This window comes from Salmo salar, chromosome ssa06 (genome assembly GCF_905237065.1).
Source record: "Salmo salar chromosome ssa06, Ssal_v3.1, whole genome shotgun sequence".
Lineage (NCBI taxonomy): Eukaryota > Metazoa > Chordata > Actinopteri > Salmoniformes > Salmonidae > Salmo > Salmo salar.
Window position 1 is genome coordinate 70,849,271 of NC_059447.1, and position 288,358 is coordinate 71,137,628.

Genomic DNA, 288,358 nt, shown 5'->3' on the forward strand with positions numbered 1-288,358 from the left:
CTGTGTCTTTCAGAGGGGTTGGGTTAGAAGCAGAAGTCAAATTTGTTTGGACCTGTGTGCAATTGACTAATAAAGTAATCTTAGTGTTCGTTGTAGAGCTGCTGAGCAATGTTAAATGGGTGTTTGTTGTTGGTCTTCCTATTCTAAGAGCTATTCAAAGACATACCAACCACTGATGGTTATTTACATTTAGAGCAAAAACACTTGTTAACCCTGGTATTGTACTAATAAGGAAACAGTGCCCAGGTTGCTAAATATACAATTATCTCTAAATTATCTCATTTGAAAATTATAATATTCATACACACCTTTGGGTACAACCCACTGGGCACACACTTGTTGAACCAATGTGGAATAGAAGTTGAATTGTATGCGCCCAGTGGGAAGGTAGACTACATCAGACTGCAATAACTGTATCAGACATGGACTGGCTAGCTGTCTGGCTGTCTGTCTGGCTGTCTGTCTGGCTAGCTGTCTGGCTAGCTGTATCTGGCTAGCTGTCTGGCTAGCTGTCTGGCTATCTGGCTGGCTGGCTGTCTGGCTGTCAGTTGTTCTGGTATGGAGTAATATACACTGCTCAAAAAAATAAAGGGAACACTTAAACAACACAATGTAACTCCAAGTCAATCACACTTCTGTGAAATCAAACTCTCCACTTAGGAAGCAACACTGATTGACAATACATTTCACATGCTGTTGTGCAAATGGAATAGACAACAGGTGGAAATTATAGGCAATTAGCAAGACACCCCCAATAAAGGAGTGGTTCTGCAGGTGGGGACCACAGACCACTTCTCAGTTCCTATGCTTCCTGGCTGATGTTTTGGTCACTTTTGAATGCTGGCGGTGCTTTCACTCTAGTGGTAGCATGAGACGGAGTCTACAACCCACACAAGTGGCTCAGGTAGTGCAGCTCATCCAGGATGGCACATCAATGTGAGCTGTGGCAGAAGGTTTGCTGTGTCTGTCAGCGTAGTGTCCAGAGCATGGAGACGCTACCAGGAGACAGGCCAGTACATCAGGAGACGTGGAGGAGGCCGTAGGAGGGCAACAACCCAGCAGCAGGACCGCTACCTCCGCCTTTGTGCAAGGAGGAGCAGGAGGAGCACTGCCAGAGCCCTGCAAAATGACCTCCAGCAGGCCACAAATGTGCATGTGTCTGCTCAAACGGTCAGAAACAGACTCCATTAGGGTGGTATGAGGGCCAGACGTCCACAGGTGTGGGTTGTGCTTACAGCCCAAAACCGTGCAGGACGTTTGGCATTTGCCAGAGAACACCAAGATTGGCTAATTCGCCACTGGCGCCCTGTGCTCTTCACAGATGAAAGCAGGTTCACACTGAGCACATGTGACAGACGTGACAGAGTCTGGAGACGCCGTGGAGAACATTCTGCTGCCTGCAACATCCTCCAGCATGACCGGTTTGGCGGTGGGTCAGTCATGGGGTGGCATTTCTTTGGGGGGCCGCACAGCCCTCCATGTGCTCGCCAGAGGTAGCCTGACTGCCATTAGGTACCGAGATGAGATCCTCAGATCCCTTGTGAGACCATATGCTGGTGCGGTTGGCCCTGGGTTCCTCCTAATGCAAGACAATGCTAGACCTCATGTGGCTGGAGTGTGTCAGCAGTTCCTGCAAGAGGAAGGAATTGATGCTATGGACTGGCCCGCCCGTTCCCCAGACCTGAATCCAATTGAGCACATCTGGGACATCATGTCTCGCTCCATCCACCAACGCCACGTTGCACCACAGACTGTCCAGGAGTTGGCGGATGCTTTAGTCCAGGTCTGGGAGGAAATCCCTCAGGAGACCATCCGCCACCTCATCAGGAGCATGCCCAGGCGTTGTAGGGAGGTCATACAGGCACGTGGAGGCCACACACACTACTGAGCCTCATTTTGACTTGTTTTAAGGACATTACATCAAAGATGGATCAGCCTGTAGTGTGGTTTTCCACTTTAATTTTGAGTGTGACTCCAAATCCAGACCTCCATGGGTTGATAAATTGGATTTCCATTGATTATTTTTGTGTGATTTTGTTGTCAGCACATTCAACTATGTAAAGAAAAAAGTATTTAATAAGATTATTTCATTCATTCAGATCTAGGATGTGTTATTTTAGTGTTCCCTTTATTTTTTTGAGCAGTATATATGCTGACCAACGACTGCACATGTTGTTAAATCTACTCTTTTAATCTCTCTTATGCACGTTACACTGTTTTAAAGAGTCGATTGACCATCCCGCAAGTCAATCTAATGAACATAATTACAAAAATTCCCATTGAAATCCATCTGATTAAGCTAGAGATATGTTTGTTTGTATAGGCTGCATCTCAAGGCCTATGTTGGCCTACCACGTCTGTGGTGGAAGGTGGCAGAGCTAGCCTAGAGCTCTTTTTGTCAGACCAGTAGACATCCCGGAAATCGGTCTTCTCATGAAAACCTCTGTAACATCTGAACGGTTAATGCTACACACTAATATGACCACTCTATGGAAAGATGAGACTGTCACGAACACGATGGTGTTCTTTGTTTTGCTCCCCACATGGGACTCTGAAGTTCTGAAGGTCAGTAGCGGTACGTGGGTAAAATCACTTGGGATACCAAGGCAGAAAATATTGTCATATTACAACCTATGTGTTGTGATAATTGCATTGTTTGCTCAATAACAGAGGTTCCCAGATTGATTTGGCCCATGACCCCATTTTGACATCTGAAAATTCTTGCGACCGCAACCATGTGAAAAAAATGATGTAATTAACAGCCAATGTTTAATTTCTTATTTGGTGTTATGGCAGTCAATTGAAAACCTTTCTAACAGCATTTCTGACTGACTTCTCAACTCACCATCACATGCTTTTAATGTGGGGCTATGACAATCACTGAAGGTGCTTTCAATACAAGTGGGAACTCTGAAAAATACAAGGTCAAATCATGACGAGTGATCTTCAGGTCGGAAAGTTGGCGCTCTAGTAAGAGGCCCGAGTTCCCGAGTTGGAATTCCGAGTTGGATGACCGTTCAAAACAAGTGACCAGTTGTCTCGAACGCACTGAAGTTGAACGTCTGAGATTTCCAAGTTCCCAGTTGTTTTAAAGGCAGCATTAATGCTCAGAGGGAAACGGCAGGGTATTCCCTTTGAGTCAGGAACCAAAAATCCTCCGCAGTGACCCTTGAATTCACTTGGTCACATGACAGCTCGATCAGCTTTTCGATTTCACTTACCGCCATGTCAGCTGAGCCAGGATCAGTCAAACAAATCAAATCAAACAGATTTTGGTTTGGGAAGTAGTAGTGCTCTTCCAAGCGTTGGAGGTGAGTAGTCATCACTCGTGTGGGACACTTACTGATGCTGTTATCTGTTAGAAACATGCACAGCCGAGGGAAGGGGGCGTGGTTCGCTTTTGAAAGACTCTCTCCAATAAGACTTTTTTCATCTGGATGTACTGATTTGGTCACTCATCTGTAGAATGTTTTTGTATTTGCCCTGCATGTTTGTGTTCAGTTCGTTCAGTTTCCCAAGTACATTAATTACATAGGTGTCACGTCCTGACCATATACTTAGGTTTTTTTGTATTATATTTGGTCAGGACGTGGCAGTTATGTTTGGTTATGGTATAGTGGGGTTGTGAGTGTTGGGGTAGGTTCTAGGTTAGGTATTTCTATGTGGAGTTTGGTGAGTGTATGTCTGTTGGGTTAATTGGGGTTGGGACTCTCAGTTGAAGGCAGGTGTTGTCTATCTGCCTTTGATTGAGAGTCCCATATAGTGGGGTGTGTTTGTGTTTGATTTTTGTGGGTAATTGTAATTTTGCACTGTGTTTCGTTTCACCTGTGAAACTGTCACCTTTCTCCTCTGAGTGTTTATTTTGTTTTGTCGTTTCCATCTAAAATAAATATGATGTGGAACAGTCAACCTGCTGCGTATTGGTCATCGAGTGATTTCGACATATCTTCCGATGAGGGAGAATACGAGGAACGTGACAGAATTACCCACCAACAACGGACCAAGCAGCAGAGGAAGGAGCAGCACAAGGAGAGGCACCAGGAGAAAAGCTATCTGGAGTCATGGACTTGGGAGGAAATCCTGGACGGGAAAGGACCATGGACTCAAGCTGGCGATTATCGCCGCCCACAGTGGGAGATCGAGGCGGCGAGAGCTGAGAGGCGCTGGTATGAGGAGAGGGAGCGCAACGGACACGGGAGGCAGCCCCACAATTTTTTGGGGGGGCACACGGGGAGATTGGCGGAGTCAGGTGGTAGACCTAAGCCAACTCCCCGTGCTTACCGGGAAGCAGCGTGGTACTGGTAAGACACCGTGTTATGCTGTGGAGCGCACGGTGTCCCCAGTGCGCGTTCAAAGCCCGGTGCGCTACATACCAGCCCCCCGCAAGTGCCATGCGAGTGCAGGCATCGAGCCAGGGCGGATGGTGCCAGCTCAGCGCGTCTGGTCTCCAGTGCGCCTCCTCGGTCCAGGTTATCCTGCGCCGGGCGTTGCGCACTGTGTCTCCAGAGCGCTGGGAGGGTCCAGTTCGCCCAATGCCTGCTCTCCGCCCGTGCCGGGCCAAAGTGGGCATTCAGCCTGGAGTGTGGGTAAAGAGTGTCCGTACCAGAACTCCAGTGCTCCCCCACAGCCCGGTTTATCCTGTGCCTCCTCCTCGGACCAGGCCTCCAGTGGGTCTCCCCATCCTGGTTCATCCTGTGCCACCTCCCAGGACCAGGCCTTCAGTGGGTCTCCCCATCCTGGTTCATCCTGTGCCACCTCCCAGGACCAGGCCTCCAGTGGGTCTCCCCATCCTGGTCCGTCCTGTGCCACCTCCCAGGACCAGGCCTTCAGTGGGTCTCCCCAGCCTGGTGAGTCCTGTGCCACCTCCTCGGACCAGGCCTCCAGTGGGTCTCCCCATCCTGGTTCATCCTGTGCCACCTCCCAGGACCAGGCCTCCAGTGGGTCTCCCCATCCTGGTCCGTCCTGTGCCACCTCCTCGGACCAGGCCTCCAGTGGGTCTCCCCATCCTGGTTCATCCTGTGCCACCTCCCAGGACCAGGCCTTCAGTGGGTCTCCCCAGCCTGGTGAGTCCTGTGCCTGTGCCCAGGGCCAGGCATCCATCATGTCTCCCCAGCCTGGTGAATCCTGGGTCAGGGCCGTCGGAGGATCCGACACCGGGTGCGGCCCAGAGGATCCGACACCGGGGTGCGGACCAGAGTATCCGACAACCTCTTGCGACCCGGGACTGAGGGGAGCTGCCTGTGACCCAGAACCGGGTGAGTCTGGTCACAATTCTAAAATAAAGTTGATTAACTATGACTGTGATGATTCTGCCTACAACCCAGAACCGAAGGAGTCTGCTTACAGCCTGGGACCGACGGAGTCGGCCCACGAACCAGAACCAAAGAAGTCTGCCTACTGTCCTAAGCCCAACAGGTCTGTCTACGGTCTGTTGGACAGTAGGCCAGAACCGGAGCCACCTCCAATATAGGTGGGTTGGGGAGGGGGGTGTAGCACTGTGCCGTCGTTGACGGCAGCCACCCTCCCTTCCCTCCCTTTAGTTAGGAGGTTAATTGTGTGTTTTTTTTGTTTTGTTTTTTTCTGTTGGTTTTGTGCATTCAGTGTATGCACCTTTAGGGGGGGTAATGTCACGTCCTGACCATATACTTAGGTTTTTTTGTATTATATTTGGTCAGGACGTGGCAGTTATGTTTGGTTATGGTATAGTGGGGTTGTGAGTGTTGGGGTAGGTTCTAGGTTAGGTATTTCTATGTGGAGTTTGGTGAGTGTATGTCTGTTGGGTTAATTGGGGTTGGGACTCTCAGTTGAAGGCAGGTGTTGTCTATCTGCCTTTGATTGAGAGTCCCATATAGTGGGGTGTGTTTGTGTTTGATTTTTGTGGGTAATTGTAATTTTGCACTGTGTTTCGTTTCACCTGTGAAACTGTCACCTTTCTCCTCTGAGTGTTTATTTTGTTTTGTCGTTTCCATCTAAAATAAATATGATGTGGAACAGTCAACCTGCTGCGTATTGGTCATCGAGTGATTTCGACATATCTTCCGATGAGGGAGAATACGAGGAACGTGACAATAGGTAAGGAGACACATTTTCTGTTCATTACACAGAAAGTCAATCAAGTCTTTTTTTAATATATTGTTTTTTACATCCATTGTGAATGTCAACAGCTTCTATCTCAATGCGAAAAATCTTTCCAACACTCCCCCTCGATAACCACCAACCCTTGGTGTGAAAGAGAACAGTTATTTTGCCTCCAGTTGCTCTCAGTGTATCATACAATAGAGAGGGAGACACATTCATAACCAGAGTGCAGAGGCATGCCCGCCGTCTCTCACTCCCACCCTCTCTCACCCCTGTCTAATCATGGCCCATCTTGTCTCTCCTCTCGTCCAGATTACTGAAATCAATCAGGGGGCTTGTTCAAGAGATCTCCTCTCTGGACTCATATCACCATCACCACCACCACCACACAGATGGGTCTCACTCTTTCTATACTACCTTACTGTGTAACTCTATATGAACCATCCCACAGATACATGTTGCAGTTCAAGTCAATAAATACATTTTCAAGTGTGGTAATTCATAACCGTGTAATACTTTTTGACACTTTTATAGTCGCATATTTGTTATGAGAGATGTCATCCTACGAACATCAACAGAACTTCTGATAAACTCGAGTTGTGACATCTTGAGTGTATCTCCCATCAATCTCTCTCCCCGCACAATACATTAAGTAATTGAAAGCTTCATAGAAGTAGTCAACAGGCTTCAGCTGTAAACTCCAGATAAAGATCTGTGCTCAGCTCACCCACTCCACACCTACGGTGTCTATCTAATTGGAAAGAGGAGGCGACAGAGGCAGCATGCTTTTAATATAGCCTAAAACGTTGTCTCTTATCGAACGCTGCTCTGTTCTGTTTCTATACATCCCTCTCTTAGAGAGACATATAGTTGTGATTAAAGACTCCATTGTGCTCCTGAATACAGCAGCATGGGGAATACAATCACTTACAGTGCTGTCTGGGTCTGAAGCATGGGGCTGCTTAGGCGTCTGGTCTGGTTACATTCGGCTGTATATTAAATAAAGAGAGACGGAGTAGAGGCCTGTTCATGATGGTTATATAAGGCCTTGGATCTCCAGAGCTCTTGTTTAAGTGCCCAGGGCTCTGGGCTGTAAAGGGCTGAGGAGCTTCTTCCTCTAATGTGTTCGTGACGTTGTCACAAACTCTCTCTGTCTCTCTCTCTCGGGGTGGGGGCGTTAGATTGGAGGAGCTGGAAGAAGGGCCATTGGTGAGCAGAGAGAGGATGAGAAAGAGAAGTGGCTGTCAGAGCAGGGCACTGAACCAGCCAAACCATTCCTCAGCGCTGGAAAGGAGATGGCTATTAGAGTGAATAAGTGCCAGGTCACTGCTGAACTGTGACAGGCGTGCGGGAGGGCTGAAGTGTTTACTGGCCTTTATAGTCAGGACCACTCACTGGACGCTCCGGGGTCCTCACAGGGATGACTGTTCAAATTATAAGAGACATATTTACTACGTGTTTACACTGGGCAAAGTTCTCACCTGGATTTTTCGGTTGGGAATATATCAAATATGTCATTCTAAATTGATATATTAAGGCTAAGAGAAGGATTGAGACCTCAAATGGAGGTAAGACTAAAGAATGGTTTGGCTTTGTTTTTTCATTATTTTTCATCTCTGAAAACAAACTTTGGACTGGTGCAAAAGCTTAATGTTCCTATTGGTAGTTTGGAAGAGAGATGATTTTGGACAGGGAGTGTTCTGAGAGTACTTTGAGCTTACTTTGAGTCTTCTTAAACTTGGCTCTCAAAGGTCTTCCGCTCAGAACAATCATTAATGGCTGAAGTAAACAAATCTATTTTCTTACAGTTCTTGTCAGGGAGCTTCAGTTGGGTGCAAATTATTTTTGGGTACCAAAGATTGACAGGCAGGCTTTTATAAAGAAACACAGCGGATATATCTAGCCCTCAGAAAGGGATAGGATATTGTGCCAAAACATTGCATAAGAGACAAGGAAAGGAAAACATGTTTATTGATGTTGAAATGTTTGGGACCGATTGATATTGGTGGAATATCAAAATTCTATGTACAAGCTGGTAGTCGAATTCTAAGTGTTGTTTTCCATTAGTTTACTCCAATTAGGGGAGGGGTGGTAGGGTTAGGGGGATATATATATATGGAGGATAGGACATTATGCAGACAATTACATTGATGGAAGCCACAATCTATCTGTAATATTAAAGCTGATCTACACCCTAAAATAGTATTTGTGTTATTCCTCCACCATGAAAGAACAACGGGGCCCCCACACTCATGGTTTCATATCCGAACACTGAGCTGAGGTCTCTATTCATACTCCTTTCATTTGCTACACATCACTGTTTTAATCTTTCTCTTCCCCCCCATTAGTTAACGAGTTCAAACACAGCCTCTCTCTTGGCAAAATTGCAATAGTTTTTTTTGCGTCACAGCCCTTTCTTTTCTGAGTGTGCCAAAGCGTAAAGGCTTTATCGGCTTCTACGATCACGTGTCCTACGGCCCATTGTGTGAGGAAGATGTGCCATTTATCGTGCCCGCTGAAGCATGGCACCAAACACATTCTAATTTTCTGCCTGTGGCGATGCCAAACTAAATTAACCGCAAATACACAAAACAAGACAGTCATCAGCTGAGCCATTTTCTAAAGCAACCAGCGTTCTTGTGTTTCCTCTTTGTGGCTCTGCTCATCACTAATATGCTTTATAAATCATGGTTGTTTTCAGAATACACTCTGAGAACAGAGAAGCCAACAGCCAAACATTCAGAGTAGAAGATGGAGTGAAGTACACCAGAGATGGAGAGGAAAGAAGGAGTGAGAGAAGGACTTAAAAGGAGAGAGCCAGGATAGAGAGAGTGAGAAGAAGAAGAGAGGATGAGGGTATGTTAAGAGTGAAGGGGAAGGAGAGGTTAGAGAGGATGAGGGCATGTTAAGAGTGAAGGGGAGGTTAGAGAGGCTGAGGGAAGGAGAGGTTAGAGAGGATGAGGTGATGTGAAGAGGAAGGAGAGGTTAGAGAGGATGAGGGGATGTGAAGGGGAAGGAGAGGTTAGAGAGGATGAGGGGATGTTAAGGGGAAGGAGAGGTTAGAGAGGATGAGGGGATGTTAAGAGTGAAGGGGAGGTTAGAGAGGCTGAGAGCATGTTAAGGGGGAGGAGAGGTTAGAGAGGATGAGGGGATGTGAAGGGGAAGGAGAGGTTAGAGAGGATGAGGGGATGCTAAGGGGAAGGAGAGGTTAGAGAGGATGATGGGATGTGAAGGGGAAGGAGATGTTAGAGAGGATGAGGGGATGTGAAGGGGAAGGAGAGGTTAGAGAGGATGAGGGGATGTGAAGGGGAAGGAGAGGTTAGAGAGGATGAGGGGATGTGAAGAGGAAGGAGAGGTTAGAGAGGATGAGGGGATGTGAAGAGGAAGGAGAGGTTAGAGAGGATGAGGGCATGTTAAAACCTCTTTGGGCTAGGGGGCAGTATTCGGAAGTTTGGATGACTGATGTGCCCAAAGTAAACTGCCTGTTACTCAGGCCCAGAAGCTAGGATATGCATATAATTGGTAGCATTGGATAGACAACACTCTGATGTTTCTCAAACCATTAAGATAATGTCTGTGAGTATAACAGAACTGATATGGCAGGCAAAAACCCGAGGAGAATCAATCTGGAAAATGTTGTTTTTGAGGTCACAGGCCATTTTAATGCTTGTCTATGGGATATTCAAAGGAATTCCTCCAGATTGCAGTTCCTATGGCTTCCACTAGGTGTCAACAGTCTTTAGAAAGGGTTTCAGGCTTGCCTTTTGAAAAATGAACAAGTAGTTGTAGTTTTTCAAGGTGTCTCTCATTTGGACTCTAGTCTTGTCGCGTGCGTGGATGAGTGCACGCACTTCATTATTTATCTCCGGAATTGAACATACTACATTCCGTCTTAAATTTGACAATTTATTTACATATTAGGGTACCTGAGGATTGATTAGAAACGTTGTTTGACTTGTTTGGACGAAGTTTACCGGTAACTTTTGGGATTCCTTTGTCTGCCTGTTGAATGAGTGGAACGGTGGATTAATGAATCAAACGCTCCAACTAAACTGACTTTTTTGTGATATAAAGAAGGACTTTGTTGAACAAAACGACCATTTGTTGTGTAGCTGGGACCGTTGGGATTGCAAACAGAGGAAGATCTTCAAAGGTAAGTGATTTATTTTATCGCCATTTCTGATTTTTGTGATGCCTCTGCTGATTTAAAAAATATTTTAATGCTGGTGTATGCTGGGCGCTGTCCTCAGATAATCGCATGGTATGCTTTCGCCGTAAAGCCTTTTTGAAATCTGACAACGCGGTTGGATTAAAAAGAAGTTAAGCTTTTAAACGATGTAAGACACTTGTATTTTCATGAATGTTTAATGTTACGATTTTTGTATTTTGAATTTCACGCTCTGCAATTTCACCGGATGTTGTCGAGGTGGGACGCTAGCGGAACACCTAGCCCAAAAGCTAACAGCTTTTATTTCCCTTCAAGGTGACCCAAGGACACAAAAACACCACAGAGAAAGATTCCATTCACCCATATTAGATAGTCATGAAAAATGTTGTCTAAATGTACACAAAGTAATCCATGCAAGGCTCAAGATGTAGTGACAGTGTGTTATTGGCTAACGTGGCTGAAACAGTCAAGCCAGGACGAAAAAAAGCAGTAGAATTCAGAGAAAGGTGTAATTTCCTTCCTCGTATACAGATTTGTTGAACGTGAAACAAATCTAAATATCTCTGAGCAAATTCGCGATTAAAAAAATTACACTGAACAAAAATATAAAGTCAACATGTAAAGTGTTGATCCCATGTTTCATGAGCTAAAATAAAAGATCCCAGAAATGTTCCATATGCACAAAAAGCTTATTCCTCTTAAATTGTGTGCACAAATTTGTTTACATCCCTGTTAGTGAGCATTTCTCCTTTGTCAAGATAATCCATCCACCTGACAGGTGTGGCATATCAAGAAGCTGATTAAACAGCATGATCATTACACAGGTGCACCTTGTGCTGGGGACAATAAAAGGCCAAATTGCATGCTGACTGCAGGAATGTCCACCAGAGCTGTTGCCAGAGGATTTAATGTTAATTTCTCTACCTTAAGCCGTCTCCAACATTGTTTTAGAGAATTTAACAGTATGTCCAACCGGACTCACACCCGCAGATCATGTGTAACCACGCCAGCCCAGGACCTCCACATCCGGCTTCTTCACCTGCGGGATCGTCTGAGAACAGCCACCTGGACAGCTGATGAAACTGTGAGTTTGCGCAACCGAAGAATGTCTGCACAAACTGTCAGAAACCGTCTCAGTGAAGCTCATCTGAGTGCTCGTTGTCCTCACCAGGGTCTTGACCTGACTGAAGTTCGGCGTCATAACCGACTTCAGTGGACAAATGCTCACCTTCAATGGCCACTGGCACACTAGCAAAGTGTGCTCTTACCGGTTTCAACTGTACCGGGCAGGTGGCAGACAGTGTGTATGGCGTTACGTGAGCGAGCGGTTTACTGATGTCAACGTTGAGAACAGAGTGCCTCATGGTGGAGGTGGGGTTATGGTATGGACAGGCATAAGCTACAGCAACGCACACAATAGCATTTTATCAATGGCAATTTGAATGCACAGAGATACCCATTGAGGCCCATTGTGTGTGTGACGGTATACCCTCCCCTATGTTCATGCAGTGATGAACTGACTTTAAAAGTCAGCAGGGAATGGAACATTCTCTCCGGAGTGATTGAGCATAACTGCAGACCTCTCTTTACAGGCTGATTTGCAAGGGGGTGATGGACTCCTTACATATTTGCAGAGTGATTGGCAGGGTAAGTAACTTGTACTTTTATGAAATACTTTATGAACTTTGTGAACAGATTTACTCTCTCAACTTAGTCTGACAGAAAGCATCACACTATCCATGGTAGAAGTATACCTGACCGGGTATCAAACCTGTTGAGCTAAAGACTCTAGAAGCTTACACGTTTCAGGACTCAGGAAAGGTTGTCATATCAAGAGAACATTGCCCAGTAAGCTACTTCCACCACAGAAGCTTTAAAGACTGACTGGTGTCCAATGGGCATGGAGTAGATGGATGAGTTTGTGTTGTGACTGGGTATTGAAGACATGCTTGGTCCCCAGCAGTGGTGGAAAAAGTACCCAATTGTCATACTAAAAGTAAAGATACCTTAATAGAAAATGACTCAAGTAAAATACTATGTGAGAAAAAGTCTAAAAGTATTTGGTTGTAAATATACTTATGTATCAAAAGCAAAAGTAAAGTATAAATCATTTCAAATTCCTTATATTAAGCAAGCCAGACAGCACCATTTTCTTGTTTATTTAATTTACTCCAACACTCAGACATCATTTACAAATGAAGCATCTGTTTAGTGAGTTCGCCAGATTAGAGGCAGTAGGGATGACAAGGGAGGTTCTTTGATAACTGCATGAATTGGTACATTTTCCTGTCCTGCTAAGCATTCAAAATACAAAGAGTACTTTTGGGTGTCAGGGAAAATATATGGAGTAAAAAGTAAGTAATTTTCATTATGAATGTAGTGAAGTAAAATTAAAAGTAGTAAAAAATATGAATAGTAAAGTACAGATACTACAAAAAACTACTTAAATTGTACTTTAAAGCATTTTTACTTACTTCACACAACTGGTCCCCAGCCTCTGGATGAGCCTCATCTCCCTTCATCTGTCTGTGTGTGACGGGCCAGATGTGCTGTGGATGGATGATTATGAAGGGTAGAACAGATAGAGAGATAGCTTAGCAACAGAGGCTCCCAGAGAGATACAGTGCTTTCAGAAAGTATTCAGACCACTTGACTTTTTCCACATTTTGTTACGTTACAGCCTTATTCTAAAATTAATTAAATTGTTTTTTCACTCATCAATCTACACACAATACCCCATAATGACAAAGCGAAAACAGATTTTTACACATTTTTCTAATTTATTCAAAATAGATAACAGAAAGATCTTATTTACATTAGTATTCAGACACTTTGCTACGAGACTTGAAATTGAGCTCAGGTACATTCTGTTTCCATTTACCATCCTTGAGATGTTCCTACAACTTGATTGGAGTCCACCTGTGGTACATTCAACTGATTGGACATAATTTTGGAAAGGCATATCCCTGTCTATATAACGTCCCACAGTTGACAATGCATGTCAGAACAAAGAAATTGTCCGTAGAGCTCCAAGACAGGATCATGTCAAGGCATGGGTCCGGGAAAGGCTACCAAAACATTCCCTCAGCATTGAAGGTCCCCAAGAACACAGTGGCCTCTATTATTCTTACATTTAAGAAGTTTGGAACCACCAAGACTACTTCTAGAGCTGGCCGCCCGGCCAAAATGAGCAATCAGGAGAGAAGAGCCTTGGTCAGGGAGGTAATCAAGAATCCAATGGTCACTCAGACAGAGCTCCAGAGTTCCTCTGTGGAGATGGGAGAACCTTCCAGAAGGACAACCATTTCTACAGCACTCCTCCAATCAGGCCTTTATGGTAGAGTGGCCAGACAGAAGCCACTCCTCAGTAAAAGGCACATGACAGTTCGCTTGGAGTTTGCCAAAAGGCAGCTAAAGGACTCTCAGACCATGAGAAACAAGATTCTCTGGTCTGATGAAACCAAGATTGAACTCTTTGGCCTGAATGCCAAGCGTCACGTCTGGAGGAAACTTGGCACCATCCCTACGGTGAAGTATGGGTGTGGCAGCATCATGCTGTGGGGATGTCTTTCAGCGGGAGGAACTGGGAGACTAGTCAGGATTGAGGGAAAGATGAGCAGAGTAAAGTATAGAGAGATCCTTGATGAAAACCTGCTCCAGAGTGCTCAGGACCTCAGACTGGGGTGAAGGTTCATCTTCCAACAGGACAACGACCCTAAGCACACAGCCAAGACAACGCAGGAGTGGCTTCGGGACAAGTCTCTGAATGTCCTTGAGTGGCCCAGCCAGGGCCCGGACTTGAACCCGATCGAACATCTCTAGAAAGACCTGAAAATAGCTGTGCAGCAACGCTCCCCATCCAACCTGACAGAGCTTGAGAGGATCTGTAGAGAAGAATGGGAGAAACTCCCCAAATACAGGTGTGCCAAGCTTGTAACATCATACCCAAGAAGATTCAAGGCTGTAATCGCTGCTCAAGGTTGTAAAGGTGCTTCAACAAAGTACTGAGTCAAGGGTCTCAATACTTATGTAAATGTCATATTTAAGTTTTTTGGGGGGTGAAATTTGCAAAAGCTGTTTTTGCGCTGTCAAAATGGGGTATCGTGTGTAGATTGATGAGGGGAACGTAACGTAACAAAATGTGGAAAAAGTCAAGGGGACTGAATACATTGTGAATGCACTGTAGGTGCATAAAATAAGGCTGTGTCTAGACTTGATAGTTCATGCAGCTATTGTATTGCTGATAATGGAGTTCTGATCATGGAATTCCAAACACGTCATGCATCTACATTTACTGTAGCTCTGTAGCTAGCTAGCAAGCAATGCTAAAGGGATTGCAAACGATTTAGCAAAAGTCTAACCAAACATTTTTTTATGGCAAATTTTTATTCGCTTGCTGGCTAGCATTTATGATGCACCAAATGCATCCCTGACCCCATCCTGAAGTGGTCAGACAGATCTGAACACAATCAGACCACAAAGCGACTTTTGTGCGTCTAGACCCGTCTTTTCAGTGTTAGCTTCGTATTCTGATAGCAGAAGTCGCATGTACTGTAAGTGTCAAGTGTAGACACAACTTTAGAGACCAGAGTTTCCTTGACAGGCAACCATATCCCTACCCCACCTTTGTTCCTATTCCTAACCTTGATAAAGTTACCTATTAAGCAGTGGCAGCTGCTGATTGGCTGAATACCCGGGACGTGAGGTGGTTGGAGTTGTCAACAAAGCAGTGTAGCCGGTGCAGATTGCCTCTGCATTGTGTTTTGATCGGCGTACATACTGTATGACCAAAGGATCAAGGTTGGTGTTGATCTTTTATTCTCTGATAAAGAAACAAACAACATCCATAAATGAAATGTTGTGTTGCCCTTATGCATCAACTCCTCTCTTCCACATGGATACAGTAGACAGGACAAAAATAAGAATACCAATCGTCTTGTTTGAAAATGATACAATTAGTGGAGGCTCCTCAGATGAGGAAGGGGAGGACCTTAGCGAATTTCATAAAAATAGTGAAACATTAAAAAACAGTTATAATTTTTTAGATAAAACTATACTAAATATATTCACGTCACCAAATAATTGATTAAAACACTGGTTTGCAATAAAGGTCTATAGTAGCCTTGTCAATGGTGTGCGTACTGGGAGCGGAGTCAGGTGCAGGAGAGCAGAGAGTTGTGAACAGGCGCACACTTTATTTAGGCAGGAGAAACCAACATAAGGACGCCACTGCGTCGAAAACCTCCAGCCAATATGCCTAAGTGCAAAACGCGCAAACAGTCACAATAATATGTACAAGCGGAAGTCGGCGGAAGTCGGCGGAAGTCGTGACAAGCCTCAACAGCAGTCTGTAGGGTAGCACCATGGTGTGGGCGGAGGACAGCTAGTTTCCGTCCTCCTCTGGGTACATTGACTTCAATATAAAACCTAGGAGGCTCATGGTTCTCACCCCAGACTTACACAGTAATTATGACAACTTCTGGAGGAATCCTGAGGAGAGAGAAAGACAATAGTTGAACAGTTTCAAACAAACAAATTTATTTCAAAAATAAGGAGAAGGAAGAGAGAGAGAGAGAAAGAGAGAGAAAGAGAAAGAGAGAATGTACATGATGTGCACTTGTTAACTAACAGTAAAACATAGTCAAAATATTATAACAAACAAAAACACATGACAAAGAAAATGCCAATCCCAACGTCCCAACACTGGGACCTGCTTGATTATTGGATGCATCATCCAAAGACACATTAAATACTCCAAATTAACTTTTAATGGCATCGACTACGAAATATTCCTCAGTTTCTCCCCTGACTCATCCGACATTGCTCACCTAGCAAAACCCACAAGATGATGATTTGGAAGCAAATAAGCTATGTGTAACAATTCTCTGGGCCTATTGCACTTCCCAAACTGCAACACAAAAAATGCCTTTTCGCTTTTCTGTGTTGAGCGTCCGCCAGCTTTGTATCAGATCATGTTAATGTAGTTATCACATTACACCTGAAGACGCCCATTCAGCTGGGACCACTCTCAATATTTCTCCCATTATGTTCAGTGGTTCATTATCTGTTTAGCCCCTTGCATACCATGGAGATGGTTAGCTGCACAGCATCAGGTTTGGGATTTCTCTGTGCTGATGTCTATAGCCCCGTTTATACCTGGTGCCAACACACGTCCCGTGTCCTGATCTTGTCCACATTCTGATTGTGCCCACATTTTCAGAAATGTGTCTACACATGGCATTAACATGTGTCTCATATCCGTCCACTGTGTCTGCACCGTGACCATATTTCCTGGTCCCTCCCTGTATGTGAATTATTTGACAGCTATTCTTTCATAATCATATTTAATTATTTATCTTAAAACACATATTGATTCTCATAAGTCAATGGTGTCACCTGCCAATGATTTTAGAGGGCGGGGTAATGATGATTTAAATTGTTTTACTGTCCAGATCCATCTACACACAATGCGTGCCTGACTACCTCCAGAGGTGGTCAGGAAGATCTGATCACAATCAGATAACAATGCGTCTTTTTATCATCTAAGCCTGTGTAGAAATGAGGGCACAATCAGAATGTGGACAAAATCAAGACAAAGTTTGCAGGTTAGCACCAAGTATAAACGGGGCTTATGTGTCAGTGGTCCAGAAAACAACATTGACAGTGCTACCTCCTGTGAAGCGGTGCTGTGCTCATCTCTACTGTGCAGAGTGTTATCAGCATTGGCAGGGTCTCTGTGTTTAACACACTGACGGTGAGAAGGGTGAAGGAAAGGGGTGAGTAGGGTGAAAGAGGGGGGTAAGGAGGAGGAGGGAGGGTGAGGAAGCTCCAAGTCCACTCTCTGTCCCTGTCAGGGTTCCTTACATCTCACTGTCTCTGCGGCCTCCAAACTCCATCACTGACAGAACAGGACAGGAAGGCAGGGAGAACATTGGGACATCAGACTGACTGGGGTCACAAGGTGGGCATCTTAGTTCCCTGAGGCTCTATCTCTGTATGACACACATCCTGCTTGACAGGAAGTAGGTAGGTGTTGAGGGAAGAGAGACTACACTTTGCTTTGTGTGTGTGATAAGACTCTGGATAAGAATATGACAGAATATTGGATAGATAAATGCACTTTTCAAATCTAACCAGGATCAGAGGTCAATGCTCCTTTCATTCAGTAGGACGTGTGTATACTTTATAGTAACTATTATTAGTGTATTATGAACATTCAATAGGACGTGTGTATACTTTATAGTAGCTATTATTAGTGTATTATGAACATTCAATCACTTAACAGAAGCTCCTCCTAACCAGTGGTACTTTAAAGCTAGGACAATTGCCTTTTTTAAATCATATAAATGCTAATGTTTTAAAAGTCTCCATGCTGACTATGATATACAGTGCATTTTGGAAGTATTCAGACCCCTTGACTTTTTCCACATTTTGTTACATTACAGCCTTATTCTAAAATTGATTAACTTGTTTTTTCCCCCTAACAAAAACAGGTTTTTAGAATTTTTTGCAAATGTATAAAAACATGAAAACTGAAATATCACATATACATAAGTATTCAGAAGTATTGGACAGTCAAACCAATTGAATTTACCACAGGTGGACTCCAATCAAGTTGTAGAATCATCTCAAGGATGATCAATGGAAACAGGATGCACTTGACCTTAATTTCGAGGCTCATTACAAAGGGTCTGAATACTTATGTAAATAAGATATTTCTGTTTTTATTTTTAATACATTTGCAAAAATGTCTAAGAACTTGTTTTCACTTTGTCATTATGTTGTATTGTGTGTAGATTGATGGGGTAAATGTTTTATACTATCCACTTTAGAAGAACGCTGTAACGTAACAAAATGTGGAAAAAGTCAAGGGGTCTGAATAGTTTCCAAATGCACTGTATATCTTATTTTAGCTATCCCCTATGGAACTATAGCAGGATGATGGATGTCTCTCTCATTGAATTGTTTAGCTCCCATTGATCTCATGATTACCATATTAACTGAGCTGTCAGCTCTGGCATCTGGCGTCAGTGCAGGACCGTGTACAAAGCTTTCAGAGGGCAGGTGCTCAAAATGAAAATATTTCGAAATTCATAACACACTAACTGCCTCTGTAGTGAACATGTTATACTTTTTAACATAGGTCTATTTATTTATGCAACAACACACTCACTCATCACAAATTGTAAGCAAGCTAGTTATGGTGCTTTCTAAAGACATGATTGACATCGGGAAAAGGGGGTAGGCTGTCAGTTGATCATTGATGTTCATGAGTGATGTAAATCCGCTAGTTAGCTAGATCGTTTTTTGTTGTTGTTGTTACTGATTGTGATTTATCTGCAATGCTCTTAAATAATAACTTCATAGTCATCATCTTCTAACCTGTTAGGGCTAGGGGGCAGTATTTGCACGGCTGGATAAAAAAATGTACCCGATTTAATCTGGTTACTAATCCTACCCAGTAACTAGAATATGCATATACTTATTATATATGGATAGAAAACACCCTAAAGTTTCTAAAACTGTTTGAATGGTGTCTGTGAGTATAACAGAACTCATTTGGCAGGCAAAACCCTGAGACAGATTCTGACAGGAAGTGGATACCTGATGTGTTGTATTACCTTTAAACCTATGCCATTGAAAAACACAGGGGCTGAGGAATATTTTGGCACTTCCTATTGCTTCCACTAGATGTCACCATCCTTTACAAAGTGTTTTGAGTCTTCTGGAGGGAGATCTGACCGAACAAGAGCCATGGAACGATGATGGCCCATTAGACACCTGGCGCGCGAGTTCATGTTGGGTACCCTCGTTCCAATACGTTATAAAAGAGAATGCATTTGTCCACCTTGAATATTATTCATGTTCTGGTTAAAAAAGGGCCTAATGATTTATGCTATACAACGTTTGACATGTTTGAACGAACGTAAATATATTTTTTCCCCTCGTTCATGAAGTGAAGTCCGGCGGGCTTAGATCATGTGCTAACAAGACGGAGATTTTTGGACATGAATGATGAGCTTTTTTGAACAAAACTACATTCGTTATGGACCTGTGATACCTGGAAGTGACATCTGATGAAGAGAATCAAAGGTAATGGATTATTTACATAGTATTTTCGATTTTAGATCTCCCCAACATGGCGGCTAGTCTGTATCGCAACGCGTATTTTTCTGGGCGCAGTGCTCAGATTATTACAAAGTGTGATTTCCCAGTAAGGTTATTTTTAAATCTGGCAAGTTGATTGCGTTCAAGAGATGTAAATCTATAATTCTTTAAATGACAATATAATATTTTACCAATGTTTTCTAATTTTAATTATTTAATTTGTGGTGCTGACTTGAATGCCGGTTATTGGAGGGAAACGATTTCCTGAACATCAACGCCACAGTAAAACGCTGTTTTTGGATATAAATATGAACTTGATAGAATTAAAAATGCATGCATTGTCTAACACAATGTCCTAGGAGTGTCATCTGTTGGAGATTGTAAAAGGTTAGTGCATAATTTTAGCTGATTTTAGGGTTTTGGTGACGCCTGTCTTTGAATTGGCACAACATTACACACAACTCTTGTAAATGTACTGTCCTAACATACTCTAAATTTATGCTTTCGCCGTAAAACCTTTTTGAAATCGTAAAACGTGGTTAGATTAAGGAGATGTTTATCTTTCAAAGGGTGTAAAATAGTTGTATGTTTGAAAAATTTGAATTTTGACATTTATTTGGATTCAAATTTGCCGCTCTTGAAATGCACCTGCTGTTGATGGAGTGCACCACGGGTGGGACGCTTGCGTCCCACCTAGCCCATAGAGGCTAACTCACCATATATCGCTAGTGGCTTGTGTGGATATTTTAGTATATGATGGTTAGCTAGAGTCTACAGTGATTCAGCCAGGGAGAAAGAAAGAAGAGAGGTAAACACTTATCATGCACAGCCATGCAGCCTCTCTCCTTCCTCTCCTCTGTTTCTATACCTCAGCCAGCTCAATTACCTGGTCAAAACAAGCTAATGCTCTCCCAGAATACATGTCTGTCCAATTGTAATGTTCACACTTTCATTTCTAAACTATTGTAGGGCCTAGCTGAACATTGAACAATGATGTGGAAAACCTCTGAAACACACACACACACACACACACACACACACACACACACACACACACACACACACACACACACACACACACACACACACACTAGCATTTTAGTCATTTAGCAGAAGCTTTTATCCAGAGCGACTTACAAGAGCAATGAGTTAAGTGCCTTGCTCAAGAAAGCGAGAGTTAGCGAGAGAGAAAGCAAGAGTGAGTCCACCCACACCCTTGAGACTGTTTAATATGTCATTAAGATCCTGTGTGATGTTCCCAGCCATTGTGTTCCTTCCCAGGAAGGAGAGTGATGGATCAGCGGGACAGACAGGCCACAATATACCAAAATTAAGTGCAAAATTAAAATGCGAGAACTGATTTAGAGAAACATGACTGATGTGTTTTGATAAACCTGTCAAACGTCCGCCTCTCTCTCTCGCCGGGGCGGATGAGGCGAGGAGTTGTTTGGATTGGTAGCAGCAATAACAGTTTAATGATACCAACTTATAGCATCCAGGGTTTGGGATTTACACAGTAGTAAATCCAAAAGACTTGAAAATTCTCACAAGGCCTATAGAGAGCTAGCACCTGATTCATTAAAACATCTTTAAGGCAGCCCTATTTGATTAATATTACTTTAATTTAAAGCCAGCTTTTAGTTGGATTAAAATGCAGAAAACAATGCACGTGGTTTGCTGTAATTTTGTCAAATTGCCCTTCACTGGAGCCCAGTGTTTTGTTCTCTGAAACACAGTATGAGATAAAAGCAACAGAGTATTTCATTAAAATAATTACCTTCTCCTCCCTCAGCTAATGTTTTTCTCTCAAGCCAATGTTCCAGCCGGCACCATTTCCGCTACTCTCTGGCTACTGAGCTGCTCGCTTTCAAAATAGAAAACAATGAATAATTCACTTCAAAATTCTTATAGGAACAAAACGCTTCGCCTTTTGAAAATAAAACACCATCATCCCATGCTTGAAATTTTAATTTGTTTCAAGTAAATAACTGATAAGGATTACCTAAGAAATCAAATCCCAAAGCACTTTGAGGACGCATATAAACTTTTTTTTTTTTAATGTGTTACCTGTTTCATTCATTTAATTGATTACAAAAGCATGGACTGCATCACATCCAAAGATAGATCTTTGATAGAAGATTGCGTGCCATTGAGCATTGTGTTTCACAGTTGCCCTTACAGGTCTCAGTTCTCTCTGAACACTCCATTAAGGTCAACTGGAGGTCAAGGTAATCATTTCTGAGGTCACCCTTTATCTCTACTTCCCTGTCTGTCTCTGACTGGCTATTTAGCCTTTTCCACCACTCAGGTCACAGAGAGAGAGCAGTGACTCAGCTGTACCATAGTCAACAACATCAGCAGCAAGCTTTCATCAGTTTATGGCCCTTCTTTTACAGGAGAAATTCAATAGCTTTGATAAACACCGGGCGGCCTTACGATCCACAGGGAGCAGAAGATGTAACGTAAGACAATAATAAACAGAGGACTCTGGGTCGTATAAACTGTACAGGGAGAGGAAGAGCTAGGACACTTATTGGATGATGCCAAATACAGTTATGGCTCCCAGGTAAGAAATGGAATTCATCGATTCTTGATACATCTTTATTTTTAGAGACCAAGATCAATGAACTGCAGCACAACCTGCAAAGTGAGAGTGCTGTCTAATCTGGCTTGGTGAGGACAAATGACATGTCAGCCAGAGTGAATGAAAACGTGATTCAACATAGCATAATTTCATTTCACATGCAAACTGTATACAGCAGGGGAAGGGTGATTTATCTAAATCTAGAACACGTGTCAAACTCATTCCACTGAGTTCCAAATGTCTGCGCTCCACCCTTGTACTTGTTTGATGAATTAAGGTCAGTAATTAGCAAGGAACCCCTCACCTGGTTGTCTAGGTCTTAATTGAAAGAAAAAACCTGCAGACACTCGGCCCTCCATGGGATGAGTTTGACACCCCTGATCTAGACACTTGTTGTTTGTAAATTCACATACACATCACACTCGAAATACACATTTAAGCCAACACAAAGAATCTCTCTCCTAAAAAAACACACAAACACGCACACACATCTACCCCTACGTATGCACAACACAAACACACTAGTCACTGAAAACTGCAAGGATCAGTCAGTCGCCTCTCACGTCCATATAGGACATTTTGTGTAAGACGAAGAGAACCACAGACAGCTATTGAAGCACACACAGCTATTGACAAGACAGATTCTCCACTGGAGCCTAGCTGGGACTGACAGCAGTCAGCCACTGATTGGGGTAGACGCTTGTCAAAGAAAATGACTTGCTCTATCTATTTATCCCCCCATTCTACCACACTCTTTCATTTTCCTTTGATGAACAGTTATGTACTTCAAATGAGCTGAGCACTTAAGCAATGAAAATAATCTTGGCAGCATAAAAATTCTGAAAACCTTCAAGAAAAGGTATTTTTCAACAATGCATCCTTTGTGTTGGACTATTTGCTGTAATATTTTTCACAAATGGTCCTCTTTAGAAAACAGGTCCTGTCATTTGTTCTGCAGAAGATAAATGTATTTTGAAGTTCCTAGGCAGAAAGACAGAATATTATGTGCCTGGGCCCGGTTTCCCAAAAGCATTTTAAGGTTAAGTTAATCTTAGAACCATATGTTTCTAAAATTAACTTAGAGGCTTTTGGGAAACCGGGCCCTGAACTTGTCATCTCCAGCTGTCCACAATAAAAAAAACTACTTAGTTCAGTTTTGGACAGTAGTTACCAGAGGTGTGGACTCGAGTCACATGACTTGGACTCGAGTCAGATTCGAGTCACAAATATGATGACTTGCAACTCGACTTTGACACCAATGACTCGTGACTTGACTTGGACTTGAGCCTTATGACTCGACCTGACTTGATACCCTCCCCAAGCCCAAATATTAAAAATGATGCTATTAAAACCAGTCTGCAGCGCATCAACTCTTCATTTAACGGATTACAGTTTGAATCGGACAGCAGCCAATCAAATTGTGCCAGCTGAGAAAACTCCGTCTGTAATTTTCTTCCCGCATGTTTTGCAAGTTGCAATCCGTTTTTTGTTGATACGGCGTCGTCTTTATATCCGAAAATAATAATTTGGGGTATCATCTTTCCAAGGGCTCCATCTGAATTCATCCGCCGACGTTCCTCTGCACTGCCACGTACAACTTTTCTCAGCTGGCACAATGAAGAATTGATGCGCTGCACAGTTTTTTTAATAGCATCATTTTTAATATTTGGGCTTGGGGAGGGTATCAAGTCAGGTCGAGTCATAAGGCTCAAGTCCAAGTTAAGTCACGAGTCATTGGTGTTAAAGTCAAAGTCGAGTTGCAAGTCATCATATTTGTGACTCGAGTCCAAGTCATGTGACTCGAGACCACACTGCCAGGCGGTGAGGCAACCGGTCAGGTTACTCTCGATGGTGCAGCTGTATAACTTTTTGAGGATCTGGGGATCCATGGTAAATCTCCTGAGGGGGGAAATGTGTTGTCGTGCCCTCTTCATGGCTGTCTTGGTGTGTTTGGACCATGATAGTTTGTTGGTGATGTGGACACCAAGGAACTTGAAGCTCTCGACCCACTCCACTACAGCTCTGTTGATGTTAATGGGGGCCTCCTTTTCCAGTTGTCCACTATCAGATTATTTTTATTGCTTACATTGAGGGAGAGGTTGTTGTCCTGGCACCACACTGCCAGGTCATTGACCTCCTCCCTATAGGCTGTCTCATCGTTATCGGTGATCAGGCCTACCACTGTTGTGTCGTCAGCAAACTTAATGATGGTGTTGGAGTCGTGCTTGACCACGCAGTCGTGGATAAACAGGGAGTACAGGAGGGGACTAAGCACGCACCCCTGAGGGGCCTCAGTGTTGAAGATCATATTGGCAGATGTGTTGTTGCCTACCCTTACCACCTGGGAGTGGCCCGTCAGGAAGTCCAGGATTCAGTTGCAGAGGGAGGTGTTTAGTCCCAGGGTCCTTAGCTTAGTGATGAGCTTTGTGGGCACTATGCTGTTGAACACTGAGCTGTAGTCAATGAACAGCATTCTCACATAGGTGTTCCTTTTGTCCAGGTGGGAAAGGGCAGTATGGAGTGCAATTGGGATTGCGTCATCTGTGGATCTGTTTGGGCGGTATGCGAATTGGAGTGAGTCTAGGGTTTCCAGGATTATGGTGTTGATGTGAGTCATGACCAGCCTTTCAAAGCAATTCATGGCTACCGACACGAGTGCTACAGGGCAGTAGTCATTTGGGCAGGTTATCTTCGTTTGCGAGCCCTGCCACATCCGACGAGCATCAGAGCCGGTGTAGTAGGATTCAACCTTAGTCTTGTATTGACGCTTTGCCTGTTTGATGGTTTGTCTAAGGGTATAGCGAGATTTCTTATAAGCATCTGGATTAGTGTCCAGCTCCTTGAAAGCAGCAACTCTAGCCTTTAGCTTGTTGCGGTTGTTGCCTGTAATCCATGGCTTCTGGTTGGTATATGTACGTACAGTCACTGTGGGGACGAAGTCGTCGATGAACTTATTGCTGAAGCCAGTGACTGAGGTGTACTCCTCAATGCCATTGGATGCATCCCGGAACATATTCCAGTCTGTGCTAGCAAAACAGTCCTGTAGTGTAGCATCTGCGTCTTCTGATCACTTCCGTATTAAGCGAGTCACTGGTACTTCCTGCTTAAGTTTTTGCTTGTAAGCAGGAGGATAGAATTACGGTCAGATTTGCCATGGAGGGCAAGGGACAGCTTTGTATGCGTCTCTGTGTGTGGAGTAAAGGTGGTCTAGAGTTATTTTTCCTCTGGTTGAACATGTAACATGCTGGTAGAAATTAGGTAAACAGATTTAAGTTTGCAATACACAATCAAATGAGGTACAATATATACCCACCCCCCTCATGTCAATTAATCACGCATAGTAACCTTAACACACAAAACCCACCCCCAACAGATACCAGTCAATCACCCACACCGTTCCCTCCTTACCAATACCTACTTTTCGCCAATTTAGACTTAAAGCCTTACATGAACAATTGTTGATGGGATCTGACTCTAAATAGAACACATTGTCAAGTTAGCCTCTGCGGTAGTTAGTTACCTAGCTAGCTAAGTTTGCTAATGTAACCTAATGAAACTAACGTTAGCTTGCAAACTTACAAATCACATTCCCAGATAGCAGCTGGCTAATTACATTGCTATGCTTTGGAATGTCTAGCCAGCATATTATGAAAGCTAGCTAGCTAGATTTTGGTTTAGATAAACAAAATGTAGTTTGCTAGATAGCTAGTTAGCTAGGTAACTTTAGCTACGTTACCTCAGCTTGACTTATTTTCTGTTGCTCTGATGTTGGCTGATTGGATGCCTTCCTCTTTGAAGTGAAGGGGGAAAATAGATTGAATAGCATCACTTTTTAACAGTCGACGACATGGCAACCCTATCAGTTGAGACTTCAGTTCGGTTTCGAAATCCTCTGGATGACAATGCTGGCTACAAACACAGACATGTTGATATTTCTCACATCCATGGGGTAGTACTACATCCTGAAATCACTATGAATTCTGGTTATTGTGGTTTGCTTACAACCAGGAAATGTAGCTGGCCCTTTCCTACCGGTGAGATGCAGAAATGCTCGTATTTGCATGTAGTGAGGAAATCCAAAATTGTTATGACACATGTTAATAACATATTAATGGACATATAGTGAAATAGAGCAGTGTTGAAATTTCCCTTTAAGGTAGGAAGGAGTGAACTAACCAACAGATCAGTATAACTAGGCCTACAATAACAAAACTACGTTTTACATGTGGTTGTTTATCTACCTTATCTAGTTGAATGCACTGACTGAAGTCGCTCTTGATAAAACTGTCTGCTAAATTACCAGAATGTAAATGTAAACAGGGCTGCCGGAAAACGTGTGGCGAGGCGGCACTTGCCACAGCACTTTTCAAATCAGGTGTGGCACACACTTTTGATTTAGATTCATAAAATATATTGATGCAAAGCCGGTATGAAGCATTTTGCAACATATGATGCTACGTTTTGAGCTGCATCATATGACGCAAAATGCATCATACCAGCTTTATTTCTGTATTTTGAAGTTATACATCTTGAAAACTTGATTACTGACATGCAAAACATTTTGGGACTATAAAACAATGGACTAATGAAACAAATACCAAAATAACGTTTTTGGGTGGAGTTTTCCTTTAAGGGCAGCCAAAATATTTTTGGGGAGTGGAGGCAGATTTGCAATTACAACGAGGCCTGCTTGTAAACTAAAGCATTCGATGGCTTTCATTACTACTCCGAATTATTGAAAATTAAGAACACATCACTTTCCTTAATTAAATTTCAGTATGGTTTAATGACAGTTACCCGAGCTTGCAGGTTCTTTGGCAGGATATCAAGCAAAGGGTGTCGCCTGTAACCTGCTGTAGCCTGTGCCTATGGAAAGTGGTCAAAGGGAAGCTATGAAAGAGAACAGAATCAAACAGGGCCACATATGAGCGTGTGTCCATGAGATAAAAAGACAGACAAATCGACACGTTTTGGATGCAGTTTGAATGAGAACCGTCAACAGAAAGCAGGCAGTCTCTGTGTGAGGGTGATAATTTGCAGCAGGTCTTAAAGGGAAATGTCACAATTTTTCAACTTCATATTCATCCTTTCCAGCACAACCCCAACATCAACATATGTGAAAATGGCGCGTTTATATGTTTTGTAGTCAAATAGATACAAGGAAAATAAGGGTTTCCAATTACATCAACAAATTACAATTAGTAGGGAATACCGACTCATAATTGGTTAAAATCACATGATATCATTGGAAACACTTACCTCCCTCTATCTTTTTTTCCACAAAACATAGAAACGCAGTGAAAAACCTTTTGGTTACTAGCCCAAAGCTCTTAACCACTAGGCAACCTATCGCCCCATAGCTAGGCTTTTCATGGGTTAACTTATGTGACAAATACAGTATGACTTTATTTTCATAACCAGGCAATAATGCAGCTACAGTATATTATGTCTTTTCAGTCCATGAATAGCTTTCCAAACTAAACCTAATACCTTCTGTATGCAATATTTATTGGTGTAATAACGTGCCTCCTGCAGCCATTGTCTCCTCATCTCATAGCTCACTGACAATAATTGCATGTACAGTAGGCTACATCATCATGACGTGTCATAGCTGACGCACCAGCCTATTAATTAGACATAAAATAAACATGGATTTGCGTGTTTTCCTCAAGGAAGCAATGTCGACGTTATCTGACAATATATTTATTAATAATTCTCAGCTGTCATTTAACCTGGTCTCAGAGCATTTCGTATTATTTTGTACGTAAATCTGAGATGCTCCATTTACTATGATAGACTACATGACCAAAAGCATGTGGACACCTGCATGTTGAACATCTCATTCCAAAATCATGGGCATTAATATGGAGTTGGTCCCCCCTTTGCTGCTATTACAGCCTCCAGTCTTCTGGTAAGGCTTTCCACTAGATGTTGGAACATTGCTGCAGGGACTTGCTTCCATTCAGCCACAAGAGCATTAGTGAGGTCGGGTACTGATGTTGGGCGATTAGGCCTGGCTCGCAGTCAGCGTTCCAATTCATCCTTCTGTGCAGCCCAGCCAAGTTCTTCCACAACGATCTCGACAAAACATTTCTGTATGGACCTCGTTTGTGCATGGCGGCATTGTGGCGTGATATGCAACTTTTCAGGGAAGTTAGAAACCAATAAACACAGCCAGTTAGAAAAGCCAAGGCTAGCTTTTTCAAGCAGAAATTTGCTTCCTGTAACAGAAACTCAAAAGTTCTGGGACACTGTAAAGTCCATGGAGAATAAGAACACCTCCTCTCAGCTGCCCACTGCACCGAGGATAGGAAACTCTGTCACCTCTGATAAATCCACTATAATTGAGAATTTCAATAAGCATTTTTCTACGGCTGGCCATGCGTTCCACCTGGCTACCCCTACCGCGGTCAATAGCACTGCACACCCCACAGCTACTCGCCCAAGCCTTCCCTATTTCTCCTTCTCCCAAATCCAGTCAGCTGATGTTCTGAAAGAGCTGCAAAATCTGGACCCCTACAAATCAGCCGGGCTAGACAATCTGGACCCTTTCTTTCTAAAATTATCTGCCGAAATTGTTGCAACCCCTATTACTAGTCTGTTCAACCTCTCTTTCGTGTCATCTGAGATTCCAAAAGATTGGAAAGCAGCTGCTGTCATCCCCCTCTTCAAAGGAGGGGACACTCTTGACCCAAACTGCTACAGACCTATATCTATCCTACCCTGCCTTTCTAAGGTCTTCGAAAGTCAAGTCAACAAACAAATTACCGACCATTTCGAATCCCACCGCACCTTCTCTGCTATGTAATCTGGTTTCAGAGCTGGTCATGGGTGCACCTCAGCCACGCTCAAGGTCCTAAACGATATCGTAACCGCCATCGATAAGAAACAATACTGTGCTGCCGTATTCATTGACCTGGCCAAGGCTTTTACATTTACATTTACATTTTAGTCATTTAGCAGACGCTCTTATCCAGAGCGACTTACAGTAGTGAATGCATACATTTCATACATTTCATTGACTTTTGACTCTGTCAATCACCACATCCTCATCGGCAGACTCAATAGCCTTGGTTTCTCAAATGATTGCCTCGCCTGGTTCAGCAACTACTTCTCTGATAGAGTTCAACGTGTCAAATCGGAGGGCCTGTTGTCCGGGCCTCTGGTAGTCTATATGGGGGTGCCACAGGGTTCAATTCTTGGGCCAACTCTTTTCTCTGTATACATCAATGATGTCGCACTTGCTGCTGGTGAGTCTCTGATCCACCTCTATGCAGACGACACCATTTTGTATACTTCTGGCCCTTCTTTGGACACTGTGTTAACAACCCTCCAGACGAGCTTCAATGCCATACAACTCTCCTTCCGTAGCCTCCAACTGCTCTTAAATACAAGTAAAACTAAATGCATGCTCTTCAACTGATCGCTGCCCGCGACTGCCCGCCCGTCCAGCATCACTACTATGGATGGTTCTTACTTAGAATATGTGGACAACTACAAATACCTAGGTGTCTGGTTAGACTGTAGGCTCTCCTTCCAGACTCACATCAAACATCTCAAATCTAAAGTTAAATCTAGAATTGGCTTCCTATTTCGCAACAAAGCATCCTTCACTCATGCTGCCAAAAATACCCTTGTAAAACTGACCATCCTCCCGATCCTCGACTTCGGCGATGTCATTTACAAAATAGCCTCCAATACCCTACTCAATAAACTGGATGCAGTCTATCACAGTGCCATCCGTTTTGTCACCAAAGCCCCATATACTACCCACCACTGCGACCTGTACGCTCTCGTTGGCTGGCCCTCGCTTCATACTCGTCGCCAAACCCACTGGCTCCAAGTCATCTACAAGACCCTGCTAGGTAAAGTCCCCCCTTATCTCAGCTCACTGGTCACCATAGCAGCACCCACCTGTAGTACGCGCTCCAGCAGATATATCTCTCTGGTCACCCCCAAAGCCAATTCATCCTTTGGCCGTCTCTCCTTCCAGTTCTCTGCTGCCAATGACTGGAACGAACTACAAAAATCTCTGAAACTGGAAACACTTATCTCCCTCACTAGCTTTAAGCACCAGCTGTCAGAGCAGCTCACAGATCACTGCACCTATACATAGCCCATCTATTATTTAGCCCAAACAACTACCTCTTCTCCTACTGTATTTATTTATTTTGCTCCTTTGCACCCCATTATTTCTATTTATACTTTGCACTTTCTTCCACTAGAAATCTACCATTCTAGTGTTTTACTTGCTATATTGTATTTACTTTGCCACCATGGCCTTTTTTGCCTTTACCAATGGCGGTGAACTTTACATCATTCCAGCCAAAGCTTGGAATTGTGCATGGTGATCTTAGGTTTGTGTGCGGCTCCTCAGCCATGGAAACCCATTTCATGAAGCTCCAGACAAACAGTTATTGTGCTGATGTTGCTTCCAGAGGTAGTTTGGAACTCAATAGTGAGTGTTGAAACCGAGGACAGATGATTTTTACCCACTACACGCTTCAGCACCCGTTCTGGAAGCTTGTGTGGCCTACCACTTCGCGGCTGAGCCGTTGTTGCTCCTAGACGTTTCCACGTAAAAAAAACAGCTCTTACAGTTGACTGGCGCAGCTCTAGCAGGGCAGAAATTTGCCGAACTGAATTGTTGAAAAGGTGGCGTCCTATGACGGTCCCATGTTGAATGTCACTGAGCTCTTCACTAAGGCCATTCTACTGCCAATGTTTGTCTATGGAGATTGCATGGCTGTGTGCTCGATTTTATACACCCGTCAGCAACGGATGTGGTTGAAATAGCCGAAACCACTAATTTGAAGGGGTGTCCACATACTTTTGTATATATAGTGTATGTTTAGTTTCGTATGGTATGTATTCATGTGGATGTCCATCACCCATTTCGTATGATATGTTATGAATTACAATTTGTATTATATGTTACTAATTTGCAAAATGCGTTATACAGTGCATTTGGAAAGTATTCAGACCCCTTGACTTTTTCCACATTTTGTTACGTTACAGCCTTAGTCTAAAACAGATTAAATAGTTCATTTTCCTCATCAATCTACACACAATACCCCATAATGACGAAGCAAAAACAAATTTCGACATTTTTGCAAATTTACTGCAAATAAAAAACTTAAATATCATATTTACATAAGTATTCACACCCTTTACTCAGTACTTTGTTGAAGCCAATTTGGCAGCGATTACAGCTTTGAGTCTTCTTGGGTATGATGTTGCAAGCTTCTCACACCTTTATTTGGGGGGTCTCTACCATTTTTCTCTGCAGAACCTCTCAAGCTCTGTCAGGTTGGATGGGGAGCGTCACTGCACAGCAATTTTTTTGGTCTCCAGAGATGTTCGATCGGGTTCAAGTCCGGGCTCTGGCTGGGCCACTCAAGGACATTCAAAGAGACTTGTCCCGAAGCCACTCCTGTCTTGTCTTGGCTGTGTGCTTAGGGTCATTGTCCTGTTGGAAGGTGAACCGTCGCCCCAGTCTGAGGTCCTGAGCACTCTGGAGCAGGTTTTCATCAAGGATCTCTCTATACTTTGCTTCATATTTCCCTCGATCCTGACTAGTCTCCCCACAGCATGATGCTGCCACACCCATGCTTCACCGTAGGGATGGTGTAAGGTTTCCTCCAGATGTGACGCTTGGCATTCAGGCCAAAGAGTTCAATCTTGGTTTCATCGGACCAGAGAATCTTGATTCTCATTGTCTAAGAGTCCTTTAGGTGCCTTTTGGCAAACCCCAAGCGGGCTGTCATATGCCTTTTACTGAGGAGTGGCTTCCGTCTGGCCACTCTACCATAAAGGCCTGATTGGTGGAGTGCTGCAGAGATGGTTGTCCTTCTGGAAGGTTCTCCCATCTCCACACAGGAACTCTGAAGCTCTGTCAGATTGACCATCAGGTTCTTGGTCACCTCCCTTACCAAGGCCCTTCTCCCCCGATTACTCAGTTTGGCCGGGCGGCCAGCTCTAGGAAGACTGTTGGTGGTTGTTCTTGGGGACCTTCAATGCTGCAGAATTTGTTTGGTACTCTACCCCAGATCTTTGCCTTGACACAATCTTGTCTCGGAGCTCTACGGACAATTCCTTATATAGTGTATGTTGAATGTCCAATCAATTGAATTTACCACAGGTGGACTCCAATCAAGTTGAAACATCTCAAGGATGATCAATGGAAACAAGATGCACCTGAGCTCAATTTCAAGTCTCATAGCAAAGGGTCTGAATATTTATGTAAATAAGATATGTTTTTTATTTGTGGAAAAAGGAAATGGCTCTGAATACTTTCCGAATGTACTGTATATTATGAATTTGCAAAACAAACAATATGTTAAAAATTTGATAACCGTGAAACGCTTACTTACAAGCCCTTAACCAACAATGCAGTTCAAGAAATAGAGTTACGAAAATATTTACTAAATAAACTAAAGTAAAAAATAAAATAAAAAGTAACAATAACGGGGCTATATACCTGTACCGAGTCAGTGTGCGGGGGTACAGGTCAGTCGAGGTAATTTGTACATGTAGGTGGGGGTAAAGTGACTATGCATAGACAATAAACAGCGAGTAGCAGCAGTGTAAAAACAAACTGGGGGGGGGGTGTTAATGTAAATATTTTGGGTGGTCATTTTATTAATTGTTCAGCACTCTTATGGCTTGGGGGTGGAAGCCATAAGCCTTTTGGACCCAGACTTGGCGCTCCGGTACCGCTTGCCATGCGGTAGCAGAGAGAATAGTCTATGACTTGGGTGACTGGAGTCTGACAATTTTTCGGGCCTTCCTCTGACCGCCTTGTATATAGGTCCTGGATGGCAGGAATCTTGGCCCCAGTGCTGTACTGGGCCGTACACAATACTCTCTGTAGTGCCTTACAGTCGGATGCCGAGCAGTTGCCATACCAGGCGGTGATGCAAACAGTCAGTATGCTCTCGATGGTGCAGCTGTATAACTTTTTGAGGATCTGGGGACCCATGCCAAATCTTTTCAGTCTCCTGAGGGGGCTTTTCCTTTAGTCCACGATCAGCTCTTTTGTCTTGCTCACGTTGAGGGAGAGGTTGTTGTCCTGGCACCGCACTTCCAGGTCTTTGACTTCCTCCCTATATGCTGTCTCATTGTTGTCAGTGATCAGGCCTACCACTGTTGTGTCGTCAGCAAACTTAATGATGGTGTTGGAGTCGTGCTTGATCACGCAGTCGTGGGTGAACAGGGAGTACAGGAGGGGACTAAGCACACACCCCCGAGGGGCCCCCGTTAAGTCCCAGGGTCCTTAGCTTAGTGATGAGCTTTGTGGGCACTACCCGTCTGGTAGGCTCACGTCACTGGGCATGATGAAGCTGGTGACTGGGGTGGTAAACTCCTCAATGCCATTGGATGAATCCCGGAACATATTCCGGTCTGTGCTAGCAAAACTGTCCTGTAGCGTAGTATCCGCGACCACTTCCGTATTGAGTGAGTCACTGGTACTTTCTGCTTTAGTTTTTGCTGGTAAACAGGAATAAGGAGAATAGAATTATGGTCAGATTTGCCAAATGGAGGGCGAGGGAGAACTTTGTATGCGTCTGTGTGTGGAGTAAAGGTGGTCTTGATTTTTTTCCCTCTGGTTGCACATGTGGCATGATGGTATAAATTAGGTAAAACAGATTTAAGTTTGCCTGCATTAAATCAATCAATCAAATGTATTTATAAAGCCCTTTTTTCATCAGCCGATGTCACAAAGTGCTGTACAGAAACCAAGCCTAAAACCCCAAACAGCAAGCAATGCAGATGTAGAAGCACAAAGTCCTCAGCCACTAGGAGCGCCGCCATTTCTGGATGAGCATTTCCTTGTTTGCTTATGGCCTTTTTCATCTGTAAAAAAAAATATATATTTATCCTTTCCGTGCGGCCCGGCAGCTAATGTGCCCGGTGGTTGGGGACCGCTGCTGTAGACCACACTATCTACCGAGAGAGTTTTCATCTATATTTTTCGTAGCTGTCTATTTAACACCACAAACCGATGCTGGCACTAAAACCGCACTCAACGAGCTGTATAAGGCCATATATATATATATATATATATATATATATATATATATATATATATATATATATATATATATATACATACACACACACAATTATAGGCTATTTGTGCAGTAATTACATTGAACTTGGTGCAGTCTGTTGGTCCTTTTCTCACCACTCTAATATCTCACGCCCACAACAGTTTACAGATTTTGAACTTGAGTAATGTGCATGCCGCGAGTTCATCACAGTCTGCGTGAGCTGTGTTACCCGACAACTTTGTACTAGCTAGCTATGTTAGGTGACATGAATAAAAACAAACAAACGTCACTGGAGAGCTTCTTCGGGAAGGGGTAAGGGAGATAAAAGGCCCAACAACGATGTCGATAATGCAGAGACAGCAGAGCCCAAAACTGCAACAAAAAAAAGAAAGCCTCATTCAAATATGATGAGTCCTACCTAAAATATGGCTTTATTGCAACAGGTGACTTGCATGCTCCAAGCCCCCTGTGCGGAGTATGTGGAGATAGGCAATCTAATGAGGCAATGAAGCCCTCAAAACTGTTTCGGCACATCGAATCCAAGCACCCTGCACTTAAAGACAAACCTGATGAATTCTTTGAGCGAAGAAAACGTGAACAAGAAGAACAGAAGCAAGTCTTGAAAGCCACCGCATCAACAAACGTGGCTGCACTGAGAGTGTCATACTTAGTGGCTAGCCGTATTGCTAAGGCCAAGAAGCCTTTCACTATTAGCGAGGAGTTGATTCTACCTGCTGCTAAGGACATTTGCCGTGAACTCTTAGGAGAGGCTGCAGCTAAAAAGATAGCACAGGTTCCTCTTTCGGCTACCACCGTCACTAGGCGAATTGATGAAATAGCGGAGGACGTTGAGACATAATTGTTAGAGGCTTAACGAGTCACTGTGGTATGCAATCCAGGTTGACGAATCTACCGACGTCGACAGCAAGGCAATACTGCTTGTTTATGTGCGATATATATTTCAGGATGATGTGCATGAGGATATGTTGTGTGTGCTTCCCTGCCGACTAACACAACGGCCGCAGAACTATTCAAGTCTTTGGATGATTACATGTCAGGAAAATTGGATTGGTCATTCTGTGTTGGCGTATGCACAGATGGGGCTGCTGCCATGACTGGATGGCTGTCTGGTTTCACTACCTGGGTTAAATAGGTTGCGCCTGAATGTGAGTCTACGCGCTGTCATTCACAGAGAAATGCTGGCTAGCCGAAAAATGTCACCTGAATTTAACTTCGTATTGAATGATGTTATTAAAGTTATCAATCACATCAAAGCACACGCCCTTAATAACTTGCGTCTGTTTGGGCAGCTGTATGAGGAAATGAACGCAGAGCACAAACGCCTTCTCTTATACACAGAAGTCAGATGGCTATCCAGGGGTAGATCGCTTGCCAGAGAGTTTGAGTTACGAGAGCCGCTGCAGAGATTTCTTTCAGAAAAAAAGTCACCACTGACTGTGTCGTGAACCCCCGACGGCCGGTCCGGGAAAATATATGAGACTGGTCCATGGTGAAAAAAAAGTTGGTGACCACTAGTCTACAGCTTATTATGAGGTACTCTACCTCAGGTGAACAATACCTTGAGACTTTCTTAGGCTGTTAGACAAATAGACACACCCCCATCCCTCGTTTTACTGGACGTAGCTGTTCTGTCCTGCTGATGCACGGAAAGCCCAGCCAACTGTCTATTATCGGTTGGTAGGATAGTCTCGAATGGAGCTCATCCAGTTTATTCTCCAGTGATTGCCTGTTGGCCAATAGAACAGATGGTAGAGGCGGGTTACTCACTCGTCGACAAATTCTCACAAGGCACACCGATCTCTGCCCCCTGTACCTCCATCTTTTCTTCACGTGAATGACAGGGATTTGGTCTCAGAGAAATAGTACATCCTTCGCGTCAGACTCATTAAAGAAAAAATCTTTGTCCAGTTTGAGGTGAGTATTCGCTGTTCTGATATCCAGAAGCTATTTTCGGTCATAAGAGACGGTAGCATCAACATTATGTACAAAATAAGTTACAAACAATGCGAAAAAACACAAAACATTTCCTTCTAAAAAGGGGTTAAAGTGAAGGGTTAGGTGAAGGGTTAGCTAAAAGAGGTAAGGTTAGGGTTAGCAAGCATGCTAAGTAGTTGCAAAGTTGCTAATTAGCTAAAATTGTCTGTGATGAGATTCTAACTTGCAACCTTTGGGTTGCTAGATGTTCGCGTTATACGGTCAACCACCCACCCTACTTTTGTTTTTGCCTTAAGTAACCATCTGTCTTATGTAACCATATGAAACATAACATATCACACTAAATGGAGTGTCTCGGATTTACGTACAGAATAATACAAAATGAGACCAGGTTGGTCACCGCAACCCCGCTCTCCAAGCACACACCATAGGACATACATGTGGGATCACTGAAGCAATAAGCCTGCTTTATAATCGATTCAGGAGTCCAGAAGTTAATGTGATAAATATAAAACATGGATGGCTTTTTGAGCGACAGGCAAGGAAGAGCCATTGCAGGTACGAAAGCTCTACATCTCGTGATGATGAATGACTGTCCCACAGAAGACAGACGCAAGCTAGAAGAGCCCAGTGAAAGATGAATGAGACATTTGTGAAAAGCTCATACTACCCAGCTGAAATGACCCAAATGCAGGTCAACAAAACATACCTTTCTCCTTACAGTCAGACTGAGGTTCAAATTAGAAAGTAACATCCACGTTTCATAGTATGGCAGCACCTTATACCATTGCTGTGTGACATATAGCCTATTATGTTCATTTGGTGGGTTAAGAGATCATTGATTTGTCACAGAAAACCTTTGAGATCCATCTTGTATTTAGTCTGCCTGTCAATCTCACAAGGACTGGGGACTAGAGGATGAAAGAATGAGATAAAAAGTTAAACGATGGGCTGCTGAGCCATTGAAGTTAGTTGCTGGCTGTACCTTCCTTTCACACACAGGCAATGTGGTTCCCCTCAGGCCAATGACTTTTCTGATTTGCTGGTCGGTCTACAGCTTGAAAGAAATGAATACTTCACCAGCAGGTAATGACTGTATAGCCTAGGCCTATCCGCTGGCCAAGTAGTTATGATTCTACGGAGATATAATTTGTGAAATTTAAATTGTCATGGGATGAGAAGTCCTTAATTTAAATAGACCTACTGTGAAGGCATATATATTTGTATAAATTTGCCTGCCTCACACGAAACTACAAACCGTGCTACAGACTTTTGTTTTTCTGAGACCATCGGTCGATGACAAAGTTGTTTTGTTTCACATGAGATTTAGGCTATAAAATAAGATACATGACAATATTATCGTCGACTTTGAACACAGTCCGTGTTCTGTCTGTGAAATGCAACCCTGTTAGACCAGTGGTTCTCAGTCCTGGTCCTGGGGACCCAAAGGGGTGCACGTTTTTGCCATAGCAGTACACACCTGATTCAAATCATCAACTCATCATCAGGCTTGGATTATTTGAATCAGGTGTGTAGTGCAGGGTAAAAACAAAAATGTGCATCCCTTTGCGTTCCTAGGACCAGGATTGCGAACCTCTGCTGTAGACACATTTCAGAAAAAGTTTGGTTCTATTTTGACCAATGACCAAAATTGAAATATAAACATGATCATTCTATAAATGTTAATGGTTGTGATATAAATGCATAATATTCCCTTGGGCTATCGTTGAGAATAAAGGTCAATTTCAACCCTCCATCTTACCCTCCCGCCTTGGCAATACCACCAAGCCCCCGTAAACACTGCTGGAGGGTTTGATTGGCCCATAAACTGTGTATTCAACCCAGTGGGTGTTTTCCGTCTTGAATTTGATTTAACAACATTTTACTGGAGCGCGAACAGGAAAGGATCCATCTTCACTGCGGCTCCACCACTAAATCATTTGGAAGGCGAATTAGAAGAATGGATATGTGTTATGGATTAAATCACATAAATGAATGCAGAAATAATAAATACATGCTGATAGCTGCCAGGGACAACTGCCTAGAACAGGCAACAGAAACGAGATAAACACAAACTCTTAACTTAAGCTATTTATGGATTAAATTTCACGAAAGCGTTACTATGATTTGCTCCACGCTGTCTCTCGTCCTCACAAACACACACAGCTTTTAAAATTCTAAATGTTTCTCTTGGCTCTCGTTCTCACTCACACACACTTCTGACCACTACAGTGCGATGCATTATGGCCCTATAACAACTGGTCTAAGGTTTTACTATATAGCTTGGTATGGGTAAGGTATGGTCTAGGTAGGGACACCTGGGCTGCATTCAGTACGTTTTTAAGTTCTGGAATGTTCAATTGAACGAAAGTGATGCTGTATTGAACAACCAGTTGAAAAACGGGGAGGGGTTGGGTTGTGGAACACTGACAGCATGGCCACTGCCCATTTAATACACCACTCATTGCTTCAAGCCACATCTTGCCAGACCCACCAAACGGGAAAAAACATACCTCAAAATCTGTTCAAGAACATCCCAAAAACATTTGGGGAAAACGTGTTGTTCAATACAAACCGTTCCGCAACGTAGCAAATGTCAAAACAAACTCAACGCACCTCTGTTGCTTGTGCATTCTGTGCACCAAATAACCACTCAGTAAAATAACATTCTGTACCACAGAGCAATATGGGTAAACAACAACATTCAGCCCCTGGCGGCATCATGGGAGAAAGTTGGCTGCTTCAAACCTATCCAGCACTCTCAGCTCCTTTGAAGTTGGCCACAGAGAGGCAAGTCTTGACATGAACTCAGTTCTTATTATGCATGCATTAGAAGTGGTCTGGAGGAAATGTTGTTTTGTTACTTACACATAAGTAGGACCTGAATAATATTGCGTTGTTGGGATACGTAAACAAAAAGACGTTTGGAGGAGTCTTATTCTTCCTCTGGCAGCAGCCTCTTCTTTCAGATGGAGAGAGGGAGAGAGAGAGCGAGTGCAGGCCGGCTTTTTATTTATTTTTATTTTGCAGGATATTACATTTTTCTATTTGCAGCGGCATTAAGGCTTCTACATAACAAAAGCAACCATCATTTGTATTTGCAGGGAGCCACCATTGACTATGAAAAGACACAATTTCTCTCAGAAGGTAGCGGAGGTGACACAGCAGTAATCCCTTCTTACTGAGGAGTATAATGTGGAGAGAAGATAGGCTGAGAGCAAAATAGGAGCAGTTTATAGTTCTTTTCTTTCCTAAACTCACCCTCATGACAGTGAAATTCTCACCTTGCCACCGACTTTGTGCCTGACCCAGTTTATATTTACTGTTGTCTGGATCTGCAACTCAGGCTGGATCCTGCAGGAGCTACAAGTCTCAGTCAGTCATAAGTATTCCATTAGCAGCTCTGCCGTCACCACAACAGCTTCAAGGTGCCTTTTTTGAAATGTCAGCTCTGTTCATTGATTAATTAAAACAAGGGTGGAACAAAAGGTCCTTCTAAAACCCCAGCAGACAACAACAGAAATCTACAGACAATGTTCTGGACTCAACTGCCTTTTCACGACGCAATTAGAAATAATACCTTCAATAAATAAATGAAAAACAACCCCAAAGCTGAAAAACAAACACATCACAATGAGAAGTATTAATAGCTTTCTGAACCTGTTGGCAGCAGCTAGTAGAATTCCCTCTGGGTACCTCATCATTGACCAGTTTATGACAGCCACTCAACTAAACTGGTCATTTGCATTGGATCAAATCAGTGCAGAGGTTGATATTCACTTAAGTTATTTAGCCTTCTGGCATCTTCCGCACAAGTCAACTAAACATATTTTCTCCACTGTCTCTATGGCACACTGGCAGACAGCCATGCACAGCTAGGCAGCAACACTCCACACCACAGGGGGCTCTACTCTCATGTTTGCGGATAGCAAACAGAGGTGCGCAGGCGTCCAAATTTCTGCATGAAGTCCTCCTGGGCATTTACCAGTGCCTCCTCGTCGATGTACACCGCCGCCCTCCTGGCTGTCACAAAGTACTGCACCTTCCTCTTGCTCCAGCCCAGGACGTACATGAGAAGACCGCACACGGCTGCGGTGGAGCGCCCAACGCCAGCGTTACAGTGAACGTAGACCGTGTGACCGTTCTCCAGGAGACCGTGCAGCAGGAAGACAGCCTGGGGAAGCACTCTAGTCCGGCCTGCAGGGGGCGACATACAAAGATATGTCAGAGGAGGGCTTTCTGACTATTCTTTACTACTCCTGGACATTTCCCAGATCCATAAATGAGGGCTTCATGACTGTCTACTTCACTCCTGGAGAGACACAGTTGCAGTCCTGAACACACCCCAGACCCCCCTCTCCTACCTCACCTTCAGTGCTCATGTCTGGTGTTGGGATCCACACGTACGCCAGGCCACAGTCCCTGTACAGGTGCATCATGGTCTCTGGGGTCATTTCTTGCCCGGGGTCGCGGCGACAGCCGGACGAGTTGTTGACCATATCCCCCTCAGTCTGAAAGTTCATCACCGCGGTAACACCCAGCTCTTCCTTCAGCTTGAGGGTCACATGCTCCACCTGGCGAGGGCAGCTACCCAGAAACACCCGGGGCAGGACTCTGGAAAACGAGCAGAGGGAACAGTGGGGTGGGGGAGACAAAGAGGGGGTGACAGAGTGGGCTTGATGCTCAGCCATACCCGTTGAAGGACCCTGGTAGCAGATAGGGGGCACAGGATTTGAGGGAGTGGGGTTGATGAGGTTGAGGGAGTGGGGTTGATTGAGTTGATGTGGTTGAGGGAGTGGGGTTGATGTGGTTGAGGGAGTGGGGTTGATGAGGTTGAGGGAGTGGGGTTGATGTGGTTGAGGGAGTGGGGTTGATGAGGTTGAGGGAGTGGGGTTGATTGAGTTGATGTGGTTGAGGGAGTGGGGTTGATGAGGTTAAGGGAGTGGGGTTGATAGGGTTGAAGTGGTTGAGGGAGTGGGGTTGATGGGGTTGATGTGGTTGAGGGAGTGGGGTTGATGAGGTTGAGGGAGTGGGGTTGATGTGGTTGAGGGAGTGGGGTTGATGAGGTTGAGGGAGTGGGGTTGATAGGGTTGAAGTGGTTGAGGGAGTGGGGTTGATGGAGTTGAGGGAGTGGGGTTGACGGGGTTGAAGTGGTTGAGGGAGTGGGGTTGATGGAGTTGAGGGAGTGGGGTTGATGTGGTTGAGGGAGTGGGGTTGATGGGGTTGAGGGAGTGGGGTTGACGGGGTTGAAGTGGTTGAGGGAGTGGGGTTGATGGAGTTGAGGGAGTGGGGTTGATGTGGTTGAGGGAGTGGGGTTGACGGGGTTGAGGGAGTGGGGTTGATGGGGTTGAGGGAGTGGGGTTGATGGGGTTGAGGGAGTGGGGTTGATGTGGTTGAGGGAGTGGGGTTGATGGAGTTGGGTTGATGTGGTTGAGGGAGTGGGGTTGATGGGGTTGAGGGAGTGGGGTTGATGTGGTTGAGGGAGTGGGGTTGATGAGGTTGAGGGAGTGGGGTTGATGTGGTTGAGGGAGTGGGGTTGATGGAGTTGAGGGAGTGGGGTTGATGAGGTTGAGGGAGTGGGGTTGATGGAGTGGGGTTGATGGAGTTGGGTTGATGTGGTTGAGGGAGTGGGGTTGATGGAGTTGAGGGAGTTGGGGGAGTTGGGTTGATGGGGTTGATGTGGTTGAGGGAGTGGGGTTGATGAGGTTGAGGAAGTGGGGTTGATGGGGTTGAGGAAGTGGGGTTGACGGAGTTGAGGGAGTGGGGTTGATGAGGTTGAGGGAGTGGGGTTGATGTGATTGAGGGAGTGCGGTTGATGGAGTGGGGTTGATGGAGTTGAGGGAGTGGGGTTGATGAGGTTGAGGGAGTGGGGTTGATGGAGTGGGGTTGATGGGTTGAAGGAGTGGGGTTGATGGAGTTGGGTTGATGTGGTTGAGGGAGTGGGGTTGATGGAGTTGGGGGAGTTGGGTTGATGGGGTTGATGTGGTTGAGGGAGTGGGGTTGATGAGGTTTAGGGAGTGGGGTTAGGGAGTGGGGTTGATGTGATTGAGGGAGTACGGTTGATGAGGTTGAGGGAGTGGGGTTGATAGGGTTGAAGTGGTTGAGGGAGTGGGGTTGATGGAGTTGAGGGAGTGGGGTAGACGGGGTTGAAGTGGTTGAGGGAGTGGGGTTGATGGAGTTGAGGGAGTGGGGTTGATGTGGTTGATGGAGTGGGGTTGATGGGGTTGAGGGAGTGGGGTTGAGGGGGTGAGGTTGATGGAGTGGGGTTGAGGGAGTGGGGTTGATGGAGTTGAGGGAGTGGGGTTGATGGAGTTGGGTTGATGGGGTTGAGGGAGTGGGGTTGATGGGGTTGAGGGAGTAGGGTTGATGGGGTTGAGGGAGTTGGGTTGAGGGAGTGTAGTATGGGGAGGTAAGAGAAGCGCAGAGGGTTGAGGGGTTGGAATGTGGAAGGTAATATGCCCAGGGGGTGAGAGAGAGCTAAAAGGCACTAGTCTGATTCCTGGGGAGAGCGGTGGTATTTTTTAGAAACTCTCCCAGACAGACCACAGGCAAGTGATCTAAAGCTGTTTTCTCTCATCAAATTTCTTTCTCCACCCAAAAGATAAAAAAATTCCCCACTTCTCGGAAAAGCGATCTCTGTCCTTCATCTCATCGCTCTCTCCCTCTCCTGTCATTTTCCCCAGCTGTTTTTGTCCCCTGACCTCCTCCCTTCATTTTCTGCCCTGTCATTCTCAGCCAGACTCCATTTAGAGCTCATTAGCATGCGTAAAATCAACAGTCAGTGGGAGGTGACACATAAAAGCATGGACAGCTTCACAGAGTGATGTCCTCGAGTGACACCAAAGATGGTGGATAAATGAAGATGGTTAACGGCCTGTGTGAACTATTGAAAAAAAAAAGTAAGTTCTGGTCTACTTAACTGGGTGTGCCTCCCATAGACACCAATGCAATAGCAGCTGGTCTGGTCTAGTTAGTTCATTGACTTTTATTGAACCAGAAAAAAACAGAGATGGACACAGACTTCTGGGTTTTAATGGAAAACCAGGGCGGTGGCACTCAAAGACAGATGCTGCTGATTTGCTTAAGAGCTCAATGGAGATTATTCAGGAACTTTTGCCTCCACATTAGATTTAGAGCTGGTTGTTTTTCTAAGAAAGACTCTCTCTACATCTGGAAACTCTATTCAGTTCTGCTAAAATCCAGTGGAATTGAGTGATTCACAACTCTCATAGAAATGGGCATACTGATTCAACACAAGGATACAGTGTAAACTTCTCTCGAAAATCCCAAGTGTGTAGTTTTGTATTTAGTAGCATCTACAGTAGGTTTTCGTGTTCTCCTCACTGTGTGTCAGCTTTAAAACATGGTTTAAAGGCTTAACTGGCCCATTTGGTACAGATGGAGGTGTGGGCTGGTGTGAGATCATCTTCTTTCCCACTGGGTAAACTTGGCCAGTCCTGGCATGGCAGTAAACAGAATATTACAGTAAACAGAAACAAACAGATCTAAACTATTGAAATAGCCCAACTGTACAAACATGTTGGGAGTCACCTCTGATCGACAATGCTCCTGGAAAGGCCATGAACCTCTCTTTCAGATAAACAATAATACATGTATTAGAGAATGAGGTGTATATGATACCAGTGGCTTCACTGATACCAGCCTGGAATTCTCATTTAAAAAGCTAATTTACCTCCTGCAGCACAGAGGTCCTTGACAAAAGCTTGTAAGGTCATGGGCCACAAATTACAAATTAAAACCAGCTGGACCAAGCCAGTGGCCACCCTCGCTCTCATTTTCATGCAAGGTGTGTGTCCAGAGCTTCAGGGGGACCAGGCTAATTTCTGCTGTGTCCTGCAGCTCACCTCAGCGCAGGGTGTGTGACCTGAGCAAAGAGGGCAAATGTGTGTGTGTGTGTGGGTGTGTGTGTTTGCTACTGTAATGGGTCTTTGTCATTTATTTCACCCCACTTTTTCCTATTGCCCTTATTCAGAGGGGTTGGGTTAAATGTGGAAGACACATTTCAGTCGAATACATTCGGTTGGACAACTGACTAGGTATCCCCCTTTCCCTTTCACCCATAATATCAAAGTCAAAGAATCACACATCCAGCACAAAAATGTACCGCTCAATTCTATTTCCAATCGCAACATTGAATAACTACATTGAATACAACCTCTCAATCTGCTGTTAGTAAATGACTTAATTTAGTCCAACGTGCCACTGAATTGTTATGACACAGCCAAATGAAATGACTCGCCATCTCTCTCACAGTTTGTGAAGAGAAGGAGGGAACAAAAATAAGAAAATAACTGATGGTGACAGTCTGGCTGTCACATTGGAAAGGATTATTATCAGTGACCTCCCCTAGGCTTTGCCCTCCTCTTTACAAAAATCTATTTAAGGTCTTTAACACTTTTAATCTTTTGTTACTCTAATGGATTTGGCGAGCTATCGTTAACGAAATGAGCTATCTATGAGGTGCCCAGAGGACATAGCTAAATATTGACCCCCCCCCCATCTCTCCAACAAGTGAAAAGAGAAGGTCATGGGGTTGATGCGATACAACCACTAATGGTTTAACTTCTGAAGAGCCCTTGAATGCGTTGTCCCACTGAATTAATTGCTGAGTGCCTTACAAAACCCAGTTCCCATAGTAATTAAAATGGTGTGTGAGAGAGCAAAGCTTAAAAAGGAAGGAGGAGAGTAATCATGGCTGGCTGTCGCTGCTTGGAGATTGAACAGGGTGAAGCATCACACTCATGACATGAGGATGTGGTGGGAGGAGCCATTCACCTCAGGATCAAATACAGGTAACTGACAAAATAAAGGAAACACCAACATAGTGTGTTAATTTAAAAACAAATATTTTAACCTTAATTTAACTAGGCAAGTCAGTTAAAAACAAATTCTTATTTATAATGACAGCCTACCAAAAGGCAAAATACCTGCTTCGGGGACGGGGGCTGGGATTAAAAAAATAAAATAATAACATATAAATATAGGACAAAATGCACATCACGACAAGAGAGACAACACAACACTACATAAAGAGAGGCCTAAGACAACAACATAGCAAGGCAGCAACACATGACAACACAGCATGGTAGCAACACAACATGACAACAACACAGTAGCAAAACAACATGGTAGCAGCACAAAACATGGTACAAACATTATTGGGCAGAGACAAGAGCACAAAGGGCAAGAAGGTAGAGACAACAAGGCATCACACAAAGCAGCCACAACTGTCAGTAAGAGTGTCCATGATTGAGTCTTTGAATGAAGAGATTGAGATAAAACTGTCCAGTTTGAGTGTTTGTTGCAGCTCGTTCCAGTCGCTAGCTGCAGCGAACTGAAAAGACGACCGACCCAGGAATGTGTGTGCTTTGGGGACCTTTAACAGAATGTGACTGGCAGAACGGGTGTTGTATGTGGAGGATGAGGACTGCAGTAGATATCTCAGATAGGGGGGAGTGAGGCCTAAGAGGGTTTTATAAATAAGCATCAACCAGTGAATCTTGCGACAGGTATACAGAGATGACCATCTATACAGAGATGAGGAGTATAGAGTGCCGTGATATGTCCTATAAGGAGCATTGGTGGAAAATCTGATGGCAGAGTGGTAAAGAACATCTAGCCGCTCGAGAGCACCCTTACCTGCTGATCTCCATAATCTAGCATGGGTAGGATGGTCATCTGAATCAGGGTTAGTTTGGCAGCTGGGGTGAAAGAGGAGCGATTACGATAGAGGAAACCAAGTCTAGATTTAACTTTAGCATGCAGCTTTGATATGTGCTGAGAGAAGGACAGTGTACTGTCTAGCCATACTCCCAAGTACTTGTATGAGGTGACTAACTCAACCTCTAAACCCTCAGAGATAGTAATCACACTTGTGGGGAGAGGGGCATTCTTCTTACCAAACCACATGACCTTTGTTTTGGAGGTGTTCAGAACAAGGTTAAGGGTAGAGAAAGCTTGTTGGACACTAAGAAAGATTTGTTGTAGATCATTTAACGCACAATCCAGGGAGGGGCCAGCTGTATCATCTGCATATAAATGGATGAGAGAGCTTCCTACTGCCTGAGCTATGTTGTTGATGTAAATTGAGAAGAGAGTGGGGCCTAGGATTGAGCCTTGGGGTACTTAATAGGGTGTTGGGGCACCATAAGCTGCCAGAATAGCTTCAGTGCGCCTTGGCATAGATTCTACAAGTGTCTGGAACTCTATTGAAGGGATGCAACACCATTCTTCAACAACAAATTCCAAAATTTGGTGTTTTGTTGATGGTGGTGGAAATCGCTGTCTCAGGCACCGCTCCAGAATCTCCCATAAGTGTTCCATAGGGCTGAGATCTGGTGACTGAGACACACACACACACACCCTTTAAACCCCCTATGATCCTTTGAGACTCCTTTCAAAGTCACTGAGATCTCTTCTTCTAGCCATGGTAGCCGAAATAATGGGCAACTGGGCATTTTTATACATGATCTTAAGCATGATGGGATGTTAATTGCTTAATTTACTCAGGAACCACACCTGTGTGGAAGCACCTGCTTTCAATATAGTTTGTATCCCTCATTTACAAAGTGTTTCCTTTATTTGGCAGTTACTGCACTGAAGTTACGGGGAGCACATTTTTGGAAACATTAAGTTAATAGTCATAAATTATTCTAAGACAAAATAATACCAAGACAAAATAAAATCTACATCTTATTGAAAGAAGCCCTTTTGCTTTGAAAGGGGCAACTTAATTGGCAGAATGTGGAAGAGAGCTCCATTAAAAAAGCTGTCCCACTTACCAGGGAAACACACCCCCTCAGGGGAACTCATTAACTTTTACAGCATTATCAAATTATGTACACACCAGTTTTCACATCACAAAAGGCAGGCAAACAATAACTTACAACAAGCGTCTCATTTCATTACTGGGGGAAGGGGTGCTGTAGTTAAACTCACTAGGATACAAGTCTGTCTCTAGTGTTTGCTTGGAGGCACAGCTATCCACTGATGCCTCAAAGAAAAGAAGGAGGAAGCTGATTATTTGAATAACGCAAATAGCCAACTCTCTCTCGCACGTGGGATGGCTACAGACAACCTCAAACACTCATGAGCGTTGCAAAGGAGTGATGCCACCTGTGGGAAGACAATGGGGTCAGGTATTATGTTACCTGTTGAAATGCATGGCCTGCTGGCCGGCCACGCCAAGGTAGAAGTCAGTCGTGTGCTTCATCTCGTCCGTATGACCCGTCTCCTCGATCCAGTGGCCAATAGGGTGGCAGTACACCCCGTCCACCAGGTTGCTCTGGTCGTACACACAACATCTGTCGTGGTGGGAACCATTGCCTGGGAACAAAGCAAATAAAGCATGTTTGTATTAAAGGCAAAGATTATCTATTATATTGACAAGATAGCCAAGTGACCGCTCTAACAATGGAAATACATGTCCTAAATGGTTGAAGGCAGGTCGAGATCAGGTGGGACCATTCTAGCCAATGAGAGGTCAGATACCTGTGTGAACAGGCAGAACTAAGTTGTTTTTCTCAAAGTTGCCAGAATACCACGTGCATCCACTTATATTAGTACAGTTGTAACAGCCTAAACATTACGAAACTTCTATTCGATCAAATAAACCTCATGTAATTCGACACTCTCATAGAATAGACCTCTATACAAAAACATGCTTGTATCACGAAGACAGATTTTTTGGGGCGGTGTAAATTCTCTTGCTTCTCCTCTTCTTCTCACTTTAAGGTGATGTGTACTGTAATAGCCCTTCAAGTAGGCTTACAACACCAAATAAAGAAACAGTTATTCATGAAGTTATTAGTCCTATTCACTGTTAATCCAATCATTTGCAAATAGGCCTAGAGGACTTCGAGCTAGGCTTCATGGAAACCATTCACATGTGTATCTTTATCAAGAACATATAGCAGATGCCGGGGGCTGATCTACTGGTAGTGCTGCCGCCGGGACCCTATATGCAACGGTTAGATCCCCCACTCACTTTCTGAACTCTGTCCCCCTCATCCATCTCATATTCTAATCTATCTTTCAACAAAACTTCAAAATACCCCCCCAAAACATATTTATTTAAAGAAGATACAGCAGATGTGTGAGATTGCAGGGAATGATGGACGAGATATTGCAATTCGGTGGGCCATTGTAAGGCCTTCCTTCCATCCTGGTATTCATTAAGGTGGTAATGGGACAAGCATGCTATAATCACCCTGCACCGCCCTTTCTGTCAGAAAGAGCCAAACCCCTGAGCTTGTGCAATTCAAAGACGTGCCTTTGCCGCCATCAAGTGGTTGAATGGCTTATTACAGATGAATGAGAGGCAGAATAATTAATACTGAACTTGTAGTCTTCTAGGCAATACGTTGGTAAAAAAAAATTACATTGGATATTTGGTTGTCTCTAAAATAGCTATTTAACCAAGCATGCCATGACTATGAAGATGGTATATTCTGAATCGGGTGGTTGGAGAATCCACACCTAAAAAACATGATCTATTATACAGTGTATATATAAAGAGTACCAGTCAAATGTTTGGACACACCTACTCATTCAAGGGTTTTTCTTTATTTTTACTATTTTCTACATTGTAGACTAATAGTGAAGACATCAACATTGTGAAATAACACATATGGAATAATGTAGTAACCAAAAAAAGTGTTAAACAAATTCTTCAAAGTAGGCACCCTTTGCCTTGACAGCTTTGCACACTCTTGGCATTCTCTCAACCAGCTTCACCTGGAATGCTTTTCCAACAATCTTGAAGGAGTTCCCACATATGCTGAGCACTTGTTGGCGGCATTTCCTTCACTCATCCCACACTTTTGTCATTCTCTCAACCAGCTTCATGAGGTAGTCACCTGGAATGCATTTCAATTAACAGGTGTGCCTTGTTAAAAGTTAATTTGTGGAATTTCTTTCTTTCTTAATGCGTTTGAGCCAATCAGTTGTGTTGTGACAAGGTAGGGGTGGTATACAGAAGGTAGCCCTATTTGGTAAAAAAACACACTGCAAGAACAGCTCAAATAAGTTAAGTCCATCATTACTTTAAGACATGAAGATCAGTCAATCCGGAAAATTAAGAACTTTGAAAGTTTCTTCAAGTGCAGTCGCAAATACCATCAAGCGCTATGATGAAACTGGCTCTCATGAGGACCGCCACAGGAAAGGAAGACCCAGAGTTACCTCTGCTGCACAAGGATAGGTTCATTAGAGTTAACTGCACCTCAGATTGCAGCCCAAATAAATGCTTCACAGAGTTCAAGTAACAGACACATCTCAACATCAACTGTTCAGAGGAGACTGTGTGAATCAGGCCATCAGGGTCAAATTGTTGCAAGGAAACCACTACTAGAGGACACCAATAACAAGAGATTTGCTTGGGCCAAGAAACATGAGCAATGGACATTAGATCGGTGGAAATCTGTCCATTCGTCTGACGAGTCCAAATTTGAGATTTTGGTTCCACCCGCCGTGTCTTTGTGAGACGCAGAGTAGGTGAACGGATTGAAGCATGGAGGACATGGTGTGATGGTGCTTTGCTGGTGACAGTGTCTGTGATTTATTTAGAATTCAAGGAACACTTAAACAGCATGGCTACCACAGCATTCTGCAGTGATACGCCATCCCATCTGGTTTGCTCTTAGAGGGACTATCATTTGTTTTTCAAAAGGACAATGACCCAACACACACAACACATGGTACTGTAAATTGAATGGTACTGATTTTTGATTTCAATCTTCAATAGCTCTTCACAAAGCATGCCATGACTATGAAAATTATTATGAATCAGGGAAGGATGGAGATTTTTTTCCTGTTGTAATAAACAAACAACAAAAATATATCGAAATTTAAACAACAATAGAAGCCTTGGATTTTTCTCCAACCTTCCCTGATTCAGAATATATAATTGTCATAGTCCTGGCACACTTTAAGTATCAGCTATTGAAGATTGAAATCCAAAATCGTATTATTATTATTAATTATTATTATTATTGTTATTACTATTATATATTTTTCCGTGTGGATTGTTCTGCATCCACTCCTGTTTCAGAATATGCCATCTTCATAGTCCTTGCAGGCTTGGTTTAGAGGTCTGTGCTGCCATGAGGTTGAAGGAATTGTCCGTAGAGCTCCGAGACAGGATCCTGTCGAGGCACAGATCTGGGAAAGGGCACCAAAAAATGTCTCCTGCATTATAGGTCCCCAAGAACACAGTGGTCTCCGTCATTTTTAAATGAAAGAAGTTTGGAACTACCAAGACTCTTCCTAGAGCTGACCGCCCGGCCAAACTGAGCAATCGGGAGAGAAGGGCCTTGGTCAGGGAGGTGACCAAGTACCCAATGGTCAGTCTGAAAGAGCTCCAGAGTTCCTCTGTGGAGATGGGAAAACCTTCAAGGAGGAAAACCATCTCTGCAGCACTCCATCAATCAGGCCTTTATGGTAGAGTGGCCAGATGGAAGCCGCTTCTCAGTAAAATGACTATGACAGCCCGCTTGGAGTTTGCCAAAAGGCACCTAAAGCACTCTCAGACAATGAGAAACAAGATTCTCTGGTCTGATGAAACCAAGATTGAACTCTTTGGCATGAATGCCAAGCGTCATATCTGGAGGAAACCTGGCACCATCCCTATGGTGAAGCATTATGCTTTGGGGATGTTCTTCAGCGGCAGGGACTGGGAGACTAGTCAGGATTGAGGGAAAGATGAACGGAGCAAAGTACAGAGAGATCCTCGATTAAAACTTGCTCCAGAGCGCTCAGAACCTCAGACTGGGGAGAAAGTTCACCTTCCAACAGGACAACAACCCTAACCACACAGCCAAGACAAAGCATGAGTGGCTTTGGGACAAGTCTCTGAATGTGCTTGACTGGCCCAGCCAGAGCCCGGACTTGAACCCGTTGAAATATCTCTGGAAAAACCTGAAAATAGCTGTGCAGCGACGCTCCCCATCCAACCTGGCAGAGCTTTAGAGGATCTGCAGTGACAAATGGGAGAAACTCCCCTATATCCGGTCGTGCCAAGCTTGTAGTGTCATACCCAAGAAGACACGAGGCTGTAATTGCTGAACTGCTGCCAAAGGTGCTTCAACAAAGTACTGAGTAAAGAGTCTGAATATTTATGTAAATCTGATTTACGTTTTTTATGTTTGATACATTTGCAAAAATGTCAAAAAAACTATTTTTGCTTTGTCATTATAGGGTATTGTGTATAGATAGTTTTTTTCCCTCGTCAATTTAATCAATTTTAGAATAAGGCTGTAACATAACAAATTGTGGAGCATGTCAAGGGGTCTGAATACTCTTGGAATGCTCTGTATATTAGGCTGTTTGCATTACTGGGCTATATCAGCCAATATGCTAGATGTAGTTTAAAGAGAGCAGAGTTGGAGAGACTTGCACTCTCTTGAGCTATTTTTATAGCCTACCTTTTAGAAGTGGGACAAATTTCAGACAGAGAAATATGGGTGATCAATATTTATTTTGGGGCAATGTAGTAAACTATAGCCTAGTCATATTTAGGAAGTACATTTTCTTGGAAAGACAACTGCCCCTTGCATCTGCACCCATGTATAGGCTATAGCCTACTCTATTTAATTGAGACCAGATGCGCACCTGATCTCGCAGGTATGGCTACTGAACAAGAAGCAGCAAGAATGATGACAGCGTCACTTGCTATGTTTTGCATATAGGATATAGCCTACCTTTTAGGAGGACAATTTGCAGGCAGAGACAAATAGGTAATCGATAGTTATTGAAAATTAAAAAACATTGTACCATTTCCTTTTCAATTATACATTTTTTGATTGCACTTCAACTCACGTTGGTTGAGCGCCCACCACTTCTTTCTATTATCAATATGTATTTACATATTTAAATATTGTAGTTAATTTCATATTTAAGCTAATTGCCACGTGATTGCCCGCCCATGTAGGTAGCCTACTCTATTTCAATGAGACCACACATAGGCACACTTGAACTCGCACCCCCAATTAGGAACCGAGGTAAAGACAGTTTCAAGTTGGATTTTCAAAGGATATTCGCTCTTTCAAACCTTAATAGCTTTCAAACCACTTGAGCCACAGACTCCAAATAAGTGTCATGTTGAAAAAATTGCACACAACATTGCACAGGTCTTATTTTCACTATTTGGACATTCATTCGCTTTCCAAAGCTAATAAACATGTGGAAATGTGAGCAGCATTTTGTATTCCTAGATGAAAGTACAAACTTTTTTTACATTCAAATTTCAATAGCTCCTTGATCATGTGACCTAATGACTTCAAAACAAGGTTCAGAATGTCCACTGACTACCCTTCTATATTGCACACCCGTTAGTTTGTCAATTTTCATCTGACAAGATTTTACATGAATTTTTCAAAATGTAACATTTCAATAGCTCCTTGGTCATGTGACCTAGTGACTTCAAACAAGGTTCAAATGTCCACTGACTATACCTTCATATCGCACACTCTGATGTTTGTCTACTTTCATCTCATGCTATTAGACTTAAATCTGTAAGCTTTGCAGGCCTTCATTTTACATGGGTGTTAAAAAATTTTATATTAAGTTAACAAACCAGCCTCGCAATAACTATCTTTCACATGGACACTGAAAAGATCTGCAAATGGCTGTATGTGGGATGGATCAAGGACAGGAGAGGTGTTCAAACAGAGGTGCTTAAAGGAAGGCGCACAGGTAGGCCTCATGAAAAACAATGTTTCATATGCTCTTTTTTTATCACAGTAATAGGCAGGGATTTGTCAGTCAGAGTGAGCTTTATAACGTGAAAGAATCCTTTTCATAGCATCACTTTCATATACTGTACATTAAGACAAATCCTTCTACGTTGAGTATTAGAACTCAGTTTCCATAACCTGATAATGACTTGATATTTGAGTGCATTCACAACAAGCCACCTGCAGACAACTTACAAAATGCAATAGTGTATTTGAGGGTTAGTTTTTCGAATAGAAAATAGTTATTTGATGCATGGCCTATTTCTAACTGGAAAAATACATTCCTACGTCTTTTGTGAGTAAAATCCTTTTTCCAAAATTGATTTAGGTACATTTTTGTGAAGAGGTATGAGGGTTTTGATATGGGTCATTTAATAGTAAAATCATTTAAGGGATCAATACCTTTCTATATTGCTTCCCCAGTATCTGCATGAACCATCAGGCCAAGTGTTTTTGGTTGAGAAAGAGAGAAGAGGAATCTTAACACGCTGCATTCAAATTCAGGTCTCAGTTATTCCATTGCACTGGATCTAATACATATTAGCATTTTACATACATACATAAGTGTAATAATTTTTTAGGACATACTGTGAAAAACTCTTGGCTGCTGGCTCTGTCACTTTCAGACATGTGCAGAGCAGACTGAAAAGGGAAGGGTAGCTCTTGACTTGAACCACAGGGGTTCTCTGTAAAGAGAGAGTAATCCAAAAGGCACAGACACACCCCTTGACTTTCAATTGGCACCCTTGACCTGTATGTATTCTCTCCTGATTGGCTCTGTGGTGCAGTCTGGCAGTCTGACTAAAGTGCCAGAGGTATGAGGAGAGACATTCTCCTTTGTATTTATGGGAACAAATATTTCCTAACGCTTTGGATCCTATTCTTGGACAGTTAGAAGACACAATGCATCAATGAAAAAAATATATAATTACTAATTACTGTCCATGAGTAAACTCAACCTAGTGGGTCTATGGGTGTTTGGGCCAATAAAGTGCCAACTCAATTCTACCACTGACTAGTCTCTCATGCCCCTATGAACGGGGACACAGGGCAATAATTTTTAATCTAAACCAGCCCTTTTTTACTGGAGTACACTAACCCCTAATTTGGGCTCTTTTCTTGACACATAGTAGCAGTTTACCAGATAAGAAGTCAAGAAGATCAAAAAGTAGATTGTTGTAAGGGTGTATTACATCCTGTGCTGGCCACATTGTCATATCCATTCTGGATTCTGAGTGGTAAAATCACAGCTGAAAAATGCCTCTATGTTTGTGTTTACATTCTCCCCAAGACAGAACAGCCAAAGGGGGTGGAGTGCAATCTACTGCAGAGACAGCCTGCAGAGTTCTGTCATGCTTTACAGGTCTGTGCCCAAACAGCTTCTAACTTTTAAAAATCCACCTTTCCTGAAATAAGTCTCTCACTGTTTCCGCTTGTTACAGCCCCCCCTCAGCCCCCACCTGCCCCCTGGACACCATATGTGAATTAATTGCCACCCATTTATCTTCAGTTTGTACTGTTATGTGGCCTAAACTGGGATATGCTTAACACCCCGGCTGTCCTACAATCTAAGCTAGATGCCCTCAATCTCACCCAAATGATCATGGAACCGACCAGGTAGAACCCCAAATCCGTAAACTCGGGCACCCTAATAGATATCATCCTGACCAACCTGTCCTCTAAATACACCTCTGCTGTCTTCAACCTGGATCTCAGCGATCACTGCCTGTGTCCGTAATGGGTCCGCGGTCAAACGACCACCCCTCATCACAGTCAAACGCTCCCTAAAACACTTCAGTGAGCAGGCCTTTCTAATCGACCTGGCCCGGGTATCCTGGAAAGATATCGACCTCATCCCGTCAGTAGAGGATGCCTGGTTATTCTTTAAAAGTGCTTTCCTCACCATCTTAAATAAGCATGCCCCATTAAAAAAAAATTAGACCGGGAACAGATATAGCCCTTGACCAGCACGAAAACATCCTGTGGCGTACTGCATTAGCATCGAATAGCCCCCGTGATATATAACTTTTCAGGGAAGTTAGGAACCAATATATACAGGCAGTTTGAAAAAGCTAGCCTCTGCTTTCCTAACAGAAATTTGCATCCTGCAACACAAACTCCAAAAAGTTCTGGGACACTGTAAAGTCCATGGAGAATAAGAGCACCTCCTCCCAGCTGCCCACTGCACTGAGACTAGGAAACACTGTCACCACCGATAAATCTAGGATTATCGAGAATTTCAATAAGCATTTTTCTATGGCTGGCCTTGCTTTCCACCTGGCTACCCTACCCCGGTCAACAGCTCTGCACCCCCCACAGCAACTTGCCAAGCCTCCCCCATTTCTCCTTCACCCAAATTCAGATAGCTGATGTTCTGAAAGAGCTGCAAAATCTGGACCCCTACAAATCAGCTGGTCTAGACAATCTGGACTCTCTGTTTCTAAAATGATCCACCGCAATTGTTGCAACCCCTATTACTAGCCTGTTCAACCTCTCTTTCGTATCGTCTGAGATCCCCAAAGGTTGGAAAGCTGCCGCGGTCATCCCCCTCTTCAAAGGGGGAGACACTCTAGACCCAAACTGTTACAGACCTATATCTATCCTACCCTGCCTTTCTAAGGTCTTCGAAAGCCAAGTTAACAAACAGATTACCGACCATTTCGAATCCCACCGTACCTTCTCCACTATGCAATCTGGTTTCAGAGCTGGTCATGGGTGCACCTCAGCCACACTCAAGGTCCTAAACGATATTATAATCGCCATCGACAAAAGACTTTACTGTGCAGCCGTATTTATGGACCTGGCCAAGGCTTTCGACTCTGTCAATCACCGCATTCTTATTGGCAGACTCAACAACCTTGGTTTCTCAAATGACTGCCTCGCCTGGTTCACCAACTACTTCTCAGACACAGTTCAGTGTGTCAAATCGGAGGGCCTGTTGTCCGGACCTCTTACAGTCTCTATGGGGGTGCCACAGGGTTCAATTCTCGGGCCGACTCTTTTCTCTGTATACATCAATGATGTCGCTCTTGCGGCTGGTGATTCTCTGATCCACCTCTACGCAGACGACACCATTCTGTATACTTCTGGCCCTTCTTCGGACACTATGTTAACTAACCTCCAGACGAGCTTCAATGCAATAGAACTCTCCTTTCGTGGCCTCCAACTGCTCTTAAATGCAAGTAAAACGAAATGCATGCTCTTCAACTGATCGCTGCAGGCACCTGCCCGCCTGCCTAGCATCACTACTCTGGACGGTTCTGACTTGTGGACAACTACAAATACCTAGGTGTCTGGTTAGACTGTAAACTCTCCTTCTAGACTCATATTAAGCATCTCCAATCCAAAATTAAATCGAGAATTGGCTTTGTTTTTCGCAACAAAGCATCCTTCACTCATACTGCCAAACATACCCTCGTAAAACTGACTATCCTACTGATCCTTGACTTCGGCAATGTCATTTACAAAATAGCCTCCAACACTCTACTCAGCAAATTGGATGCAGTCTATCACAGTGCCATCCGTTTTGTCACCAAAGCCCCATATACTACCCACCACTGCGACCTGTATGCTCTCGTTGGCTGGCCCTCGCTTCATATTCGTCGCCAAACCCACTGGCTCCAGGTCATCTATAAGTCCTTGCTAGGTAAAGCCCAGCCTTATCTCAGCTCCATGGTCACCATAGCAGCACCCACCCGTAGCACGCTCTCCAGCAGGTATATTTCACTGGTCACCCCCAAAGCCAATTCCTCTTTTGGCCACCTTTCCTTCCAGTTCTCTGCTGCCAATGACTGGAACAAATTGCAAAAATCACTTTAGCTGGAGACTAATATCTCCCTCACTATCTTTAAGCATCAGCTATCAGAACAGCTTAGAGATCATTGCACCTGTACATAGCCCATCTGTAAATAGCCCATCCAACCTCCTCATCCCCATATATTGTTATTTTATTTTTTTGCTCTTATGCACCCCAGTATCTCTACTTGCACATTCATCTTCTGCACATCTATCACTCCAGTGTTTATTTGCAAAATTGTAATTATTTTGCCACTACGGCCTATTTATTGCCTCACCTCCATAATCTTACTTAATTTGCACACACTGTATATAGAATTTTCTATTGTGTTATTGACTGTACGTTTGTTTATTCCATGTGTAACTCTGTTGTTGTTTGTGTCCCACCTCTGATTTATCTTGGCCAGGTCACAGCTGATAAATGAGAACTTGTTCTCAACTTGCTTACCTGGTTAAATAAAGATGAAATAAAAAAAATAAAAAAAATACTGTATGTGGGAATGTCTTAGGTCCGTCCTACATGTAGTGTTGGTACATGGAATATTCCTCAACTGAATATATCATGAATTGCTATTGCAAATAGAAGTATTATGTTCAACAACTGACATTTTCAGATATTATTTTGACAAACTCTTTGTGGCGTACAATTCATTCTCTGTTGTCATAGATTTGGTGGGCATTGTCATCTTTGTGATATGACTTTCTTTAAGCACGTACTGAGGAAACTGTCACTTAATATTTTTTTCTTAAAGTCTACAAACGCTCTACATTTATTCACTCTGTGATAGGGTTGGATCCTATATGCTACTTTTATTATTGTCCTGTAAATGGTTCAGTGCCTATAATTTAGGCTGTGTGTAGAATGGGGCATAAAGGAAATTACCTCTACTATTAAATGACTACTAGATTATAGTGATAAGGAAAACAGCATACAAATTTGGCCTGTGTATTCATTTGCCTATAACTAATCATAATTACATTATGTTTACATAAAAAAAAGAATACTTCAAAATGAGAAGATCCTGCCATGAAAAAGACAATTGGGTGGACATAAAGTGGAAAGGAGGGGAAATAACTCACACTATGCAGCAGGACACCTTCAGCTGCAGGGTCTTTGTAATGCAGGTTTGATAGTTATATTTTCAATAATGAATGGTTAGCTGTTATGTGACAATTAGGTCAAAAACTCTATTTAATATTTTGGTGTAGATGGCCAAGTTGCACAGAACGTCCAACATCCCCTCCCAAATTGATATGAAACCTTCAAAAACACATGGAGCAACTGCGAAAAGAAATGGCTGAGGAACCACTAAAAATGTCTGGTATGTAATGACATTTAATTCAAAGTAAATGTAAATTCTTTATTTTTATGTAGTTGTGTGGGACAGCCATATGTTCAGTTCAGGCCTATGATTTCAGAGTTCAACAAAGCCAACAACTGCTTCATGTGTGCCACTGATAAAGAACCTGAATGTGGCCCAAAGACTGACTGGGTTAGTAACTTTATTTAACATGTTTATAATCTTTTGACAACAGTGACAGCATGTAAGACAATTTATGATATAACACAATGGATGGCTAATTCGTCATACTACATTGATATTTTATATTATTTATAACGTGTTACGCTTTGTTTTGTTTTAGATTGAATGTTTTGCATGCCAACGGTGGTTCCATGTGCTGTGCCTAGGAATGAAGACAAAAGAGTTCAGAGTGAAGAACACAAACTGGAAGTGCAGTCTTTGTTGTTGAAAATGTATGCTATACCCCATCCACACTGAAGAGGCTCTGAAATGTACATCAACCAGGGATAAAGAGAAAGTTAACACTGTGAAATATTTCATACTTATTTTAAGTTAAGTGTCTGGTGACATGTTGGAAAAGACTAAAGGTCTACAATTTCTGTTTAATTTGCCTATATTACATTTTTATTCATTAATTTACTGGCCACCATTACTGTGGTTACATGTTCAGTATATGTATTGACCAGCAAACCCACTGCAGCCTACCTCACTACCTCACTCGCCATCCCTGCTTTGGATAATTAATAGCATGACTCTCGTACTTTGCCCTTTTCCTTTATGGTTGATATTAACGACGAAAGGAGATATTATCTGTTTCTCTCCTATTGTGTACCACTGTTAAATACAGTGGAAAAATAAAAAACAGGGAAAATAAGTACTTAGAACTACAAATTATTATAGATAAATATTAAAGGGTAAACACAACACTGGACTGAACCCCCTAATTGTCAAACTAATATTAATGTACAACAATATAGAAGATACATGACTAGAGGTTATGCAATATGGGTGTATATACACTGCACGCTTCTTAGGTGTGTAATTGACATGACCAAGGAGCTACTGAAATTTAGCATTTTGAAAAATTTTAAAATCTTGTGAGATTAAAATTGACAAACTAAAGGGTGTGCCATGTGTAGGCCCACCGAGTGGACATTCTGAACCTTGTTTGAAGTCACTAGGTCACATGACCAAGGAGCTATTGAAATATTGCATTTTGAAAAATTCATGTAAAATCTTGTGAGATGAAAATTGACAAACTAAAGGGTGTGCCATGTGTAGGCCCACCGAGTGGACATTCTGAACCTTGTTTGAAGTCACTAGGTCATATGACCAATGAGCTATTGAAATTCAAAAATGTAAATAAATAATTTAAAACATATGTAAATCGACAAAAAAAGTGTGTGCAATGTGTGTCTATGCCATCGGGTTAGCTACAACCAGTTTTTAAAACGTTTTAGGAGTAATGGTTAAAGAGCTATTGGAATTTGAAAAATTTGATTTGTCACTATGTTGACGGTCCCTAACTGCTGTTGGTGGACTTAAGGAAAACTACAGGCCAACCTGAAACTGTCTTTACCTCGGTCCATTAGGAGAGGGAAGAGGCTACTGAAGTTGAAGCACCGAATTCTGATTGTGTGTGAATTATACGAAAAATATGTACTTTTAATACAATGGGTAGGTTTAGGCTAACGCATACAAAGCAGAAAGTCAGTTTCCAAATAATCTGAGGGACAACTAAAATATTTTCATCCCTACATGTCTCGCTGCCGACTGAGCTACAATGATCTCCGCAGATATGCCACCCTCTAGCTTGGTTCAATAGCTATTGACGAGAGAGAACCGAATATTCAGCAAATTTCCAGTATAAAACAAAATGTACCTCGGTCTCGGTAAATGGCATGGAAACAGATGGAAATAGTTCAGCATTGAGCATGGCCTACAGTAGCCTAAGTAATTCGATTATCAAAAACAGTTGTGTTGGCTATAAACCCAGACACTGACTAAATTTTAACTATTCATTTTATAATACCTTCCCAGATGAAATTGCCCCCCACTCGTTTGATGAACTTCAACCACAGGCTCTCTTGGCACGGTTCTGCCAGATGCACGTCGGCGATCCAGAGGCAAGGTTCGCGCATGGACAAAACCACCTGCGTCCGTTTCATTAGAACCGCATTGTTTGGGTCCCAGTGACCCATCTCCGGACGGGACCCTAACACAAACACCTCGACGTCCGGGCATTCCGGAGTGAGAATGACGCCGAACCTGTATAACATCCCCCTAAATAAACTAAAAGGTCACTACGAGATACAATATTGTCGCGGTTTAGTAGCCTACTGGTAAATTACTAGGCTAAATCGCGGCGCTTTCATAGCTCACTCCCTTTGCGATAAAGGCTGCACAGCAATGCCATTGCGTACAATAGTTTCCAACGTGTATGCTATCTTTACTTGACATTACCACTGCGTTGAATTTTGGGCAGACTATCATATTCATTTGCCCTAAAAATAAACCTAGGTTGGAGAAAAAAAACAGCTGGGACTATCTACAGTGGCTGGGTGAGGACAATTTTCCTTGGTGCGCTGTGTCATGTAAAGGTGCATGCAGAACCAATAAGTCGATATAATCGATAACTATTATCAGAAATCACGCGATATGAATCAGACACACTAGTTGGTCAGAAGGTTGAAATCAACGTTTCATATCGTACTTTCCGAGTAAACAAAAAGCATCAACCACTGCTGTTTTACTCCCCCGTATACGTTGGTGGCGGTAATGAACATTTTATTGTGCTGCAACTAAAACTAGAAGAAGATATTTTACATGATTTACAATGCTAATGTAATGATTTAGTAGGGGAGAATATTTATTGAGTCCAATTCGATCTGAATATATAATCCATTTAAAAGGATTTGCAATTTTGCATTAGCAGTCTTCGGCTTAACCATGGCACGGTGTCATTTACTGTTTTCGGTGCTAAGCTGCGTCTAATTTATTTTGCTGCGTCTCTTGTCTGTCTCATGAATCTCCATACTTTTACCGATGTGAGCACTAGTTCACTTTCTTGCATGGATTTAAACTCTCCAGCCAATGCTTACACCATTCATATAACCAGGAACCAATATCCAAAGTGGGTACTTAGAAAGACTCATTTCATATGATATGCCTACATTTAAAATGCATATGGGGGATACCATGGGCAGAGCAAGATGTGATTGGGCCTACAATAACCCCAAAAGGTTGAGAACCGCTGGACTAGGCAAGTATTAGATGGTACATTATAGCAATTCCAACTATAATCATCCATTAGCCAAGATGCCCAATATATTCCTGACCCATGCTTGTTGAAGCCAAAAGATGTCATCACCTGTCTGGAGCCATTTCAGACTACTTAATGTCCATGCGAAGCACAACTTCCTACCCATAACTGTCTTTTAGATTCCCTATAAGAAAATAATAGAGTTTAAGCAAAGTAACTCCACTAGTCATGCATTATGATACAGTTGATAATTATGTGTCATATGTATCAGATCATTTAAATGTAATTAATATTATATCTTAATTTAGAATGAATCAAACTTAGTTGTTATTGTCTTGTTTTTCTTTATAGATGCCATCTTTTAGAAGAAAAAGAGCCACGCTGGTTTACAGAGACCTGACTAGAGGCGTGATAGCGAGTACACCCCTGCTATCAACTTGGATCGGTGAGAAAGTTGCTCTGTTCAGTTCTGTTCAACTTAATTTAACCAGGATAGTCCACTCAGTAACAATTGTCACTACTCTCTAGTCTAAGGAGTACTGGGAGAACAGAGCTGGTTCCTTCTGCAGCAGAAGTTGTGCCCAGCTACAGTGATGCACCTCCTCCATCAGAAAAATAAATAAAAAGGCAGCGTTGTTGAGGGAGCTACTGTACATGCCTGCAGTGGAGCTGGAATGTCCTCCACCCAACTCCATCTGCATTGTGTGTAGAGTTTTGGAGGAGGCTGAGCTACTGTATGGCCCTGTGGGGATTGTGGCTCAGATAAATATTTCTGTGCCACTGTGCTGAGAACACACAGCACTCCTAACATTGTCCATTAGTTGGAGTTATGAATGGTAATGCATGTCAACAAACCTGTCAACTTCTTGCTTCCCAGTCAAAAATGATGATCATGTACATACAGTTCAGTTTCTATAAAAGTTACAGTTCCCTGCACCGGTTAGGGAAATGTGACAAAATCTGTTGTGCCAAGCACATAGTTGATTTTGGAGTTTTCTAACAACTTCTGCAATGAAATATCCCCCTGATAGTGTAGTTTCAAATCTGTAGCTACTGTAGTCTGTTCTACAACAACTTTGTGTCCGTCTGTCTTAGTCAGGGCTTTTAATCCCATTTGTCCTGGTGGGCCTACGATGGGAGTGGGGGAGACAAGATGACCATGACTGTCACAGCCAGTACAACCGTCTTCTGACTGTTGTTGACGTTAGAAGCATCAAAAATATTCTATATGTGTAGGGAAGTATTTAAACACTTGCTTAGGTCCAACCTCTGATCTTTCCAAGCATTTTTTATATGCTAAAACAGGATAAAAATGTTAAGAAAAATAAGAAAGCATATCAAATCATACTACTGTATGTAAACGTTGCCTTATATCAAAATTGTAAACTAAGACATCTGGCTCCTTTACCGTCTTGCAAACTGTATCAAAGCATCAAGTGTAGCAGCACCATGCTCAGAGACAGTTTCTCCCTCCAAGCCATAAGACTGTTGATGAAAACTGAACTGAATCTTTGCTGCTTTGGCACCTACTGCACTGTACTTAATATCCAGTAGTTATCTACTTCATGAAACTGGTTGAGAGAATGCCAAGAGTGTGCAAAGCTGTCATCAAGGCAAAAGGTGGCTACTTTGAAGAATCTCAAATATAAAATATATTTAGATTTGTTTAACACTTTTTTGGTTACTACATGATTCCATATGTGTTATTTCATAGTTTTGATGTCTTCACTATTATTCTACAATGTAGAAAATAGAAAAAAATACAGAAAAACCCTTCAATGATTAGGTTTGTTCAAACTTTTGACTGGTACTGTATCTTAACTCAGTGTTATATATGGATCAGTATTCATATCACAAACTTCATATGAGAAGTGGACCATAATTGGGGTGGCAGCGTAGCCTAGTGGTTAGAGTGTTGGACTAGTAACCGAAAGGTTGCAAGTTCAAATTCCTGAGCTGACAAGGTACACATCTGTCGTTCTGCCCCTGAACAAGACTGTTCCTAGGCATTGAAAATAAGAATTTGTTCTTAACTGACTTGCCTTGTTAAATAAATAATCAGCTAAGAAATCACAAAGGCATAATACAAGATTACACACGAGGCAAGCCCTGTGGCAGATGATACTGACTTCACATTATTCACATCCAGTCATAGATGCAATAAGGAATGTTTCAGTATAAGCTTTGTGCCATTAACACACTAACAACCTACTCCACTGATTATTGTTAGGACTTACTAGTGAGGTAGTTACATGATATGTTGGCTGATGCGGTACACTATTGTTCTGTTATTGACATGGTGATTTTGCTTCTGTTTGTAAATAATCTTGTAACAATGGGCTGTAAAATCAGAACATTGAACAAACAGAAATTTGACAGGGTGCTCATATACAGTATATAGATTATAAGAACATAACAATATTACAAGAGCATATGTATTCAAGTATGTTGTGCTGGAGTAGGGTGATGTTCAGCTTGTGAGTTGCACCAAAGAGCTAGAGAAGGAGCTGGAAAATCAAATCAAATTTTATTGGTCACATACACATGGTTAGCAGATGTTAATGCGAGTGTAGCAAAATGCTTGTGCTTCTAGTTCCGACCATGCAGTAATATCTAAGTGAGTACAATGCAGATGGCGATATTTTGCCACCCTGCTCCCCAGCTCTACCGTCACGTTTTTGGCAATGGATGGTGACTTTAACGGAATGTAGATATGAAGCCACAATTTTACTCCTCAAAGACATGAGAGATCCATCGCACCACCTTCACGACCTCCCTCCACTCAGAGAGCACTGACAGTTCACAGCTTCTCAGTTCCACCTGCTATAGGACAAAGCCATTCCAACTATTTCCTACATTCTGGTATCAGACTATACTGGTAGAGATGCATTTAACTTCTACATGATTCTATGATATATTCAAATCAAATTGTATTGTTTGCATACACATATTTAGCAGATGTTGTTGCAGGTGTAGTGACATTTTTGTGTTCCTAGCTCCAACAGTGCAGTAGTATCTAACCATTCACAACAATACACACAAATATCTAATTAAAATAATGGAATTAAGAAATATTAGGAGGAGCAATGTCGGAGTGGCATTGACTAAAATACAGTATATACATATGAAATGAGTAAAACAGTATTAAAGTGACTAGTGTTCCATGTCTATGTACATACGGTAGCAGCCTCTAAGGTGCAGGGTTGAGTGGTGTGGTAGACGTCTACCGACAGTGACTATGTTCAGGGCAGGGTACTGGGTGGAGTCCGGCTACTAACAGTGACTAAGTTCAGGGCAGGGTACTCGGTGGAGGCCGGCTACTAACAGTGACTAAGTTCAGGGCAGGGTACTGGGTGGAGGCCGGCTAGTGATGGCTATTTAACAGTCTGATGGCCTTGAGATTGAAGCTGAATTTCAGTCTCTCGGTCCCAGCTTTGATGCACCTGTACTGACATTGCCTTCTGGATGATAGCGGGGTGAACAGGCCGTGGCTCGGGTGGTTGATGTCTTTGATGATCTTTTTGGCCTTCATGTGACATCGAGTGCTGTCGGTGTCCTGGAGGGCAGGCTGTGTGCCCCCGGTGATGCGCTGGGCAGTTGCGGGCGGTGCAGTTGCCGTACCAGGCACTGATAAAGCCCGACAGGATGCTCTCAATGGTGCATCTGAAAAAGTTTGTGAGAGTCTTAGGGGCCAAGCCAAATTTTTTCACCCTCCTGAGGTTGAAGAGGCATTGTTGAGCATTCTTCACCACGTGGGTGGACCATTTCAGATGTTCACTGATGGAACTTGAAGCTTTTCACCTTCTCCACTGCAGTCCCGTCTGTGGATGGGAGCGTGCTCCCTCTGCTGTCTCCTGAAGTCCACGATTAGCTCTTTTGTTTACGTTGAGGGAAAGGTTATTTTCCTGGCACAGCTGTATAATGTCTGTTTTTTTCATGTTGCTGTTCTATATTGTTTTGTCTCTTGCAATTCATAATGTGCCTTAAAATATTCTACTTGTCTACTAATAAATTCAAACTTTGTGTGAGTTTTTGCCTATCATGCTGTACAAAAAGTAATTACCACCAACTCTGTTTGGCAATAAAGTCTTGCTGCGACCAGTGTAACAGACAAAACTAAAGACACTACACACAGACGAGATGGGAGACCACAACCAGTCCGTCACATCATTCCTTTTTATCTTTCATGCGAGCAGTGGCAGTCTGTCTAAATTCATAAAGTGCAATCTGGGTCAGTCAACGACCAATGCGGGAGACTGCTCTCTACACAAAAACAAAACTGAAAGTATAGAAGTGCAAATGAGCCGTCGTGGAGCAGTGTGTCCACAAAAGCCTGGGACTTGGTTGGAGGCAACAGGGTTGTATTCACTAAACACTAAACAGAATGAAAACGGACTGAAACTGCAAGGGACTACCTGAACTTGTCCTATATGTTTTTAGTTTTCCATTGCAAAAGGGAATTTTGCTATGGTCCACACCAATAAATATAAACTAGTACTAACATAATTCATTTTTTATTTTACCTTTATTTAACTAGGCAAGTCAGTTAAGAACAAATTCTTATTTTCAATGACAACTAGGAACAGTGGGTTAACTTGTAACCTTTTGGTTACAAGTCCAACGCTCTAACCACTAGGCTACCTACCACCCCATAAGTTACAATAGAGCTACCTAACCCGCTTCATGGAGATCTACCGCCATTTCAGTCCAACCCTAACCTAACATACCTGATTCAGATAGTTGAGGGTCACGTTCCAGGCCCTGACCAAATTACAGATAATGCATTGCATCAACCAATAGTTACATAGTATGTAATTTGCATGCCATGTCATCGACTGAGCAGTCGACATTAGATTGCTATACCGCTATATCATATGGGTGGCATTCCTGCCGGACTACATTTCACACACCTGCCAGATCTCACAAAGCTTGGATAGGTGTTTATTTTTTATTTAACCTTTATTTAACTAGACAAGTCAGTTAAGAACAAATTCTTATTTACAATGACGGCCTACCAAAAGGCAAAAGGCCTACTACGGGGACAGGTGCTGGGATTAAAAATATAGGACAAAACACACATCACATAACACATCACATATAAGCTAACTACATCATATGATATAGTGATGTAATGCCTGATAGTCAATGACGTGGCGCACAACAATTGGTTGATGCAATGCAACGTCTTCAACGTAATCAGGCAGGAACAGTGATGCCATCTTAGCAATTTTGTTGCTAGATTTAGCAAGTTTTCAGACTACCCTGGCAACTTTCTTTTCAAACAGCACCTAGCAACAAATTTAGCTACTTTAAAAAAATTATTTGGAACTTTTAGCAACTTTTGAAAAGTGACTCAAACGCTAAAATGCACGCATTTTCCCTCTAAATGACACAAAAATGATTTTCTCTGTCACACACTCAGTAACAACACACTTGCCTGACTGCAAAAGTGCATTGTGAGTGACGTCAGCAGCAGGCCAGCAGCAATTTCCGCAAATTGCAAATCATTGTTGGCTGACTGAGTAGCACGGATTCCACGAGCCAAACCCAATGAATATAGTTGGTCACGAATGTTTGATCTTGAACAGAACTTACAACATCAATCAACATGAGTCAATCAAAAGTGTACAGAAAAGAGTGGGAGTCTGTACCTGAACAAATGTCAAATCATATTTTATGCCGAGATGGCCAGTCACTTTGAGTAACGTTATTGTGTATTCTACGTAATGACGCAGTTTTACGTTATCACACAATGACATCACAATGTAATTTAGCAACTTTTAGCAACAAATCAACCTGCCTCTAGCAATTTACCCTGAAAATTAGTTGGCAACACTGGGCAGGAACACCACCGGTATGTGGTTAGTTGATATGTTCAACCAGGGGCGAAAATCTGATATCAACTTTGGAGGGGACAATTACATTACATTTTCTCAAGAGCAATTCCTGAGGGGGACACCAAAAGTAGTGCTGTAACACATAGCCTACGTTTAATATGGTAAATGTATATTGAGGAACCAAAGAAATAAGGTGTTTGCCGTACTCCTAACTACCGGTACCCAAAACTACACAACTAATCACAACAGCAATACCATTGCCTTTAACAAATCTTAGTTCAGTCACCAGTTTAAGTTGAGAGTGGGGGTATCCATGGCATTGTCCAATTATGTTCCTATTTTACAAGTCAAAAAAATTGAGAACCTTTCATAATGTTGCCAAACAAAGACTCAACAAACTTACCTGAGACTCCCTGTCTCTGCCAGTCTGGCCCTGCATATCTGTCCCCAACTCTGCTGTCTGTGTGCCATCTGTTGCCTGCTCTGCCTAATGACATCATTGTGAAACATTTCCATTAGAATTTCATTTCTTTCTTATGAACATTTTATCAACTAGTCTTTGAGATATTAGGCTACTAGGGTTCTTACTTTGCGTTTTGGTGTACTGAAAAATACTCTGATGTCTGTCTTTTTTCTGCCATTTTTCTACCTGGTTGGCTACACACACACAGTATGTAGGTTATTTACAGTAGGAGATGGGCTTCTATCATCTTATCTTCTATCATTCTATATGGGCTTCGATCTAAAAGGTAGCTAGCAAATGTGAAACGGATTGCAGTGACAAGAGTTGACAGCTGTATGAGTTCACCATTTACACAACATATGCTGCAACCTTTTGTAATTTTAATCGTTTGTTTCATATTGGCTGGCTTCTAACAATGAATTTGCAAAGCTAGTGAGCACCAATTCAGTGGTGTTTGCTATAATCTTTGCTACCCGGGTTAACCTCTCTAGGGTAGGTGGCACCAAATCGTCCCACCTACGTAACAGCCAGTGGAATCCTGTGGCACGTTATTCAAATACCTTAGAAATGCTATTACTTCAATTTCTCAAACATATGACTATTTTACACCATTTTAAAGACAAGACTCTCGTTAATCTAACCACACTGTCCGATTTCAAAAAGGCTTTACAACGAAAGCAAAACATTAGATTACGTCAGCAGAGTATCCAGCCAGAAATAATCAGACACCCATTTTTCAAGCTAGCATATAATGTCACATAAACCCAAACCACAGCTAAATGTAGCACTAACCTTTGATGATCTTCATCAGATGACAACCCTAGGACATTATGTTATACAATACATGCATGTTTTGTTCAATCAAGTTCATATTTATATCAAAAACCAGCTTTTTACATTAGCATGTGACTAGCATGTGACTAGCATTCCCACCGAACACTGCCGGTGAATTTACTAAATTACTCACGATAAACGTTCACAAAAAGCATAACAATTATTTAAAGAATTATAGATACAGAACTCCTCTATGCACTCGATATGTCCGATTTTAAAATAGCTTTTCGGTGAAAGCACATTTTGCAATATTCTCAGTAGATAGCCCGGCATCACAGGGCTAGCTATTTAGACACCAAGCAAGTTTAGCACTCACCAAAGTCAGATTTACAATAAGAAAAATGTTATTACCTTTGCTGTCTTCGTCAGAATGCACTCCCAGGACTTCTACTTCAATAACAAATGTTGGTTTGGTCCCAAATAATCCATCGTTAGATCCAAATAGCGGCGTTTTGTTCGTGCGTTCAAGACACTATCCGAAAGGGTAAATAAGGGTGACGAGCATGGCGCAATTCGTGACAAGAAAATTCTAAATATTCCATTACCGTACTTCGAAGCATGTCAACCGCTGTTTAAAATCAATTTTTATGCAATTTTTCTCATAAAAAAGCGATAATATTCCGACCGGGAATCTGCGTTTAGGTAAACAGACAAAAGAAAATAAAGCATGGGGTCGACTCGGGCACGCGCCTAAGCCCATAGTACTCTGATCGGCCACTTGCCAAAAGCGATAATGTGTTTCAGCCAGAGGCTGCCTCGATATCGTTCAGCTTTTTCCCGGGCTCTGACAGCCTATGGGAGCCGTAGGAAGTGTCACGTTATAGCAAAGATCCTCAGTCTTCAATAAAAAGAGCCAAGATGAAACACAACTTGTCAGACAGGCCACATGGAATCTTCTCAGGTTTTGGCCTGCCATATGAGTTCTGTTATACTCACAGACACCATTCAAACAGTTTTAGAAACTTTAGGGTGTTTTCTATCCAAAGCCCATAATTATATGCATATTCTAGTTACTGGGCAGGAGTAGTAACCAGATTAAATCGGGTACGTTTTTTATCCGGCCGTGTCAATACTGCCCCCTAGCCCTAACAGGTTAAATAAAGGTGAAATAAAATATATAAATAAAAGTTCCCTTGCGACAATTTAGCTTTTGCAACGAGACCATTAAATATATTTAAAACAATGGTAGAAGAGAGTGTAGTTCTGTTCAGTTTATCGCTAACCTTATCACAGGGACTTTGAAGCACTAACTTACATGCATGCTGATCTTGGAATAAATTGACGACAGCAAAGATTCCATATTTGACGACGCCACATAAATGGAATAGGTACTAGCTAGCTTAATAGTTAATATTTGCGCGCTAGCTCTGCATATTCAGCTAGTGTGTGCGCGCGATTGACTGGATTAACCTCACGTCAGTTACGTGCATTGAGTGCCTTTCAGACAGTAGATACGACCTCTACGTTACCTCGCAAGCTAAGGAACTGGCAGTGGATCAAACCATTGTGAGGCAATGGGTGGGGGGGGGGGTCGCAATCTTTTGAAACTTAAAAACGAGCTATTAAGTGTCTATAATCAGCACAATTGCTTTCATTGCGTATTATTAATATTATTTAAATTACATAGTTATGTTTCAGTGATATATTGGGGGGGACAAATCATATTTTTCCCAGGATGGGGGGGTCGTGTGTCCCCCGTCCCCCCCCGGGATTTCCGCCCCTGTGTTCAACACTAGCCTTGCGTGGCCATCCTTCCAAATCTTGTCTCGTTGAATTGTGTTGGAAGTCTGGAGAAATCCACAATAGGATTCTGGGTTTGAATGGGAGTGTAGCACACCTAACTAACTGGTTGATAAACAGAATCACGTTAGTTGCTACTGGGTTTGGAGCAAAAACCTACAGGATGGTAGTTCTCCAGGAACAGAGTTGGTCAGCCCCGCAATAGTGATTTGGGATTTGTAAAAAATAAATAAAAGTAGAGACCAATAAATCATCAAATAATCAGAACAATTTATTATAATATGTTAACCATTGTAATGTTAACCGTTATAATACACTCATAAATTAAGGAACAATCTGCAACGCGCCCGCAGCCTAGCAATGAACGCACCCATGTTGACCGGCAACGCGCTCGAGGACTAGCAATGTCAGTCAAGCTAGCCAGCTGGGCCACGAGTTGCCAGAGCTCATTCAGAGGTGACGTGTTTTTATTAATTTAGGAGCTGCAAATGCAATGCTCACTTATTATTAATTTATTACCATTTTGCTTCCAATGGCGGACAAGGTTGTCGGCCATGCTTAAAATATGATCTCGCGTTATTGTGTCAGTCAATACAGAAGTACATCGACTCCACGTTATGAAACGTTGATTTGAACCTGGCGGCGACTCACTGTCTGATTCATATCGCGTGATTTCTGATAATAGATCTAGATTATATCGAATGATTGCAATTGTATGGGGTGCAAGCTCAGCCATCCACACAAAGAGTAGCGCGTGCAATTAATTATTGATCTGGGGACATTTTCACGCTGTGAGAAAAGTTACAACATGACGTCATAATCACAACATAATCATTTGGATGGGAACTATTTCACACTGTGAATATTTTTACATGATACAACAGGCACACCTGGGTGTGTTAAGAACTGCAACACTGCTGTGTTTTTCCACTCGTAACAGTTTCTTATGTGTATCAAGAATGGTCCACCACCCAAAGGACACCCAGCCAACTTGACACAACTATGGGAAGCATTGGAGTCAATATGGGCCAGCATCCCTGTGGAACGCTTGACACCTTGCAGAGTCCATGCCCCAACGAATTGATTCTGTTCTGAGGGCAAAAGGGGGTGCAACTCAATATTAGGAAGGTGTTCCTAATGTTTTGTACACTCAGTGTATATATATATATATATATATATATATATATATATATATATATATATATATATATATATACTGATATATACTGTATATACTGTATATACTGTATATATATATATATATATATATATATATACTGTAAGCCTATTGCAAATGGAAGCTAATGTAATACAAGTAGGTTAGTGATTTTATTTATATATATATATATATATATATATATATATATATATATATATATATATATATAAATATATATAAATAAAATCACTAACCTACTTGTATTACATTAGCTTCCATTTTCAATAGGCTTACAGTCCTTAAAGGTATAGTTCACCCAAATGACAAAAATGACACTTTGGTTTCCTTACCCTGTAAGCAGTTATGACAGTAATCCATGCTTTGTTTTAGTTTCCCTGAAACTGTTTGTGGCACAGATTTCATTCAAGTCATGGGACCAATGTTAGCATTTTTTGCGCATCATGTCTAAATCATCCAAAAGTATCTCAAATGAATTGTGAAGCTCCACAAAGTCACTGTTTTGAACATGATGTGTGAAAAATGCTAATTTCGGTCCCATGACTGGAATGGGATTTGTCCCATTAGCATGTGGAAACATGTACTGCCAAGGACACTAAACTAGAGCATGGATTTCTGTCATAACTTGCCCATAGACTGCTAACAGGGTAAGGAAACCTATCCCTAAGGACTGTAGCCTGCTGTAGTGTGCTTGTCCTCTTGCTCAGTTGTGCTGCAGGGCCTCCCACTCCTCTTTCTATTCTGTTTAGAGCCAGTTTGCACTGTTCTGTGAAGGGAGTAGTACACAGCGTTGTACAAGATCTTCAGTTTCTTGGCAATTTCTGGCATGGAATAGCCTTCATTTCTCAGAACAAGAATAGACTGACGAGTTTGAGAAGAAAGGTCTTTGTTTCTGGCCATTTTGATTCTGTAATCGAACCCACAAATGCTGATGCTCCAAATACTCAACTAGTCTAAAGAAGGCCAGTTTTATTGCTTATTTAATCAGAACAACAGTTTTCAGCTGTGCTAACATAATTGCAAAAGGGTTTTCTAATGATCAATTTGGCTTTTAAAATTATAAACTTGGATTATCTAACACAACGTGCCTTTGGAACACGGGAGTGATGGTTGCTGATAATGGGCCTCTGTATGCCTATGTAGATATTCCATCAAAAATCTGCAGTTTCCAGCTACAATTGTCATTTTCAACATTAACAATGTCTACACTGTATTTCTGATCAATTTGATGTTATTTTAATGGACAATTTTTTGGCATTTCTTTCAAAAACACGGACATTTCTAAGTGACCCCAAACTTTTGAATGGTAGTGTAATTGTTTCATGATGCTTGCACAAGCCCCTGTTGAGGATTTACCCACCAGCATTAAGTGACAACAGCAGGCTAGGAAAGGAAACTGAACACCATTATTTAAAGCATTCTCTAACACAACTCACTTGCCCAGACAAGAAGAAGTTGTTTCTGCAAGACGTAAAACCCTTGGAAATACTGGAATAGGGGAAGGACACATCCCCAAAGGGATTTGGCGGTACCCATCTTTACATGCTGTATTGGTGATGAGCTCAATATGCATTGTTTTTCTGTTCTGGTCTTGGTGATATGCTGCATTCTGGATTTAAAAATAGATGGATTGTTGATTGTTTGTACATTATCAACATTTGCACACAAAATCCGCTGGTTCTAACCGAAGAACCTGTTAGACCAATGCGGGCTGCTGGTTCTAACTGAGGAACCTGTTTGACCAAGGGGATCCGCTGGTTCTAACCGAGGAACCTGTTAGACCAAGGTGAGGGGGCAGCCCTTAAAATACAGTACAGGTAACCAGTGAGACAAAGTCCATACAGAGAGAGAGGGAGAGAGAGACTCCATAATCTACATTCGTTTATAAGGTATGCTGACTTTAAAATATTGCATATTGCCAAAAGCTTGTATGTAGAACTGTACCATAGGCCAGTGGTTCTCAAACTTCTCCTGAGGACCGACAACCATCCCATGTATTTGATCTACTCCAGAGCTAACACATCTGATTCAAATTGTCAAGTTATTATCAAGCCCTTGACTAAGTGAGTTAGGTGAGCTAGTTCAGGGCTACAATAAAATTGTGAAATATCTGGGGGTTCCAAGAATGTCTTCATTTGGATATTATCTAGAAAACAATGCTTGTGGTATCCTCTATAGCAAAAATCACAAATTCCAGTATCTCAGAAAATATTGTAACCATTATATTGTTTGGCAAAAAGTGTTTATTGCATTGAACGATATAACCCCTTTGTCTGTGTTAAGTATTTTTTTGGCCTTTTCCAGTTTTCCCGTTGGCTCACCATGGTTGAATACAAAGTAAAGGTGACTACAGGGGACGCTCTGTTCTCTGGCTCATCTGACTACATTTATGTCACACTGATTGGAACAGAGGGGAAAAGTGAGCGCACTAACCTTGACAACTATGGCCTAGATTTCATGACTCAGATGGTAAGTTACCAGTGAGCAATGAGGGGAAATGCTTAAAGCTGCAATATGTAACTTTTTGGCAAACCTGACCAAATTCACATAAAAATGTAAGTTATAAATCTGTCATTCTCATTGAAAGCAAGTCTAAGAAGCGGTAGATCTGTTCCATATGCGCTATTTCTATGCTTCCCGTTCTTAAGTTTAGTTTTTGCCTCTTTTACTTTGTGTTGTACACCAGCTTAAAAAGGCTGAAATACTATATTTTTGGTTTAGACAGTACAATGATTCTCTACATTATCTATGTTTATTTTTTCACATAAACTTAAATTAGGTGAACTATTAGAATTTTAGCAACCAGGAAATGGATAGCAATTTATGCGTAGTGCACCTTTAATATAGTTAATGAATAAATATTTTATAATAAAGTATCAATTAATTGATTAATAATAATGTATCCCCTCAAAACAAAATGTTATATACACACAGTACCAGTACCAGTCAAAATGATTCTATATGTGTTATTTCATAGTTTTGTTGTCTTCAGTATTATTCTACAATGTAGAAAATAGTAAAAATAAAGAAAAACCTTTGAATGAGTAGGTGTGTCCAAAGTTTGACTGGTACTCTATATACAGTGCATTCTGAAAGTATTCAGACCCCATCACGTTTTCCACATTTTATTACATTACAGCCTTATTCTAAAATATATATATTTTTATATTCTCATCATGTCACGTCCTGGCCAGTATATAAAGTTAATTGTTTTGTAGTTTGGTCAGGGCGTGGCAGAGGGTATTTGTTTTATGTGGTTCGGGGTGGTGTGTTTGTGTAAAGGGTGTTTGATTTAGTATTTCCGGGTTTTGGTTTATGTTTAGTTAATTCTATGGTTAGTCTAGTGTGTGTGTTTCTATGTTTGGTTAATTGGGGTTGGGACTCTCAGTTGAAGGCAGGTGTTGTCTATCTGCTTTTGATTGAGAGTCCCATATATTAGGCAGTGTTTGTATGTGTTATTGGTGGGTGATTGTTCTGTGTTGAGCCTATGCTAGCCAGACTGTTTGTAGTTGTTCGTTCGTTCTTTTGTTTTGTGATTTTTGTACGTTCATTTTTTGAAGTTAATAAATTCTCAAGATGAGCATACACGTACCTGCTGCGTATTGGTCCACATTTTCCGATGACGATTTCGTTATATCATCAGAGGACGAAGACAGCCGTGACAGAATCACCCACCACCAAAGGACCAAGCAGCAGAGGAAGGAGCAGACGGAGTTCGAGTTGGACTGGCGGGAGAAGTGGACTTGGGAGGAAGTTCTGGACGGGGCCGGACCCTGGCATCAGGCTGGGGATTATCGCCGCCCGCAGTGGGAAATTGAGGCAGCCAAGGCAGAGAGGCGGTGGTACGAGGCCAGAGTGGACGCGCTGATGGAGAAGCACGAGAGGCACCCCCAAGAAAATTTTTTGGGGGGGCACACGGGTAGTTTGGCTAGGCGTAAGAAGAGCCGGAAGCCAGCTACCCGTGGTTAAATGGAGGAGCGTATGGGGTGGAGAGCGCTATGTTTCGCTGAGGAGCGCACTATCTCACCCATACGCACGCACAGTCCGGTGCGCGTTATTCCAGCCCCTCGCAGGTGCCGTGCTAGGGCGGGCATCCAGCCTGGTAGGAGGATGCCTGCGCAGCGCATCTGGTCGCCGGTACGCCTCCGAGGACCAGGCTACCCAACTCCCGCTCTACGCACGGCTACCATCAGGCCCCTGCACAGCCCAGTCTGCCCTGTACGAGCACCCCGCTCGTACAGGGCTACTAGTTCCATCCAGCCAAGGCGGGTTGTGCAGGAGGTAAGATCTAGACCGGCCGTGCGCCTCCATAGCCCTGGGTTTCCAGCTCCTGTCTCTCGTGCGGACCCGGAAGTGCGTCCACCCAGTCCGACTCGTCCTGTTCCCGCTCCCCGCACTAAACTGCAAGTGCGTAAACCCAGCCTCGCCAGTCAACAGTCATCATCAGAGCTGCCCGCCAGTCAACAGTCATCATCAGAGCTGCCCGCCAGTCAACAGTCGTCGGAGCTGCCCGTCAGTCAACAGTCGTCGGAGCTGCCCGTCAGTCAACAGTCGTCGGAGCTGCCCGTCAGTCAACAGTCGTCGGAGCTGCCCGTCAGTCAACAGTCGTCGGAGCTGCCCGTCAGTCAACAGTCGTCGGAGCTGCCCGTCAGTCAACAGTTGTCGGAGCTGCCCGTCAGTCAACAGTCGCCGGAGTGGTCAGACTGCGCTGAACTGCCGGAGTGGTCAGACTGCGCTGAACTGCCGGAGTGGCCAGACTGCGCTGAACTGCCGGAGTGGCCAGACTGCGCTGAACCGCCGGAGTGGCCAGACTGCGCTGAACCGCCGGAGTGGCCAGACTGCGCTGAACCGCCGGAGTGGCCAGACTGCCCTGAACCGCCGGAGTGGCCAGACTGCCCTGAACCGCCGGAGTGGCCAGACTGCCCTGAACCGCCGGAGTGGCCAGACTGCCCTGAACCGCCGGAGTGGCCAGACTGCCCTGAACCGCCGGAGTGGCCAGACTGCCCTGAACCGCCGGAGTGGCCAGACTGCCCTGAACCGCCGGAGTGGCCAGACTGCCCTGAACTGCCGGAGTGGCCAGACTGCCCAGACGGTCCCGAGTTGCCAGACTGTCCGACGGTCCCGAGTTGCCAGACTGTCCGACTGTCCCGAGTTGCCAGACTGCCCAGACTGTCCCGAGTTGCCAGACTGCCCAGACTGTTCCGAGTTGCCAGACTGCCCAGACTGTCCCGAGCTGCCAGACTGCCCAGACTGTCCCGAGCTGCCAGACTGCCCAGACTGTCCCGAGCTGCCAGACTGCCCAGACAGCCTGGAACGGCCTGAGCCGGAGCCACCTCCAAAAAATAGGTGGGTTGGGGAGGGGGGGTGTAGCACAGTGCCGCCCTCCCTTCCCTCCCTTTAGTAAGGGGGAATTTTTCTTTTGGGTATTGTTTGGGGTTATTTTTTTTTTGTTAAGGTGTTTCCGGGGTAGCACCTTTAAGGGGGGGTACTGTCACGTCCTGGCCAGTATATAAAGTTAATTGTTTTGTAGTTTGGTCAGGGCGTGGCAGAGGGTATTTGTTTTATGTGGTTCGGGGTGGTGTGTTTGTGTAAAGGGTGTTTGATTTAGTATTTCCGGGTTTTGGTTTATGTTTAGTTAATTCTATGGTTAGTCTAGTGTGTGTGTTTCTATGTTTGGTTGATTGGGGTTGGGACTCTCAGTTGAAGGCAGGTGTTGTCTATCTGCCTTTGATTGAGAATCCCATATATTAGGGTGTGTTTGTATGTGTTATTGGTGGGTGATTGTTCTGTGTTGAGCCTATGCTAGCCAGACTGTTTGTAGTTGTTCGTTCGTTCTTTTGTTTTGTGATTTTTGTACGTTCATTTTTTGAAGTTAATAAATTCTCAAGATGAGCATACACGTACCTGCTGCGTATTGGTCCACATTTTCCGATGACGATTTCGTTATATCATCAGAGGACGAAGACAGCCGTGACACATCAATCTACACACAATACCACATAATGATTACGTGAAAACAGTTTTTTAGACATTTTTGCAAATACCTGATTTACATAAGTATTCAGACACTTTACTTAAAACTTTGTTGAAGCACCTTTGTCAGCGATTACAGCCTCGAGTCTTATTGGGTATGATACTACAAGCTTGGCACACCTGTATTTGTGGAGTTTCTCCCCTTATTCTCTGCAAATCCTCTCAAGGTGGGGCAGCAGGTAGCCTAGTGGTTAGAGCGTTGGACTAGTAACTGAAAGGTTGCAAGATCAAAAATCTGTCGTTCTGCCCCTGAACAAGGCAGTTAACCCACTGTTCCTAGGCCGTCATTGAAAATAAGAATTTGTTCTTAACTGACTTGCCTAGTTAAATAAAGGTAAAATAAAAATAAATTTAAAAAAGCTCTGTCAGGTTGGATGGGGAGCGTCGCTGCACAACTATTTTAAGGTCTCTCCAGAGATGTTAGATCGGGTTCAAGTCCGGGCTCTGGCTGGGCAACTCAAGGACATTCAGAGACTTGTCCCGAAGCCACTCATGCGTTGTCTTGGCTGTGTACTTAGGGTCGTTGTCCTGTTGGAAGGTGAACCATCGCCCCAGTCTAAGGTCCTGAGCGCTCTGGAGTAGAGGTTGACCGATTAATTAGGGCCGATTTCAAGTTTTTATAACAATCGGTAATCTGCATTTTTGGACGCAGATTATGTCCGATTACGTTGCACTCCACGAGGAGACCACCTGTTACGGGAGTGCAGCAAGGAGCCAAGGTAAGTTGCTAGCTAGCATTAAACTTATCTTATAAAAAACAATCAATCTTAACATAATCACTAGTTAACTACACATGGTTGATGATATTACTAGATTAACTAGCTTGTCCTGCGTTGCAAATAATCAATGCGGTGCCTGTTAAGTTATCATCGAATCATAGCCTACTTCGCCAAACGAGTGATGATTTAACAAGCGCATTCGAGAAAAAAGCACTGTCGTTGCACCAATATACCTAACCATAAACATCAATGCCTTTCTTAAAATCAATACACAAGTATATTTTTTTAAACCTGCATATTTAGTTTAAAGAAATTCATGTTAGCAGGTAATATTAACTAGGGAAATTGTGTCCCTTCTCTTGGGTTCTGTGCAAGCAGAGTCAGGGTATATGCAACAGTTTGGGCCACCTGGCTTGTTGCGAACTGTGTGAAGACCATTTCTTCCTAACAAAGATCGTAATTATTTTTCCAGAATTTTACATAATTATGACATAACATTGAAGGTTGTGCAATGTAACAGCATAATTTAGACTTATGGATGCCACCCGTTTGATAAAATACGGAACGGTTTCGTAATTCACTGAAAGAAGAAACGTTTTGTTTTCGAAATGATAGTTTCCGGATTTGACCATATTAATGACCTAAGGCTCGTATTTCTGTGTGTTTATTATATTATAATTAAGTCTATGATTTGATATTTGATAGAGCAGTCTGACTGAGCGGTGGTAGGCAGCAGCAGGCTCTTAAGCATTCATTCAAAACAGCACTTTCCTGCGTTTGCCAGCAGCTCTTCGCAATGCTTGAAGCACAGCGCTGTTTATGAATTCAAGCCTAGCAAATTAAATCAAAGTTTATTTGTCATGTGCGCCGAACACCTTACAGTGAAATGCTTACTCTAACCAATAGTGTAGGCTCTAACCAATAGTGCAAAAAAGGTATTAGGTGAACAATAGGTAAGTAAAGAATTAAAAACAACAGTAGAAAGACAGTGAAAAACAGTAGCGAGGCTATATACAGTAACGAGGCTATAAAAGTAGCGAGGCTACATACAGACACTGGTTAGTCAGGCTGATTGAGGTAGTATGTACATGTAGATATGGTTAAAGTGACAATGCATATATGATGAACAGAGAGTAGCAGTAGCGTAAAGAGGGGTTGGTGGGTGGCGGGACAAAATGCAGATAGCCCGGTTAGCCAATGTGCGGGAGCACTGGTTGGTCGGGCCAATTGAGGTAGTATGTACATATGTACATGAATGTATAGTTAAGTGACTATGCATATATGATAAACAGAGAGTAGTAGCAGCGTAAAAGAGGGGTTGGGGGGCACACAATGCAAATTGTCCGGGTAGCCATTTGATTACCTATTCAGGAGTGGCTTGGGGGTAAAAACTGTTAAGAAGCCTTTTTGTCCTAGACTTGGCACTCCGGTACTGCTTGCCATGCGGTAGTAGAGAGAACAGTCTATGACTGGGGTGGCTGTGGTCTTTGACCATTTTTAGGGCCTTCCTCTGACACCGCCTGGCAGCTTAGCCCCAGTGATGTGCTGGGCTGTACGCATTACCCTCTGAAGTGCCCTGCAGTCGGAGGCCGAGCAATTGCCGTACCAGGCAGTGATGCAACCAGTCAGGATGCTCTCGATGTTGCAGCTGTAGAACCTTTTGAGGATCTCAGGACCCATGCCAAATCTTTTTATTTTCCTGAGGGGGAATGGGCTTTGTCGTGCCCTCTCCACGACTGTCTTGGTGTGTTTGGACCATTCTAGTTTGTTGGTGATGTGGACAACAAGGAACTTGAAGCTCTCAACCTGCTCCACTACAGCCCCGTCGATGAGAATGGGGGCGTGCTCGGTCCTCCTTTTCCTGTAGTCCACAATTTTCTCCTTAGTCTTGATCACGTTGAGGGATAGGTTGTTATTCTGGCACCACCCGGCCAGGTCTCTGACCTCCTCCCTATAGGCTGTCTCGTTGTTGTCGGTGATCAGGCCTACCTATCAACTCCCGAGATTAGGCTGGCAATACTATAGTGCCTATAAGAACATCCAATAGTCAAAGGTATATGAAATACAAATGGTATAGAGAGAGATAGTCCTATAATTCCTATAATAACTACAACCTTAAACTTCTTAACTGGGAATATTGAAGACTCGTGTTAAAAGGAACCACCAGCTTTCATATGTTCTCATGTTCTGAGCAAGGAACTTAAACGTTAGCTTTTTTTACATGGCACATATTCCACTTTTACTTTCTTCTCCGACACTGTATTTTTGCATTATTTAAACCAAATTGAACATGTTTCAATATTTATTTGAGACTAAATAGATTTTTATTTATGTATTATATTAAGTTAAAATAAAATTGTTCATTCAGCATTGTTGTAATTGTCATTATACTCAAATATATATATATAATATATAAATCGGCAAATTAATTGGTATCGGCTTTTTTTGGTCCTCCAATAATCAGTATTGGTATCGGTGCTGAAAAATCATAATTGGTCTACCTCTACTCTGGAGTCTCCCAGTCCCTGCCGCTGAAAAACATCCCCACAGCATGATTCTGCCACCACCATGCTTCACCGTAGGGATGCTTGCAGGTTTTCTCCAGATGTGGCGCTTGGCATTCAGGCAAAAGAGCTCAATCTTGGTTTCATCAGACCAGAGAATCTTGTTTCTCATTGTCTGAGAGTCCTTTATTGCCTTTTGGCAAACTCCAAGCGTGGCTTCCGTCTGGCCACTCTATCATAAAGGCCTGATTTGTGTAGTGCGTCAGAGAATCTGGATGGTACTCCCATCTCCACAGAGGAACTCTGGAGCTCTGTCAGAGTGACCATCGCATTGTTGGTCACCTCCCTGACCAAAGCCCTTCTCCCCCATTTGCTCAGTTTGGCCGGGCGGTCAGCTCTATGAAGAGTCTTGATGGTTCCAAACTTAATCTATTTAAGAATGATGGAGGCCACTGTGTTCTTGGGGACTTTTAATGCTGCAGACATTTTTTGGTACCCTTCCCCAGATCAGTGTCTAGACACAGTCCTGTCTCGGAGCTCTACTAGCAATTCCTTCGACCTCATGGCTTGGTTTTTTCTCTGACATGCACTGTCAACTGTGTGCTTTTCCAAATCATGTCCAATCAATTGAATTTACCACAGGTGGAGTCCAATCAAGTTGTAAAAACATCAAGGATGATCAATGGAAACAGGATGTACCTGAGCTCAATTTCGAGACTCATAGCAAAGGGTCTGAATACTTACACTACCGTTCAAAAGTTTGGGGTCACTTACAAATGTCCTTGTTTTTGAAAGAAAAGCACATTTATTTGCCCATTAAAATAACATCAAATTGATCAGAAATACTGTAAAGACATTGTTAATGTTGTAAATGATTTGTCACGTTCGTTGTACAAAGGAGACCAAGGCGTAGCGTGTGTATCGTTCCACATTTTATTTAAACTGTGAAACTATGCAAGACATACAAATAAACTACTAAACAAAATAACAAACCGTGACGAAGAGGTGCAACATACACTACCTCAAAATAATCTCCCACAAACCCAGGTGGAAAAAACAACTACTAAATATGATCCCCAATTAGACACAACGATGCCCAGCTGCCTCTAATTGGAGATCATCCCCCCAAAAAACAAGATAGAAAAACAGAAACTAGAACCACACAACATAGAAAATATACAGTGAGGGAAAAAAGTATTTGATCCCCTGCTGATTTTGTACGTTTGCCCACTGACAAAGAAATGATCATTCTATAATTTTAATGGTAGGTTTATTGAGAGTGAGAGACAGAATAACAACAAAAAAATCCAGAAAAACGCATGTCAAAAATTTTATAAAATGATTTGTATTTTAATGAGGGAAATAAGTATTTGACCCCTCTGCAAAACATGACTTGAACCCTTGTTGGCAATCACAGAGGTCAGACGTTTCTTGTAGTTGGCCACCAGGTTTGCACACATCTCAGGAGGGATTTTGTCCCACTCCTCTTTGCAGATCTTCTCCAAGTCATTAAGGTTTCGAGGCTGACGTTTGGCAACTCGAACCTTCAGCTCCCTCCACAGATTTTCTATGGGATTAAGGTCTGGAGACTGACTAGGCCACTCCAGGACCTTAATGTGCTTCTTCTTGAGCCACTCCTTTGTTGCCTTGGCCGTGTGTTTTGTGTCATTGTCATGCTGGAATACCCATCCACGACCCATTTTCAATGCCCTGGCTGAGGGAAGGAGGTACTCACCCAAGATTTGACGGTACATGGCCCCGTCCATCGTCCCTTTGATGCGGTGAAGTTGTCCTGTCCCCTTAGCAGAAAAACACCCCCAAAGCATAATGTTTCCACCTCAATGTTTGACGGTGGGGATGGTGTTCTTGGGGTCATAGGCAGCATTCCTCTTCCTCCAAACACGGCGAGTTGAGTTGATGCCAAAGAGCTCCATTTTGGTCTCATCTGACCACAACACCTTCACCCAGTTGTCCTCTGAACCATTCAGATGTTCTTTGGCAAACTTCAGACGGGCATGTATATGTGCTTTCTTGAGCAGGGGGACCTTGCGGGCGCTGCAGGATTTCAGTCCTTCACGACGTAGTGTGTTACCAATTGTTTTCTTGGTGACTATGGTCCCAGCTGCCTTGAGATCATTGACAAGATCCTCCCGTGTAGTTCTGGGCTGATTCCTCACCGTTCTCATGATCATTGCAACTCCACGAGGTGAGATCTTGCATGGAGCCCCAGGCCGAGGGAGATTGACAGTTCTTTTGTGTTTCTTCCATTTGCGAATATCGCACCAACTGTTGTCACCTTCTCACCAAGCTGCTTGGTGATGGTCTTGTAGCCCATTCCAGCCTTGTGTAGGTCTACAATCTTGTCCCTGACATCCTTGGAGAGCTCTTTGGTCTTGGTCATGGTGGAGAGTTTGGAATCTGATTGATTGATTGCTTCTGTGGACAGGTGTCTTTTATACAGGTAACGAACTGAGATTAGGAGCACTCCCTTTAAGAGTTGGAAACAGCTGATTTTTAATGGAATATCTACATAGGCGTACAGAGGCCCATTATCAGCAACCATCACTCCTGTGTTTCAATGGCACGTTGTGTTAGCTAATCAAAGTTGATCATTTTAAAAGGCTAATTGATCATTAGAAAACCCTTTTGCAATTATGTTAGCACAGCTGAAAACTGTTGTGCTGATTAAATGAGCAATAAAAGGTTAGTGTATGTAAATACGTTTTTTCTGCAAACATTTCTTAAAACCTGTTTTCACTTTGTCATTATGGGGTATTGTGTGTAGATTGATGAGCAAGATGTTGTATTTAATCCATTTTAGAATAAGGCTGTAATGCAACAAAATGTGGAAAAAGTCAAGGGGTCTGAATACTTTCCGAATGCACTGTATATATATTTACATATTTTGTGTTTTTTATCAATAGATACAGTGGATAAATGATTGAGATGAGGAGAGAATGGAACATTGAATGGAACACAGTATCAAATCAAATTTATTTATATAGCCCTTCTTACATCAGCTGATATCTCAAAGTGCTGTACAGAAACCCAGCCTAAAACCCCAAACAGCAAGCAATTCAGGTGTAGAAGCACGGTGGCTAGGAAAAACTCCCTAGAAAGGCCAAAACCTAGGAAGAAACCTAGAGAGGAACCAGGCTATGAGGGGTGGCCAGTCCTCTTCTGGCTGTGCCGGGTGGAGATTATAACAGAACATGGCCAAGATGTTCAAATGTTCATAAATGACCAGCATGGTCAAATAATAATAATCACAGTAGTTGTCGAGGGTGCAACAGGTCAGCACCTCAGGAGTAAATGTCAGTTGGCTTTTCATAGCTGATCACTGAGAGTCTCTCTACCGCTCCTGCTGTCTCTAGAGAGTTGAAAACAGCAGGTCTGGGACAGGTAGCACGTCCGGTGCAGGTCAGGGTTCCATAGCCGCAGGCAGAATAGTTGAAATTGGAGCAGCAGCACGGCCAGTTGGACTGGGGACAGCAAGGAGTCATCATGCCAGGTAGTCCTGAGGCATAGTCCTAGGGCTCAGTTCCTCCAAGAGAAAGAAAGAAAGAAAGAATTAGAGAGAGCATACTTAAATTCACACAGGACACCGGATAAGACAGGAGAAATACTCCAGATATAACAGACTGGAACATAGAATGGAACATATAATGGAAAGAATGGAACATAGAATGGAACATATAATGGAAAGAATGGAACATAGAATGGAAAGAATGGAACCTAGAATGGAATATATAATGGAAAGAATGGAACATATAATGGAACATATAATGGAAAGAATGGAACATAGAATGGAAAGAATGGAACCTAGAATGGAACATATAATGGAAAGAATGGAACCTAGAATGGAACATATAATGGAAAGAATGGAACATAGAATGGAAAGAATGGAACATAGAATGGAACATATAATGGAAAGAATGGAACCTAGAATGGAACATATAATGGAAAGAATGGAACATAGAATGGAAAGAATGGAACATAGAATGGAACATATAATGGAAAGAATGGAACCTAGAATGGAACATATAATGGAAAGAATGGAACCTAGAATGGAACATATAATGGAAAGAATGGAACATAGAATGGAAAGTTGTGCAGTCTGTGTTTCAACCCATGCCTCCAGGAGTAATGTGTTGTTTTGGGGCGGCAGTGCTACCATCAGCACCGGACACATTCTAGGGATATTTACATGTGAATAGATATTTTGAAGTGATCTTATCTTGAGGTGCTATGGCTTATCTTTGAGGACCAGCAGAACCAGTTTACACTGCTCACTGGTTTCTCTTTTAAGAACATTCGTTTGTCCAGATTGTTAAAAAAAACACTTAAAATCCTTTCTGTCAACTTACCTGTATATGTCCTTATCTGTACATTACCCCCTAAACATTCCATTTCATGTTTAGGGGATAATCATAATGAATGTGATCTTGCTCATCAGCCCAAGCATGTAGCTAGCTATTCAACACCCTGTACTTCTCCATTCTCTACAGACAGGGACCTACACTGTGACCACCCCCTCAACTCTGGGGCGCCTCCTCCTGGTCAAGCTGGAGAAAGAGCAGTACCTGTTCCTGCCGGAAAATGAGTGGTTCTGCTCCAAGGTTATCGTGACGACACCTGAGGGTGACGTAATCCTCTTCCCTTGTTACAGATGGGTGTCCAGAGGGGAAGTTGTGGAGCTGAGAGGAGGAAAAGGTGTGGCCTGAATCAGCATTTGTTCCGAGGAAACTCTAATGTTATTTATAATCCTGCTGCTACGACAAGTGTGTAATACATCTTGTCTTCCTCTCCACTTCGCAGCCAGGAAGATTTTTGAGGATGAGCTCCCTCTACTGGTGGACCATCGTAAAAAGGAGCTGGCGATTCACAAGAAACTGTTCCAGTGAGTGTTTTTACCAGTTGTTTTTGTACGACTGTCTACAGCTCAACACACAGCTGACAACAGTCAGTCAACTTGTCTGTACAACACTTTTAGATTGATTGTGTGTGTGTCTTCTTGTCTCACCGTTAGGTGGATTGTGTATGCCGAGGGAGTCCCCCACATCAATAACGCCACTGAACTCTCAGGCCTCCCTTCTGAAGTAAAATTTTCTTTCTCCAAAATGTCAGAGTTTATCTACACCAAAGCCGCAGCGTAAGTTCAAAGCAGACGGCACACCTAAAGCAGTTTAAATTCAGAAAACAGTACCAGTGTAACATACTGTATGTTCGACAGAGGAGGCTGGTGAGGGGAGGATAGCTCATAATAATGGCTGAAATGTAGTGAATGGAATGGTATCAAACATATGGAAACCAGGTGTTTGATGTGTTTGATTCATTCCATTCCAGCCATTACTATGAGCCCATTCTTTGATTTTAAGTGCCACCGCTGATGCTCATCCAGATGCACAGAACCTTTCCTATGACTGTGAGGGAATAAGCATGGCCTATAACCTGTCTCTTCCCATCTGCCCCTACCAGTATAGCTGAGCTCAAACTGAAATGCCTGGTGGACTCCACCGAGCAGTGGAAAGACCTGAAAGACCTGAAAACTGTTTTCTGGAATAATAGAACACCCATTTCAGGTAAGAGACCTGATCCATTGAATTGTATATCAAATATAAGGGTCATTTTGAGATATCAGTAAAAAGTAACTCCTACAAAAATAAGGGATTTTTTTTAAATTCCTCCCTTCTAGAGTATGTTTCTGTGCACTGGACGGAGGATGACTTTTTTGGGTCCCAGTTTCTGAATGGAACCAACCCCAATGTGATCCAGCGCTGCACAACGCTTCCCTCCAACTTCCCCGTCACAGATAAGATGGTACAGCCCTTCCTGAAGGACGGGAGTTCCCTGGCGACGGAGATGAAGGTATGAATTATGAACAGTTAGATTGTAAGTAATCTTGCAACTCTGAAGTGGGATGTGATGTTCCCTAAGGTTCAGTGCTTGGATCCCTTCTGTTCACTTTATACATGCTACCCTTTTGTAACATCATCCGTGAACATCCGTTCTTTTTTTTCTTTGTCATGTTATAGCATGAGCTACTGCTTAACTACCCACAGGGAACAGACGTCAGTTCAACTTCTACTTTTGATTTACATTTGGTTGAGTTGTCAACTAACGTGAAATCAACAAACAATTTCACCATGTCATTGGATTTAAGTTGCAAGTTGGGTGAAAAAATACAAAAATACCCTATGTTGATGACTTTTCACGTTGGTTCAGTGTCATCCTACAGAATATTTTTGTTGAAACAACATTTATTCAACCAGTTTTTGGCCAGTGGGTACTTTAAATTCCATGTTCCCACAAAGTCTTTAACATCTGTTTTCTTTCCTCCCTACAGGAAGGAAACATATTCCTTTGCGACTACAAGAGGCTTGAGGGTGTGCCAACCCGTGTGGTCAATGGTAAACCATTGTCCCTCACAGCTGCCCTCTGCCTGTTCTACAAGAACCCAGAGGACAAACTGCTGCCTATCGCCATCCAGGTACAGTACACATACCTGGAAACAGGGGCAGATGTTACAATGTTGCAAATGCTTAGTAAATATGTTCCTCAGAAGTGATGATTACTTCTGACCTCTGGGTTTCTCTGTTCTGGTCCTGTATGGCTCAGTTGGTAGCGCGTGGCGCTTGCACCGCCAGGGTTGTGGGTTCAATTCCCAGGGCCACCCATATGTGAAATGTATGCACACATGACTGTAAGTCACTTTGGATAAAAGTGTCTGCTAAATGGTATGTATTATCTCACAGCTGGAGCAGCAGCCCTCTCAGCAGAACCCTATATTTCTGCCTAGCGACTCGACGCACGACTGGCTGCTAGCCAAGATCTTTGTGAGGAACGCAGATTTCTCCGAGTTCCAGATCAGCTACCATCTACTGGGCACTCATTTACTGGCAGAGGCCTTCACTATGGCAACCTTCCGGAGCCTTCCTATCGTGCACCCTCTCCACAAGGTATGACAACCTGACACAGACTGGGGACCCACCAAACAATGAAGAGCAAGAAAATGCATTTTATAGTCCCTGAGCTGTAAATTCAGTCATGAAACAAATTGTTCACCTTCTCTTTGCTTATTTTTCTTTTGTTGTTTCTATTTCTCCTCTGTTTCTGCATAGTTGCTGATACCCCACTTCCGTTACACCCTGCAGATCAACCTTCTTGCGCGAAAAAGACTGATTAGTCCTAATGGACCCTTAGCAAATGTACGTACCTTAAATGCACTGATTCAGCCGATACAATTCCATGTTTACCACTTGGCGTGCTGTATTGACGTAAACTTTTCCTTTCTTTAGGGTGCTATGGGACTGGAGGGGTTGAAGGAACTCTTGAAAAGGGCACACTCAGAAATCACCTACAGCTCCCTCTGTCTGCCGGAGAACATTGTTGCACGAGGACTGGAGTCCATCCCCAACTTCTACTACAGGGAGGACGGCCTGAAGCTGTGGAACATCATCAACAGGTGGAGCTATGGCTACACTGATGGACGTATCAGTAATACCTTAGTAACCTTAAAGGCCAATTAAATAATTGTATTGTAAAAATAACACAAACATAGATAAGTGCTTGATTGTTGTGATGTGAAGCTTTGTCCAGGGGATGGTGGAGCACTTCTACTCCTCTGACAGTGAAGTGTCTAGAGACTCTGAGCTTCAGGACTGGATCAACGAGATCTTCATCCATGGGTTCCTTGGAAACAAGAAGTCAGGTACGTTACTTATGAAGTATCAGTCAATAAAACCAAGAAAGCTAGACTGTTGTGACGTTTTGTATTACCTATCCTTCTCATCCACTGATGTTGCCTCCACAGGAATCCCTAAGCGATTTAACAAAGTGAAGGAAGTTGTCAAATTCATTACCATGATTATCTTCACTGTGTCAGCCCAACATTCCGCCCTCAATATGGGGCAGGTAAGTTAAGGAAGAGAGTAATTAAAGTAGTCACCTACACACTATAGAATTTCTCATCAAAAATTGAATTTAGGCTATAATCACATAGTTCATGTTTTGTTTTAATATAGCTTTGTTACTTAAACTCAAAGTTACTTATTTTGCCTTCTGACCATTGGTTTTTACAAGGATGTCTCTCTTTCCTAGTTTGACTACGGTGGTTGGGTACCCAACAACCCCCTGTTGCTGCGCAAAGCTCCTCCCACCACGAAGGGGAGATCTAGCATGAACACCATTTTGGAAGTACTGCCAAACATCGGCACTACTGTCAACAACATGGCTTCCACATGGCTGCTCAGCAAGAGATACTCAGACACAGTGAGTTTGTCCCCTAATTGTTTCACCTTGTAAGTCAAGATCCGCTATGTTTTTAGAGTCATGTCTGTAATATGGTGCAGTCACTGTTGCTTTTGACAAACCCATTCATAAATACAAGTCTGATTTGTTCACTTCTTCTAATCTAAAATATACGTCAATTAAATCATGTTTGTTCTGTCTTCCTTAGATTCCCCTTGGTACATACCCAGATCAACACTTTGATGAGGCTGTCCCCATGCAGATGATTAAGCAGTTCCAAGCAGAGTTGTCCTACCTCAGTCAATCAATCATTAAGAGGAATGCCACACTTACACTACCCTATAACTACCTGAACCCTGCCGAGATGGAGAATAGTGTATCCATATGATTGAGCTTATGCCCATATCATTGCAACCGGCTTTACCTGCTGGGCAAATCGAATGTACAACTGCACTGAGCAGGGTATTCAAATTATTACTGTTTACTTAAAGATGCAGTCTGGGATCTTAAGCACAACAAATTAATAACATATTGTACTGTTGGATTCTGAGAAAATGAAATATACTTATTCATGTCATTGAGGGAGAGAGGGTAATGTATAACTTAAATATTATATCAGGTATCTTATTGAAATATTGAGTGCAGGGAAGCAATCACATGTGGCAGGCATTGATAAGGGGAGAGAGCCATGGATTAGTGATAAAGGGGGGTCGAGGTCAGGTCAGGTCACTTTAAGGGAGAAATACAAGTTTATCACTTAGTGTCCTGCCTAGCAGTAAAGATACAATGTTTGTACAGATGTGTAGGAGGAGACTCAGCCTAGGAGTGCTTCTGTGAAAATGTTTTTGTGTAATGCAGCTGTATTGATCCTCTGGGAAGAATTCAACTTGGCTAAGCTTTCATAATGTCCGTAGAGTTTTTTACTCTGATAATTAGAATGTAACAGTACAAATTATATTGGTTGCTATACCCATTAAATGTTTGGGAGCATAGAGTGTGCGACTTTCTTTCTTTTTACGAATTGGATTCGTAACATATCATACGAATTGTACAAAACATAACATATCATCCAAAATGGATGGTGTAGTAAACAATTTGATGACGGAGTACACGAAAAATGGGACCTGTTTTGTCTTGTGAGCACCTCTTTCAAACCTACTGGCTGAAATTATACAAAGGCTCTGGAGCATCACTTCAATCATCAATGATAGCCAAAATGGATAACCAAATTGAAGATCTTGAAGGCAGCTGAAGTCCTGAAGTCACTGAGTACCACAGAGTCCTGGATTAAAGTCGCAAGAAATGGCTACCAACTTTAGAAAATGGAACTTTGCAATTTTCTTTATAAGGAATGCATTAATAAAGTGGATTACAAATGCAATTTGTCCTCTTTGTATCTCATTCCATACTGAGTAGCATTGTATTGTTAATCAGAATGCAGCCCATATTTGAGATGAATGGTGATTAAGGCCCAAGGACATTGAAGATATGGAAACTTTTGAAAGATAATCCTCATGCTATAATTTTCCCTGTCCACTTGCATGGAACCATACTCCTGTTTGATTCAGACACAGGCACACCCCCTTATGATAGTCAAATGAATGTTCAGAGAGAGAGAAAAAGAGAGCAAAAGAGAAACATATTCCACCTGCACTTGTCTACATTCACGAAAGAGTGGTATATTTTCTAGTACATTTTTGCCTATCTCAGGTTTGTTTGTTTTTGCCGTTGACTCACCATGGCAATACTAGTACAACACCAGTACAAAATATATCTGAATACTGGTGACTTTCTGCACTCTTCTACTTCTGGCAGTATATATGCCACACTGATCGGAACGGACGGGACAAGTGAGCGTACAAACTTGGCCAATTCTGTCCTAGATTTCATGACTGGAAAGGTGAGTAATGAGCTTTGCGTACCTCACATTGATTGACAGTGATAGATGGTCTTTTTTTGTCTGTCTTTTTTGCATATTTTTTTTTTAACCCTGCAGTGAAACAAATCTAAAAGCGAATTGATAACTGAGTTGTTGCAGTTAAGAATTGCAAACGTGTAATAAGCCTTCACTGAAAGTATAGACGACTGATTGTGGTAGAGGCACCATGAAGTTGACAGACCTTTCTAAAATATCACTTTCAAGGCTGCTTTTAAAAGTGTGATTTCACCTAAAACAAAACTGGCAACTTCAAACAATATACAGGATTATGCATAATGTCGATAGGAAGATGTTCACAGAATTGGTCAAATCATTTTGGCAACACTGCTGGAGACTAACACAGTGTGCAAAATCATGCTGTATGTTCATTCATTAGAGGTAGACTGCAGTATGTATGTCAAATATTGATAAGGTGAGACATTTGGGTATCTTAAGCAGATGTGGGACATTTGCATCAGCCATTTTCTCTGACCGTGACTGGAAATGAAGACTGTCATGCAAGTGAGTTGGAGTGTTTTTCATATTCACTCACCATCATTGTAGTCTCTCGAGGATGATGGCATTCTATACTAGTAGTGACATGTACAAAGTGACAGGCCTCAAGGAGGATAGTCTCCTAAAACATTTTTATAGTATTTTTAAAAGGTTAGTTCACTTCCAGGTGCCACCTTGACAGCCCCAAAAGTGAACTTTTTTGCTCATGTGGATTTTTACACTGTTTGGCTCTGCTGTAAAAATGGCATGTGGGACAAAAAGGCTTTTGGGCAAAATAAAAAATATTTTGGTCAAAATGACCTGCCTGATGTAGGCTTAAACTGCCACATCTCCATTCTCTACAGACAGGGACCTACACTGTGACCACCCCCTCAACTCTGGGGCGCCTCCTCCTGGTCAAGCTGGAGAAAGAGCAGTGCCTGTTCCTGCCAGAAAAGAAGTGGTTCTGCTCCAAGGTTGTCGTGACGACACCTGAGCATGATGTCATCTACTTCCCCTGTTACAGATGGGTGTCCAGAGGGGAGGTTGTGGAGCTGAGAGGAGGAAAAGGTGTGCCCTGAATCAGCATTTCTTCTGGGAATATAATACCCTAGTCAATGTTATTTATCATATAACTTCTGCATAGCTGTATAACTTATATTACAAGAATGTAACTAAGATGTGATACATTTGCCTACTTTGACTTTCTTTGCTCATCGTCTGTCATCCTTCTATGCCTCTCCACTTCACAGCCAGTAAGGTTTTTGAGGATGAGCTCCCTCTACTGGTGGACCATCGTAAAAAGGAGCTGGAGCGTCACAAGAAACTGTTCCAGTAAGTTTTTACTTCCCAGCTCAACACACTGACATAACTGTCCATCTGTATAATGCTGTAGATTACTGTGAGTATATGTACACATGTCTGTGTAACTGTTCACATTTCTTTGTTTCAATAAGTGTGTGTTCTTGTCCCACCATCAGGTGGAATGAGTTTGCTGAGGGACTTCCCCACATTAACAGTGCCAAAAAACTCTCAGACCTTCCTGCTGAAGTTCTCTTTTCCTTTTCCAAAGAGGTAGAGACAATCTACACAAGAGAATCAGGGTAGGTTCAAAGCAGTGCATAAAACCCACCAAAACCCACCAGTGTAGCATTCTTCCATCTGAAGATGCAAACACAGAACCATCCCTAAGACTGTGAGATGGTAATGACATAACATGAAGGAAATATCCCTGTAACCTTTCACCTTTCGCCTTTAACCCCATCTACCCTCTTCCAGAATGTTTGAGCTCAAACTGAAGGGCCTTGCAGACTCCACCAAGCAGTGGGAAGACTTGGATAAGATTAAAAAAGTATTCTGGTTCAGAAAGACACCGATCTCAGGTAAAAGAGCAGACCCCTCAAGTTAAAACATCAAACATAGGGTGCATTATTAGATGTAATTGCAGTAAACAGCAACTTGCTCTTACATCATTGGGCCCTACCAGCTTAAAAATGATACCACATGTCCTTGCTCTTCAAAACCATACACTTATTAGGCTAGTGCATACTGCCATAACTCTGTCCTAGTAAGACTTGTTTGTTGAATCAATCTAGAGATTTGTTTAAACTTACATGGACGTAATACCTCCATCCTAGAATATGTCTCTGAGCACTGGAAGGAGGATGACTTTTTTGGGTCCCAGTTTCTGAATGGAACAAACCCCAATGTGATCCAGCGCTGCACAACGCTTCCCCCCAACTTCCCTGTCACAGATGAGATGGTACAGCCCTTCCTGGAGGACGGGAGTTCCCTGGCGACGGAGATGAAGGTATGAAAAACAAGTTGGTAATAGCCATGCCTTGGATCTCTAAATATGCTGTATAGATTTGTATTTTATCACAAGTGGGTGGTGCCAGTTAACAATTTTACATTTTAGTCATTTAGCAGACACTCTTATCCAGAGCGACTTACAGTAGTGAATGCATACATTTCATACATTTTTTTTTCTGTGCTGGCCCCCCGTGGGAATTGAACCCACAACCCTGGTGTTGCAAACACCATGCTCTACCAACTGAGCTACAGGGAACAATACAATGGAGTTAGAGGAAGGGTTTCTTCCCCTAAACTGGTGATAAAATTTAATTTGGTGTTGCACAGGGTTCATTGCTTGTGCCCCTGCTGTTCCCTTATACAACTCTTTGATACCTTAAATCGTAGATTTTGTCTTTCTGATAGTAGGAGCCATTGTGTGAGTGGCATGAGCTACTATAACTACTTTAAGTAAATTAAATGTAGACCACAAATGCCTTAACTTCCATCTTCTTTTGTCTTCCCTACAGAAAGGAAACATATTTATTTGTGACTACAAGAGGCTTGAGGGTGTGCCAACCCGGGTGGTAAACGGTGAACCACTGCCTCTTACTGCTGCTCTCTGCCTGTTCTACAATAACCCAGAGGACAATCTGACACCTATTGCCATCCAGGTACACACACCTGCACCAATGGCATACTTAAGTGACATAGACATTAGGGTCAAATGGTAAACTAAAACATGCAACTGTCTTCAGAACATTTTCTAGACAATTCAGCATAAAGCTAAACATTTGATCACCCTGTTGCAGGAAACCTTTTAGTGTATTTGAGGTTTAAAAGGACTTCTGAAGTTTGTAATTTCCACTTTGAAATTTCAGACTGGATTTTCCCTTACAAAAAATGTATAATAAAACCCTACAGAAATGTCCATGAATTATAATCCACTTAATAATTCCCATTTCCTGTTGCTGAAGGATTATTTTCCTCCTGTAGCAAACTCGCTCAAATTAAGATCCTACATCTGTAGTACCATCCTAACTGTTCCACAAAACTCAACCAAATGTCGTTATAAAAAAGAACAATAAAACAACCATTAAAAAATAATTTAAAAACAAGAGAAAGAAAGTCTTGTTAACAGAAAAGAAAGGAAAAAAACATGTTAAACGCTTCTACTCAAAACAAAGCTACTTTCCACAGTTATCATTACATCACAGCCCCTAATCAATATCATGTATGTACAGTATTCAAGGCTATTTAAATTATAGATCTGAGAAGGGGGAGTCAGTCCATGTTTGGATCCATATTTGAATGTTGATATGACATTAATATGTTTATTTGCCAAAATGCTACATGTTTGTGTACTGAGAATTGTACCTGAACAATGTTGTCATAAAAGTTGTATTTTTGTTAAAACTTGCCTTTATTTCTTTGGTTCTGGGTTTCTCTGACCTCACAGCTGGAGCAGCAGACCTCTGAGCAGAACCCCATATATCTGCCTAGTGACTCTGAGCACGACTGGCTGCTAGCCAAGATGTTTGTGAGGAACGCAGATTTCATTGAACACCAGAATAGCTACCATCTGCTGGGCACCCATTTACTGGCTGAGGCCTTTGCTATGGCAACCCTCCGGAGCCTTCCTATCATGCACCCTCTCCATAAGGTATGACAACCTGACACAGACTGGGGTCCCACCAAACAATCAACTATCACAAAGTGTCTTGTTTCAAGATGGAATCCTCATTAGGGGAAATAGCACCACTGTCCGCCCAGCACCTTTGTTATTGTTTTTGTTGTGTGGACGAAACGGACGTGAAGTGCGTCGAGCAGTGTGGAAAAACAAATTGCAGTACATATTCTTCTGTTCTGTGTGCAATGATATTCGAGGGAAAAACACAGTGTTCGTTGTTATAATATCCCAAACTGATGTGGCAGTTTCACCATTAATGATTACATTTTTTACTTCAATTTACTATGTTAGAATAATGGGATGTCAATATGTTAAACGTGGCCTGGGGCAGTCAAAAACATGATTATCCTGTCTTTTATATATATTCCCACACTATGAGGTTGGAATAATACCGTGGAATTGTGAAAATGGTGATAATGCCCTTTAAGTGTAAGAGGTGTTTGAAAAGACAGACTGAAATTTCAGTTTGTTTTGATGGGAAGGCGTTTCGACCTGCCTGGTGACATCATCAAGTGGTGAATTAATTAATAGACCAATAAGAAAGAGCGTTCCAAACCTTTTTAGTTTTTAATTTCCCACTTCCCACTCAGACCGCTCCCAGACTGTCCTAGCAAAATTCTTGCTTGAGAAATTGCTCTTTGCTAAGAAGCTACGTGTGTTTCTTTTTGACCATTTTAATTGAAACAATCACAATAGGGTACTTAATTGTTACCCAGAAATGATTTGATATTGAGATAAAAAATGGCTACATTGGACCTCTTAAGGATCCGCCCCTTATTTTCAAATTTCGCCTGAAATTACATACTCAAATCTAACTGCCTGTAGCTCAGGCCCTGGGGCAAGGATATGCATATTCTTGGTACCATTTTAAAGGAACCACTTTGAGGTTTGTGGAAATGTGAAAGGAATGTAGGAGAATATAACACAATAGATCTGGTAAAAGGTAATACAAAGAAAAAAACAACCGTTCTTTTATATTTTTTTGTACCATTATCTTTGAAATGCAAGAGAAAGGCCATAATGTAGTATTCCAGCCCAGGTGCAATATACATTTTGGCCACTAGATGGCAACAGTGTATGTGCAAAGTTTTAGACTGATCCAATGAACCATTGCATTTCTGTTCAAAATTTTGTATCAAGACTGCCCAAATATGCCTAATTTGTTTATTAATAACCTTTTATGTTCAAATTGTGTATACTCTCATCAATCAATAGCATGGTATTCTTTCACTGTGATAGCTACTGTAAATTGGACAATGCAGTTAGATTAACAAGAATTTAAGCTTTCTGCCAATATCAGATATGTCTATGTCCTGGGAAATGTTCTTGTTACTTACAACCTCATGCTAATCGTGTTAGCCTACGTTAGCTCAACCGTCCCGTGGAAGGGACACTGATCCCGAATAAGTTTTTAACAAAGATTTTTCGATGTATATTTGTAACTTTCTTTACTTCCCTCTTCCTAATTGTCTGTACTCGGTCCAGTTGCTGATTCCCCACTTCCGTTATACCTTGCCGGTAAACACCATTAGCCGTGAAATACTTTTTGGACCTGAAGAAGGCTTAACTAAGGTATTTAAATACAGTAAAAGTATACACAGCTTAAAAGCTAACCCAATAGACATTGCTACCCTAACGATAACAAATGCATATTTTATTGACGTGTCCCAAAAAATTACAAAAAAGCGAACATTTATCCAGGACACCACTTTAGGACTGGAGGGGTTGAAGGAACTCTTGAAAAGGGCACACTCAGAAATCACCTACAGCTCCCTCTGTCTGCCGGAGAACATTGTTGCACGAGGACTGGAGTCCATCCCCAACTTCTACTACAGGGAGGACGGCCTGAAGCTGTGGAACATCATCAACAGGTGGAGCTATGGCTACACTGATGGACGTATCAGTAATACCTTAGTAACCTTAAAGGCCAATTAAATAATTGTATTGTAAAAATAACACAAACATAGATAAGTGCTTGATTGTTGTGATGTGAAGCTTTGTCCAGGGGATGGTGGAGCACTTCTACTCCTCTGACAGTGAAGTGTCTAGAGACTCTGAGCTTCAGGACTGGATCAACGAGATCTTCATCCATGGGTTCCTTGGAAACGAAAAGTCAGGTATGATGACTCATCAAATGAAAAGATGAAATGTCACTGCTGTAGTTCTATTGTTTAAGATCCTTCTCCTCATCCACTGATGTCGCCTTCCCAGGAATCCCTCAACGATTTGACACAGTGAAGGAGGTCATCAAATTCATCACCATGGTGATCTTCACTGTGACAGCACAACATTCCTCTGTCAGCATGGGACAAGTGAGATGAGGAAGAGAGCAAAACAAGTTAACAAATTACATTGCAGGACTGATAAGTATATATATATATATATATATATATACTTTATATATATATATATATATTTTTTTTTACATATTACTACTTTCTCTTTCCTAGTTTGACTACTGCAGCTGGGTACCAAACAGCCCCATATTTCTATGCAAAGCTCCTCCCACCACTAAGGGGAGCTCTAGCATGAGCACCATTTTTGAGACACTGCCAGATGTCGGCTCAACAGTGAGGGGAATGGCTTCCATATGGCTGCTCAGCAAGAAATACTCAGACTTTGTGAGTTTTGACCCCAATGATTTGACCCTCTTAGATATGGTATTTTTAGAGTCATGTCTGTGATATGCTGCGGTCACTGTTGCTGCAGTCATTGACCCTGATTGAATACAATTGCTTCCTTCCTTTCTCTCTTCCCACCCTATTTGCTTGAGGTAATCACAGGTCTGTGTGTGGGTTAGGTGAAAACATTGTTTCCACCAGAGGAGGCTGGTGGGAAGAGCTATAGGAGGATGGGCTCATCGTAATGGCTGTAATGGAATGGAGGGAACGGAGTTATGTGGTTTGCATATGTTTGATGTGTTTGATACTGTTCCAATTATTTCATTCTAGCCTTTACAATGAGCCCGTCCTCCTATAGCTCCTCCCACCAGCCTCCCCTGCTTTCCACCCCATTGCTTTCTCCCTGTGTCCTCCCTGTGGCTCAGTTGGTAGAGCATAGTGTTTGCAATGGTGTTTGCAATGCCAGGGTTATGGGTTCGTTTCCCACGGGGGGCCAGTACGGAGAAGAAAAAAAAAATAATGTACGAATTGAAATGTAAGCATTCACTACTGTAAGTCGCTCTGGATAAGAGCGTCTGCTAAAGGACTAAAATGTAAAAAAAATATATAAATGTAAAATGCTTTCACCAATCTTACAGATCAGCTATTTCCTCAAGGAAATAAGAAAAGAAGAGTGCATTTTGAAAGTATTCAAACAGAGACATTGTTGGTTTAGTCTACTCTATACCCAACACCAATGAAGTGGTGGGAAAAGTAGAATGGTCATACTTGAGTAAAGATACCTTCATTGAAAATCACTCAAGTAAAAGTGAAAGTCACCCAGCAAAATACTACTTGAGTAAGAATTTTAAAGTATATGGTTTTAAATATACTTAAGTGTCAAAAGTAAATGTAAATATAATAGGCAAACCAGATGGCACGATTTTTGATTTATTTTTATTTAGTGATAGCCAGGGGCATACTCCAACGCTCAGACATAATGTACAAATTAAGTATTTGTGTTTAGTGAGTCCGCCAAGTCAGAGGCAGTAGTTATGACCAGGGATGTTCTACATTTACATTTTAGTCATTTAGCAGACGCTCTTATCCAGAGCGACTTACAGTAGTGAATGCATACATTTCTTTTTTTCCTTTTGTACTGGCCCCGCGTGGGAATCGAACCCACAACCCTGGCGTTGCACACACCATGGTGGCGTTGCAAACACCAAGTGTGTGAATTGGACCATTTTCCTGTTCTGTTAAGCATTCAAAATGTAACAAGTACTTTTGGGTGTCAGGGGAAATGTATGGAGTAACAAATACTTAATTTTTCTTAGGAATGTAGTGGACTAAAAGTAAAAGTTGTCAAAAATATGAATAGTAAAGTAAAGTATGGATACCCCAAAAAACTACTTTAGTAGTACTTTAAAGTATTCTTACTTAAGTACTTTACACCACTGCTCCAATGACCCGACAGGCCTAATCATCACAAATACATGACTCACTCATTTGCTTCTTCTTATATCTGGATATTTTCTTCTCCCACAAAGTAATAAATTGGAATATCGTCTGTTTTCCTCAGATCCCCCTTGGCTCATACCCTAATCAATACTTTGACGAGACTGATGGATACTTTGACGTGACCAAGCAGATGATGAAGCACTTCCAGGCAGAGTTATCCTACCTCAGTGAGTCAATCACTGAGAGGAATTCCACATTTACACCACCTTATAACTACCTGAACCCTGCCGAGATGGAGAATAGCGTATCTATGTGAGCCGGTTCATGTTACCATAATGATTGAGCATGCAAAGATGCTCGCAAGCCCTGTAGTACAGGGCGTAGTAGTGTGTCCAAGGAATATACCCTGCTGCCAATGACCAGAGCTATGCAAATCTATTACTAATTATGAGCATTTAAGTGAACATTTTATTTAACCTTTGGAAAGATGGAGAATGTAAATACTCCATCTTGTCTTCTTTGATCTCAATGACCATGTTTTATTGCACTTCCTCTCAAGTTAACATGTGGTAGTGAGCAGCTTTATGTACTTTTAATGATCAAATAAATTAAAGTTTGTCTGATTCACTGAAGGTCTATGGTGCTGATGAAAAAAATATCGAAGAGCTATACAAACACAAGGAAGATCATGAAAGGTGTTATTGAAGATTCATTTTATTAAACAGCAACAAAATCACATGCATTGTTGGGACAGCTCCATGTGACCACGCATGACTTCTCTTTCTTTGTTTTGTATGTTGTGGTCACTTTCTGGTCCAACCCACTGGTCCTTCAAGTCCAGTTTGCACATATCACATACTGATCCCGCCATATTCATTAAAATGAGGATGCTTTTGGTACATTGGTGTAAGAGTGACCAGGGACTTGCACATTTCATTAAAGTGCTATATGGAAAATAACTTGCTGAAAGGCAAGACAGTGAAAATATTTATATTTCTTTCTATGTATAGTCAGTATTTATCCAAGAAAATCATGTTACCAAAATAGGGGCACGATTTAAACACCACCAAACCATGCAAGTTAAATTGTTAAATAGTACTAATTTACATCTAGTATGGATACACTGCAGGTCAAGAAACCTACTGTAACCGTGTGTCAAGCAGATCAAGTATTATTTCATACATTAAGGCTCTTCAACCGTCATACAACACGGGACACAGGGAGAATCTCAATTGCATACTGCTGACGTCCTCTCCTCCTCAAAACCCATTGGATGAGAAAGCCAGAGGTTCCTCCTCTCTGACCTTTTCCTCCAATGGGTTTTGAGAAGGCGAGGAGAGGACACGAGTAGTAAGCAATTGAGATTCTCCCACATTCTTTTTCAATATAAAAAATACATGTAACATCAAAACCTACGGTATTAAATTACACAGTGTAGCTAACAGAGGTTAGGTCATGTGTTGCTCCTGGAGTTTCAAGACGGAGAGGAGGGATCTGTCTCTGGCTGTGCACATGGACGGCAGTGGAACGGCCTCCATCTTGCGCTCGACGGTGTTGTAGCGGCACGTCCTCAGGTGGTCGGACATGCTGGAGACTTCGGCGAACCGCCACTCACTAACGGGGCTGAAGGCAGTGCTGAATCTCCACACCTGCCCAAACAGAACAAGAGAGTATTGATAAGAGGGCAAGAGAGTTCAATCCAGTAGTATTAGCCTATACATGCAAACATTTAAATGGGGTAAGGGATTTAACATCAGTGCTATTGTACATGTGTCAGTGACGAAATAAGAAGACCCTATGGTGGCAGTGGCACGCTAAAATCCTAGACTGGGAATGTAAATCCTCAGATGTGGGTTGTAAATATGGCTGTAAACTAGAATACTGGCGGTCTAAAAATCAAACTTTTGCACATCTTACACCTGGTGGTCCAGTTTCAGCCAACAAATGTGAGTTATTTACCCTGTCTTTGATCTGCCATGAGAAGGTTCCGTTTGGGTACTGCCTCCTCTCCCACCGTAGTTCCACTATCCCCCGGGACTGCAGCAGGCTAGCACACACGTCCCTCATGGTCCGCGACACCACGGACAGCTGGCACAGGCTGAAGCCGTCCAGGAAGCGGGCCACATGTTCCAGCACCTCAAAGGGAAGCCCACTGAACTGGTCTGATTGGGACTCGCCCAACGGTTCCCCCCCAACGGGGCTTGGCTGCACCCCAAATGACCGAAGGTTCCGGTCATGGATGACCTTTGAACCCTGGGATGAGGGGCAGAACCTGCGCTGGGAGTAGTTGCAGCCGTAGTAAGCCAGGGGACAGCGGTGCTCCATCCAACCGTTGAGGCCTGCGTGGATGTCTTCGTGGACGTTCTTGAAGTGGGAGGAGTACTCATCCCTGCGGAACAGCTGGCCACAAACGAAGGAGAACATTTGCTGGAGCCGATTACATGGCATGTTCCGGATCTGTGGAACCTCCTCTAGAACCAGGTCCAGGCGGAGGGTGCGGAAGGGGCTAGGGTAGGATAGTTGGGGCGCGTGGTCGCAGGCAGCCGCAGACGCTACGTCGCCCACCCTTGTGCTGGTCACCAAGATGGCCGCTGGGAAAGTGAAGGTCTGCGTGCCGAAGTCAACGTGGAAGCCGTCTACATAGGTCGTTTCAGAGATCCTGCGGCACTTGCGAGACTCCTCCAGGCAGAAGAGGAGGGCTGCGGTGATCAGGTCGATCTCCCCCAGGCCCATGGGGTCGTCCTCCTGTTCCAGGTCTGACGTATCCACTGCCTTGTCCTCCATTTTGGGTCTAAACCTAACCCGGACCCTTCGTCCGTTGGACAGAGCAAACTGTCCCAAGCCTCTGAGCAACTGGTGGTTCTGGAACTTCCTCTCCAGCCCTCTGTCCTCTAGCACCACGTGGCTGGCCCTGTGTGCAATACCCTGGTGGATATGTAGGGGTGGTGCTAGTGGAGGGTCTGGGTGAGACTGGGGTTGTGGCTGTGACTGAGACCCACAGGACCCTTGAGGCACAGGTGACAGATTCAAGTCATCTTGCACCTTGACTAGGCATACTGTTTCACTGGAGGACCAACTGGTTCCAGGCTGTTGCTGGTCTGCTGAATCTGAACCTAAGACCTGCTCCTGTGGCCTCTTCTGGGAGCCTTTCCCACTCAAACAACCATTACATAGGCTCTGTCCATCTATCCCCTCAACACTCTTTGAGGCCCTACCTAAAAGCTCAATCTGCATGTTGCCATCAACAACAACATTCATGGCAACCTCACTGTCGGTTCTGCTGACCACTCTCAGTGGTCCGACTGATGACCCTGCCTCAGCATCTTTCATCTCAACATTCATTGAGTCTGCATCTTCCAATTGGTGGAAGCTGCTGTTAGGTTCTGCCTGAGGGTGAGAGGGGGCTCCGTTGATTGGGTCTGTGTATTTGACTGTGTTGCCGAGGTCACCCAGGGCTGTGACCAGGCTCCTCCTCAGCTGGATTGTAGCCTGGTGGAGTTGGTGCAGCTGTCCATAGCACTCCTTCAAATCCACACCCTCAGCTACAGGACCTTTGACCTCCAGTCTGTTGTGAAGCAGCAGCTCCTCATTCCTGTCACTGCTGTTCTCGCTACGCTGAGGCTCCAGCACTGCTCCTCCGTTGATGTGTTGCTCTGTGTTGTTGTCAGAGGTGTTGTTAGCGCTGCTGAGGACGTCCAACGCGGCGGCAAGGCTCCTCGCCGTCTCCACTGTGGCCTCGTACAGCTTGCTATACCGCTCCTCGTTCAAACCATTTATTCCGTTGGCAATTTTATCCTTTGCTGAGCCCAGCAGTGGTGTCAACGGTGGCGGTGACTGCGGCGTCAACGGTGGCGGTGACTGCGGCGTCAACGGTGGCGGTGACTGCGGCGTCAACGGTGGCGGTGACTGCGGCGTCAACGGTGGCGGTGACTGCGGCGTCAACGGTGGCGGTGACTGCGGCGTCAACGGTGGCGGTGACTCAGAAGTGGCAGCTATTGGGTCGGCCACCACCAGCACAGCTGAGTCCGAAGCAGTGTCCTTCTCGCTCTCTACGGCGACAACCGTTGGCTGTCTTTCGACCGTGGGCGCCATGGCGACCACCTTGAGGGACTCGATCAGCGTGTGTTGGTCCTGCAGAGCGAGCGCCATGTCCAGCTGCTCTGTCTCCTCCACCCCCCAGCTCAGGCTCTCGTATGAGGTGTAGTCCAGGCAGCTGATCGGCCACCTGTTCCACTCCATGGTGCAGCACACCACGCCCGCTGGGCACACTTCCAGGTGCGCGGGAATCCGGGTCCGCACCAGGGTGGCAGGGCAGCCAAAGCCACTGTTCAGGCAGGGCACCCTCTCCAGGGGGCAGAGGAGGCGGTGCTCGGGTCCTTTGCAGGTGTGGAAGATGGCCCCGCAGACCAAGGGGCAGGTGACCAGGTCACAGGAGATACCTGGTTCAGGCCTGGTCATGCACCGCTGACTCAGGCAGGTCACACAGTGGGTATGTTGCAGCTCCATCTTTAAGATGGGGAGTGGAGTTTCTGGAGGGGTGTAAGGAGGAGCAGGGAGGTGTGGTGGTGGGAAGGGGAGAGTCCGCAACACTGGTAGGGAAAAGGAGACAATATACACAGGAATTAATGTTAATTCGTGTGTACAAGCAGGTGCATACAATACAGTACACTAATCATTTCAATTTGGTTGAAAAAATACCAAACCCAGCCATTCATTCCTCAAGTAGCAACAGTGTAGCAAGGAATAATTTGGAAAGGAAAATGGGTTATCTACAGTAGCTTAGCTCAGTTCAATACCTAAGCTAAAGAGCGAGCTAGTTTAGCTATGTTGAGTCATTGTAACACCAATAGCCTAATAATAACTTGGCTGACCAGCTATTTAGCCTAAGTTAGCCGCTAGCTAGCCAGCTTTGTCAGCAAAGGAAAACAAGCCAGCTAGTAAGGTTCAGCTTGATAAACCAAAAGCAAACCTAATGAATGAAGAAATACTATCTGAGGGACTGATTTCACAGACTGGTCATGCTGATGGTGGGATTCAGTGTAGCTGTTAAGACAACTCCTAACATAGCAAGAAGACCGTGTCGCGGTCTGAGTGACGAAAGAGCCACAAACTTTCAGCTGTCCCATAAACAACAACTCCGCAAGAAACTTCAATTCTTGGCTAATTACCGTAGCGTTGACGTGACTCGATTGCTCAAACTCCACGACTATATTAATCCAGCTACTTGTCCGTTTATATTACAGTTACAAATGGATGTAAACTACTTTTTTCCTACACATCTCTCCTCTTGTCTTTCAATCAACCTCCCTATGCGTTGTCCGCTGTTGCTTCTCCCTCTATTCTAAACTGAGAGATGATCCTAGGGATGTGTGTTCCCATTGGACAATGGTTGTCATGTGGGTCGGGGTGTTCCTTCCTTATAGAAGTTTGCGAGTTAGGTCAAAAAATGAATACATCTTCAATCTAGGAAGTTTGGCCTGTGAAGTTTTCATAAAACTACTCTTATTACATCTCTAAGTAATCGTATACCATATCTTCATGCCACTTTTTGATATTAGGTAGTAATGCGATTCTTGATTAGCAACTTAGTCATTTTGATATCGTTAGCTGAGACGCTAGTTGATGTCGTCTTCACGCAGCAGGCACGTAATGATAAAATAGTCAACATCCGATTCAGGAGCGGGCATGGCTTTTTGCAATGTAAGTACAGAGATCAATTAATTATACAAAAACTTAAAAAAATTGCATGTCGAACTATCAATCTACCGATAAATAAATTCATTTCGAAGGATTAGGAAAAAATAAAGGCTAGATCTACACGATAGTAATGAATGCAGCTTTCTATAGTCTTGAGAACGAGTCTGTCTGCTAAACGTTAGTCGAGCGAGCTAATTCAGGAAAGCCAGCAGCCCAATTGCAGACTTTCATAGTCAAATCTCTACAGAATAGCCTATTGGATTTTAAAACATCTTATTCTATCTTTTTTGTTTACTAGCGGTATACCAGACCACGTGATAAGCAAAACCACCTCCAGAGAAGAACAGATATAGCCCTTGGTTCAGGAACCAATACACACAGTCAGTCGGGAAAGCAAAGGCTAGCCTTTTCAAACAGAAATTTGCATCCTGTAGCTCTAACTTCAAAAAGTTTTGGGACACTGTAAAGTCCATGGAGAACAAGAGAACCTCCTCCCACTGCACTGAGGCTAGGAAACACTGTCACCACCGATAAATCCACGATAATCGAAAATTTCAATAAGCATTTCTCAACGGCTGGCCGTGCTTTCCTCCTGGCTACCCCAACCCCGGGCCAACAGCTCCGCACCCTCCGCAGCTACTTTCCCAAGCCTCCCCAGCTTCTCCTTCAACCAAATCCAGATTGCAGATGTTCTGAAAGAGCTGCAAAATCTGGACCTGTACAAATCAGCTGTGCTAGACAATCTGGATCCTCTCTTTCTAAAATTATCTGCCGCCATTGTTGCAACCCCTATTACCAGTCTGTTCAACCTATCTTTTGTATCGTCCGAGATCCCTAAAGATTGGAATGCTGCCGCGGTCATCCCTCTCTTCAAAGGGGGTGACACCCTAGACCCAAACTGTTATAGACCTATATCCATCCTGCCCTGCCCTTCTAATGTCTTCGAAAGCCAAGTTAAACAGATCACTGACCATTTCGAATCCCACCGTACCTTCTCCGCTGTGCAATCCAGTTTCCAAGCTGGTCATGGGTGCACCTCAGCTACGTTCAAGGTACTAAACGATATCATAACCGTCATCGATAAAAGATTGTACTGTGCAGCCGTCTTCATCGACCTGGCCAAGGCTTTCGACTCTGTGAATCACCGCATTCTTATTGGCAGACTCAACAGCCTTGGTTTCTCAAATGACTGCCTCGCCTGGTTCACCAACTACTTCTCAGACACAGTTCAGTGTGTCAAATCGGAGGGCCTGTTGTCCGGACATCTGGCAGTCTATGGGGGTGCCACAGGGTTCAATTCTCGGGCCGACTCTGTCCTCTGTATATATCAACGATGTCGCTCTTGCTGCGGGTGATTCCCTGATCCACCTCTATGCAGACGACACCATTCTGTATAAATCTGGCCCTTCTTTGGACACTGTTAACAAACCTCCAAACGAGCTTCAATGACATACAACACTCCTTTCGTGGCCTCCAACTGCTCTTAAATGCTAGTAAAACTAAATGCATGCTTTTCAACCGTTTGCTGCACGCACCCGCCCACCCGACTAACATCACTACTCTGGACGGTTCTGACTTAGAATATGTGGACAACTACAAATACCTAGGTGTCTGGCTAGACTGTAAACTCTCCTTCCAGACTCACATTAAACATCTCCAATCCGAAACTAAATCTACAATCGGCTTTCTATTCCGCAACAAAGCCTCCTTCACTCACGCCGCCAAACATACCCTAGTAAAACTGACTATCCTACCGATCCTCGACTTTGGCGATGTCATTTACAAAATAGCCTTCAACACTCTACTCAGCAAACTGGATGCAGTCTATCACAGTGCCATCCGTTTTGTCACCAAAGCCCCATATACCACCCACCACTGCGACCTGTATGCTCTAATCGGCTGGCCCTCACTACATATTCGTTGCCAGACCCACTGGCTCCAGGTCATCTATAAGTCTTTGCTAGGTAAAGCTCCGCCTTATCTCAGCTCACTGGTCATGATAACAACACCCACCTGTAGCACACGCTCCAGCAGGTATATCTCACTGGTCATCCCCAAAGCCAACACCTCTTTGGCCGCCTTTCCTTCCAGTTCTCTGCTGCCAATGACTGGAACGAATTGCAAAAATCGCTGAACCTGGAGACATATTTCCCTCACTAACTTTAAACATCAGCTATCTGAGCAGCTAACCGATTGCTGCAGCTGTACATAGCCCATCTGTAAATAGCCCATCCAATCTACCTACCTCATCCCCATATTGTTTTTATTTAATTTTCTGCTCTTTTGCACACCAGTATTTCTACTTCCACATCATCATCTGCACATCTATCACTTCAGTGTTAATTTGCTAAATTGTAATTACTTGCTACTATGGCCTATTTATTGCCTTACCTCCTCACGTTATTTGCACACACTGTATATAGACTTTATTTTTTTTCTATTGTGTTATTGACTGTACGCTTGTTTATTCCATGTGTAACTCTGTGTTGTTGTTTGTGTCGCACTGCTTTGCTTTATCTTGGCCAGGTCACAGTTGTAAATGAGAACTTGTTCTCAACTAGCCTACCTGGTTAAATAAAGTTGAAATCAATTTTTTTTTTTTTTAAATCACTGCATTAAATCTCTGCAAGTCATTCTATTTTATTTATTTAACCTTTATTTAACTAGGCAAGTCAGTTAAGAACAAATTCTTATTTACAATGGCGGCCTACCGGGGAACAGTTCTGCACCTGCCTTGTTCAGGTGCAGAACGACAGATTTTTTACCTTGTCAGCTCGGGGATTCAATCCAGCAATATTTCTACCCTTTCTAACCACTAGGCTATCTGCCGCCTCTATAACTCCAACCTAGCTATGTATTTGAGGTATATTGTTATTTTATGACTTGGGGTTGTTGGTTATTGTTTCAATAGACTTTACGTTACATTACAGAAAGAAAGAATACTGCACCCAAAGGAAATATCTTAAATTGACCGATTGCGGGAAGTACTATAGTATAACTACTGTTAGCTCAATGGACGAAGCACTCTTTACCTCTCCTCTAGTCACCCGCTACTTCAAACTCCTTGATGTGACCCTAGAGTCATACAACTTAAAGCTAAAACACAGACAAATCTATAGCTGTAAAGTATGTTGATGGGCAGAGGTCAAGCAGACGGGGCAAATGTTCACTAATGGCCTGCTACAACGCTGCTGCAGATGCTATACCATCCAGTGTCTTCTTCAAAGGGTCAGACCAAATGTCTAGTCTCAACTTATTTCATTCAGCTTACCCTGATGAAGTGTTCCACTACTCATCTGAAACTGGGGATTTGGACAAAACGTTTTTCAAAGGGTGGTATCATTTTTAAAAATATATTTCCCATGAAGGACCGTCCACTTATGCTGTTTGTCAAAGGAGAAACAGATCTACTGGACTCTGATATTATCAATGAAGCAGGCAGTGAGGGTGTGATATTGTTCAGTATCTACCTGCCACCAGACTTTCCCCCTGTCCTGCAGTCACTAACCATGGAGTTCTTTGGGCTCGTCAAGGCTGAGTTTTTCAGGGATGCTTGTGACATCCCCCCTCCTTATAGGGACTTTGTCCATAGGCACATAGTTGCCACAGTGTTGAAGCAGATGTAGGGTGCTTTTGAAACTGAGAGGACTGTGATGGATGGGTTCAGGAGGACAGGTATCTTTCTATTTGACCACCATGTCATGGCTAGATCCGTATGGTGTGGGAGGGGAAAGATGAGGCCCGAGGTTGGTTCTGCTGGACCCTGTGATAAAGGAAAAACGACCCGAACTTGTGACAGACAAGTGTGACAAACAGGTCTTATGACAATAAGAAGGCATTAAAGGCAAGTTCTCTTTAATAATTACTTTGAGTCTCGGAATATCCCGTGATTAATTTACACAAAATGAATATAACATCATGTCACCATTGTATTGGTACATGTTGATCTTCTGATTCACAGGTGGAATCTGACGCCAAACCGGTGCTGCCTGGGTTAGTTCTGCCAGTTTCTCTGCCATCAGAGTCTGTTGTGAAGAAAGAGGAGATATTAGATGTGGTGGTTAAAAAAATAGGAGGAAATTAAGGAGGAGTTGAATGTCGTCAGACATATCTGCGATAGACCCAAATATTTATAATAATGCCAATAATCAACATTAGATGATCATTATCAAGGAAAGACTGTCATGCTCCACTTTTCATATACCCACCCAGATCACAAGAGCCAGCTATAGTTCAATTGAAGTGTGTTTGTCATTTCTATTATGTTAGCAGTTTGTAATTAGAAGTTTTACATTGAAGCCTTCATCATTTTTCTGTTCTGATGACTTCATTGCAGCATTTTCCAAGAGGTCACAGCCATGACTCCATTGAGAGATGGGATGAGACTTCGGGCCCTGACGATATATCGGAAGCGTCCCAGGAGATAACAGACGATTCTTCAACCTTATCAGACGGCCCTGATGAATTGTTGGACATCAGATTTAGAATATGTTGACAAAGAAGGAGAGGTACTTATCATTTGGCCTTATATGGAACAGAATTCCAAGACCAACATCAGAATCTATTGTAAATCAGGGGGAGACTGTAGCCTCTGTTCATACACGTGTTTATCTCTGTTTTGCTGCAGTTACCTGAAACTTCACAAGCTGTGAGAGGAAAAGCATCTTCAAAGTCACTGCTGCCAGAGAAACAGTCACCTCATGGCGAAATATTTTTAATTGCACTATTGGGCCCAATCGAAGTGTCTAACCACAGAAACACAGGTTAGAATGGTCTCATTAGAATTTTTAGCAAATCTATGCCTTTACTACAGAGATTTTAGTTGTGCTTCAAATATAGTTTTTTCATGCTGACAAGAGGTGAGTAAACAATACATACAGGGCTTGACATTATGGCTTGTCCGCTTCTCCGGGGCAATTAAAAAAAAACTGTCGGACAACCAGAATATAGATTTCAGTTGTCTGAATGGACAAGTAAAAAAAAAATCACAATATCAAACCCTCTTAATGCTTTTAATTTTGATCAGAATTGGAAAAGGCACCACACATCAGGGCAGTGCATGGTTTTTTACTTTTATTTTAATTTCAGTAATAATATGAGGATGAGGTAGTTGGGTGTGCTATTTACAGATTGGCTGTGTACAGGTACAGTGATCGGTAAGCTGCTCTGACATTCTTACTAAATTGCTTATATTCCTATTTGCTATAACCTATTTCAATAAATATTTTATATTTACACAAAGCAAGAGAAGAATGTAGATACTAAGAGTCTCACCAAAGCAGCGCAGAATATCCAGTCGGAAAATATATATATATATTTTTTCGCTCTCTAGAATGTTGGATGACATGGGCCAATGGCCCAAAACTATTTTTTATAGAGGACACTCTGGTGTTTTATTGTTATAGAAGCCCACATTTTATATTTTCTCTCCATTTGATATAAATATGACTTGGCCTATTAAGCAACTCTTTCAGTTTAAGGAATGCAAGACTTTTCCTGCTGCGCTAGTTCATGATCAAACAAGTTTTAACTTGTTTTTGAATAACCCAAAAACATGGGAGCCCTAAGGTAATAATGAAAGGGATATAAGAAACAATAGCAAGATATAGAAATCAAATGAGACATTTTTACAAACCGTATAGTTGAGCAAAGCATTATAACACAGAAAGGATGCATGCATGCGAGGCCGGGAAAGAAATCCTCCTTTTGCCACCTGTCATTGTAGTGTGTGTAGGTGGCAGGGAAGTCAGGCGCAGGAGAAACCAACTTGGTGGAACTGGAGTTGTTTAATATTTATAAAACAAACTCCACAAAACCAACGTACAGTGAGGGAAAAAAGTATTTGATCCCCTGCTGATTTTGTACATTTGCCCACTGACAAAGAAATGATCAGTCTATAATTTTAATGGTAGGTTTATTTGAACAGTGAAAAACAGAATGACAACAAAAAAATCCAGAAAAACGCATGTCAAAAATGTTATAAATTGATTTGCATTTTAATGAAGGAAATAAGTATTTGACCCCTCTGCAAAACATGACTTAGTACTTGGTGGCAAAACCCTTGTTGGCAATCAGAGGTCAGACGTTTCTTGTAGTTGGCTACCATCTCAGGAGGGATTTTTTCCCACTCCTCTTTGCAGATCTTCTCCAAGTCATTAAGGTTTCGAGGCTGACGTTTGGTAACTCGAACCTTCAGCTCCCTCCACAGATTTTCTATGGGATTAAGGTCTGGAGACTGGCTAGGCCACTCCAGGACCTTTAATGTGCTTCTTCTTGAGCCACTCCTTTGTTGCCTTGGCCGTGTGTTTTGGGTCATTGTCATGCTGGAATACCCATCCACGACCCATTTTCAATGCCCTGGCTGAGGGAAGGAGATTCTCACCCAAGATTTGACAGTACATGGCCCCGTCCATCGTCCCTTTGATGCGGTGAAGTTGTCCTGTCCTCTTAGCATAAAAACACCCCCAAAGCATAATGTTTCCACCTGCATGTTTGACGGTGGGGATAGTGTTCTTGGGGTCATAGGCAGCATTCCTCCTCCTCCAAACACGGCGAGTTGAATTGATGCCAAAGAGCACCATTTTGGTCTCATCTGACCACAACACTTTCAGCCAGTTGTCCTCTGAATCATTCAGATGTTCAATGGCCAACTTCAGACGGGCATGTATATGTGCTTTCTTGAGCAGGGGGACCTGATTCCTCACCGTTCTCATGATCATTGCAACTCCACGAGGTGAGATCTTGCATGGAGCCCCAGGCCGAGGGAGATTGACAGTTATTTTGTGTTTCTTCCATTTGCGAATAATCGCACCAAATGTTGTCACCTTCTCACCAAGCTGCTTGGCGATGGTCTTGTAGCCCATTCCAGCCTTGTGTAGGTCTACAATCTTGTCCCTGACATCCTTGGAGAGCTCTTTGGTCTTGGCCATGGTGGAGAGTTTGGAATCTGATTGATTGCGTCTGTGGACAGGTGTCTTTTATACAGGTAACAAACTGAGATTAGGAGCACTCCCTTAAGAGTGTGCTCCTAATCTCAGCTCGTTACCTGTATAAAAGACGCCTGGGAGCCAGGAATCTTTCTGATTGAGAGGGGGTCAATGCAAATCAATTTATAACATTTTTGACATGTGTTTTTCTGGATATTTTTGTTGTTATTTTGTCTCTCACTGTTCAAATAAACCTACCATTAAAATTATAGACTGATAATTTCTTTGTCAGTGGGCAAATGTACAAAATCAACAGGGGATCAAATACTTTTTTCCCTCACTGTACATAGAAATAAACATGGGTAAACATACCCGTCGCACACCAATACAAATACACGAACACAATAACCACTAACAATCTCCGACAAGGACATGAGGGGAAACAGAGGGTTAAATACACAGCATGTAATTAATGGGATTGAAACCATGTGTGTAGGAAGACAAGACAAAACCAATGGAAAATGGATCAATGATGGCTAGAAGACCGGTGACGTCGACCGCCGAACAAGGAGGGGCATCGACTTCGGTAGAAGTCGTGACACCACCGACCAAAAGCCTAATCCTACTAATTAAAATATCATAAAAGCATTAAGACAATTAAAATGATGAGTATTTTCCAAACTATTCTAATACAGTGTTTAATGTCCTAAAGTTGTAGCTTTTAAATGGGAATAATAATGAAAGTCAGAGTCTATACTATTCTCAATCAGATTTATTTTGAATGACCAATAATTTTAGGCCACAAGAAGGGAAATTGAGCAAACGATACCAAGATAGAAAAATCGAATGAGTCAAAAGAAAAGTTAACCTACTGCTGATGAAAGTTTATGAAATAAATAATGCGTAGTTGGCCTAGGGCTAGGCCAATTTTCATATTATTCTATCAATGGGCTACCTACAACGCATATAGTAGCCTAGGCAAAAATGTGAATCAATTTATAATTATCCAGTTCTGAGGACAGCACAATTGCTCTGCAGCCCACGCTGATTTACAACCCATAATACACACAACCAGCGAGGCTCGTTGACTGTGAGTCACTCGTTCCATCTGCGACCTCTTCAGCACACATACACACAGATAGCCAATGCAACCTGGTCTCAGAGCATTTCGTATTATTCTGTACATAAATCCGAAACATTTGATTTAGTGTGTTATGTTTTGTATGGTATGTATTAATTTGTGATTACAATTCGTATGATATGATACGAATTGAAATTCGTACAATATGTAACATTTGTATACATTTTGCTGAATTTGTGAAACGTAGGACATGTTACGAATTCCAATTTATTGTTGCTTTGATTAATTAACCTCTCTAGGGTCGGCGGGACGAAATCGTCCCACCTACTCAACAGCCAGTTGAATCCCGTGGCGCGTTATTCAAATACCTTAGAAATGCTATTACTTCAATTTCTCAAACATATGACTATTTTACACCATTTTAAAGACAAGACTCTCGTTAATCTAACCACACTGTCCGATTTCAAAAAGGCTTTACAACGAAAGCAAAACATTAGATTATGTCAGCAGAGTACCCAGCCAGAAATAATCAGACACCCATTTTTCAAGCTAGCATATAATGTCACATAAACCCAAACCACAGCTAAATGCAGCACTAACCTTTGATGCTCTTCATCAGATGACAACCCTAGGACATTATGTTATACAATACATGCATATTTTGTTCAATCAAGTTCGTATTTATATCAAAAAACAGCTTTTTACATTAGCATGTGACGTTCAGAACTAGCAAACTTCCGGTGAATTTACTAAATTACTCACGATAAACGTTCACAAAAAACATAACAATTATTTTAAGAATTATAGATACAGAACTCCTCTATGCACTCGCTATGTCCGATTTTAAAATAGCTTTTCGGTGAAAGCACATTTTGCAATATTCTCAGTAGATAGCCCGGCATCACAGGGCTAGCTATTTAGACACCCACCAAGTTTAGCACTCACCAAAATCAGATTTACTATAAGAAAAATGTTATTACCTTTGCTGTCTTCGTCAGAATGCACTCCCAGGACTTCTACTTCAATAACAAATGTTGGTTTGGTTCAAAATAATCCATAGTTATGTTCAAATATCCTCTGCTTTGTTCGTGCGTTCAAGACACTATCCGAATGGTAAAGAAGGGTGACGCGCACGACGCATTTCGTGACAAAAAAATTCGAAATATTCCATTACCGTACTTTGAAGCATGTCAACCGCTGTTTAAAATCAATTTTTATGCCATTTTTCTCGTAAAAAAGCGATAATATTCCGACCGGGAATCTGTGTTTAGGTTCAAAGACGAAAGAAAATAAAAACATGGGGTCGACTCGTGCACGCGCCTCAGCCCATTGTCCTCTGATAGAGCACTTGCCAAAAGCGCTAATGTTTTTCAGCCAGTGGCTGGAATTACATCATTCAGCTTTTTCCCGCCTTCTGAGAGCCTATGGGAGCCGTAGGAAGTGTCACGTTACAGCAAAGATCCTCAGTCTTCAATAAACAGAGTCAAGAAGCTCAAGGAATGGTCAGAGAGGGCACTTCCTGTACAGAATCTTCTCAGGTTTTTGCCTGCCATATGAGTTCTGTTATACTCACAGACACCATTCAAACAGTTTTAGAAACTTTAGGGTGTTTTCTATCCAAAGCCAATAATTATATGCATATTCTAGTTTCTGGGCAGTAGTAATAACCAGACTAAATCGGGTACGTTTTTTATCCGGCCGTGTAAATACTGCCCCCTACCCCCAACAGGTTAAAGGGTTAAGGTTAGGGGAAGGGTTAGCTAACATGCTAAATAGTTGCAAAGTAGTTTAAAAGTATTTGTATAGTTGCAAAGTTGCTAATTAGCTAAAACGTTAAAGTTGTCCATGATGAGATTCGAACACACGACCTCACGACAATTTCATAAATGTGTCAAGTGCAGCGTCTGGTTGCTCTTCATTACACACCACGGACCAACAAATATTCTTTACATCTACAACATAGGAATCACTACAAAACTTGTTTGACCTCTTAAACACTATATTAGGCCCAGCCTTTTCATAGACATGGCTACTATATTGTGATCACTACATCCGATGGATTTGGATGCTGCTTGCTTTAAAGTACATTTCTGCAGTGTTAGTAAAGATGTGATCAATACATGTTGATGATTTCATTCCTGTGCTGTTTGTAACTACCCTGGTAGGTTGACTAATAACCTGAACCAGGTTGCAGGCACTAGTTACAGTTTGAAGCTTTCTCTTGAGTGGTCAGCCTGATGTAAGCCAGTCAATATTTAAATCACCCAGATAATATACCTCTTTGTTGATATCAGATACCTTATCAAGCATTTCACATATGTTATCCAGATACTGACTGTTAGCACTTGGTGGTCTATAGCAGCTTCCCACCAGAATGGGCTTTAGGCGAGGCAGATGAAATTGTAGCCTTATTACTTCAACAGTATTTAACATGAGATCCTCTCTTAAGTTTTACAGAAATGTGGTTCTGAATATAAACGGCCACAGCTCCAACTTTGGCATTTCCGTATTTTCTGTAGCTCTTATAACCATGTATTGCTACCACTGTATCATCTACGTGAGTTTCAGAGATTGTCAGAATATGAATGTCACCTGTTACTAGCAAATGATTGATTTCATGAACCTTGTTTCTTCAGCTACATATGTTAACGTGGGTTATTTGTTGCACTTTTCTTGGATGCTTGATTGTTTTTATTGCTTTACTGGGAAACTTAGCAGAGGTAGACATGCTCATGTTATTTATCTTGGTGCAGGAGGAGCTGCACACAGTGGACTTCCAACTAGAGCACACCACCTCAGTGCTAACAGTATCACTCTGGTTCATAAGCACATGATTACTGCATACATAAGCTGTGGGATCAGCAGAGACATTCAAGGCAGTAAGAGGGAAATAAATTAGGTTACTTACATTGTGTCTTCCAACGCCCCTGGGATAATGTACATTTGCTGAAGCATTATGACAACTAGTCTCGAAGCCAGTTATGGAGGGCTAAAAGTCTGCTGAACCATTCAATGCCACGATTTAGGCAGCGAGACAGATATTATGAGCCGTTTGTTGGTGTCAAGTAGTGGCCCAATCAGTTCTTTAAAATCAATTTTCAGCTGTTCTGAGCTGCCCTTCATAATGTCATTGAATCCCACAGGAACTATGATAGACTCAATTTCCTGATGCTGGTTTAAAATGTTTGGGAGCTGCGTTTTGATGTCCTGCACTCATGCTCCTGGATAGCACAAAGTGTGTGCTCCAGGGACTGAGACATTGAACTGCCCAATACAATGGCTGGAGAAGGGAATGGTGAAATCCGCACATTCCCACCCATCACACAATTCGTTGAGTATTTCACGAGCCCACGAGAGGCAGGATAGCATACGTAACATGCGAGCACAACTTTTATTGTACGGAAATAAAATAAAATTAGGATGGCCGCTAGAGGCGATTACATCGTCAATGGGCAAGCACAAAAAATGATTTCAGATCCCTCCTATGTACTTCACTAATTTTCAGTCACCCTTTTGGCCGTTGGCGTTACAGACCTTTTGTTTCTTTGGGACAAGTAACTTCAGCTTTTGTCCTACTTGTCCGATGGACAAGTGGCTAAAAATGTTCATGTCAAGCTCTTGACATATCCCTGTGTCAGTCAGAATACAGTGCACATCCCATCTAACATTTTTCCCCTTGTAATCTCAAATAAGGGGACTTTGTCTTTGTCCCATCCCAGACCAGAGCCAGGCGTGCTTTGTAGGAATTAGGATTAGGCCTGTGATTTAGAAACTATGTCACAATATACGAATTTGCAATCTAATTTGATTTAATTATGTAATTTGATAATCAGGCTTGGTGGATGAGTCTGGTGACAGCTTAGACGACGAGCCATTGGTTAAGATGATCAGGAAGCCTCCAACTGACTGCCAGCTGAGCGAGAGAGAAACACTGCTGAAATACACAGACCTGGCGGATGTGCAAATCTACAATAGAGTAAGAGGACATATATCCAACGTTATTAAAATTGCCAGCTTTTACTTGGTTAAAATCACATGCTGCACACCAGATTATGTCATCCTTCTCTCCGGATGATGTCATCGGAAACACTTATCTTCTTCTATCATTTTTTACTCCAAAACAGAAATCTGCTGTTGGGGTGGTGCTGGAGATGATATATTAATGTTGGGGTGGTGCTGGAGATGATATGTTAATGTTGTAGTGGTGCTGGAGATGATATGTTAATATTGCGGTGGTGCTGGAGATGATATGTTAATGTTGGGGTGGTGCTGGAGATGATATGTTAATGTTTGGGTGGTGCTGGAGATGATATGTTCATGTTGGGGTGGTGCTGGAGATAATATGTTCATGTTGGGGTGGTGCTGGAGATGATATGTTCATGTTTGGGTGGTGCTGGAGATGATATGTTCATGTTGGGGTGGTGCTGGTGATGATATGTTCATGTTGGGGTGGTGCTGGTGATGATATGTTCATGTTGGGGTGGTGCTGGAGATGATATGTTCATGTTGGGGTGGTGCTGGAGATGATATGTTCATGTTGGGGTGGTGCTGGAGATGATATGTTCATGTTGGGGTGGTGCTGGAGATGATATGTTCATGTTGGGGTGGTGCTGGAGATGATACGTTAATGTTGGGGTGGTGCTGGAGATGATAGGTTAATGTTGGGGTGGTGCTGGAGATGATATGTTAATGTTGGGGTGGTGCTGGAGATGATGAATTTGATGTTGAAAAAGGGTGGAATTGTCCTTAAAATATGTTTGTGTAGATCATTCCATTGTGTGATCTCTCTTAGGTGTTTGAGATATGCCCCCGGTATGACCTGTCTAACAAGAAGGACATCATCAAGCAGACAGTGAAAGAGGGGATTTCTTTACAACCCAGGGTTTTAATCAAGCCATATTCATAGCTTTGACAGATAACATTATAATCAATGATCTCAGGAAAACATAGTTGATATCGTGACAAAGACTCTGGGATTCCTGTATATGCCTTTCCAGGACTTTTCATTTATATTTTTTACATACATGTTCAGACTGTTTAAATACTATACAATTTCATACAATTTATTTGTTTTACTTGCCTAAGTTTGTAAATAAAATATTTATTGTACTGCACTAATTTGGTTTATGGTGCTCCTCTCTACTGTACAGTGTTCACACATTGCATTATTTATAAGCACTACCCAAATAAGATTTTGAGAAATCCCCACAGAGTGAATTTTCATTGTGATCCACAGAATGTTATAGATGTTTACTAATCAACTGTAAATGACACACCTTTCGAGACTCAATTTGGATTTGTTGTGGATAAGTACAGCAGATGAGACGAGGCAATTAGCTTGCCCAGCAGCCCTGCCCTTAGGCCCCACTGCTTGGAGTAAGGCTCCTTTGCTCTCCCTTCATCTCCCATAACAAGATGATGCATTCTCTTCATTTCGTCAGACGCCATGTTCCCAATCTAAGAGCAGAATGACTCACTCTTCATTTGCATATGATAATACAAATGTTTAATGCTTAACTCATGTCCCCTTGACTAGGACGAAAGGCGGTTTCACCAAAAGAGTTGGCAGTACCTCTGGAGCACTTTCTGGCATGGCAAGCAGAGGTGGTATGCCTACTATAAAATGCATCGGATGTTCTCACCACCAGCTAATTCAAAAGGAACAGGGAAGGCTGTCAATGATATCAGTGCATAACTACCACGAATGAGACAGAATGTCCATATAGGGTTTTCCATTTTTGTTAGTGCTTTTCATATACATAGCCTTTGATTAAAATAGCCTCTAGCCTATAGATTCTCAATGACAAATTCCTAAAGTTCCCAACAACTTTTTAAAGTTTTGACTTCATGCAAACTTGCACTCGAACGGTTTTGTTGAAATGTTAGGTTTGCCAACAACAACTTCACAGCGGGGAGTTGCTCCATTTGATTTAATCCACTGTTACAATATATCTGGTAGGCCTACCAGTAGCGGTGCGTGGGGAAGCCAGAAATAAAGCCATATGACAACTTACGTGTTGTGATAGTTGCATTGTTTGCTCTATTACCTGTTAGTTCAAATGCCTTGCGACCGTGATATACACTGTGCGCACAATTATTAGGCAAGTGAGTATTCTGATCTTATCATTGTTTCTATTCACATTTTAGAACTCCAAACCATATAAACTTGAATGCTTATTGGATTTAATCATTTTCAGGTGATATGTATTTGTGTAATGAGGGAGGGTGTGGCGAAAGTGAATACCACCTTATATCAAGGTGTGCATAATTATTAGGCAGCCTCATTACCTCAGGTAAAATGGGCCAAAAAAGAAATTTAACTGACACTGAAAAGCCAAAAATGTCAAATGCCTTTCAGACGGATGCGACACTCTTTAAATAGCTAAACTATTGAGGCGTGACCACCGGAAATTCAAACGATTTGTTGTGAATAGTCAACTGGGGCGCAAAAACGCATGGTGAAGAAAAGGCGCAAATTAACTGCAAAAGACTTGAGAAGAATTAAACATCAAACTACCAGGAACCCATTATCCTCCAGTGCCACTGTATTCCAGAACTGCAACCTACCTGGAGTGTTCAGAAGTACAAGGTGTCAAGTGCTCAGAGACATGGCCAAGGTCAAGAAGACTGAAACAAGACCACCACTGAATAAGATTCACAAGTTGAAACGTCAAGATTGGGCAAAGAAATACCTGAAGACAGATTTTTCAAAGGTTTTATGGACAGATGAAATGAAAGTGACTCTTGATGGACCAAATGGATGGGCCCATGGCTGGATCAGTAATGGACACAGGGCACCACTTTGAGTCAGGTGCCAGCAAGGTGAAGGAGGGGTACTGGTATGGGCTGCTATCATTGAGGATGAGGTAGTTGGACCTTTTCGGGTTGAAGATGGACTGAAACTCAACTCCCAAACCTACTGCCAGTTTCTGGAAGATTCTTTCATCAAGCAGTGGTACAGGAAGAAGTCCTCAGCATTCTAGAAGGCCATGATCTTTATGCAGGACAATGCTCCATCACATGCATCCAAGTACTCCACTGCTTGGCTAGCCAGCAAGGGCCTCAAAGATGCCTGAATAATGACCTGGCCCCCTTCCTCACCTGACTTAAATCCTATTGAGAACTTGTGGGCCCTTCTCAAATGTGAGATTTACAGTGATGGAAGACAATACACCTTTTTGAACAGCATTTGGGAGGCTGTGGTTGCTGCTTCAGCGAAAATTGATCGTGAACAGATCAAGAAACTGACAGACTCCATGGATGGAAGGCTCATGGTAGTTGTTGAAAATAAGGGTGGCTATATTGGTCACTGAACATTTTTGAAATGCCAACATTTTTATATAATTGTAATTTTGTGTTACTTATCTGTTACACTTACTCTAAAAATTGAGAATCAACAAGTGAGTTGAGAGAAATTATTTTTGTAATTTAGTTGCCTAATAATTCTGCACACTAATAGTTGCCTAATAATTCTGCACACCTATACATTTCCCTGAGAAAGACAAAACTCACTTTTCCTTTGTTAAACATTCAGGTTTGAGGTTCAATAACATTTTGGATTGACTGAGAGCATTGTGTTTGTTCAACAATAAAATGAATCCCGAGGAATACAATTTGCCTAATAATTGTGCACGCAGTGTATAGGCCTAAGGCTGAGACAATAAGGAGACACACTGGCAGAATAAATTCAACCACACCTTTATTTCATCACAAAAGCGGACAGCAACCTCTGTCCAGTGAAGTCCACAAAGCATATTGCATGTAACAAACAGTTACATCACCTACAGCATGGTCAAGAAAGTTAAAGTTGCCGACATTTTCCCAACTACTAAATAACTATTGATTTAGAACCACAGTTACCGCAAGTCACAAAGAAAACAGGAGCTGCCTCCACTATTCCAGCACCATTTCAACTTCAACATTTCAACATCATCCAATGTTATTTCACTTTTAATTAACCAAGTTCTTATTTACAACTGCGACCTGGCCAAGATAAAGCAAAGCAGTTCGACACATATAACAACACAGAATTACACATGGAGTAAAACAAACATACAGTCAATAATACAGTAGAAAAATAAGTCTATATACAATGTGAGCAAATGAGGTGAGATAAGGGAGGTAAAGGCAATAAATAGGCCATGGTGGCGAAGTAAATACAATATAGCAATTAAAACACTGGAATGGTAGATTTGACAGTAGATGAGTGTGCAAAGTAGAAATACTGGGGTGCAAAGGAGCTAAATAAATAAATACAGTAGGGGAAGAGGTAGTTGTTTGGGCTATTTATAGATGGGCTATGTACAGGTGCAGTGATCTGTGAGCTGCTCTGACAGCTGGTGCTTAAAGCTAGTGAGGGAGATAAGTGTTTCCAGTTTCAGAGATTTTTGTAGTTCGTTCCAGTCATTGGCAGCAGAGAACTGGAAGGAGAGGCGGCCAAAGGAGGAATTGGCTTTAGGGGTGACAAGTGAGATATACCTGCTGGAACGTGTGCTACGGGTGGGTGCAACTATGGTGACCAGCGAGCAGAGATAAGGCGGGACTTTACCTAGCAGGGTCTTGTAGATGACCTGGAGCCAGTGGGTTTGGCGACGAGTATGAAGCGAGGGCCAGCCAACGAGAGCGTACAGGTCGCAGTGGTGGGTAGTATATGGGGCTTTGGTGACAAAACGGATGGCACTGTGATAGACTGCATCCAATTTGTTGAGTAGGGTGTTGGAGGCTATTTTGTAAATGACATCGCCAAAGTCGAGGATCGGTAGGATGTTCAGTTTTACGAGGGTATGTTTGGCAGCATGAGTAAATAGGAAGCATGCTTTGTTGCGAAATAGGAAGCCAATTCTAGATTTAACTTTGGATTGGAGATGTTTTATGTGAGTCTGGAAGGAGAGTTTACAGTCTAACCAGACACCTAGGTATTTGTAGTTGTCCACATATTCTAAGTCAGAACCGTCCACAGTAGTGATGCTGGACGAGCGGGCAGGTGCAGGCAGCGATCGGTTGAAGAGCATGCATTTAGTTTTACTTGTATATAAGAGCAGTTGGAGGCCACGGAAGGAGAGTTGTATGGCATTGAAGCTCGTCTGGAGGGTTGTTAATACAGTGTCCAAAGAAGGGCCAGATGTATACAGAATGGTGTCGTCTGCGTAGAGGTGGATCAGAGACTCACCATCAGCAAGAGCGACATCATTGATATATACAGAGAAGAGAGTCGGCCCAAGAATTGAACCCTGTGGCACCCCCATAGAGACTGCCAGAGGCCCGGACAACAGGCCTCTCAGATTTGACACACTGAACTCTGTCGGAGAAGTAGTTGGTGAACCAGTCGAGGCAATCATTTGAGAAACCAAGGCTGTTGAGTCTGTTGATGAGGATGTGGTGATTGACAGAGTCGAAAGCCTTGGCCAGGTCAACGAATACGGCTGCACAGTACTGTTTCTTATCGATGGCGGTTAAGATATCGTTTAGGACCTTGAGCATGGCTGAGGTGCACCCATGACCAGATCTGAAACCAGATTGCATAGCGGAGAAGGTACGGTGGGATTCGAAATGGTCGGAGAAATGGGGAAGGCTTGGGCGAGTTGCTGTGGGGGGTGCAGTGCTGTTGACCGCGGTAGGGGTGGCCAGGTGGAAAGCATGGCCAGCCGTAGTAAAATGCTTATTGAAATTCTCAATTATAGTGGATTTATTGGTGGTGACAGAGTTTCCTATCCTCAGTGCAGTGGGCAGCTGGGAGGAGGTGCTCTTATTCTCCATGGACTTTACAATGTCCCAGAACTTTTTTGAGTTTGTGTTGCAGGAAGCAAATTTCTGCTTGAAAAAGCTAGCCTTGGCTTTTCTAACTGCCTGTGTATATTGGTTTCTAACTTCCCTGAAAAAGTGCATTTCACAGGGGCTATTCGATGCTAATGCAGAATGCCACAGGATGTTTTTGTGTTGGTTAAGGGCAGTCAGGTCTGGAGAGAACCAAGGGCTATATCTGTTCCTGGTTCTACATTTCTTGAATGGGGCATGCTTATTTAAGATGGTGAGGAAGGCATTTAAAAAAAATAACCAGGCATCCTCTACTGACGGGATGAGGTCGATATCCTTCCAGGATACCCGGGCCAAATCATTTAGTCTAATACAGTGACAACTAAAAGATACCGAAAACTATTTAGTCCAATCGACGTAAGCTACGCTGATCAAAAATATAAACACAACGTGCAACAATTTCAAAGATTTTACTGGTTCATATAGGGAAATCGGTCAATTGAAATAAATGAATTAGGCACTAATCTACGGATTTCACATGACTGGGCAAACAGATACTTTTATAAAAAAGAAGTAAGTATCTCGTGTGATCAACATTTGTCTCATGCAGCGCGACATTTTCACATAGAGTTTTTTGGGGGGGGGCACTCTGGTCACATCACCATCAGCAAACCGCTCGCCCACTTGACACCATACACCATGTTTGCCATCTGCCTGGTACAGTTGATACTGGGATTCATCCATGAAGAGCACACTTCTCCAGCGTGCCAGTGGCCATTGAAGGTGAGCATTTGCCTACTGAAGTCGGTTACGATGTGGAACTGCAGTCAGGTCAAGACCCTGGTGAGGATGACGAGCATGCAGATGAGCTACTTTGAGACGGTTTCTGACAGTTTGTGCAGAAATTATTCAGTTGTGCAAACCTACAGCTGTCCCGGTGGCTGGTCTCAGATGATCCCGCAGGTGAAGAAGCCGGATGTGGAGGTCCTGGGCTGGCGTGGTTACCCGTGGTCTGCAGTTGTGAAGCCGGTTGGATGTACTGCCAAATTCTCTAAACAAACTGTTGGAGGTGACTTATGGTAGAGAAATGAAGATTCAATTATCTGGCAACAGCTCTGGTGGACATTCCTGCAGTCAGCATGCCAATTGTACGTTCCCTCAAAATTTGTGACATCTGTTGCATTGTGTTGTGTGACAAAACAGCACATTTTAGAGTGCTTCTTGATATGCCACTCCTGTCAGGTGGATGGATTATCTTGACAAAGGAGAAATGCTCACTAACAGGGATGTAAATAAATTTCAGTGCAAGATTTGAGAGAAATAAGCTTTTTGTGCATATGGAACATTTCTGGGATCTTTTATTTCAGCTCATGAAACATGGGACCAACACTTTACATGTTGTGTTTATATTTTTGTTCAGTGTAAATATGTGGCTGTCCATGGTTATGATTTCTCTCTGTGTGTGCGTGTGCGTGTGTGTGTGTGCGTTCGTTCGTGCAAGTAGAAAAAAACATGTTGACTCACACTACTTGTAGAGAAACTTCAATGCCATCCTCCTCTCTTTCATGTTGACGAAACGGTCTATGACTCTGTCATACAGTACAAGTTGAGCCAGCTAGTTAACATCAGCCTTCTACATTTTGCTACATATTGAACTTCCATCCTACCAGGCCAGGGGCACAATGTATGAATTTATGGTTGGACCAGAATTGCCATTATAATCATTGGCCAGTACGGAGAATGAAGTAAAACTACAAGTCCAAATCCATATCTCCATCCATGGCTAATTTAGGAAATAGCCTATTTTAGCTAGCTAGCTATCCACTGGAGGACAACAACACAACAAGGTGCCACAATTCAAGTTGTTTCTGTCAATGATGTTTGGCTCTTGATGTGATTGGAGTAAAGCCAAATCCAAACTGTCTTCCCTTGACACTATTTTGGTGTGCCAGGAGTGTTTATAGAGTTGAGCTCACTCATTTTAGCTATTATTTGATACTTTTTTATAAAGTGAGGCCAGATGCCCGTAGGCTTCCATTGCATTCAATGCCATACTTATTTTGACCAGACAGCATCAGATATGTGGCCTACACATGCAGAGACAGATGCTTTCTCAGGTGAGATACATTCAGCCTCTTGCGAATTGAAGGGAAATTATGAAACGCAGTGAGACGAAAGATACGTTTTTTTTTTGGGGGGGGGTTCGTCATTTTTGGGTGGAAGCATGGCTTTCCTTGGCATCCATGAATACACGTCACTGCAGCCTACATAGGGACACAGCGATAAGTGTGGTCGACTTCGAAACGGTGGTTAGCTCTAACAACTCCTTGTTTGTGCAGCTAGCACAGTACGTGTTCTGTCTGGCCACGATGCTTGAGCAACAGGCTGGCACTTGGGCATTTATTATTCTGGAGATGGAACTAAAGTACCCTTAAAAGGCCTATTTGGTTCAGCAGTTGGCCAGCTCCGATGTCTTGTATTGCAACGGAGCTGTTCATTGTAGCCAGTGCTGAAACATTCGTATTTTTGCATATTTTGACGTATTTTGCGTATTTTTCCAGAAGTGTTTTACAGTGTGATAAATAAAGTAATGTTGGATCTTTGATTGAAATTCAAGTAAACTTATTAAATAAATTACATTTTCTAAATCCCAATTCACTCTATATGACAAGCTACATAAACTCTTCATTATAGTTCTGATGGGCCATCAATCTCGTTGCAGTAACTTTGATGGATGGGTGTAGACCACCCGTGTCAAGACAGTTCCAGCTGTCACCAATGACGTCATGCCGAACATGAAGGGTTGTCCTCTCAAAAGGTGAAAGATTGATTGATGGGTCCTCACTTCACACGAGGACATAGATCGGCAACATATGACTCGTTTTGAGATCACACCATTTGTCACAATGTCCGGTCATGATAGTGACATCAATATTGTAGAGGGATAAAATACTACCAAGGCTTGGCAATAACATTCAGTTATGCATTCCCTAATGAAGGCACTCTTAGCTATTATCCTTGGACATAATTTGCACCTTGCAGAGACCGCATATAGCCCAAGCTATAGCAGGAGAATGTTTAGGGAGACCCTTCTAAATAATAGGACCTGTATCTAGGCTACGTCCGACTTATACCTCAAATTAACTCCACGAAAAACACTGAGGTCCCCCCAAGCACCTACTGCACGACGTCTCCCTACCCCTCAAAATGTCACTGTTAGTCTGGATCAATATCAGCTTCACGATCCTGGGGCAGCAGCAGAGGCAGTTTCATAGTGTCTAGTCTCCATAAATGTTTATTTGTGTTGTGGAGCGCCGGACGGACTTGACTCACAACTCGACCCTATAATGTACAGAGGCCGCGGTCATGCCCCAGGGTCCGGGTCGCATCTGTCTAGGGTCTGCGTGGGATGCTCGCACGGGTTGCAGACTGATGTACTGATGTAACCTAAAAATATATATATATTAAAAGTTACTTCGTAAACTTGGTCGAGACAAACCACAGACCCAGAGTACTTTTCGATAAGGACTAGCAAGCAAAGAACTATCTGTCTGTAGTCTATTTGATGTTTAGGCGTAGGCCTACGTTTTCAGTAAAAACTGGTTTAATTCGACCTCACACATTTTCATGACATTCATGGGCTAGGAATACATAGGCTGCATTTACACAGGCAACCCAGTTCAGATTTTTTACCCAATTATAGGCAAACGATCAGATCTGATAGGTCAAAAGACTAATGGCAAACATAGCAAACATAGACTGGTGGCAAACATATCAGAATTAGCCTGCCTGTGTAAATGAAGCCTTAAACACCTGCAGTGTCAGATTGTGAGACCTATGATGATTTTTTATCATGTAGGCCTACATGCTGGTTGAAGCTATAACCACAAGAGGGCGAAATTGTTTCATAAACGATTCTTTGCTCAGACACGTTACACTACAAAGTTATTAGACCTACAGTGCCTTCAGAAAGTGCACGACTTGACTTTTTCCACATTTTGTTGTTAAAGCCTGAATGTAAAATGGATTGTATAGATTTTTTTTGTCACTGGCCCTACACACAATACACACAATATTTTTTTTTACAAATTCATTAAAAATGAAAAGCTAAAATGTCTTGAGTCAATAAGTATTGAGCCCTTTTGTCATGGCAAGCCTAAATAAGTTCAGGAGTAAAAATGTGCTTAATTAGTCAAATAATAAGTTGCATGGACTCACTCTGTGTGCAATAATAGTGTTTAACATGATTTTTGAATGAGTACCTCATCTCTCTACCCCATTCATACAATTATCTGTAAGGTCCCTCAGATGAGCAGTGAATTTCAAGCACATATTCAACCACAAACACCAAGGTGGTTTACCAACGCCTCACAAAGAAGGCCACCTATTGGTAGAAGGGTACAAATAAAAAAACAGATATTGAATATCCCTTTGATCATGATGAAGTTATTAATTACACCTTGGATGGTGTAGCAATACACCCAGTCACTACAAAGATACCGGCGTCCTTCCTAACTCCGATTCATGGAGAGGAAGGAAACCGCTCAGCGATTTCACCATGAGGCCAATGGTGACTTTAAAACAGTAACAGAGTTTAATGGCTGTGATAGGAGAAAACTGAGGATGGATCGTCAACATTGTAGTTATTCCACAATACTAACCTAATAGACAAGGTGAAAAGATGCAAGCTTGTACAGAATACAAATATTCCAAAACATGCATCCTGCTTGCAACAAGGCACTAAAGTAATACTGCAAAAACAATTGGCAAAGCAATTCACTTTTTGTCCTGAATACAAAGTTTTATGTTTGGGGCAAATCCAATCCAACACATTACTGAGTAGAACGCTCCATGTTGTCAAGCCTAGTGGTAGCTGCATCATGTTATGGGAATGCTTGTAATCGTTAAGCGTTGGTCCCGTGTGGCTCAGTTGGTAGAGCATGGTGTTTGCAATGCCAGGGTTGTGGGTTCGATTCCCATGGGGGACCAGTACAGAAAATAAAATGTATGCAATTCACTAATGTAAGTTGCTCTGGATAAGAGTGTCTGCTAAATGACTAAAATGTAAAAAATGTTAAGTACTGGGTAGTTTTTCAAGATAAAAAAGAAATGGAATGAGCTAAGCAAAATCCTTGAGGAAAACCTGGCTCAGTCTGCTTTCCACCAGACACTAGGAGATGAACTCTACCTACATGTAAATTGTCCTTAAAACTTCTTAAAGCATTGTTGGTTAAGGGCTTGTAAGTAAGCATTTCACTATAAGGTCAACACCTGATGTATTCGGCGCATGTGACAAATACAATTTGATTTGATTTGAATTCACCTTTCAGCAGGACAATAACCCAAAACACAAGGCAGTGAATGTTCCTGAGTGACAAAGTTACAGATTTCACTTAAATCTATTTGAAAATCTATGGCAAGATCTGGAAATGGTTGTCTAGCAATGATCAACAACTAATTTGAAAGTGACAAAGTTACAGATTTCACTTAAATCTACTTGAAAATCTATGGAAAGACCTGGAAATGGTTGTCTAGCAATGATCAACAACTAATTTGAAAGAGCTTGAAGAATTTTGAAAAGAATAATGGACAAATGTTGCACAATAAAGGTGTGGAAAGCTCTTAGAGACATACCCAGAAAGACTCACAGCTGCAATCGCTACCAAAGATGCTTCTACAATGTATTAACTCAGGGGTGAAAATACTTATGTAAATTTATATTTCTGTATTTAGTTTTCAATAAATTTGCAAAAATGTCTAAAAACATGTTTTCACTTTGTCATTATTGGGTATTGTGTGTAGATGGGTTAGAAAAAATTTTATTTAATCCATTTTGAATTCAGGCTGTAACACAACAAAATGTGGAATAAGTCGAGGGGTATGAATACTTTCTGAAGGCACTATAAGAACATTTAAAAAAATATTCGGCAAACACCAGAGGGCAGTCCGTTGCTTTAAAAAAGGTTGGTTGGAGTCACTGTCCTTGGTGCTGAAGTTGTCCAATGCATGATGCTGTGTGCTACTTATTTGAATTTGTTGATACGTTTATTAATTCATTATTTTTACCATTGACGCAGGCTATATTTTCCCATCAAGTCTATGTGAATTTATTTCTGATTGAGGGGGGTTGCAATAGGCCTACATTGCTCTCTGGCTCAACATACAGTACCAGTCAAAAGTTTGGACCCACCTACTCATTCACGGGTTTTTCTCTATTTTTACTATTTTCTACATTGTAGAATAATAGTGAAGACATCAGAACTATAAAAAAACACATCATGTAACAAAAAACATGTTAAGATTCTTAAAAGTAGCCACCGCTTTGCCTTGATGACAGCTTTGCAAACTCTTGGCATTCTCTCAACCAACTTCATGAGTAATGCTTTTCCAACAGTCTTGAAGGAGTTCCCACATATGCTGAGCACTTGGTGGCTACTTTTCCTTCACTCTGAGGTCCAACTCATCCCAAACCATCTCAATTGGGTTGAGGTCGGGTGATTGTGGAGGTCAGGTCATCTGATGCAGCACTCCATCACTCCCCTTCTTCGTCAAATAGCCCTTACATAGCCTGGAGGTGTGTTTTGGGTTATTGTCCTGTTGAAAAACAGTGCAAACCAGATGGGATGGCGTATCGCTGCAGAATGCTGTGGAGCCATGCTGGTTAAGTGTGCCTTGAATTCTAAATAAATCACAGACAGTGTCACCAGCAAAGCACCTTCACACCATCACACCTCCTCCTCCATGCTTCATGGTGAGAACCACACATGCGGAGATCATCCATTCACCTACTCCGCGTCTCACAAAGACATGGCGGTTGGAACCAAAAATCTAAATTCTGACTCCTCAGACCAAAGGACAGATTTTCACTGGTCTAATTTCCATTGCTTGTGTTTCTTGGCCCAAGCAAGTCTCTTCTTCTTATTGGTGTCCTTTAGTAGTGGTTTCTTTGCAACAATTCGACCATGAAGGCCTGATTCACACAGTCTCCTCTGAACAGCTGATGTTGAGATGTGTCTGTTACTTGAACTCTGTGAAGCATTGATTTGGGCTGCAATCTGAGGTGCAATTAACTCTAATGAACTTATCCTCTGCAGCAGAGGTAACTCTGGGTCTTCCTTTCCTGTGGCGGTCTTCATGAGACCGAGTTTCATCATAGTGCTTGATGGTTTTTGTGACTGCCCTTGAAGAAACTTTCAAAGTTCTTAAAATTTTCGGATTGACTGACCTTTATGTCTTAAAGTAATGATGGACTGTTGTTTATCTTTGCTTATTTGAGCTTTTCTTGACATAATATGGACTTGGTCCTTTACCAAATAGGGCTATCTTCTGTATACCACCTCTGCTTTGTCACAACACAACTGATTGGCTCAAATGCATTTAGAAGGAAAGAAATTCCACATATTAACTTTTAACAAGGCACACCTGTTAATTGAAATGCATTCCAGGTGACTACCTCATGAAGCTGGTTGAGAGAATGCCAAGAGTGTGCAAAGCTGTCATCAAAGCAAAGGGTGGCTACTTTAAAGAAATCTCAAATATAAAATAGATTTTGATTTGTTTCATAATTTATTGGTTACTACATGATTCTACATGTGTCATTTCATAGTTGTGATGTCTTCACTATTATTCTGCAATGTAGAAAATAGTAAAAATAAAGAAAAACATTGGAATGGGTAGGTGTGCCCAAACTTTTGACTGGTACTGTAAGGGACTCAGGTTGTCTTGACTGTTAGTCATATTTGGATATGGTTGAGGGGGGCAGTCAGTGACTTATAATGTTATTCTAGTGCGTTTTCACACGGTTCTGTCTGGCCTATGGTCACGTTTGTCATTGTGCTCAGGTAACATCTGCTATAGCCTTCAGTATCTTAAATTCCATTCAGTGGTGAAAAAGTACCCAATTGTCATTCTTGAGTAGAAGTAAAGATAACTTAAGAGAAAGGGACTCAAGTAAAAGTGAATGTCACCCAGTAAAATACTACTTGAGTAGAAGTTTAAAGGTATTTGGTTTAAAATATACTTAAGTATTGAAGGTATAAGAATAAATAATTTCAAATTCCTTATGTTTAGCAAACCAGACGGCACCATTTTTTAAAACATTTTTACGGATACCCAGGGGCACACTCCAACACTCAGAAATAATTTACACATGAAGCATTTGTGTTTAGTGAGTCCGCCAGATCAGAGGCAGTAGAGATCAGGGATGTTATCTTGATAAGTGTGTGAATTGGACCATTTTCCTGTCCTGCTAAGCATTACAAACGTAAAGAGTACATTTGGGTGTCAGGGAAAATGTATGGAGTAAAAAGTACATTATTTTCTTTAGGAATGTAGTGGGGTAAAAGTAAAAGTAGTAAAACATATAAATAGTGAAGTATAGATACCCCCCAAAAACGACAAGTAGTACTTTACAGTATTTTTACTTAAGTACTTTACATCACTGATCCCATTGACTGTTCTGTAGGCTATCAAATAGGGTATTGACTATGTGGTATACCGCTACGACCAGAAGTGACTTTTTCATAGCAGATTAGGAAAATTAACGTAGTAAGTTAGGATAATTAGGTTAAGGTTATGAAAAGGGTACGGGTTAGCTAAAATGCTCTCCTAACCTGCTACGAAAAGTAACTTCCGGTCGTTGCTGGTCACAACCACCAAAGAGGTAGGCAGGCTACAACAGTAGGCTAACGCCGTGTGTCAACCATTCCTAATACGTGTTCTCGCTCTCTCTTTCTCTCTCTCTCAGACACACACATAATTATGCGCGGTGTCCATATTCACACTCCACGGGGTGCGTGTCAGTGAGACATGTCCTAGTATGCGCTCCGGTTGTTTACTGATTAAACGCCTTCTGCTACTGGCTCCCCGCGTGCCCACGGAACACGCCCCTCTCTAGCTTTGTGGAGTCCTTGTTAGTTCTAATTATTTTTCCAAACGCTGTTTGATATTATGTACAGTTCTTCCTCTGCTGTCGCCCAAACCCTTTTGGGCACAGAAATAAGCCAACTCTAAACCAAGCACCCCTCCAAAATGGGCAGAACTTTCGCCTTTGCAAAATACCAGTTGACTTTTACCAATTAACTAAATCGACCTCTTCTGCTTTACCAGTTAAGGTCTTCAACTTCAAATATAGGTGGGAAGCCCAGATTTTTCGATCCTTGAGGTTCTTCCTTAAAAGGTTACTACTTGGATTTAAGTCAGACTGCAACCAGCAGCCATTTCTGGCATCCATCCAGTGCCCTCCGCTTTTAAAGGTCAGATAGTGTGGATCAAAATGTACAATGTATAGCCTATAGGTGGATTAGCTAGGGTGGACCACGATGATGGTCTCTCAACCCTTAATAGAAAAATGAACATTTGACTGATTATTCCTCCATTACCTGGTCAACCATTTACAAAAAAAATGGGGGTATTCTCACACTGAATGTGTTTTTGCTGTGAGACGGGTCCCGTCGTGGCATGGGGTAATGGCAGGGTTACAATTCTGTAGACAAACACCATTTATCTTACCTGTCTAAGCGGCTCGCGCACCGTTCAACTCTCCAATGCGGCACCACTGCTTGAGGCTGATTAACCCTCGTGTGAAGAATGATACGATTGTCTATTGTCTAAGAATAAGTGACCTGTAGTGGGGTTTTAAACGTTCAGCGTTTTGCCATATTAAGGGTGCAGCTTTTATGACCCGGTTTATGAAATGTGGTGAGAAACTGTCAGAGCGAGAGAAGAAGAAGAGGAGGGGTGGGGGGCTCTCGTGCTCTCACTGGAGGAGCGTGAAAAAAACGTCCGTTTGAGCGTTACAAACTCAACTATCAAAGCCAAGGACCGCGCTGCACAGAAGACGGAGCAAGGCACGCGATATGTCTCGCGGATTCAGGTACGTCCCAAGTTTTTCTACCAAATGAATTTCTGAAAGAAGAGATGTACAGGTTAGGTCATGTGTCGGTTTTGATAGGCTCGTGACAAGGACAGCTAAAGTGTAAGGAGAATGTATCTTCTTCTCTCCGGTTCGATAATGCAATATCATTGAATGTTTGGAATCAGGCCACAGGTTTGTGAGCAATGAATTCGGGCAGATGAGGGTATAAAATATTGCATGCTGCGCGTTGGATCGTACAGAGCATGATATATGGCTTATATACCTAGAGACAGCGTGGAAATCTGATGTATGTTCAAATAGAATTTCACACCACTCAGTGCAACGATGTTCCATGTCATCAGACTGGGTATCAAGGATTTGTTCAGTAGTGTCTGATGAAGGGAATATAAATGAACATTGATTGGTTTAGGAACTCAATGAGATACTTTCTAAACCGTGGAAATACCAGCACATAGCTTCACTAGGCAGTAGCCTACATCAGCAGCACCTGTACGAAGCCGTTTCCTCAATTATCTTATGAGTTCGTTAGTACGCTGTCCATTGTGCTGAAATGGCCTTCTCGCCAACTCGGTTTCTCAATGGACGGAGGGAGCGATGCCATATGCTCTTATGGGGAAATGGGGGGAAACGATGATAAACTGTCTCGAATTTGAAGTATGCTATCATTTATGTTACCTGTCTGCGACAATCGAACGACTAAAAAAAGATTGACTTCAGTGTTATTCTCAATGAACGTGTAAAGATAATTGCCCCCTGTGGGATAAAGTATATTGAATTTAATCGAATTCTTGTTTTATGTTCTGCAGTTCATGTTTGCAAAGGGATACTGCATTAGCCTTATTTCTGTTAGGCATGTTGTGTTTGGGCTATGAACCTAGTCAATTTAATAACAATATGCTGGTGTTTATTGCGATGGCCACCATTATTTTTAAACCCATGTAATTTAAAGACTATATGATAACTGTAAGACGTTGCATATCTGGTGCTGCCTTCACAATCTTGCTTGATCTTTTATGATCTCTCTCCAGGTCTGTTTGGATATGCTCAGGGCGCTGTGTTTCCAAACTATGGTCACTGGGTTAAACGTGGATATACTGAGAGACAGTCAACGTTTCTGCTCAACTGCCCGGAGCGGATAGTATGCCCGTGCAGCTGGCACCGCTCACGCGATGTGGAATATGGCACGAGTAAATATGGGTTTCCTTGCGCTCCTGTGTCTCCCGACGCTGTTCTTCGACGTCCTCGTGCTGTCCCACAAAAGCAACATCTATGAGCGGTCGGCAGTCCCGCGAGCCGCACCCCGCTCCGTGGCCCGGATGGATGGAGATGTGATAATCGGTGCCCTCTTCTCCGTCCACCACCAGCCGTCTGCTGAAAAAGTGGCTGACCGAAAGTGTGGGGATGTTCGGGAGCAGTACGGCATCCAGCGGGTAGAGGCCATGTTCCACGCCCTGGACAGAATCAATGCCGACCCTTTCCTGCTCCCCAACATCAGCCTGGGCTGTGAGATCCGGGACTCCTGCTGGCACTCCTCCGTGGCCCTGGAGCAGAGCATTGAGTTCATCCGGGATTCCCTCATCTCCATCCGGGATGACAAGGACGGCTCCAAGTGGTGCATAGATGGCACGCCGTCCAACCAACCCCCGCCCTCCAAGAAGCCTATTGCGGGGGTGATTGGGCCAGGTTCCAGCTCCGTTGCCATCCAGGTACAGAACCTCCTACAGCTCTTCAACATTCCCCAGATTGCTTACTCAGCGACCAGTATCGACCTGAGCGACAAGACGCTGTTTAAGTACTTCCTGCGGGTCGTGCCCTCTGACACGCTCCAGGCCCGGGCCATGCTGGACATAGTCAAACGCTACAACTGGACCTACGTGTCTGCGGTGCACACGGAGGGTGAGTCACTCAACCCACTCAACACAGGGGTTCTGAAAGCTGTGTGTGGGGTAGGATAGGATTAGGCCCAGTAGGCATATTAGGACTGGCTCGGCTTTGGAGAGGGTTTTTACATGCTGTCAAGTTGATTTTGTCTCATATGTGTTTGGGTTTGAGATAAGAAATCAATGCTTTGTACACAGTTAAGTACTTGCTAGCAACTATGTGTGTCCTCCTCCCTGTCCTCCTCCCTATGGGTGTGCTCCTATGTGCAATATTGCGTTGGAGGGAAACTTGCTGTGTAATGGAATTCCCTCTCTCCAGACAGAACTATACATCTGGTGCTGTATAAGTATTCACACACCACAGGCAAAGTCGGTTCTTTTGCCATTCATCACACCCACACCCCAGCAACACATCTAATCTCTCAAGCCACAATTCAGTCAAATTGTTGTCAATGTTATCAGAATGGAAATGCATTTTGGTGTTTATTTGTATCTATTTATATTAAAAGGAAATTAGACGGGATGCTAGATGTTCTGTCTCCCAGGATGTTACATTTGATGCTAATTCTATTCCATTAGAAAATAACAGGCATGCTCTATCGTCTTCATTATTTCTAAGCATGTCTTAATGAATGAATCAGCCTATCCATATTCAACAGGGGCACTACTGGACTGTTTCCCCTCTGCTCTGTGCGGTGTAGCCTACATTCAGGCTGGGGTTACAGGTGGCAGACCCACATCATTAAATAGTCATTTAAAGTATCTCTGGGTGGAATCATAGAAATAGAATCCTGCTGGTCCATCCATACCAGTAATTCTAATTCTCTGTATGTAACTAATACATCCAAAAGTTCCCCCGTTATGTGTATTGATAGAAATCAACTCCCACCTGTGTTATTGCTATTCAGATGTAGCGGAATTACTGTGTTGAGTGTGTTTCCATGATATCTAACCCCTGTTTGGGAGGGATGTGTAGTCTAAGCACAGCTTGCAAAGGGGTTCTGGCAATGCCCCTCAATACCTGAAATACCAGCACATCAGTACAGCAGCCCACATAGCTTCTCAGCAGCACCTGTGTGAAGGTGTTATCGTCTGTGTGTGAGTGCGCTGTCCAGGGTGCTGAACTTGTTAATTTACCAGTAGAGTACTCCACAATGCAAACACACACCATGTAACTCAATCATATAAAACTCTTTCACCAGTTTACCACCATTGTAAGTGGAAGAGGGTCGAATGAGATGTGGAGATAGCTAAACTGTAGTTACTACAAGTAAATCTCTGCCATTAGCAATTAGCCAAGACTCCTCAGCGTAAACCTCAATGAAATGTACCTAATGATGAGAGTAGGTAATGATTGACAGGCGGAGTGTATGGCCACTAAGGAATTCTGGGAGTTGTTAGAGGGATATGTGATAGACAGGCCCTAAAGGGAGGGGCGAACTTTGGATCAGCTTGTAAAGGTGGAACCTAGAAACCAGTTAGTCTGGAAAACCAGACCCTAGGCAGCACAGTGACTAAGGTCTGGTTTCAATGATGAACTCTTTTGCATAGAGGAACTACGTCACTGCCTCAATGCTACACTTTATCCACTTGAATAAAATACAAAATAGTCGCTAGCAAGATGGAGATCACAGAGGTTATTTTTAATGAGTGCTTTTCACAAGTGGCTAGTATGCATCAACTATCTTAACCAAAACCACTGTAAAGGTTTTGCCTGAAAACGTCGCATTTGAATCAGGACGGTCTGGCATATCTGCATTGTGATTTGTAGAGAGATTCCTCAGAAGGTTTTTATTCCCCTTATGGGCGTAGCATTGAGGCAGTGACGTAGTTCCTCTATGCCAAAAGAGTCCATCATTGAAACCAGACCTGGTTCTGGTTTTTCGAGACTAGAAACCTGTAGGGGAGTCACAAAGTTCACAGGTCCCGGTCAGGTTGAGGGGCAGGCAGGGCCAGAAGAGAGTGGAGGTGAAGTGCCATGAGGCTCAGCTAGGGGGTGCCAGGTATCTGACTGTCACCAGACCTGGTAGGTAGCAGTCCACTGGGACCAAAGATAAGAGTGTTGGCATAATAAGGGTGTTGTATGTGAAGGAAAACAGTGGAGGATAACAGTATGTGTAGTAGCCACAGTCAGAGTACAGGGCCACTGTTTTGATCTCCTACAAGGACGATTCTGCCCAATGTGATGGCCACAACATTGGATTCATTGGATCTAACTAAACACACCTCTTCAGTTTGAACTATAGGCCTACTTGCCTATTAGACGTTTAGAATATTAAGTGTATTGGGTAAATGGTGTTTCTGCACTTTGGGAATGCTTTTGGATTGGTTAAAAGTGTGGTATCTGCGGTGAGATGAAAATTGAGTGAATGTGTTAACTGATATGAAAAATTGGACTAAAATACAACACTGAAATCCTTACATTGAAATGCTATGAATCTAAGGGGTTTATAATTGATCAACCATTATGTGAATTCACCTGTTCAGATAGAACTGCTATACTGGCAAACTAACAATTGGCGCCTAGTCTATAATATCATGCCAGAGTAATGCATTAGTGTGCTGCCAATTGAGCCCTTTCTCATTTTTCAGAATAAGACAGGTGTGTATGAGGACAATGATTGTGTAAACAAAGGCACTGCATTAACATTGCAGACACATCTTTGATTGAAGCCAGCACTTTGAATATACATAATCCTCTATGCACTCTATGCAGCATCCTCTATGCACTACTCGGACTATGTCCCAAATGGCACCCTTCCTCTACAGTGCACTTCTTTTGGCCAGAGCTTCATCAGGTCTGGTCAAAAGCAGTACACTACATAGGGAATATGATGCCATTTCAGACACAGTCTATGTATGTAAAATAAGACAGCATTGCAAAGCTTGTACAACTGATTAGGATGTCATCATGGGAAAATGTAGCGCAGTCCTCTCCATCCCATTCAGCATCCCTGATTGCAATCAGTAGCCACTAGACTATCTGCCTATATCAGAAGATGGATCAGGACAGCAGCACAGTCACAATACACTCATGGCCTGACGACTCAAAGTCATCAGACTTCCACAGTTGTTAGTATGGCTGAATCCAGTCACTATCAGCCTGGAGGGACTTAAGCATTTTCTGTTCCAAAATGGTGACTCCTCGTTGGCCATTTTGTGTCTGCAGTGGTGACTTACCCCTCTGTTTCTCTCTGAACCCTAGGAAACTATGGGGAGAGTGGCATGGAGGCCTTCAAGGAGCTGGCCACCCAGGAGGGTCTGTGCATCGCCCACTCTGACAAGATCTACAGCAACGCTGGGGAGAAGCACTTTGACCGCCTGCTTAAGAAGCTCCGTGAACGTCTGCCCAAGGCCCGCGTGGTGGTGTGTTTCTGTGAGGGAATGACCGTACGCGGCCTCCTAATGGCCATGAGACGTCTGGGTGTGGCTGGAGGAGAATTTCTCCTCATTGGCAGGTAAGGCACAAGCCTTTAAGGCATTGATTTCTGGGTAGTTTTTGGCAAAGGGTGGTTTTGTGCCACCTGCTTCCTGACACGCATGTCACCAAGGCAACCAAATCAAATCAAGTTTATTTGTCATGTGCGCCGGATACCTTACAGTGAAATGCTTACTTACAGGGTCTAACCAACAGTGCAAAAAAGGTATTAGGTGAACAATAGGTAAGTAAAGAAATTAAAACAACAGAAAAATGACAGTGAAAAATAACAGTAGCAAGGCTATATACAGTAGCAAGGCTACATACAGGCACCGGTTAGTCGGGCTGATTGAGGTAGAATGTACATGTAGATATGGTTAAAGTGACTATGCATATATGATAAACAGAGAGTAGCAGTAGCGTAAAAAGGGGGTTGGAGGTTGGCGGTACACAATGCAGATAGCCCAGTTAGCCAATGTGCGGGGGCACTGGTTGGTCGGGCCAATTAAAGTAGTATGTACATGAATGTATAGTTAAAGTGACTATGCATATGATAAACAGAGAGTAGCAGCAGCGTAAAAGAGGGGTTCGGGGGGGGGGGGGGGGGGGGCACAATGCAAATAGCCTGGGTAGCCATTTCATTACCTGTTCAGGAGTCTTATGGCTTGGGGGTAAAAACTGTTGAGAAGCCTTTTTGTCCAAGACTTGGCACTCTGGTACCGCTTGCCATGCGGTAGTAGAGAGAACAGTCTATGACTGGGGTGGCTGGGGTTTGACAATTCTTAGGGCTTTCCTCTGACACCGTCTGGTATAGAGGTCCTGGATGGCAGGCAGCTTAGCCCCAGTGATGTACTGAGCCGTACGCACTACCCTCTGTATTGCCTTGCGGTTGTAGGCCGAGCAATTGCCGTACCAGGCAGTGATGCAACCAGACAGGATGCTCTCGATGTTGCAGCTGTAGAACCTTTTGAGGATCTCAGGACCCATGCCAAATCTTTTTAGTTTCCTGAGGGGGAATAGGCTTTGTCGTGCCCCCTTCACGACTGTCTTGGTGTGTTTGGACCATTCTAGTTTGTTGGTGATGTGGACACCAAGGAACTTGAAGCTCTCAACCTGCTCCACTACAGCCCCGTCGATGAGAATGGGGGCGTACTCAGTCCTCCTTTTCCTGTAGTCCACACTCATCTCCTTAGTCTTGGTTACATTGAGGGATAGGTTGTTATTCTGGCACCACCCGGCCAGGTCTCTGACCTTCTCCCTAAAGGCTGTATCATCGTTGTCAGTGATCAGGCCTACCATTGTTGTGTCATCTGCAAACTTGGTGTTGGAGTTGTGCCTGGCCATGCAGTTGTGGGTGAACAGGGAGTACAGAATGGGCCTGAGCATACACCCCTGAGGGGCTCCAGTGTTGAGGATCAGCATGGCAGATATGTTGCTACCTACCCTCATCACCTGGGGGCGGCCCGTCAGGAAGTCCAGGATCCAGTTGCAGAGAGAGGTGTTTAGCCCCAGGATCCTTAGCTTAGTGATGAGCTTTAAGGGTACTATGGTGTTGAACGCTGAGCTGTAGTCAATGAATAGCATTCTCACGTAGATGTTCCTTTTGTCCAGATGGGAAAGGGCAGTGTGGAGTGCAATAGAGATTGCATCATCTGTGGATCTGTTTGGGCGGTATGCAAATTGGAGTGGAATTAAACCAAGTGGAACTAAAGCAGATACCACTAGTGCCAGTGAGAAATGTTTACCAGTAATTAATAATTTATGTCTGTTAAAGACACAAAACTGGAGAGGAAGCGCTGTCTCCTCATATGTTGTTTCAATGTGTAGCTTTTGGAGACCTTAAGAATTGGCAAGGACATTGTAATCACCTATATCCACTACATAAAACATTCCACAGACTATGAGGAACTACCAGTATCCCATTCTAGGTACAAACTTTAGCTATATGCATACCGGTATGCAAGAAAGATTTGTTGAAAGTGATCTTTACAAATACATCCACAAAGCCTTCAAAGGTGTTACACGGAGTGGAACCCAAGAGCAGACTCAGATGAGGAGACTGGGATGAAGTAACCAAGGTATTTATTGACACAGAGGGAGATGGAGTGCAGGTCAGTGGAAGCTCGGGTGGGTTGCTGGAAACCAGGTGCGGAGGCTGAGGCTGGAGTGAGGGGTTGAGACAGGGTAAGCAGGTCCGGAGGGGTGTCCAATGGAGTAGTAGAGTGGGGAATCCAGGACAGAGTAGGAGGATGACGAGACGTGGGACAGGAGACAGGGACCAGAGTCAGAGCGGGCAGAACTGTAGTGGAGAGGAAAACAGCATCAGGCAAGGAAAACAGGCACAACAGGATCTGAATAGTAACAAACGGCTGGAAACGGAGACTGACTGAGCAGAGATTACGATCTGGCAGCATGGAAGTGGCAGGGCTGAGTATTTGTATAAGTCTTGATTATGGAACAGGTTGTAGCTGGTGGGTATCTGCTCTGACTCCAGCACACCTGTCCCCGCCCACACAGAGCGAGAGGGAAAGAGTACTGGGGGAGTGGCGGCAGGTCAAGGAGACCCAGGATGAGCAATAGGGCGTTGCAGGAGCAGATGTGACAGTACCCACCCCTCTCGGCACCACCCAGATAAGCCCGATCAGGCTTATCTGGGTGTGAGGTATAGAAATCCCGTAAGAGGGAGGGGTCCAGAATGTGACGGCGGGGCACCCAGCAGCGCTCCTCAGGCCCGTATTCCTCCCAGTCCACCAGGTACTGCCAGCCACGACGGCGCACGTCCAGAAGCCGCCGGACGGTATAGGCAGGATGGTCATTGATGAGCCGAGGGTGTGGAGGAGCTGCTGCAGGAGGAGACAGGGGACTGGCACAGACAGGTTTAATCAGGGATACATGGAAGTTAGGTTGGATCCTGAGAGAGGGTTGGATCCTGAGAGAGGCTGGGAGTTTCAGGTGCACCGCAGATGGGTTAATGACACGGTCAATTTCAAAGGGACCAATGAATCGGGGTGAAATTCTTTGATGCTACCTTCAATGGCTGGTCCTTCGATGAGAGCCATACCTTTTGACCTGGGGTGTAGTCTGGAGCTGAGACCCAGCAACGGTTGACTTGGGATTGGGTCCTGTCTGAGACACGAAGGGCAGCCCAGGCCTTCCTCAAGGTACGGTGACAACAGCACAGATGGTCCTGGACAGAGGGAACCACAACCTCATGGGCAGGGAACAAGGGGCGTTGGTAACCCAGAGCACAATAGAAGGGTGACATACCTGACGAGGCGTTGGTGAGGGTGTTGTGGGCATATTCAACCCAGGGTAGCTGAGCGCACCAGGAGGAAGGGTTAGCAGAAGTCACGCAGCGTACAGCAGTCTCCATCTTTTGGTTGGCCCGTTCGGTCTGGCCGTTGGTCTGGGGGTGATATCCAGAAGAAAGACTGACATTGATACCAACTGCTGAACAGAAGGATCTCCATACCTGGGATGTAAACTGGGATCCTCTGTCAGAAACAATGTCAGTGGGGATGCCATGCAGACGAAACACATGGGCTACTAACAGGTCCATAGTCTCTCTGGAGGACAGGAGTTTGGAGAGGGGAAGAAGTGAGCCATTTTTTTTAAACCTGCCAATAAAGGTGAGGATGACAGAGTTACCATTAGCTGGGGGAAGGCCAGTGACGAAGTCCAGAGCTGTGTGTGACCAGGGGTGACTGGGTATGGGAAGAGAGCGTGCAGACCAGAAGTGGGTTTAGTGGAGGTTTTGTTCCTGGCGCAAACCGATCAGGCTGAGACAAACTCCCGGACATCTCTCTCCATGGTGGGCCACCAAAAGCGCTGACGCAGGAAGGTGAGGGTCCGGTTCATACCAGGGTGACGTGGGTAGAATGGCCCCACTGAAGAACATCAGAGCGAACACAATCTGGAACAAACGGAGCATTACTAGGACCGCTACCTGGGTCAGGCTGGTTCTGCTGAGCCTGGCGGTTACGGGACTCAATCTCCCAGGTGACAGCGGAAACGATGCAGGTGGATGGCACAATGGCTTCTGGCTCGGTACCCGTGTTGTCGGTGGTGAACTGGCAAGAGAGGCCATCAGGCTTGGTATTCTTCAAACCGGGGTGATAAGTGAGTGTGAACTTGATTCTACCAAAGAACAAGGCCCACCTGGCTTGATGGGAGTTCAGACATTTGGTGGTCTGGATGTAGGACAAGTTTTTATGGTCAGTCCACACGATGAAGGGGGTTACAGAGCCCTCTAGCCAGTGACGCAATTCCTCTAGAGCCAGCTCAACTGCCAGGAGTTCCCGGTTTCCGATGTCATAATTCCTCTCTGCAGGTGAGAGCTTACGGGAAAATAATGCACATGGGTGGACCTTCTGTTCAGAGGGGGAATATTGAGACTAAACAGCACCTACCCCAGTGTCAGAGGCGTCCACCTCCACGATGAATTGGAGTTCTGGGTCAGGCTGAGTAAGGACCGGAGCGGAGCGGAGGTGATGCTTGAGTTCCAGGAATGCTGCCTCTGCCTCAGGAGTCCAGTGGAACGGAGTGGAGGTGGTGGTGAGAGTTGTGAGAGGTGCTGAAAGATGGCTGTAGTTGCGGATGAAACATCGGTAAAAATTAGCAAACCCCAGGAAACGCTGTAGCTGCTTCAGGTTGGAGGGCGTACGTAACTGTCCCTGTGCAATAATATAACCCAGGAAAGACACTGTGGCAGCATGGAACTCACATTTTTCAGCTTTAACAAAAAGCTTATTTTCCAACAGCCATTGAAGAACGTGTTGCTGGTGAGCCTCAGGGTCCTTGGGAACAAAATCAGGATGTCATCTATATAGACAAAATCAAAGCATCCAATCACATCCCTCAGCACGTCCTTGACTAGGTTCTGGAAAACAGCAGGGGCGTTAATAAGACCAAAAGGCATTACCAAATACTCAAAGTTACCAAGTGGGGTGTTGAACGCAATCTTCCACTCGTCCCCCTTTTTTATGCGGACAAGGTGGTAGGCATTCCAGAGGTCGAGTTTGGTAAACACCATGGCACCTTGGAGGGGGGGGGGGAAGAAGAGCTGATGAGTGGCAAGGGGTACTTGTTCTTAACAGTGATATTATTCTGCCCACGGAAGTCTATGCACGGCCTCAGTGACCCATCCTTCTTCACAAAGAAAAACCCAGCACCCACTGGGGAGGAAGATGGCTTGATAAGTCCTGCAGCCAGAGAATCCTGGATGTACCCCTCCATAGCCTTTTGCTCGGGGCGAGAGAGGTTAAACAACCGGCTACTGGGGAGAGGAGCTCCAGGCTGGAGGTCAATGGCGCAGTCGTACAGCCGATGAGGCGGTAGCGACAGGGCGTGATGTGTGCTGAACACAGGAGCTAGATCGTGATACTCGGGAGGAACTGATGACAGGTCCAGAGGTTCTGGAATGAACTTGGGCACAGACAAGGCAGGGGGAAGGACAAAATGTAAACAATTCGAGTGACAAAATGAACTCTTCAAAATGAAGTGGTTACCTTTCCGGTGGTCCAGTCAATATGTGGGTTGTGTAGCTTTAACCATGGATGGCCAAGAACCAGGGGACAGTAAGGACAGTCGATTATGTGGAAACTGATCTTTTCCTGGTGATTTCCAGAGAGATGCAGGATGACAGGGACGGTTCCCTCACAGACACAGGGCGAGGAGCTGTCCATTGAGAGTGTTGGCATCGAGGGGTGAATTGAGTGGGACAGTGTCCAGGCCCAACTGGGCAACAACACTTCGGTCCAGGAAGCTTGGTCATGTTGCTCGAGCAGGGCGCCTTGGTCGACGAGGGTTTGCTGGAGAGTAGCAGAGTCTGCTGGGTTCATCTCGTTGGCCAGATCATACTGTTACGCGGAGTGGAACAGGGGAACCCAAGAGCAGACTCAGACGAGGAGACTGGGATAAAGTAACCAAGGTATTTATTGAAACAGGGGGAGATGGAGTGCAGGTCAGGAGAAGCTCGGGCAGGTTGCTGGAAACCAGGTGCGGAGGCTGAGGCTGGAGCAAGAGGGGTTGAGACAGGGTAAGCAGAGGAATCCAAGGGAGTAGTAGAGTGTGGAATCCAGGACAGAGTAGCAGGATGACGAGACGTGGGACTGGAGACAGGGACCAGAGTCAAAGCGGGCAGAACTGTAGCGGAGAGGAAAGCAGCGTCAGGCAAGGAAAACATGCACAACAGGATAACAGGATCTGAATAGTAACAAACGGCTAGAAACGTAGATTGACTGAGCAGAGATTACGATCTGTCAGCGTGGAAGTGGCAGGGCTGAGTATTTGTAGAAGTCTTGATTATGGAACAGGTTGCAGCTGGTGGGGATCTGCTCTGACTCCAGCACACCTGTCTCCGCCCACACAATCACACACACAGAGAGAGGTAGAGGGAGAGAGTACTGGGGGAGTGGTGGCAGGTCAAGGAGACACAGGATGAGCAGTAGAGGGCGTTGCAGGAGCAGATGTGACAAAAGGGCTTTCTGCTGCTCTTTTGAAGTCAAAACAACCCTTCCCCCTCTCTCTCCCTCCCACTTTCTCGTCCCTCCCCCACCCTCTCTCTCTTCTGATGGGCCCATCCTGGTGGCAGAGGGCACAGCCATCGTTGTCTGAGAGGCTCTCTGTGTGTCAACGCTGGGTGACTCCAGCTGTAATCTCTCCCATTAGAAGAAGAGGAAGGGGAGAAATGGAGAGATACATTCACAGTGTGACAACCATCCAGTACACCCTAAAGACTAGGGTTGCAAAGGGAGGGTATATTACTTAAACTTTAGTTTAACAGTAAAGTACCCGAATTTTGGTAACTTTCAAGTTTTTGGGGGGAATTTTACAAGATGATATCTTGTGGTCTTTTTGGTTACTTCAGATGATCACAGGTGTCTGTCCCTTTGTGTGGCCTTATTACATGTAAAATAGATAAATATAATAAAATAAGATGATTTAAAAAAAGAAATAGCCATGAATAAATTTATTAAAAGTTATTCAAGTTTAAATTACCAAAGTTACCATAGATTGCCATAGATTACATGTTAATTACCAACATTTCAGAAGATTCCGGTAACGTTGGTATATTATCGGTAGCTTTGCAACCCTAATCAAGACCTTCAAGGACAAGGACAATCCTCTGTTGTCATCAAAAGTGATGTCTCAAACCTGACCTCCACTGTCTCCTTTCATGTTGCATGACATCCTCTCTATTTATTGGGGATTTTTGGGGTGTGGAGGTTGGTTGTAGGACATTGGTTCTTCTAGCTGTCAGGCTTATGTCTGAGGAGGAGGACATTGATGAGACAGGCAGAGTGATAGGGGGGCAGTAGACTCTAAGCCAGGGTAAGTACCGTTCTTAGTGGATTTGACGAGCGCTTCTCAAAACATTGCCCAAACGCTGCTCCATCATCAGGGCCATCTTCTTGGAGAGCCCTTCTGTTGCTCCTCTTTTCTCTCACGGCTCTAGAGATGGAGGCTGTTATGTCTAAACAGCAGTGATGAAGGGAAATCAGTTGCCTTCGTCAGGTTCTCTTTGTGTTGTTTGTGTCATATCCTATTCTATGGGAATTCAGTGGTTTTTGGAGGGGAAACAGAGGCACTCTCTCTTTTCCATATTAATTATCCATCCTAATGAAGCTCCAGTGTTTCCCACTCTCTCTCCGCTCTCCTTCCCTATTCCTTCCTCTCTCTCTCTCTCTCTCTCTCTCTCTCTCTCCATATGAGAGTGGATCTTTTTTTAACTGGTGTGGAGGTCTCTATGGGAGAGAGAATGAAACCGGTGGCTGAGCTTCACATGCTTCTGGGTCAGAGAGAGCGAGGAGTGAGAGAGGAAGAGAGAGAGTGAAAGAAAGAAAGAAAGAGAGGAGTGAGAGAGAAAGAAAGAGGAGTGAGAGAGAGAGAGAGGAGTGAGAGAGAAAAAAGTGAGAGAGAGAGAGAGAGAGTGCGCGAGAGGAGAGAGAGGAGATTGAGAGAGAGAGAGGAGTAAGAGAGAGAGAGGGGAGAGAGAGAGGAGTGAGAGGAGTGAGAGAGCGAGAGGAGTGAGAACGAGAGGCGAGAGAGAAAGAGGATTGAGAGGAGTGAGAGAGAGAGGAGTGTGAGAGAGAGGGTAGACAGAGAGGAGTGAGAGGAGTGAGAGAGAGACAGGAGAGAGAGATGAGTACAAGAGAGAGGAGAGTTAGAGAAAGAGGAGTGAGAAGAGTGAGAGATAAATAAAGTGAAAGAGAGAGGAGAGAGAGAGAGGAGTGAGTGAGAGAGAGGAGAGAGAGATGGGTGAGAGCGAAGAGACGAAGGAAAGAGGAGTAAGAGAGAGAAAGAAAGTGAGAGAGAGAGAGAGAGAGAGGGTGAGAAAGAGAGAGAGTGAGAAAGAGAGAGAAAGAAAGTGTGAGAGATAGAGAAATATAGTGAGAGAGAGTAGTGAGAGAGAGAGATGGAGTGAGAGAGAGGAGTGAGAGAGAGAAGGGAGACAGAGAGGAGTGAGAGGAGTGAGAGAGAGAGGTGTGAGAGAGAGGAGTGAGATAGAGAGATGGGAGCGAGAGATGAGTAAGGGAAAGAGAGGAGACTGAGAAAGAGGAGTGAGAGGAGTGAGAGAGAGATAAATAAAGTGAAAGAGAGAGTGGGGAGAAAGAGAGGAGTGAGAGAGAGGAAAGAGAGAGATGAGTGAGAGCAAAGAGAGAAAGAAAGAGGAGTGAGAGAGAGAAAGTGAGAGAGAGAGTGAGAAAAAGAGAGAAAGTGTGTGAGAGAGAGAAATAAAGTGAGAGAGAGGAGTGTGAGAGAGGGAGAGAGGAGTGAGCACAGTGAGTGAGCACAGCCTTGCCATTGAGAAGGGTAGACACAGAAAAACCTGGCTCCCTGTAGAGGAAAGGCTGTGCAACCACTGCACAACAGCAGAACCTGAGACGAAGCTGCATTTCCTGACAAAATGTGAAAAATATAAAACAATTAGAGTGTCATTTCCCCAAATTTGAAACCCTTATTAAAGGTTTCAAAGACCTCTCTGATGAAAGTAGGCTACCCGTCCTGTTGGGGGAGGACGCAGAGAGCTGTGGGTTGGCAACACACTACATTGCTGCCTGCCATATGTTGAGGGACAGTGTCTGACAGACCAATCAACCTGCACATGTCCTCTACTTTATGCTCATTGTTATTGTTCAATGTATGGTTATTTTGACCCTTGATTATTGTTGTTACTGTTGTCCTGTTGACAATATGGATTCTTATTATTTTAGTATTGTAAATATCCAAAGTAAGCTTTGGCAATATGTACATTGTTCCGTCATGCCAATAAAGAAAATTGAATTGAATTGAATTGAGAGAGGAGTGAGAGAGAGAGGAGTGAGAGAGAGAGGAGTGAGAGAGAGAAATAAATAAAGTGAAAAAGAGAGAGCGAGAGAGAGAAAGGAGTGCGAGAGAGAGGAGAGAAAGGAGTGAGAGAGAGAGGAGTGAGAGGCGTGAAAGAGAGAAATATAGTGAAAGAGAGAGTGAGAGAGTAGAGAGAGAGAAAGAGGAGTGAGAGAGAGATAAATAAAGTGAAAGAGAGAGACAGGAGTGAGAGAGAGGGGAGAGAGAGAGAAGTGAGAGAGAGGAGTGAGAGAGACCGGAGAGAGAAATGAGTAAGAGAGAGAGGAGAGAAAGAGGAGTGAGAGGAGTGAGAGAGAGATAAATAAAGTTAAAGAGAGAGTGAGAGAGAGGAGTGAGAGAGGAGTGAGAGAGGAGAGAGATAGATAGAGAATGGAGTGAGAGAGAGGAGTGTGAGAGAGAGGGGAGAGATAGAGAGAAAGGAGGGAAAGAGAGGAGTGAGAGAGAGAGCTAGGAGTGAGAGCGAGAGAGGAGTGAGAGAGAGAGGAGGGAGAGAGAGAGGAATGAGTTAGAGAGTAGTGAGAGAGATAGAGGAGTGAGAGAGGGAGCGAGGGAGAGAGAGAGTGAGAGAGTGAGAGAGAGGAGAGACAGAGAGAGGCGTGTGAAAGAGATGGAGAATGGAGTGAGAGAGATAGGAGTGAGTGAGAGAGAGAGAGATAGATAAAGAAAGACTGATGGAGCATCACATACGCCAAACCTTGTGTGTGTGTGTGTGTGTGTGTGTGTGTGTAAAGCTTGGCTACAGTGTCATGGTCACAGGCTTGGAGGTTGGCTGACAGATATTAGCTCATCAAAACACAGCCTGCTATTCCATGCTAATTTGTGCCCTAGCCTGCCAGCCGAGTGAGAAGCTGATGTGTATGTGTGTGTGAGAGAGAGAGAGAGAGAGAGAGAGAGAGAGAGAGAGAGAGAGAGAGAGAGAGAGAGAGAGAGAGAGAGAGAGAGAGAGAGAGAGAGAGAGAGAGAGAGAGAGAGAGAGAGAGAGAGAGAGAGAGAGAGAGAGAGAGAGAGAGAGAGAGAGAGAGAGAGAGAGAGAGAGAGAGAGAGATTGAATTTAGAGCGTAGGGTTTTAGAGGGAGTGTGAAAGACGGGCAGAGATACAGAGAGAGACAGAGATGAAACAAGGTTAGGAGGGCTCATAGTTGAAATAGGGAGTGTGATAGAGGGAGAGTGACTTGAGTGAGACATAGAGAGGACAAGAAATGGAGAGAGAGAGAGACAGAGAGTGTGAGGGGGTAGAGGATCTCTCTCTATGGCTGACAGTAATACAGAAAATCACAGAGTGATAGAGAGAAAGGGCCTGAGAGAAAGAAGGAGAATCAGACAGAGAGAGATACAGACAGGCAGATGAGCAGGTTTAGAGTCTGAAAACTCTTGTTTTACATCTCTGCTGTTGAACACTCGCCTGCTCTTCAGATGAGGGCCAGGTGCACTCTCATACGGGAACACTTTATTCCTGCAGCCCTAGGCCTGCCCCACAACCCTACCTCCGCAACTCACTCTCCTCTGCTCTTCTATTCTATTCTCAGTCATATGGCTCGTCCTTTGTCTCCGTCTCTCTGTGATGTTGCAGAGGGTAGCTAGCGGGGGAAGGAATCAGACTGTTGCAGATTGATCGTCTCCATGGTTTCGCTACAGAGCGTTGTATCTTTTGCTCTGGCCATTTATGTCAATCTTTTGGGTCCTGTCGCAATCTGTGCATGACAGGTCTGTCTGTAGAGATCTCTGGGGATTAAACAAATGCCTTGGTCTGTACTTTGAATCAAAGTGTTTTTCATGACTTCAGCCAGTTTCATATCAGCATAGATAGATGAATGTATTCAGAAAGAGAATGTGATTTGTAAGCAATTGTATTATGTGTCAAGGCACAGCTAAGCAAAAGTGGAAGGTAGTTAGATTGGGTGGGGTGTTGCATGCCATGTCACTATGGTGAATGGCTCTCATTGCCTGGGAGCTCTTTGTTACATACTTAATATCCCCTTCTATCTCTCTCTTCTGACTGTCATACACTTATGCAGCACTAGGTCACAATAAATTAGCAATTCTTCATTGATGACAACCGACAGCCCAGAAAATGAGTCTTCCCCCTTTCTTTTTGGCTGAACATTAAAACGTTACTCAGGATCATCTTAGGTAACTCAAGTATTTACTTTCTTAAAAAATGTTTAGTGGAGCAGCGTTTACATGCAGCACTTTTGCTGAAAATGTTCCACCCATGGATTTCCAATTAAAAGTCAATAATCCAAGCAGGTATTTTGAATGCCTGGTTCCCTACCTTAGATTGTCTGGGTTGTCATTGTGCCTAGCAATAGCATGGACAAGTGATTCCTTCAAATAAAATAAACCAAAACAACTCTCTCTATCTTACAAAACACAATCCTCAAAAACGCTTACAGGGGTTAGTGAGTTTGAGCCGATATTGAAGCGAGGAGGACATTTGTGAGTTGCAGGCCATTGCAGCATTCAGGATGCTTGCAGGTTTCCATTGAGCTTAAACAAGAATGAATGCTCCTCCTTTGCTGAATGGATGAAAGCATATTACTTGCAGCATTATTTATTAAATTACATTTTGTTCCCTGGCCGTCAGTAGATAGAAAAATAAATGAATTTGATGCTGCCTGCTGTGTGGTTGGGTTTGTCTAAATAGATGTATGGTTCAGTATTAGTTCTATCGTTCTTATCACAGCCATGGGTCCCAGGTTCAGACCAGACCTTCGGGGTTTAGGGTTCTGATTAGTGACTTGGCGTTAGATTTATCTGATGTCTGATGGCGTGATTTCTTGGGTGGTGTTGGAGGCATGTGAGAGGAACTGTATATTCGAACCCAGGATGTGGTTGGGTGTGAATACTGAACAGGTGTCGCATCACAAGGGCGCACTAACACCTCATGTCAGGACAGGGGGACGGCCCGTAGAGGGAATCATAGATCTGGGGAGAAGGAACTATTATCACACGTTGAGCTCTGGCCCTGGAGGGAGCTACAGACACTGGTCTACTCTACACAGCCTCCCAGCACAGCGGACTGAGCTGTGGAGAGAAGCACATCTGTGACTCTAGAACCCTTGCGAGCTGTCTCCTCTCACTCATAGTATATCTCTTTCTTGTATGGAATAATGTGCCCGACCTTCTTACTGATTTTACTTCATTATCCATGGCCTAAAGTACAGTTCTGTTAACTCAGCGGGGAATCTGTCTGTTTGATCATGATTGACACACAAAGTAGCGATTAGTGGGGTGAAGAAACACTGCTAAGACACTATTTCCCTCAACAGTGTTGGCTGTTAGTCGCATCATATCTACCTTTAGTCATCACCACCAGCACCTGTTCCATCCATTACCCAACCTCCCCTATTAGAATGACTGTGTGGGGAGCAGAGTCAGTCCCGCCCACCTGCTCGCAATTAGTACCATTCATCTCCTATATCTCCCCATCTAATGCTGCCTGCCTCAATGCTGTTATTACTACATACATTTGCATAAGCTGCTTTTCCACTTGTTGTACTCACTCATTTTAGCCCCAGTCTTTTGTACATTTAGATTTTTGTCTGTTTCCTATTTTGTATGGCAACCATAAATGCCTCACTCTCTTCAATACTATTTTGCAAAATGGAGATAGGCAGGCAGAGAGACAGACAGGAAGACAGGCACATTTGCAGCCCAGGGACTTTTGTGTCTGAGAGATGGAGGTGAATCAGTATTTTCTGTCTCTCTCTTCTCTCTCTGTCTCTCCCCTCTCTCTTTTTTTCTCTCTCTCTCTCTCTCTCTGAGGCAGTGCCTTTTCCATTTCCTTAACGACTGGGCTCTGGTTTTTCTCCCAGCTTAAATAAATGAAACATTTAAGGAGCCAGAGAGAGGGAGAGAGAGAGAAGTACGACGACATATTTAGCTGTGTCCTGCTTTTCACAGGCTTTTATCTCTCCTCTTCCCTATCTCCATCTCTGAGGAATGAAAGAACAGGAAGTAATTCCTGCATATTCATTATTGTACAGCCAGAACAGAATGGAGTGAGCAGATTCATTATCTCCCTAAATTAATGGGCTACTTCCTCACTAGATTAGGACTTGGCTCTGCAATCACTGATAATGGTTCAGATTGAATAAGGACCAAGGTAGTCAGGTAATATAGGGCTACATTATGAATATTTGATAGGGAGACTTCTCACCTTCTTGGTAGATTTACTCCTGTACTGGCATCCCTCATCCCCAGTGTTGCTTGGGAAGGCCTAGGGCAGCCTAGGACAGCCTGGGCTACCAGCATGGGGTGCATTATAGTGAAGTAGGTCAGTATAGTGGGACAGAGGAGGCCTGTGATTCCTGCCTTACAGCTTATATTTATACCCTTTTCTCAGAGAAGGCTATGAAGTGAAGGGTGCTGTTTTTCCTACAATTTCCTACAATTCTACACATTTTGCCATGACTTATGCCATGTTAATATGATATCTGAGTGAGAATGACTAACAAAATCAATGTGGGCCCCCTGGAGGTTAAGGCCCCTGGGCACGTGCCCTGTGTGCCCGGTCGGTAATTCGGCCATGATTACTACAAGTTTAGACAGCTGGCTAGACTAACTAGACTAATTTACCAGTCCAACATTTTTTAAAGGTAGACTCAGCAGGCCTCCCGAGTGGCGCAGCGGTCTAAGTCACTTCATTGCAATGCTTGAGGCATCACTACATATCCGTGTTCGATCCCGGGCTGTGTCGCAGCCGGCCACGACCAGGAGACCCATGAGGTGGCGAACAATTGGCCCAGCATCGTCCGGGTTAGGGGAGGGTTTGGCTGGCCGGGATGTCCTTGTCCCATCACGCTCTAGCGACGCATCTGGCGGGCCGGGCGCATGCACGCTGACACGGTCGCCAGTTCTATGGTGTTTCCTCCGAAAACATTGGTGCGTCTGGCTTCCGGGTTATGCAAGCAGTGTGTCAAGAAGCAGCGCGGCTTGGCAGGGTCGTGTTTCACAGGATGCATGGCTCTCGACCTTCGCCTCTCCCAAGTCCGTACGATGGGACAAGACTGTAACTACCAATTGGATATCACGAAATTGGGGAGATGACGTTGCCAAACGACGTTGCCATGAGCAGCACCACAGATAATGAGTGAGATGCAAGACTTTACTCTCACACAGTCACACCCAGTATCTGCACATGTGTACAGGTTCACTTCACAGTGTGGAAGCCACGGGACCAAAACAGCAGAGAAGTTGAGCCTCACTCTATTTGAAGAAATTACCAAGGTCGGGACCTAGTTGTCCTCATATGTAGCTACGGCCCTGGATAGAGGGAGAGGGAGGGAGAGGGGAGAGGGAGAGACAGACAGACAGATAAATAAATAAATACATCTCTACTTCTCTCCTCCCTGTGCCATCCTCTCTGGGTTTAGAATCTGGGTTTAGAATCTGGGTTTAGATGTAGTTTATTAGGGCATGTTGTGGGGGCGTTGGCTAGTTGAGTGATATTAGATTCAGTTTATTAGGGCATGTTGTGGAGGCATTGGCTAGTCGAGTTATATTAGATTCAGTTTATTAGGGCATGTTGTGGAGGCATTGGCTAGTCGAGTTATATTCGATTCAGTTTATTAGGGCATGTTCTGGGGCATTGGCTAGTCGAGTGATACTAGATTCAGTTTATTAGGGAGGCGTTGGCTAGTCGAGTGATACTAGATTCAGTTTATTAGGGCATGTTCTGGGGCGTTGGCTAGTTGAGTGATATTAGATTCAGTTTATTAGGGCATGTTGTGGAGGCGTTGGCTAGTCGAGTGATACTAGATTCAGTTTATTAGGGCATGTTCTGGGGCGTTGGCTAGTCGAGTGATACTAGATTCAGTTTATTAGGGCATGTTCTGGGGCGTTGGCTAGTCGAGTGATACTAGATTCAGTTTATTAGGGCATGTTCTGGGGCGTTGGCTAGTCGAGTGATACTAGATTCAGTTTATTAGGGCATGTTGTGGAGGCGTTGGCTAGTCGAGTGATACTAGATTCAGTTTATTAGGGCATGTTGTGGAGGCGTTGGCTAGTCGAGTGATACTAGATTCAGTTTATTAGGGCATGTTGTGGAGGCGTTGGCTAGTCGAGTGATACTAGATTCAGTTTATTAGGGCATGTTCTGGGGCGTTGGCTAGTTGAGTGATATTAGATTCAGTTTATTAGGGCATGTTCTGGGGCGTTGGCTAGTCGAGTGATACTAGATTCAGTTTATTAGGGCATGTTCTGGGGCGTTGGCTAGTCGAGTGATACTCGATTCAGTTTATTAGGGCATGTTGTGGAGGCGTTGGCTAGTCGAGTGATACTAGATTCAGTTTATTAGGGCATGTTCTGGGGCGTTGGCTAGTGGAGTGATATTAGATTCAGTTTATTAGGGCATGTTCTGGGGCGTTGGCTAGTCGAGTGATACTAGATTCAGTTTATTAGGGCATGTTCTGGGGCGTTGGCTAGTCGAGTGATACTAGATTCAGTTTATTAGGGCATGTTCTGGGGCGTTGGCTAGTCGAGTGATACTAGATTCAGTTTATTAGGGCATGTTGTGGGGCGTTGGCTTGTCGGGTGATACTGCAGAGATATGTACACTACAGCATATCTCTTTCCTGTTATAACTGGGATATGTGATTTTATAGAGAAAGTACATTTTGCTCCCTGACGTTAGCATGTTGCTAACGTTACAATCACCATGGAGATTTGGTTTTGTTTGATGAGAGGCTAGGAGGCTTGGCTGATTGGCTCTGAGTCTAGACCTGTCAGTCAGTCAAACAGTAGCCTATAAGGAAAATAGCTCAATATCTGAAAGTCCACAGTTTTAATTCTAGCATATATCACATAAAATGTTACAGAGAAGGCAACGATAGGTTTTCTGGGTGATTATACTCAATAGTAGTTCCACAAAGTCTTTAACAATTGACTTATGCATCTAAATTGTATCTCTTTATGTTTCACTGAACAAGAGGTTTTACAAGATGAATTTGAATATTCCTAACGTATCACAGACTTTAATTGAAAGCAGAAAAACATTGTCAAGGATGCCTTGTTTTTTTTCTAGTATGAAGGACTGGTGAAGGACATTGAAATGATCAGAAGAGCATTCCTGGGTTGGCATCTGGATGTCATTGTGACAGAACACGCTGAGGTTGAAACAATGTCCCTGTTATGATGGCCCCCTTGCTTATTTTCTGTTTTTATAGTTTGCACACATATACAATTAAGCAATTACACACAGTTACACACACACATACACTCTAACTGTAAAATGTTCTCTCCTTATGTGGGAAATGTGTAGAGTTGCAGAAAATGTGCTTTAAAATAGCTAAATGTTGTCTCTTTGGCCAAGAACACAGACTCTTACGTTTTTGGTGGGAGCCGCGCCATTGGCCATGCCCACTGTCTGATTGTGTCAAATGGGTCAAAACAAGGGAACGCATAATGAATCTCTTACTTTTGAACTTTTTTGGAAACTCTTGTACAATCCATTCTTTCCTTCCCTCAGGAGACGGTGCATGTGATTAAGATTCTACCCCGCCAATTAATTCATGGCTTCATAAATATACAAATGCGTTAGCTATCCAACTGGAACTAGATCATCTGAAATAGTCAGGGGATTCGTTCGTTTGTTCTCTCTCCTGGCACTCGGCTGAAAGCTCTGTTGTGTTTTAGACATGAATTATCTAACTGTTGGTTCAGCAGCTCCTCCACAGCAATGTCTCACAACACTGAGGATCAGTCAATCATCTAGCCAGTGTTCACACACACACACACTGATCTCTAATTGACCACTTGATGCATGAGTTAATTTGGACTTGAATATATTTCTGTAAGAATAAAAGGAAGGGTGCTGCCTCCAGTGATTCAACTAGCCTAGCTGTGATGTGGTGGGACTAATAGTAGTAGCAGTGGTAGGTGTTGAACAGTCTTAGTCTAACTGTGGTTAGGTCTGTGTTTTCATGATGAGAAACAGTGCATTCAGTATTCAGACCCATTGACTTTTTCCACATTTTGTTACGTTACAGCCTTATTCTAAAATTGATTAAATGATTGCTTTTCGTCATCAATCTACACACAATACCCCATAATGACAAAGTGAAAACAGGTTTTTAGAAAAAACAGAAATACCTTACATAAACAAGTGTTCAGGCCCTTTTTTAATGAGACTTGAAATTGAGCTCAGGTGCATCCTATTTCCATTGATCAACCTTGAGATGTTTCTACAACTTGATTGGAGTCCAGCTGTGGTAAAGGTGGACTCCAAAAATGACTTGTAGATAAAAAAAACATGAGCTGGTGCACACCCAGAATAAGGAGGAGGAAGGCACAGTGATGCCGAAACGTTGGTAAATACCCATTAAATTGCTGGGAGATTATACATGGAGTGTGCGACTTTCTTTATTTTGATAGTTTATAGGAAAAATGACTTGTGTCATGCACAAAGTAGATGTTCTAACCGACTTGCCAAAACAATAGTTTGTTCACAAGAAATTTGCGGAGTGGTTGAAAAACGACTTTTAATGACTCCAACCTGAGTGTATGTAAACTTCCGACTTCAACTGTATTTTAGTTTTTAATCCATTTTAGAATAAGGCTGTAATGTAACAAATGTGAAGTAAGTCAAGGGGTCTGAATACTTTTTGAATACACTGTATTTAAAGGTATGTACAGCAGGGTACAGCGACAGCATGAAGACAGAGAGTGTCATTTTTGTCTTTATTACAAACTCCAATGTGAAGGTAGCAATGCATGTCTACCTTGGCAACAGCTCATGAATTATTTATGGGGGCGTTAAATAAATGCTCCACACACAGTCTATTTCCCAAACGCACACAAGTACACACACACACAGTCTATTTCCCAAACGCACACAAGTACACACACACACAGTCTATTTCCCAAACGCACACAAGTACACACACACACACAGTCTATTTCCCAAACGCACACAAGTACACACACACACACACAAGTCTATTTCCCAAACCCAATCTGTCTCTGCCATAGCCTGCTGTTGCACTACTCCATGTTTCTGTGGGGACACATGTTGGAGGTCCCTGTATAACACTGTATCAAATATAGCACTGCAAATGCAATTAGCTACCTTGGCCCTGAGCATGGACTATTGATGGCAAGGGAGGGAGGGGTTTGAGGGTGGGGTAGAAGGCACAGTGCACAGTACTGACGGTTGTTTTGATTGTGAATATCTGATGGGAGGAAGGGTGACGGTGGTTTGGGATACGCAGGGAAATGCACATAGAGCCTCAGAGGCAAAAGTAACTGTGACTAATCAATTTAATGTGTTTCTGGCCTGAACTCAATTAAGAGAGGGGAAGACAGGATTCTGTTGGCTAACCTTTCTAAAAAATAGACCAAAAACACCCAGAATTCAGAAGCGAGTCAGTGGAGGATAATTAGGTGTTAACAATATTGGTGTGGTGAACCTAAGTGAGCTCGAAAATGTGGGGAGACATTTCCCTGTCTCTATCAGTGCTAAAAACATTAACACTACGAAATATTCGAGCAGCCAACTATATCACTCCTTATGCTTAATTTCCCTTAGATATAGACCCTTAAAATGGTTGGACATGGCACCCACACACACATTCCTCTCACACAGACTCCTCACACACACACACATACACACTGAGTATGCCAAACATTAGGAACACCTTCCTAATATTGAGTTGCACCCCCTTTTGCTCTCAGAACAGCCTCAATTAGTTGTGGCATGGACTCTACAATGTGTCAAAATCGTTCCACAGGGATGCTGGCCCATGTTGACTTCAATGCTTTCCACAGTTGTGTCAAGTTGGCTGGATGTCCTTTGGGTGGTGGACCATTCTTGATACACACGGGAAACTGTTGAGCGTGAAAAACCCAGCAACGTTGCAGTTCTTGACACAAGCCGGTGCACATCGCACCTACTACCATACCCCGTTCAAAGGCACTTAAATATTTTGTCTTGCCCATTCACCCTCCGAATGGCACACACACACACAATCCATCTCTGAATTGTCTCAAGTTTTAAAAATCCTTCTTTAATCTGTCTCCTCCCCTTCATCTACACTGATTGAAGTGGATTTAACAAGTTACACCCATAAGGGATCATATATTTCACCTGGATTCACCTGGTCAGTCTATGTCATGGAAAGAGCAGGTGTTCTTAATGTTTTGTACACTCAGTGTTTGCTCTTGTCAGGGGTAATTGGCTGCTGGCTGACTCACTCTCTAATTGGAGGATAGCTGTCAACAGTACAGGTATTCAAGGATGTTGCAGCCAGCAGCACAGAGAAAATAAGAGCCAATGAGTCTAGCCACATTACAGTTGGAGAGAGAGGCAGTATAGCCACCGCCTCTCAAACACAGACAGCCACACCAAAACGAACACGCCAGAGAAGAGAAGAGCACAGCTTAAGAAGAGCTCTGTATATCTAGTCATTTATTTTCTTCGTCTCTGTCTCTAGTATTTATTCTTCATCCCTCTAAGGGTCTCCAGGCTTCAGATGCATGTCTAAATGAGCTTCATTTAATGGGGAATCTGACACAGAGGGAAAGAAAACAAACAAAGAGACAAATTGGGGGACTGTAGTAGACAGTGGCGGTCAATGCCGTTTAAGATGAGGGAGGATTATTACATTTTTAATGAGCATGGCCTTGTTTCTATTACAACATGTTGGATGACTGTCATTCATATTCCATTCACCCAGTTCAATGTAAGATAGATTTAGGCTACTACATGATACTCACATTTTCCCTGTAGCCATCATGAGGTTGCTACAACCTAGCCTATGACTGAACGTTTACAACGTAGGTCCAGAGAATTTTGAGTAATCAATGTGGCAGTGAAACATTCAATGCTGCCTTGCACACACTTTCCTGCACCTAGCTGATCTAGGTGCAATCATTAGTCCAACAGTTGCAAACAAAAGTTTCTATTGGACAAATTCAGGTGTGTTTATCCCTGTTTCGTTCCGTTAGAGAAACATTTTTCAACAAAATCGGCGCAATGAATACACCCCTGATCACACACCCACAAAGTTAACTTTCATAGCAACCACATACAAACAGCTCGTTGTATACAGTGCCTTTGGGAAGTACATAGACCCCTTGACTTTTTCCCCAAAAAATGTACGTTACATCCTTATTCTAAAATGGATAAAATAATATATATATATCCTCAGCATTCTACACACAAAGCAAAACAGGTCTTTTGAAATGTTTGCAAATGTATTAACATTAAACAGGAAATACCTTATTTACATAAGTATTCAGACCTTTGCTATGAGACTCAAAATTGAGCTCAGGTGCATCCTGTTTCCACATCCTTGAGATGTTTCTACAATTTGATTGGAGTCCACCTGTGGTAAACACAATTGATTGGACATGATTTGGAAAGGCACACACGGACTTGAACCCGATCGAACATCTCTGGAGAGACCTGAAAATAGCAATCCAGCAACGCTCCCCGTCCAATCTGACAGAGCTTGAGAGGATATGGAGAGAAGAATGTGAGAAACTCCCCAAATACAGGTGCGCCAACCTTGTAGCGTCATACCCAAGAAGACTCAAGGCTGTAATCGCTTCCAAAGGTGCTTCAGCAAAGTACTGTGTAAGGGGTCTGAATAAATGTGATATTCTTTTTATTTCTTTTTTATAAATTAGCAAAAATTGGATGGTCAACAGAAACAGGATGCACCTGAGCTCAATTTCAAGTCTCATAGCAAAGGGTCTGAATACATATGTAAATAAGGTATTTCTGTTTTTCTAAAAACCTGTTTTCACTTTGTCATTATGGGGTATTGTGTGTAGATTGATGAGGGGAAAAAAACAATGTAATCAATTTTAGAATAAGGCTGTAACGTAACAAAATGTGGAAAAAGTCAAGGGGTCTGTCTATCATTCCTTCTCACATCTATCTACACGCTCTTGTCCTCTCACCTTTTCCCTTTGCTTGTGGACTTCCATGCACAACACATCAGCTGTCTGTGACCAGGCGAAAAAACCTTTCCAAGCCAAACCTTCATATCATGACTGCTAACCCCTAAAACACAGCCTACATTGTTGTCACATCCTAGTCAACATAGCTACTAGAACTAACACGTTAGTAAATCCGCTACAATCATTCAGGACAGTGACACTGTACAGTCAGCAGCAATCAGTTTAGCAGTTACACTGCCGGGCCTCGGTGGCAATAAATTAATTAAACCAAAAGCTTACCTTGTCTTGGAAGAGTTCCAGTGCTGGATAGCCATAGGCAGCTAGCTAACATAGCATCCATCTCTGTTTGAGCTGGGTGTTTGATTAGGCTAAACTAGCTAGCTGCATTCGATGCTAGCTAGGTAAGTGAAAGTGAAAAAAAATACTATGAAATATAGCTAGCTCTCTCTTCTCTCTCTGTCTCTCTTTCTTGCTTCTCCTTGATTTTGGAATACATTCATTTGTTCAAACTGTTCAACTTTTGTCTTTCTCTTTGAGTCAACTACTCACCACATTTTATGCACTGCAGTGCTAGCTAGCTGTAGCTTATGCTTCCGGTTCTAGATGCATTCTCTGATCATTTGATTGGGTGGACAACATGTCAGTTCATGCTGCAAGAGCTCTGATAGGTTGGAGGATGTCCTCTGGAAGTTGTCATAATTACTGTGTAAGTCTATGGAAGGGGGTGAGAACCATGAGCTTCTTAGGTTTTGTATTGAAGTCAATGTACCAAGAGGAGGACGGAAGCTAGCTGTCATGCCTGCTCCCGCTCTTCCTCCTCGAGGGCGCCAGACTCCCCAACATTACGCACTCAAGCCACCTTCAGTACGCACACCTGCCGTTCCCCGTCACGCGCATCAGCGCTCATTGGACTCACATGGACTCAATTACTTGTGTAATTTCCTTCCCTATATCTGTCTGTTTCCTAGCTCTGTTCCCTGCTTCGGGATTGTTTGTCATATGTCCTTGTTTTCCCGTGTGCTGACGCTGTTCCTGTCGTGTTCTATGTCCGTTTCTGAATAAATGTTTGACTCCCCGTACCTGCTTCTCCTGTCCGGTGTCGGTCCTTACACATTGGGATTAATCAATGGCCACAGAGCTAAAGCTAAGGGGCTGGTGATCCCTACAGAGACCATAGAAACTATAGTAGACTTGAAGGTCACTGCCTATTACCTTGAAGAGCAAAGGATGGACCCTTGCAGTGGAATCTGATTGTTGGGAAGATTTGACACATGGCCTAAGCTCTGCTACACTTTTTTCCCCTTCTCTCTTATTGTGGCCTGGTCTGAAAGGATATTGTCTGTGAACTTAACAATGACAAGACAGTGAGACTGTTCTAAATTGCTCACCTCAGAATGGTAAGCAGCCAGAATGTAGCAACACCATTGCTACGGCTAGTAGTGTCACTGGATGAATGCTGGAAGTCCTCCTTATGAATTAATGTGGAAATGTAACACAGACATCATTCTTTAGTAAATTATTTTATTTGTTTTCTGTTGGGTTGAAAGCTTTTTTCTTCAGAATGAACTTGCTCTTCCCTCTCCAAAATATTGAACTGACTGTGCATCAGGGCCCTGATTGAACTATTACATTAAACATTCATTACACTGTAGTATAAATAGCCTTTCTTGATAATTGATTAGTTAACCTGTTAGGGACAGACGTTCCGCTAGCGGAATGCCTCACCAATATCCAATGGTAGAGCGTGGCGCGAAATACAAATACCTCAAAAATGCTATAACTTCAATTTCTCAAACATATTACTATTTTACACCATTTTAAAGACAAGACTCTCGTTAATCTAACCACATTGTCTGATTTCAAAAAGGCTTTACAGCGAAAGCAAAATATTAGATTATGTCAGGAGAGTACACTGCCAAAAATAATCACACAGCCATTTTCAAAGCAAGCATATATGTCACAAAAAACAAAACCACAGCTAAATGCAGCACTAACCTTTGATGATCTTCATCAGATGACACTCCTGGGACATTATGTTATACAATACATGCATGTTTTGTTCAATCAAGTTCATATTTATATCAAAAACCAGCTTTTTACATTAGCATGTGATGTTCAGAACTAGCATACCCACCGCAAACTTTCGGTGAATTTACTAAATTACTCACGATAAACGTTGACAAAAAACATAACAATTATTTTAAGAATTATAGATACAGAACTCCTTTATGCAATCGCGGTGTCAGATTTTAAAATAGCTTTTCGGCGAAAGCACATTTTGCGATATTCTGAGTACATAGCCTGGCCATCATGGCTAGCTAATTTGGCCCTCACCAAACTCAGACTTACTATAAGAAAAATTGGATTACCTTAGCTGTTCTTCGTCAGAATGCAATCCCAGGACTTATACTTCAACAACAAATGTTGTTTTGGTTCCAAATAATCCATAGTTATATTCAAATACCTCCGTTTCGTTCGTGCGTTCAGGTCAGTATCCGAAGGGTGACGCGCGAGCGCATTTCGTGACAAAAAATGGCAAAATATTCCATTACCGTACTTCGAAGCATGTCAAACGCTGTTTAAAATCAATTTTTATGCTATTTTTCTCGTAAAATAGCGATAATTTTCCAACCGGGCGACGTTGTATTCATTCAAAGAGAGAAAGAAAAACATGGAGAATTCACATGAAAGCGCATCTCCAGTGTCACTGTTCTCAGCCTGACCACTCACAAAATCTCCTGCTGTTTTTCGCCCAGAGACTGGAGAGACGTCATTCCACTTTCTGGCGCCTTCTGAGAGCCAATGGAAGCCTTAGAAAATGTCACATTACAGCAGAGATGCTGTATTTTTGATAGAGATGCCACAGAAGGAGAACAAATTGTCAGACAGGGCACTTCCTGTATGGAATCTTCTCAGGTTTTGGCCTGCCATATGAGTTCTGTTATACTCACAGACACCATTCAAACAGTTTTAGGAACTTTAGAGTGTTTTCTATCCAAATCCACTAATATATGCATATTCTAGTTTCTGGGCAGGAGCAGTAACCAGATTAAATCGGGTACGTTTTTTATCCGGCCGTGAAAATACTGCCCCCTATCCCAAACAGGTTTTAACCATGTACGATTTAAGTGTAATTGGGTGTTAAGTGCCTGATCAGCTCCATTTTCATTGTTTTACAAAAGTCTCTCTCTCTCCCTCTCTCCCTCTCTCCCTCCAGTGATGGATGGGCAGATCGTGATGAGGTGGTAGAGGGGTATGAACAGGAGGCTGAAGGTGGGATCACGATGAAGCTGCAGTCAGAGGAAGTGAAGTCATTTGATGACTACTTCCTGAAGCTGCGTTTGGACACCAACTCACGGAACCCGTGGTTCCCAGAGTTCTGGCAGTACCGCTTCCAGTGCCGTCTGGCCGGACATCCACAGGAAATGAAGAAATACAAGAAAGTCTGCTCCGGTGAGAATCACTAATGAACTACATTACCCAGAGTCATGAGGAATTAGCAGGGTTTACGTTGGGAGGAGGAAGGAAATACATCTTTAAATCAACGAAAGCAATCGGAAGAAAATTATCAAAAATCATCACAAAAAGGAGGTTATATATTGACTGCAATTTCAATACATGATGAGATAGGCCAAGATAACATGAATAGTTCATCTTAATGTTTTGAAATAGCAATTGTATGATAATGATATTGATGTCTCCCTTTTTCCCCCTTTCCAAATACTTTCTCTGCTTTCGAACAAAAGGTGATCTAGGTAAACTGAGTTGTTGCCCCACCAAAATCACTAACACATTTTTATGGATATTATTCACAACAAATCACAATTAACATACCGATTAGATGTATCACCTGAAACAATGCTCAATAAGCATGCTTTCAAACATTTTGTTAGAAAAGCTTTTCCAAGTATCGATGCTGTTGTGAGTATATTCACCTCAACATTTAGGTATTATACATGTACTACTTTCTAATACCTGACTCTCTTAAGACTTATTAAACCAATATGGGTTGATCTATGATAGTTTGCTGTATCTCATGTTATGTTCTCTTCCTAAAGATCTCCAAGGTGGTAAGTGTATATTTCAGGATTAAGAAGATGATGACTTTTCCTGCTCTTGCATCGTACTGTATAAGCACATCACTTCACTTCGGCAAGACTTGTAGAGTTTGACTGGTGTCATCTCTGAGGATCATGTTGGCCCCTTGTTCTACCTCTAGACCAGTGAAATAAATAGAAAGCTTCAAATTGGCTGCTGTGTTCGGAGAAAGCCTGGGGTAGGGTCAAATCAGTCAAACTCTACTGTACAAGCTCTTGGGTTGTTTTTTTGAAAGTACTGCAATGTGGAGGGAGCACAAGGAAGAATGAGTCACTGAAACACACTGTTCACGACCCCTTTCAGTAGAACACCAGAGTATGAGAGCGATGTGTTCTATATAGAATACCCCAATGCTGCCTATCTGCATGATCACCACAGACAAAATACGGCCATTTTGTAAATGAATAAAGAAACAATAGGAAAATATGGCGAGAAAATTGTTTGAGATTTAAGCAGTTAAACATTTCACGGAGTAGCACCTCAGGTACAGTATGATTATAAGGTGAATGAATGTATCTTTTAAAAAATGTCACTATTAGTGCTATGGTTACCCTATTCCCTGTGCTTTGTTAATGTCCACCTTTGATTTGCCAGTTGTATTGCCTGAAAATGCTTTCAGCTGGCTGACCAAAAATGCCTGTTACACAATATGGTGTCCACAGACCTAACTCTTTCTCCCTCAAGATTCCTCCAAGTTCTGTATCCTTTGGAAAAAATAAGCCTCTGGACACCTTATTGTGATTTACTGTATGGTGTGTGCCAATTCTATTGTGCTGCAAAAGAGAGAGAGGTTTTTGTTGTATGTTTTGATCCAATTATAATTCAAAACTCAGTTCTTCATGGGTTGGAGAAAGAAGTTGTATAATTCTCTTGTAGTACAATATTCTGTGTGATAAAATGTTCACATTGATACGACACTGTAAATCCAGCACAAACAAACAAAATGTTTGCCTCCTTAGAAAAACAACATCAACCAATCCCCCATTTTGACATTCTGTAAATTTCTCACCAATCCCTAGGCAACGAGAGTCTTCATGAGAACTACGTCCAGGACAGTAAGATGGGCTTCGTCATTAATGCCATCTATGCCATGGCCCACGGTCTCCATGACATGCACAGTGAGCTGTGCCCTAGCCAGCCAGGCCTGTGTGAGGCCATGGACCCCATCGATGGCAGTAAGCTGCTGGATTACCTGCTCAAGACCACCTTCAGAGGGGTATCAGGGGAGGATGTGTACTTCGACGAGAATGGGGACACTCCTGGCAGGTGAGGGAGATGGATGGAGTAGGAGGAGAGGAGGAGGAGAAGGATGTAGGGGAGGTGGAGAAGGAGGAGGAGGAAGAGGGGGATGGGGGTTGCTATGGAGAATTGTTGGCGAGCAGATTTTGTGTGAAATAACTATGAAAACATATGCATGGGCATACGTACACACACACACACACACACACACACACACACACACACACACACACACACACACACACACACACACACACACACACACACACACACACACACCTTAACCACTCAGAATGAATGCATGAACTGTTAACCTTTGAATTAATTTTATTTTAACCCTGTAACCACACGGATTTAACCCTTTAACCACGTGGAATTAATGCATCGAAAATAATACGTTGAATTTCGAAGGGAGAATATGAGATCTTGTTGCCAGCCAGCTACAGACAGTCCCTGAAAGACAGGTGAAAAACACCCCGTCATCTGTTTTTCAGCCAGAGGTCAGAGCTAGTACTTAGGCATGGCCTCATAATCAAAATAGATCTGGGTTCTAAGCCCAAAGGTGATGTTCTGTACCCCTCTGAGTGGCTTTACCTGAAATTGCTTGGCAAAACTTCCAACTATATAGTCTGTAAAGTGTTAGTGATTTTGAATAAAGGGGTCTGCTCTAAGCAAGGTATTTAGGGGTTATCATTAAATCACCTGCCACTAATTCACTCTTAATTTCTCCCTTTCTCTCTTTCTCCATTTTGTCCTTGCTCCGTGTCTCTCTCTCTCTCTCTCTCTCTCTATGTCTCTCCCCCCTCACTCCCTCTCTCTCTCACCCATTCACCCTCTCCTCTCCCCCTCTCAGGTATGACATCATGAACCTGCAAAGTGTGGGAGACGGTAGCTATGACTACCAGCAGGTGGGCTCGTGGCACGAGGGCATTCTGAACATCGATGACTGGAAGCTGTGGATGAACAACAGTGACATGGTCCGCTCTGTCTGCAGCGAGCCCTGCTCCAGGGGACAAATCAAGGTACAGACACTGAAAAACCATGCTGAGCCAGGCTGGGCCAGGCTGGATTGGGATAGTGTCACGAGAATTTTGCTATCTCAATGGTTGAACTCAACTATCACTCAAGCTTGGTCTATTTCCCAGAGGTCGTAAATCTCCGGTTAATAAAGAATTAGACAAAGTCTCAGATTCTGCAATAGATCAATATTTTATTCAGAGAGCGCTCTGTCTTCAAAATGAGAACACAATCTTTTTATAGCACACACACACACAAATGAACTCACATCAGTAGAAACTCTACCTCTCTTTAGGTGGGCTGTATTTTTCCAAAGTTCACATACATTGTTTATCCCCCTTCTGCAACATGTTTCATCATCTTCTGCATGCCTTGCGAAATAGTAACACAATGGCCTAGTCACACACATTATTGAATTATGACTCTAACACATTTCATACAAGTATATGGTTTCAGGGTGGAATACTTTAGTCATTATCTTAAACATTCAAATTATTCTATCAGATAGGTCCTGAAAAAGTCCGTCAGGAATACCCAGAACTCAGTTTAGTGCACAACTTCTTTGACTATTTTTCTGCTTTAATGCTTTTGTTTAATCTTATTTGAACTAAGTTTGCTCTGTAAATTGATCCCTAGCTTAGGAATTGATGAGCAGATTCCATTCCTGGTTGAAAAGGTATAATTTCATTGTGTATTAACAAAATGCAGTGGAGCCTATATTATCTTGAGGAAACACAAATCAAGTCAAATCAAACCCAATGTATTTATAAAGCCCTTCTTACATCAGCTGATATCTAAAAGTGCTGTACAGAAACCCAGCCTAAAACCCCAAACAGCAAGCATTGCAGGTGTAGAAACACCTTGAGTCTCTTCAACCTGGGCCAGTATTATTCAGCCTGGCCATAAGCCTACCATAGGGACCATGCACACTCTCCTGTCTGCTTTAGTTGGGCCTGCTACAGCGTTGTTTACAGCCCTGTGCAGGGCATCACCCTGTTGTACATATCACTGCTCTGGTAACATACACTCTGGGAACAGGACAAAGTAAATGCAGCTGAGCTTGTCTTTTGGAATATAATTTGTGTACCGCTAAGGAAAAACTGTTACACCATATAGGTTCTTATAAAATGGGCTCCCGAGTGGTGCAGCAGTCTAAGGCACTGCATCTCAGTGCTAGAGGCATAACTTGTGGCTCAGTTGGTAGAGCATGGTGTTTGCAATGCCAGCATGGTGTGTGCAACGCCAGGGTTGTGGGTTCGATTCCCACGGGGGGCCAGAACAAAAAAAATGCATGAAATGGTATGCAATGTATGCATTCACTACTGTAAGTCGCTCTGGATAAGAGCGTCTGCTAAATGACTAAAATGTAAATGTAACTACAGACCCTGGTTCGATTCCAGGCTGTATCACAACCCTGCTGTGATTGGGAGTCCCGTAGGGCAGCACACAATTGGCCCAGTGTCATCTGGGTTAGGGTTTGGCTGGGGTAGGCCATCATTGTAAATACGAATTTGTTCTTAACTGACTTGCCTAGTTATGGGTAAAGGTTAAAAAATATATATAAAAACAAACAAAAAAATTTGGCACTTCACTTATTCATTTTAGCTACTAGTGGCGCAAAGGGCATACACTTGCCCCATCAAAGCCATATTAGACACTAATACCCATCTTTATATCTGATTGGGGTTAGTGGTGTGGGGGTTGTGATTTGTTATGGTTTGGGTATTGTTATTGTTTTGACTGATAGCCTCTGACCTCTGTGTGATCAGGTGATCAGGAAGGGCGAGGTGAGCTGCTGCTGGATCTGCACTACCTGTAAGGACAATGAGATTGTCCGGGATGAGTTCACCTGTCAAGCCTGTGACCTGGGCTGGTGGCCCGATGACGATCTGGAAGGTAATTAACTAACTGGGAACTATGTATTTATGAGCCATGATGACTGACTACATGGATCTACCTGGCTGTAGCTCCTCCAGGTCCTACCCCCTCTAACCCTAACATCTTCTCTAACCTGTATGTCAGTCCCAGCCACTATCCCCTCTATCTATACCTCCCCCAGCCTTGGCCCGCTGTCATCTCCTCTAACACCCACCTCCCTAATCTCCCAATCCACCACCACATACTGACAATATATCCCAGGTTTCTGCTTAAACCCAGTCCCCAACTCCCTGCAGCCTGCGCTCTGCTTTGTTCTCCCTGTGAAGGCACTGCCAATTTCTGTCTATTCTTCCCCATTCCTTGCTAATATACTGATTTATATTGTGATCAAATATTTTTTAATTTAGTAAATTTGTTGTTGGGGGGGGGGGGCTACAGACAATACACAAATTCATATAATTTCATAGCTTGCACCCACCCGTGGAATGCCACTCAAAAATAAGAAGTTTTAAAAAGTACACAAATACCAATGATCATACCACAGAGCCAAAAAGCAACAATAAATTTAGTATATAAAAAACAACGTGACATTCTATTCTTGACAAAATACATTATTTACCATTCATTTCTTTTGGGTACAAAATAATCTGAAACACAACCAAAACAAACAGCACATGCATTCAACAAATTTGTAGAGTCACAAGCTTGATGTAGTAATTGTGTGCTATGAATACGGGACCAAATACTTACGTTTTTACTACTTTAGAACACACAAATTAATTTGTCCCAATACGTTTGGTCCCCTAAAATGGGGGGAACATGTACAAAAAGTGCTGTAATCTCTAAACAATTCACCTGATATGGATGAAAATACACTCAAATTAAAGCTGACATTCTGCACTTTAACCTCACAGTCATAGTATTGTAACAAAAGTGCTGGAGTGCTGAGCCAAACAACAACATACTTGTCGCTGTTCCAATACTTTTAGAGCTCACTGTATTTTTCCATATTCTATTCCAGTTACTTTTTTAATGGCTAGCTCAGAATGAGATTTCCAAAAGTTGTTTATACATTATAGAGAGCACATATAATTTATATAAAAACTAACATCATTGGATGGTTTAGTAGTTGGGTTTACTGTCCATTACTGTCCATGATATCAGGATACGGATTCCACATTTAGACCATTGGGGGGATGCTAAAGGCTGTCCTGCAGATCAGGAGTGTGGGCATGCCATTTTGATTCCCAGTTACATTGTTTTTAAATTTTCCACCAAATAGAGATTGTGTAAGCAATAATAGAACCAATCCGTAGTTTACATTGTTTAAGGGATATATCAGTGAAGACCACTGCTTCCAGGGCAATAGGAGACACCATACTTCTTGCTATACTCAGCCAGGGGGTGGAAGAATCATGTCTAAACCAATTCAGGATGGGATTAAATGCCTGGAAACAGATTGAAAATGTTGGTACTGATTTTGGCTACGTCTTTCCCTCTTTGTAAGTTTGATAATTTTATCCGGGATCACTTACTTTGACGTATACATTTTTAAACCTAACTATGGATTTTATCCCAATAGCCAGAAGGGGGAGACAAGGGAAACATTGAACTACAGAAATTCAGCCGTGGCAATATATTCATTTTGACAATCGATATTCTGCTGGTTAAACCAACTGGGATGTTATCCCATCTGCTGAGGTTGGATTGAATTGATTTGAGCATTCTGTTAAAGTTTCTAACAATGGTTTTATCTAAGGTCTAGATAAAGTAAGATATTGTCAGCGTATAATGAGATGACGTGATCTGTAGAATTTAGAGATATTGATGTAATTTATTTTGATTGTCAAATTGCCTGGGCCAGGGGCTCCATAGACAATAAAAATAGCAGAGGTGAGATGGTATCACCTTGCCTGCTACTTCAAGTTGTTCTGAACGGAACAGAGCAGGTATTGCCCGTTATTACTATGGCTGAGCGATTGGCATATATTATTTTAATCATATTATTGAAATTGGAGCCAAGTCCCATAGGTTCCAAAACCAACCAAAGATATGAACATTCTAGTCTATCTCTCCGTCATGTGCTCTGCCTTCCCCAACTCCTTTCATCTCACCTCCCGCTCTCTTAACTGCTGTCTATCAGTCTGTCTGTCTCATCTTCTCCTCCCTCTTGCCTTCTCTTCTCAGCTCTCTCTCTCTCTCTCTCCACTCTCTTCCCCCTTCCTCCTCGGTGCCTTCTCCCTGACCCAGGAGTTATTTTGTCAGCGATTCGAGCTGAGGGGAGCTCTCTTCTCTCACAGCTGCTAGGTGAAAAATCCCATTAGCTATTTTAGAGGACACGGATAGCTTTCCAACAGTTTGTCGTCTGAGATGAAATTGCTCCCTTTCCTGTGAGTTCCTAAGCATGTCTGGGGAATACTAATAGGGAATATCCTTCCCACATCCGAATGGAAAAGTGGAAAGGTGGATATTTTTATGACTCGTTGTTTTGGTTCCCATAGCTCTGTCATTCTTGGTTACTGGGGAAACCAACGTTTAGAGGAGGGAAGATGTTGTGAACTTGAGGAGGGAGGGAGTCTTTTATAAGTAATGTTGGAATTATTCAAAGGTCTTCTAAAAGCTGACAGGATTGTGTAGGGAAGAGAAATATGGGATTTGAAGATTTTTGACAGAGATGATGATGATAAGTGCATTTCATATTTGCCTCCCTTTTCCATTGGCGGTGTGTGAGCCTGATTAACTAAGCTTGGAGGCCAGAAATGTTAAAGTTCTTGTGATTTGGGTTTGAGGACTAAATTATGCTGGTTGTGGTGGCATAGATGTAGCCAGGCCTAGCCTGTTGTGGCGCTGTAATACTATTAGCTAGGAGCGCTGAGTAATACAGGGGTTTTAAGCTGAATCTGGGGACGTCACTTTCCGCCCTTGCGACTCTCAGTGTGTGTCAGATGACAAATCACCACCAATGATGCATGATGGACAGCCACACACCCAGAGACACACACACACACACACACACACACACACACACACACACACACACACACACACACACACACACACACACACACACACACACACACACACACACACACACACACACACACACACACACAATTTACGCTGCAACATAAGCATGAGAGGAAAATCTGACAGATTTGGAGCGTATGTGTGTGTTCTTGAGTAATTCTTCAGTCTACCCATGTTCCCCTCTTTTCCATTTACAGAGCTTTCTATTTATTTTACACAATTTACACGCTTCAATGATTAGATAAACAACAGCATCTCTCATTTCCTCTGTCCTCTGCAGGTTGTGTGCCCCTGCCTCTGAATTACCTGGACTGGTCAGACGTGGAGTCCATCGTGGCAGTGTGTTTGTCCTGTGTGGGCATCCTGGTCACCCTCTGGGTCATCTTAATCTTTGTGGTGTACCGCGACACGCCCGTGGTCAAGTCGTCCAGTCGTGAGCTGTGCTACATCATCCTGGTGGGCGTCTTACTGGGCTACATCTGCCCATTCACCCTGATCGCCTATCCCACTGTGGCATCCTGCTACCTGCAGCGCCTCCTAGTCGGCCTCTCGGCCGCAATGTGCTACTCTGCCCTGGTCACCAAAACCAACCGCATCGCCCGCATCCTGGCCGGCAGCAAGAAGAAGATCTGCACCAAGAAGCCCCGCTTCATGTCGGCCTGGGCCCAGGTATTCATCTCCTTCTTCCTCATCAGCCTGCAACTCATCCTGGAGATAACCCTGATCATCCTGGAGCCTCCCTTGCCCGTCAAGTACTACCCCAGCATCCGGGAGGTCTACCTCATCTGCAACACCAGCACGGTGGGCATGGTGGCCCCGCTGGGCTACAACGGCCTGCTCATCATGAGCTGTACCTACTACGCCTTCAAGACGCGCAACGTCCCGGCCAACTTCAATGAGGCCAAGTACATCGCCTTCACCATGTACACCACTTGTATCATCTGGTTGGCCTTTGTTCCCATCTACTTCGGCTCCAACTACAAGATCATCACCACGTCCTTCTCCGTGAGCCTGAGCGTCACCGTGGCGCTGGGGTGCATGTTCTCGCCCAAGATGTATATCATCATCGCCAAGCCAGAGAGGAACGTGAGGAGCGCCTTCACCACGTCCGATGTAGTCAGGATGCATGTGGGAGACGGCCAGGCGGCTCAGCAGAGCAAGAGCATTCTCAACATGTTCCGTAGGAAGAAGAACAAAAACGGAAGCACCAAGTGAGTAACCTTCAGTGATGTTCAGAACTCAGGGCCTAAAGAGGAGGGCATATAGAAGGATAGCACACTTATTTGGATCCAAAAGTTGTCTTGTGACCACAATTAACAATTTTTTGTAGACCCTACTCTTTCATTCTACAGTTTTCTGCCCAAATATGATGACATATAATGTGTGTTTGACTATACATTTTTTTGGTAGATTAGCCAATTAAAAGCAAAATGTGATTTACAGATGTAATCCTGAGGTAATATATGTTGATTTAACTCAGAACTGGGCGTATCTTCAAAGCTAGTCCGATTGCAAGATTAGCACTAAATAATGGGAGCGTATACTTTATGTATGATGATTAAAGAATAGATTGTATAGATTTAAAGTGGATTCCTAATAGACGTTCCACAAAGACACTGACAGTAAGGATTGAGACGGAAGATGAGAGAATGTTGTCTTTGAGTGTTGTCTCTCACCATTGCTCTAATATGCTCCTCTCAAACTCTTCCAACGGACAGCGGTTGACTCTGACAGGCTAATGTTTAGAAAAAGGGCTTGGCAAACTCCTATTCTTGAGGGCTGGAGTGTCTTCGGAAAATAAGGGCTCAGTGGTTAGTAGGAGGAGGGTCTACTAATCTTTCTTTATAGCTCCAGACTGGTTGGTGATTACAAGGTATGAATGACAGCCAGTAGACACTGCAGCCTTCAAGGGTAGAAGATGTGCACACCCCTGGTTTAGGCACTTTTGGTTTATCCTGAATTGCCCTCACATTTATCCCAGTGTCGAAGCATGAATGCCTCTCTGTCTTCCTCTCTGTCTCCCTCACTAATCACATAAGAGAGACAAATCTAACCTAGCCAGCTATGCACACCACTAAAACCTTGTGTCATTACTTTGTGTCAGACAGTCCAGGCACCACATTTTGCAAGTGCATGTTGCCCATCTCAGCTTGAAAGGAACTTACTGGAAATAGACATGTCTACATTTGGTGGATGGCTCAAAATACTTTGAATTCAGCCATCTAGGGTTCATAATTCTGTTCGAACAGAACATTATGAAATGATGAATCACTAAGTATTTAGTTAAGTGCGCAGAATGATTATTAAAAGCATTGGCTCTTAGAATCAATGAATGACCCACAGTATTGTTGCCTCTTAATGTCGTTAAAAAGTCTTTAAAGTATTTTAACATGCATAGAGAAATGTTGAAATGCTGCTGTTATGTTCTATTGTGCTATGTTGTTGTTGTTGTTGTTGTCTAACCCTTCGCCCGGGTTGTCTCAGTTAGTAACTGCAGTCTTTATCTCGTTCATAGTTCTAATGGCAAGTCTGTGTCATGGTCTGAACCAGGTGCAAGACACCCTCAGAGGGGGGGGAATGTGTGGCACAGACTGTCTGTGCATGTGAGGAAACAGGAAGCCGGCTCGAATCAGACGGCGGTCATCAGGCCACTAACTAACGCCACCGTCGACCCCCACAGCTGCGACCCCCACAACCACCACCATGGCCCTGGCACAAACCCCCACCTCCCCCACCCCGGCACCAAGGCTCTGTACAACCTGGCGGAGGAGGAGGACGAGGGGGGGGAAGCACGCCCTCTCTGGACTCCCCCCCACTCCCACTCTGGAATGCTCCATGGGCAGGACACGGAGGAGCCACCCTCTTATTCTCACTTAACGGACTGTACCACAGAGCATTTGCAGGGGGCGATGGTGGACACGCACAGCTCCAATGTCCCTGGATTTAATGACACAATGGGTGCCTCCGGCATTCAGGCCAGCTCCACCAACCAACCCCAAAGTTTCACCTTCTCTCAGCTTTCCCATCCCCTGCAAGGGGGGGCTTCTTTTGGAGCGGAGGACCTCATCTCCTCCCTGGAGGGGGCTGAGGGGGAGGCACTGGACCTCCTACACAGCTACACAGAGGAGGAGGAAGAGGACGATGAGAAGGAGGAGCTGGCTCAGAGTAAGCTGACTCTGGAAGACTCCTTGGCTTTGACTCCCCCCTCCCCCTTCAGGGACTCAGTGTGTTCTGCCGGGTCGGTTCCCGGCTCCCCTGTCTCTGAGTCGGTCTTCTGCAGCCCCCCGAGCTCCGCTTACTCCTCCGTCATCCTCCAGGACTTCAGACAGAGCTCCTCGACACTGTGAGAGCTACCAGGCACTGACACACACACACACAGACACACCATGTTACTAAGAGGTAACATCAACAATGTTATATTATTTATTTATTTATACATTTCTCCATTTGCTCTGTCATTCGCTTGCTTGGATTATACGATACTTTTTACATCAAGGGTGAGTCTTAGTGAGAGAAAAAAATAAATAAATGGAATAGTCCAGTAGCAATCATGTTTCTGAAGGGCTGTGAGTCCCCACAAGCCTTTCAGCAAACTTTGAGACTGGAAACAGTGCCCAAACTACCTGGCTCTTGAGCCAAATGGATTGGCAATCACAATGATGGCTGTAGCTATATGGTTTGGTTTTGCAATTGTTGTGCATTTAACATATCCTATGAAACAAATGGAGGGAAGCCCTATTGCTGTGTATAAGGTGCTTGGGACTTCTATGAATTCAGTGAGATACAGGGACAAAGCCGGCTAAAGACTACAGATCACAGAATGCACTGCCTGTTTGGTCCAATACTGTACCTGTGCAGCTCATAATATTATGTGTAGCAGACGCAGCTGTTTCAAGACTCTTTGCCTTTTTTCATAGACTTAGTCGTCAATAAGAAGCATTCACCTCAGCTTACCAGTACTTTTACTACTGACCTCATTGCAGCTCAAACATTTGCTCTCTGATAGGAAATAAACTTTCTTTATGAACCGCAGGATATGCTACAGTATATTATATAAGACTGATGTTTTCATGCAGTATTATGTGTCTCTGACATTGCATACAGGGCCCCAAGGTACTGTAACATAGTATACTTTAATTGGAGATTGGGTATTTGCGCTGTGAGATACTTTGCAACATGTTTTGTTATTGTGCCAATGAAAGTAGTTTTCCAGTTCTCTGCATTAATGTTTACTGTATAGGTCTTTGATCGCACTTTGCAGAGACTGGTGATAAGGCATCTTCAGGAGATTCTGAGATTGTGTACAGTATTCTACATTATATGGTGGGTTTGATTGTAGGCAACAGTAATGTTATGATATAAGTTTAAACATATTCTATGAAATCCTGAGACATGTTTGGTTCACAGAGAACGCTTTGAAGATGTGGTTCTCTTTTCCATACTGTGTAGGGTGTCCACCCACATTGCCCAGAGTGTTTGAAAACGTGTTTTGGTAAGGAAATGTAACTTCCTTATGTTATAAAATACATTTTACCAAGACAAATATTATTCTTCATGTTCTGAATAATTCAGTGGGGTCTGTCTCTAACATATCATTAACATTATTACCAAAAAGCCGGATTTCTTAACCTAATACATTCGATAATAAGCACAGAGCTCCGTTGACATAAAGTAGCGTTGCAAGTTTCTCCTAACAACTTTTGAGGATTTAACATTTTGTGGTCGTCGTCTTCAAAGTTGTTTCCGCAGGTCGCAAAAAGCAAAATATGCATGACGAGCTGAATTAAACGTAAAGTGCTTTCAAAATAAAAAGCTTGGTATACGCTCTGTGCTTCATTGACATTTCACAGAGATAAGCATGTTTTGGTGACAAATTTAAAAAAATTACAGGAATTTTGAAATAATATGAAAAGCGTATACTAAAATATGAAAATACTACATGACATGTCTCAAAATCGATATCCATCTTACCTCTATATTTTTTTAAGACCCTGAGGATTCGAGAAGAAAAATGACGAGTTCAACAGGAAAGTGAACCTGTCAGTTAACCATAGCCTTAATTCTAGCACATAATCTAGCCTCTCTGACACAATGTACATTTCTTGATTTTTGTACCACTTTTTTCTCTAGCCGCCATTGATTTAGTCATCCTAATTCTGGCCATCCTATAAGGGTAAATATTCCAATAACATTTGAACGGATTATGATAGAGATATGAGGTTTGGACCATTGGTTTTCTTTGAGGATTATCTACCCAATTAACATATTTTACCCATTGGTCAAAAGATGTGTTTCTGATTGGACACCCTATACTGTGTGCGTGATGATATATCTTTTTTTCTGAGGTCGCTGTGTCATTGTAATGGGAATCTACTTGTGTATGTTTTCAAAGTTTGTAATACTGTTGAGCCATCTCTCGTTTTTTTCACACGGATGGTATGTTTGTAATATCAGTAAATGTTTATATATTTAGAATGTTAAACTATTTATACATTTTAAAACTTGTCTTACAGATGCTTGTGGAAGAGCTGTGTGTTGACATTGATTTTGGGTAACTTTTCAGATAAACTTTACAAGTCAACTGTATCCACTTGAAAATATTAAGATGTAAAGCTTACCAATGGGTAGTTAGTTGCTTCTTGTGGTAAGATTATACACGCTTCAATCTCGCTTAGATCTTGTACTATAAAATTGCAGTTGGTTTACTTGATCATAAGTTTATTAGTCCTTTATCTGTAAGAATGAAAATCCAAAGTATATAAACATGAATATAAAGTATGTATAGTACTATAGTATTGTAATTGCTATTACAAAATGTTATATTTAGTCTATTAGTGTAAGTTGATTGAAGATTTTAACATTTCTTAAATGTAAAGTAACAGAAAGATTACGTTTTACACAGTCTCAGCTTGAATGAGATAGTCTTACATGTTTTTGGTAAGGTGAACAATGCTGTAAAATAAAAATATTTTATAGTAAGATGACTGTTGATTGCATGATTTCATTATGCTTTAATTTGGGTTAATCGGTGCATTTTTTCACCAGTTAAATGGCAGTCCCGATAAACTTTATAATGCATTTGGTCCAAATAGGTCCCTACCATTTCTTTGGACGTTTTGATTACAGGTCAAATGTGCTTGAATAGGAAACATCATATATTAGGAGCAATTAGTGCGTTTGAGGAATCAGCATGAGCAGAGCCGCTCAAAATAAAAATAAAGTGCAAGTGCGTCTCTCTGTCAGACTCACCCTGGTTACCACGTAAACACTGGAGTAGAGAAAAAAAAGTTGAACCGAAAATAAACATTTCCGGGTCCTATGACTTATCAGGTGGTTTTGAGCAACTAGGAGGAGGGAAGTAGAGCACTTTCTATTGTAGTTACCATATTTCTAAACAACACCGAAACAGAGAGGACAGTTTCATATTTTCCTCATCTAGTGAGAAAAAAAGGAAGTTGTTGAGTTTGAGAAAGTTGTCACTGTCACTCAGAGTTTTACACCATGGCAGGCGGCTCGGTATCGGAGTGTAAGGAATACTTGTTCAAAGTCCTAGTCATCGGGGAGTTAGGTGTGGGGAAAACCAGCATCATCAAACGATATGTCCACCAGCTATTCTCCCAGCACTACAGAGCGACTATTGGGGTAGATTTTGCACTCAAAGTGATCAACTGGGACAGCAAAACGTTGGTGCGGTTACAACTATGGGATATCGCAGGTAGGACATGGATGCACATTTTCATTAATCAATATTTTTGAGATTATGTTACAAAAAATTGAGAATGAAATGTTATGCACTGAAAAGTGATTGAGTGCAGTGACTGCGCACTTCAAAAGGGGAAGTTTTGGAAATCACAGGCGCTCGTGAAATCACGATGTTCGCACAATCGCAATACGTTTATTTGTTTCACTTTTTACCTAAGTACGTAGGAGAACATTCAGATTGAATTTAAAATTCCTGTATAGACTGGTCTGTTTTGTTCCCCCCGTGGTATGATGATCAGGTTAGCGCATATAATTGACAACGGAATGTAGGTCATGGGCTGGTCGCCTGAGTGCCCACCCAGTACGGAGAGAGGAATCCAACCTTTGCCAATTGGCAACATATTTCTACAGGTTGAGTAAGTTTCAGTTGGCCCAGTCCACATACAGAGTGAGAGAGAGACTTAAGAATAGCCTACAATCTAGTCTGTGGGGTGTTTTCCAAACTCAGTCATGCATGCCAGCACATTTTCTCTGTTCTCTTTCCAGTCTCTCTAACCCGCCATTCTTCTTTTGTCAACCTTATGACAACCCATTTTGGAAACCTCATGAAAAGTCCTCCATTCAGGATCTTAAAATTAAGTTTCTAAAATTAGATTGGGAGGCAGATTGCCACAGGCCACTTGAAACTGTTTACACTGTGTTTAAAAAGATCCTCCTCACACTTTTGAGTTGTAACTCTGCAAACATTTACAATGGGTTTTGGTTCTATGATCTCAAGGCACTTCACTGCCATATGAGGCCTTATTTCTAGTGGGGTGCATTCGGTCAGGGATTCACGGGAAGAAATCATCATCCATCATCACGATAAATCAATTAGTTTGACTTAAAGGCCAACCTCAGCCTCCTACCATGACCAATACACAGCTCACATGATCCTATATGTAATTATATTTCTTCTCACATTTCTCCCCCCCAGTCCGACACAAAGACTCTTCCGAACTGACGGTAATGCAATCTGCCAACAGGACTCTCAATGAATGGATACATTTAGTATTGGCGTCACATGTGAGTCCTTTATCAGGCCAGGCAGGAATACAGGCAGCCATATGGGCACAGCTGACTCTGTTATACACCTAGCAGCTGAGAGAGAGGCTACAAGCTAATCATTAGCCAGCGGTCAGGCCAGGAGTAAAAGCTCTGTGATTCAGTCTTAAAAAGGGGTGTGTGAGAGAGAGATAACGGGAGAGTGATCTATTGGTTTTATAGCCAATCATGAGGTTGTGGGATTGGGATCAGGACATGCACTGTAGTCTATAACTGTCATGATTAGAATTTGTGAATTATGTTGTAACGGATGTTAAATTTACTATGAATGAGGTTGAATTTGAAACTAGATATAGGACTAGGGAAAACCACTCTGAGAAGACAAGTCTGACATGTAGGGTGGCAGACTGACATGGACAGAGACAGACCGGACACACAGTCTTCACAATAAAACAGCCTTCAACAGTCTTTGTGATCTCATCACACGCTGGCAGCGCTATGAGACAGGTCGTCACGACAACCATCGTCTGTCACTAGCTCTGATAGGTGACACCATTGTCTCAAATCAGATGGCGTCACTCCTCCGTAACGCTGGTCCCTCAACTGATGTCTTCTAAGACTTTGAACTGACATTCAAATATTGAGCATCCACCATTAAAAAATTGCAAACATCGTTCCACATTTTTGATATCACTGCTCTCGTATGAAATAGGCAGAATAACTAGCTTGCTAAATTATGTGATTTAATAGTTTGCAATTGTGAGAAAATAGTCAGTGGCTTGATCAGCTGTGTAGCTAACAGTTGTAGCTAGCTAGCTTACTGACATAGATAGCTAGGTAGCTCTTCCTTCACTGACATGGATAGCTAGGTAGCTCTTCCTTCACTGACATAGATAGGTAGCTCTTCCTTCACTGACATGGATAGCTAGGGAGCTCTTCCTTCACTGACATAGATAGCTAGGTAGCTCTTCCTTCACTGACATGGATAGCTAGGGAGCTCTTCCTTCACTGACATGGATAGCTAGGTAGCTCTTCCTTCACTGACATGGATAGCTAGGTAGCTCTTCCTTCACTGACATGGATAGCTAGGTAGCTCTTCCTTCACTGACATGGATAGCTAGGTAGCTCTTCCTTCACTGACATAGATAGCTAGGTAGCTCTTCCTTCACTGACATAAAAAGCTTGCTTAGCCTGTTTAAATTACCCTGAAGCTGCAGACGTGCAGCCCATGCACAATTAAGAGGCACTGGCAGTTATCAGAAAACAGTACGTAGATCAGCATGTTTCTCCACGATCGTATCGTTGGGTCGGCTGAGCACAGCAGCTGACTCAGGAGGCTACTGTAATGCCTCGTGGCAGAAGATAATCTGCTTCATGAAAACCAATAATAATGTAAGCATTAGCACTACTAGCTACAGTAGCTTGCTAGCTAGCTTTTGTTGGAAGATTCAACAAGTAGGTAGCTAGTTGGTCAGAAGCAGCATTTCAGTTAAAGATGATTTCAGTGACTGGCACAGCTGTTAGACATGTTTATGCTAGCTTCCGTGCCCATAGTCAAACTTCAGAAATACTGCTATTTGAAGCACAATAATCCTTAGCTAGATGTAAAATGGGGTGACACTTTCTCACCCCCAAAAAACATAACTATTGACATTTTTATTGTTTTAACAGATTCATTCAAACAGTTTTGAGGCAGAAATGGGGTTCAGCAGACGATGTCACCTAGGTAATATTTTTGAATGTTATGGCAGCCCATTGTTGCCAGACTACTTTTTGTCTATCCCATTACCCTTTGCAAGATACGAGACAGTCTATTCTGCCTGCATTATCTGATCTGATGTAAGACAATAAGGTGACACAGAGAGAGTAGGACAGCGTGCAGATACCCACCGACATGGGTGTTAGCTCATACTAGGAAAGGCGGCCTGTCACAGCTTGACCGCAAAGGAGCTTTGCGGGCAAAACACACACACACACACACACACACACACATTTCCGCATTCATATTTACTGATTGTATCATTGCTAGAGACAAGCTGTGAGAGAGAACACACTCACACTCACACCCACACAGATATCACATCGGATGAGCTCTGAGGGGGATCACACACACATACACAATTATATACATTATACACACCCTCCCACACACAGACATATACAATATACACACCTATACACCAAGGCCTACTCTGGAGACATTGAGGATGACAATGAGTTAGAGAAGAGAAGGAATGAGGGAGTGAAATGGAGAGAAAGTGAGAGTTGTATTGCCAAGTGTTTAAAAACATTTTTTTAACCTTTATTTAACTAGCCAAGTCAGTTAAGAACAAATTCTTATTTACAATGACGGCCTAGGAACAGTGGGTTAACTGTGTCATTAAGAACAGTGGTTAAGCCTTTTAATTGTGCAGAAAAAAGGGGTGGGCTTGTCCTCATAGCAACGATAAGGACCAACCAACGTCAAACCAACATCGTCTTTACTCTCCCATAATGATTACAATCTGGGATGGAATGATGGTAATCAGGGCCTAGTGGAAGATGGATGTACGTTGGAAGTCAGCGTGAAGCCAGGGCCTCGCCCGCCCCTGTGGCCCAGAATAGCTTCCCCTTCTCTGGGCTTGTCTGATCTTGGGGACAGGATAATTACAACCATGAGGTGATGGTAGTGAAGTAAATAAGCCAGCACCTTGTGCCAAGGATTTAGACATCCTGAGAGAAGGGCACCTCACTGGTTCACTAGAGGGGGGAGGTGAGGAAGGAAAAGCAGAATGGGTGAAAGGGAGGGAGGGGCAATTGTCCAACAAGGGTATTACCATATTACAGTATTGGATTATGTGGCAATGTTCATAGTCTTAAAGACTGTAGAGAGTAACGCTTAGGTTTGAATGCTCCATAGTGGAATGTGAGTGTGAGTCATGTGGTTTAGTTATGGTCTTTGTTTTACAGCTTCTCTTATGCAACTCACTCTGCATGTTGCAACTTCCTATTGGCTCTAGCTGTCTCGTAATAACCACCATATGTACAGTATCTCCGCCAGAGAAATGTTTGGCTGGCATTTGAATTTAATTCTGTGGGGGTTGGTTCACAGCCCCGAGCCTCCAAACAACTAGAATGGGTCTGTAATGGAAAGCAGCCATTTTATGGGCTCCTGAACAACTCTGCTGTTTTGTGTTGTTTTGCGCTAATCACATTTTTTGTGGGGACATAATGTTTCCACCATGACCGAAAGACCTTCTGAACATCAGAACAGCAGTCACTAACCTTGATTTGGATGAAGATTTCTACTTCAACGAGTTGGAGGCGCACTTCATACTGCTCACCCCGGACCAGGCCCTAATCCCCTAGACTCAAAAAAGAAAAATGCGGTTTAATAGGATAATCTCGAACGGAGCTCGTCCAGTTTGTTCTCCAGTGATTGTACGTTCGCCAATAGAACTGAGGGTAGAGGCGGTTTATGCACTCACCGACGTCGTTTCCTCAGCGTGCCCGCCGGTTTTTCTATGCATCGGCAGGACAGAACATCAGTGTCGGGTAAGCTCAAGGGGAGAGGTGTGTGTCTCTTTGTTAACAGTTGGTGCGCCATCTCTAATATTAAGGAAGTCTCAAGGTTCTGCTCGTCTGAGTTAGAATACCTCATAATAAGCTATAGACCATATTATTTACCAAAAGTGTTTTCATCTATATTTTTCTTAGCTGTCTATTTACCACCACAAACTGATGCTGGCACTAAGACCGCACTCAATGAGCTGTATAGGGCCATAAGCCAACAAGTAAATGCTCACCCAGAAGCGGAAGTGCTGGTGATGGCCTGGTGATTTTAATGCAGGAAAACTGAAATCCGTTTTACCTCATTTCTAACAGCATGTCACCTGTGCAACTAGAGGCGAAATAACCTCTAGATAACTTTCAACCACACACAAACGCATACAAAGCTCTTCCTCGTCCTCCATTTGGCAAATCTGACCATAACTGTATCCTTCTGATTCCTGCTTACACGCAAAAACTCAAACAGGAAGTACAGTTGAAGTCGGAAGTTTACATACACCTTAGCCAAATAGATTTCAACTCAGTTTTTCACAATTCCTGACGTTTAATCCTAGTAAAAAATCCATGTCTTAGGTCAGTTAGCATCACCACTTTATTTTAAGAATGTGAAATGTCAGAATAATAGTAGAGTGATTTATTTCAGCTTTTATTTCTTTCATCACATTCCCAGTAGGTCAGAAGTTTACATGCTACCAAATACTAATTGAGTGCATTGGCTTTAAATTCTTTAACTTGGGTCAAATGTTTCGGGTAGCCTTCCACAAGCTTCCCACAATAAGTTGGGTGAATTTTGGCACATTCCTCCTGACAGAGCTGGTGTAACTGAGTCAGGTTTGTAGGCCTCCTTGCTCGCACACAGTTTTTCAGTTCTGCCCACCAATTTTCTTTAGGATTGAGGTCAGGGCTTTGTGATGGCCACTCCAATACCTTGACTTTGTTGTCCTTAAGCCATTTTGCCACAACTTTGGAAGTATGCTTGAGGTCATTGTCCATTTGGAAGACCCATTTGTGACCAAGCTTTAACTTCCTGACTGATGTCTTGAGATGTTGCTTCAATATATCCACATCATTTTCTTACCTCATGATGCCATCTATTTTGTGAAGTGCACCAGTCCCTCCTGCAGCAAAGCACCCCCACAACATGATGCTGCCACCCCCGTGCATCACGGTTGGGATGGTGTTCTTCGGCTTGCAAGCCTCCCCCTTTTTCCTCCAAACATAACGATGGTCATTATGGCCAAACAGTTCTATTTTTGTTTCATCAGACCAGAGCACATTTCTCCAGAAAGTACGATCTTTGTGCCCATGAGGAGTTGCAAACTGTAGTCTGGCTTTTTTATGGTGGTTTTGGGGCAGTGGCTTCTTCCTTGCTGAGCGGCCTTTCAGGTTATGTTGATATAGGACTCGTTTTACTGTGGATATAGATACTTTTGTACCTGTTTCCTCCAGCATCTTCAAAAGGTCCTTTGCTGTTGTTCTGGGATTGATTTGCACTTTTCGCATCAAAGTACGTTAATCTCTAGGAGACAGAACGCATCTCCTTCCTGAGCGGTATGACGGCTGCGTGGTCCCATGGTGTTTATACTTGCGTACTATTGTTTGTACAGATGAATGTGGTACCTTCAGGCGTTTTGGAAATTGCTCCCAAGGATGAACCAGACTTGTGGAGGTCTACAATTTGTTTTCTGAGCTGTTGGCTTATTTATTTGGATTTTCCCATGATGTCAAGCAAAGAGGCACTGAGCTTGAAGGTCGGCCTTGAAATACATCCACAGGTACACCTCCAATTGACTCAAATGATGTCAATTAGCCTATCAGAAGCTTCTAAAGCCATGACATCATTTTCTGGAATTTTCCAAGCTGTTTAAAGGCACAGTCAACTTATATGTAAACTTCTGACCCACTGGAATAATGATAATCTGTCTGTAAACAATTGTTGGAAAAATTACTTGTGTCATGCAGAAAGTAGATGTCCTAACCGACTTGCCAAAACTATAGTTTGTTAACAAGAAATTTGTGGAGTGGTTGAAAAACGAGTTTTAATGACTCCAACCTAAGTGTATGTAAACTTCCGACTTCAACTGTATCTACCTCAATTACCTAGTACACCTGTACATTGACTCTGTACTTGTGCCCCGTATTTTGCCAAGTTAACGTTACTCGTGTATTTATTATTATGTATTTTACTTTTCTATTTTTTCTCTATTTTCTTTCTCTCTGCATTGTTGGGAAGGGCCCGTAAGTAAGCATTTTACTGTTAATTTACACCTGTTGTTTACAAAGCATGTGACAAATAAAATTTGATATGATTTGGGGGGAACAGACTGGTGAGACTGTCTCTGTTGCCCCAGCAGCATCTGGCTTGGACAGTTTCCATGGTAACCCACTCACAGATAGCATCTCAATGGAGACCGTAGAGCAGGAATCAACTACAATCAGCCACGGGCTGTTTTTTTTATTTTTTTTATTCTTGAGTTGATGGTTGGGGGGCCGGAAGATAATTACAAATAATTTGTAGACTGCAAATTGACCGCAAGAATCCCAAACAAATATAATAGACTAAAATAATAATTTCAAACCTTGCTTACATTTGAATATGATCACGTGTCTCTCTATTATGCGTGGGAATACTTAGGAATAGATTTCCAAAATTAAAATCAATTGAAGCTGATTTCCTGGTGTTTTTAGTCTTTTATGTTCAACAATATATATTTTTAAATAAATAATTACATTGCCAAGATTCAGCCTATGGCCCGCCAGTTGGGGAACCCTGCCGTAGAGGAATCTCAGTTTCCTAGGGCGCAGGATGATGAATAGATTCTCATTCTGTGTTTCCCTCTTTCATGAATACAACTCCCACAAGGACCATGGAGAAGATGTACACACTTCCCATTATGTGTCTGTAGAAAGAAAAGTTTACTTTCCCTCTCTGACTACCACTGCATGACCTAAAGTATCTATAAATTGTGTGGACACCTCCTTGTCGAACATCTCATTCCAAAATCATGGGCAACAATATGGAGTTGGTTCACCCTTTCCTGCTATAAAAGCCTCCACTCTTCTGGGAAGGCTTTCCACTCGATGTTGGAACATTGCTGCGGGGACTTTCTTCCATTCAGCCACAGGGGCATTAGTGAGGATGGGCACTGATGTTGGGCGATTAGGCCTGGCTCGCAGTCGACGTTCCAATTCATCCCAAAGGTGTTCTACGGGGTTCATGCCAAAAGTGTTCAAGTTCTTCCATACCGATCTCAACAAACTATTTCTCAATGGACTTTGCTTTGTGCACGGGGGGCATCGTCATGCTGAAACAGGAAAGGGCCTTCCCCAAACTGTTGCCACAAAGTTGGAAGCACAGAATCATCTAGAATGTCACTGTATGCTGTAGCGTTAAGATTTCCCACCACTGGAACTGAGGGGCCTAGCCCGAACCATGAAAAACAGCCCCAGACCATTATTCCTCCTCCACCAAACTTTACAGTTGGCACAATGCATTTGGGCAGGTAGCGTTTTCCTGGCATCCGCCAAACCCACATTCGTCCATTGGACTGCCAGATGGTGAAGCGTGATTCCTCACTCCAGAGAACGCGTTTCCACTGCTCCAGAGTCCAATGGCGGCGAGCTTTACACCACTCCAACAGACGCTTGGCATTGCGCATGGTGATCTTAGGCTTGTGTGCGGCTTCTCGGCCATGGAAACCCATTTCAAGAAGCTCCCAACGAACTGTTCTTGTGTTGACAATGCTTCCAGAGGCAGTTTGGAACTTGGTAGTGAGTGTTGCAAACGAGGACAGACGATTTTTACATGATACGCACCTCAGCACTTGGCGGTCCCGTTCTGTGAGCTTGTGTGGCCTGCCACTTATTGGCTGAGCCGTCGTTGCTCCTAGACATTTCCACTTCACAATAACAGCACTCACAGTTGACTGGGGAAACTCTAGCAAGACAGAAATTTGAGAAACTGACTTGTTGTAAAGGTGCCACGTTGAAAGTCACTGAGCTCTTCAGTAAGGCCATTATACTGCCAATGTTTGTCTATGGAGAATGCATGGCTATGTGCTGTATTTTATACACCTGTCAGCAACAGGTGTGGCTGAAATAGCCGAATCCACCAAATTCAAGGGGTGTCCAAATACTTTTGTGTATATACAGTGCATTCGGAAAGTATTACAGCGTTATTCTAACATTGAGTCAATCGTTTTTTTCCTCATCAACCTACACAAAATACACCATAATGACAAAGAAAAAACTTTATTTTCTAAATGTTTGCAAATTTATAAAATAAAACTAAAACTGAAATATCACAATTCCATAAGTATTCACACTCTTTACTCAGTACTTTGTTGAAGCACCTTTGGCAGTGATTACAGCATCGAGTCTTCTCGGGTATGACGCTACAAGCTTGGGGAGTTTCTCCCATTCTTCTCTGCAGAGCCTCACAAGCTCTGTCAGGTTGGATGGGGAGTGTCGCTGGACAGCTATTTTCAGGTCTCTCCAGAGTTGTTCGATCAGGTTCACGTCCGGGCTCTGGCTTGGCCACTCAAGAACATTCAGAGACTTGTCCCGAAACCACTCCTGCATTGTCTTAGCTGTGTGCTAAGGGTCGTTGTCCTGTTGGAAGGTGAACCTTCGCCTCCAGTCTGAGGTCCTAGGCGTTCTGGAGCAGGTTTTCATCAAGGATCTCTTTGTACTTTCCCTCGATCCTGACTATTCTCCTAGTCCCTGCCGCTGAGAAACATCCCCACGGCATGATGCTGCCACCACCATGCTTCACCATAGAGATAGTGCCAGGTTCCCTCCAGACGTGACGCTTGGCATTCAGGCCAAAGAGTTCAATCTTGGTTTCATCAGACAAGATAATCTTGTGTCTCCTGGTCTGAGAGTCCTTTAGGTGCCTTTTGGCAAATTCCAAGTGGACTGTTATGTGCATTTTTACTGAGGAGAGGCTTCCATCTGGCCACTACCATAAAGGCGTGATTGGCGGAGTGCTGCAGAGATGGTTGTCCTTCTGGAAGGTTCTCAGATCTCCACAGAGGAACTTTGAAGCTCTGTCACCGTCACCATCGGGTTCTTGGTCACCTCCCTGACCAAGGCCCTTCTCCCACGATTGCTCAGTTTAGCCGGGCGGCCAGCTCTAGGAAGAGTCTCGGTGGTTCCAAACTTCTTCCGTTTTAGAATGATGGAGGTCACTGTGTTCTTTGGGACGTTCAATGCTGCAGAAATGTTTTGTTACCCTTCCCCAGATCTCTGCCTTGACACAATCCTGTCTCAGAGCTTTACGGACAATTCCTTCGACCTCATGGCTTGGTTTTTGCTCTGACATGCACTGTTAACTGTGGGACCTTATATTGTTGTGGAGGAGAGCTCACGACTCCTAACTGTGGCCCTTCAGTCCGTTCGGGTTGAGCGACACCGCGTCTCTTACTTAACCTCTTGGGGCTAGGTGGGACGCTAGCGTGCCACCCGTGGTGCACTCCATCAACAGCAGGTGCATTTCAAGAGCGGCAAATTTGAATCCAAATAAATGTCAAAATTCAAATTTTTCAAAAATACAACTATGTTACACCATTTGAAAGATAAACATCTCCTTAATCTAACCACGTTTTACGATTTCAAAAAGGTTTTACGGCGAAAGCATAAATTTAGAGTATGTTAGGACAGTACATTTACAAGAGTTGTGTGTAATGTTTTGTCAAGTCAAAGACAGGGTCACCAAAACCATAAAACCAGCTAAAATGATGCACTAACCTTTTACAATCTCCATCAGATGACACTCCTAGGACATTATGTTAGACAATGCATGCATTTTTAGTTCTATCAAGTTCATTTTTATATCCAAAAACAGCGTTTTACTATGGCATTGATGTTGAGGAAATCGTTTCCCTCCAATAACCGGCAGTCAAGTCAGCGTCACAAATTAAATAATTAAAATTAGAAAACATTGTTAAAATATTATATTGTCATTTAAAGAATTATAGATTTACATCTCTTGAACGAAATCAACTTGCCAGATTTAAAAATAACCTTACTGGGAAATCACACTTTGCAATAATCTGAGCACTGCGCCCAGAAAAATACGGCGTTGCGATACAGACTAGACGTCATGTTGGGGAGATCTAAAATCGAAAATACTATGTAAATAATCCATTACCTTTGATTCTCTTCATCAGATGTCACTTCCAGGTATCACAGGTCCATAACGAATGTAGTTTTGTTCAAAAAAGCTCATCATTTATGTCCAAAATCTCCGTCTCGTTAGCACATGATGTAAGCCAGCCGGACTTCTCGTCATGAACGAGGGGAAAAAATATATTTCCGTTCGTTCAAACATGTCAAACGTTGTATAGCATAAATCATTAGGGCCTTTTTTAACCAGAACATGAATAATATTCAAGGTGGACGAATGCATACTCTTTTATAACGTATTGGAACGAGGGTACCCAACATGAAGTAGCGCGCCAGGTGTCTAATGGGACATCACCGTTCCATGGCTCTTGTTCGGTCAGATCTCCCTCCAGAAGACTCAAAACACTTTGTAAAGGCTGGTGACATCTAGTGGAAGCAATAGGAAGTGCCAAAATATTCCTAAACCCCTGTGTTTTTCAATGGGATAGGTTTAAAGTCAATACAACACATCAGGTATCCACTTCCTGTCAGAAAATGTCTCAGGGTTTTGCCTGCCAAATGAGTTCTGTTATACTCACAGACACCATTCAAACAGTTTTGGAAACTTTAGAGTGTTTTCTATCCATATATAATAAGTATATGCATATTCTAGTTACTGGGTAGGATTAGTAACCAGATTAAATCGGGTACATTTTTTTTATCCAGACGTGCAAATGCTGCCCCCTAGACCCAACAGGTTAAGTTCTGTGGTGTGTGCCTTTCCAAATCATGTCCAATCAGTTGAATTTACCACAGGTGGACTCCAATGAAATTGTAGAAACATCAAATGTTTTTAATTTAATACATTGTAGAATAAGGCTGTAATTTAAGAAAATGTGGAAAAGGTCAAGGGACTGAATACTTTCCAAATGTATTGTCATGTAGCTGTAGCCTACACTACACAGGCATTTAAAGTGGATCTGACAGCGTTTTAGCACAATGAAACCCTCTGATCATATTCACCCCAGGAAGAAAGACACATTTTTTATTTATATATATATTTTTACATGTTCTGACAAGCGAGCGCTTAGATAATTCATAGAATGTTTGGGAATGTATAATTAGGCATTTGTAAAACTTCTAGTGGGAAAGTGGCCGTGCGTTTGGACAACTACTAGACACTGCAGTAAATAAAAACTAATAAAAACATTGATCTTGTCCAGGACCGGAGTCTTCCCAGACCGGTGTGCCATAGCCAATCAGAGCTACAGTAGTTTTTTGTGTGCAAATAAGCCATTTGCCACACAGGCCTGCCATCATTCACTTTGTACTGGACTGTGTATTTACCGGCAGTAGGAACATCGGGACTTTAGATTTTTTTTTAAAGCCACAAAATACACCTAAATGGTTTTCTGCAAATATGTAAATACACTTGATAACTTCACAGTCCTATCGATCAAACAACCATGAAAAGGTAGGCTCTCTCCCTCAACTGCCTATGCACATCAACAAGATCAACAACTAGCTAATGCTAGCTGGAACAGTTGGAGGGAACATTAGATAAACCCTCCAAACTTTTCAGCTTGTTGTCTGTCAAAATTGTACTGATAAATGATGGGAAATGGTACCCTGCTCAACCTTCTGCAGCTTGCCTGCCACTGCATGCTTGTCCAAACTCACGTTTTGACAACTGAATGGGAATATGCCTGCCTGCCTGCCCGCCCATTTGATAGTTGTCAATCAAATGTATTTGGCATCGAAGAGATCTGCTACCTCTGGATAAGTCATTCAAGTTCAGCATAGCTAGCTAGCACAACGATTGCATTTCTTGCAAGCTAACCAAATGACACCTGCATGTCTAGCTGTACAGTTGAAGTTGGAAGTTTACATACACCTTAGCAGCCAAATACATTGAAACTCAGTTTTTCACAGTTCCTGACATTTAATCCTAGTAAAAGTTCCCTGTCTTAGGTCAGTTAGGATCACCACTTTTATTTTAAGAATGTGAAATGTCAGAATAATATTAGAGAGAATGATTGATTTATTTCAGCTTTTATTTCTTTCATCACATTCCCAGTGGGTCAGAAGTTTACATATGCTCAATTAGTATTTGGTAGCATTGCCTTTAAATTGTTTAACTTGGGTCAAATGTTTCGGGTAGCCTTCCACAAGCTTCCCACAATAAGTTTGGTGAATTTTGGCCCATTCCTCCTGACAGAGCTGGTGTAACTGAGTCAGGTTTGTAGGCCTCATTGCTTGCACACACTTTTTCAGTTCTGCCCACACATTTTCTATAGGATTGAGGTCAGGGCTTTGTGATGGCCACTCCAATACCTTGACTTTGTTGTCCTTAAGCCATTTTACCACAACTTTGAAAGTATGCTTGGGGTCATTGTCCATTTGGAAGACCCATTTGCGACCAAGCTTTATCTTCCTAACTGGTGTCTTGAGATGTTGCTTCAATATATCCACATCATTTTCCTTCCTCATGATAGCATCTATTTTGTGAAGTGCACCAGTCGCTCCTGCAGGAAAGTACCCCCAAAACATGATGCTGCCACCCCCATGCTTCACGGTTGGAATGGTGTTCTTCGGCTTGCAAGCCTCCCCCTTTTCCCTCCAAACATAATGATGGCCAAACAGTTCTATTTTTGTTTCATCAGAATGCGTCTCCTTCCTGAGCGGTTTGATGGCTGGGTAGTCCCATGGTGTTTATACTTGCGTATTATTGTTTGTACAGATGAACGTGGTACCTTCAGGCGTTTGGAAATTGCTCCGAAGGATGAACCAGACTTGTGGAGGTCTACAATTATTTTTCTGAGGTCTTGGCTGATTTTCTTTTGATTTTCCCATGATGTCAAGCAAAGAGGCACTGAGTTTGAAGGTAGGCCTTGAAATACATCCACAGGTACACCTCCAATTTATGCAAATTATGTCAATTAGCCTATCAGAAGCTTCTAAAGTCATGACATAATTTTCTGGAATTTTCCTAGCTGTTTACAGGCACAGTCAACTTAGTGTATGTAAACTTCTGACCCATTGGAATAGTGATACAGTGAATTATAAGTGAAATAATCTGTCTGTAAGCAATTGTTGGAAAAATTACAAAGTAGATGTCCTAACCGACTTGGCAAAACTATAGTTTGTTAACAAAAAATTTGTGGAGTGGTTGAAAAACAAGTTTTATTGACTCTAACCTAAGTGTATGTAAACTTCCGACTGTAGCTACCAAAAAATGATCTGAGGGGAAAAAGTCGGTCACTCAACAACACATCCAATGACATGACATCATCCAAGCAGCTTGCTAGCTAATGTTAGGCTCTGTGTTTTTAGCTTGCTAAATAATTATATAAAATAATTTTAGCTTGCCTAGTTAATTATTTAACTAGGCAAGTCAGTTTAGAACAAATTCTTATTTAAAATGACAGCCTACCAGGGAACAGTGGGGTAACTGCCTTGTTCAGGGGTAGAACAACAGATTTGTACCTTGTCAGCTCAGGGATTTCATCCAGCAACCTTTGGGTTACTTGCCCAACGGTCTAACCACTAGGCTACAGCATTGCTGTATGGTGGACTCAATGTCTGTAGTTGAGTAGCCAGCCTATGCTACCGCTCAGTTGTTGCTGTAATAGGCCTACATGTTTCTCCTTTGCATGGTGTTTTGATGCAGGTTTATTTTTTGTTTGTTATTCATTTTCAAGCTTTAAAACCTCTCTGGGCTAGGTGGGACGAATTCGTCCCACCTACGCAACAGCCAGTTGAATCCCGTGGCGCGATTTTCAAATACCTTTAGAAATGCTATTACTTCAATTTCTCAAACATATGACTATTTTACAGCATTTTAAAGACAAGACTCTCGTTAATCTAACCACACTGTCCGATTTCAAAAAGGCTTTACAACGAAAGCAAAACATTAGATTATGTCAGCAGAGTACCCAGCCAGAAATAATCAGACACCCATTTTTCAAGCTAGCATATAATGTCACAAAAACCCAGAAGACAGCTAAATGCAGCACTAACCTTTGATGATCTTCATCAGCTGACACACCTAGGACATTATGTTATACAATACATGCATGTTTTGTTCAATCAAGTTCATATTTATATCAAAAACCAGCTTTTTACATTAGCATGTGACGTTCAGAACTAGCATACCCCCCGCAAACTTCCGGGGAATTTACTAACAATTTACTAAATTACTCACGATAAACGTTCACAAAAAACATAACAATTATTTTAAGAATTATAGATACAGAACTCCTTTGTGCAATCGAGGTGTCCGATTTTAAAATAGCTTTTCGGGGGAAACCACATTTTGCAATATTCTCAGTAGATAGCCCAGCCATCACGGCTAGCCATTTAGACACCCACCAAGTTTAGCCCTGACCAAAGTCAGATTTACTATTACAAAAGTTTGATTACCTTTGTTGTCTTCGTCAGAATGCACTCCCAGGACTGCTACTTCAATAACAAATGTTGGTTTGGTCCAAAATAATCCATCGTTATATCCAAATAGCGGCGTTTTGTTCGTGCGTTCCAGACACTATCCGAAATGGTAAATCAGGGTTACGAGCATGGCGCAATTCGTGACAAAAAATGTCTAAATATTCCATTACCGTACTTCGAAGCATGTCAACCGCTGTTTAAAATCCATTTTTATGCCATTTTTCTCGTAAAAAAAACGATAATATTACGACCGGGAATCTGCGTTTAGTTAAACAGACGAAAGAAAACAAAGCATTCTGTCGACGCGGGCACGAGCCTGAGTCTCACAGTACTGTAACCAGCCACTACCCAAACGCGCTACTTTTTTTCAGCCAGAGCCTGCAAAGCCACGATTCAGCATTTTGCCCCCTTCTGAGAGCCTATGGTAGCCGTAGGAAGTGTCACGGGACAGCTAAGATCCTCACTCTTCAATAAACAGAGACAAGAAGAACGACACCTTGTCAGACAGGCCACTTCCTGCATGAAATCTTCTCAGGTTTCTGCCTGCCATATGAGTTCTGTTATACTCACAGACACCATTCAAACAGTTTTAGAAACTTTAGGGTGTTTTCTATCCAAAGCCAATAATTATATGCATATTGTAGTTACTGGGCAGGAGTAGTAACCAGATTAAATCGGGTACGTTTTTTATCCAGCCGTGTCAATACTGCCCCCTAGCCCTAACAGGTTAAAAACCGAAGCCAGACTGCAACATTTTAGTAGTCTTGCTAGGACTGTGGTATGTACACTTTCCCTCTACCACGCGCTGTAAACGGGACACATGAAAGCAGCACAATTGAAGTTGAATTCACTGCATCAGGCTGTAATTTCATAAACTGTTGACTAATTTATACTGGCTTGTGTGTCCTGATGTCTATTGTCCTTTTAGTAGTAATTTAAAATGAATTCAAGAAATTATTCAGATCCCTTGACTTTTTCCTAATTTTGTTACGTTATAGCCTTATTCAAAAATTTTGTAAATTGTTTTTTTTTTATTCTACACACAATACCCCATAAAGACAAAACAAGAACTGGTTTTAATTTATAAATATAAAACTGATGTCATATTTACAACCTGTACCCTTGCACATTGACTCGGTTCAGTACCCCTTGTATATAGCCTCGTTATTTTGTGTTTTTATTTTATTTTCTACTTTTATTTTATTTAGTAAATATTTTCTTAACTCTATTTCTTGAACTGCATTGTTGGGCTTGTAGGTACGGGCTTGTAGGTAAGAATTTCACAGTAAGGTCTACACCTGTTGTATTTGGCACATGTGACAAATACAATTTGATTTTATTGCATTTTCTGTAGGCTACAGCAATGAGCTGTTGGAACCCGAATCTTGGCATGGATGTTTAGCCTACAACATGTTTAAACTGTCGGTCCGGTAGAAGATTCGGTCAGTGCTATTAGTGATGATATGATAAAGTGCACTGGCTTGCTCATGTGTTTGTGGCTCTGGGAGGAGGGTTGTGTGTGCGTGTGGCAACGCTCTGCCGTTTGGTGTGCAGCATGTTGGCAGTGCTTGCTGTGACTGTAGTGCAACGCTGGCTGTATGGTAGGGTGCCATAATGAATTGACAACCCAAATCATTGTGTGGGACGGATAGAAATGTGTCACGCCTTGTGTTTGACACGTGCGCTAGACTATTACCCGTGTTATGACTGACTTGTGATCATTGCCCTTGCTAGTTTGATTGTATTGACATTCCCAGCCTTAGTTACAGTTGTCCATTTTTGTTCTGAATATTGAGTCATTAAAACTGAAACAGTGTGTCATCCTGAATGGGTGGAGGTAGCAAACATTGTACCAGGCAAGCTGGGATTTCCAACCTGATAGGAATATTTTTTGGACTATCAAGAAATGTATTGGTGAATTATATTAATCATGCATTGAACTGCATCCATCTATTCTGCCAACAATGCCTTAGAGTACATCATGGAATTTTGAGCTAAATATAACCTATTTTTATAAAGTTGGTTTTGAAGCATAAACTGGGAATTTGACATTTTTGACTGATATTATGATTATCTGTTTGTTTCATATCTGCAAAGGTGTTAAAACGCTGTCATTTCCACTTTAAAATATATTAAATTACTGACATTGATGCTTGGAATAAACATTGCGTAAGTTCTATGAGAATGGTCTCATAGGATCTTAAGCAATGAATGCTATTTTATTTTGCTTGAGTTTTATTAATATCCATCATCTCGTAGAATTTCCCAAGCAATGCAGTTTCACTTTTAATTCCCTAATGATATTCTCTCCTCACTGTTTGTTTTTTGTAAATATTCCAGTTTTAAAGACTTGGCATTCATTCCTTCACTTCAGCAAGTGATAAACATTGTGTGTGTGTGTGTGTGTGTGTGTGTGTTTTATCAGTAAATGGCCGACCTGCCTTAACTCACTATTGTCATTACAGTCTCCAGCTTTAATGTAGCCTACACAGCGAGCCACTCATACCCTTTGCCTGTTGAATGCTAATTAAGTTAACATTACACACAGAATTTCTCTTACAGCACATGATTCTTATTTCTCCCCATAAGCTCACAGTGTTATTAGGGGGAATTTTGGGGAATATTCAGAGGTGGAAACTTTCCGTGTGAATTAAGGGGAATGTATGGGAATTAACTAGAATATATGGGAATTAAGCGGAAATGTATGCAAATTAATATTAATACCATTTTAAATGTAGATGTTTTTTGCAGTGTATATATTTACCATATCATATGGAGAAAGAAACATAAACCTTTTACCTTATCATAAGTAGAAAATTGCAAATGATTAAATCCTTCCAATAGAAATATAAAAACTATTTAGTTACAAATAGAACTTTAATTTAAAAAGTTGACTCTTTACATGGGATGATTTCACTGAACAACAAAAGAAAGGGAATATTGAAGGATCCCAATGATCCATCGCTTCTCCCAAAAACGTTTCCAACATACATCTGTAAAATTATAGTCTAGAAACAAAAGCTTTGGTTGTCTTCCTCTCAGGCTTCCGTGTCTTCTCCCTGGACCTCCTCAATGTCCACCTCTTGAACATCAGACTCTGTGAGGCCTCATCTTCAGTCACTTTCCAACCTTGTTGAGGATGGCTCGTTTTCAGGCTCAAAAAGCCTCAAGTTTGCCCGGATTTCCACCAATTTTTCAACCTTTGTATTGATCATCCTGTTGCGTGCTTTGGTGTGTGTGTTCCCAAACAATGACCAGTTGCGCTCTGAGGTGGCTGATGTTGGTGGGATTTGGAGGATGATGGAGGCAACAGGGGAAAGGGCCTCAGATCCACAAAGTCCCTTCCACCTGGTGGCTGATGAGATATGTTGGCACAACTGCCATATTGCATCTCCATCCCAAAGCCCTTGCTTGGAAGTGTACTTCGCCAGACTACCAAGAACCTTGCCCTCATCCAGGCCAAGGTGGCGAGACGCAGTAGTGATGATACCATAGGTCTTGTTGATCTCTGCACCAGACAGGATGCTCTTGCCAGCATACTTGGGGTCCAACATGTATGCTGTGGTGTGTATGGGCTTCAGGCAGAAGTCTTCATGCTTTTTGATGTATTTCAGAACTGCAGTTTCCTCTGCTTGGAGCAACAGTGAAGTGGGCAGGGCACTATGGATTTCTTCTCTTACATCTGCAAGCAGAGTCTGAACATCAGACAGGATGGCGTTGTCTCCCTCAATCCATGCAATTGCTACTGCTATAGGTTTCAGGTTGCTTACCACTCTCTCCCAAAATACATCATCCAGGAGGATCCTCTTGATGGGGCTGTCCATATCGGCAGACTGTGATATGGCCATTTTTTGGAGAGACTCCTTCCCCTCCAGGAGACTGTCAAACATGATGACATCACCACCCCAACGGGTGTTGCTGGGCAGCTTCAATGTGGTGCTCTTACTCTTCTCACTTTGCTTGGTGAGGTAGATTGCTGCTATAACTTGATACCTAACCATTTTCTTGGCTCTCTTGTAGAGTGTATCCATTGTTTTCAGTGCCATTATGTCCTTGAGGAGCAGATTCAATGTATGAGCAGCACAGCCAATGGATGGGAGGGTAGGACTCCTCCACTTTAGACCAAGCAGCCTTCATGTTCGCAGCATTGTCTGTCACCAGTGCAAATACCATCTGTGGTCCAAGGTCATTGATGACTGCCTTCAGCTCATCTACAGTGTAGAGACCGGTGTGTCTGTTGTCCCTTGTGTCTGTTCTCTTGTAGAATACTGGTTGAGGGGTGGAGATGATGTAGTTAACCTCTATGGGCTAGGTGGGACGCTTGCGTCCCACCTACTCAACAGCCAGTGGAATCCCGTGGCGCGTTATTCAAATACCTTAGAAATGCTATTACTTCAATTTCTCAAACATATGACTATTTTACAGCATTTTAAAGACAAGACTCTCCTTTATCTAACCACACTGTCCGATTTCAAAAAGGCTTTACAACGAAAGCAAAACATTAGATTATGTCAGCAGAGTACCCAGCCAGAAATAATCAGACACCCATTTTTCAAGCTAGCATATAATGTCACATAAACCCAAACCACAGCTAAATGCAGCACTAACCTTTGATGATCTTCATCAGATGACAATCTTAGGACATTATGTTATACAATACATGCATGTTTTGTTCAATCAAGTTCATATTTATATCAAAAACCAGCTTTTTACATTAGCATGTGACTAGCATTCCCACCGAACACTTCCGGTGAATTTACTAAATTACTCACGATAAACGTTCACAAAAAACATAACAATTATTTTAAGAATTATAGATACAGAACTCATTTATGCACTCGATATGTCCGATTTTAAAATAGCTTTTCGGTGAAAGCACATTTTGCAATATTCTAAGTAGATAGCCCAGCCATCACAGGCTAGCTATTTTGACACCAACCAAGTGTGGCACTCACCAAACTCCGATTTACTATTAGAAAAGTATGATTACCTTTGGTGTTCTTCGTCAGAATGCACTCCCAGGACTTCTACTTCAATAACAAATGTTGGTTTGGTCCCAAATAATCCATAGTTATATCCAAATAGCGGCGTTTTGTTCGTGCGTTCAAGACACTATCCGAAGTGTAAATAAGGGTCACGCGCCCGACGCGTTTCGTGACAAAAAATGTCTAAATATTCCATTACCGTACTTCGAAGCATGTCAACCGCTGTTTAAAATAAATTGTTATGCAATTTTTCTCGTAAAAAAGCGATAATATTCCGACTGGGAGTGGTGGTTTTCGTTCAAAGAGAGAGAAAGTAAACATGGAGTCGACTCGGGCACGCGCGCCCCGTCCCATTGTCCTCAGATCGACCACTATCAAAATGCGCTACTGTTTTTCAGCCATGGGCTGCAAAGCCACGATTCAGCTTTCTGGCGCCTTCTGAGAGCCTATAGGAGCGTTAGAAAAGGTCACGTCATGCCAGAGATCCCCTGTTTTTGTTAGAGATGATCAATAAGGCCATGAAATGGTCAGAGAGAGCGCTTCCTGTTTGGAATCTTCTCAGGTTTTGGCCTGCCAAATGAGTTCTGTTATACTCACAGACACCATTCAAACAGTTTTAGAAACTTTAGGGTGTTTTCTATCCAAATCAAACAATTATATGCATATTCTAGTTACTGGGCAGGAGTAGTAACCAGATGAAATCGGGTACGCTTTTTATCCGGCCGTGCAAATACTGCCCCCTAGCCCCAACAGGTTAATTATTTCTTTCCCACGAACATACGACCACCAATCTAATGATTGCAATACAGTCTGCTTTCTCTATGATTTGCTTGACCTTCACTTGAACTCTGTTGAACTCTGCATCCAGCAAATGAGTAGATAAAGCATGTCTGGTTGGAGGGGTATATGCTGGGCGAAGAACATTCAGAAATCTCTTCCAATACTCATTGCCTGTGAGCATCAGAGGTGAACCAGTTGCGTACACAGCTCGAGCAAGACATTCATCAGGATATCTCTGACTACGTTCCTCCATTGAGTCAAAAATAACTTCTGATTCCAGAAGGACCATGAGCTGTTTCTATCGATAAGGTGTCTGAGTCTAATTTTCACCTCGAATAGAAGTAGAGGGACTTTTGTCAGTTTGCTTGTTGTGAGCGCTGAGGGAACTTTATGCACTTTTCCAGATGATTCTGCATCTTTGTTGCATTCTTCACATGATTTGGCACAGTATTTGCAAATGTACACAGCTTTTACTTCAACATTAGCTGCAGTGAGATGTCTCCACACATTAGATAGTGCCCGTGGCATTTTCCTGTAAAGATTAGAAAAATGTGTAAAAAAAACATACAATTCCATGTACAGATAAATAGTTAAGCAGTTAGATTAAACAACTCCTTTGTAAGTTAAATGTTTTAAAATGAAACATGTATGGAACAGGTGAATTAACACTCAGTTAGCAGGCTCAAGCAAGGTAAAACCCACATGGTAGCAAAAAGTAACTAGCAGAAATTGTTAGGAAGTTAGAAATGATTTAAACACACTTTTCTGTAGGCTACTATTTACTAGTTAACATAAATTCATGTATATCATATAAAATATATTCACCCCACCCAGTATTCTAATCAGAATTTACCAGAAAGCATGTAGTCCTTGGCTCAGACAGTGTAGTAGTGTGGGCTCAATAGCATCTCATTAGTGTGCAAGATCTTGAGAATCAGCTGTACATATGATGGAAGAGTGCACTGTACATGTGATGGAAGAGTGCACTGCACATGTGATGGAAGAATGCACTGCACATGTGATGGAAGAGTGCACTGTACATATGATGGAAGAGTGCACTGCACATGTGATGGAAGAGTGCACTGCACATGTGATGGAAGAGTGCACTGCACATGTGATGGAAGAGTGCACTGCACATGTGATGGAAGAGTGCACTGCACATGTGATGGAAGAGTGCACTGCACATGTGATGGAAGAGTGCACTGCACATGTGATGGAAGAGTGCACTGTGCATGTAGAGGGTTGCAATTCCATTGAATTGGAGATAGTTTAACCAAAATATGCCACAAGACCTAGAATTGCCTTATGTGTATCCCACAAAAAAAGGTTCACTCTAATAAGCTAACTTTCTTTGATGAATTTAAGCTAAATTCCCCAAATTCCCGGGCTCAACTTCCCATGGAAAATTTACCGGAAAGTTTCCGACCCTTTGCAACCCTAAGTGTTATCCTGTTCTATCTCAACAATGTTGAATTGCTACCTACATCGAATCCCATTGGGGATTAGAGCTATTTACAAGACTGCCTTGGAGGTTGCAGTATAATAAATAGATAGCAAGTCATCTATTGTCTAACCATTGAACCTCATCCTGCCTCTAATGGCCTAACACCTCAGCACAAACTAAAATCATCACTATGGTGTGTGTGTGTTGGATTTATTGAACGCTTTAATCAATCTCTATGAAGCTTTTTGACTTTTTTTTTTCCTCCCCTGAGAAGGTGAGGGCTACTAGTCTGGCTAACACTTAACTAGAAGTCCTCCTGACTTCAGAGTTTTGAAAGGCTGTTTTGATGTTGTCGGCATGATGCATTGATAATGAAGGGGACTGTGATTTTACTTGATGGTTCCCCTTCGTATCTTTCTCAATCAAACACCCACAGGCGCAGCCACATACAGCCTCCAAGTGCCGCCCTCTTCCATTACAACTGTTGGATTTTCAAATCCAAACAGCGAGAGGTCTCAATCTCCCAGAAAAAAAGAAAAAAATGTTTGAGAGAACCAATCAATGCGTCCGCTCAATTTCTGAACAAATATTGCATTAACAAACAGCCTTCTATCCAGACCAGTCACAGCTCTTCCTCGCTGTGTGGTCACATGGGTTGTGTCAGCAAGGCTAGAGGGCTACTCCAGCAGAATAGCAACGCTTACATATCGAACACACCATCTGAGTGGCACTGCATATTGAGCCAGGTGTTGAAGGAAAAAGGTTACATTTCCTTCTGACATCGTCTTCCCCTAAGCTTTGTCCTCATTTTATGATTGCATTGAAGAAATGAATTTCCAATGGCTTTCAATAAAGTGAAGCTTATTAAGTCGGCTCCAGGTTGATCCCATGCCAGCATGACACCTTCAGTGTGTAGGCACAAACCTTTTTCATTCAAAGCAATCGATGAGCACCAGTGTTGCTACTCATCTGCCAATCAGGGATCTGGCTTCCCTTGTCTACAAGTTACATTCACAAAGAAGTACAGAATTATAGGGTATGGATGCGGGCACGAAGGGTAATTGGGGGTCATCAGGTGCGAACTGTTAATGAATGAATTGGCTTTGGTGTCTACTCACTTCGATAAATTATATATATTTATGAGATAGCTTACCACAAAGGACCTCAGCATCGGCCGTTCATAAATATGTGGGGCTGACTCATAAATGATATGCAAAATATGATATGGACACTTCTTGTACAACGGTCTAAATTTGGCCTGTAGGAAGGAGGTAATATAGTTGTTTAAAACGTGGGGATACAGAGTTGAATTTATATATTCACATGGCTTCTCTTTGGACTAATTTGTTGTCGTAATCAACTCCTCTGTGTGGTGGATTTTTTTCAATCCCGACGCAACATAATTAATGATTAGAGTGATTTTGTTCTCTAAAGTGTTTCACAACACGGCATACTTTCAAGGCGCGGGATGTTTTTCCAATATATATATTATTGCAAGTACACTGTAAAATATAAATGACTACTTTGGTAGTGAAAGTTATACATTACTTTAATTCATAGGTCCTAGAAGTCTGAGGGCATACAAGTACATTTTATGGTCCTACATGAGGTACATGATCTACCTGGGAAACATCCTTTCATGAAGGCCACTTTTCTCTCTCTGACCACATCTGATTTGACCAATATGTTTGATAGATTTCTTGATAGATTTCTTGATCGTTTTCTAGGTAAATAAAAGGTGGATTCTGGAAGGCAGAATGTAAAGAGGAGTCTGATAGTATATGCCAGTGCTTATTGATGAAGATGTGATGCCATTAGGGCTGTTGTTGAAAGTAATTAAACAGTTTACAGAAAACTGTTTCTTCGGTTTTTGTTGGGATTTATTAAGTAACTGGCTTCAGTTCAAGCTTTTAACTTGTTTTGGAGCTTCATCAAGCCAGGTCTCGGGGTGTCCTCGAGCTGAAATGCTCAAGGAGAGAATTTGATTGATTATCTATCATATTCTTCCTCTGTGTCACAGATATAAAATGCAGTCTCTGAAGTTGTCTCTGAAGTTGTCTGACTAGTAAACCTCTTTTTAGGGGGAGAGGATGGTACAGTAACTATCATCTGTCAGTATAGTATTTTCATCTGTAGGTTTTCTGTAGTATTTAGAGATTATACATTTCTTAGCTTACAAAAATGGGACAGAGTTGATGTTCTTTTCTATAGTAAAGGAAATTGATTGTACTCTAGAGTTAATGTAGTTAAGAGATTCATTTTAATTACATTTCGGAACCCGTCCAGATAATAAAGAAATCGTCTACATCGGGTGGGCAACTCCAGTCCTCAGGGGCCTGATTGGTGTCACACTTTTGCCACAGCTAACACACCTGACTCCAATAATCAGCTTATCATCATATTCATTTTAGAATGCAATTTGTTTAATCAGTTGTGGATGCTAGGGATGTGGAAAAAGTGTGACACCACTCCTGCCCTGAGGACTAGAGTTGCCCATGTCTGGTCTATAGCGGGTCCAATATTTGACATGTTCTTTTAATGGATTATTTTCATAAATTTAAATCCAAAGACATTTGCGTAGTTAGGGGCTAATGGGGTTCCCTTCGCTTTTCCAAAGGTCTGTAGGTAGTAATATTTGTCAAATACAAAATAGTTTTTAGTGTGCACTAGTTGCTCAAGTTCAATTATATAATTTGAAGGCACAAGGCTTCCGTGGTCGGAGAGGAAGAATTTGAGGGCCTCCATCATTCGTAATATTGGTGTATAATGATGAAACACAGTGACTGGCCAATTTCCTTCATTAATAACTGGTATACTTTGTAGTTTCGATATAAAGTCAGTGGTGTCTTTTAAACAGGATGGCAACTGCATGTTGGAAGGATGTTAAACATCCTTTTTACATTTGTATCACAATTTTTTTTGAAAATCATTCAAAATCATTCGACACACTGAATTCTAACACTTTTCTATCTATCTCTACATACTTCAGTCCGAATCTGCCATCATTGAAGTCGTTTGTGTTGATGAGGGGCGTTGTTCAAAACAGTCATCAGCGATTAAATTGTCTAACCAATCAGAGTATCAGAATTTTCAAAACATTGCTTTACTTACCTGTGTTCTGGCTCTGCTCCAACCCATCAGTTTCTGGGACCAATCAGACAATTCATTTTCCCATTCACTGTTTTGGTGGTGTTCATAAAATGTATCTGTACTTTAAAATTAGCACAGCGCTCACTGTACTCTGACTACAATAGTCAGAGACAAGGCCATGTGCAGGGAACGTTTCATAACATCTTAATTGACTTTTGCACAGTGGTGAAAAGAGGAATAACATTGAAAAGGAGAGTTTCACTGCTTTGTTGTCACTCCCAACCTGGAAACAGGTTCACATACTATACATACCAAACTTTGAAAGTTATGTTTTTGCGAAAAACAGACTTCTAAAGTTCGGTATGTACAGTATGTGAACCTGTTTCGAGGTTGGGAGTGAAAACCACATCAAATCAAAATGTTTTGTCACATGTGCCGAATACAACGTGCTCTTCCCAACAATGCAGAGTACAAAAAATAGTAACTCAGAGGAAAATTATACACAAGAATGGGGCTATACAGGGAGTAGCAGTACCAGATCAATGTGCAGAGGTACTAGGTATGAGGTAAAGTGACTAGGCATCAGGATAGGTAATAATAAGAGAGTAGCCTTCAGAAGCTTATCAATGTACCAAACCTCTCTCGTCTCTCATCAACAAATAGCTGACATTTTGAAAGTATTAGAGCACTTCTGTCAATATTTGACTCTATTCACTACCCAGTTCACTAGTTCATTCGATTCACACTGAAAAGTATTTTTCCTTCGAGGTCGTACTGAGCCTGAGCCTTAAGTGTGTGTGGAGCCTGTCGAATAAAAGCCAATAAATGGTAACACTTTATTTTAAGGGTACCTAATTAACCATTTATAAGGCATATATAAATTGTGTATTCACCGTTTATTAATCATTACTCCCACAAACAATTTACTAATCATTTAAGTATTTTTGCAGTCCCTAATCTAAAGTGAGCGCTTTATACTTTATAAATGTTTTGATTGACCAGTGTGATTTCTCACAAAGGATGGGCATGTCATTGGGATACATTCCTGCAGTATCTATATATACATGTATGACTAACTACAGGGGGCTAGGTCTGGAAGTTGTAGGAATTTTGCATTTTCCAAACACCTGAAACACATTTTTACTGCAATCTAGAGACATAATCATTGTGCTTAATTCAATGTAAAAAAAATGTTTCTTTTTCTACATATCTAAGCATACCTCTTGAGCCGTCTGTATCCACCTGACGTGTGTGTGGTGTGTGTGTGTGTTGTATAATATATATCTTTTGTTACTGAACCTGCTTCTCTGAATCTGGGTAAAAGATTGAAAGGAATGTGAGTCTTTATTTAGTAATTGCTTTCTTTTCTAAAGTCGTTGCCAGAAGGCATGCCAGCTAAGATAGTTAGACAAGCTAGCTACTCTAACTTGATTGATAGCCTGAAATGGCTTCTTGGTAGCTAGTTATGAGGTTGGTACATTGGGAGTCTCTGGGCAAGCTAAAGCCAACTTCATAAAATGGCTAGGTGGTATTACAGAGAAACGACAACATTTTTACCAAAAAAGTATATTTATTTTAAAGAGGACATCTGAGGGCTTGACACCTGTGTTAGTTACCCTTAAAATAAAGTGATACCCAACAAATATGCTCGGAAAACGTTTAATAAAGTGAGGTTATTTTGTTCTGTGTTTTATTTCTGTATTCCACTCCGAAGACTTCTTCTCTTGGATCTCTGGGCACCGAAAGGCCTGAAAATGTAAAGCCTTTATTTCAATCCATCATCTCGCCTTCCCACTGTGCCGTGTCCCCAGTGAATTCACCTGGGGTTAAACCAACTAAATTTAGACCCTCAATTATGAGCAATTACTGAGCAGGCCTGTAGGCCCCTCAGTGTATTGACTCCCTCACTCACACCCGCACTGCGACACGCCACTCAGTTTCCATACGTAGCTGGGTAAGTACCTGTAATGAAGTGAAACTGCAGGGGGAGAAATTGCCGTCACGGTTCCTGAAACAGCTCTCTTTATTCAGTGTTTAACTTGGATGCAGTGGAGACTAGTGCTGTGCAGTGAGGTGAGCTAGTTCTCATTCTTTAATTGGATTGTGTGCTGCAGCAGCAGCAATGTCCATTTCTGTTGTAACTTACATGTGTTCAGACAGTGCAATCATTTTTAAACACTGCCATGGCATTATCCTTCTAATTTGATGTCCACATTCCAACACAAAGTTATTTCTTGGATGGTAATTTTAGAATTAGGTGAGTAGGTAACCATGAGTCATGCAACCCCTTAAAATATCTGTGCATTGGCCACCTGCTCTCAGAGCTGGTATATACTGGTTTGTTGTTTGTGGAACTAGCAATTAGACCATAAATCAATCATTCACCAGGCTCAGTTAGATGTATCAAAACCAACTGAGCTGTTGCCATATTAGCATAGCAACCTGCCAGATCTCTTCAATAACATACCATGGGTGCTCTGTCGTCTTCTGAGACTTTTCTGTCATAGTGAAAGGGTAAAGAACCCAGAGTGATATCATTAGAATAGATCATCTCTGTCTGTCTCCTCTCTCTGCCTGCCTGTCTCTACATCCGTGCCCACATGGTTGTAAACATCCGTACAGACACGTGGACATGGTTGTAAACATCCGTACGGACACGTGGACATGGTTGTAAACATCCGTACGGACACGTGGACATGGTTGTAAACATCCGTACGGACACGTGGACATGGTTGTAAACATCCGTACGGACACGTGGACATGGTTGTAAACATCCGTACGGACACGTGGACATGGTTGTAAACATCCGTACGGACACGTGGACATGGTTGTAAACATCCGTACGGACACGTGGACATGGTTGTAAACATCCGTACGGACACGTGGACATGGTTGTAAACATCCGTACGGACACGTGGACATGGTTGTAAACATCTGTACGGACACGTGGACATGGTTGTAAACATCCGTACGGACACGTGGACATGGAACTGAGAGCCTTCTAGCATTCTAAAAATGATTCCTGAACATTCTGGGATGCTTGAACAGAACACCCCAGAATAATCTGAAGTCTTGTATGTTCCATTCCGACTAAGTATTCTGCTGAGAGACGGCAGAGGTGTGGATTCGCAAGAGCTCAGATATGGGAGGATGATCACAGCTCTGTCTGTTCCACTTTATTCCTCTCTTTTTGGACTGTGTCTGTGAGGCAGTGGGGCAGGCAGCAGTGTTCAGGGTTCAGTGGAGTGCAGAAGCTCTTTCATCCCCTGATATTATTATTATTATTATTATTATTATTATTATTATTATTATTAAACCTTTATTTAACCAGGAAGGGCTCATTGAGATTTAAAATCTCCTTTTCAAGAGCGTCCTGGCCAAGATGGGCAGCACCAAGTCATTACAAAAATTACAGACCAACAACATGAAAAACTACAAATAATCTAGTAAAAACCATAGAATTCACAAGAGTATAACTAAATCAAAAACAGCAAATTAAAAACATTGACAGGTCAGGGAATCAGTCTCAAGATCATTCATCAGTGATTTAAAAATACCAATCGGGACAAGTTCTTCCAGTTTAAAAGTATTTTGTAAGGTGTTCCAGGATGATGGCGCAGAGTACATAAAAGCCCTTTTACCAAATTCAGTTCGGACATTTGGAACAGTTAGCAGGATAAAGTCCAGCGAACGAATAGAGTACCCACCACATTTCTGAACAATAAAAATGGCCAAATAAAACGGTAGTAAACCCAAAATGGCTGTCAGTCTCACACACAACCTGCCTGACACAACTGTAGGAAGCCTTATGATCTGCAAATGACATAACATGTAGAAGAGGGCTGGATCAGCGAGAGAGAGGGAATTGCTGCATGGGTGTGATCCTGGACCCCAGACAGGTAAAGCAGAGGTCGGGGGATTGAGTCTTCCCAGTAATCCCCCGACCAAAGATTCACCTTTAATTGAGGTACGCCTCAGTGAACAATCACTCACAGGTTGATTGATTTCAGCAGTCTTGAAGGTTCTATAAGTTCTTGTCCTGGAAATAGTTTGTGGAAGATGGGGCTCCACCTCAAATGTGTTTGCTCTAAAGGTTTTGTCCAGTGCTCATTAATGTACAGTGGATTTAAAAAGTCTACACACCCCTGTTAAAATGCCAGGTTTTTGTGATGTAAAATAATGAGACAAAGAGAAATCATGTCAGAACTTTTCCCACCTTTTAACGTGAACAATTCAATTGAAAAACAAACTGAAATCTTTGAGGGGGAAAAATTAAAAACTCACAACCTGGTTGCATAAGTGTGCACACCCTTAAACTAATACTTTGTTGAAGCACCTTTTGATTTTATTACAGCACTCAGTCTTTTTGTGTAGGAGTCTATTAGCATGGCACATCTTGATGTGGCAATATTTGCCCACTCTTCTTTGCAAAAGCGCTCCAAATCTGTCAGATTGCGAGGACATCTCCTGTGCACAGCCCTCTTCAGATCACCCCAGAAATGTTCAATTGGATTCAGGTCTGGGCTCTGGCTGGGCCATTCCAAAACGTTAATCTTCTTCTGGTGAAGCCATGCTTTCGTGGATTTGGATGTGTGCTTTGGGTCGTTGTCGTGCTGAAAGGTGAACTTCATCTTCAGCTTTCTAACGGACGCCTGAAGGTTTTGTGCCAAAATTGCCTGGTATTTGGAACTGTTCATAATTCCCTCCACCCTGACTAAGGCCCTGGTTCCAGCTGACGAAAAACAGCCCCAAAGCATGATGCTGCCACCACCATGCTTCACTGTGGTTATGGTGTTCTTTGGGTGATGTGCAGTGTTGTTTTTGCGCCAAACACACCTTTTGGAATTATGGCCAAAAAGTTCAACCTTGGTTTCATCAGACCTTAACACATTTTTCCACGTGCTTTTGGGGGACTTGATGTTTGTTTTTGCAAACTTCAGCCGGGCTTGGATGTTTTTCATTGTAAGAAAAGGCTTCCGTCTTGCCACCCTACCCCATAGCCCATTCATATGAACAATACAGGAGATTTTTGTCACATGTAGCACACAGCCAGTACTTGCCAGAAATTCCTGCAGTTCCTTTAATGTTGCTGTAGGCCTCTTGGAAGCCTCCCTGACCAGTTTTCTTCTCATCTTTTCATAAATTTTGGAGGGACGTCCAGTTCTTGGTAATGTCTCTGTGGTGCCATATTTTCTCCACTTGATGATGACTGTCTTCACTGTGTTCCATGGTATATGTAATGCTTTGGAAATTATTTTGTACCCTTCTCCTGACTGATATCTTTCAACAATGAGATCCCCCTGATGCTTTGGAAGCTCTCTGCGGACCATGGCTTTTGCTCTGAGATGCAACTAAGAAAATGTCAGGAAAATCCTACTAGAACAGCTGAACTTTATTTGTGATTAATCAGAGTTTGAATGTGATTGGTTAATTCTGAACACAGCCACATCCCCAGTTATAAGAGGGTGTGCACACTTATGCAACCAGGTTATTGTAAGGTTTTTATTTTTCATTTTTCCCCCTCGAAGATTTCAGTTTGTTTTTCCAATTGAATTGTTCACATTATAGGTCACATTAACAGTAGAAAAAGTTCTGACATGATTTATCTTTGTCTCATTCTTTTACATCACAAAAACCTGGCATTTTAACAGGGGTGTGTAGACTTTTTATATCCACTGTAATTTGATGGAACTTTGTGAGAAATCAAAAAAATTGTTGCAATATCCCAAACAAATTGCCACACATACAATAGAGCAAATGCTTGAAAGCATAATATCAATTTTATTGTACTTGTCATCTGACAAAATTTGTAGTTTGTTCAGTTCTATTTAAGGTATACATAGAAATTAAGTGAGAAACCGAAGGGGGTGATTTAGATAGGAGAATCATCGTCATATTATTGATTACAACCCATGCTCCATGTCAACTAAAGCTTGCAGATCGAAATCCTATGCATGCAAATTGTTAATCAATGCCGCAGGCTTTTGGCCATTCATTATCAGTGTTTGCATTTTCACTCCTCTCTGAGATTAATAGCTAATACACAGACTGATAATATGGCTACGGAATAATAGTCTTGCCTTCGTTGTGACTGTATTTTGAGTAGTGCCTTGCTTAGATTGATCGTGACACCCAGGATCCCGGTGGTAATTCCCCTTGCTTTCACTTTGTAAAGCATCATTCCAGATTTCTCCCAGCAAGACTGGAGAGAATGGGTTCATTATCGAGGAGGCAGATTTCTTCCTTGGCTTGAGTCTTTGACAAATTAGAAAAAGTGGGTCAAGATCCATTTTGGTCATTTGGTGGTGAAGGGGAACCAAAATGGAGGCAAAACACTACTCTCACACAGCACTTTAGAGCAGAAGAATAAAATGTTTGTCTTCTGAATGCAGGCTCAAGATAACACATTTATTTTACCTGAGACAGAGACTTTTACCTTCCTCTGTCATCTTATGAAACACTGGCTAATCCTCATTCAGTTTTATATCCATGTCTAAAACATGTACATATTCCTGGTAAACTGAGCTAATTCTCCCCAAACTGGCACCTTGAAATGTCTCAAGTGGGAGTGATTTAGTGGAGTAATCGATCTCACAAGTGGCCCTTGTTGTGCTGTACTCACTGCGCTGGGTAATGGGGCCTGTGGAATGTCCTGTCACAGGTCTATCTGTGTGTGTGTACAGAAGGAACAGACCCTGCTTTGCTGTCTCATTAGCAACACTCAAAGGCTAAGTCGCTTCCACCCCTCTATAGGCCTGCTCCTGTGTTTTGTACATTCAGATGTCTTGTTTTTCCTTGACCCCTTTCTGATGTCCTCTTATGGGCTGTAACAGAATCTCTGCATCTGGTAACCCATTGAGCATTTGACCCAATAGCCTTTTGTTTACTAACTAATCCATCTCCTTAGTTACTTTGACGCAGGCCTACTAGGTTTAATTGTGTACTGTGCCATTGACCCATTGAGTTACTGATCGTGTTGCTTCCCTGTCCCCATGCAGGTCAGGAGCGATTTGGGAACATGACGCGGGTGTACTACAAGGAGGCGGTGGGGGCATTCGTGGTGTTTGACGTGACGAGGGGCTCCACGTTTGAGGCCGTGTCCAAATGGAAACACGACTTGGACAGCAAGGTGAAACTGGCCAATGGGAGCCCTATCCCCTCGGTGCTGCTGGCCAATAAGTGTGACCAGAAAAATGAGACCTCCAACAACACTTCCCTCATGGACAACTTCTGTAAAGAGACTGGCTTCCTGGGCTGGTTCGAGACCTCGGCCAAGGTAAGACAGACACACACACACACACACACACACACACACAAATATGCCTACACCATACACACACACAAATATGCCTACAACACAGTGGTGGCTGGTGGTACTTTACATGGGGAGGACAGGCTCATAGTAATGGCTGGAATGGAATGGTTTCAAACACATCAAACACCTGGTTTCCATTTGTTTGATACTATTACATTCACTCCATTCCAGACATTATTATGAGCAGTCCTCCTCTCACTAGCGTCCTCTGCTATAACAGTGTGCTTTGTTGCCATTAGATCTCCCCTAATCAGGAAGCATTGACTACAGTGATAGTACTACGAATACTATTATAACTTGTGTGTGCATTAGGCTTTTTTTATCAGCTTGAATGGAAGGTAAATGTAGGTCTTTGTTTCCAAGGTTGCTTCCTAATGTTTTACAGGTTGCTTTTCAGTAACAAAATAAGACAACAGGTGTAGACCTTACTGTGAAATGCTTACTTTTACAAGCCCTTTACCAACATTGCAGTAAAATAAATAGAGTTAAGAATATATTTACTAAATAAACTAAAGTTAAAAAAAAAAATAATTACATGAAAATAACATAACAATAACGAGGCTATATACATGGGGTACCGGTGCCGAGTCAATGTGCGGGGTACAGGTTAGTCGAGGTAATTTGTAAAGTGACTATTTATAGATAATAAACAGCGAGTAGTAGCAGTGTAAAAACGAAGGGGGGGGGTCAATGTAAATAGTCCAGGTTGCCATTTGATTCATTGTTCACAGTCTTATGGCTTGTGGGTAGAAGCTGTTACGAAGCCTTTTGGTACTAGACGCTCCGGTACAACTTGCCGTGCGGTAGCAGAGAGAACAGTCTATGACACATTTTGGGCCTTCCTCTGACCATGCCTAGTATATAGGTCCTGGATGTCAGGAAGCTTGGCCCCAGTGATGTACTGGGCCGTCCACACTACCCTCTGTAGCACCTTACGGTCAGATGCCAAGCAGTTTCCATACCAGGCGGTGATGCAACCAGTCAGGATGTTCTCGATGGTGCAGCTGTAGAACTTTTTGAGGATCTGGGGACCCATGCCAAATCTTTTCAGTCTCCTGAGGGGGAAAAGGTTTTGTCGTGCCCTCTTCACAACTATCTTGGTGTGTTCGGATCATGATAGTTTGTTGGTGATGTGAACACCAAGGAACTTGAAACTCTCGACCCGCTCCACTTCAGCCCCGTCTACGTTAATTGGGGTGTGTTTGGCCCTCCTTTTCCTATAGTCCACGATCAGCTCCTTTGTCTTGCTCACATTGAGGGAGAGGTTGTTTTCACCTCCTCCATATAGGCTGTCTCATCATTGTCGGTGATCAGGCCTACCACTGTTTTGTCGTCAGCAAACTTAATGATGGTGTTGGAGTTGTGCTTGGCCACGCAGTTGTGGGTGAACAGAGAGTACAGGGGACTAAGCACCCACCCCGAGGAGCCCAAGTGTTGAGGATCAGCGTGGCAGATGTGTTGTTTCCTACCCTTACCACCTGGGGGCTGTCCGTCAGGAAGTCCAAGATCCAGTTGCATTGGGAGGTGTTTAGTCCCAGGGTCCTTAGCTTAGTGATGAGCTTTGTGGGCACTATGGTGTTGAATGCTGAGCTGTAGTCAATGAACAGCATTCTGACATAGGCCTTCCTTTTGTCCAGGTGGGAAAAGGCAGTGTGGAACATTGAACACTGAATAGATGGGGAAAAGTCAAAGGCAAGAATAGCATGAAAAGGTAATGTAACACACGTGTTAAGTCACTGGTGATTTAAGCCCTGACTGGGGGGAGTTAAATCAAAACATTTTGTAGCAGTACTCCTCGTGCTACCAAATATAACTATTTGTACTGTGGGTCATTGTGCTGTTGAAAGGAGCAGAGTTGGGAAACACAAGCATACCCCAACGTGCCACTCTGAGCACTTTTAGTTAGGAGAGACAGAAGCATGCTCGCCAACAGTTCCAGCCAGCATCACAATAACAACGATAATGGAAGCGGTCTTCAATGCCATTCCAAGATATGTTAAAGGCCTTAAATTGAGTGCTTTTCCTCATCTGAAAACACTATTTTGTTTGACAACTTAAAGCTTTTATTGGAGGTTGTTGGGCAAGGTCTTTAGGGAGAAATTAAATTAGGGATCAGTGAGCAGGATTTAGTTAGTTTATGTATGTATGTATGTATGTATGTATGTATGTATGTATGTACAGTATGTATGCTGAACAAAAATATAAACGCAACATGTAAAGTGTTGGTCCCATGTTTCATGAGCTAAAATAAAACATCCCAGAAATGTTCCATATGCACAAAAGCTTATTTCTCTAAAATGTTGTGCACAAATTTCTTTACATCCCTGTAAGAGAACATTTCTCCTTTGCCAAGATAATCCACCCCCCTGACATATCCATCCATGTGGCATATCAAGAAGCTGATTAAACAGCATGATCATTACACAGGTGCACCTTGTGCTGGTTACAATAAAATGTACAGTTTAGTCGCACAACACAATGCTACCTGTTTTCACTTTGTCATTATGGGGTATTGTGTGTAGATTGATAAGGAAAAAATATATAATTTAATCCATATTAGAATAAGGCTGTAACGTAACAAAATGTGGGAAAAGGGGTCTGTACACTATTTGAATGTACTGAAATCAGCTCTCTGTGTGAAAATTAGGTCAACTGGGGTCTGCCTGTCATGAAGCATTGGAGGGAACTCTCTCTCTCTGTTTGTGTGTGTGTGCACCTCAATTCACTGGGTCTTTAGGTTTCTGCTTGCCCCTGTCACCTCAATTCCAATGCCCCCACGAGCCCCTAACCCTGGGTAAATGACAATTACCTCTCACACATGTCCCCCTGCAGTTCCCCTGTCCACTACACACAGTAGCACCTTTCCAGACAGACACTGTACCAGGTCTGAGCAAGGGGTCACACACACCAATGAAACAATATGGTGTATGTGTTTGAGTAGGATTTGTTTAGACAGTTGTAGCATTTACGCGTGTGCGCACACACACACACACACACACACACATTCCCTAGCCCAGTGGTTTCCAACCTTTTTTGGTTACTGCACCACCAACAGATGTTTTTCTCTGCATGGGGAACCCCTGAGGTTCCCCTTCCTGTGGATTTTACCAGTAGGTCTCATGAGTCTTCTCAAGTACCCCCAGTGGATAGGTAGTCCTGGTTGGGAACACTGCCCTAGCCCATGGGGAGATCTTTCAGAGCCACACAAACTCTGTCTTTATCAGCTTTGAGGATGTGATAACCTCAGCGTTTCCCAGCTCTAATCCTGAGCTGTTAGACCTGTAAGAGCTTAGACATGTCCTTTGACTGATCATAGCGTGTGCCACTAGAAACCAAAGTAGGCCACTGCTATTTCAGCCCCATCTCTGCTATAGGAGAGAATTCCTCCCTGCAGAATCGGTCAAGTCCAACCTTTTACAGATCCTCATAATAGGCCATCGTGTTGAATCTTGTAGCACAATCCATATTCATATCCAAAGTAAAATTGCCTTCATAAAGCCACCCTGATTGTTGCAACAGCTTGATGGTCAAATATTGATGTACTGTAGAAGATTCTGTGCTTTAAACTTGATTTCCTGTGTAATTTCTCATAGGATCACCTATTAACCTTAATTGTGAGAAAGACTTTATCTATGTCTGTTCAAAGCCTTGAGAAGTGTGTGTGCGTTTTAGTGTGTGGGATTGTATGCAGTGAGCACTTCTGTCAAGCAGTTCAACAGAATGGCAAACATTAGCCTTCAGGAAATCTCAGCCTTTGTGAAACGCAAAATGTCCCTGCTGCTGAATTCACTTTTCTGTCATCACCTGCAGCTGTGCATACGGATGTGAGCGTGTGTGTTCATGTGAGTGACAGAAGGTGTGCTAGTACCCAGCATGCACCAGCACATGTTCCTGAGATAAATAACTCTATTAGGGGACATAACTCAGATGGTTGGCATGGAACTCTGGCTGTGTGTGCACGTACCACATGTGTGTTTTAGAGACACGTCTGCTCTTATTTTGTGCTGAACCTCTATTCTAACAACCATCTCCTTAAATATGAGACTCAAGGGAAATATCACTCTCTCTCTTTCTGGTTCTCACTGTCTTTCTCTATTTACCTCTCTCCATCGGTCCCCCTCCTTCTCTCCCTTTCTCCTTCCCTTCCTCGTCTGTCTTTCTTTCTTTCGCTCTCTTTCTCTCCCTCTCTAACATCAAAGGCTCTCACCGGCCTCATGTTTCTGAATTACTGAGGAATTCTGAAAAAACGACTTGGCTCTAGGGAACCGACCAGCTACACAGCAGATATACTGTAGCAACCAGGAAAAATAGACTCAAAACAACAAACAAAATGCTAGTTGAACTTGTTACAAGACAAAGTATACCACGCCACATTCATGGACACACACGCAGTTTGCACAATCATTTGCCCTAGACATTCACACTTCAGTTGATGCTCAGTAATGTGTTGGCCACATTAGCCATACAGGATTCATCTTTTTAATATACATTTTTTTTGTATTGAATTTTCAAAACATACAATCTACCTGCAATGTAGCCACTCATAGTCATCGAGCAGACACAGGAGCAACCAGGGTCAAGTGCCCCGCCCAAGGGCACAACCAGGGTCAAGTGCCCCCCCCCACACAGTTCACCGAGAGATGCCCCTCAACCGTCCGAGACCCCCCCCCCCACCAAAGGTCCCACCCCCCCTGAAAAAATCTCCCCCTTCATTTCTATATGGACCTCGCTTTGTGCACAGGGGCATGCTGAAGCAGAAAGGGCCTTCCCCAAACTGTTGCCACAAAGTTTGAAGCACAGAATCATCTAGAATGTCATTGTATGCTGTAGGAACTAAGGGGCCTAGCCCAAACCATGAAAAACAGCCCCAGACCATTATTCTTACTCCACCACTCTTTACAGTTGGCACTATGCATTGGAAAAGGTAGTGTTCTCCTGGCATCCGCCAAACCCAGATTCGTCCGTCGGACTGCCAGATGGTGAAGCGTGATTTATCACTCCAGAGAACGCGTTTCCACTGCTCCAGAGTCCAATGGCAGCAAGCTTTATACCACTCTAGCCGATGCTTGGCATTGCGCATGGTGATCCTAGACTTGTGTGCGGCTGCTCGGTCATGGAAACCCATTTCATAAAGCTCCCGACGAACAGTTCTTGTGCTGACGTTTCTTCCAGCGGCAGTTTGGAACTCGGTAGTGAGTGTTGCACCCGAGGACAGGCAATTTTTACTCGCTTCAGCTCTCGGCAGTCAAGTTCTGTGAGCTTGTGTGGCCTACCACTTCGCGGCTGAGCCATTGTTGCTCCTAGACGTTTCCACTTCACAATAACAGCACTTACAGTTGACCGGGGCAGCTCTAGCAGGGCAGAAATTTGACGAACTGACTTGTTGGAAAGGTGGCATCCTATGACGGTGCCACATTGAAAGTCACTGAGCTCTTCAGTAATGCCATTCTACTGCCAATGTTTGTCTATGGAGATTGCATGGATGTGTGCTCAATTTTATACACCTGTCAACAATGGGTGTGACTGAAATAGGCGATTCCACTAATTTGAAGGGGTGTCCACATACTTTTGTATATATAGTGTATCTTTCAACAATGCTGTGATGTTTAACATACAATTTGAATCTATCAAATAATAGAATCCACAGATTGTGAGTTGAAGATAAATACTTTTACTAAGAGTATTAGTAATTTACTGAACAGGTCTCTCAAAATCTCCCCACAATGCTATTTCTACGGTCAATTTTACATTTAATATTATGCTTTTTCAGCCATTCCTGAACCTGAAACCAGAAACAGGCTACCTAAGGGCAATACCAGACAAATGGTCTATTGATTCTGTACAACAAAATCTGCAGAGCTGCGATGATTCTATGCCCCAAATATTCAAGAATTTTCTATACATAGTTTTAGCTGAAAAGCACGAAGTCTTGAATCTTGCGTCATTTTATATATCAACTCATACACCCTGTGCTATGTAAATCGGTACATCAAAAATCTCTTCCCAGCTATTTTGCAATCTGTATGGCACAGCCGTCAACATCCTGGTCCTCAAAAATGAAACCGGTATACTTTCCTATTTATTATATTTTTGTTTTTCTGACAGTTTTTTTTGGGGGGGTAGTGCTGTAATCAGTTGATTGTAATCTTGGATTGAGCAGACCTTCCCATACAATTCCGATAGCTCCATGAAAGACAGAAGTCTACCATTCTAATATCATTTAAAAACAAAATAATTATTTGTTAATATATTTTATATGAAATTGCTCTGCATTGCTGGTTTGAAAAAGAGATACTTTGAACAAGGTTTCATTTTCAATTAATCGAAAATGAGACATAGCAATTTTTAAACAAGGGATGAGCTTTTCTTAGTATCTACTTGAGAACCATTTTGGGTTAAAGTAAAACTTTTGTATAAGTGAAGCTTTTAGAGAGGTTTCGTGCTTTTACATTTAATAATCTCAGCCCACCCAGTTCATATTCATTATATAGATAGGCACGCTTCATCTTGTCTGGTTTAGCATCCCAGATAAAGTGAAATATGATTTAAAAAAGAATCAGGAGTAGGCAGCGCCATAAGTGAGTAAACTGAGATATGACTAAGGAGTTAATCTGTGTAATTTTCCCATTAAATAGACTGGTATTTACCTCAGGATCTTTTCTATTTGTACTAGTTTTCTATTGAAATTCATTGTAGAGAGCTTATTTATAGCTTTTGTGATATGAATACCAAGTACGTCTACTTGACCGTCAGCCCATTTATAGGTAAGCTGCAGGGTAATATAAAAGTTGTGTTTTTTACAGATACAATACATAATATGGTACACTTATCATAATTAGGTTTTAGTCCAGAGAGGCCAGAAAAGTTATCTCTTCAATGAGACATTTCAGAGATCTTGCTTGCAGACTTAATATTGAACTTCAGTCATCGGCATACATGGACATCTTTGTTTTTATTAAGCCTTGGATTTCTAATCCTCTGATATTGTTATTTGATCTGATTTTAATAGCTAGCATTTCGAAGGCCATAACGAATAGATATGGTGACCACGGACACCCTTGTTTAACTCCTCTTCACAGTTCAAAACTATCTGAGAAGTAGCCGCTATTTACTATTTTACACATGGGTTTGCTATACATTTGAAGAAGAGACTCACCAAGATTAGAAAAAATCCAGGCATTTATATATAACATTCGTATATAAAAAGCCTTTTCAAAATCTTCTATGAATACCAGGCCTGGCTTCTTAGATGTTTCTTCTTCTATTTCTAGTAGTTGTCATATATTGTCTCCAATGTATCATTCATGTAAAAAACCTGTCTGATCAGGATGAACAAAACCTGGTATAACCTCTAATTCTGAGTGTTAGGCATTTCGCTACCTTGAACATTGTGAAAATTCTGTGCAACTTCCAGCGCACGTTTACTGTGAACATTGAGGCTGTACCCGCTTTTAAGTTACAGTTTTAACAGTGGCCAAGTAGGCGACTGTGGCTATTTGATCATAATGTAGGCCTAACAGAGTGTTGCCTATCATCAAAAACAATGGCTAAATGCAAATGCATACCATAACATTTTAACATGGAAATAGCTGTTCTCATTCAGCCTAAAGTAGCAGCCAATGTGTGGTGTTCAATGTAGGCCTACATTCCATGAGACTTTTGGAAAAAAAACAAAACATGCAGAGCTTGACATTAACCTGTTTATCCACTTGTCTTTCAGACAAGGAGGTGACTGAAAATGTTGTGTTTGAGGCAAGAAACCACTTTACAAAATAAAATGCATTATTCCCATACCATTATTACAGAGAATCAGACAAATTATGCTAACCTCGTCCCATTGGCTACTTAGCTTATTCAAGCCCGTCTCAAAATACAACACTGCCCCCTTTAAGAAAAAAAAGCTCTTTACCTGACTCACTTTCCAAAGATGTCTAGAAATGTACATGTTTTGTGCTCTTGTAGGAAGCAATCACTCCTCTATTACTGACTACAAATGATCTATAACTGGGCTAATAACTCACTAACTAGCAAAGGGTATGAGCTAAATCTGCACATGGCTACAGGCAGCTCTCGCTTTGATCTTAAAACAAGTGCATCTACTCATGACTGCTCATGCTGTAAACACAGTCCAGTTCAATGTAAATGGCACAGATCCATATACAGTGGATTTAAAAACTCTACACACCCCTGTTAACCTCTCTAGGGTAGGTGGCACCAAATCGTCCCACCTACGCAACAGCCAGTCTAATCCCGTGGTGCGATATTCAAATACCTTAAAAATGCTATTACTTCAATTTCTCAAACATATAACTATTTTACACCATTTTAAAGACAAGACTCTCCTTTATCTAACCACACTGTCCGATTTCAAAAAGGCTTTACAACGAAAGCAAAACATTAGATTATGTCAGCAGAGTACCCAGCCAGAAATAGACACCCATTTTTCAAGCTAGCATATAATGTCACATAAACCCAAACCACAGCTAAATGCAGCACTAACCTTTGATGATCTTCATCAGATGACAACCCTAGGACATTATGTTATACAATACATGCATGTTTTGTTCAATCAAGTTCATATTTATATCAAAAAACAGCTTTTTACATTAGCATGTGACGTTCAGAACTAGCATACCCCCCGCAAACTTCCGGGGAATTTACTAACAATTTACTAAATTACTCACGATAAACGTTCACAAAAAGCATAACAATTATTTTAAGAATTATAGATACAGAACTCCTCTATGCACTCGATATGTCCGATTTTAAAATAGCTTTTTGGTGAAAGCACAATTTTAAAAATATTCTAAGTACATAGCCCAGCCATCACAGGTTAGCTATTTAGACACCCAGCAAGTTTAGCCTTCACCAAAATCAGATTTACTATAACAAAAATGTTATTACCTTTGCTGTTCTTCGTCAGAATGCACTCCCAGGACTTCTACTTCAATAACAAATGTTGGTTTGGTCCCAAATAATCCATCGTTATATCCAAACAGCGGCGTTTTGTTCGTGCGTTCTAGACACTATCCGAAATGGTAAATCAGGGTTACGAGCATGGCGCATTTCGTGACAAAACAATTCTAAATATTCCATTACCGTACTTGAAGCATGTCAACCGCTGTTTAAAATAAATTTTTATGCAATTTATGTCGTAAAAAAGCGATAATATTCCGACCGGGAATCTGCGTTTCGGTAAATAGAGGAGAAAAAAAAGAAAGACGGGGGCGACCAGTGCACGCGCCTAAGCCCACTGTCCCTTGATCGGCCACTTGACAAAGGCGATAATGTGTTTCAGCCTGGGGCTGGAATGACGACATTCAGCTTTTTCCCGGGCTCTGAGAGCCTATGGGAGCCGTGGGAAGTGTCACGTTACCGCAGAGATCCTTTGTTTTGGAAAGAGATGTCAAAGAATATCAATAAATGGTCAGACAGGCCACTTCCTGTAAAGGAATCTCTCAGGTTTTTGCCTGCCATATGAGTTCTGTTATACTCACAGACACCATTCAAACAGTTTTAGAAACTTTAGGGTGTTTTCTATCCATATCTAATAAGTATATGCATATTCTAGTTACTGGGTAGGAGTAGTAACCAGATTAAATCGGGTACGTTTTTTATCCGGCGGTGTAAATACTGCCCACTAGCCCTAAGAGGTTAAAATGCCAGGTTTTTGTGATATAAAATAATGAGACAAAGATAAATCATGTCAGAACTTTTTCCACCTTTAATGTGACCTATAACGTGAACAATTCAATTGAAAAACAAACAAATCTTTGAGGGGGAAAAATAAAAAATAAAAACTCACAATAACCTGGTTGCATAAGTGTGCACACCCTTAAACTAATACTTTGTTGAAGCACCTTTTGATTTTATTACAACACTGTCTTTTTGTGTAGGAGTCTATTAGCAATATTTGCCCACTCTTCTTTGCAAAAGCGCTCCAAATCTGTCAGATTGCGAGGACATCTCCTGTGCACAGCCCTCTTCAGATCACCCCAGAGATGTTCAATTGGATTCAGGTCTGGGCTCTGGCTGGGCCATTCCAAAACGTTAATCTTCTTCTGGTGAAGCCATGCTTTCGTGGATTTGGATGTGTGCTTTGGGTCGTTGTCGTGCTGAAAGGTGAACTTCATCTTCAGCTTTCTAACGGACGCCTGAAGGTTTTGTGCCAAAATTGCCTGGTATTTGGAACTGTTCATAATTCCCTCCACCCTGACTAAGGCCCTGGTTCCAGCTGACGAAAAACAGCCCCAAAGCATGATGCTGCCACCACCATGCTTCACTGTGGTTATGGTGTTCTTTGGGTGATGTGCAGTGTTGTTTTTGCGCCAAACATACCTTTTGGAATTATGGCCAAAAAGTTCAACCTTGGTTTCATCAGACCTTAACACATTTTCCCACGTGCTTTTGGGGGACTTGATGTTTGTTTTTGCAAACTTCAGCCGGGCTTGGATGTTTTTCATTGTAAGAAAAGGCTTCCGTCTTGCCACCCTACCCCATAGCCCATTCATATGAAGAATACGGGAGATTGTTGTCACATGTAGCACACAGCCAGTACTTACCAGAAATTCCTGCAGTTCCTTTAATGTTGCTGTAGGCCTCTTGGAAGCCTCCCTGACCAGTTTTCTTCTCATCTTTTCATACATTTTGGTGGGACGTCCAGTTCTTGGTAATGTCTCTGTGGTGCCATATTTTCTCCACTTGATGATGACTGTCTTCACTGTGTTCCATGGTATATGTAATGCTTTGGAAATTATTTTGTACCCTTCTCCTGACTAATATCTTTCAACAATGAGATCCCTCTGATGCTTTGGAAGCTCTCTGCGGACCATGGCTTTTGCTCTGAGATGCAACTAAGAAAATGTCAGGAAAATCCTACTAGAACAGCTGAACTTTATTTGTGATTAATCAGTCACTTTAAATGATGGCAGGTGTTTAATAACTTCTATTTAACATGAGTTTGAATGTGATTGGTTAATTCTGAACACAGCCACATCCCCAGTTATAAGAGGGTGTGCACACTTATGCAACCAGGTTATTGTAAGGTTTTTATTTTTCATTTTTCCCCCTCGAAGATTTCAGTTTGTTTTTCAATTGAATTGTTCACATTATAGGTCACATTAACAGTAGAAAAAGTTCTGACATGATTTATCTTTGCCTCATTCTTTTACATCACAAAAACCTGGCATTTTAACAGGGGTGTGTAGACTTTTTATATCCACTGTATGGCAATGGTCTATTTGCATATAGGCCTACTGCAGCTCTGAATTGTTTATGCCACACTGGTCTGTGTAGACGAGTATGGGCTGAGTAGTGCATGTCAATGCAATAGAATCCTACTCCGATGCGTTCTGCCTACAACAAAATCTTTTGCATAGTTCATTTGTTTCGGTATGTTGCTTTGAAAGTGGATAACATTGCGCTGATTCGATCACAATTGCCACAGTAAAGGGAAACGTCGATTAGTGTTAACAGGGAAAACTAGAAGTGGTCACCAACCTTTTCTGAGTCAAGATCACCGAGTCAAAATGCAAGCCGAGATCTACCACTCAGATCTTTTTTAACATTATTAAAAACGTAAGCCTATGCAACATTAACTAATTAAAAACAGTACTGTTGCAATGAAGTTTGTGCAGTAAGCTATAGGCACAATACATTACCACCGCATATTGGCTTTGCTTGAATTGCCCTGCCAATGCATAGTTGTTCGGGCCTTTGAAAAAAATATATTACAACATTTGAGGTAGGGTATATGATCACACCAGTAATAGATATTATGTTGTATTACTTATGAAGCACAGCTGAGTCAGCATACATTTAAATAATTTGCTTTTTATTTTATTTTATTGGGCTGATTGTGCCTGTATCTCAGCAGAGGGTGAGAGCACCACCTCTCAACTTCCCTTACCATATGATGGTGAAACTCGAGTCGCTAATTCATGCTACTCCTATGAACAGAGAAAGTTAAATATTACTCCATATTAAAAAAGACCCAAGTCGCTAATAATAACAACAATGCAAGCTTAAAAGATACACTTTCCTACTTTCATTACTGCTGCAGTGCTTGTTGTAGTGCTGAGTGTAAAGAGGAAGAACGTGCATTTTATGGTTTTTAGCGTGATCGACCGGTTGGTGACCACTGCTCTAGAAAGTTGAGTGAAGTTCAATCTCGTGCTTTCTTTCTATGGCAGTGGCAGTTCTAGCTTGTATGGCTCCCTGGGCAAAGCCCCCCTTCAGCACCCCCGCCGGCGCAAAAAAAAATGCCCCTTTCTGCATTAACTGTAATTTTTATTCAGACATTTGGAACACAAATAAATAATCATAACATTTATAACTATACAAATATATACATAAAGACTCATATCAAAATGAAACAAATTGTAGTATATAAATACAAATAAAAAAGCAAATTGAATTATTACACTTACCCTATTGCTAACAAAAAACACACAAATAAAACTAAATTGCACAAATCCTATATCACACAAGTAGAATAACACACTTATAAAGAAGAGAACCTGATTATTCCACTATTGCACTTCAAACAAGAAACACAAACTAAATTGCACAACTAATTGCATTACTAATTGCATTTGTACTGTACAAAGTTAGAGGTGCGCTATTTAATAGATTCCCCCGCTCCCCCACCTCTAATGGCAACCTATCCCCGCCCCCCTCCCCATCTCATACTTCTGAGTGGGAGACCTTCCCAGGTAGTAGCCTGCCTAGCTCACAAACTACAATCAGGGCGCCCACTCCAACAAGGTTGATTGACCCACAGTCCCACACGGTGACATGATATCATTGACGTGACGTGCAAATGAGTGATAGAAAACCGATCACGCAAATTTTTTGTGTGGGGACCCTGTGCTGCCCCCGGCAGGATGCCACCCTGGGCGGCTGCCCATGTCGCTTATACCTAAATCCGCCACTGCTCTATGGGCTAATATTTCTCTGCGGCAGTCCCGGGCTACGGTCCCTAAAGGTTGGGGAAGGCACACAGGTCACATGACTTTCTGTGACATCTTGTGGTCAGGACATCAACTGTTGGACAGCTCAGAGAGCGACCCTGCATCGTTCCATAATTCTTTTCATTTTCTCTACCATAAACTTCATCCATATGTCATGGGGAAGGCGGTCATCTTTAGTTGACAGCTGAGAACATAACCTCTTTTGCTTGGGTAGAGGAGAAAGCTAGAGAAATAACCAGTGGTTTATATATTTTTTTATAGACTAATGTTCTGTGTAACAAATGGATGCGGCCAAACCGGTTTCACCAATGTTGCACCTCGTTAGGTAACTGCCTAAACCAATATCCCCCAGAAACTGTATTCGTGTTTTCATGTGAATTGATATGACCTTTAACCTTAAGCCTGTTTTTTTTTTTTTACCTTTCCCAGGACAACATCAACGTGGATGAGGCAGCTCGGTTCCTGGTGGAGAACATCCTGCTGAATGACAAGGGCCTGCCGTACGAGGAGAGCAACGGAGACCGCATCAAACTGGACCAGGAGACGATGGCTGCCGAGAGTAAGTCAGGCTGCTGCTAGCAGTGAGGACTTCTACTGCGTCCACCCTCCGGCTCGCACCCCAGCCCGCCTCACACAGAAGGCCTAGAGGTCAAGGACTGGGTCTCCGAGCCTCCCCCCCACCGTAGCCCCATCTTCTGTCTCTACTATCACAACAGGGGCTGCTGTTCAGGGAGGGTGTGACCCTGAACCCAATATCTCACTCCAAGCTGTCGTTACCATGGACTTCCTAACTTCTAACCACCCCATGCGGAAGGGGTACTGTCCAGGGAGTGGGTCCTGGCAGACCCCAACCCACTGACTCTGGACCCTGCCAACCCCATCCCAACACCCACGTTTCCCCTCTCCCTGCCCCCAGACGTGATCTAGTGCCCTCCCTGATGCCCTGTGTTATCAGGCTCTGGTTGTGGAAGACAGAGGAGCACCCTGATGGAGGTGACACACTAGATCTAGAAACTAACCCTCTTACCGTTACCACTATGTTCTCATTGTTCTCACACTGTTGTCACAATCACGCATGTAACTGTCATGTTTCATAAATGGTGCCAAGAGGTTTAAAAAAAGGTTTTTTTAAGGTGTGAACAAAGGTGGGACTAAGGCTGTGCCATAACTAATACGTTTTTGTCTGTTTTTTATCATGATGATCTGTGTAATGTTTGAGTGTTCTAGACAATGCTAGTCACACACATGGACACAAAAATAAGTCTTGAAAGAAAAAAATAACATAGAAGGTACCATAGGATAGATCAGTTTTAATATTGCAGATAATTTGATAGAACCTGAAATCTAATATTTTGCTTCATTTCTAATCCCCTTTATTTTTACTCAACACTACCACCCCTCCCCAGATTGGAGTAAACTAACGGACAAGAATACTTTATCTGCTCAACAATACTTTTACTGCTACTTACAGCTTTCACATGTACGGTGCATGTAGTTAACTAATTATACATATACTCCTAATTTCCTCTTTCTGCAATTGCTGGATTTTCACTTGATGTCTTTGTGATAGATGTACTAAGAGGTGTATTTTTTTAAACATTGTGTTTGATCATGGATGTATAATTCCTTGTGAGGTACAAAAAGCATCAGACGGGGGGAGTGAACCCTCCCTCTGCCCAAGAAGTTGAGTATCATAGGCAAGTGTAAATGCTTTTTTTTAAGTGCTGGGTTTATCAAATGTATATGTGACAATGTACATTGAATCTACTACAAGAACAAAAAATAAAGCATTTTAATTGCATGTTTTGTCATCTTGGCTTAATCCTTTATTAGTGACAATATTTAACAGAATGGAATTGAAAGTGTGTGTTAATGAAAACACTAGTAGGATGTGATCCCTCAAGGCTCAACATAGGAGGAACTGAATGTGATCAGAGAAATGGAAATTCACGTTATAAAATGTTTCGCAACATAATTCCCTGGTCTCGGTGTGTGTGTGTGTGTGTGTGTGTGTGTGTGTGTGTGTGTGTGTGTGTGTGTGTCAGGCATGGCCATGCGGTGTCACTTAGGGGAGGCTGTGTGTGTGATAGTCATCAGACTGTTCTGCTCACCGCTGCAGCTCGTGCTCTCCCATGCTCCTATTATTACCAGAAAAGAAACCAACGTCACAAAGGCCTCCAGGACACAGACACACTCAGCAATGTCTACTACTGCCCATTCACTTTCTCACTACTGACTTCCGTTCATTTATACTGTAAAACAGTATGCATATGCAATTTGAGTACTGGTCTATCAGTGCCAGTTCAACAAAACTAAGCCACCGATTACTTTTATAAAATGGACACAAGTGGAATTTTATAAAGGCAAAATGTACAGTAGGCCTACTTCCCCCATATGCAGTAAAGCCGTTTTCACATTATGCCATGTTGGCTGATACTTAAACACACTTCAGCAGTGTCCCTTTTAATTTAGTAACAACAATAATGCTTTTAACTACCCAATGTAATGTATACAAAAGGAAATGTTGCTACATTCCCTTCTGTTGGGATTTGAATGCATCGCTTTGGCTACTCAAATAGTCAAGGTTATCTTTATAGGATATGTTTTAAGTAGCCAATGAGCTATTTATTTAAGAAATAGCAACAGTCAAATTAATCTCATTAATGACAATACACAGAAACAGACAAGGAAACAGTATTTCTATTTTGACCAGTGGCATTACTTTAGTCAGCAGGAGCCAAGCATAAATGGAAAATTAGATTAGGCCTGCACACGAGTACAATAGGCCTATATAAATCTGATTCAAATACAGAATTTTAAAAAGTAATTTTATTTTAATGCACACTTTTCTTCTCAGTGTATCCAATTGTCAGTGTATGAAAAGTAAAGTCCCCCATAAATGGTAAAGGGAAGAGTGGAAAGGGATATTGCTGAGTTTTACAAAAATGTAAATATGCATGAGGGCAGATGCAGGTCATTTGACAAGACGGGGTAACTGCTCCCAATATGGCAACCGGAGTATGGACAAGTGGGTGTGTCGAAAGGAAAATAGTAGTGGGTGTGTTAAAAGCATTCTAGACGATTTTGATTGAGTGATGTTTTATTTATTTTTTACCATACTGCAAGAGTTTGTCATCTGTTTTGAGACTAGAGACTAGAGGATGAGTCTGAGTACTGTTAGTTTTACACATAATTGTAAATGTTCAGTTATAAAACTGACAATATAATTTTTTAAATAAAAACTACCGATGAGGGGTTTACTGTTGCTTCATGCGTTGTATGCATGTGCTTACTCTGACTGTCACCCATACTGCTTATGGGCTACTACTAGGTAGCTACTTCCCTCACTGTTGCCGGACAGTAGTGCTTGTCAAGCGGGAGCGAAGGGCACTGTGTCCCGGTGTTGTTGTTGTCCTCCCAGTTTAGTAGTAGACTGTATACATGTATGTACTGTAGCAAGGTGAAAAATATAAACACAACATGCAACAATTTCAACGATTTTATACCTGTAGCCTAATCTGATTGACTGTTACCTTAAATCGAAAGCATTCTAACAACAGATTTTTTGGTTACATAATACAGATACAGAATAGAGAACATCAATAGACAAGAACAGCTCAAGGACAAAACTACATGCAGCTGATGGCAATTGCGATATCAATTGTGATCATGGTCACAGTTCTAACTTCTAATTTCATTAACTAAACATGGCCATTAATAATTGCTTAATAACACAAGGCTACAAGAACAATAACCTGAAGTTATAGGATTTTTATTAAATCAGTTTGCCAGCTCCAGTTAGGCTACACAAGTGGCACAAATTGATTTGCAATGACTCCAGTGATAGTCATTTCAACGTATTTATTGTATAAAATGGAAGACAACGGTAGTCTGCATACACATATAAATTAATAGGACAATTGATTGCCAACAGATGTAAATGTATCATTGTCCACATTTAATGTCGGTTTCCTTGTGGACTTTTCCCCATAACAGAAGACTGCCAGTGAGTTCTACAACTTCTATTTTACATTTCCACTCGCGCAGCGCTCGAGGCCCAAGAACTAAGCATGCCTAAAACCCATGGCTTGATATAGTCTTCCATAAGCAAAGTCGATGTTAGAATGGAGTTTAAACCACCTCCGAGCGAATTTATGTAATGTGCTCTGGAGTGCCAAAATCGCTTTTCTGTGCTTTGTCACCGTTATTTCTTGATGCGCATCAGTTCTAGCGCATTAATATGTTTTATCGAAAAAGGGTTTGAAATAGGTTTCTCCATAATGACAATTTAAATAGCCTACCTACAACTTGGTAAAAGGTTGTCACGACGTGTGCTCGTGCTTCTCTGTCTCCTTTCACTCACGAGACTAAGCTGCCTGCTGCAGCCCACAGTCTCAACACACACATCCGTCCGGGCCTCCCGCCCGCCCTCCCCACCACTCACTCAGAAACAGGCTGACTCACTGCCTGATAGTCAGCAGCAGAAGGGCACAGTGAAATGTCCATGGCGGCCGGGAAACCTTCAACCCGCGACCAATGCATTTTCGCCAGTGAGATCGTTTTCAAGGTCGTACAAGGTCGTAATACTGCGAACATGGCAACCCTGTCGTCACTAGTTACCACAGCCACACAATCATAAACCCTGCCTATTTCAAAAATGTATATTCTTAAAATCAGATTAAGTCTAACCCTAACCTTCACCACACTGCTGATTTGTTTGTTAAAGCCAACTTTGACATTGTGGCTGTGGTAACTAGTGACAACCTAGGGACCAGGGAGGCTCCAGCCAAAGGTCTCCTTGATCTTCTGTGGCTGGGGCTTTGTCACTAAGAAACATATCAAACTTTCTCCAGCTTCCCAGTCAAAAGAAACTGCTCTCTAAAGTCATGTAACGTTAACATTAGCTAGCCAGCTAACACTGTCACTTATTTTAGGTACTCGTTCAGGAGAGACAGCCGGAATGTCAAAAGCTCCACCAAAGAAAAAGGTCTAGTCCTCCAGCCGAGTCACATCACACAATGACAGACATCAAAAAGAGTGAGGGTGTGTTTGTAAATTCAGAGTGCTCAAAGTTTGCTCTGGGCATTTGTAAATTCAGAGCATTGTCAGCTTGTCTATTCATAAATTCAGAGCGTTTCGCTCTGGGAGTATTCAGAGCGCACACTGGACGCTCTGGCGGAGGAGTAGGGTTGATCTGAGCGTTCGGACCTCACAATGGCAGTCAAGCACCCAAGCTAACCGGCTAAAGTTGGCCAACTTGGTAGCTAATGCCAGACAAATGAGAGAACACCTCACTCTGACTGTTTTACTTGTTCTAGCTGAGCTGGTTAGGCTGTTTTCATGATATCTAGAGCATTGGTGACTGTAACTGTGCTGCTGGCAGTATTTTATCAAACGGGTGGCAACCCTAAGTCTAAATATTGCTGTTACATTGCACAACCGTCAATATGTCATAATTATGTACCATTTTGGCAAATTAATTACGGTCTTCACACAGTTCGCAAACGAGCCAGTTGGATATTCCCTGACTCTGCTTGCACTGAACGCAAGAGAAGTGACTCAATTTCCTTAGTTAAAATTGCCTGCTAACATGAATTTCTTTTAACTAAATATGCAGGTTTAAAAAAAATATACTTCTATGTATTGATTTAAAAAAAGGCATTGATGTTTATGGTTAGGTACATTTGTGAAACGATTGTGCTTTTTTCGCGAATGCGCTTTTGTTAAATCATCACCCGTTTGGCGAAGTTGAAGTAGGCTGTGATTCGATGATAAATTAACAGGCACTGCATTGATTATATGCAACACAGGACAAGCTAGTTAACCTAGTGATATCATCAACCATGTGTAGTTAACTTGTGATTATGTGAAGATTGATTGTTTTTTATAAGATAAGTTTAATAGAATAAGATGTCCACATTCACACACACATCTGACCACTCAGGGTTCAGATAACTGAGAATCATGTCCAGTGAGAGCTGACATAAACTATGTGGTCCTGAAAGAAAAGAGGTGAAAGAAAACAGGCCATAGCACTTCTATAATATGAATGACATCGCTGTATAAGCTAGCACAGGTAACTATAAAACAGCAAAGTGCAATAAGGGTCGTCTAAAGGAGACCAAAATGCGGCGTGTGAAGTGCTCATATTTACTTTTAATGAAAACACTTTGCAAAATAACAAAACGACCAACAACAGTCCCGTCAGGTACAAACAACGAAACGGAAAACAACCACCCACAAAACCCCATGAAAAACAGGCTGCCTAAGTATGGCCTCCAATCAGAGACAACGAAAAACACCTGCCTCTGATTGGAAACCATACCCGGCCACAACATAGAAAATACAACATAGAACGACAATCTAGCCAACCCACATAGAAAACAGAAAACCCAAAATACATAGACTAAAACACCCCCCCTGTCACGCCCTGACCAATCTACTATGGACAAATGACCTCATTCTAAGGTCAGAACGTGACACAAGTGGTATACACTACAGCAGGCATAAGGCCTAGTCACATGGCAATAGACTAAACAACCTATTGAACTCAGGCAAATGCGCTCAAATAAACATTCATGTTGAAATGTAAACACAATATAATTGCAATGGGCATGCGTGATATATATAGAATAGAAAATAGCCTAGCATCATAAATGAGAAATGCTAATAAACGGCTAATCACTAACAGTCATGGTAAAATGCTCATGCATTCCAATGCAAAATGCTAACAATAGTGCTAACGCTAGCGGGAGCGCGAGCTAGCTAACAAGCTCAACACACGATAATTGTACACAATAAACCACAAAACTTAGCTCCACGTATTGACACAGATCGCAAGGCACGCACGTTTAGATGCACGCACAATTAAACATCAGACATACAGGGACTCAATCCACAGGAGGAAGTTCAGCAGGATGGGAAAACTGCGGAAGTGCTCATCAGCATGGGGAAAGCATGTTTCTGACCACACAGCGTGCTGGGGTCATATACTAACTGAAACTGTAGTCCCGCAAATCAAGGCCACTGATAGGCTGAAGGAGATGTTGTGATAATTATTTGGTGTGACCTTGACCAGTAAGACGCTAACAAAAGTGGGGGTCCTCTGAATGGGAGACTAAACTGTCCGACTAGAACTAACCTGAAGGGATGGCTAGAATAAGCTGACTGAAGCTGGCCGTTTTAACAGGCTATGCTATATAATTAGTCTATCACTGTTTTATAGGCTACCTGCTGCTGAAATGTCTCTCTCTCGCTCCTCTGACAATGGCCCATTCGCACTGGCACACATGCAGATGATACACAGCACACACAGAGAGACACAGGGTATAGGCCTAATTCTGATTATGGGTGATATGTAGATTTTTAAGTGATTGATGATATATTTATAAAAGAAAACACAATATTAAAATTGCATTACTTTTCTAGGATTTTCATAACCATAAAAACCCTAATTTGACAATTTGGAACAGCGCATCCTGCGCATTCAGGCTTGCGCATTTTCAATCTGCGCATTCTCAAACTCAAACAGTCTACTGGTGCGCATAGACCAGATTCACAAACTAGTGGAAATTAAACTTGAATTAGGATTTGAATGCCCACTCTCCATTGCTATTCAATGCAGATCCTGCCTTCATTCCCCATTGATCAACCTTTTTTTGATGCTGTGTGTGAATCCGGGCCAGTGATAGGTCACTTTGTTTCATAGAGGAGCTGGTACACAGTTCCCCAAAAAATTGGAGGTGCCAGTACTGCTCTGGCACCTCCAAGTCAAGCACTGGTAGCCAGCAGATCCGACCCGCTTACTTACCCACACTATGGTCAGACAGCATTCCTGTGTAGATTAAGACACAGCGGAGCCGACGTGAGGCTCGGAAACATATACCTCAATCCAGGGATAAGAAATGCGTTGTTCTCCGAATTGTCCCATTATCCAAACTGTTACACCTAGAAGATTTAATGACTGCTAGTTTTTAAGTAAACTGCTGTTTTTGTCCTCATACGAGCTAGTACTAGCCACAGCATTGATTATGGAATGGCACTTCGTGTTGAACAATAAACGAGTTGATTGGCTGACTGCCACTCCAAAATGGCTGCTTTGGCTTCTGCTACCTAGTAGTGATGTGGGGAAAAAATCAATACAGTTACGTATCGGGATATTATTTTTGACAGTGTATCGTATCGTTTTGACCATATCTCAATATTGTTTTTGCCTTAGTTGGCTATACATGCACAAAAACTCCAGTATTTTTCGTTCATAGCTTGTTCTCCTTCTTTTTAATTAGGGAGCCAATTTGTTTTTAGCACTTTTATTTCGATGACTGATCAAAACTAGTTTTCTCATGGCTCTCTCTTGTCACTCTGCAGCAGGCATATGGTGAGAAATATGTTTGGACCATTGAATCGCAATATAATCACAGTAATGAATCGCAGTACATATAGAATCGTGAGAATTGCAATACATATTGTATCGGTACCTAAGTATCGTGATCGTAACGTGAAGTTTCTGGCAATTCTCAGCCCTACTACATGGTATGAGGACGAACATGGTCCACCCACACAGACAGTGTGGTGAAGAAGACACAACAGCTCCTCTTCAACCTCAGGAGACTGAAGATATTTGGCTTGGCACCTAAAACCCTCACAAACTTTTACAGATTGAGAGCGTCCTGTCGGACTGTATCACAGCCTGGTATGGCAACTGCACCGCCCACAACAGCAGGGCTCTCCAGAAGGTGGTGCGGTCTGCCCTACACATCACCGTAGGCAAACTACCTGCCCTCCAGGACACCTACATGTCACAGGAAGGCCAAAAAGATAATCAAGGACAACAACCACCCGAGCCACTGCCTGTTCACCCCGCTATCATCCAGAAGGCGAGGTCAGTACAGGTGCATCAAAGCTGGGACTGAGTGACTGAAAAACAGCTTCTATCTCAAGGCTATCAGACTGTTATATAGCCACCAGTAGCATCTTAGAGGCTGCTGCCCTATATACATAGACTTGAAATCACTGGCCACTTTAATAATTGGAACACCAGTCACTTGAATAATGTTTACATATTTTGCACTACTTATCTCGTATATACTGTATTATATTATATTCTACTGTATTTTAGTCTATGCCGCTTCGACATTGCTCATCCAAATATTTATATATTCTTAATTCCATTCCTTTACTTTAAATTTGTATGTATTGTGTGTATTGTTGTGAAATTGTTAGATATTACTTGTTAGATATTACTGCACTGTTGGAGCTAGAAACACAAGCATTTCGCAACACCCGCAATAACATCTGCTAAACATGTGTATGTGACCAATACAATTTCATTTTATTTGAAAAATACAATTTTCCGTAAAACTAGCAGCATTTCAACTGCTCGTGTAACAGTTAGGATATGAGGACAATTCAGAGTACAAGGCATTTTTCATCCCTTGATTGAGGAACGTTTGTCAATCAATCATCATGTCCCCTTCAGTTAATGTAGTGTGGGAGGGGCGACCGGGGCGGGGACTCCAACCACGCTTACTGCGTTACGTGATTCGTCACTTCCGTCTTCTTTGCGCTTAAGCCCTTGAAATTTGAACCTCTGCCAGAAGAAATCTAGTTAAAGTTGCATATTTTTAGACACAACAAGTTTAGACAATTTTCAGCATCTTTCTCACTAGCTAGGTAGCTTGCTCTAAAATAACTGCTTCTTGTTATTTTGGACATGTAGCAAGCCTGCAAGCTGCCATTAGTTTTCTCTAGCTTCAGGGTTCGCTTTGCTCTCGATTTCCAAAACGCCCAACCACTGAATTCATGCACCAGCTGTACAGGGGGCAACTTGCCAGGGTTCTGCTTTGAAATCCCTGCCCATCGGCTCTTCCCATCCAAGCTACTGACTGTGTGGGGAAGGGGTCAGATTATTGTGTCAATACCACCACCAAGGAAAATGTACCAGTCTATATCAGAAGTAATATGCATAGCCTAAACAGTGCTGTGGGTAGAATTTCAGCAACTGTGAGGTCAGAGGAAAGCTATTCATCATCAGTTGAAGATAGGCCTATGCCCTGCTTCCACAAAGCACTGGAGGCATATGCCAGCGAAGAGAGGAGTTACTTGAGCAGGATGGATAAATATAGGCATCCCTTTTCTTTCATCTTGGGTTTATGGATCCCACCGCATGGCTGGCCTGGCACTACACACACACACACACACACACACACACACACACACACACACACACACACACACACACACACACACACACACACACACACACACACACACACACACACACACACACACACACACACACACGTTTATTGTTTCAAACCTAAATCATGCTATTTCTTTTACTGATTGTGATTTACTTCTTTGTCTTTCTGGCTCTCTTTGCTGCACGTATCAGCCAATGTAGGTGATGTAGGCTAAATCAAGTGTTATCAAGTGTTAATCAAATGCTGTGCTGCTGTTGCAGTACTATTGATACTTAAACTAGGTACAGTGCCTTCAGAAAGTATTCACACCCATTGACCTTTTCCAAATTTGAATTGAAAATGGATTACATTTAGATTGTGTGTCACTGATCTATACACAATACCCAATAATGTCGAAGTGGAATTATGTTTTTAGACATTGTTACAAATGAATAAAAAATGAAAAGCTGAAATGTCTTAAGTCAATAAGTATTAAACCCCTTTGCTATGGCAAGCCTAAATAACTTCAGGATTAAAAATGTGCCTAACAAGTCAGATAATAAGTTGCATGCCATGGACTAGCACGTTGTGCAATAATGGTGTTTAACATGATTTTTGAATGACCACCCCCTCTCTGTACCACACACAAAATTATCTGTAAGGTCCCTCAGTTGGGCAGTGAATTTCAAGCACAGATTCAACCACAAAAACCAGGGAGGTTTTCCAATACCTTACATAGAAGGCCACCTATTGGTAGATGGGTAAAACAAAAAGAAGCAGACATTGAATATCCCTTTTAGCATGGTGAAGTTATTAATTACACTTTGAATGGTGTATCAATACACCCAATCACTAGTGAAAAGAAGGAAGCCTGTACAGAGTATGCATCCTGTTTTCAATAAAGCACTAAAGTAAGTTTTTAGTGGTAAAGAAATACACTTTTTGTCCTGAATACAAAACATTATGTTTGGGGCAAATCCAACACAACACATCCCTAAGTACCATCACTGATATTTTCCAGCATGGTGGTGGCTGCATCATGTTGTGGGTATTCTTGTCATCAGCAAGGACTAGAGAGATTTTTAGGATAAAAATTAAAATAATAGAGCTAAGCACAGGCAAAGTCCTAGAGGAAAACCTGGTTCAGTCTGCTTTCCAACAGACACTGGGAGACAAATCCACCTTTCAGCAGAACAATAACCTAATACACAAGGCCAAATATACACTAGAATTAACTACCAAGTCAACATTGAATGTTCCTGAGTGGCTTAGTTGCAGTTTTGACTTAAATCGGCTTTAAAATTATGGCAAGACTTGAAAATTGCTGTCAAGTAATGATCAACAACCAACTTGACAGACCTCCCAGAAACACTCACAGCTGTAATTGCTTCTAAAGGTGATTCTATTTCTCAGAGGATTGAATATTTGAAATTAATAAAAAATAAAAAATAAATGCTTGTATGTTGTTTAGATCTTTGACAAAAATTACAATGAAATCAATTTATTCCTACTTTCTAAAACAAAAAGTGGAAAAAGCCAAAGGCTGTGAATACTTTTTGAAGGCACTGTAGCTAGCTACACACACTTGACTGGTGACCGCATCTCTCAAGTCATATATGTTTGGATACCGGGCGCACGCAATCTCCGTACAGGGCAGATCAACAGGCGCAACCAATGGATGGGGTGGGGGGGTGTTGAACTTGACGACGACTTGCGGGTAGTGGGTTCCCGAACGATGATGACAAAAAAAATTATAAAATGTTTAAAAAAAATTGGGAATCATACCTCCACTCAAAAGAACACTTTGGAGAATGGAAAGACAAAGGGGCATGTGCTCTGCATGTGCCTAAGGGTATCCATCTATGGAAGGATTTCATAGACGCTGTAGGCCTGCAGTGCTTCTCATGTTTCTTTGGCTCTTGTCCACATCTGGTTACATCGTACACAATTAGGGTTCACATCCTTGTAAATGTTGGATAATCTTGCTTTGGTCCAGTGGATCCTATGAATGAGTTTGCATTGAATGAGACCATCTCGAGCGCAAATAGAAGAAGTATGTACCCTTTTGAGTGCCCCTTCCCATAGGTCATCAGATATTTCCTCACCCAGTTCCTCCTCCCATGAGGATTTAATATTGTTTAATGAGGTGGTTTCTAGTGAGCAAATTTGACTATAGATTATTGACACGGTGCCTTTCAGAGTAGGAAGTGGTATAAGAAATGTGTCAAACTGTGTTTCACCAGTAAGGGTCGGGAATCATGGATCTATGCTGTGGACGTAACTCCGGACTTGTAAGAACCTAAAGAAATTATGTCTGGGGATTCCGAATTTAGCTGGTAATTGTTCAAACGTACTAAATGTATTATTAATATAGAGATCTCTGAATCTTGTAATACCGAGACTAGACCATGTTGAGAAAGCACCATCAACCATAGATGGGGGAAAGCTGGGTTTGAGGCTACCGGAGCCAAAGAAGAGGTTGTCTGAAACCCAAAGTGGTGCCTAAATTGATTCCAGATCTTCAATGTTGTTTTAACACATATATTTTTGGTGAAGGAGGAGTAAGGGCCTGTAACGGAGGACTGAGTGAGGGAAGACGATGATGCCGGTATAGACGAGGCGGCCTCCATCTCTAGCCAAATTGGGGGTGGGAATATCTCTCTGCTCTGCAACCAGTACTGAATGATCCTAAGGTTAGCGGCTCAATAATAGAATCTGAAATCTAGTAGAGCTAGTCCGCCGTCTGGTTTGGGCCTCTGCAAAAGCTGTTTTCATATCCTAGGGGGCTTTTTGTCCCATGTCCACATCCATTCTTTGAGGATCCAGAGGTAAAGGTTGAGCTGCCGCCGTCGCTGAAAGTGTTCACTTGAAAGCACCCTTCAGAGCACATACTCACCAAGATAAGGGTACTTCTTCAGGACATGGCCTTGGATGGTGCATGCATCAAACAGTCTGCATCCAACATAGAGGACACAGCATACTGTCAAAATAAAGGAAACACCACGATAAAGCGTTGGGCCACAACGAGCCACCAGAACAGCTTCAACGTGCCTTGGCATAGATTCTACAAGTGTCTGGAACTCTGTTGGAGGGATGCAACACCATTCTTCCATGAGAAATTCCATCATGATGGTGGTGGAAAATGCTGCTCAGGCACCGCTCAAGAATCTCCCATAACTCTCACACACACGCACGCACACACACATGCACGCACGCACGCACACACACACACACACACCCTTTAAATCCCCTATGCTCCTTTGAGACCCCTCTTTCAAAGTCACTAAGATCTCTTCTTCTAACCATGGTAGTGAAAATAATGGGCAACTGGGCATTTTGTACTTGACTCTAAGCATGATAGGATGGGGGGGGGCTAACTCCAGCACGTTGGAAGTGTCGACCCACTGTTCACCCGTCTTGGAATACCTGCTGGTCAAATGCTTACCCATCTACCTCCCGAGGCAGTTTTCAGCTGTTATCGTGAATGTTGTATACATTCCACCTCAGGACAAGAAAAATAACAAGCTGCCACTTAACGAACTGTACAAGGCTATAAACAAGCAAGAAAACCTACATCTAGAGGTTGCTTTTCTGGTTGGTGCTAAACTAAAGGACAGGACTACCACACACAGAGCTTTCGTAGGCAACCCTCAGGCTACGGCCGAGGTCAGGAATAAGTACAAGAAGTCCCGCTATGACCTCAGTAGAGTCATTAAATGAGCAAAAGGAATAAGGTGGAATCATATTACACAGGCTCCGATACCCACCTCATTTGGCAGGGGCTACAGTCCATTACAGATTACAAAGGAAGACCCAACCGTGATCTGCCCAACGATGCCTCTCTACCAGATGAACTCAATCCATTTTATGCACGCTTTGACAACAACAACATCGTGCTGAGTGTGAGGGACATCACCAACCCAGAGGATTGGGTGATCTCGCTCTCCGAGGCTGACGTGAGGAAGGTCTTTAATCAGGTCAGCACCCACAAGGCCACGGGGCCCGTTGGTATTCCAGGGCATGTTCTCAGAGCGCAGAACAGCTGGCAGGCATACTCACGGTCATTTTCAACCTCTCCTTGTCCCAGTGTTTTAAGATGACCACCATCATTCCTGTCCCCAATAACTCTAAGGCTTCATGCCACAATGACTACTGCCCATGAAGAGCTTTGGTTATGGCACACATTAACTCCACCATCCCAGACACCCTAAACCTACTCCAATTTGTATTCCACCCCAACAGCTCCATAGATGACGATGTCTCACTTGCTCTTGACAATGCCCTCACCCACCTAGATAAGAGGAATACCTATGTGAAAATGCTGTTCATTGACTACAGCTCAGCGTTCAACACCATTGTCCCCTCCAAGTTCATCACCAAGCTTAGGACTCTGGGTCTGAACACCTCCCTCTGCAACTGGATCCTGGACTTCCTGACGGGCCGACCCCAGGTGGTGAGGGCAGGCAATATCCCCTCCCCAACGCTGACCTTCAACACAGGAGCCCCACAGGGGTGTGTGCTTAGTTCCCTCCTGTACTCCCTGTTCACCCACGACTGCGTAGCAGCGCACGACTCCAACACCACATCAAGTTTGCTGATGACACTACGGTGGTAGGCCTGATCACCGGTGACGATGGGTCAGCCTACAAGGAGGTGGTCGGTGACCTGGCAGTGTGGTGCCAGAACAACAACCTCTCCCTCAACGTCAGTAAGACCAAGGACCTGATTGTGGACTACAGGAAACAGGGGGGTGAGCACGCCCCCATTCCACAGTGGAGCAGATCGAGAGCTTCAAGTTCCTTGGTGTCCAAATCACTAAAGACTTGTCCAAACACGTGAAGAAGGCGCGACAGCACCTCTTCCCCCTCATGAGGTTGAAAAAGTTTGGCATGGGCCCTCAAATCCTCAAAAGTTCTACAGCTGTCCCAATGAGAGCATCTCGACTGGCTGCATCACTACCTGGTATGGCAATAGCACCACCCTCGAACGCATGGCGCTACAGAGGGTGATGCGGACAGGCTGGTACATCACACAGGCCGAGCTCCCTGCCATCCAGGACATCTATATCAGGCGGTGTGGAAGGAAGGCCCGGAAAATTGTTAAAGACTCCAACCGCCCAAGCCATAGACTATTCTCTCTGCTTCCGCACGGCGAGCGGTAGCGGTGCATCAAGTCTGGCATCAACAGGCTCTCTCTCTCTCTCTCTCTCTCTCTCTCTCTCTCTCTCTCTCTCTCTCTCTCTCTCTCTCTCTCTCTCTCTCTCTCTCTCTCTCTCTCTCTCTCTCTCTCTCTCTCTCTCTCTCTCTCTCTCTGCAACACTAAGCAATTAAGCTTCCTGCTCTTTGAATTAGTGCTTACCAGCACAGGTCATGGGGCGTCTTCCACTCAGCGATGTCAAAAGGGTTTCATTAATTTCCTATTAAAAGGAAATGCACAGGAATAATCACTAACGCAATCAGGCACAGATACTGTTCTGTCTCTTCCTTCCCCTTTCCACGAGTCGCATTTTAGAACCCCTTAACTGGCGGAATGAATCAAGGTTTTGACTTTTATGTACGGTAGCCATGACAATGGAAGGGCGCTCCATGAAGGGAGAGAGAGTGTGAGAGAAAAAATGAATAACAAATCCCCCTTGACCCAAAGCGATAGGTGATCGGTGGGGTCTTTCATTCGTATTTGATTAGTTGCCTTTTGGAGTCTATTAACTCCCTAATCAAATATTCATTGAAAACATGCCCTCTTGAGGAGTCCTGGATAGATTCAGGCAGGCTCTTTAAGAGGAGCATATTTGAAAAGTAAGATTATTGAGTTTCATGAATATTTCAATTTTAAACAGGTGACCTGTTTATCAGAGGGTAATCTAGTAAACTTCCCAATGCCGTTTGACAAAGATTGTCTGTGTCATGTTGCATTTTGAAACAGATTATGCAGTTCAGTAACATTCAGAGCATCATCGACTGCACAGAGCCCAATGAGCACCTGCTCTGCAGTGAGGTGAGCTCTCGCCACACACTGTTGTAATCTACCTGTGTGATATCTGAGGAACAACAATGAATGAGATAGGGACACTCATAGATTAAGTGATTGATGGATTTGGTTCATTCAAGTAATTGATTCATTGATTTATTAATGAATTGATTGTTTTGTTATTAAACCTTTATAGGTCTCTGTTCCTTCGTGTTTTCCATTATCTCTCTCCCCAGCTCTTCAGGTGGATAGTGAGTGAGATTTACATAGTGTGGAAGATCTGTAATGGACGTCAGTAGAGCAGGGGTCTGACGTCTGGAAGCCTTGGGAACACATCTACTCACTGTGTAAGGTGGTCAAGGGCCACAAGCCTCTCTATAACGTCTATGGGAAGAATGCGGTCAAACTATACTGGATGGTGAGTCATAGAGATATCCTCTTGGGTTAGTATGAATACAGTAACCAAGTATGAATACAGCCAACATAAATGTCATTTTCAGCCAGTTTCATAGACCCACATTTTTAGTCTGTGAATCTGGGTCTGTGAAATCTCTTTACAAGATGCAGTGAATGCTACTCTATTTGTTGCTTCCAGATGTTTGAATTTACCCTCATGTTCATACCATGTTAAATGATGGAACGTCCCCATACCCGAAGACATCCTCGCTGCTTCTGAACTCCGCCGGTCAGCTAATTTCCACCGGGGCAACTGGGAGAAAAAGACAATCCATAATTCATTTCAGTGGGCTGCACATAGAATGGAGGACGCAGTTGCAGGCAGCCTTATCCACTCAGGCACGAATCAATCAGTCTCGCAGCTGTGCTAATGCGAAGGGGCTTCGCACGTCGACTGATGAATAGATAGGGCTTTACAGGAGTTATCAGCCTCGGGATATTACCTTTAAGACAGCAAGGTGGTGGCACTCCGAGTCTTGCTATGGGGCGTCCTGAATTGGATCATTCCAAAGCAGTGTCAGTAGTCAATAAGGTATGACGACACATAGGCCTTCCACACACACTGTTTGCTCTGTGTTAGGTCTGTGACGGAACTCACTTCTGTCAGACTGCATTTGCAAATGGTATTTAGGAATATGGTAATCTATTTCCTGTACTTGTGTTGTGGTGAAGAAAGGCCTATTGCATTCTCATCAAATTGTTGGATGTTCGATGTGAAGTAGATGTTTCTGAAAATGAAAACACTGGACTATGTCAATGCTCAAACACAGTAATAACAGAGAGATTGTGAGATATAGATATAGGAAGAAAGAACCTAACAGTTAAACTCACTGACACACATGACAAGATTGGAAGTAGCAGCTCCCGTGGCAACACTGACATGCCAACAGATGGATATGGAGACACAAAACGGCCTAGGGTACTTTCTCTTTCTCCCCCTCTGTCCTTTTTCATCTTTCTCTCTTCCTCTCTCTCTCTCTCTCTTTCTATATATATACACAGTAAATCTATCTTTCTCTATTCCCCTCTCTCTTTCCCTCTGCCTCTCTCTACCTCTTCTCCTCTCTCTCTCTCTCTCTTTCTCTCTCTCTCCCTCCCTCTCTCTAATGTTCTCCCCCTCTCTCTGTTCTCCCCCTCTCTCCTCTCTCTCTCATCCCCCCCTCTCTCTTCTTGTTTATCTCTCTCTCTTCACTTCCCTCCCGCTCTTTCTATCCCATACTCCTATATGCATCTTTCCCTGTCTCTTAATGAAGTTAGCTCCTTCACAGCACGTCCAGTCTCATCTGCAGAGAGGTTGAGCAGCTCCTGAGGGTGATGATTAGGATGGGGGAAGGAGAGAGAGAGAGACAGAGAGAGCAAGAGAGAGAGAGAGAGAGGCACAGCTGTGATCAGTCAGTCAAATTACAGTGTGTGTCTAAAGACTGAAGCTGCACATCACTGTATAACACTGTGTAACTCCCAAAGACAACCAGTGGACATGGAGAACATACACTGACAGTCTGCCACTGGTTGGAAGGGAAAATATGGATGCCTTGAAGCAGATAGGCAGGGTAAATGGAATGGTGGGAGTAGGAATCTCCTTCATCAATATCTATTTAATAGGCTAATTATAGGAATGGAAAATATATGGGGTAAAAAGGACAATTTTCACTTAGCAACAGTGCTGTGCGAAAGAGTCCCAGCCCACCACTTCATCTATTCCCTTCTGGATTTAGTAACTGTAGTGGTGCTCTCAGGTGTGTGTGAATCAAACTCAAGGGTGCTGCAATCAAATACAGTACTTACATGACAAATGGACAATGGATGTAATAACGACCGCTTATAGAGCTCCGTTTCAAAAAGCATTGCTTACACAGCGCTCTTACAGAGCAGGTCACTATTGGTCCTTGATGTTTTAAACAGCAAATCTATTGAAGTAAACACTTCCATATTATGTCGTCGTCTCAATGTTAACTGCCTGGCCAGTGAAAATGAGATTATATGTAGCTATTAAACGAATCAAAAAAATTATGAACGATACATTGCAAGCATTGCTCCTGTAATGGTCTGGGAAATGAAACTCCCTGTTCTCACTTTGTTCATTTCCAATTTCCCTCTATCTCTCCCTTGCTCTCTAACTCCCCTCCTCTCAATTCAATTCAAGGGGCTTTATTGGCATGAGAAACATTGCCAAAGCAAGTGAAGTAGATAATATACCAAAGTGAAATAAACAATACAAATGAACAGTAAACATTGCATATATACAGTGTTGTAATGATGTGCAAATGGTTAAAGTACAAAAGGGAAAATAAATAAATATAAATATGGCTTGTATTTACAATTGTGTTTGTTCTTCACTGGTTGCTCTTTTCTTGTGGCAACAGGTCACGCATCTTGCTGCTGTGATGGCAAACTGTGGTATTTCACCCAGTAGATATGGGAGTTAATCAAAATCAGGTTTGTTTTGTAATTATTTATGTATCTGTGTAATCTGAGGGAAATATGTGTCTCTAATATGGTCATACATTTGGCAGGTTAGGAAGTGCAGCTCAGTTTCCATCTCATTTTGTGGGCAGTGTGCACATAGCCTGTCTTCTCTTGAAAGCCAGTTCTGCCTATGGCGGCCTTTCTCAATAGCAAGGCTATGCTCACTGTATTTGTACATAGTCAGCGCTTTCCTTAAGTTTGGGTCAGTCACAGTAGTCAGGTATTCTGCCATTGTGTAATCTCTTTTTAGGGCCAAATAGCATTCTAGTTTGCTTAGTTTTTTTGTTAATTCTTTTCAATGTGTCAAGTAATTATTTTTTTGTTTTCTCATGATTTGGTTGGGTCTAATTGTGTTGCTGCCCTGGGGCCATAATGACCAGGACCAGCTTGCTTAGGGAATTCTCTTTGTAGGTGATGGCTTTGTTATGGAATGTTTGGGAATTGCATTCTTTTAGGTGGTTGTAGAATTTAACGGCTCTTTTCTGGATATTGATCATTAGCGGTATCGGCCTAATTCTGCTCTGCATGCATTATTTGGTGTTTTACGTTGCACACAGAGGATATTTTTGCATAATTCTACATGTAGAGTCTCAATTCACTTTGTGAATTCTTGGTTGGTGAGCGGACCCCAGACCTCACAACCAAGTATTTTTTGCCAGATCCTAATTCTCTCTCTCTCTCTCTCTCTCTCTCTCTCTCTCTCTCTCTCTCTCTCTCTCTCTCTCTCTCTCTCTCTCGCTCTTTGTCACACCCTAATCTGTTTCACCTGTCTTTGTGCTTGTCTCCACCCCTCTCCAGGTGCCGCCTATCTTCCCCATTATCCACAGTGTATTTATACCTGTGTTCTCTGTTTGTCTGTTGCCAGCTCATTTTGTTTGTCAAGCCTACCAGCGGTTTCCCCTTGCTCCTGTCTTTTTCTAGTTCACTTTTTCTAGTTTTCCTGGGTTTGACCATTCTGCCTGCCCTGAGCCTGCCTGCCGTTCTGTACCTTGTCACACCACCCTGGATTATTGACCTCTGCCTGCCCTGACCCCGAGACTGCCTGCAGTTCTGTACCTTATGGACTCTGATCTGGATCACTGACCTCTGCCTGCCCTTGACCTGTCGTTTTGCTTGCCACCTGTTCTAGTAATAAACTTTTGTTACTTCGACACTGTCTGCATCTGTGTCTTCTCCTGAAACGCGATAATCTCTCTGTCTCTCTCTTTCTCTCTCTCTTTCTATTGTTCTCTCCTAATCTGTTCTCTCTCTTCATCTCTTCCCCCTCCCTACCTCTCTCTCCCCCTCCTGCATCTCTCTGTTCCCATGTGCCGAATTCAACAGGTGTAGACCTTACCGTGAAATGCTTACAAGCCCTTAACCAACAATGCAGTTCAAGAAATAGAGATAATAAAATATTTTCTAAATAAACTAAAGTAAAAATAAAATAAAAAGTAACACAATAAAATAACAATACAATACAGGGGGTATCGCTACTGAGTCAGTGTGCGGGGGTACAGGTTAGTCGAGGTAATTTGTACATGTAGGTAAGGGTAAAGTGACTATGCATAGATAATGGGGGGGGGGTCAATGTAAATAGTCCAGGTGGCCATTTGATTAATTGTTCAGCTGTCTTATGGCTTGGGGGTAGAAGCTGTTAAGGAGCCTTTTGAACCTAGACTTGGCGCTCCTGTACAACTTGCCGTGCGGTAGCATAGAGAACAGTCTATGACTTGGGTGATGAGTCTTTGACAGTTTTTGGGCCTTCCTCTGACACCGCCTAATTAGTATATACAGCTGAAGTCAGAAGTTTACATACACTTAGGTTGGAGCTATTAAAACTCATTTTTCAACCACTCCACAAATTTCTTGTTAACAAACTACAGTTTTGGCAAGTCGGTTAGGACATCTACTTTGTGCATGACACAAGTAATTTTTCCAACAATTGTTTACAGACAGATTATTTCACTTATAATTCACTGTATCACAATTCCAGTGCGTCAGAAGTTTACATACACTAAGTTGACTGTGCCTTTAAACAGCTTGGAAAATTACAGAAAATGATCTCATGGCTTTAGAAGCTTCTGATTGACTCAAATGATGTCAATTAGCCTGTTAGAGGTGTACTTGTGGATGTACTTCAAGGCCTACCTTCAAACTCAGTGCCTCTTTGCTTGACTTCATGGGAACATTAAAAGAAATCAGCCAAGACCTCCTTGGGAGCAATTTCCAAACGCCTGAAGGTACCACGTTCATCTGTACAAACAATAGTACGCAAGTATAAACACCATGGAACCACGCAGCTGTCATACCGCTCAGAAAGGAGATGCGTTCTGTCTCCTAGAGATGAACGTACTTTGGTGCGAAAAGTGCAAATCAATCCCAGAACAAGAGCAAAGGACCTTGTGAAGATGCTGGAGGAAACGGCCACAAAAGTATCTATATCCACAGTAAAACGAGTCCTATATCGATATAACCTGAAAGGCCGCTCAGTAAGGAAGAAGCCACTGCTCCAAAACCGCCAACAAAAGCCAGACTACGGTTTGCAACTGCACAAGGGGAAAAAGATCGTACTTTTTGGAATAATGTCCTCTGGTCTGATGAAACAAAAATAGAACTGTTTGGCCATAATGTCCATCATTATGTTTGGAGGAAAAAGGGGGAGGCTTGCAAGCCGAAGAACACCATCCCAACCGTGAAGTACGGGGGTGGAAGCATCATGTTGTGGGGGTGCTTTGCTGCAGGAGGGACTGGTGCACTTCACAAAATAGATGGCATCATGAGAAAGGACAATTATGTGGATATATTGAAGCAACATCTCAAGACATCAGTCAGGAAGTTAAAGCTTGATCGCAAATGGGTCTTCCAAATGGACAATGACCCCAAGCATACTTCCAAAGTAGTGGCAAAATGGCTTAAGGACAACAAAGTCAAGGTATTGGAGTGGCCATCACAAAGCCCTGACCTTAATCCCATAGAAAATTTGTGAACTGAAAAAGTGTGTGCGAGCAAGGAGGACTACAAACCTGACTCAGTTACACCAGCTCTGTCAGGAGGAATGTGCCAAAATTCACCCAACTTATTGTGGGAAGCTGAAATAGCTGAAATAAATTATTCTCTCTACTATTATTCTGACATTTCACATTCTTAAAAGTAAGTGGTTATACTAACAGACCTAAGACAGGGAATTTTTACTAGGATTAAACGTCAGGAATTGTGAAAAACTGAGTTTAATGTATTTGGTTAAAGTGTATGTAAACTTCCGACTTCAGCTGTAGGTCCTGGATGGCAGGAAGCTTGGCCCAAGTTATGTACTCGGCCGTACACACTACCCTCTGTAGCATCTTACGGTCAGAACCCGAGCAGTTGCCATACCAGGCTGCGATGCAATTAGTCTGGATGGTCTCGATAATGCAGCTATAGAACTTTGTGAGGATCTGGGGTTGTTGTCCTGGCACCACACTGCCAGGTCTCTGACCTCCTCCCTATAGGCTGTCTCATCACTGTTGTGTCGTCAGCAAACTTAGTGATGGTGTTGGAGTCGTACTTGGCCACGCAGTCGTGGGTGAACAGGGAGTACAGGAGGGGACTAAGCAGGCACCCCTGAGGGGCCCCAGTGTTGAGGATCAGCATGGCAGATGTGTTGTTAACTACCCTTACCACCTTGGGGCGGCCCGTTAGGATGTCCAGGATCCAGTTGCAGAGGGAGGTGTATAGTCCCAGGGTCCTTAGTTTAGTGATAAGCTTTGTGGGCACTATGATGATGAATGTTGAACTATAGTCAATCAATAGCATTCTCACACAGGTGTTCTTTTTGTCCAGGTGGGAAAGGGCATTGTGGAGCGTGATTGAGATTGCGTCATTTGTGGTTCTGTTGGGGCGGTATGCGAATTGGAGTGGGTCTAGGGTTGCCGAAATGATGGTGTGGATGTGAGTCATGACCAGCCTTTCAAAGCACTTCATGGCTACCGACTTGAGTGCAACGGGGTGGTAGTCATTTAGGCAGGTTACCTTTGCTTTCTTGGGCACAGGGACTATGGTGGTCTGCTTGAAACATGTATGTATTACAGACTCGGTCAGGGAGAGGCTGAGAATTTTAGTGAAGACACTTGCCAGTTTGTCCCGCATGCTCTGAGTACATTTCCTGTTAATTCGTCTGGCCCCGCGTCCTTGTGAATGTTGACCTGTTTAAAGGTCTTGCTCACATCGGCTATGGAGAGCTTGATCACACAGTTGTTCGGAACAGCTGGTGCTCTCATGCATGTTTCTGTGTTTCTTGCCTCGAAGCGAGCATAAAAGATATTTAGCTCGTCTGGTCGGCTCGCGTCACTGGGCAGCTCGCGGTTGGGATTCCCTTTGTAGTCCGTAATAGTTTGCAAGCCCTGCCACATCTGACGAGCATCAGAGCCGGTGTAGTAGGATTCAATATTAGTCCTGTATTGACTCTTTGCCTGTATGACGATTCATCGCAAGCAGGATTACGTATAAGTGTCCAGATTAGTGTCCTGCTCCTTGAAAGCAGCAACTCTAGCCTTTAGCTCGTGCGGATGTTGCCTTGTAATCCATGGATTCTGGTTGGGATATGTACACACGGTCTCTGTGGGGACGACGTCGTCGATGCACTTACTGATGAAGCCGGTGACTGAGGTGGTATACTCCTCAATGCCATTGGATGAATCCCGGAACATATTCCAGTCTTTGCTAGCAAAACAGTCCTGTAACATAGCATCCGCGTCATCTGACCACAATACGATATTATCAAGATAATTAGGTGCTGATATGTATTCCGATTCTCAAAATTCTCACGATTCTATATGTTTATACAATCCGATATTGCGATTTTATTGTGATTCGATGTTCCAAACATATTTCTCACCATATGTCTGCTGCAGAGAGACAAGAGAGAGCCATGATACATTTTTCTTGATCAGTCAGGGAAAAAGAAGGTACCGGCGTTTTGGTACAGCTGACTAGATCTAGCTAACTCTACCTAGCAAAAACAAATCTAGACTTGGAGTCAAAGTATCGATATAATATAATTGAAAATGTTATTGCGATATGTAACTGTATAGATTTTTTTTGCGCCATCACTAGCACAGGATTTTAAAACTGTAATACTGTATTCCAATTCAGAATACAAATGAAACATGTAGGTATTACAGACTCGGTCAGACTCGGTCAGACTCGGTCGGGGACAGCAACAGTTACAACCTAGATTTTACATGTACATGTACAGTAGGCCTGTATTTTTCATCTGTACTGTTACTTAGGGTTGCACTGTCAAAACTGAAAAGTGTTTATTATATTTTAACAGCAACAGTTCCAACCTAGACAGTGTTTTTAATGGGGTAAAATAACATGATTAGCTATTTATATTTAATTTCATTGTTATTTGTCCTTATTGCATTTGTTTTACGCTGGCATCAGGGCAATGAAATGTACCGATTGTCACGTGTGCTCCCTCTTCGGCCTCTAGGTTGTTATGGCGCACACCTGTCACCATCGTTACGCGCACCTGCACGTCATCAGACTCACCTGGACTCCGTCACTTCCCTGATTACCTTCCCTATATATATCACTCCCTTTGGTTCCTTCCCCAGGTGTTATTGTTTTCTGTTTCTGTTTCATGTCTGTGTGCTGTTTGTGTTTCTTGTTTTGTATTATGTTCCATTTATTTTATTAAAACACTCACTCACTGAACTTGCTTTCCGACTCTCAGCGCACATCGTTACACCGATATTTACGTATAGTTGCATGTTTTCATAAGCTTGGGTCCCAGGAAAACAAAGAATTTCTAATTTGGGTCCCAGGCTGAAAAGGTTTAAGAACCCCTGCTGTACACGCTGGGGAAGGAACGTTAACAAAGCACTACAGCAGCACACACTCAGACAGTCTAGTCACACATACACACACACACTCTCTGCTGGGCTCCTTTGCTAACATTGCAAAAACAGATACACCGGGTCGATTTCACAGTCTGTCACTTTATAATTTGGTTACTTGTGTATGTGATTATTGGATGTACACTACCGGTCAAAAGTTTTAGTACACCTACTCATGCAAGGGTTTTTCTTCATCAAGGCAAACGGTGGCTATTTGAAGAATCTCAAATATAAAATACATTTTGATTTGTTTAACACTTTCTTTGTTACTACATGATTCCATATGTGTTATTTCATAGTTTTGATGTCTTCACTATTACTATACAGTGTAGATAATAGTAAAATAAAGAAAAATTCTTGAATGAGTGCAGTGTCTTGCAAAAGTATTCACCCCCTTGGCGTTTTTCCTATTTTGTTGCATTACAACCTGTAATTTAAATAGATTTTTATTTGGATTTCATGTAATGGACATACACAAAATAGTCCAAATTGGTGAAGTGAAATGAAAAAAATAAGTTGTTTAAAAAAATTCCTAAAAAATTCTAAACGGAAAAGTGGATGTATTCACCCTCATTGCTATGAAACCCCTAAATAAGATCTGGTGCAACCAATTACCTTCAGAAGTCACATAGTTAAATAATGTCCACCTGTGTGCAATCTAAGTGTCACATGATCTGTCACATGATCTCAGTATATATACACCTGTTCTGAAAGGCCCCAGAGTCTGCAACACCACTAAGCAAGGGGCACCACCAAGCAAGCAGCACCATGAAGACCAAGGAGCTCTCCGAACAGGTCAGGGACAAAGTTGTGGAGAAGTACAGATCAGGGTTGGGTTATAAAACATATCAGAAACTTTAAACATCCCACGGAGCACCATTAAATCCATTATAAAAAATGGAAAGAATATGGCACCACAACAAACCTGCCAAGAGAGGGCCACCCCCCAAAACTCACGGACCAGGCAAGGAGGGCATTAATCAGAGAGGTAACAAAGAGACCAAAGATAACCCTGAAGGAGCTGCAAAGCTCCAGAGGGGAGATTGGAGTATCTGTCCATAGGACCACTTTAAGCGATACACTCCACAGAGCTGGGCTTTACGGAGGAGTGGCCAGAAAAAAAGCCATTGCTTAAAGAAAAAAATAAGCAAACACGTTCGGTGTTCGGCAAAAGGCATGTGGGAGACTCCCCAAACATATGGAAGAAGGTACTCTGGTTAGATGAGACTATAATTGAGCTTTTTGGCCATCAAGGAAAATGCTATGTCTGGCGCAAACCCAACACCTCTCATCACCCTGACGAGAACAACATCCCCACAGTGAAGCATGGTGGTGGCAGCATCATGCAGTGGGGATGTTTTTCATCGGCAGGGACTGGGAAACTGGTCAGAATTGAAGGAATGATGGTTGCCGCTAAATACAGGGAAATTCTTGAGGGAAATCTGTTTCAGTCTTCAAGAGATTTGAGACTGGGACGAAGGTTCACCTTCCAGCAGGACAATGACCCTAAGCATACTGCTAAAGCAACACTGAAGTGTTTTAAGGGAAAACATTTAAATGTCTTGGAATGGCCTAGTCAGCGCCCAGACCTCAATCCAATTGAGAATCTGTGGTATGACTTAAAGATTGCTGTACACCAGCGGAACCCATCCAACTTGAAGGAGCTGGAGCAGTTTTTCCTTGAAGAATGGGCAACAATCCTAGTGGCTAAATGTGCCAAGCTTATAGAGACATACCCAAAGAGACTTGCAGCTGTAATTGCAGCAATTACAGCTGCAAGTCTCAGTTCATTTGAACTGAATCCCCCAAAAACATTTCCACTGCATTTCAGCCCTGCCACAAAAGGACCAGCTGACATCATGTCAGTGATTCTCTCGTTAACACAGGTGTGAGTGTTGACGAGGACAAGGCTGGAGATCACTCTGTCATGCTGATTGAGTTCGAATAACAGACTGGAAGCTTCAAAAGGAGGGTGGTGCTTGGAATCATTGTTCTTCCTCTGTCAAGCATGGTTACCTGCAAGGAAACATGTGCCATCATCATTGCTTTGCACAAATAGGGCTTCACAGGCAAGGATATTGCTGCCAGTAAGATTGCACCTAAATCAACCATTTATCGGATCATCAAGAACTTCAAGGAGAGCGGTTCAATTGTTGTGAAGAAGGCTTCAGGGTGCCCAAGAAAGTCCAGCAAGCGCCAGGACCGTCTCCTAAAGTTGATTCAGCTGCGGGATCGGGGAACCACCAGTACAGAGCTTGCTCAGGAATGGCAGCAGGCAGGTGTGAGTGCATCTGCATGCACAGTGAGGCGAAGACTTTTGGAGGATGGCCTGGTGTCAAGAAGCAAAGAAGCTACTTCCCTCCAGGAAAAACATCAGGGACAGACTGATATTCTGCAAAAGGTACAGGGATTGGACTGCTGAGGACTGGGGTAAAGTCATTTTCTCTGATGAATCCCCTTTCCGATTGTTTGGGGCATCTGGAAAAAAGCTTATCCGAAGAAGACAAGGTGAGCGCTACCATCAGTCCTGTGTCATGCCAACAGTAAAGCATCCTGAGACCATTCATGTGTGGGGTTGCTGTGTGGGGTTGCTTCTCAGCCAAATGAGTGGGCTCACTCACAATTTTGCCTAAGAACACAGCCATGAATAAAGAATGGTACCAACACATCCTCCGAGAGAAACTTCTCCCAACCATCCAGGAACAGTTTGGTGACGAACAATGCCTTTTCCAGCATGATGGAGCACCTTGCCATAAGGGAAAAGTGATAACTAAGTGGCTCGGGGAACAAAGCATCGATATTTTGGGTCCATGGCCAGGAAACTCTCCAGACCTTAATCCCATTGAGAACTTGTGGTCAATCCTCAAGAGGCGAGTGGACAAACAAAAACCCACAAATTCTGTCAAACTCCAAGCTTTGATTATGCAAGAATGGGCTGCCATCAGTCAGGATGTGGCCCAGAAGTTAATTGACAGCATGCCAGGGAGGATTGCAGAGGTCTTGAAAAAGAAGGGTCAACACTGCATATATTAAGTCTTTGCATCAACTTCATGTAATTGTCAATAAAAGCCTTTGACACTTATGAAATGCTTGTAATTAAACTTCAGTATTTCATAGTAACATCTGACAAAAATATCTAAAGACACTGAAGCAGCAAACTTTGTGGAAATTAATATTTGTGTCGTTCTCAAAACTTTTGGCCACGACTGTATGTAGTTGTTGTGGTTGTATGGATGTCAAAGGTTAGGACATAAACGTTTAATCCCAGCCTGGAAATCTTATAGCTCAGAGTGAAAGTTCAGAGGAGACAAAGCTCTGAAGGAACTTTCACCATGTCTGTCTGGACAGCTCCTCATAAAAAGCATTGTCTAAATCTGGAATCTTTCATATCCGTTTTGGTTGGTTTCCTTTTTATAGAAATCACAGTGAAGCACAGTATGGAGTTTTTGGATGGTTTATAGTTTTCATTGTTAGATATTGAGTAAGGCCATACGGTAAACATCGATCAACTTCCATTTTGCGATTCATTACTGTCTACTGGACAGGTTGGGCACAGTGTCCCACGAGGTGCAATTAGACCCACGACCATCTGTTTGAGTACAAAAACACTACCAGGACACACACACACACACACACAGACTCAGACGCACGCACACAGAAAGACACAGACACACACATGCAGATATGAGAGTTTCTCTCATATCAATTTCTGTTTGTGTATTTCATAAACAGTCAGCATAAAATGACATTGTTTTCCTCTATATGCCTGAGAAGCTACTGTCCATATCTGACTATCCCTTCTAATAGCTGCTGTGATACGGTGTGTGTGTGTGTGTGTGTGTGTGTGTGTGTGTGTGTGTGTGTGTGTGTGTGTGTGTGTGTGTGTGTGTGTGTGTGTGTGTGTGTGTGTGTGTGTGTTGGTGCGCACTACAGTAGTACAACTGTGATTTACTCTAATGTGTGTAATGTATATTGTGGTGTAATGTATGTATGTGTGTTTGTGTTGCAGTGTCGTGTCAGGACGGAGCTGGGAGAGTTTACTGTCATCCACGCTTTGACCGGATGGATCCAAGGACATATAGCCACTACATCAGGAGACACACTTGCAGCTTTATTTTTTCACAGCCATACTTCATTAGACCCTTGTTTTATACAATATAATGTGTTCTCAACTATTGCTGTTGTTGCTAAAAAAACATGTAGTCCATTTTGCCCTATGATGCCTGGTACGTAAAGGCCTGGTACCCAAAGGCCTGGTGCCTGCAGCCTAAAGTGGATGCAGTGAGTCTTAACTTAAAGTAGAGAAACTGTGTTTGGGGAATTAGGAGGGTGTTGTTCTTTCTGCCTCAGTAGGTTAGCTGTGTTTATTGGACCCCTTGGGGACACTATCAGCCAACACAGTCAGAGAGGGTGTGGGTGTGTGCAGGGGCGGACTGGGACCAGAAATTGTCCCTGGAATTTCTAACACACCGGCCCATTTTTTGTCTCGAGGCCCGACACCGGCCCATTTTTTCCTTGAGGCCCCTATTATTATTAGCCAAATAATTACAATTTCTCTCTCACTTTCTTCTATCACAGACAGACACACAGACACCCACCAGGTGAATGTTAGTGCAGCAGCTCTACAGGGGGCTGTGGAAGAGTATCTCTACCGCTCCTGCTGTCTCTAGAGAGTTGAAAACAGCAGGTCTGGGACAGGTAGCACGTCCGGTGAACAGGTCAGGGTTCCTTAGTCGCAGGCAGAACCGTTGAAACTGGAGCAGCAGCACGACCAGGTGGACTGGGGACAGCAAGGAGTCATCAGGCCAGGTAGTCCTGAGGCATGATCCTACGGTTCAGGTCCTCCGAGAGAGAGAAAGAATGAAAGAAAGAGAGAAAGAAAGAAAGAAAGAGAGAAAAAGAGAGAGAATTAGAGAGAGCATACTTAAATTCACACAGGACACCGAAAAAGACAGGAGAAATACTCCACATATAACAGGCTGACCCTAGCCCCCCGACACATAAACTACTGCAGCATAAATACTGGAGGCTGAGACAGGAGGGGTCGGGAGACAGGCAGGATATAACCCCACCCACTTTGCCAAAGCACAGCCCCCACACCACTAGAGGTATATCTTCATCCACCAACTTACCATCCTGAGACAAGGCCAAGTATAGCCCACGAAGATCTCGCCCATGGCACAACCTAAGGGGGGCGCCAACCCGAACAGGAACCCACTCAAGTATTCTATGAGGAAGTGTTCTACTATTCTATGAGGAACAGGAGCTCAAGCAGTAGAACATTTGAGGTGCCGGTATTCAGCTCCAGTGAGCTCCTACCCAAGTCATGCACTGCTTCTTATCCCTTGTGCAAATAGCCTACAGCTGTGTCTGTCCCGAGCTCACTGGTGCAGGAAACTGAGGGCCCAGAATATTTTATACAAGTTCGCTAGCACAAGCTTCGGGCTGGACCCAAGTTAACAGTTGATACAATGTCTGAAGTTCGTTGCAGACAGGCCATGTATAGCCAATGTGATTTATAGGATATTTATTTTTACCAGGTTATTTTCTACTTGTAGGTTGCAATGTTTTATTTGTGTCACACCCTGATCTGTTTCACCTGTCCTTGTGCTTGTCTTCACCCCCCTCCAGGTGTTGCCCATCTTCCCCATCATCCCCTGTGTATTTATTCCTGTGTTCTCTGTCTGTTTGTTGCCAGTTCGTCTTGTATGTTTTTCCAGTCAACCAGCCTGTTTTCCCATACTCCTGCTTCTATTCTCTTTTGCTATTCCTCTCGGTTTTCACCCCTGCCTGTCCTGTCTCTGAGCCCGCCTGCCTGACCACTCTGCATGCCCCCGACCCTGAGCCTGCCCGCCGACCTGTACCTCTGCCTCCCTCTGGATTACCGACCTCTGCCTGCCCTGACCTGTCTACTGCTTGCCCCTGTTGGAACATTAAACATTGTTACTTCGACAGTCTGCATCTGGGTCTTACCTTGATCTCTGATAATTTGTTAGCTTTATGTAGGCTACTTTTACATAGTTGACAATGGCAATAGAAGTTACTTTTTAGGTTTGTATCATTTTCATTGAGATTTGGATAGAATTTTGATTAACCACTTGACAATGATTTTGAGATATGAAGACATTATTATAAATTAAATGAAACTATTTCATAAAAATGTGCATATGAAAACCATAACTGGCATGCAAATTGGTAGAAATGGTAAGATAAATTGGCATTCCACATGAGAAAGTTTGCCAACTTCTCATGTAGCCTATTACCAGCAACTATTACCAGCAACAAAGTAATGGTAGAATTTGCAGAAGCCAGCAGGAGCAGGACGAGAAAAGTTGGGTCAGGTTAAGTTTTTTTCTTCTGATTATCTAGATACTGTATCTGCTGCCCTCTTGAGGCATTTGTCTTATTTCATCAAACCGTAAGCTTTAAGCATCAGACACGCACAGTGCATACAGTATGGATCATTGTTTTTAAATGTCTGTCTGTGTAAAAATACACGTTTAAAAATGTCGACCAACGGACAGACAACTTTCAGTCAACCAAGATTTTTTTTTGTTGGGGACAGCCCTAACACACACACTGCCAGCTAATGTTACTGTTTTAACCCCAGGCACATCTTCACAGCGACTCCAGAGCAGGCAGCCAAGGCAGGAGGAGACAACAGTCAAAAGGCTTTTTATAAACAGCATTTTGCTGTCAACGAGTCATCATAAGCATAATGACAACCAAATCATTCAGTTAGCCTCATTAAAATGCCTGGGTTGGAATCACCAGCAGGAAGTCTCTAAATAAAGCCTGTAATTAATTAATATGGAACATGTCCAGAGCTAAATAACATTGATCACCACTCACAACAGACATCTATTTTTACATGTATTCTGTATCATTGTGGCTAATCGACAGGACTAAACCTACATAGAAGACACAAATAACATTTTAATTAGTCAGAAAGTGCTTTAATTAGCTCACTGTACCTTATGTTCCAACCCAGCACTAGCATGTCTAACTCTATAAATCGAACACACTCGGATAGGTGTTAGTAAGTGCTTTATTATAGTTTGATGTCTCCCCTCTCTCAGGTCCCGGGACCTGGGAAAGGTGTGGGATTTTCTGAAGGACACCAAAAATAAGAATTTGATCTTAACTGACTTGCCTAGTTAAATAAAGGTTAAATAAAAAAAGTATGTGGAGGAGAGCTTGGTGGGGAAGGACCTGACCACAGAAAACACCAGAGGTAGGGGATCCAGACACAATGATTGTAAGAGCGAGTCTGTCATGGCATCCTGGACCTCAGAGAAAAGTTTTCTCTCTTTGTCTGTCTGTCCCTCTGAACCTATCACAGATAACAATTACACATGCATTGATTAAACTGCTTTGATTACACATCGTCTAATTGAGAGAGTCAATTAAGTCATCGATTAGATTAGTATCACTTGTGTGTGTGTGTGTGTGTGTGTGTGTGTGTGTGTGGGGGAGGGGGGGGCTGTTTTATCTAATTGAGTGGAGAGGGTTTGAGTTAAGCAACTGATCAAAGGATTGACTGAACTGTCTCTGGGAGAAAATCTAGGTGCTGTGGTAGACAGAGCTTCACTGCCTTTTCCCACAATGGAAATTAGGTTTTCCATCTTCCTATTCACTCAGGTATTTGGTATGTTTTCCTTTTGAGTGCTATGTTGGTGTCAGATTCAGCCAAGAAGAAAGGGAAAGATATGGAAAAGGACAGAATGTCATCCCAGCCCAATGCTGTCCAGCCCAACACTATGGACAGTAAGTCACACACACACACACACACACACACATTAGGGCTGTGACGATGCCAGTATCGCAATATTTTTTTCCATGGCAAAAATGAAAACACAAAGCAGACCAAAGTCTTTGGTCCTTTAAACACCTGCTGTATGTAAAATATTGTTCGCTATACCTTGGACAAGAGGGACGGCAGGTAGTCTAGTGGTTAGAGCGTTGGACTAGTAACCGAAAGGTTGCAAGATTGAATCCCTGAGGTGACAAGGTAAAAATCTGTCATTCTGCCCCTGAAAAAGGCAGTTAGCCCACTGCTTCTAGGCAGTTATTGAAAATAAGGATTTGTTCTTAACTGACCTGCCTAGTTAAATAAAGGTTACATGTGACTGAGTGACAACATAATGATGTTTGTTTCCAATATTAGGAAAGCCTACGCTCCAAAATGCAATGTGGTTCAATGACAACACTGACATTTTGCCAAGGCAGAGATGAGTTGCCGACACCGAGATGTACGTTGACAGCGTGGGCGCATCAATTTGGTCCTAATTACAATCGCCAAATGTCATTACACTTTTTGGTGTGTTGTGTACAAGATGTCTCTTTCCATTCACCACTGTTTAGAGGTTGGAAATATGCTGTGAGGCAATTAAGGTCACAGTTCTGAAAACCTAGGACACTAAAGAGGCCTTTCTACTGACTCTGAAAAACACCAAAAGAAAGATGCCCAGGGTCCCTGCTCATCTGCGTGAACATGCCTTAGGCATGCTGCAAGGAGGCATGAGGACTGCAGATGTGACCTCAGCAATAAATTGCAATGTCCGTACTGTGAAATGCCTAAGACAGCGCTACAGGGAGACAGGACGGACAGCTGGTTGTCCTCGCAGTGGCAGACCACGTGTAACAACACCTGCACAGGATCGGTACATCTGAACATCACACCTGCGAGACAGGTGCAGGATGGCAACAACAACTGCCCAAGTTACACCAGGAACGCACAATCCCTCCACTCAGTGCTCAGACTGTCCGCAATAGGCTGAGAGAGGCTGGACTGAGGGCTTCTAGGCCTGTTGTAAGGCAAGTCCTCACCAGACATCACCGGCAACAACGTCGCCTATGGGCACAAACCCACCGTCACTGGACCAGACAGGACTGGCAAAAAGTGCTCTTCACTGACGAGACGCGGTTTTGTCTCACCAGGGGTGACGGTCAGATTTGAGTTTATCGTTGAAGGAATGAGCGTTACACCGAGCCCTGTACTCTGGAGCGGGATCAATTTGGAGGTGGAGTGTCCGTCATGGTCTGGGGCGGTGTGTCACAGCATCATCGGACTGAGCTTGTTGTCATTGCAGGCAATCTCAAAGCTGTGCTTTACAGGGAAGACATCCTCCTCCCTCATGTGGTACCCTTCCTGCAGGCTCATCCTGACATGACCCTCCAGCATGACAATGCCACCAACCATACTGCTCGTTCTGTGTGATTTCCTGCAAGACAGGAATGTCAGTGTTCTGCCATGGCCAGCGAAGAGCCCGGATCTCAATCCCATTGAGCACGTTTGGGATTTGTTGGATCGGAGGGTGAGGACGAGGGCCATTCCCCCCAGAAATGTGCGCGAACTTGCAGGTGCCTTGGTGGAAGAGTGGGGTAACATCTCACAGCAAGAACTGGCAAATCTGGAGCAGTCCATGAGGAGGAGATGCACTGCAGTACTTAATGCAGCTGGTGGCCACACCAGATACTGACTGTTACTTTTGATTTTGACCCCCCCTTTGTTCAGGGACACATTATTCCATTTCTGTTAGTCACATGTCTGTGGAACTTGTTCAGTTTATGTCTCAGTTGTTGAATCTTGTTATGTTCATACAAATATTTACACATGTTAAGTTTGCTGAAAATAAATACAGTTGACAGTGAGAGGACGTTTCTTTTTTGCTGAGTTTATATGTGTATGTGTGTGTATTACTATGTGTGTGTTAGTTTGTGTATGTGTGTGTATTACTATGTGTGTGTTAGTTTGTGTATGTGTGTGTATTACTATGTGTGTTAGTTTGTGTATGTGTGTGTATTACTATGTGTGTGTTAGTTTGTGTATGTGTGTGTATTACTATGTGTGTTAGTTTGTGTATGTGTGTGTATTACTATGTGTGTGTTAGTTTGTGTATGTGTGTGTATTACTATGTGTGTGTTAGTTTGTGTATGGGTGTACATGTATATGTGCAAAGCTCCAGCTTTCTTCCCCATTCATAATTCAGACAGTAAGGAGTGTGAATATTAATATTTTATTGTCATACAGAAAGAGTCCATATTCTCTTTGAAAACACACATTAATAATTCTACCCTGTATGGTGGCAATAATATCCTTACACCCTAAATCATTTATTGATCACCCCTAAAACTCACCCCTTACCCCATCCCCGTGACCACATGTGACCTGACCAAGGTCAAGGTCAGGTTACATGGTCTGTAAAACATCCTCCCCACCCCAGGTAGCAGGAAATGGCCCAGCCTGCTTTTTCATGCATCACTTCCTGTTATAGTCCTTCTTCTCATGCAATATGGATCCATGCAGCCAGCCCAGCCCAGCCCAGTGTAGCTTGATGTGTTTATCACCCAGCCATGAATAAACCAGTCATCCCCTGACAGAGAGAGCCACAGCACAGAGCCACAGAGCCACAGCACAGAGCCACAGAGCCACAGCACAGTGCCACAGCACAGAGCAGGCTGAATTATTTGGTGAGCCTGCAGGGCTAAAGATCTACCCCAGTCAAGGGTGGTTAAAGTCTGACAGAGCACTCAGAAGAAACATTCACCCTAATAATGTGGCACTTGTTGAGGTAATGACTTCTGTGGTAACTACATTTAATATATAGGGTTTTTATTTTATGTTAGCTTGAAGATACATGTTGGACAGTATGATGCAGAAGAGGTGTATTGAAGTCATTAATCACTGCTCCGTTGGTTGATTTGTTTGGAACTGTTTTGTCAGCTGTTCTAGCTCCTGCCCCATCTCTATTTTTCTGTCTCTCTTGTTTTACACACATGAAAGGAAGTCATTGGTGTTACTTTTGAAGCATACACACACACAAACCAAATTAAATTGTATTGTGGAAGAAATTAGGAAGAAATACACAATGAGTAATGATGACTTGGCTATATACAGGGAGTACCAGTACCGAGTCCATGTGCAGGGGTACGAGGTAATTGAGGTAGATACTGTTCGAACGTTTGGGGTCACTTAGAAATGTCCTTGTTTTTGAAAGAAACAATTTTTTTGTCCATTAAAATAACATCAAATTGATCAGAAATACTGTGTAGACATTGTTAATGTTATAAATGACTATTGTAGCTGGAAAAGGCAGATTTTTTTATGGAATATCTACGTAGGCGTACAGAGGCCCATTATCAGCAATCATCACTCCTGTGTTCCAATGCCACGTTGTGTTAGCTAATCCAAGTTTATCATTTTAAAAGGCTAATTGATCATTAGAAAACCCTTTTGCAATTATGTTAGCATAGCTGAAAACTGTTGTTCTGATTTAAAGAAGCAATAAAACTGGTCTTCTTTTGACTTGTTGAGTATCTGGAGCATCAGCATTTGTGGGTTCAATTACAGTGTCACGGATCCCTCGAGAACTGTCATTATGCACACCTGGTCCCTATTCCCATTGATTAGTAATTGTATAAGTTTGCCCTTTGTTCACCATTGTCCTGTCGATTATTGTTCCAATGTCCGTTGGTCGTGTGAGTACCTGTGCTGTGTTGTTTTGGCTTTCGTGCCGATTGAATGGCGCAGATGATTACGGGTCTCGTCCTGTGTGGAATCATTGTGCGCTTGTGTATTTATTCTAGGTACTCCTCGCTCTTTTGCTGGGGGCTCAACCCTGTGTTTTGTATAGTGTTTGTTTGGTCTTTGTCCCAGTGCCTGTACATGGCATGCTGTAATTTGGGTAAATAAAAACCCCTTTACGCATTCCTGCGCCTGTCTCCAGACCCTATACCAATGTGACATACAGGATCAAAATGGCCACACAACGCTGTGTACTACTCCCTTCACAAAACAGCGCAAACCGTCTCTAACCAGAATAGATGAGGAGTGGGAGGCCCCGGTGCACAACAGAGCAAGAGGACAAGTACATTAGAGTGTCTAGTTTGAGAAACAGATGCCTCACAAGTCCTCAACTGCCAGCTTCAATAAATAGTACCCGCAAAACATCAGTCGCAACGTCAACAGTGAAGAGGCAACTCTGGGATGCTGGCCTTCTAGGCAGAGTTCCTCTGTCCAGTGTCTGTGTTCTTTTGCCCATTTAAATCTTTTCTTTTATTGGTCAGTCTGAGATATAGCTTTTTCTTTGCAACTCTACCTAGAAGGCCAGCATCCCAAAGCTCTTGAATATTTCCAAATTGACTGACCTTTATGTCTTAAGGTAATGATGGACTGTCGTTTCTTTCTGCTTATTTGAGCTGTTCTTGCCATAATATGGACTTTGTCTTTTGCCAAATAGGGCTATATTCTGTATACCACTCCTACCTTGTCACAACACAACTGATTGGCTCAAACGCATTAAGATGGAAAGAAATTACACAAAATTAACTTTTAACAAGGCACACCTGTTAATTGAAATGCATTCCACGTGACTACCTCATGAAGCTGGTTGAGCGAATGCCAAGAGTGTGCAAAGCTGTCATCAAGGCAAAGGGTGGCTACTTTGAAAAAATCTCAAATATAAAATCTATTTTGATTTGTTTAACAATTTTTTGGTTACTACATGATTCCATATGTGTTATTTCATAGTTTCGATGTCTTCACTATTATTCTACAATGTAGAAAATAGTAAAAATAAAGAAAACCCGTTGAGAAGGTGTGTCCAAACTTTTGACTGATACTGTACATCATTTGGCACCGATCCCTAAATCTTTTGTGCCTGAGGCAAACACACACACACACACACACACACACACACACACACACACACACACACACACACACACACACACACACACACACACACACACACACACACACACACACTAAAAACGTTATATTTATACAGTAGATACATTTACCTTGCATTTTCATATAGATTGTATTATTAACCTTGCATAGATTCATCACGTCATTCCTTCTCTATTCAATTCTCTATGTGTGCATCTTGTACATTATATCAGTCCCTCACAGATCCAGTGTCTGTCTATTTACCCTGCGCTACTCAAATTGATTTTCCATGTTTCCAGGCCTACATACTATTCCCCAATCTCTCTTCTCTCTCTCTCTCTCTATCTCTGTCTCTACACCTGAAGCAGAACACTGCTCATTTAAAACATTTTACACTGAAACTGATCACTATCCATGTAAATATCAATCCGTAATAACCTATGCAGTGCATTCAGAAAGTATTCACACCCCTTGACTTTTTCTAAATTTTGTTGTGTTACAAGGTGGGATTAAAATTGATTGAATTGTCATTTTTGTCAATGATCTATACAAAAAAAATCGAACATTTGTAATAAACATTATGAAAATAAAACACGAATATATCTTGATTACAAAAGCATTCAACCCCCTGAGTCAATATGTGTTAGAATTACCTTTGGCAGCAATCACAGAGAGTCTTTCTGGGTAAGTCTTTAAGAGCTTTGCATATCTGGATTATACAGTACAATATAAAATATGTTTTTGCACATTAAAATTCTTCAAGCTCTGTCAAATTGGTTGTTGATCATTGCTAGACAGCCATTTTCAAGTCTTGCCATAGATTCTCAAGCCGATTTAAGTCAAAACTGTAACTAGGCCTCTCAGAAACATAACATTTGGTCTTGGTAAGCAGCTCCGGTGTATATTTGTGTTTTAGATTATTGTCCTGCTGAAAGGTTATTATCCAGCAGACTGAACCAGGTTTTCCTCTAGGATTTTTCCTGTGCTTAGCTCTATTCTGTTAAAAAATCCCTAGTCCTTGCCGATGACAAGCATATCCGCAACATGATGCAGTCACCACCATGCTTGAAAATATGAACGTTGGTACTTAGGACATGAACTAAATGTATTTGCCAATTGTTTTGCAGTTGTACTTTAGTGCCTTATTGCAAACAGAATGAATGTTTTGGAATATTTTTATTCTGTACAGGCTTCCTTCTTTCACTCTGTCTATTAGGTTAGTATTGTGGAGTAACTACAATGTTGATCCATCCTCAGTTTTCTCCTATCACAGCCATTAAACTCTGTAACTGCTTTAAAGTCACCACTGGCTTCATGGTGAAATCCCTGAGCTGTTTCCTTCCTCTCGGCAACTGAGTTAGGAAGGACGCCTGTATCTTTGTAGTGACTGGGTGTATTGATACACCATCCACAGTGTAATTAATAACTTCCCCATGCTGAAAAGGATATTCAATGTCTCCTTTTTATTTTTACCCATCTACCAATAAGTGCCCTTCTTTGCGAGGCATTGGAAAACCTCCCTGGTCTTTGTGGTTGAATCTGTGTTTTAAATTCACTGCTCGACTGAGGGACCTTACAGATAATTCTATATGTGGGGTACAGAGATGAGGTAGTCATTCAAAAATCATGTTAAACACTATTATTGCACACAGAGTGAGGCCATGAAACGTATTATTTTTTATAACAAAGGGGTTGAATAATTATTGACTCAAGACATTTTAGCTTTAAATGTTTTATTAATTTGTACAATTTTAAGGTATTGTGTGTAGGCCAGTGACACAAAATCTCAATTTAGGCAGTTTTAAATTCAGGCCGTAACGCAACAAAATGTTGAAAAAGTCAAGGGGTGTTAATACTTTCTGAATGCACTAAACCAAGGCCTCATAACCAGCGTGTGGCGGTGTTCTGGGGCATTTTCTGCTCTATTTGGATCGTTAGCCTCTACTACGCATCTTCCATCATTTATACACCATACTAACCCATTATAACTCTATGATTCATCCCTGGTTTTACAGCCCTATATTCTCGAGAACGTCCCCCTCAACCACAGATCCAGTGTCAGATTTTACACATCCTCATCCTGACGTTAACCATTGGCGACATAAAGAAAGATCTGACCCTGTATCTCCTGTGGTGTTCGAGATGGATTCATCGGAGCGGCTGAGGAATTACGGTCTGTCTCGGCTCTACAGCTACCCGGTCCTGGTGATCCGTACCCTCACCTGGTGGAGCCCCCCGAACCACCCTCCGTGCCCCGCGGGAAACTCATTAGATCCCGCAGGGTGAGGAGAGAGAGAGGGTGAAATAGGAAGGGAGGAGAGAGAGGGAGGAGAGGGACGGGTGAGGGTTTGTTAAAAGGGAGGGCAAGGGGTGAGGTAGATGGGAGGGGGTTGATAATGCTGCGCAACAGTGGGCTAGAGTGAGGGGTGAGAGAGGGTGAAGGGAGAGGACGACGGAGGCAGACGAGGGAAGGATGGTAAGAGGTAAGACGTGTTTTAAGTTAGGTAGTTGGGTGGATGTGGGGGTCCTTGGAAGTCAGCACACTGTGACGAAAGCAATTGAAATCTTAGAAAACTAGAAATTAAAGTAGAAATTAGAGAGAAAAATAAAATGTTATACATCATAACACGTTGTTCTCTGCACAGAGCCAGCGGTGGTGAAACCAGAACAGTTCATTTTGGTCTCCAGCCCCTTCCTTAACTACAGGCTGCTGACCATGCCTGCTGCCCCAGAGCTGTACTTACTATACACAGCTACACCACACAGTGGGTTTATTCTGAATGGACAGACCGAGGCAGTCAGTGGAGTCCCAACAGACCAGATTCCTTTGCCCCCGGGGTGTGTATATGTGTACATGTATACAGTATACATGACCTGTAGCATGAGAGCATCTTGGCTAGGCTCTTTAGCAGCGTGGGCGTATGTAGTCAATGCCTTTAGACACAAATGTTGCTGGACATAGCTAGTTATCAGATGTGTACGTCTACTAGATGATCTAGAGCCCACACATAAACACAATCTATGCTGAATGCTTAATGCTCTAAATCAGCCCATATCTCAAACTTCTGTAGAACGTGTTATGATGTGTAGAACGTGTTGTGGTGTGTAGAACGTGTTATGGTCTGTAGGACGTGTTATGATGTGTAGGACGTGTTATGGTGTGTAGGACGTGTTATGATGTGTAGAACGTGTTATGATGTGTAGGACGTGTTATGGTGTGTAGAACGTGTTATGATGTGTAGAATGTGTTATGGTGTGTAGAACGTGTTATGATGTGTAGAACGTGTTATGGTGTGTAGAACGTGTTATGGTGTGTAGAACGTGTTATGGTGTGTAGAACGTGTTATGGTGTGTAGAACGTGTTATGATGTGTAGAACGTGTTATGATGTGTAGAACATGTTATGATGTGTAGAACGTGTTATTGTGTGTAGAACGTGTTATGATATGTAGAACGTGTTATGGTGTGTAGAACGTGTTATGGTGTGTAGAATGTGTTATGGTGTGTAGAACGTGTTATGATGTGTAGAACGTGTTATGGTGTGTAGAACGTGTTATGGTGTGTAGAATGTGTTATGGTGTGTAGACCATTATGATGTGTAGAATGTGTTATGATATGTAGAACATGTTATGGTGTGTAGAACGTGTTATGATGTGTAGAACGTGTTATGATGTGTAGAATGTGTTATGATATGTAGGACGTGTTATGATGTGTAGAATGTGTTATGATATGTAGGACGTGTTATGGTGTGTAGAATGTGGTATGATATGTAGGACGTGTTATGATGTGTAGAACGTGTTATAGTGTGTAGAATGTGTTAAGATGTGTAGAACATTATGATGTGTAGAATGTGTTATGATGTGTAGAACGTGTTATGATGTGTAGGACGTGTTATGATATGTAGAACGTGTTATGGTGTGTAGAACGTGTTATGGTGTGTAGAACGTGTTATGGTGTGTAGAATGTGTTATGATGTGTAGAATGTGTTATGATGTGTAGAACATTATGATGTGTAGAACATTATGATGTGTAGAACGTGTTATGATGTGTAGAATGTGTTATGATGTGTAGAATGTGTTATGATGTGTAGAACGTGTTATGATATGTAGGACGTGTTATGATGTGTAGAATGTAGTATGATATGTAGGATGTGTTATGATGTGTAGAACGTGTTATGATATGTAGGACGTGTTATGGTGTGTAGAATGTGTTATGGTGTGTAGAATGTGTTATGATGTGTAGAATGTGTTATGATGTGTAGAACATTATGATGTGTAGAACGTGTTATGATGTGTAGAACGTGTTATGGTGTGTAGAACGTGTTATGGTGTGTAGAATGTGTTATGGTGTGTAGACCATTATGATGTGTAGAATGTGTTATGATATGTAGAACGTGTTATGGTGTGTAGAACGTGTTATGATGTGTAGAACGTGTTATGATGTGTAGAATGTGTTATGATATGTAGGACGTGTTATGATGTGTAGAATGTGTTATGATATGTAGGACGTGTTATGGTGTGTAGAATGTGGTATGATATGTAGGACGTGTTATGATGTGTAGAACGTGTTATGGTGTGTAGAACGTGTTAAGATGTGTAGAACATTATGATGTGTAGAACGTGTTATGATGTGTAGAACGTGTTATGATGTGTAGGACGTGTTATGGTGTGTAGAACGTGTTATGGTGTGTAGAACATTATGATGTGTAGAACGTGTTATGATGTGTAGAACGTGTTATGATGTGTAGGATGTGTTATGATATGTAGAACGTGTTATGGTGTGTAGAACGTGTTATGGTGTGTAGAACGTGTTATGATGTGTAGAATGTGTTATGATGTGTAGAACGTGTTATGATATGTAGGACGTGTTATGATGTGTAGAATGTAGTATGATATGTAGGATGTGTTATGATGTGTAGAACGTGTTATGATATGTAGGACGTGTTATGATGTGTAGAACGTGTTATGATGTGTAGAATGTGTTATGATGTGTAGAATGTGTTATGGTGTGTAGAACGTGTTATGATGTGTAGAACGTGTTATGGTGTGTAGAACGTGTTATGATGTGTAGAACGTGTTATGGTGTGTAGAACGTGTTATGATGTGTAGGACGTGTTATGGTGTGTAGAACGTGTTATGATGTGTAGAACGTGTTATGATGTGTAGAATGTGTTATGATATGTAGGACGTGTTATGATGTGTAGAATGTGTTATGATATGTAGGACGTGTTATGGTGTGTAGAATGTGGTATGATATGTAGGACGTGTTATGATGTGTAGAACGTGTTATGGTGTGTAGAACGTGTTAAGATGTGTAGAACATTATGATGTGTAGAACGTGTTATGATGTGTAGAACGTGTTATGATGTGTAGGACGTGTTATGGTGTGTAGAACGTGTTATGGTGTGTAGAACATTATGATGTGTAGAACGTGTTATGATGTGTAGAACGTGTTATGATGTGTAGGACGTGTTATGATATGTAGAACGTGTTATGGTGTGTAGAACGTGTTATGGTGTGTAGAACGTGTTATGGTGTGTAGAATGTGTTATGATGTGTAGAATGTGTTATGATGTGTAGAACATTATGATGTGTAGAACGTGTTATGATGTGTAGAATGTGTTATGATGTGTAGAATGTGTTATGATGTGTAGAACGTGTTATGATATGTAGGACGTGTTATGATGTGTAGAATGTAGTATGATATGTAGGATGTGTTATGATGTGTAGAACGTGTTATGATATGTAGGACGTGTTATGATGTGTAGAACGTGTTATGATGTGTAGAATGTGTTATGATGTGTAGAATGTGTTATGGTGTGTAGAACGTGTTATGATGTGTAGAACGTGTTATGGTGTGTAGAACGTGTTATGATGTGTAGAACGTGTTATGGTGTGTAGGACGTGTTATGATGTGTAGGACGTGTTATGATGTGTAGGACGTGTTATGATGTGTAGGACGTGTTATGGTGTGTAGAATGTGTTATGATATGTAGGACGTATTATGGTGTGTAGAATGTGTTATGATGTGTAGAATGTGATATGTAGAACGTGTTATGATGTGTAGAACGTGTTATGGTGTGTAGAACGTGTTATGATGTGTAGAACGTGTTATGGTGTGTAGAATGTGGTATGATATGTAGGACGTGTTATGGTGTGTAGAATGTGGTATGATATGTAGGACGTGTTATGGTGTGTAGAATGTGGTATGATATGCAGAACGTGTTATGATGTGTAGAATGTGTTATGATGTGTAGAACGTGTTATGGTGTGTAGAATGTGTTATGATATGTAGAATGTGTTATGATGTGTAGAACGTGTTATGATATGTAGGACGTGTTATGATGTGTAGAATGTAGTATGATATGTAGGATGTGTTATGATGTGTAGAACGTGTTATGATGTGTAGAATGTGTTATGATGTGTAGAATGTGTTATGGTGTGTAGAACGTGTTATGATGTGTAGAACGTGTTATGGTGTGTAGGACGTGTTATGATGTGTAGGACGTGTTATGATGTGTAGGACGTGTTATGATGTGTAGGATGTGTTATGATGTGTAGAATGTGTTATGATGTGTAGAATGTGTTATGATGTGTAGAACGTGTTATGATGTGTAGAACGTGTTATGATGTGTAGAACGTGTTATGGTGTGTAGAACGTGTTATGGTGTGTAGAATGTGTTATGGTGTGTAGAACATTATGATGTGTAGAATGTGTTATGATATGTAGAACGTGTTATGGTGTGTAGAACGTGTTATGATGTGTAGAACGTGTTATGGTGTGTAGAATGTGTTATGATATGTAGGACGTGTTATGGTGTGTAGAATGTGTTATGATATGTAGGACGTGTCATGATGTGTAGAATGTGTTATGATATGTAGGACGTGTTATGGTGTGTAGAATGTGTTATGATGTGTAGAATGTGATGTGTAGAACGTGTTATGATGTGTAGAACGTGTTATGGTGTGTAGAACGTGTTATGATGTGTAGAACGTGTTATGGTGTGTAGAATGTGTTATGGTATGTAGGACGTGTTATGATGTGTAGAATGTGTTATGGTGTGCAGAATGTGTTATGATGTGTAGAATGTGATGTGTAGAACGTGTTATGATGTGTAGAACGTGTTATGGTGTGTAGAACGTGTTATGATGTGTAGAACGTGTTATGGTGTGTAGAACGTGTTATGGTGTGTAGAATGTGTTATGGTGTGTAGAACATTATGATGTGTAGAATGTGTTATGATATGTAGAACGTGTTATGGTGTGTAGAATGTGTTATGATATTTAGGACGTGTCATGATGTGTAGAATGTGTTATGATATGTAGGACGTGTTATGGTGTGTAGAATGTGTTATGATATGTAGGACGTGTTATGGTGTGTAGAATGTGTTATGATATGTAGGACGTATTATGGTGTGTAGAATGTGTTATGATTTGTAGGACGTATTATGGTGTGTAGAATGTGTTATGATGTGTAGAATGTGATATGTAGAACGTGTTATGATGTGTAGAACGTGTTATGGTGTGTAGAACGTGTTATGATGTGTAGAACGTGTTATGGTGTGTAGAATGTGGTATGATATGTAGGACGTGTTATGGTGTGTAGAATGTGGTATGATATGTAGAACGTGTTATGATGTGTAGAATGTGATGTGTAGGATGTGTTATGATGTGTAGAACGTGTTATGATGTGTAGAATGTGTTATGATATGTAGGACGTGTTATGGTGTGTAGAATGTGTTATGATATGTAGGACGTGTTATGGTGTGTAGAATGTGTTATGATGTGTAGAATGTGATGTGTAGAACGTGTTATGATGTGTAGAACGTGTTATGGTGTGTAGAACGTGTTATGATGTGTAGAACGTGTTATGATGTGTAGAACGTGTTATGGTGTGTAGAATGTGTTATGATATGTAGGACGTGTTATGGTGTGTAGAATGTGGTATGGTATGTAGGACGTGTTATGATGTGTAGAATGTGTTATGGTGTGTAGAATGTGTTATGATGTGTAGAATGTGATGTGTAGAACGTGTTATGATGTGTAGAACGTGTTATGGTGTGTAGAACGTGTTATGATGTGTAGAACGTGTTATGGTGTGTAGAATGTGGTATGATATGTAGGACGTGTTATGGTGTGTAGAATGTGGTATGATATGTAGGACATGTTATGGTGTGTAGAATGTGGTATGATATGCAGAACGTGTTATGATGTGTAGAATGTGTTATGATGTGTAGAACGTGTTATGGTGTGTAGAATGTGTTATGATATGTAGAATGTGTTATGATGTGTAGAACGTGTTATGATATGTAGGACGTGTTATGATGTGTAGAATGTAGTATGATATGTAGGATGTGTTATGATGTGTAGAACGTGTTATGATGTGTAGAATGTGTTATGATGTGTAGAATGTGTTATGGTGTGTAGAACGTGTTATGATGTGTAGAACGTGTTATGGTGTGTAGACGTGTTATGATGTGTAGGACGTGTTATGATGTGTAGGACGTGTTATGATGTGTAGGATGTGTTATGATGTGTAGAATGTGTTATGATGTGTAGAATGTGTTATGATGTGTAGAACGTGTTATGATGTGTAGAACGTGTTATGATGTGTAGAACGTGTTATGGTGTGTAGAACGTGTTATGGTGTGTAGAATGTGTTATGGTGTGTAGAACATTATGATGTGTAGAATGTGTTATGATATGTAGAACGTGTTATGGTGTGTAGAACGTGTTATGATGTGTAGAACGTGTTATGGTGTGTAGAATGTGTTATGATATGTAGGACGTGTTATGGTGTGTAGAATGTGTTATGATATGTAGGACGTGTCATGATGTGTAGAATGTGTTATGATATGTAGGACGTGTTATGGTGTGTAGAATGTGTTATGATGTGTAGAATGTGATGTGTAGAACGTGTTATGATGTGTAGAACGTGTTATGGTGTGTAGAACGTGTTATGATGTGTAGATCGTGTTATGGTGTGTAGAATGTGTTATGGTATGTAGGACGTGTTATGATGTGTAGAATGTGTTATGGTGTGTAGAATGTGTTATGATGTGTAGAATGTGATGTGTAGAACGTGTTATGATGTGTAGAACGTGTTATGGTGTGTAGAACGTGTTATGATGTGTAGAACGTGTTATGGTGTGTAGAACGTGTTATGGTGTGTAGAATGTGTTATGGTGTGTAGAACATTATGATGTGTAGAATGTGTTATGATATGTAGAACGTGTTATGGTGTGTAGAATGTGTTATGATATTTAGGACGTGTCATGATGTGTAGAATGTGTTATGATATGTAGGACGTGTTATGGTGTGTAGAATGTGTTATGATATGTAGGACGTGTTATGGTGTGTAGAATGTGTTATGATATGTAGGACGTATTATGGTGTGTAGAATGTGTTATGATTTGTAGGACGTATTATGGTGTGTAGAATGTGTTATGATGTGTAGAATGTGATATGTAGAACGTGTTATGATGTGTAGAACGTGTTATGGTGTGTAGAACGTGTTATGATGTGTAGAACGTGTTATGGTGTGTAGAATGTGGTATGATATGTAGGACGTGTTATGGTGTGTAGAATGTGGTATGATATGTAGAACGTGTTATGATGTGTAGAATGTGATGTGTAGGATGTGTTATGATGTGTAGAACGTGTTATGATGTGTAGAATGTGTTATGATATGTAGGACGTGTTATGGTGTGTAGAATGTGTTATGATATGTAGGACGTGTTATGGTGTGTAGAATGTGTTATGATGTGTAGAATGTGATGTGTAGAACGTGTTATGATGTGTAGAACGTGTTATGGTGTGTAGAACGTGTTATGATGTGTAGAACGTGTTATGATGTGTAGAACGTGTTATGGTGTGTAGAATGTGTTATGATATGTAGGACGTGTTATGGTGTGTAGAATGTGGTATGGTATGTAGGACGTGTTATGATGTGTAGAATGTGTTATGGTGTGTAGAATGTGTTATGATGTGTAGAATGTGATGTGTAGAACGTGTTATGATGTGTAGAACGTGTTATGGTGTGTAGAACGTGTTATGATGTGTAGAACGTGTTATGGTGTGTAGAACGTGTTATGGTGTGTAGAACATTATGATGTGTAGAATGTGTTATGATATGTAGAACGTGTTATGGTGTGTAGAATGTGTTATGATATTTAGGACGCGTCATGATGTGTAGAATGTGTTATGATATGTAGGACGTGTTATGGTGTGTAGAATGTGTTATGATATGTAGGACGTGTAATGGTGTGTAGAATGTGTTATGATATGTAGGACGTATTATGGTGTGTAGAATGTGTTATGATATGTAGGACGTATTATGGTGTGTAGAATGTGTTATGATGTGTAGAATGTGATATGTAGAACGTGTTATGATGTGTAGATCGTGTTATGGTGTGTAGAACGTGTTATGATGTGTAGGACGTGTTATGGTGTGTAGAACGTGTTATGATGTGTAGAATGTGTTATGGTGTGTAGAACGTGTTTTGATGTGTAGAACGTGTTATGATATGTAGAACATGTTATGGTGTGTAGAACGTGTTATGATGTGTAGAACGTGTTATGATGTGTAGAATGTGTTATGATATGTAGGACGTGTTATGATGTGTAGAATGTGTTATGATGTGTAGAACATGTTATGATGTGTAGAACGTGTTATTGTGTGTAGAACGTGTTATGATATGTAGAACGTGTTATGGTGTGTAGAACGTTTTATGGTGTGTAGAATGTGTTATGGTGTGTAGAACGTGTTATGATGTGTAGAACGTGTTATGGTGTGTAGAACGTGTTATGGTGTGTAGAATGTGTTATGGTGTGTAGGACGTGTTATGATGTGTAGAACGTGTTATGATGTGTAGGACGTGTTATGGTGTGTAGAACGTGTTATGATGTGTAGAATGTGTTATGGTGTGTAGAACGTGTTATGATGTGTAGAACGTGTTATGGTGTGTAGAACGTGTTATGGTGTGTAGAACGTGTTATGGTGTGTAGAACGTGTTATGGTGTGTAGAACGTGTTATGATGTGTAGAACGTGTTATGATGTGTAGAACATGTTATGATGTGTAGAACGTGTTATTGTGTGTAGAACGTGTTATGATATGTAGAACGTGTTATGGTGTGTAGAACGTGTTATGGTGTGTAGAATGTGTTATGGTGTGTAGAACGTGTTATGATGTGTAGAACGTGTTATGGTGTGTAGAACGTGTTATGGTGTGTAGAATGTGTTATGGTGTGTAGACCATTATGATGTGTAGAATGTGTTATGATATGTAGAACATGTTATGGTGTGTAGAACGTGTTATGATGTGTAGAACGTGTTATGATGTGTAGAATGTGTTATGATATGTAGGACGTGTTATGATGTGTAGAATGTGTTATGATATGTAGGACGTGTTATGGTGTGTAGAATGTGGTATGATATGTAGGACGTGTTATGATGTGTAGAACGTGTTATAGTGTGTAGAATGTGTTAAGATGTGTAGAACATTATGATGTGTAGAATGTGTTATGATGTGTAGAACGTGTTATGATGTGTAGGACGTGTTATGATATGTAGAACGTGTTATGGTGTGTAGAACGTGTTATGGTGTGTAGAACGTGTTATGGTGTGTAGAATGTGTTATGATGTGTAGAATGTGTTATGATGTGTAGAACATTATGATGTGTAGAACATTATGATGTGTAGAACGTGTTATGATGTGTAGAATGTGTTATGATGTGTAGAATGTGTTATGATGTGTAGAACGTGTTATGATATGTAGGACGTGTTATGATGTGTAGAATGTAGTATGATATGTAGGATGTGTTATGATGTGTAGAACGTGTTATGATATGTAGGACGTGTTATGGTGTGTAGAATGTGTTATGGTGTGTAGAATGTGTTATGATGTGTAGAATGTGTTATGATGTGTAGAACATTATGATGTGTAGAACGTGTTATGATGTGTAGAATGTGTTATGATGTGTAGAACGTGTTATGATGTGTAGAACGTGTTATGATGTGTAGAACGTGTTATGGTGTGTAGAACGTGTTATGGTGTGTAGAATGTGTTATGGTGTGTAGACCATTATGATGTGTAGAATGTGTTATGATATGTAGAACGTGTTATGGTGTGTAGAACGTGTTATGATGTGTAGAACGTGTTATGATGTGTAGAATGTGTTATGATATGTAGGACGTGTTATGATGTGTAGAATGTGTTATGATATGTAGGACGTGTTATGGTGTGTAGAATGTGGTATGATATGTAGGACGTGTTATGATGTGTAGAACGTGTTATGGTGTGTAGAACGTGTTAAGATGTGTAGAACATTATGATGTGTAGAACGTGTTATGATGTGTAGAACGTGTTATGATGTGTAGGACGTGTTATGGTGTGTAGAACGTGTTATGGTGTGTAGAACATTATGATGTGTAGAACGTGTTATGATGTGTAGAACGTGTTATGATGTGTAGGATGTGTTATGATATGTAGAACGTGTTATGGTGTGTAGAACGTGTTATGGTGTGTAGAATGTGTTATGATGTGTAGAATGTGTTATGATGTGTAGAACGTGTTATGATATGTAGGACGTGTTATGATGTGTAGAATGTAGTATGATATGTAGGATGTGTTATGATGTGTAGAACGTGTTATGATATGTAGGACGTGTTATGATGTGTAGAACGTGTTATGATGTGTAGAATGTGTTATGATGTGTAGAATGTGTTATGGTGTGTAGAACGTGTTATGATGTGTAGAACGTGTTATGGTGTGTAGAACGTGTTATGATGTGTAGAACGTGTTATGGTGTGTAGAACGTGTTATGATGTGTAGGACGTGTTATGGTGTGTAGAACGTGTTATGATGTGTAGAACGTGTTATGATGTGTAGAATGTGTTATGATATGTAGGACGTGTTATGATGTGTAGAATGTGTTATGATATGTAGGACGTGTTATGGTGTGTAGAATGTGGTATGATATGTAGGACGTGTTATGATGTGTAGAACGTGTTATGGTGTGTAGAACGTGTTAAGATGTGTAGAACATTATGATGTGTAGAACGTGTTATGATGTGTAGAACGTGTTATGATGTGTAGGACGTGTTATGGTGTGTAGAACGTGTTATGGTGTGTAGAACATTATGATGTGTAGAACGTGTTATGATGTGTAGAACGTGTTATGATGTGTAGGACGTGTTATGATATGTAGAACGTGTTATGGTGTGTAGAACGTGTTATGGTGTGTAGAACGTGTTATGGTGTGTAGAATGTGTTATGATGTGTAGAATGTGTTATGATGTGTAGAACATTATGATGTGTAGAACGTGTTATGATGTGTAGAATGTGTTATGATGTGTAGAATGTGTTATGATGTGTAGAACGTGTTATGATATGTAGGACGTGTTATGATGTGTAGAATGTAGTATGATATGTAGGATGTGTTATGATGTGTAGAACGTGTTATGATATGTAGGACGTGTTATGATGTGTAGAACGTGTTATGATGTGTAGAATGTGTTATGATGTGTAGAATGTGTTATGGTGTGTAGAACGTGTTATGATGTGTAGAACGTGTTATGGTGTGTAGAACGTGTTATGATGTGTAGAACGTGTTATGGTGTGTAGGACGTGTTATGATGTGTAGGACGTGTTATGATGTGTAGGACGTGTTATGATGTGTAGGACGTGTTATGGTGTGTAGAATGTGTTATGATATGTAGGACGTATTATGGTGTGTAGAATGTGTTATGATGTGTAGAATGTGATATGTAGAACGTGTTATGATGTGTAGAACGTGTTATGGTGTGTAGAACGTGTTATGATGTGTAGAACGTGTTATGGTGTGTAGAATGTGGTATGATATGTAGGACGTGTTATGGTGTGTAGAATGTGGTATGATATGTAGGACGTGTTATGGTGTGTAGATTGTGGTATGATATGCAGAACGTGTTATGATGTGTAGAATGTGTTATGATGTGTAGAACGTGTTATGGTGTGTAGAATGTGTTATGATATGTAGAATGTGTTATGATGTGTAGAACGTGTTATGATGTGTAGAACGTGTTATGGTGTGTAGGACGTGTTATGATGTGTAGGACGTGTTATGATGTGTAGGACGTGTTATGATGTGTAGGATGTGTTATGATGTGTAGAATGTGTTATGATGTGTAGAATGTGTTATGATGTGTAGAACGTGTTATGATGTGTAGAACGTGTTATGATGTGTAGAACGTGTTATGGTGTGTAGAACGTGTTATGGTGTGTAGAATGTGTTATGGTGTGTAGAACATTATGATGTGTAGAATGTGTTATGATATGTAGAACGTGTTATGGTGTGTAGAACGTGTTATGATGTGTAGAACGTGTTATGGTGTGTAGAATGTGTTATGGTATGTAGGACGTGTTATGGTGTGTAGAATGTGTTATGATATGTAGGACGTGTCATGATGTGTAGAATGTGTTATGATATGTAGGACGTGTTATGGTGTGTAGAATGTGTTATGATGTGTAGAATGTGATGTGTAGAACGTGTTATGATGTGTAGAACGTGTTATGGTGTGTAGAACGTGTTATGATGTGTAGAACGTGTTATGGTGTGTAGAATGTGTTATGGTATGTAGGAATGTGTTATGATGTGTAGAATGTGTTATGGTGTGTAGAATGTGTTATGATGTGTAGAATGTGATGTGTAGAACGTGTTATGATGTGTAGAACGTGTTATGGTGTGTAGAACGTGTTATGATGTGTAGAACGTGTTATGGTGTGTAGAACGTGTTATGGTGTGTAGAATGTGTTATGGTGTGTAGAACATTATGATGTGTAGAATGTGTTATGATATGTAGAACGTGTTATGGTGTGTAGAATGTGTTATGATATTTAGGACGTGTCATGATGTGTAGAATGTGTTATGATATGTAGGACGTGTTATGGTGTGTAGAATGTGTTATGATATGTAGGACGTGTTATGGTGTGTAGAATGTGTTATGATATGTAGGACGTATTATGGTGTGTAGAATGTGTTATGATTTGTAGGACGTATTATGGTGTGTAGAATGTGTTATGATGTGTAGAATGTGATATGTAGAACGTGTTATGATGTGTAGAACGTGTTATGGTGTGTAGAACGTGTTATGATGTGTAGAACGTGTTATGGTGTGTAGAATGTGGTATGATATGTAGAACGTGTTATGATGTGTAGAATGTGATGTGTAGGATGTGTTATGATGTGTAGAACGTGTTATGATGTGTAGAATGTGTTATGATATGTAGGACGTGTTATGGTGTGTAGAATGTGTTATGATATGTAGGACGTGTTATGGTGTGTAGAATGTGTTATGATGTGTAGAATGTGATGTGTAGAACGTGTTATGATGTGTAGAACGTGTTATGGTGTGTAGAACGTGTTATGATGTGTAGAACGTGTTATGATGTGTAGAACGTGTTATGGTGTGTAGAATGTGTTATGATATGTAGGACGTGTTATGGTGTGTAGAATGTGGTATGGTATGTAGGACGTGTTATGATGTGTAGAATGTGTTATGGTGTGTAGAATGTGTTATGATGTGTAGAATGTGATGTGTAGAACGTGTTATGATGTGTAGAACGTGTTATGGTGTGTAGAACGTGTTATGATGTGTAGAACGTGTTATGGTGTGTAGAACGTGTTATGGTGTGTAGAACATTATGATGTGTAGAATGTGTTATGATATGTAGAACGTGTTATGGTGTGTAGAATGTGTTATGATATTTAGGACGCGTCATGATGTGTAGAATGTGTTATGATATGTAGGACGTATTATGGTGTGTAGAATGTGTTATGATATGTAGGACGTATTATGGTGTGTAGAATGTGTTATGATGTGTAGAATGTGATATGTAGAACGTGTTATGATGTGTAGAACGTGTTATGGTGTGTAGAACGTGTTATGATGTGTAGAACGTGTTATGGTGTGTAGAATGTGGTATGATATGTAGGACGTGTTATGGTGTGTAGAATGTGGTATGATATGTAGAACGTGTTTTGATGTGTAGAATGTGATGTGTAGGATGTGTTATGATGTGTAGAACGTGTTATGATGTGTAGAATGTGTTATGATATGTAGGACGTGTTATGGTGTGTAGAATGTGTTATGATATGTAGGACGTGTTATGGTGTGTAGAATGTGTTATGATATGTAGGACGTGTTATGGTGTGTAGAATGTGTTATGATGTGTAGAACGTGTTATGGTGTGTAGAACGTGTTATGATGTGTAGAACGTGTTATGATGTGTAGAACGTGTTATGGTGTGTAGAACGTGTTATGATGTGTAGAACGTGTTATGATGTGTAGAACGTGTTATGGTGTGTAGAATGTGTTATGATATGTAGGACGTGTTATGGTGTGTAGAATGTGGTATGATATGTAGGACGTGTTATGGTGTGTAGAATGTGGTATGATATGTAGAACGTGTTATGATGTGTAGAATGTGATGTGTAGGATGTGTTATGATGTGTAGAACGTGTTATGATGTGTAGAACGTGTTATGATGTGTAGAACGTGTTATGGTGTGTAGAATGTGTTATGATATGTAGGACGTGTTATGATGTGTAGAACGTGTTATGGTGTGTAGAACGTGTTATGGTGTGTAGAATGTGTTATGATATGTAGGACGTGTCATGATGTGTAGAATGTGGTATGATATGTAGGACGTGTTATGATTTGTAGAATGTGGTATCATGTGTAGGACGTGTTATGGTGTGTAGAATGTGTTATGATATGTAGGACGTGTTATGGTGTGTAGAATGTGGTATGATATGTAGGACGTGTTATGGTGTGTAGAATGTGGTATGATATGTAGAACGTGTTATGATGTGTAGAATGTGATGTGTAGGATGTGTTATGATGTGTAGAACGTGTTATGATGTGTAGAACGTGTTATGATGTGTAGAACGTGTTATGGTGTGTAGGACGTGTTATGGTGTGTAGAATGTGGTATGATATGTAGGACGTGTCATGATGTGTAGAATGTGGTATGATATGTAGGATGTGTTATGATATGTAGGACGTGTTATGATGTGTAGGACGTGTTATGATGTGTAGAATGTGGTATGATATGTAGGATGTGTTATGTACGTATGTATGACGTGTGTGTGTGTGATGTTCCCAGGGAGGCCCCAATAGAGCAATCACAGGAAGCGTGCTAGCAGCTCCATGCTGGGGTCGTTCGTCGAGACAGAGGAGGGTGAGAGCCAAGAGACCCAGGAGACTGACACTGCACAACACAGCACCAAGTCACTGGACGGAGTGGAAACAGCCGAGATAGAGTGGACACCACAGCCAATCAGCCACACTTGACATGGCGTCCTAGAGGCATCCGAGAGAAGACAACACCTAACTCATAATCTTTGTTCCCCCTAACCCCCTCAGAGATCTCTCCTGTCAGATCTCTTGCTGTCAATAAACATACATTCATACACTGACCAAAAGCATTAGGCCTACAGAGGGTAACATATCTCTCTCCTCTAGTCTGTTCAGGCCAGGCTCTCTCTCTCTCTCTGTCTCTTTCTCTCTCTTCCTCTATCTCGCTCACTCTCTCCACCTCTCTTCTCCCTTGATCTCTCTCCCTCTTATCCTGCTAGTCTGTTTAGGGCTCGTCAGGGCAACGTTCAGTCGTAGCGACAACGCGAGACTCACGTCCCACCGTCCCAATGTCACTTCTGCTGTCTCCCAGGCGACCAGTGACCGGGGGAGATCAGTACTATAGGGAGAAAAAAATAGATGGATGGAGATCGAGAGAGATAGAGATATATATAGAGAAAGTCAGTGGTGAAAGCGACACGTTATTACATAAAGGGAGAGGTCGTGTGCTCTGGCGATAAAAAAAGCAGCTCAATTAGATGGTAAGCCATCAGTGTCTGTCTCCTAGGGGGTTCGTTACACCTCACTCCTAGCTGCTGCTTGCTGCCACCGCAGAATAAAAAAATAAATAATTCATTGCCCTCTTGCATAACAATAGCCAGTTATAGAGAGGTTAGCACTGTATAGGCAGGGTAATTTGGTGTGGTGTGTGTGTGTGTGTGTGTGTGTGTGTGTGTGTGTGTGTGTGTGTGTGTGCCTGTGTGCTCAGGGCCATACGTCATTTGAAGTATAAAGGAGGTGTTTCTATATTAAACCTCCCACCCCAACCCAACAGAGTGAAGTGAACCTTTGCATCTCCCTTAGTAAGATAACGATCACATGATCTCCATAATGCTCTGGAGTACTGGGCCCACTAAGCCAATTAAGAGGAGAGCAGAATTAGACTCTCCTATCAAAGACCTATTTTTACCTCAGGAATGCTAAGAATGGTGGTTCAAAACCTAAACCCACTGCAGTGACACAGGATCAGCAATACTACATTACTACAGATCCCAAAATTCAACTGACTTCTCAGTACTACAGGTCACATGATCCTGCAGTTTGGTCCACGTCACAATCTAGGTTTCCATCAAATTGGCCACAGCTTTTCATGTGAATATATTCTAAAATCTGCATTTAAAAAATATGCACATTTTCCCACCGGTGGTATGTTTCCACCACCAAACAGACTTTTTGATAAAAATCAGTGTGTGATGCACACAAAATGTAAATAGCAAATGTGCATACTCTGGTCTTAGCACCTGCACTCCAGCCCATTGCAGATACAGTGCGGGTAGACTGTGCGGGTAGGCTAGTCCACATGATGAGATTATTAAGCTGTAGACCACACTACCAAGAGAGTTTCCATCTATATTTTTCGTAGATGTCTATTTACCACCACAAACCGATGTTATCACTAAGACTGCACTCAACGAGCTGTATAAGGCCATAAGCAAATAACAAAATGCTCACCCAGAGGCGGCACTTGGAACTTGAATTCAGGAAAAAACGTAAATCCATTTTACCTAATTTCTACCAGCATGTCACATATACAACCAGAGGAAAAAAACTCCAGACCACCTTTACTCCACACACAGAGATGCATACAAATACTCTCCCTCACCCTCCATTTGGCAAATCTGACCATAATTCTATCCTCCTGATTCCTGCTTACAAGCAAAAACTAAAGCAGGAAGTACCAGTAACTCGCTCAATACGGAAGTGGTCAGATGACGGAAGTGGTCAGATGACGCAAATGCTAAGCTACAGGAATGTTTTGCAAGCACAGGCTAGAATATGTTCCAGGATTCATCCAATGGCATTGAGGAGTATTCAACATCAGTCACTGGCTTCATCAATAAGTGCATCGATGACGTCGTCCCCACAGTGACCGTACGTACATACCCCAACCAGAAGCCATGGATTACAAGCATCATCAACACTGAGCTAAAGTGTAGAGCTTCCGCTTTCAGGGAGTGGGACACTAACCCTGACGCTTATAAGAAATCGCGCTGTGCCCTCCGGCGAACCATCAAACAGACAAAGTGTCAATACAGGACTAAGATTAAAATCTACTACACTGGCTCTCAGGCTCGTCGGATGTGGCAGGGCTTGCTTGCAAACTATTATTGACTACAAAGGGAAGCCCAGCCGTGAGCTGCCCAGTGAAACAAGCAACCCAGAGGAGCTAAATTACTTCCATGTGTGCTTCGAGGCAAGCAACCCTGAAGCATGCATGACAGCAGGTAACGTGCCTAAATGACTACCAACCTGTAGCACTCACGTCTGTAGCCATGAAGTGCTTTGAAAGACCCTGGGACTAAACACCTCCCTCTGCAACTGGATCCTAGACTTCCTGACGGGCCGCCCCCAGGTGGTAAGGGTAAGTAACAACACATCTGCGACACTGATCCTCAACACGGGGGCCCCTCAAGGGTGCGTGTTCAATCCCCTCCTGTACTCCTTGTTCACCAATGACTGCATGGCCAGGAACGACTCCAACACCATCATTAAGTTTGCCGATGACACAACGGTGGTAAGCCTGATCACCAACAACAATAAGACAGCCTATAGGGAGGAGATCAGAGACCTGGCAGTATGGTGCCAGGACAACAACCTCTCCCTCAATGTGATCAAGACAAAGGAGCTGATCGTGGACTACAGGAAAAGGAGGGCCGCGCATGCCCCCATTCACATCGACACGTCTGTAGTGGAGCAGGTTGAGAGCTTCAAATTCCTTGGTGTCCACATCACCAACAAACTATCATGGTCTGAACACACCAAGATAGTCGTGAAGAGGACTTGATAACTCCTATTCCCACTCAAAAGACTGAATAGATTTGGCATGGGTCCTCAGATCCTTAAAAACTTCTACAGCTGCACCATCGAGAGCATCCTGACTGGTTGCATCACCACCTGGTATTGCAACTACTCAGCTTCCGACCGCAAGGCGCTACAGAGGGCAGTGTGTACGGCTGAGTAAATCCCTAAGGCCAAGTTTTCTGCCATCCAGGACCTTTATAGCAGGCGGTGTTAGAGGAAGGCCCTGAAAACTGTCAGACTCCAGCCACCCTAGACATAGACTGTTCTCTCTGTCACCGCATGCAAGCGGTACCGGAGGTCCAAAGGGCTTCTTAACACTTTCTACCGCCAAGCCATAAGACTGCTGACCAGTTAATCAAATGGCTACCAGGACCATTTGCATTGGTTATTACGCTGCTGCTACTCGCTGTTTATTATCTATGCATAGTCACTTTACCCCTACCTACAGTATCAGTCAAAAGTTTGGACACACCTACTCACTCAAGGGTTTTTCTTGATTTTTACTATTTTCTACATTGTAGAATAATAGTGAAGACATCGAAACTATGACACATATGAAATCATGTAGTAACCAAAAAAAGTGTTAAACAAATCAAAATAGATTTTATATTTGAGATTCTTCAAAGTAGCCACCCTTTGCCTTGATGACATCTTTGCACACTCTTAGCATTCTCTCAACGAGATTAATGAGGTAGTCAACTGGAATGCATTTCAATTAACAGGTGTGCCTTGTTAAAAGTTCATTTGTAGAATTTCTTTCCTTCTTAATATGTTTGTGCCACCCCTACACAACTGATTGTTTGAGCCAATCAGTTGTGTAGGGGTGGTATACTGAAGATAGCCCTATTTGGTAAAAGACCAAGTCCATATTATGGCAAGAACAGCTCAAATAAGGAAAGAGAAATGACAGTCCATCATTACTTTAAGACATGAAGGTCAGTCAATTGGGCCAAGAAACATGAGCAATGGACATTAGACAGATGGAAATCTGTCCATTGGTCTGATGAGTCCAAATTTGAGATTTTTGGTTCCAACCGCCGTGTCTTTGTGAGATGCAGAGTAGGTGAACAAACGATCACCGCATGTGTAGTTCCCACTGTGAATGTCACGTCTATTCCCGCTTCTCCCCTCCGGCGTTCGACGTCGCCGGTTTACCAACCACCGTTCCGGGGAACCATCATTACGCGCACCTTGCTTTCATCATTACGTGCACCTGCGCTTCATCATTAAGCACACCTGGACTCCATTACCTCATTCATTATCTCCCCTTTATCTGGCACTCCCTTAGGTTCGTTCCCAAGGCAGTATTGTTTCTGTTGTTCATGTCCTACGTTGTATTGTTCCATGTTATTTGTTATATTAAACGTACCACCTGCTTCTCAACTCCCAGCGTCTACGTTGCAGTGAAGCATGGAAGAGGAGGTGTGATGGTGTGGGGGTGCTTTACTGGTGACACTGTCAGTGATTCATTTAGAATTCAAGGCACACTTAACCAGCATGGCAACCACAGCATTCCGCAGCGATGAACCATCCCATCTGGTTTGCATTTAGGACAATGACCCAAAACACACCTCCAGGCTGTGTAAGGGCAATTTGACCAAGGAGAGTGATGGAGTGCTGCATCAGATGACCTGGCCTCCACAATAACCTGACCTCAACCCAATTGAGGTGGTTTGGGATGGGTTGGACCACAGAGTGAAGGAAAATCAGCCAGTAAGTGCTCAGCATGTGTGTGAAGTTCAAGAGTGTGCATAGCTGTCATCAAGGCAAAGGGTGGCTACTTTGAAGAATCTCAAATATAACATATTTTGAGTTGTTAACACTTTTTTGTTTACTACATGAATCCATATGTGTTATTTCATAGTTTGGATGTCTTCACTATTATTCTACAATGTAGAAAATAGTCAAAATAAAGAAAAACCCTTGAATGAGTAGGTGTGTACAAACTACTGTAGGTAAGGGTAAAGTGACTATGCATAGATAGTAAACAGCGAGTTGCAGCAGCGTAATAATCAATGTAAATGGTCCTGGTAGCCATTTCAGTTAATAAAGAAAAACCCTTGAATGAGTACGTGTGTCCAAACTTTTGACTGGTACTGCACATATACTGTCACCTATACTCCCTGTCCGGCCTCTAGGTCATCAGGCTGCTGATTATCCGGCATACCTGTCACCATCGTCTCGCGCACCTGCGCCTCATGACCCTCAGCTGGACTCCATCACCTCCTTGATTATCTTCCCTATATCTGTCACTCCCCTTGGTTCTTTCCTCAGGTGTTATTGACTCTGTTTTCATGTCAGTGCGTTGTTTGTGTTACGTGGTTATTGTTTCATTTACAACACTCACTCCCTGAACTTGCTTCCCGACTCTCAGCGCACTCATTACGTGTACATATTACCTCAATTACCTCGACTAACCTGTACCCCTACACACTGACTCTATACCGGTACCCCCTGTATATTATTGTTATTTTATTTCTCTTGCTTTTTATTACTTTAGTTTATTTAGTAAGTATTTTCTTAACTCTTACTTTTTCTTAAAACTGCATTGTTGATCAAGGGCTTATAAATCACGGTAAGGTCTACACCTGTTGTATTTGGCGCATGTGACAAATACAATTTGATTTGATTATGGATAACGACAGTCAAGCATCGATCCCCATGTCATAAGACCCTAGATATTTATTGGAAAGGAGCATCAAGCTCATCACCATGCACTTTCACCACCCTGTGAAGTTCATCATAACTTACTTGTATTTCATCTGTAGCCTAAAAACATTTCTCGCATTATTAATTTTACTAACACAAAAGAAAGTACATGTCAAACAAACAAATTAACTGTCTGCATTTATAAAAGTGTACTGAAAGTTCCTGTATCCATCACAGCTTTCGTGATTTTTTTATATACAGTATGCCTTTACTTTACTGACTAAAAACTGTGGATGGAAACGTGTTACTGATCCCATTGAACTACGGAGCAATAAATGAACTTCAATTAACTACATTTCACACAGTGCATCTAGAGTTCGCTAGAGTTTTCGAAAAGTCTTTCATTGCAGTCACTTACAGTAGGAAGTAGCTTGAAGGTTGAAAAGCATGTCTTAAGACGACAGGTCAACTCTGGCTGATACTTGCTGCTGAAAATGAAAGCAGTCACTTCACGGTTGGATTGGAGTCGGCCCCATGAAGGATGGGATTAAAAAACAGTACCCATGCAAGCTGTACTGCCAGGAGAAAATAACACAGATGTGTCTGTTGAACACTACTAGCATAGAAACACTGGTCTGGACCCTGTAGTCAGTGGATGGAGTTTTCTTTTGTGTTGAAAAGGATATGCTAAGTGTTTGACAGAGTGACTTCTTTCACGGCTGGACTCCACCGCCTGCTGTTGTATTATCCTCTCTCTCTCTCTGCTATCCGTCGGAGGAGGAGAGGAGGAGGTCAAGTGTGTCTCTTCCATCACAAAGCCCAGCTCTTTGTCTCGTTCCCTCGTTCTTTTCCAAACTAGTGGGGATTCACACACACACATGCACACACACACACACTCTGTGACACATAGCAGGCCGTGGTCTGAAGTTGCATCAAAAGAACCTGTAATTGGCATTCACAACTAAATTGGCTCAGTCGAAGCAACTCCTGCCCTGCCTTCTTATGAATATATTTAAAGTGGTGTGATTGCGAATCAAGGTGGCAGAAAAATATTCTTTATGAGTTAGGTACAGTCAGTATTCTGCCTTTGTTACCATGGTATCAGAGTTGGTTTGCACTGCTATACATCTCGTCTGTCTGTTGTTATGGGGATAGTTAAAAGGTGGCGCTTGAAGGATTTGATGTCATACATATCCTGTTTTCATCCGATGTAGCACCCTAATCCCTAGATAGTGCACTACTTTTGACCAGAGCCCAACACAGTGATTGCCCTCTGTAACTGTTAACTAGCTAAGTTCATGATAACAGTCCCAATGCAGTGTTAATTTAGCTCGGGAGGAAGGAGTCCCCTTGCCTTGTCACATTAAGGCATGTCTGCCTGGTGTTCCAATGACACATAGCTCTCTTCTCTTCTCTGTCTCTCTCTGTCTCTCTGTCTGTCTCTCTCTCTCTCTCTCTGTCTCTCTCTCTGTCTCTCTGTCTCTCTCTCTCACTCTCTCTCTCTGTCTCTGCCTCTGTCTCTGTCTCGCTCTCTCTCTCTCTCTCTGTTTCTCTCTCTTTTTCTGTCGCTATCAATTCAATTCAAAGGGCTTTATTGACATTGGAAACATATGTTTACATGTTTTACATCTCTGTCTCTGTCTGTCTCTGTCTGTCTCTCTCTCTCTCTCTCACTCACTCACTCTCTCTGTCTCTGTCTCTCGGCCTGCAGTTCTGTTGGATGGGAGGATTACTATAGGCAGCGACTGTACAGACCCTCTGATGCTCTACTGTGACATGCCTCTGCTTCTATGTCCTTATCTCTCTCTCTCCTTGTTTGTATATCTGTTACTCTCCTCCGCTGTGGAACTGGTTAATAAATCTTCTTCAGGATTGGTGGGTCCCCTGCGGGACGGTTGAGCTAGCGTAGGCTAAAGCGATTAGCATGAGGTTGTAAGTAACAAAAATATTTCCCAGGACATAGACATATCTGATATTGGCAGAAAGCTTAAATTCTTGTTAATCTAACTGCACTGTCCAATTTACAGTATCTATTACAGTGAAATAATACCATGCTATTGTTTGAGGAGAGTGCACAGTTTTGAACATGAAAAGTTATTAATAAACAAATTAGGCACGTTTGGGCAGTCTTGATAAAAAATTTGGAACAGAAACGCAATGGTTCATTGGATCACACTAAAACTTTGCACATACACTGATGCCATCTAGTGGCCAATATCTAAATTGCACGTGGGTTGGAATAATACATTATGACCTTTCTCTTGCATTTCAAAGATGATGGTACAAAAAGAATACAAAAAACGGTTGTTTTTTTCTTTGTATTATCTTTTACCAGATCTAATGAGTTATATTCTCCTACATTCCTTTCATACTTCCACAAACTTCTAAGTGTTTCCTTTCAAATGGTACCAAGAAAATGCATATCCTTGCCTCAGGGCCTGAGCTACATGCAGTTAGATTTGAGTATGTCCTTTAAAAGGAAAATTGAAAAAAAGGGTCCGATCTTAATATCACTCAAAGTGACAAGAACATGTATTATCAACCAAGCTATATTCATTAATGGTACAGGAAGTGCATCTATTTATTTGTTTAGGAATGATGTGTTGTTTTCTCCATCCTCTTCCCCCCTTTCTCTCCTCCCCTCCCTTGATTCTTTGGCTGAGACTTTGAAGATGCGTCTGGAATTATGCCTTATGACAACCGGCCAATTATCCGGCCTCCCTCTTCCCCTCGTTTAGTTGCTTAGTAACACCTGCGGTTAGAGTAACAAGACGACCATTGCTCAGCACAGTGTAGCTCTACAGCTCCACAAGCATCACTGGGCAAAAACTGGTTGAATCAACGTTGTTTCCACATAATTTCAACCCCATCAATCAATATGATGAGGTTAAATCAACTTGGAAACTAATTCGATTTTCAAAAAGTCATCAACTTAAGGTCATTTTGTATTTTTTTTTCACCCAACTTTTAACCTACATCCAATGAAATGGTGGATTCACGTTAGTTTCACGTTGGATTCACCTTAGTTGACAACTCGACCACCTGTAAATCAAAACTAGATGTTGAACCGACGTCTGTGCCCAGCGGTTCTTCTCTTTCAGTGGAACTTCACTGATATATGATAAATGATATGTTTAGATGGAAGCATTATGTGGGAGTGAGCCGTGTTGAACTCAGTCTCCAGGATATATGTTATTGTGTGGGCCCCAGACCCCACACAACCCACTGTAGACCAGCACAGATGAAGTTCCCTATGAGTCATGAGAAAAACACAGCTATTTATATTTAATAGCAACACTTTATCTCACAGCCATAAAATGGGCAATAAATAAGTTGATATCCTATCTTCTCTAGATGATGATTCATTCCCTTAGTGTTTAATTTGTTTAATTTGTAAAGGATTCTAAGGGTTTTGACAAGATGGAATACAGTTTCGGACAGAAGTGACTTTTTGTAAGAGGTTAGTAGAACTTGTGCAGCAGGTTAGGAGGATTAACGTATCAGGTTAAGATAATTAGGTTAAGGTTAGCCTTAAGAAAAGGGTTAGGGTTCACTTTTGTTTTTACCATAGCTGTATACCATCTAGCCACAACCGTTTCTATAGGGAATTATTATGTTTGATCAACTGTATAGTGTATTGATAACTCTCATGTGCTGTTTATCACAAGCAGCTAACAAATCAATTATATAGCTCACACAAAGCTTTCACATCATGATCTGTGACAGTTTGAGATGCTCTCTAACAGTTCAGTGACAATCAGTCCACTCTCGCTCAACCTGTCCTCTCTACAGATAAGCAGTGTGTATGAGTCGTCCCCTGGCCCAGGGCGCCCCAAATCAGCTTAGGAGCCCAGCCCAGCTCTGCTGAAGTCTCAGAATATGTTTGTGTCTGAGAAGCCCATGACACAGGACACGTAGGTAGACTTGGAGGACTTCTCCAGGTGCTTCCAGTAAGATCTACTGGACACATATCTACGTACTACTGTATATCTATGGCTCTGAAGAGCACTACTCTCTGTTTTACAGTCTAGGCCAGGGTCAAAGCAAAATACTGCTTTGTTTTTTTCAGGCCAAACACGTATCCAAACCATTTTCAGGTAAACTTATTCCTCACACAGTAAAAAAGGGGGTGTAAAATTACAGTGTTGACTTATTTTAACCCAGGATGAGTATTTTCAACATTATGAGAAGTCAATGAGCTCTAGTGTCGGAATTAAATCTGAGTGTAAAATTATGTAGTCATTGCACTGTAAATTCAACTCAATTCAGTGGAATGAAAAAACGTTGTGTGAATTTTAACACAATTTTGAGTCAAATTAACTCTGAAAATGTGACACTACCTGTAGAGTAAATTTAACACTATGTAGACTGGGACCAAATGTTATCTGAAACAGTGTTGAATTCAACTCTATATGAGTTAAATTAACACTATTATGTTTACTGTGCAATATCTAACTAATGTTGTGTAATTCACAAGTCAAGATAATCTGAAACAGATCTTGGTCATCTATACAATACATGGTGTGATAACTGGCGCTAACGCACCACTTTCACTAAACATGCATGCCTAGACACACTCCCACCTCCCCAATGTGACTTCCCTGTAGCCCAGCCACACCTCACAGCGCCCTCTACTGTTGAGTCTCCACAGGTACACCTGCTCTACCAATGGGCACTACTGTCTACTGTTAGGCTAGACCCCCCAGCCCAGGGGAATGGCTGTGTGTTTTCTTCTCCAAGCACACAGTACACCGCACTGCACCTGAGATTGTTATCAGCCCACAGTGTTAGGACGGCAGCCACTACACTCCCTCTCTGGGGGCCTGTGTGTGTGTGTGTGTGTGTGTGTGTGTGTGTGTGTGTGTGTGTGCGTGCGTGCGTGCGTGCGTGCGTGCGTGCGTGCGTGCGTGCGTGCGTGCGTGCGTGCGTGCGGAATTGAGAAGGTTTGACTCTCATCTCAGGCACGTCTTATGTGTTTCTCTTTTTTTCTGTCTCTTGCTCCGTGGCTCTCTCTCCTTCTACCATCTCTGTCTCTTGCTCCGTGGCTCTCTCTCCTTCTACCATCTCTGTCTCTTGCACCGTGGCTCTCTCTCCTTCTACCATCTCTGTCTCTTGCTCCGTGGCTCTCTCTCCTTCTACCATCTCTGTCTCTTGCACCGTGGCTCTCTCTCCTTCTACCATCTCTGTCTCTTGCTCCGTGGCTCTCTCTCCTTCTACCATCTCTGTCTCTTGCACCGTGGCTCTCTCTCCTTCTACCATCTCTGTCTCTTGCTCCGTGGCTCTCTCTCCTTCTACCATCTCTGTCTCTTGCACCGTGGCTCTCTCTCCTTCTACCATCTCTGTCTCTTGCTCCGTGGCTCTCTCTCCTTCTACCATCTCTGTCTCTTGCTCCGTGGCTCTCTCTCCTTTCCCTACCATCTCTGTCTCTTACACTGTGGCTCTCTCTCCTTTCCCTACCATCTTATCATACTCCACCCTCCTTCTCTTTCCATGTGTTGCTCTCTCTCTCTCTCTCTCTCTCTCTCTCTCTCTCTCTCTCTCTCTCTCTCTCTCTCTCTCTCTCTCTCTCTATAACCCCTCTCTCTCAATTCAATTCAAGGGGTTTATTGGCATGGGAAACATATGTTAACATTGCCAAAGCAAGTGAAGTAGATAATATATAAAAATGAAATAAACAATAAAAATTAACAGTAAACATTACACTCACAGAAGTTCCCAAAAAATAAAGACATTACAAATGTCATATTATGTATACATA

General features: G+C 42.5%; 7 protein-coding genes across 12 annotated transcripts; 5 read left to right on the forward strand and 2 right to left on the reverse strand.

The window, feature by feature from the left end:
- Positions 1–38,950: 38,950 nt before the first annotated feature.
- epm2a (EPM2A glucan phosphatase, laforin) lies at positions 38,951–60,353 on the reverse strand. Its single transcript, XM_014205590.2, has 4 exons — positions 59,833–60,353; positions 47,119–47,293; positions 40,317–40,561; positions 38,951–40,144 (listed from the first exon to the last, which is right to left on the reverse strand). Exons 1-4 carry the CDS (start codon positions 60,077–60,079, stop codon positions 39,861–39,863), a joined length of 951 nt encoding a protein of 316 aa, XP_014061065.2. The 5' UTR covers positions 60,080–60,353; the 3' UTR covers positions 38,951–39,860.
- A 12,214-nt stretch (positions 60,354–72,567) lies between these two features.
- On the forward strand, positions 72,568–90,000 carry LOC106607999 (hydroperoxide isomerase ALOXE3). Of its 2 annotated transcripts, none has more exons than XM_014205589.2 (15): positions 72,568–72,899; positions 73,418–73,582; positions 84,878–85,082; positions 85,188–85,269; positions 85,399–85,521; positions 85,848–85,951; positions 86,065–86,237; positions 86,716–86,859; positions 87,125–87,328; positions 87,491–87,577; positions 87,668–87,834; positions 87,959–88,080; positions 88,183–88,283; positions 88,470–88,640; positions 88,828–90,000. In XM_014205589.2, exons 2-15 carry the CDS (start codon positions 73,436–73,438, stop codon positions 89,005–89,007), a joined length of 2,010 nt encoding a protein of 669 aa, XP_014061064.1. In that variant the 5' UTR covers positions 72,568–72,899; positions 73,418–73,435; the 3' UTR covers positions 89,008–90,000. The 2 variants fall into 2 exon arrangements, with proteins under 2 accessions (XP_014061064.1, XP_014061063.1); XM_014205588.2 differs by having other exon boundaries at positions 72,570–73,002.
- A 1,765-nt stretch (positions 90,001–91,765) lies between these two features.
- LOC106607993 (polyunsaturated fatty acid lipoxygenase ALOX8) lies at positions 91,766–99,137 on the forward strand. The gene is made up of 11 exons (XM_045719529.1): positions 91,766–91,866; positions 92,013–92,135; positions 92,311–92,414; positions 92,670–92,842; positions 93,354–93,497; positions 94,283–94,486; positions 95,999–96,384; positions 96,509–96,630; positions 96,725–96,825; positions 96,964–97,134; positions 98,696–99,137. Exons 1-11 carry the CDS (start codon positions 91,766–91,768, stop codon positions 98,888–98,890), a joined length of 1,824 nt encoding a protein of 607 aa, XP_045575485.1. The 3' UTR covers positions 98,891–99,137.
- A 133-nt stretch (positions 99,138–99,270) lies between these two features.
- LOC106607997 (F-box only protein 30) lies at positions 99,271–104,046 on the reverse strand. 2 transcript variants are annotated; one of them, XM_014205585.2, is made up of 3 exons: positions 103,743–104,046; positions 100,534–103,163; positions 99,271–100,223 (listed from the first exon to the last, which is right to left on the reverse strand). In XM_014205585.2, exons 2-3 carry the CDS (start codon positions 103,078–103,080, stop codon positions 100,023–100,025), a joined length of 2,748 nt encoding a protein of 915 aa, XP_014061060.2. In that variant the 5' UTR covers positions 103,081–103,163; positions 103,743–104,046; the 3' UTR covers positions 99,271–100,022. The 2 variants fall into 2 exon arrangements, with proteins under 2 accessions (XP_014061060.2, XP_014061059.2); XM_014205584.2 differs by lacking the exon at positions 103,743–104,046 and adding an exon at positions 103,544–103,678.
- A 77-nt stretch (positions 104,047–104,123) lies between these two features.
- Positions 104,124–117,392, forward strand: LOC106607998 (protein DEK). Of its 2 annotated transcripts, XR_001329358.2 has the most exons (6): positions 104,155–104,274; positions 108,233–108,264; positions 108,608–108,779; positions 108,899–109,034; positions 116,112–116,254; positions 117,071–117,392. XR_001329358.2 is itself a non-coding variant. In XM_014205586.2 (5 exons), exons 2-5 carry the CDS (start codon positions 108,732–108,734, stop codon positions 117,182–117,184), a joined length of 441 nt encoding a protein of 146 aa, XP_014061061.1. In that variant the 5' UTR covers positions 104,124–104,274; positions 108,608–108,731; the 3' UTR covers positions 117,185–117,392. The 2 variants fall into 2 exon arrangements, 1 of the variants encoding a protein (XP_014061061.1); XM_014205586.2 differs by lacking the exon at positions 108,233–108,264 and having other exon boundaries at positions 104,124–104,274.
- Positions 117,393–131,489: 14,097 nt separating this feature from the next.
- LOC106607995 (metabotropic glutamate receptor 1) lies at positions 131,490–175,696 on the forward strand. Of its 3 annotated transcripts, none has more exons than XM_014205579.2 (10): positions 131,490–131,905; positions 132,937–133,804; positions 136,994–137,246; positions 161,676–161,911; positions 162,205–162,213; positions 163,576–163,822; positions 164,649–164,817; positions 166,582–166,708; positions 169,998–170,928; positions 172,233–175,696. In XM_014205579.2, the coding sequence occupies exons 2-10, from the start codon at positions 133,078–133,080 to the stop codon at positions 173,062–173,064; spliced, it is 3,531 nt and encodes a 1,176-aa protein (XP_014061054.1). In that variant the 5' UTR covers positions 131,490–131,905; positions 132,937–133,077; the 3' UTR covers positions 173,065–175,696. The 3 variants fall into 3 exon arrangements, with proteins under 3 accessions (XP_014061054.1, XP_014061056.1, XP_014061058.1); XM_014205583.2 differs by having other exon boundaries at positions 131,498–131,905; positions 172,268–172,656; XM_014205581.2 differs by lacking the exon at positions 162,205–162,213 and having other exon boundaries at positions 131,495–131,905.
- Positions 175,697–176,033: 337 nt separating this feature from the next.
- Positions 176,034–223,949, forward strand: LOC106607994 (ras-related protein Rab-32). The gene is made up of 3 exons (XM_014205578.2): positions 176,034–176,432; positions 208,861–209,138; positions 222,578–223,949. The coding sequence occupies exons 1-3, from the start codon at positions 176,219–176,221 to the stop codon at positions 222,725–222,727; spliced, it is 642 nt and encodes a 213-aa protein (XP_014061053.1). The 5' UTR covers positions 176,034–176,218; the 3' UTR covers positions 222,728–223,949.
- Positions 223,950–288,358: the final 64,409 nt, after the last annotated feature.

Coding starts and splice junctions, on each gene's coding strand:
- LOC106607997 (XM_014205585.2), bottom strand. CDS start 103,080: ATGGAGCTGCAACATACCCACTGTGTGACCTGCCTGAGTCAGCGGTGC. Junction 100,224..100,533: donor CATGGCAGATCAAAGACAGG/GTAAATAACTCA, acceptor CTGTTTGGGCAG/GTGTGGAGATTCAGCACTGC.
- epm2a (XM_014205590.2), bottom strand. CDS start 60,079: ATGTTATACAGGTTCGGCGTCATTCTCACTCCGGAATGCCCGGACGTC. Junction 40,562..47,118: donor CAGGCCATGCATTTCAACAG/GTAACATAATAC, acceptor CTCGTTTTCCAG/AGTCCTGCCCCGGGTGTTTC. Junction 40,145..40,316: donor ACCAGACATGAGCACTGAAG/GTGAGGTAGGAG, acceptor CGCCCCCTGCAG/GCCGGACTAGAGTGCTTCCC.
- LOC106607994 (XM_014205578.2), top strand. CDS start 176,219: ATGGCAGGCGGCTCGGTATCGGAGTGTAAGGAATACTTGTTCAAAGTC. Junction 176,433..208,860: donor ACAACTATGGGATATCGCAG/GTAGGACATGGA, acceptor GTCCCCATGCAG/GTCAGGAGCGATTTGGGAAC. Junction 209,139..222,577: donor GGTTCGAGACCTCGGCCAAG/GTAAGACAGACA, acceptor TACCTTTCCCAG/GACAACATCAACGTGGATGA.
- LOC106607998 (XM_014205586.2), top strand. CDS start 108,732: ATGAATTGTTGGACATCAGATTTAGAATATGTTGACAAAGAAGGAGAG. Junction 108,780..108,898: donor ATGTTGACAAAGAAGGAGAG/GTACTTATCATT, acceptor GTTTTGCTGCAG/TTACCTGAAACTTCACAAGC. Junction 116,255..117,070: donor ATGTGCAAATCTACAATAGA/GTAAGAGGACAT, acceptor GATCTCTCTTAG/GTGTTTGAGATATGCCCCCG.
- LOC106607999 (XM_014205589.2), top strand. CDS start 73,436: ATGGTTGAATACAAAGTAAAGGTGACTACAGGGGACGCTCTGTTCTCT. Junction 73,583..84,877: donor TAGATTTCATGACTCAGATG/GTAAGTTACCAG, acceptor CATTCTCTACAG/ACAGGGACCTACACTGTGAC. Junction 87,835..87,958: donor CTGTGGAACATCATCAACAG/GTGGAGCTATGG, acceptor TGTGATGTGAAG/CTTTGTCCAGGGGATGGTGG.
- LOC106607995 (XM_014205579.2), top strand. CDS start 133,078: ATGTGGAATATGGCACGAGTAAATATGGGTTTCCTTGCGCTCCTGTGT. Junction 137,247..161,675: donor GAATTTCTCCTCATTGGCAG/GTAAGGCACAAG, acceptor CTCTCCCTCCAG/TGATGGATGGGCAGATCGTG. Junction 170,929..172,232: donor AACAAAAACGGAAGCACCAA/GTGAGTAACCTT, acceptor TCTCGTTCATAG/TTCTAATGGCAAGTCTGTGT.
- LOC106607993 (XM_045719529.1), top strand. CDS start 91,766: ATGCCTCTCCACTTCACAGCCAGTAAGGTTTTTGAGGATGAGCTCCCT. Junction 91,867..92,012: donor CGTCACAAGAAACTGTTCCA/GTAAGTTTTTAC, acceptor TCCCACCATCAG/GTGGAATGAGTTTGCTGAGG. Junction 94,487..95,998: donor TCATGCACCCTCTCCATAAG/GTATGACAACCT, acceptor TACTCGGTCCAG/TTGCTGATTCCCCACTTCCG.